The following is a 288,358-nucleotide window of genomic DNA, read 5'->3' as shown; positions in this document are numbered from 1 at the left end:
ATTATCAATGCGGAATTTTGTCTGTAAAGCTTTCGTGGTATAACCACTGGACCGATTTCGACGAACTTTAGCTTTAGCCATGTGTGATCAAGCTGATTTTTTTTCTAAGTCAAATCTTTTATTTTGCGAATAACTACACAGAAGTTGTTTTTTATTAATATTATTCGCCATCGCTCCCTAAAAGACTTAGATTGTAGATGATATTTTGTAAACGAGCGGAACCGCTCGTCAAATATATGTTTTGAAGATGTTACAGCGGCAGTGGTCATACAAATGGTATCCATTTTGGAAACTTTACTAATATGACTAATAACTTACTGATCAGTTTGATATACCCTATCAAATTGTTCCAGGAAAACAATTAATATAAACTAAAGGGTAAGTTGTGGTTATAATTGTTTAAATAACTTGGCTTCTAGAGGTTTCTTGACTTCGACTATCAAGTAATCTATACTAATATTATAAAGCTGAAGAGTTTGTTTGTTTGTTTGAACGCGCTAATCTCAGGAACTACTGGTCCGATTTGAAGAATTCTTTCAGTACTAGATAGCCCATTTATCGAGAAATGTTATAGGCTATATATCATACCGCTACGACCAATATATACACTACGACAAATAGGAGCAGAGTACCAGTAAAAAATATTACAAAAACGGGGAAAAATTTCACCCATTCTCTCTTATGTGACGCAAGCGAAGTTGCGCGGGTCAGCTAGTTTATGCGATAATAATAAAGCCACTGTCTACACGTGTCAGGTTAATCGTGTATCGTATCGAGTCAATCAATCGCTGTGTATCAACAGCTTAAAGGTAGTTCTGAGAGTGTTTGATTGAACGAAACGTAATCAATATTATCGTAATAAGTAAAGCGTTCTTCTGACTACAGATTTTTTATCATCATGGTTTTATTATCATATTTGAACTGCGTAATGTGGCCATTTATGAATTGATAAAATCATATTTTCTTCTGAAATTCTTGGTCTTTGGAGAAATATCTTAGTTTCATAGATATACTATTGTCCCGCTGCTGGGCAAGGGTCTTGTTAATTATGTTAACAGTTATTAAAATAACGATTGAAATATAAATGTGTTTTAAAATTTTAAGTATTATCTTAATATACATTATTTGAAAGTGTGGTGGACAGTCACCAAATAATAAAATCATCTTGAGAATGTAACACATATTATTGTTTTATCTTTGGAAAAACAAACTAATATGTGTTGAATACTTATATGTGTTCAACTGAGGTTGTATTCATTATTAGGACTTTAAAGTGTAGGCTCAAAGTTTATCGGTTAAGAGATTCATGAAAATATTTGCAGCACAACTTCAGAAGCTGCGGTCGTTGCGGTGTGTACCACAATAGTATTAAAGTTAAGCTGGGCGTGGTACAAGTTGAGACAAATTTATAGTGAGAGATAAATTACTAGCGTTTTTGAGTGAAGTATCACTCAAAAATCTTTAACTTGGTTTGTTATTATTATCTCTAAGCTGTATGATTGTATATAACCAAGAAGAATGCATGTGAATAAAGCAAAGGAAGTGTATTGAGTAAGAAGTGGCGTTTTCTAGTCTCTGCCTACCTCTATGGGCTCTATGGGAAGAAGGCGTCATCTTATGTTTGTATATTCCAAACTGTTTTCATGTCTCTTCAATAAATTTATGCTACAAGACACTTAATTTTATTTCTAATAATACAAATCCTGTTAAATTGACTCCGTATATTTTTTATCTAAGAAATTAAATTACCAATTGGCTCAAAGACTACTAGAATAGTCTGTTTCGAAATAAATTCGTAATCAAATTGAAATTTTAGGATGTAAAATCAAAGAAATATTTTAAAAATTCTGTTTCTCGGAAAAAATAAATTATCTGAGCTTTGACTTAGACAGACACTAGTCACTAGACACTAGTTTATTGAGGCCTATACTCAACAGTGAGTGGAAACGGGCTGATTAGAAAGTCTTCATAAAGTTATCTGGTGATGGAAAATCGGTCTTAAATAAAATCCGCTTTTGCTGATAAACTACACCACTTCAGCAAAGTTTAACCGCAAGTATTGTATAATAGGTAGGCACAGTCCTGTATCAAATGAATGGGCTTGGAAACTGCAAATATTGCGAGTATTGAAGACAGCTGACGAAGACGTAAAAGTAGGCTTTATGAGAGGCTTGTTTTATTTTATTGTCTGTAGTTTCAAGAGATAAATGTAAGATGTTTTTTGTTTTTTTATTTTATCGTATAGTTAGTAGTCAACCGAGTGTTAAAGTTATTCAAGCCGCCAGAAAGGCTTTCGACATGGTTAAACGACTATTATCGTAATTGTAAAGCACCAGGAGACGCTCAGTACAAATACTACTGTGGTCACCCATCCACGTATGTAACCGCGCCAGGGTTTGCCTTACTCACAGATGATTTACCGACCGGTAAGCGCAATTAACCAAGGTTAAAGATATATCTTTACCAATATGTTAGGGTTCTTTAATTAGATAGCTTACAAATTTATTGAAAGGTTCTAGTCAGTTAGTACCTATATTTTCTGGAACTAAGAGATACAATTTAGAATTAATGTGATACAAAGTATGTTTTCCAAATTCTACCTTACTGTGATTTAGAGTAGATTATGTAGACCTGTTTACTACCATTAATAATTCAGTATTACCTGAAGGTATATTCTTAACACCGTATTTATCAGAGCACCCGAAAATAGAAGTATTTTACACTCTGACAATATGCGTAGCCTATATACCACACAAATCCTAAATACATACATTTACATAAACATACCATATATCCCTGCCTATAAAATATTTTAAGGTGGGTGTACAAGAAATGCCTTAATAAAACCACAGCTATAAATGAGATATTCGCATTTCGTAACGTCTGTGAGTCCCCAGCTTTACTCCATGTTATATCTATGCAAACTGTGTGTATCATTCTTTATGTGTTTTCTTCTTGAAGTGGGAGAAAAACGTTTTATAAACAGAAGATATTTCTAAAAATGCTTCTTTTTTTGGGGTTCCGTATTTAAAGGGTTAAAATGGAACCCTATTATTAGACTCCGCTGTCCGTATGCCAGTCTGTTCGTCTGTCTGTAACAGGCTGTACCTCATGAACCGTGATAGGGAGATAATTGAATTTTTCAGACATGATGCAATTATGTTTGCCACTATAATAAAGAACAATTTAATACAATATATATTATAGCCGGTTCATTAGCAACAATCGTGATTATTTACTGTATTTCAGTCCGATTCGCACTTGACTGGCTTTCCTGAAGCCGAAATGGTATAATCGAAAATATTTTTGTTTGTCGTACTTAGGTTGTGTTATGAATATGATAATCGTTTTTCATTATCATTTCTTCTTCGAAAAAAGCGCCTCTAAAATAAAGTGAGTTGGAAAATAAGCTTTAGTTGTGGATGGAAAATATTATTTTTCGCTTGTTTGTAAAGTTTCTGGGCATTAAAACCGCTAATATTCGGATGAGACTGAGTGATTTTGCCGAAAAAGTGTTGTAAATGACACAAAGAACTAACTCTCTAATATATACCTCTTTAATAGGTAACGATCTTTTTTTTATCGCATAATATTACTGTTTTTCAATAGTTTTCCAAAAACTTTAATTTTGTTTCAACTATAATCAAATCAGGTACCGAAATAACCAACACATGATCATACAAAATAAAATATTTACCTTAACCCTTTCGAAATTGAGTCGAAACCAGCAAATTGTAAATAAACAGTCAAACTGAATGCAAAGTATCCTACTGAGACCCTACTCTATACTAAAGCTATCCAAATTCCATTGTAAGAATGGGATGGCGCTCTACAGATCGTATAGCGTCGTCCCTTTCTCGCGGTAGAGCTTGAATTGCAATGGAACGTCATAGTAAGGGGTCTGAAAATATTTTTTTCCGTATTACACGTGCGGTGTTTACAAAAACTCCGTAACTAGTAAAGTTACCATATGAAGAAGGGAAAATAAGATAGATTCGAATAATAAAGTAAGCCATTGTTTATGACGAGCGAGATGTGGTATCTTGAAATACATACTGCGATATCTCGTTTCTACGGTAGGTTTTTGAGTCTGCACATCATCGCACTCGTCTATCGGCCAACATAATTAGGGACAACATAATTGGATTTCATGTTCGCGACACATACACGACGCGATGCATCCTCAAGTCGCGTGTAAGTTTTCTATGAGACAACGATGTGCCCACATCAAGTTGTTACTCAAATATTCAGTCCTAATTTTATTAAATCGTAGTTATGAAAATTAAGCTCTAAGTTTTGTAACCGTATTCCGATTTCAAAGAAAAATATTTTTTAGAAATCTTGTTCTAATTAAAAGCTCATTACGCAATCTGAAATATTTCTAAAAATACCAGTCAATAACAAAAAAATACCACGTCATTTACCAACTTATAATTTGAGAAACTCACATTTAAATTACCACTACTTTGTTAACACGAAACTCTTTTGAAAACGTAAAAATAAACAAGAGTAATTCATACAGTTTGAAGCAAATTACAACGTCGTCTGTGCCTGCGATTTGCTACCAACAATACTACCTCTACAAGCTCACAAAACCAACTCTATCACTTATACAATAAGGTTTATTTTCGTATGTGAAACCTCGACCCGTATTTGAAACTTGGTCGTGTACATGCCTGTATTTCGCAGTGTGTGGTGAGTCTAACATCTCGTAATACATTTGCTCAAAATACGTGCGTATGAACGCATTTCAGAAGCTTATTTGAGCAGTGTAATATGTATCGTGTTATCAATATGATAATTGATTACGTGATGGCTTTTTTCGATTGATATTAAAAGGAATCGGTAGAGATGTGAAGTGTTCGTTTCTATGAAGTTCGTTTGGTAAAGTTTTATACATTTAAATGAAAGCTACTTCAGCACCGCTATTTATAATCTTATTTAAATTACTATCTATAGAATTATTTTAATTTATTTCTGGATATTATATTTGTTTGCGGCTTTACTTGTTGATTTGGGTTAAGAAAGGATAGTGCCACAGTGTGGGTAGTGAAACGGTTAAACAATGTTACAGAGTAAAATACGTTTAGAAATTATATGAAAGGGTTGAATGAAAGAGGATCTAGTTACTATTTTTATTTATGTTTAGTTCCTTAATTATTTTTTCTTTTTTTCGTTTGTACATATAAAATTATTATTTAATGTATTAATTTAATGTTTAGTTTTAGTTTTAAAAGTAAGGCCTACGAATATACATGAAATAAATTACTATCTTAATATATTAATAAACATGGAAACCTTTTTTTCGTGAACACAAAACTAATCTTATTCAGACTAACTTTGAATTTACATTGATTACTCAACAAATGCGATCGTTGAGTATCGAGTTCCAGATTTGCGCTTTTAATTTTCAATTTAAATTTGAGAAGGTTTTATATCAGGCAGGCGAGGAACAAACTAACAAATCGGGCAAAACCAATGAAATATTGAATAAGCTAATTTTTTTTACAACGTTTGTGATAGAAAGCATGTTGTGCCTCACATTGTATAAGGATAAGAAACAGAACCAGCTTTAATTCGCAAAACATAATTAATAAATAAAAGTTCATCTTTATATACCCCTTTCCCTCTATAAATATGTATAGTTCAACATTTGCTTGTTTTATAACTGTACCAACTTATACAAGATTACGTAAGTAAGCGCGCTAGTAGCTGGATATTATATTTGTTTGCGGCTTTACTTGTTGATTTGGGTTAAGAAAGGATAGTGCCACAGTGTGGGTAGTGAAACGGTTAAACAATGTAACAGAGTAAAATACGGTTAGAACCGATATGGGAGAGTTGAATGAAAGAGGATCTAGTTACTATTAGTGTACTGTAAAGCTTCCCGACATAAACTTCAATTTAAATCAGAGATTTTTTGTATAATAAGTGCCTGTAAGTGTATATGAAGCGTTGTAGCTCTCACATAGTTAACCCGATATTGATTTAGAATGTTATAAAGGTGACTTAAGGGTTTCTTAGGATATATTTTAAAACTAGCTGACCCGCGCAACTTCGCTTGCGTCACATAAGAGAGAATGGGTCAAAATTTTCCCCGTTTTTGTAACATTTTTCACTGTTACTCAGTTCCTATTGGTAGTAGCGTGATGATATATAGCCTATAGCCTTCCTCGATAAATAGGCTATCTAACACTGAAAGAATTTTTCAAATCGGACCAGTAGTCCCTGAGATTAGCGCGTTCAAACAAACAAACAAACAAACAAACAAACTCTTCAGCTTTATAATATTAGTATAGATATACTTTTTGGTGTTTATCTTCTTATCGACTGGACTGACTAACCCCCAGTTTCTGAGTACATTTAGCTATTCAATCGCGTTTTTATACGAGTTTAAACGCTATTGAATAGATTAACCCGATACCTCAGAAACCGGGGGCTAAACGGCCAATCAGACGCGAACCTCTTATTCAATTTAATTTTCAGTGCTTGTTCTTTTGTTCTACTTAATTAGAAAGTACTCTGTTTAAAAATACATATACAAATATAACACCATATACATATTATTATATTCTGCTATCTAACGTCACACAAGCAACACGGTCACCCAGTATCAGCACGGTTATATTGACGATCTAAATAGGGCAGCGCTATCCCGCATGCAGCGCATATTTGTACAGCCTCTGTACCAGTGTTCCTAGTTGCAATGTGTTCATATCGGTGTGTGAATGTTGCGGGTGATTTGTTTTGCTGTAGTTTTATACTAGACTAGGACTCGGCGACGACGTTGTCCGCGTGGATTTTAGTTTTTAGCTGTACTCCTATAAGCCATAGCGTGATGTTATAGACTTACTCAATAAATGACTATTCAACACAAAAAAAAATAGAACTAGTAGTTTCTGTGATTCAAACTAGAACAAGTTACAAACATACAAACAGGCAACAAGCGAACAAACTCTTCAGCTTTATATTATCATAATAGATGATGTATGTTTTGATTAATTTAAATTGAAAATCACATCTTTATGAGTACGTAAGAATTAAATGTAGCTTTGGCACTGGTTTTAAAACGTATTAGGATATTTATGCCTGACGTTTTGTAAATAGCCTCTATCCCTACGATATGTAACTAACATGTTAAATGACGAAACGTGGGTGAATTTCAGATAACTTTAATCAAAAATTAATTAAAGGTTTTCAGGTTTAAAGCAGATTAAAAACAATTACTTAAATCTTTTACCTACACAGGTAAATCTTTACAGTGTTGAAGGGCGTAGGTGGCGTAAAGTCGATGTTAGGGTACCTGGATAATCCTTTTTTTACACCGGCCCATTTATCCGGGCTTAGGCAGAAAGCTTACGGACACTACCCACGTGTATTTTAGGGACCGGTCAGAAAATAAAACTGCTTTCAGATTGTGTTGAAATACACTTAACTTTGTTGACTGGGAAAATGTAGATTGGTATATTAGTATTATAGTTCTAAAATAATATCTCTAATACATCACATAAAAATCATGATCATAATATGTAGATCACTTTTAAAAATGAATTTGAAAAGTTAAAGTTAAGAATAATAATATAATAATTTTCAACCTCATGCTTATCAACTGGAGAGTTTAAGAGGCTTAAAATAATGTAAAGAAAAAAACGTTTGGAAATGAGTAATTCTTCAATGAGATGACGTAATCTTTCCGAGAGAACAAAATGATGACCCGTAGAATTTATGCCATATATATTATACCTACATACAAATATACAAATACCAAAGAACGCTATTTGGTACGATCCTTAACACTTTGCCTTGCCAGGACCGCCGGTTCTTTTAACATATTCATAAATCTATTGGTTACCTTTGCTCTCCGATATATTTAACTTACATCATTCCAAATCTATAATTGTGGCCACCAACTGCCTTATTTCTGTCATAACCCACTTCCAATACGTGTGCCCAAAATGTCAATTAAGCAAATCATCGATGGCAGGAAAAAACGTACTCAAATAGGCTGGCAGTTCGCGCTCGGCAACTGAATCGAGAATATCCGATTGATTTCAATTACGGACGAATAGTCACGAATTTATTTTGTTTATCGCACTTTTATCTGTAAATTAATATGGTGGAATTAAATGGATTTGAGGTTAGGTTAGGTTGTTTTGTAAGTTCAAGAATCGGACTTTATTAATAAGCTTAGAAGCTAAGAACTTTATTAAGCTCTGTCGCAAAAAGGAGATCTATAAGTTTTGTCAGCTTAACTCAAAAACGAAAGGACTAACTTTGATTCGGTTTTTTTTATTTGATACTTGAATAATCCCGACGTGCTCCAAATTGTTTTTTGAAACCCATTAGATACTATCCCACTGTTGGGCAAAGGTCTCCGTTTGTAACTGTTATATTTTTTTCTTGATTTATTAATTTTAGGGTCAAAGAATAATGAATAAACCTACTGTTTTATCGTACTAAACAATTTAAAATCTTAAGTAGTATTCTCATCCTTGAACTACTTACTAATAAAACAAGCATAGTTTATATTATACATTATAGAAAAGTATGACTCCAGTTGTACGGTGCATCAAATACCTTTGTAAAATGAAGTGCCGCGCTGCAGCAAAGTGAATGGCTCCTTTGACATAGGAAACCTTATTTTATTAGCTAAGTGCAGCGTTATGAATATATTACGTTTTTTTCTAAACAATAGTAGGAATTATTTTCTATAGACTGTTGTTAGGTTTCCGTTTGTATTTAAGGAACAGTGTATAATTGCTAATTGATAAGCGAATTTTCACTTTCTTACTGCAGACCACGAATCCTGTTTTGCGAGGTTAGGAAGTCGTTAGATATAAAATGTAAAAAGTAGTATTTTATTTTTACTGTCAAAGAAATCGTTGTGATGAATCTCCGCATGCCTAAAAGTTCTTTACACATTTTGAAGGCAAAGTCTCCAATAACCACTTGGCCAGCTTGATGAACTAGTACGTCTGATAAATCCGAAGGTATAAGCAAAGGTTTGTGGAACACATTTAAGTTTTGCCTTTTACGATATAGTCCCATGTAATAAGAGTATAATTACAGATCACATCATTTTTTTAAACTATACCTATCCCACTGCTGGGAAATAGCCTCCTCGCGAACGAGGGACAGGCTGTCCTTTGAGTCCACAATTGAGGTTGGTATTTTAAATACCTCTTTAAAACAGGCCCAAACATAAACTCAACATCATAAATCTTAATCTCACAACAGATTATCTATCAACACTTTTCAGCTTTTCCATCAGGCTTCATATGAAAGGCTAATAGGTAACAAAGTGTATTAGACAGCGATCAGGCGAGGGTGATCAAGCGTAGTGCAGTACAATCACATTAGGTAGTTCCACTCGCGCACCTGCACTCATTACTGAGAGCCTGGTACCGTAATGGAGCTCAAATTAGATACAGCCTACGTTCAGACATTGTTAGTTTGTAAAAATAGACTCTTGTAGCTATTTTTTGTAGGTTTATTTTAGCGCTAGACTATATTTATTTGGAGTAAGACTAGCTGACGCAGCGATGAACACGCTTTCTTGTTTTTATTTAATACCACGCATTTTCAAATTTATCACACCTTTTGCACCTTCTCTGGACTGCCACTAATAATTCAAGGCCAAAATTAGCCAAATCGGTCCAGCCGTTCACGAGTTTTAGCGAGACTAACGAACAGCAATTCATTTTTATATATGTATATAGATGCTTGTATGTATAATGCGAATGAAGCAAAATATATCAATAGATAGAATTGTATACGATGAAAATTTACTTAATATATGAATCGTTCCTTAAACTAAGTTGAAGTTTATGTAATATCACTGTGTTTATAAAATTAAAGTGTGAGTTACTATTCGAATTAATGTCCTCAGGAAAGCTTACTCTTTCCCTTCCATGCTATGATACCCATAATAAAATGGTAGTGGGGTCAATTTTCCTGATTTTCCTCCTCCACTTCGCTTTTCTCCAGAAAAATAATATAAAACTAAAGTTTGCCTGCTTGTTATAAGTTAACCTGATTTTTCTATCTTTTGAGAGTTTTATTCGAGGAATACTCCAGACAGATTCTCTTTACTGCCTTTAGGTCCGAAATCTTGAAATGAAAACGTAAAATCGTGTCCTATCCAAGCGTTAAGATAGTTATAAAATCTTTACCTAAGTTCTCAGATAAAGCCAAGTTACGTAGAAAACTATGACAAAGTCCCACATAGTTATCTAAAAAACACTTGAAAAACTAATGAAATATAAAAGTTGGCAACGAGTTTCAGACATCAAAGCAACTGTTGATAGCAACTTACTTGAATACTTAAACTTACGAATACTTATGCTTGAAGTGAAAGTGTTTCGTCTTGATTAACAAAATTTTGTATTTGAATACTAAGCTTGTATAGAAGATAGTTTGAAATATGGAATGGAAGATTTTCGTCTATTTTATAATTAAGTAAAATTTTCTAATTTGGAAAGTTGTTGTCACCAAACATTTCCAATTTTAACTGCATTTTTTTATTCATTATAAATAGTAATTTTGTGATTGGGTGTAACTGTCTCTACGGCCGTAGTAGTATATGAGTGACGTCAATCGTACACCGCCTTTAGTACATAAGAAATCATTTATAATAGTTTTGGATATTCAACAAGCATTGATTTATTATTTTAGTAAATTTTATTATAGTTTTCGTTTTTAAAGGATTTTAAACATACATTTAAGTTATCATTATCTTAATATTCTTCTAAATTATTAATTTCATCTAAATGTTATCCACACTACCTATTTTTTCTTACACAACCATTTTCCCAATCACGACTAAATTCAGCTTCAGTACATAAGATTCTATACACGTCATAATTACTGTCGTACAGTACTGTACAGTAATACCGTCGTCGGTGTATGTACAGATAATCCTCTTAGCAGGTATAATCCACGCGCGCGAGATTACATGACATACGATATTTAGCTATTGATACCAAGGTGAACATTTTCTTAGAAATATTATTATTTAATAAGAGTTTATGCCCGCAGGTCTAATAGTATTGATATAAATAATAATATTTTTTCTCTAACAGCATGTGTCCTTCGAGATTTTATCTACTACCATGACGGATACCAACAAAACTTGTGTTCAAATCTGTTATGTTTTTTTATATGAATTAAGTAACAACAAAGATTTTTTTTTAACATACTTATCATCGCAATTTTAATAGCGTTTCGAGGTCAAACTAGGTGGAATAAAGTATAAAATTATTTCTTGGGATATAATCTATCACCTCGTCAAATAACCAAATCGGATTAACGACATTCACACACACAGTAAATCAAACATAGCAACTTATCTTTCTAACAATAATGATAACGTCATCCTAGACAATATTTGGCTACAGCGCAGCGGCCAGTTTTATTAAATAGTCGTATAAACCTACCAGCATTACATAACAAAACCATATTTTAATACTAATACTTAGCTACAGTTTTCTTTAATACTAGTCAAGACTTTAGCAAAAATCGTATTACAAAAACACAATTGTGAACAAAATCCCAGTTTAAGTTTCAGTATCGCCAGTCAAGTTGTAAGTTCGATCGTCTCAGATAAATAAGTGCTGGCTCAATTTAAAATGAGACATCTTGACGGCACTTAAAAGATTCCTACAAGTTTTATACTAGTTTCTCTGTAGTTTCCTTTCTTATTCTCTTTCAATGTCTGTTTTTTTTGTTTGTGTTTTACTGGGAAATTGTAAGCTGGGTTTTGTAGAATTGGTTCAACGTTTTGATGTGGTAGAAGGACTGATAAAGAAATATTTTTATGGGTTAGTTCATTGATGCTTATTCTTTTGAATGGACATATTTCTCGATGCTTTTTGAGTATTTCGCGTAATATTTCTTTTATCTATTTATTTAAAAAAAACTTGAAATTGTTATGTAAAGAACTTATTGCTTAGGGCAATCTCTACCAGTCTACATTTTGATGTTATAGAGATAAAATGAAGTAGATGTTTTGTTATTTACTGTTATGTCACATTAGGCACGTTGTGATAAGTATTTTATTCAAAGTACATTCTGCACATTTTTTTATATTTCGGCTTCCACACGGCTTGTAGTAAGAAGTGCTTTTTACAAATATTTTTTCTTCTAAGCAATGCAAAAAAATCCTATACAACTTTCAACCAAGAGAAGTAATTTATCAAGCTGTGCCGGTTATTTTTCATCCCTATTAACCTGATTTCTTGTAAACATAAGATTATAATCCCTTGCTCGAATTACGTGAAGGAATGCACAGTCACGGAGCAAGCTTGTTTAATACAGATTCACTTAATCTCAGTTGCCCGTTATACTGTTATTGTAGCGTATGTATGATACAAGTTTGAGCAAATTAATTTATTTGTACTTTATTTGTTTATACAAATTAATTGCTAGGATAAGTGCTGTGGTATTTTTTAATCTCGTTTGAGAAACTAAGTGGTGGTATAGAAAAGAGGATATTTTATCTGACGTTCTGCTGTGGGATACTGGAAGTGTAAAGGTATAAAAAAAAATTGAGTGATAAAAAGGATCAGTGAAAAACAATATGATGGATGAAATTTCATAATTGGGCGAGGCTAACCCGTAGCAGCAAGTTTTTTCCTATGATTTTACTTTCACGGCAATACTGGCAAAACCCGTGAAATAAATCTACGAACATATCAATCGTAAGGTACAACGACAAGATGAGGTTTCAAATATATACCGGGAGTCAAAACTTATTACATTTTGAACGTTTGAAAGTTTCAAATGAAAATCTAAATGTTTCTAATGAAAAGAGTTAAAAGCTCAAAGTTGCAGTGACATTAAACTAAAAACTTCACATTAAATGAAGAGACAAGTCGCGAAATACTTGAGCTCTTGAATGTTCAGCGGAATACTGCAAACTGCTTTACAGTACCACTACTATGGGTTTACTACTGTAGTTAATAAATATTATTTTAAGAATTTTCTGGTCTCATTTTGTATTGCGAAGGAGGTAAGTACTATTGTCGCTATTAATACGACAATTATAATGCAGTTAATTTAAGATATTAATAACTAAGCTTACTGCTAGTTACGAGTTTCTTTTCGTACTGAAAGAGGGGTTAGTCAAATCCTTCATGCTGCCTAGGTACCAGTTATTTCAGTATTCATTTCTCAGACAAGAAGCTGATTAACGGTGACAGTATTAATATACTAAGCAATGGTCGAAATATTTTTGGACGTTTTCTGTTGCTTAAGGTCTGACTCCTCTCACGTTAATCGAGGAAACCCTCGCCCACTTGCTCAATAATGTGATTTTTATAAATGTTTTCATCTGATATTTTAAACAGTATCGTGACTGTAACTACAACCACAAGCGACGCGACAACTGATAGTGAGCCGTCAGTAGCGCTTTATCCAAATTTGAGTCGTTGGCGAGATTAATGTAATGGAAAGCTTTCAACCAACCATGAAATCTCTCAGCCACTACTTCTGGAGTTATTGAGATTATCCCAACATTTGATTACGGTGCTTCAGCCATAAATGGCGTAATTACCTCAGAAATTCAAATATAATATTGTAATTATGAAAAGTTATTGCCTCAACATGTGTTTGTCTTTGAAATTAAGGCTTTTGAGTTTATTACGAGCGCTCGCAGCGCCATATATGTGGAAATTGAAATGGCTCTTAAAACGAAATATGTTTGGACCGCTTTTTAATATTATGCGGTTTTTAATCAGTTTTTGTAATCCTAGGGTTCATGTAAAATCACCTCCTTTACATCGTAATAAGGCGAATGAGTAAAAAAAGTAAAGGATGAAACGAAAAATTAAAAAAAAAATATTTTTCATTTTACCAGTGACGACAAACGACTCGTTTAATATATTAATTCCAGAAAAAAAAAAAAAGATCTAGTTTAACTCCAAATTCTTTCAATCTTAATCCCAAAATAAACATTCTTAAAAAATACCCACAAACCGTCCAAAATAACGTTTCTCAACAGATTCAACTCGTTTACAAAGTAAAAGTATTTCTATTCGGAGCCGGCGGAATAACGCAATTTCCAAGATACCAACGTTTTAGTTGACACTGAGTGACAGACGTCACCGACAACTGATTCGAGAGGAAGTCACGACTCGTGAAACTACGGCTTGTAATGTCACTAAGTTTTTGTATAGCTTGTAAAGTTATTTCGTGAATAAGGCCCTAGTATTTAGCAGAGAAAAAGGTGTGATTTTATGTACGTACCAGTTTCTGTCCGCATAAAAAAAATAGTATATGACTATTTCAAACACTTTGTATGAAGTTTACGCAATAAAAGATATTTGGATTTGAATTAAGAAGATTTTCTGAGGTAAAAAGCGTCTTACGATATAATATTCACGTTTTAAACTATCTGTGTACCAAATTGTACTCAAATCTGTTCAGTAGTTTTGTGTGACAGATGTACAAACATAATAGTTCCGATATCCGACATAATTGGTTTCTATTAATAGTTCCGACCTAAGTAACTCACTAAAAAGTGATGGAAGGTATATGTGTCATCAATAATTATCACTTGCTCTTACATGCTTAGTTATTAGCATACTAGCATACTTGCACGTAAATGATAAAAAAAGAACGTGAGGAAACATCGCAAAATTATTCAAGGAAAGCAACATTCAATTTCAGGTGTAAACTCTCTCTTTATTAGCGGAGATCCGTGCCGAGCTATAAAAAAAACTAATTTATAAATTATTTACATACACAAAAGATTTACATACGAACCAAACCAAGTCCGATTACCAAAATTGTATAAACATTAACAAATGCTAAGCAGACAGTATTGTCAGAACAGCCTGTGGTTACCTATTGTGACGCGTCGAAACACACTGTATAACACACCAGTATTACTTGACCTCTCGTCTCCCTAAAACTTTACACATTTAGAACTTTACAGATGTGCTTGTATAGGTGCCTAGGGATCAACTTAAACTAGGCGTGCACAAGACCAGACAACTTACAACCAACAGAGGAAATAAGACTCTACTGGATGTAATAAAGGTTGATTTCAGTATGAACTTATTTAAGGTATTTTACAATTCCACGACACGTCATCTCAGGATAACATTACCGACAAAATGGTCTCAAATATTTTCGAAGAGTCCATTATAGAGACGATTGGTATTTCAAAATTCTCGATGATTCCTTCGAGAACTGTAATTATTATCGGATTCTTAAAAGCTTTTAGTAATTTTCGTATAGTGCTAGTGACATTTCCACCGAAATTTTAACTGTTACGTAACATTTTTTAAATAATTTCATTATCCAGCGATAGAATAATCGATTTAAAAATATTTGTTCCTTCGGAATACGCTAGGGGCGCTGACCAATTTTTCTAAAAAAATCTCAATAACTATTTGGTAATTCATAGTGATAGGAAGCAGATCCCATGAATAATTTCAATATCTGTATAGAAACACGAAAACAATACCGAGTTGCTTAAAAACCGTGCTCTGCTTATAAAATGATATTTTTTTAATTAACTTACCTTTAAAAGGTGAAAAGCGTCTTTATTAAAATATCGGTATTCTAAATAACCTTTTGACTTTGTCCCGTATTATGAAATCGTTATTAGTAAAAAGTATAATATATGTACGGTCCTAATGATGTTTTAATGTCGCAGAATACAGACTTTTCGGTGCCCTAAATAGCCTAAAATTAAATGAAAACCTTAGTGTATATTTTCCTCTGACATTTAAATATTGTAGCTTAACGACAGCATGATTAAAACCACATTTTTTACCTTCAAAAGAAGGTGTTCTTCGCAGGTTTACTTTTTAGAAAGTTTCTTTACATTTTGTAAGGCTATCTTTTGATTGCTTGTTATTTTTTACACGAAGTACAAGGGACTTGTTTCACTGGTACAGTTTAACTGATAAAGGACAGACTGTAATTACCATACTGTTATAACATGGACACTTTATTTGGGCAATAAGAGAGTGCCTTACTCTCTTAGTCCGTTAACAACAGACTACGACGTCATCATGTTGACCAAAAAAAGGAGTGGGAAAGTAAGTATATATTTTTTTAATCTACTTTTGAGGCGCACATAGCCAGTTGCGCTCACCGGTCGGTAACAGATCTGTGGGTTAAGCAACCATTGGCGCGGCCATTCCATAGATGGGTGACCGCATAGTGGTATTTGAACTGGGCGTCTCCGTGCTTCGGAGGGCACGTTAAAAGTCGGTCCCGGTTGTTGTCTACTAACATGATAGCCGTTAAGCCACGTCAAAGGCCTTTCGGGCGGCTTGAACAATTTTGACACTAGGTTGACCACTAACAATACGACAAACAACAACAAACAAATCTACTTTAAAGTGCTTTCAGTCAAATAAAGCATCAATATTCTTGTCAACAATTCAGTCAAATACAACTTCATCATTCATTGATGTGCTGTCTTTGGTGTTCAGATCTCGACCACAAAAGCAAAAACCGTAAAAACCCATCAATTTAAAAAAATTGTTGCCCAAATTTCATTTATACTCGTGCGTTATGTACGTAAAATCTGAAGTAAGTAGGCTTAAAGAATAACACAAAGCTCTCAGATTCCAAAACGAAATTACGTTCCAAAAATATCCTCGAGATAATACCTTATACCTATTCGTTTAACTTTATATCCTCAACTCCAAGCCAGACTGTTGCGTTGCTAATTGAATACTGTCACTAACCTGATTATAGTCTCACTTCACCAAATAAATACCAACAATACAAGCCATTTTTAACCTTATAGTCAAATTAATAAGTGTTATGGTAAATGTATATGTTAGGTGTGTTTTTGTATAAAATGTTTTGCGGTTATTGGCAAGTGGGGTGCAGTTATCGTGTCTCGATTCGACCGTTTGTGGTTGTGATACCTGAAATGTGATCATATTCACTACTTTTGTACATTAATAATCATTATTAACGATGGTTTATCTTTACCTACCTATCGTCCCTATTTAAAAAGAGAGACAAAACAGTCACGGTGACGTATATCATCCGTCCACGCTTGCTCTAATTCTACGATTTCTGAAATAAAGAGTGTCTAAAAAAATATCAGCAGTTTGTTTAAAAGGTGAAGGCGATTACATCGAGATGAAATCTAGTATACCAGTGAGATCTTTAAACGTTTATAGAGTATTTCAAGCCTAAAAGCAGCACTTGACTAACGTAGGAGGCTCATCAATCGCTCTCAAATTTTGGAAGGAGGCTCTTGCCCAGTCGTTGAAGAAACATGGGTAAAATTTGTTAACTTTTATTTTTTGATAGCAGTCTTGGATAGCAAAAGTAAGAACTCCTTAATGCTCTGAGTGCTCTGACTTAACTTACCTCAATCTTAACGTCACGGCATGATCATCAATCCTTCCCGTTTTCCCTTTCAACAGCCGGAACCCTAAATTCAATACAGGGAAATGCGGGCGACGTGTTTGTCAATTAAAAAGGGGGTTCTTTGCTCGCAAATATTTGTCGTGTACGTGTTGACGTACGGTGACGCTGTCGAGCTACTAATGGGCGTGCTTTTTACATAGCGAGTTAGATCAATCATTTTGTATTTTTGGCATATACTTTTTGGAAAGGTGGGTTATTTTTAAGATGGTGAGCAGGGACGTAAAAGCAGCATACATCTTGTTCAAAGCAAGGCAAATGTCGAAGAACGCTGCTTGGTATGCTCCCTATTTTGTACTTTTTAAAGTCTTATTCATTTAGTATCATACATACTATTCATCACGACTGCTATTTAAAAGAGCTAAACACCAGACTTTGAATTAAACTCAATTAACATTTTAAAGTTACTTTACTTCCCGACATTTCGGCCGATTCAATCAGCATCGCAGCAAGACTTCCATATGCTAAGGTAAAAAAACTGTACATCATTCCTAAGAATCCCTTCTTTGAATTATTCTACTGAAAACATTACCACATTACTCAACAGGCCAGAAACATCCAAAATAATCCTCTATTTAAACACAAACATGAAAGTTCCCACTAAATTGAGCCGCACACACAATGGAGGTGGACTCAGCCATACTCGTACACAACAATACAGTTGCATTTGATTGAAAGCAACGTAATTGTCCAGCTATGTCTTTGTTAGCGTATTAATGAGAATCACAGTAATGTAACATCGTATCACGGCTAAGTGTTAAGTAGTTTTGTTGATTTTTGATACCTGTTAATTAGAACGTCGATTTGAAGTGCGATTTTCTGATAATATTGCTATTAAATAGAGTATCTGGCTATCGAGAAATTTGTATGAAAGACTGACAAGTTCCCCTATCGTATTCTGAAGGAACTAATTGCTAAAATGTATTTTAAAATGAACGCATTTCTATATTAATTTTAGGTATCTTACTTAAATTACTATACACAGTTGGTGCTTGTGGAATACCCTAGGGGCGCTGATCAGTAGCTGCTCGATTCTCTACTACTATCGACTACCGACAACCGAACTATCATCGAGAAATTTTGTATGAAAATCTGATCAGCGCCTCTGACGGGTGTCGTAGGAAACATTTTGGTAGTACATTCTAAATGTCAAATGTCGATAGCTAGCCGGTTGTCGGTAGTCGATAGTGCTACAGAATCGAGGTACTGTTTTCCATGCGGTATCTCAGCAGCTGCTCGATACACAATAGTTGCAGGAAATCGCTCCTTTGAGTAGCGCAATCTTTTACTCTTACTACCACGGTATCTTTGAGTAAAATCACTAGAGGTTCTTTATAGTGGAGCATCTATTACACAAGTCGACAAAAAAAAATTTTTTTTTTGAGCCTGTGTTTTAATGAATATTTTCTGATAATATAAATCAAAAAGAAAACAGGAACAACATTAATAATAAATTAAGTTTGCTGTTGTACTATATATAACGAAACCTAAATATATGGGGTTTTGGCAGATTTTTTGAAGGGCCGTTGCATTTATGATGCAATACCAGGGGTAACGGGGCTGGGGGTGTGAAGTGAGTGGTAGCAGAGTATCATGGCAGTATGCACGTGCGCGTTTTTAAGGAAAAACGTATTTTTTTGCGTCTCGGGGTCTAAAAATGGCATCGAAAAAGTGTAAAATCGACGTGGACTCTTTTTGCTACATTTGTGATGAATTTATTAAAGTGAGAGCCAATAAAATTTGTTTATCATTAAATAAGGCATTTTGTGAAGCCTATGAAGCTTAATTTAACATGTCAGTACGAAATCAGGATAAAATATGGGCACCTCACTTCTTGTGTAATAACTGCAAAAACACTTTAGAAGGTAAGAAAATACTCCTTATATTAAATGATCATTTATATGCCTATATACATATTTTTTAAAATATAAATTACATGTGTAGGTACATCGTTAATTAATGTTATTAATATTTTTTTCAGTCTGGTACTGAGGAGGGAAAAAAAAGATGAAGTTTGCAGTACCACAAATATGGAGAGAGCCTACTGATACATAAAGTTACTATTTTCACACAAGAAAAACCAAAAAGTATACATTTCTAAAAAAAAATTTGTATCATTTTTGTATTTTGTGTTTCTTAATGCCTTATTTCATCATTTTAATTAATAAAAATACATAAATCATAACTTTTTTACTTTTATATATTTATAATTGAATGTGAATAAAGAGCTTTTCCATTAAAATTTAAAATTCGTTCTAAAAGCTACAAAAGCAAACTTTATTAGATAAAAATATTATTTCTTTATTTAGTTAGGTATACGTAATCAAAATCAACGGTACAGAACTCAGACTCAAAATTCGTGTTGACCAATGTTATTGAGAAATTCGTACTAAAGCGCGATGATTCTTTACAGCCAGTAACAAGTATAGAGACCTCTAGCGGGCGTCGTAGAAACTATTTGGGCGTACATTTTAAATGTCAAACTCTCGATACTCGATGGTTCCAATTGCACAGAATCGTGCTACTAGAATCTCTCTATTATGCCTATCTTCATAGAGTAAGAGCTAAACTATTACCAATTAGTCGGTTCATCAGACATTCAATCAAGTACCGGTATAATTGGAGCGGCTTCATTTCACACGTCGCTCGTTTGATAACACTACGTAATAACCGATTCTATTGCACTAGGGCAGTGGCTCTCAAAGTTGTAGACCCCAAACAACAACGCCTAGCAAAATGACGCTATTATAGTTCTCCTGAAAACGTGTTTGTTAGTAGTCAACAATAAATGCACAGTAGTAATAAAATTACTTTGGAGATAATAAAAAGTAGTTATTCTAATATTTTCGTAGAAAAATAAAATGTTGAAAATGTGAGTGTTCGCATATTCTTGCTTTGTTTTGACTTAACATGGGTCAGCAATATGAGAAAAAATTACATAATAATTAATAAAGCACTACACAAATGAGCGGAGTCACAGCAATAAGCTAGTAAATATGAACAATATGCAACATCTTAATTTACAATCTCACTCATCTTTACGGACTCACTCTGAGGTTCCTCCTAAAAAATTGAGTTAGGTATTTATGCAGAACAGAAAAGTCCTACAGATTTAACAATATTTCTTATGAATGCAGGAAAAGATTTCCGTAGTTTTTAAACTAAAATAATAATTTAATCATAAAATAAACTTTGAGAAACACTGCACTGGATTGTTCGTGGAACAGTGACGTCGCAAGGGAATCGAACTTGGAACGGAACATATGTAAATTAAAGCGAAGTTGGACGACGGAATGGAGGACATTGGTTTATGATATACCTGTATTTTCTTTATAGCAGGTAGTATTATATTCATACGTATTTCATATCGAGGACTCAGCTTGAACGACAAGGGTGAATTGTGATTTATTATGCATAAAAATTTTATTTTATTAAAAATTTGCACTTTGTCTTATTTTGTTAATTTAGTTTCCTATTAGTGTCTTTAATGATGATTGAAACAATGGACCACATACAAAAGTGTTCGTAAATCTCAGAAATAATTGGATAATTAACCGTTGTAAACAATGAGTGATAGTAACAGAATTATGTCGACAGCTTGTTTTCAGTAGTATAGCAGAAGATATTTCCCCAAAAAAAAACCGAAACCATGCTACCTATATGTCCTTAAGCACAACACACACATAACGCAGTTGCGGGAAGGGCGCGGTTCACGTATTGCACAGGAGGTCAAAACTTTAGCACGCCGCCACTTAAAAAAAACGTGTGCCTCAAACAATTACAAGAACACAAAAAGGCGTATCCACCTTTTCATCTTAACACTAAAGTCGCCAGTCCGAGTCGATGACTTGATGTCGGGTACATCAGTATTATGGCAGCTACACTGCTACAAGTCACCGTCTTAATTCAAGAATCGCCGACATCATGCTGTACCTAACCATGAATAAAATATGTCGACATGCTATTGTATTTGTAGTATTCGTAGTAGCACTTATAGAACGCATTGTTTAAGACTGTACGAGTGAGAGACAAAAACGTCCAAATCACGCATTAAAAAAAAAAAACGTCGGTTACTGCTCCCGCTACCTGTCTGTTGTACCCCTAATCTACTCATAAGATAGAGGCCGTCTCGGATCATAGTAAGTAGGCCACTCTATCACTCTCCACCGATACTAGTGAGAGACAAAAACGTCCGATACACGCATTCAAAACGTCCCATGCCGTTCCTGCTACCAGTGTGTTTTACCCCTAATCTACTCATAAGATAGAGGCCGTCTCGGATCATAGTAAGTAGGCCACTCTATCACTCTCCACCGGTGGAACAAGATGAGACTTATGAGCTTCCAAGGATTATGTCTTTCAGAGACGCTGAACATTTACTATGTCTTTATGTTCAGCGTATGTGATGTATTAGATATTGAGGTATGTTATGATGTATCAATGATTTGGTATTTTTTTGTGGTTAGCTTGGTTTAGCATTATATTTATAAATGAAAATGAACCTCTGAAATATGTATATGTACGGGCATAACTTTTGAACAACTAAACTAAAATGGGTAATTTTTTTTTTTAGTATGTTTGTAACGGTCAGGAGAAGGGGTGTGGGATATGGGATCGAAATTCCAACGGAAATGGAATCAACGGGATAAAATTTATTGTACTGTACCTTGACAAAATAGGGCCAGTCGGCTAGGCTCATATTATTATCCTAGAGAACGCCACTTGGTGCGATCTTACTGACTTTCTTTGCTTCATTTACATTTTGAAATACAGACCATATATTTTTATGACTGCTTAAATATTTTTGCTGGTAATAAATATATTAAGTATATGGACATTTTAATCAGTTCCTTGCTATACGTTAGTGGTACTACTTATAGATGTCAGAAAATAATACTACAATTTTAATGTAGTAAAGTTAATTAGTGCAGGGTCGCTCTAAGCATTGTCATATAAAGATATCCGTATTTATATCATCACATACATTTTGAAGTCTCCTCCAAAACACATGGGTCTTTTTGAAAAATAGTACAATCCTACACAAAACATTATCAAAATTAAAACGGTGATACAAATTAGTTAAATAGCTTCAAGAGCCATCTACCCTCTACATACAATTTGAGGGCAGTCCTAAAATGAATATATTAAAAAAGGGTTGTTTTAATGACTGTTGTTCACAGAAAATATACGCCAAGTACCAGATTACTGCCTCGTTGTCACGATAAAGATGTACGCCTTCAAGACAATTTGAACTTTATACTCTTTTACGTAAGGTTGTAATTTTCTTGGAAGATTTTCCGCTGTTTGATTTAAAGTGTTACGAGATTTTTATGTAAATGTTTAAGGATTTTTTTTGTGATGCGAATGTTTCCGTTCTGTGGCTCATCGTGGTTTCTATAGAAATGGACGGTGAAGGAATATGTATGGAAAGTAGGTATCATGCTGAGGAATGCGTTCTTTAACATAAGAAAAGCCTAAATGAAAATATGGTGAAACCAAATGTTGTTGATCTGGGTTAGGCTTGGCTACAGTTAAGTCGGTTTTATTTCAATAGGCTTTTATTATGTAACTTACATTATTGATTCACTTGAATTTAGAGTTTTTAGGACCACTCTTAGATTCATCTCTGCTGGGTGGTCATAAAGACTTTTACAAACATACAAACAACTGATACAAAGCACGACCAGACCTAACACAATTATTTATGGAATGCACAGATAATTGTCCCGTGTGGAAATCGAACCCACGACCTTCCGATGCAAAGGAAGCGGCGAGGTGACTCAAACCACTGCGTCAGAGGCAGTGAATGCCGTGATTTAATGTGCAGCGCAGCGCTACTACGAAATAGCGTAGATGCTATGAACTACGCCGTACATTTCGTAAATTTCATACATAATACTCTCACCAAAACCAGTCACGCATCACTAAAATGATTCCAATAAGAAACCTGTCTCTCCAATAAACAGAACCATCATGCAATATGCTTGTCACCTAATCTTGAGGCAAAGCCAGAGTGACATCCAATCCAAGCAATCTCGGATACCCAACAATTTGCTATACTTTTATGCAAACTCAGTGACAATGATTGATGGCTTGTAAACGGATCCGGGACATAAACAAAAGTTAAACAACCATGAATAAATGTTTACTTTATGAGTTTCCAATGCATAATTTTATCGGGATTTAGGCTGTCGGACGGAGCTGTGCCAATGTAACTAACTATAGCAATGTTGACTTTGTTCCATGTAAATTGCTAAAAATATATTGGGAGCAAATTATTCCACCCGTTCTTAGGGTCGCTTCATATCTGACGGAACATTATGTCCCGTATTATCGGTCGCGTAACGCCAGAACACACAAATGTGTAGAAAAACACTCGAACGTTCAAACTCAACCGATAATGCGTCGGTGCGAAGCCGCTACTCATTAAGCTACGACTGTCGCATTTTCCGTCAGGTGTAAACCGACGCTAAATGCAGTAAGGTGATATGTTTAGTAGAAAAGTAACATGAAGTCACGAGACGTAATTTGTTTACAGCAAATACTAAGATTTTTTAATGCGTGCCAATCTTCATTCATTTGGAAATTAAATATAATACATGTCCGAGAGTTCCTTTGAACAACTCTAAAAGGAAATCAACATTTCTGACCAGTACTTGGTCAGCGTAGTCTATCAAGTTCACTGTCTGACCCTTTGACTAGTAATAGCGATGTTATTGCTTGAAATTAATTTACTTTTACCTAATAGCTCTTGGAAATGTTTTATTCCATTTGACCTCTAAAACGTAAAGTATCCACCGATTTGCATTTTTACAGTATCTCGTTAAAGATTTTTTTTTATCAAGTATAGACCTTAAAATATACTATAAAGAAAATGAGATCGTGAGCCTCATTTTTTTACGGGACTTTTATGGGAACCTTAAAACAAAATAGGTTTCTACATAATTATAGGCACGATGTTTTTTTAAAAAGTATTTTTTGATCGAAGTTTTCAGATTGATGGAGAACATGATACAAGTCAATCAAAGTTATGGTGTTTGAGAAACGAAGTAATCTGAAGTAAATGTCATCAAATGTAAACATACTTTTGAATTTAAATGAGAAGATAAAAAAATATGCATTTTGGATTGCAATTATATGGGATTATAGATGGTTTGTTTTTACTAATAAGACTAAGTATTCTTGTCATTGTGAACTTCTTTTGGTTTAAAGGTAGAGAATCGCTCAGTCTTAGTTTATTCATAGTTTTTAATATAATTACGAAACTATGACGTCATTATATAGGTAGTATGAGAATTCAACATAGTCTTGCTATTATCATATTTTTTGTTAAGAAAATGTGATTTTTTTTCTGATTTTCGACACGGACGCAAAAAAAATGTAGTTACTATTGTAACAATTGTCATAAATGCAAACGTATTTTCTTAAATTAATATGTTCTATGAAACAATCATACTGCAAAAAATACCTCTATTTTCAGTAACAAAATGCAGCCAGTACGAAACATAAACAGTACATAAACACACAAACAGTCCCACATTCATGATTATGAAAAAAACTTGGTACAAAGGGCGTGTTTTATTTACGGCGAAGGCATGCACGCATTCAGCCACACGTTAAATTAAGTTCGGTGTTGTCTTGTAACAGGGGTTGTCAACATTTGGGTAGAAAAAGTTTTGAAAGACTTTTCTTTTTTGTGTGTTTTTGCCGCCTGTATTGCTGTTAGAGATGTGTGAGTTTGTCTTTTTTATTAAATAGTTATTTGTGAAATTAAATGATGATCCTTTTGTTATTGTATAAAGAAATAATGCATTGTGAAGAGTTGTCTAAAGAAGAAAATAGTCTATAAATTTGTTTTGTGCTGGTTTACAATACTTTGTTTTTCTGGAAAAATGAATCCTTATGCCGGAAATAAATTATAACAAACTATACAATTAATTTTAACTAATGAAATTCTGCTCATTCGCAACTTGTAATAAATATAAAAACGTGTTTGTTTGTTCTGCCTTTACGTAAAAACGATTTAATTGATTAAGATATTATTTCGTTAGGTGAAACGCTAGAAAAGGATATATACCTATATTAAAATTGTCATAAAAAATGCAACGCTAGGAAAGCCACGAGAAGAACCCAATATATTATTATACAATATCATCAAAACACCAAGGATTTTCTAAAAACGACCACTTACAGACTTTGTTATCTAAACGGAAAAACTTGGAATCCCCCACGCGTCTTGTAAATGTTCATGTTATTATTATTATACAGGAAATGGAGTAATAATACTCGAACGTTGCATATAGCGTTAATATCGTAAAGTACACAAACAACACTGTTAATATGTCGTTATATGTTTTTGGAAGTAAGGCTATTATCGGATAACTTGAACAGTGTAGAGGAAATTCTATGTACATATGTATGTTTAAAGTCTTTGCTTTGGCCGTGGAAGAAACAAATTTTGCTTTTCTGGGTTTTTTAAATCTAGTCTTATACGAACCCTAGTTTTACCGAAGAACCGAATAGTTCTAGTTATTTTTTCTAGTTATTTAGACACCTAAATATTTCGAGTACAATAATATTAAACGCAAAGTGCAAGAATCTGCCTGTGGCTACGATCTGTATAATTCGGTCGAAATGTCAAGTAAAAAGTTATGTATCCTGCTACTATTTACTTTGAATTGAGACCCGTTGCATTGGGATACTGTATCAACCGCAGGAGAATAAAATATTTTTTACCCAACTCATCTATGAAAGATTTTCACTATTATAATGGCATGACTGTACAGTTTTCCAGGAACTCTCAAAAATAATTTTACTTCGTTTACTTCCACAGCGATAGCGAATATTATAGTGACTGAAATTCATAATACTTCAATACTTTCGTGGCTAACAAAGTCTAGTGAAAAAATGTATAAGCGACGTGGAAGGCATATCTTAAGGAGTCTTTGTGAAACTTTATCACAAAGTTGCGGACAGATTTCGTCAATCTCGTAACGTGTGGGAACAAGAATACTTTCTTTATCTTGATTACAAACTAAAAGTTTGAGAAACTTTGCCAAAACTTTCCTCTTTGAGATTTTAATAGAAAATAGAAGACGTTTGTGTTTTTCTTTTGCCGGTTTTTGTTAGTTGCTTGTCTAAATTTTTGGAACTAGAGGCTTTTATTGGTTCATTTAATTTAATGATAAGTTTCGCGATTGAATGCTTTTCCGAATCACGGAATAGCGTAAATATACGAATCAAGATAGTTAACAAGATTTTCCGATTCTTGAAGAACCTTATAAAATCGCAGGTGTGCTATACTAGGGATTGCAATCCGGTCCGCCAGATCCGGTGTTTGTATTTGAAATATTTTCGTCAAGTGAGATAATAATTGGTATGCTCTCCTCTAGTGTAAAAATTACATTAAAGTGTATAGTGTAATAACTCAGATATCTACTCAACTGCCAGTAAGGAATTGCTCAGTCGGGAAGTGGACTCTAGCATAGTTGTAAGATAAAATAAGATAAGTTTCAAGATAGACAATCGCTTATATCGGTTAACAATTCTCAAAAAATATTTTACAAATAAAATTGAAGTTATTATTGCTATTAAGACGATTATCAGTAAAATGCCAAGGGCGATGATATCAAACCATATTGCTGCAAGAATTGTCACTGTCTTAATAGAAAAATCTTTAAAGAAGTAGAAATTGCAAACATTTTACAAATACCATTGACATTCTTCACCGCATTGAGAATTTATCCGTCGAAGCGATGCAAATACCAACGAGTTTCTTAGTTTTGTGTTGTACAGGAATGCAATCGTATTCGGTGTTTGACTTAAAACATTGTTTTCCAAACTTTAGAAACGCAAACTACAATATCTGGGGGCACGGAAGTGCCCCCGCAAGTCGAGCAAAAAAAAAGCGGCACGGCCGTAACATCCTTTTCTCGAAGCAATTCGGGCTATTTTTGACACCCCTATAATTTCGTAGTGGATAAAACAAGAAGCCTGGATTTTCAGCAACTAATCAGTCATTGTATAAACACGGTATATTTAAAATTTCAGTCAATTTGAACCAGTAGTTTAAGAATGACAACTTGTTAAAATTTTGAATTTTGTCACTCACTGATTCACTGACTCACTGACTCACCGATCATCAAAAGTCTAAGGTACTTCTAGCAGACTTAGAAGCTTAAAATTTAGAATACAAATAGGGTTTAGTGTCTTAATCATGGGAAAAATTCAATATTTTCTAATTTCGGTCAAGTTTTCTAAATACACTAACTGCAACAATAACTTTGTAATCCCATATAAATGTATAAGATTACAAGGTTACATTTGCAGTTAATGAATTAAATTATTATTTCTGTAGAAAATAAAATAAATAGGTGTAAATATGTATCTACTATATGAGACATAACGAGAGGGGGTATAGGGTGGGTAAGGGTGTTTAGCCCATGAAACTGAACAACATTCCCATAGGAAAATATGTTGAATTATGAAAAAAATACGGCTTTCCATACAAATTGGACTTATGTTTGCTCTATTCGCTCTACAAAAAGAAGTGAGATGCCATCAAAAACATTCTGTAAAAACCTCAAGTCTCGCCGTAAAAAGTTGTGAGATCTATATAATACCAAGTCGATTAATCTATTTAGTCTCTACTTAAAGGACCTTCTGTCTTAAGTTATTACGTATGTTATTATCATGCCAATTTAAAAAAAAATACCTTTAAAACAAATAGATCGACTTGGTCATCGCAAGAAAACACAAATTCGCCATTAACATTTCAGGAGCATTAACTTCTCGTCAAATCATGCGATGGCCAGGTCGGTCTATTTGTTTTAGAGGTATTTTTTTTAAAATTGGCATGATAATAACATACGTAATAACTTAAGACAGAAGGTCCTTTAAGTAGAGACTAAATAGATTAATCGACTTGGTATTATATAGATCTCACAACTTTTTACGGCGAGACTTGAGGTTTTTACAGAATGTTTTTGATGGCATTTAGTTGACTTTTTCGTATTTCGTACCTAAATGTATTGTAAAATACTTTTAGATCTTTTTAAAGTGTGTTGTGTCTAATATGTCAAGATTAGTCTTTATTAGAATATTCTGGCCGGTTTTTCTAGAAATACAGTCGTTTTTTAGATATTTAGGTTCTCGAACCCACCAGCTCGTGATTGGTCGTCGCATAAACGAAGTAATTCTGTTTTTGTGTTGCTTTCATGAAGATAAAATTTATTATTTAAATTACTTCACGCGGAAGAATCACAAAAATAAAACTAACAGTTACTACATAAAAAAAACACATAGCCCCAGTTTCTAAAGATCTTTAGTTTTTTAATCTCGACACAAAATCAAATAACGCAACAAACGAACAAAACAAAGTTTCATTTTATCCAATATGTCAGCACTCTACTGAACTTGTACCGAAAATCTTTGATGAACGGACAACAAAAATATTGGGAACGTTTTTCAGAAACATGATTGGACAATGTGAACATTTGTTTGAAAGTTGTGATGATTTCGTCAACTTTTATTCAACATGTCACATTTGATTTTAGAGAACTTTTTTTAGTTTTATTAATAACCAGCTGTGCCGCGTAGTTTCTTTCTCTAACGTTTCCGATGATTTCTATGGTCCCATATAGTTTATTTGAATGTTTTTTTTATCGATGAAGTGATGATAGCTACCTATATGTACACACATCAACACTGTCTAGGGATATTTTGTATTTACTCAATTATCTCAAAATTTATGAAAGATAACATACAATATGTATATATTTCTATAAAGCCCATTTATCTGACTATACTTCAGAACAAAAAAAATCTCTAATTATTTTGCGTCAACAATTTTATACTTAAATAAAGAAAAAACTAAAAAAATAGTAAAACTAATAATGAATGTTTTTCTTCAGAAAATGTGAAAAATAAGAAAAAGTTATTGTTTTTAGCAGTTTTGTGAAAAATCTGTAGTCTATAAAGCCATCTATGACATTTATAGCAGTCCTGCAGCGATTTTTCATAATTTGGATAGAGTTATCCAAGTCTTACTGCGGTATTTTGTCCCAGGTCCGGCTAAGATGCAAAAAAGTGGCTCTTCCGTTGCAATGTTCGCAGGGAAATTCCTCAAAGCTCTTCTTTGGGGCATACTCCACGCGTGCTCTATGGGTTTTAGGTCAGGTGATTGAGCGAGCCAGCTTAAGACCGATTTGTCGTGTTCCTGCTACCATCTCGTCACCGCTCTTGCTGTGTGCGGACGGGTGTTATCGTGAATGAGGGTGAATTCTTGGCCCATTTGAAGTTTAAGGGGGTAGATTATCGGTATTAGCACCTCATTACGGTATTTTTTAGCCGTAATGGTGTTTCTGATCCAAACGCGGTCTGTTCGTCCACCGAGAATAATTTCCGCCCAAACCATCATTGTCCCGCCGTGCTATGAATGGACTTCCTGAGGATATTGCAGACGGCTATCACGACCAGAGACTCGCCACACACGTACTCTACGTGAATCGAAATGAAAACCGAACCGGGACTCATCGGTAAACAGTAATACAGACTACGGGTTATCATCCCAGAGCAAAAGTACAGGGAACCCACTCTAGTCTTCGTCCGCGATTTCCTCAGCAGAGTGCTGGAGTACGAAGCGGTCTGCGAGCGTGAAAGTTATATTCATGCAGCATTTTCCTCGCAGTTTGGTCACTCACAAGCAACTGGTGCTCTGACTGGAGCCTCCGAACCAACTGCATGGCCGTAACATTTGGTTCTCTTCTCACGGCAATTTGCAAAAATCGGTCTTGTCGATAAGTGGTTATTCGCTTTCCCCCTGGATATCTTTCAACCACTTCACTAGTAGCACGGGAGGATGACTATAACCTAGTAATCACGTTTTGTCTTGTTCCAATCACGTCAGCAATACTCCGTTGAGCAGCCACAGCGTAGAGCACGCCCACTGCCCTTAGCATTGCTTCTCTCGTTATATAGCGCCGCTGCATGATGCACACAATAGATTTAACTCGAAATTAATCGATAACTTGTTATAAAACTTAAATCTGGCATAAAAAATATCCCGATACTACAGTAGTTAAACAAAACTTGCGGTCTTCGCAACCATTATGCCGCGTAATTATTTTATTTTTAATTATTTTTTATAAATTCAAATTTAGAATCATTCAAAAAGGTTTAAAAAATAGTCTTTTATCAAAAGATTTTTAAACTGGCCAGTATTTTTTGAGTTTAAGAACTTTATACAAAATATCCCTAGACGGTGTTGATGTGTGTAGCTATAGACTTTTATATCCTGTGAAAAATTGATTATATTATTAGTACGCAAAAACTTGGTTAAGCTGTTCTAAACATGACCTCAGACAGTTAGACCTCAGTGTTGTTAAAAACTAAGTTTCATTCAAAAATTTTAGACTACTGTTTCCTAAGAATAGACAAACTTTATGATGGAAATTACTTTATACACCTAATTCAAGATATCATGACCACTGCGATAATTATCACTTTTAACCATGTCAAAAGCTAAATTGACTTTATCACAGCTGCACATCGCATGCAAAAATCTTTTCTCTTTAAGACATTTAAGTGAACAATACAGCGAGTTTAGTTCATATCTTCATCCATTTAAACTGCGTCTGTGTGGATAATGTCATACCGGCGAGATTTATTAACACCGCTCCTTTGCGAGATAACTAACTGTCTTGAATAAATAATAGTACTTTATTTTATGAAGATGTTTAGTTTTTTTTACCGCGCTTTCATTTAAATGTTTTATTTGAGTTGGATAAATGAGCGGCTAAATTATTGTTAATAGTCCGGGAGTAGCGTCTTACTAATATTATTCATGAATGTTTGGAATTTTCTATGGATATTTGTAACTCACGCTCTACAGAACGAATTTGTGAAATTTTCTTTTATGAGATTGTATACAGATGTAGTTTATAATCTAAATACATTCAAGTAGTCAAGTTGCCGGTAGAAGCTTGTTTTATAATATGGTAAAAAAATATATTTCTCTTATTCTTATTCCTAGACTTAGGACCTATACGGATAATAGTTTTCAAACCATCAAAACCAATCTATTAATAATGTATAACACTATTATAAGACTACTGATATCTTAAAACTTCTAAATAACAAGAAACAAAGTGATGGATAGTCCACTCTGTCATTACTGTAACATCGCGTCGAGCAAGTTGTACCGTGTTAAGCGCTCAAGTTAAGTTGCGGCCACACTGTCCAACTTCGTGACCATGTCGTTATATAGTTGAACGAGGATCGCTCGGTATTTGCTACGAATATCTGCGTTAAGAACTTGCATTTTAGATCGATGTTTATTACGAATCAAGATTTCAAATATCCTATATCATACGCGTATCGTAGTTTTTTTTTTTATTAGTGTTCGAAATTATAACCTAGGTGGTTAAGATTCTTGCCTCTCTATGTAGATTAGTGGTTAAAAGACCAAAAACGTTCTTCAGAATTTTGGTCTACATGTATCAGAAATAGAATAAGAATCTCTCTCCTCTTCAGGTAGATTAGTGGTAGATTACTTGGCAAAGAACTTGCATTCTATGTATTTACAATATAACCCGAAAAATCAATTGAAATATTTCTTCGTCTTTACCATACTTAATATTAAAATTGGCAGCCGAATTGTTAATATATTGGCCTCTCACGTATAGTCAAAGGTTAAAACACAACAATGATTTTAGAAGTTACGTTAGTATTGGAAATATTACAATTTATTTTCACGATTAAGGAAAATATAATGATTTAATCGAACACACTTAGGTGTTAGCATTTTTTTATCAATATTGAAATAAATTAAAAAAATAAGTGTGCCAAGGACATGTCTCAGAAAAGTATTTAGTGAGGTTCTCCCTTGAAGCCCCTTGTATTTAATTTAATGTTGGTTAACAGTGAACATAGCCTTAGCGAGAGTTACAAATGATTTTCTACAAAACATAATTGGCAGTTACTTTGCTTTAAATATTACCTACATTTGTCTGGAAGAAGATAATCGAAATCGAGAAATACTAGAATGGCTTTTCTTATTCGATACAAAATTCGTAAAGAATTAATAACAACAAATTTTGTAAAGAATTAAGAGGCTTTGGTCAACTCATCCCGCTCGATCTCATCCCGCGGGATGAGTTGTCCTAGTACCATTTTTGAATTGGACAACTCATCCCGCTGGTATATTTTACGATTTGTACATTCTTGTAAAAAAGTGGTTCACGCGCATAAGGGCTAATTCTCAGTGTGGCAACCGACTCGCTAATGGACTGCCCCTTTCGGCTACTTCTGAATAGGGCTCGGCTACTTCTTAAAATTCGAAATTGATTACGGAAGTAAGTACTACTACTAAGCCTAGTCAACAAGTTTTAAAAAAATTACGTTTAATTTCTTAATAAGTGTCCCAACATAATAAAAAATAATGACACATAATGTTGTAGAAATATGGAAAGGGATTATCTAAAAATATATTAAATCAAAACCGAATATTGCTCAATTGTTGGAGGGCTTGAGCAAAGACATACATTTTTACGCCTCCATTATAAAAAAATCTACAGGCGGCATGAAAATTTCCAAGAGACTACGTGAAACTATGGAGAGCCAGAAAAAAATTTACTATGCCATAAACTAATTGATCACCGGTCAAATATCAGTAGGAATTTTTTTAGAAAAATTAAGAAGATGACTTTGTATATTTATTTATTCAGATTTAAATTTTAAGTTTTTTTTATAATTATAGTTTGCGATTTTAGCCTTTTGACCGCCACAAAAAAAAAAAACACTTCGCCGTGCCCTCCACGCCATGCCACAAATTCAATGTCCAAAATGTTATCGATTTGACTGCCTCCGTGGCGCAGTGGTTTAGGTCGCCACGCCGCCGCCGATACCACCGCGTCGGGAAGTCGTGGGTTGAATTCCCACACGGAACAATTATTTGCACTTTCCATAAATTATTTTTTTGGGTCTGGTAGTACTTAGTGTCCGTTGTTTGTATGTTTGTAAAAGTCCCCGCGACATAAGAGCAATTCTTAGAGCGGGAGTTGTCCTTTTAAAAAGAAAGAAAATAAAATATATCGATAAAGTGAGTAATAATATTTATCAGACATTTTTGAATATAGGTACAGCTTATAACACAAAAATAATATTGATTTAACCTCATCTCCTACTGTAATAAACTTAAGACCACATTTATAGCAACACTTTTGTTCACGAATGTACAAATATTTCAAATAATACAGTATATTTTTACTTTTTCTTTAAAGCGGGATGAGTTGACTAAAGAAAAATAATAAAAATATTAATGTGGACAACTTATCCCGCGGGATAAGTTTTAAGCGGGATAAAAAAATACATGAAAATCAATTTGCATAATAGACTAGTTGAGCCGCGCAACTTCGCGTCACGTAAGAGAGAATGGGTCATAATTTTCCCCGTTTTTGTAACATTTTATACTCTGCTCCTATTGATCGTAGCGTGATGATATATAGCCTCAACCTTCCTCAACAAATTAGCTATCTAACACTGAAATATTTTTTCAAATCGGACCCATAGTTCCTGAAATTAAACGCGTTAAAATAAAGCGCGTTCAAACAAACAAACAAACGAACAAACAAACTCTTCAGCTTTATAATATTAGTATAGATTTATTCGGACACTACGCCACGGACATTGTAAATCTTTATTCGCTTATTTTTTTGTTGAATTATGTTAAGCCCACAACATATTATGCAATTACATCTACATTTTAATTACCTACCATTCCGTTTTCAATTAATTTCATATCATAAAACCACGATTGTTTAGACATACCGTTCCATTTGAACATTCCGTTCCATTACGAGTACATTAGCTTCGCGCTAAATTGTATTTAATTAATGCTTTGTTATACCTAGTGCTCAAATTTAGGTTTTGTTTGGGCTTAATTATGTTACCGTTACGTAATGTAGAGACCTTATTTAGAAGCAAATATTTGTGACTATAATCCGAATTATATTTCAATTGGGACAAACTCTGTGACTGAGGTTCCCTTTCGGCTTGGACTCTTTATTGCAGTAGTTGGAAGACCTGGTAAAACTCTTATGTTGTCACAAAACTAACGCCTTGTCTTATCAGTTTCAAAAATATGTAGGTATGGAGTGTCAGATTTTGAAAATAATTTTTGTCAATGAAAATAGAAAGAAATAATAATTTTAAAATCAGTGTGCATTGTTTGTTGATCAGTAACTTTAAATAGATTTAACTTACAAAAAAGTATGATTGAAAATGTGACATTTTATTTTGTATGCAAGGCAAAAAAAAATATATCATTTTTAGTCATATAATAATAATCAGCTGTGTTAAGAAAACAAGAGATATAGGTTTAAAGAATTTTCGCGTTAACATGGTTTATTTTACCATAAAGCAAGTGATAATTCCAAAATATAATAATATCTATCAATAGAAATAAAAATGAATCTCCGAAATATATAACTTGTGAACAACTTAACTAAATTGGATAATCCTTTTTTTAATATGTTTGTAATTTTTTTGACGAGACAGGGTTTGTATGGGATCGATGGGATCACAATTTCCACGGGAATAGAATCAACGGGATGAATTTATACTATATTCAGACGAAGTCGGGCCAGTCCGCTAGTTATAAATGAAAATATAACACAATAAAAGTCTTAGTTGGAAGGCGTCTAAGTGAAGAAGTTGAAAGAACGAGAATGATAAATTGCCTTCATCAAATCAAAGTCGGCTTTTATTTTGTTGAGGAAATGAGATAACGTCTTTGTGATTTTCTTAGTGATTTCCAGCACTAGAAGCTAAGTTTTATAATCTTGGAAATAAGTCTTTTCACAATAAACTTTCCAAGGTTCTTGGCAATAATTGTAAAGTAAGAATACGTTATTTGAATTGATAACTAAAATTTTTATTATGCATGACTTTGTAGTGCAATAAGTAAGTAAGTTTCTCGGTAATTCTTGAGATTTTTGTGAAGGAGTTTTTATTGTTTTCGTTTTACCAATCATTTCTGAACAGCGGGTTATGACCTGTAGCGCGATTCTCTACAGTAGGTACCAAAGTCTATCGAGAATTTGACAATTCATCTCATTAGTTCCAACGGCACCCCTGACTATTGATTAGGTTTTCATACAAAATTTCTGATTAGCTACCTGGTAGACTGTAGTGAATAGCAGAGGGGCCTCTCTGTACCTTCTTAGCAACTACCAATAATCTCCTAGACTTGGTTTATTGAAACCGGCCGTGATGACCAAAAACCGGCCAAGAAAACTTCATTACAATTAATCATATAGCTAAAATAAACCCTCCTCACATTTCGTACACATTTATACACAATTGCAAGCGAGTTAACCTTTGTGCCTCGACCTTGTGACCGCTTCCTCGTCATTCGATGTTGCTTATCTATCGATTCATATTTATTGGAGTACGACGAGAGTTTTGACGTAGATTTATATCGTAAGAGGGTCTTGTTTTTGTTTCTTATAGTTTACTTGAAGGGATGCAAAGACTCAAACCCGCTTTGGAAAAGGTCAAAATTATTACTCATCCCAAGTGAAGACTCGCTAGATTTATTTTATAGTTTAATTGGTTTACTTGCGGCTCTACATACTTACTCCTTTTTAAGTAGATTATTATCTGTTAGATATAATCTCACTCTGCCAATTGCATTTGATATTTACGAAATCGGTTATTTATTAAATCAAGAGTGGTATATTATATGGAGTAAAGTATTCTATGCACGTAGCATTGTTCATAAAGTAGTTAATGCATCATAACAATTGTGTTTTGGTCAATCTATACGAGTTTAACCTTTCACTTAGAACTCTCAACAACAGCCCATTATCCGATGCAATAGACTTGCCTACAAGACACCAACACGAAGTATATTTCATACACACTACACTAGATATAACAAAAGCAACACAAAATCCAGTTTCAGTGTAAGAATATTCACACGTAACAGTCTCTGGGCGGAGGTAACAGCGGCTATTATTTCAAACGGGTGTACGGAGGCGTCACGTCGTGTGAATATAACAAGTTCTCTCACTCTCACAGACTATTGTGTTGCGTTCTCTAATCCTTGCATTGGATTCTACAGTCCAACGACTCAGTAAAGAACCTTGTATGCAAGATTTTGGACTGGTGGAGGTATACAAAATTTAAAAAGTAAAAATAAAGTGAAAACATCGTGAGGAAACCTTGCATGTAAACACAGGATAATTCTTTCTTTTTTTTTTCCTTTTAAAGACAACTCCCGCACTAAGAATTGCTCTTGTGTCGCGGGGACTTTTACAAACATACAAACAACGGACACAAAGTACAACCAGGTACTACTGTGCTACTAAGTTGTCGGTATATAGAATATACTATGATGGTACATGTATTGAGAGCAGTGCCTTGTTTAAGAAAGGTGGCCATGGGCATTGGGCTTGGGCTTTGAATACCTACAGTTAGACGGTATTGAGAGATCCGTATTGTAAGGTGCTCACATTGCTATATAAATGGATTTGCTATAGTGTATAACGAATGTCGAAGCTCAATTGAATCGAGAATTTGCATCTGCCATGTACTAAAATGTTTTTGTTTGTACTAAACCACACTTTACTAATTGTTTTCAGAAATTCGTAGCAGTTAAAAGTATTTAATGAGATATACCTATATTATTTTCAATTTTTATCCGTAAAGATTGTACAGAATGGAAGTGCGGCAAAACTTGTCTTGATATTTGTGGAATCAAAATTGTATGCTACACTAATATTCAACTATTCAATTTAATTCAGGCTTACCTTTCTTTTCATGGAAAATGTGGCGTAAAGTATCAAAACCATTAGCTCTATTTAATTCTTGAAAACGGCATTTGTATACCAATCGATGGTATTGAAGTACATTCCACGAACCAATTATGTTCCAGACGTGTTCTGAATCATTTTCTATGTGAAATTGAAATAGCCGTTATATTAATGTATCTTTATTGTTATTTGACGTTTTGTGGTATTGTTATTATGATGTATTATTCGTTCCTTCAGGTTTCTACCGTAGGTAGGTTAATCCTACTAATATTATAAACGCGAAAGTTCGTGAGAATGTATGTATGTTACTCTTTCACGCAAATACTATTGAACCGATTACAGTGAAAATTGGTATATAGGTAGCTGAAAACCCAGAATAACACATAGGCTACTTGTTATACTGGAGTTCCTGAGGTATCGGGATTTATACGGGAAGGGTTTCCAGCTACCTAGCGTAAAGTAAGCGTAGTAAAATGTTTTTACGCAACTGACGTCTGCCTAGACTTTCTAACGAAATATTTTTTTATTAAGTACATAAACAAACTAAAATTACTCAACAAATTTAATTAAGTACAAATAAATAGTAAGTAAAACGTGTCAATTTCAATTAAAAAAGTTAAGACCTGCGCACACTAAGGCGCAACAAGTTACAAAGAGTTAGACAAAGTATCGTGCGCCACTAACTTTGTTTTCTGTTCGTAAAACTTTTAAACTTATTTATGTAGGATCGTTCTAATTCTATTGTATTAAAATTGAAGACATTCGTAGCGTGAACGTGAAGTCGACAATATACAATGTTTGTTGTTTTGTTTGTCGTATGGTTAGTGGTCAACCTAGTGTCAAAGTTGTTCAAGCCGCTCGAGAGGCCTTTGACGTGGCTTAACGACTGTTGTCTTAGGAGACAACAACCGGGACCGACTTTTAACGTGCCCTCCGAAGCATGGAGACGCCCAGTTCAAATACCACTATGCGGTCACCCATCTATGGAATGACCGCGCCAGTGGTTGCTTAACCCACAGATCGTTTACCGACCGGTGAGCGCAACTGGCTATGGGCGCTTCATATACAATAGGTTTATACGTTTGATTTTTACCCAAAACACCATTGTGTGTAACAAAAGTAGTTATTTTTCGTCTTGTTCTACTTTGTATTTATTTTTTTAGCAACACACAATTAATGCTTAGAGAGATTTTGTTAAAATAATGAAATATTACTTTCACATTACATGAAACCGTAGTTCTACAATGTAGTTCTAAGTCCAGTATGCAATAAAGGTATGTACACACTGTAGTGCAACAAACAACAGCAAGTTAACATGGTGACTCGTGTGATGTTGGGTCGACAATACGCCCACTGAACTTTGCTAACCCGATTAAACACAGTCGTGATTGAAATTACGAAATTCTCTTGTATTAACTTGCATATACTGTATTTTTTGTGTAAGGAAATATTTATTTTTTCTTTAACTTCCAATTTTCAATAAAATATTCGCTTTGTGAAACGACACATTATAGATACTGTGACACTACAGATAGTACATTCTTAAATCATTAAGAATTCGTCATCTGTAACTGTAGTGTCGAATTGTAAGAATATTAACAAAGAAATATTATAAATTATTTTGTGGCATAAAGACAGGGCGGCTGAAAAGTTTTGAGCCTAAGTACCTTTAAGTTTTACAAATAAGTCGTGCAATACACTAATAAATGTGGGGTTCTTAAGGAGTATATACGCCAAGTTTCAAGTCTCTAGCATAATTATGCTTTTTGTAGTCGAACCATAAACGGCACTATGTCTGAGTCAACCGCACATTGTACAAAATTTGAGTACAGAGTTGCCATTTAATCCCTTTCAAAGAAGATCAAAACGCTGATTAAAATGTCTGAAAAGACGTCAGCAATTTATGGGGAGTCTGCACCTTCTCTTGCTACCGTAAAACATGGGAGTCGAGCGCTTAGGCAAGGCAGGGAGTCTATAGAAGATGAGAAAGGTCGGGACGTCCAAAAACCGCCGTCACCGAAGAAAACATTGAAAAAGTGAAAAAAATTACTCCTGGAGGTCGGCAAATTGAGTTGTGGCATAAAGTTGGAACTATTGACTTTAGCTAAGAATTAATCGACGACATTTTGGATAATCACCTGCACATAAAAAAGGTATGCGCGCAATGGGTGCCGAAAATGCCCACGCCGCTAAACAAGCAGCGTGGAGTCACAAGTTCACCGGAGATTTTTGACACCTGTGGCAATTACTCTGACGATTTTTTTCTCCCATTATTATTGTCAATAAAGTGTGAATTAGACAGTATAATTTGAAGTCGAACAATAGTCAATGCAGTGGACAAAAAAGGGAGAATAGCCGACATGGAAGTTCAAAGTGAAAAGATCGGCGTTCAAGCTCATGGAGACTGTTTTATGGGATTGTAAGGGAATTTCGTTAATAAATTACCTTTTTAAAAATACTACAATTAACGTTAATTATTATTCTGCATTGTTGATCAAAGTGCGTCAAGTGGTTGTTGAGAAAAGGACAGACAAACTATCAAAAGGAATCCTGTTTTCGCAAGACAACGCACCCGTCCACACTGCGCGAGTTTCGAGGTGTGCCCTGGTTGAGACAGGATTTGAAGAAATTAATCACCCAACCTACAGTCTAGGCCTGGTTTTTAGCTATTACTTCCTCTTTTCAAATTTGAAAAAAGACCTCCGAGGACAGAAATTTTCTAGTGACAATGAAATGAAGGTGGTAGTAAACGGACATTTTCAAGAGGTAAACGGCGAATTTTTTTTTGACCGGTATAAACCCCTCTTATAGAAGATGTAAGAAGTGTATTGCAATAGAGAAACATTATATTATAAAATATATTTTTTGTATGTTTCTATCAGTAGCTTTTATACCTTAGGCTCAAAACTTTTCAGCCGCCCCTCGTATATAGCTTTCCTCGATAAATGGGCTATCTAACGCTGAAGAATTTTTCAAATCGGACCAGTAGTTCTTGAGATAAGCGCGTTAAAACAAATAAACAAACAAACAAACAAACTCTTCAGCTTTATAATATTAGTATAGATTATAGATTGATCAGCAGCAAAAACTAAGGTTCAAAGATGCAAATAAAGTAGTCTTCATCCAGTCTAAAGTTAGTGACAACATTGACCAACAAAATGTTTGGTGTAAGTTTTACAACTGAAAGTTACACGGGACTGCACTCAGTGACTTCCAACTTAACTAAGTTCAACTAACAAATGAACAAGTTTAAGATTTTAGTTAAACGTGGCCGTTATAGCACTTTGGAAGGGCAAGGAACTATAAAATGTCCCGTGGAACAAGAAATTCGTTTGAAACAAAGGTTGACTTTTTTTAGTTGTGAGTGGATAGTGGATTAGAAATAAAAATATGATTTGTTTTAACAGTAAAGTAAAACCTAATGAAATCAAACGCGAGGGCATCTTGAGTGCTTTAGAATAATATGAATCCTAATTGGGTATTTAAGAGTATTTAAAAATTCTTGATACAATGCAGTTATGCAGCGTCTTAGTTATTTTGCCTATTTTACAGCAGGATGAAATTTTTTGTGAAGCAGTTGGAGAGTTATTGAGGTTGTATTAATCAAATATTATAATTAAAATTATAAATCATCATCTACTAATAACTATTCAAACATGACCTCGACGTAACTGCGTAATATTCGAACTTACTCATGTAATTTGAACCACAACAGCATTACTTAGCGCGCCACGTCCCTAATAAAAGCCATTTCGTCTCATGAGTACACAATTACGATTGTTAGCGACACTGTGCTCTTCCTTTGTCGTCAACAGACCTATTACATGCCAAGTTTACGAATTAACCGCACCTGGGCAAGTATTACAGAATACAAAATATTACATACTTCTTCTTATCGTATGGTTAGTGGTTAACCTAGTGTCAAAGTTGTTCAAGCCGCCTTTGACGTGGCTTAACGACTGTTATCTTAATTAACAATAACCGGGACCGACTTTTTACGTGCCCTCCGAAGCACGGAGCCGCCCAGTTCAAATACCACTATGCGGTCACCCATCTATGGAATGACCGCGCAGAGGTTTGCTTAATCCACAGATCGTTTACCGACCGCTGAGTATGGGCGCCTACATACTGACTTTTACTCTCGGAATTACATGCTATGACGTGACGTGACATGACGTTTCTGTCAATGTTTTCGTCTATGCAGTCGCAGGTCCAAAATGAATAGACCGATTTAGATGTATTCTTTTGTTCAGCAGGGGTTCCCAACCTTTTCTTAGTCAAGGACCACTTTTATAATATTCTTGTTAATTACCACTGTGTAAGTATATTAAAACAAAGTGTAATAATCATCCTGAAAATTTTAGCCTTAACATCATTCGCAGACCATATTTTGACTTCCACGGACCACTGGTTGGGAACCACTGGCTTAGAGGCTGATGTGATCAATAGGGACTTTCTCATACTAAACATCTGTTCAGGCAGCACAAGAATTCCGTAAAAGTCATTAAAGTATTATTTCTGCATTGATAATACAAACTTTTTGTCCGCAGGTTGCACAACACGGATAAAAATTCTTTAAGAATAATTTGAACGATTCGAGTTCGAGGCAGTATTTTATCATTGTGGCCTGTTGCATGCGGTTGGCTTTTCTCCAAGTATTCTGTAACCATTTGCCAAGAACATTATATGTCTGGCGTTTAGTCAGTCGTTGTGAAGTACAATTAAGATCTTGTTCTGTAAAGATTAAAGTAACGTAATAAGTGACGCTTTTTAATCGTTCTCTGCTTCCCCACAAATGTTTTTTCATTCTTAATCCGTCTCTCTCAACCCAACAATGCAGATTTTAATGCGCATAAAATGTGTCATTTCTTTTAACACACACGTACCGAATTGTTTTTTCATTTAAACTAACAACAACAACTTATAATACAATCTTAAAAACAATATATTTTATAAAATTTGTATATTTATAACAAAAACACGAAAAATCCTTCATACTTCAGACTGCATTATGTTTAATACCGTATTAATGCCATCGTAACAAAGTTTATATTTAAACGAAAGATGAGCACATCTACTACCAACATTCTGAAGTTTACGTGCAATTAAAGTATATGTGGTGAACAACTTGTACCACATAAAAATGATCGTGAAATTTCAAATTAATTGTCTTGACACTGTCAACTCATAATAGTTGCCACTTGTTGATTAAGAGGAATAAAATTTTGGGCTACCTTACGTTTGCAGCTCACTTGTGATTTTTTTATTTAAAATATTAGTTTATGGCGCGTTGGAGCATAATCTATCAATATCTGCCAAAATTTTGCAGTAATTGGTTCAACCATTTTGAAATGTTAGACAAACAAATATTTTGTAATATTTTTTAATCACTAACATTTATGCATCTACCGTATCGATTGGTAGAGTGATAATATTAAAATTGGGGCAGGATAAAAGCTACTCTTTTCCACAATTATGTAAGACAGGAAAAGGGTAAAGCCTGGATCTTAATCTCCACCAAAAAAAGTACTAAATAGTAACTACATGACATTACAAATCTGTAAACAGAAAAAACCGTTCTATAGTTGCAAATATTGCTTTGTTAAATTAAATCGTATATCTAGTGAATATATATTTAAATATATCCACGTGTCAAAGTTCTAGTTTTACAAACAAAATGTGTCGTCAAACGATTTCACAATACCTAATATCCTCTTAGTGGGTTAATTAAACCGGAGCTCAAATAGATCAGAGGATTTGTAGTTGACTGAGTAGGATATAAGTAAAGCCTATAATGGTGTGTCTGTCTGTCTGTCATACTAAACATGAATTTTGTTAGTGATTTTCGATTAATTATAATATCACGTCTGTTTTAACTGAAAGTGTAGGCAGAGGCGTATGAAATACACCCAAGTTTCGCTAATAACAATGTTAGTCCTATGCAAGAGAGGGCGAGTCTATTGCCATTTACCGGGCATGTTACCAATCTTCGGGCTACTATTGAAAAATATTTTGATATAAATAAGGAAAGACATAGTACTATGCCCGACCGAAGAACAGAATTCGAGAGTCGAGACCTCATAATAAGCGTCGAATGCACGTCACGCCACGGAGGCAGTCAATTGAATAATTATTATGTAATATGATATGTTAATTAAAGCGTTTGCGTGATGCTTTGGCACATGATATGCTGGCCGTGCTTGCAGTTAAAACTTGTGACACAACGTCAGGCACTCAAAGGTTCAACGTTCGGTGACCTGACGTAATGTCACAGGCAGGATCCCGTTTATGCTGTAAAATAAAACAATATTTACAAAATACGAATACTGAAAAACTTTATTAAAATTGTGCTAGGTCAAAACGTTGAAACCTGAAGGAAACCAAAGTAAAATCCGTTGCCATACAATTATTATTGTGCAAATATTTTCAAGATCGCGAATGTTTTACAGTTACAAAGACAGATGTTTAAATACAATTCATTTAAAGGTTAGTAAATTTCGAAGATGTCTTGTATTTATTGACACGTAGCATGACAAATTTTATTGACGACGTGCTAAAGATATCCAAGCGACTCGTAGCATACGTAAGCGTAGCACTTGGCTTGGCGTAGCAATACTACGGCGTAGACGAATGCCAGTACCATTTAAGTTGCCTTTTTTGTACTTTATCCAGCATTGTACGGAACTACACAAAATGTAAGAAGATTTTTGTTTCATAAGAACCATACCCACATACTAACTATTAAGCAAAATCAAGCAGTTTGAGTAAGACACTTAAATGGCATAAAAAAATTCTTACGCAATACGCTTGGAGAATGTGATAGGCTGAATTGTACAAAAACGATATTTGCAGGAGATCTTTATACAGCAGACCGCAGTTGGGACAATACTTTTTTCTTGCTATTTTGTGTTTCTAGCATTATACTTATATACACTGTAAAGTGTAAACAAATTCCTCAAAAACTCAAACTAACCCAGGAGCAACAACTATATCCTCAAGAAGTGAAGGGAAGTCCGCTCAATCGCTTGCAGATTTATTAGCCACCTAAACAAATAGTACATATTGACTCGGCTCGTAAACTGCCCACGACATGACAACGGGATTACTATCCGTGCCTACCGTTTTATAGACGCTGTAAATATATTTGCGTTTCAAGTTATGGTTCTTGAGATGTATTGACGGAAATTGGATTGGCTTTTTCAATATTTGTGTAGCATTTTAATATATTGTGACTTTTAATACAAAATGCAATATAGACGGGTGTTAATTAAAATAGAATTAGGGTAATTTGTCTTATTTCTCAAAGCTTTGGCTATTTAAATAAAACACGCGAAAAAAGCATTGTAATTTGGTCAAAATCAAAATCAAATTACGTATTCATTTAGGTCAAATGCTGATACTTATGATACTCACTGATACAGAGAGGGGTCAAAACATAAGATATGAGAAAAAAGTGTGATTATATTGTAATTCCGTTTTCAATATTTGGTTGAGATAAACTATTTTTTATTGGTAAGTGCTAATCAAATTCAAGTCCTATTTGTTGCCAAAAACATTATTATTATTGGTCGACTATAAAACGTAAACTCAATCACCAAAACGTAAGACTTAAAACTCACCATTAACTCTCACATCAAATCCAATATTCAAATCACTGATCCATAAACTCTTATAAAGATATATTCCATCAAAATCGGTTCAGTGGTTTCTGAGAATAAACACACATGAAGTTTTACGGTGTGTTTAATCGAGCATACGTTAAAGCAATTAGGTCTAAAGTTGGGTGCGCGGTTTTGCTATGTGTAGTCTGTACTTAGGTTGTGTAGTGTGTATTAGTTAAGCGACAGCGGTTTACGCTGTGGGTTTTGACTATGAATAGAACTCGTCATGTTGCGGTGTGTAGGCTTTGTCTATACGGATTTAATAGCCTATATCTTTGTATTATAATTTGTTAGAACTTTTATTCGTTCATATTTATATAGTCTAAAGATAAGTCATGCTTTGCTGGAACAAAGGTTCACACAATGGACGTAAAGCGACAATGGCAATTGTTCTAATATAGAGGTAAAATGATTATTTATTTCTCTATAAAGTGTTACAATTTACTATCTACATACTTTTAAAATATAAAATATTACAGTAAACTATGAATAAATAAAAAAAAATGCCTTTTTTATTTACCGTAGATGTCTTGGTACGGATCAAGGAACCATATCACACAAACAACAGATAATAACTTGCAAAGAAAAGTACGTTTTGATTGTTAACCATGGTTTTAGTCACGGAGCAATAATCCACACTACAGTTGGACTACAGTCCGTCGGCGACCAAGACTGGTGTAGGATAAGTTGGTGGCAACGGTAAAAAAATAAGGTACCGTAATAAAACCTTGGAATATTAATCGCGTATAGACCAAACTGTTTCCGTATTATGTGTACAAGTCGCGATAATTTAAAATAGTAGAGTAGCTGTTTATTGTGTTATGTATACAACACGCGACAGCTTAAAATCGTTAAGTAAACAGTATTCGAATTCTTAGAACAAAACCTCCCACGCAATCTATGTTACAAATAGTAAAATATTAGTCCTTTCATAAACTTAACAAAGCACATGGAACAATGAAGGCCTCAATGTCTGAATAAAATATTCAAGACTGTCACTTTCAAAACTATACTTGTTTTCTCTTGCACGTAAAGGGTGTCTTCCAGACGGTTAGTGAACGAGACTTTTTAAGTTTTGAAAGGATTGAAAGGGAATTATTACTGAGGTCGTGAGACGCCGTGAAAGGTAAGAGGTGGAACGAAAGTGGAATAAGGATGTGGTCAGTTTAAGCGTTCAGTAGCGCGATTTTGTACAGGTACCATCGTGTATCGAGTTTGACATTTAAAATTTACTGCCAGAATAGTTTTTACGGAGCACGATGGAGGCGCTAAACAGATTTTAGTGAAATATTTTTCGATAGCAAGCCGGTTGTCAGTAGCCGATAGTTTTTTTGCTGTAAACTCTGTTCTCTCTAGAAACGAACTACGTTTTAAATTATGCTGAATTCGTAGTTTGTAATGCCAAAACTACACGCTTAATATGAAACAAAGCTGTTGAATTTTAGTTATTTTAACTTGACTTTTTAGATTCTGGTTCAATTTTATTGCAATGGTACAAAACTATAAAAGGAAAAATGTCGATGAATGTGTAACGTCGATATATCTCTGCTAACACCTTCTTTGTAACAAGCGTACAGATACAGTACATTAAACCACTCATACAACCAAGTACCATTTACCAAAGTAAATATAAAGTGCCATTCTCTAACAATGGTAGCCAAGTATATTGTTCGGAGCAAATACTTGTATTTCATAGAACAAACTCTATATTGAGGGTAGAACAAACACGTATCAAGTATGAACGTGTATGAGACATGACTCAAACTCACTTACTGATATTCTAGGTACTATTTTGTATATTTTTGTATGAGATGTGATGTAGAATAAAAAAATGTAGGAAGGTTTTTGGGCAATAACGATTCAAATATCAGACAAAACAGTAGTAGTGACCGAATTTCGGCAACAGTTCAAATTCGGCCGGAACCGAAACCGAAACTTCCTTACAAGGATCATTTTCTGAGGAAAAATAAAAAAAAACCGCTTTTATAATCAATCAATTTAAGACAAATGGATAGGAGTCATTAATTCAACGCGCCGATGGCCGATCAAGCTTTTCGTTTCGTTTGTCGTCGAAAATCAAACTAAACCGAAATTTGCGTTTTGGCCGTTAAAAAACCGAACATTTGGTCGGACAATCAACAGTTGTGGAAGTTGAATGATCAGAAAAAAAAATAGAGGTGTTACATTGGTTTTGAGTACACTAGGTTTCGTCGAACCGATGACCTAGGAGAGGACTTTCCTTGGATGAGAGTTTAGTTAGTAATATTAAAAGCGAGAGTCTCCAAGCTCTAGTTATATTAAGAGTCGACCACAATTATTATCAATCACAACTGTTAACTGTTTTTAAACCATGCCAAGGACAGTACATACGATAAACGAATGTTCCATAACGTTGTTCAACATCCCAACATGATGTAACAAGCTAACATATCAGAGTTCTGGTATGCCGTTCAATTTGCGTACTTAATTGAAAATTGCTTGGTGCATATCAATCTGATTTAGACGTCACCTACCTGCTACGCGTCCGACGTTTGGATCACTGCCAAAACGATTTTGGGAACGTATTATCGCTCCTGTTATTGTAAGCTGGTTTCAACTGGATTAATCTGGTGATAGCTGGTTCTTATATTTACAAAAAAGGTATAGTGAATCTTGAATTAGTTCCTACGGTACTCGCTAGAGGCGCTGATCAAATTTTCATACAAAAATTGTTAACATCTAGACCTTTATCGATAGTTAATAGGAAGTCGTCTCCCAGCGTAATTCGCAGGCACAATAATAATTATTTACTTGGAGTTTTTAATGTCAAACTAACAAGTAGAGAATGCTTATCGATGGTACTAAATACTTAGAAAATCGCGGTACTCTTTAACTTCTTACCGATATTATAAATATGAAAGTAACTCTCTCTAGCTTTTCATGTGTCAGTATCTTTTTCATGCCTAACCCCAATTTAGATAAACTTTTGTACAAAAAAAACTTGAGACCCGGAGAAGGACAAACGATAGTTTGTATCATCGAAATTGCACGGGAACAATACTGGAAATAAGACATTTTAACTAAAGTCTACCCACGTGAATGAAGGCGGGAGCAAGAGCTACCGAATAAACTAAGATATGTTCAGTAAGTAAGTCTCACCGTGACATTTGGTAAGGTCGAGTGTTATCGCCTGTCCTTGGCAGTGTCATTACTGCCGCGCTTTGATGCCACTAATCAATATCGCGAAACTACAATACTCTATTTATAGATGTTTACTAGAATCGGTTACGATAAAGTACTTTGAATTGAGGCTTTGAAACTTGATATTTGTTGTAACTGTTGCTTGTAGGCCGTATTTCTATTGTTCGGGTTTGTTTTACAAAATAATTTGTCTTATTATAGCATATCAAATTAATGTTATGTGATCTTTGACCAAATCCTCCTAGAGACTAAGAAATGTGGTGTAAAAAATTATTTCTTTCTTTTAAAAAAAACTCCTCCCGCACTGAGAATTTTTCGCGTAGATTTTTACAAACATACAAACAACAGACATAAAATACAACTAGCTTTAAAACAACTATTAATGTTTTGTACAAATATTTGTTCCGTACAGGATTCCAACCTTCGACCTTGCAGCGTTGAGGTAATGGCGTAGAGACTACGTTAATAACTTCACCACGGAGACGGCCAAAATCATATTTTATGCAATGTAAAATAAAAAGTATGTTCAGTTATAGTCGAAGTCAAATTTGTTTTATTTCATAAACTTTTAAAAAGTATTTGAAATCGTCATAGTAATGCCATATTTACAAACCACAAGAAATTCAACAGAATTAATTTCCTTAGAACACGACACGTGTACATTCTACGTAAGAGGAGCATTGACTCCGGTTCATTGGTCCAACTAATTAACAAACCTTCTGTGTCCGTGGATTACACGCGATAATTAACCGCCAATTCTTAGCTATAACGACCAATGGGAGTTTAGTGTTTGAAATAAACTGAGATTATGTTTGTTTACAATTATTCTAAACAAATTAAAAACGTTGAAGACACATTAAATGTCTTTAAAAATGCAAGTAAAACAATTGACAATCATTCGGATTGTGTTTGCTTTCATAAAGTTGATATAAGAATTTTTGGAAGACTTATAGCAAATTGGGTTGAAGAAGTTTGTCGGAACGTTCTGCTAGCATAATACAAGGTTGACTGGCGTAAACGCGGGCAAGGTATTGGCACTTCAAAGGATTAAAAAAAGCTGAGTATATTGATGATGATTCTGGCTATAACTATGGCAATAGCTTTACTTTCTCTTTTTCTTCTTAAAAATACTTTCATTTTAAGTTCTTTAAAAAACAAAAAAGCTTAACTGAGCCATCTTAAGTCATATCATTTTACGGTAGGTATTTTTCTTATTTAAACTCCAAAATATCAAGCAAAGTCATGTGTCAAAAGTCGATCAGAAATGATTCGGTCCTTTAAATTAAGCTATCTTGCAATATTTGAGAGGTGAAAACTTTGATTGAGTCCGATATCAAACACCGATTCATTGGTTACAGATCGATTAACTTTAATGATGATTAAGTTAACGAAACTGAGTTTGATCCAAAATATTAAAGTTAAAAATGAAAATATTTGTTGAAATCATTATTTCACAGCTTAAGTTACATTTTCATCGCTTCATTTTAATTTTATAAAGCCTTGTTGTAAGTAGTATTTATACAACTGCCTCTGTGGCGCGGTCGGTAGTATATGCGGCTACCGTGCGAGAGGTCTCGGGTTCGAATCCTGGAAAGAATTTCTTAGAGATTGCCCGGAGTTGGGAAGTTGAGGTCGAAGACCTCCGTGCCTCGGAGAGCACGTAAAGCCGTCGGTCCTGCGCCTGACCTCTCACTGGTCGTGTCGGTTATCCGTCCCACCAAACTATGAGAGTGATGGAATAGAGAGTGTACCTGTGTATTGTGCACACACTTGGACACTATAAACAAAGTCCTGCACAGATGGCCAGTTTCAATGAAACTGACCGCCGTAGCCGTATATCGGCTAGGAGGACATTATTATTATTTATACGACTATTATACGAAATCTTGATTCTTGAGTGCAGGAAAGTGTTATACGGTTTTCTAACTTCTATTAAAATATTCTTAATAGACCATTTCGTAAACCACAGTTTGATAACGTGACCGGTGTATTGCAATAGACTCGCTCCCTATTACATGGGGATAACACCGTTAATGGCGAAACGTGGTTTTATTTCATAGACATCTGTCTTCAAATTCAGGTATATATAGCAGACGAAAATTTAAAAAACAATATTTAATTTTGTAAAAAAAGAAACGTTTTTGCGCTTTATACATGTATTTATTATCTATAGCTAAGATATACACAATCACGAGCTAATATATAATAGGGTTTAAGACATCTCCTATGTTTTGTTAGGTCTTGTGGAAGCTATCTTGAACAGAAGGATTGGACTAAAAACTGAATTGGTACGATATCGTGTAGTGTTCTTGTACGAACCCTAGTGGGTCGCTATTACACAGTTACAGTCAATTTGTGTATTTATTTAAGTTTATTTTATAAAATTGTCTAAAGCATGATTTAATCACATTCATGATTTAGCAAAGTTGTTTTTTATACGTTACTGCCCCAGGACTGGGCAAACGTCTCCTGCAAACCAGGAAGGTGTAAGATTTTGCGTCCACTAAGCCCAAAATGTGGGTTAATTTGCAAAATATTAATAAGGATTAATTATACCCCAAGATTAAAGAATAGTAAACCTAAAAAGTTAACTTTGATTGAAACGCTTCACATTTTTATTCACCGTGGGACTACGCATTTTCAGTACAACATAAGGAAGCTTGTAAACAAAAATCAATCTTTTTTACAATGTAAAACACTGTTAAAGGAAACGCGAGTGTAAAACTGAACGACGATGTTTTACAGATTTATGGAGGCGTATATTTTACTATGGCCTGTCTTAATGCGATGGGAAGCGTAAAAGAAAATATGTGGTAGATAAAATTCGCATAGGTGCACGTTAAGATTAAAAACAATTTTATATGAAAGTAATATTTGTTTTAAAAGGCTTAATATGTTGATTTAATTTATGTTATGTCCTATGTGTGTTCGGTAGTGTTGGTAGCAGCTCCTTACATCATCAATGATTTATACCTAATATAAATATTGTTAAAACTATTTGGCGATTAAAAAGACTGGCCAGGAGTTTCTTGCTAGCTCTTCTTATTGACCCTACCTACCGAACTGGCGGAAAATTCACTCTCTGTATCATTAACTATCATAAGTGTCAGCATTTGACCTAAATTAATAAATTATTTGATTTTAGTTTTGAATGATAATTATAAACAAATATTACACGTTAAGACTAGTTAGATGTTCAGACTATTAAACAAATAAAGTAGGTATATTTCCTTTCAGCGAATTAAGGTAACTTGAATATTTAAAGTAGTTTCCCTTAATGGCCCATCATTTAAGTATTTGTTTATTATAAGGAATTGAACACTGACTTGCACTGTATCATAATACGTACGTAGACAAAACTTTTGTGTATTCGGGTTTGTAACGAACGTGCTAATGTTTTCGTTTCACAATCCTCGAGTCACCGATTTTAAATTTGTTTTTAACATTTAATTTGATTGCAGTGTTATTGTGTATATCTTGTGGATGGAGTGGGGGATTCTTGTGGAATAGTAGTTTATTTAAATACACAGACACTCGTGGCCAAACTCCTCCCTCATTACGAGGAGAGACCTTTGCCCAGCAGTGGGAGATGAATGAGTAACATTTATTTTATTTATTTTAATTGTATAGAAGAATGATTTACTTGCGTAGAGCACTCCTCAAACCAAAACTAACGATAGTTAACAGTATCATAGAAAATGTAATATAATTTTATAATTGGTGTGAACATTCAAAAATAAAGTGCGTAGTCTATAACTTCTGTTGTCAACTAATGTAGTAGTTGTTAAGCCTTATCAATGGCCTTTAGGCTTTGGTCATCTTTAACACTAGGTTGTTAGCTTATGACAAATATAAAAACCAGCATGTTTGCGCAGAAATCATCTAATCTGTATTAGATGGTCATGATGACAGATACATCACGTAATCCGCAAGCTGCAAGGCTGAGTCTATACGTGAGCCACGTCGTTTTAGACTGGGCAGCCAAAACATTTGGTTTTAAAGGGAAAATTAGGGGTGAAATTACTACCACGGTGTAATAGATAGCCTCCAAAAACCTATTCTCATTAGTATAGGCGTCGATAATGTCTAGGAGCCAGGCTTAATCGTTGAGACCAAGATTAATGTTCTTGCGATATACTGCTTGTGACTTGGCCACGTTTTAATGACATTAACCCTTCATTTGTTAAAGTTTAGGATTAAGTGATGAGAAAGTCCAGGTGTGGTAGAGGAAAATAATATAGATGAAACTGATAAATATAAAATCCCGCTACATTATTCCAGAAAAGGGCAGAATCTTGATTACACTTTTGTTCCTTAATACACATTAATATATTATCTCTTGCGATGGGTACTCGTTGCAAGTATTTCGTGCGTTCTACCTTAGATACATTGAAATTCACATACAAAATAATATCTAAAATAAAAATTTAGAAGCATGGCCTAGCGGAAACTGAGAACTGAGCGATGGAAAATTGAGCGAATATGACAGGTTTAACTCTGGTAACTGACCACTGGGTTGTGGAGGACCAATATAAGCAGTTGCCACATGTAAAATACTGGTATGTATTCAGCTGCATCCGGTTACATCCAAAGGCAACTAAAGAAAGGCTAGATTGATGATGACAATATAAAATTAAACATTAAAGGAGCCTATTATATGCAAAACTTAAATAATAAAAAAAATTAACAACCTTCCTTCGCTAATAAACACCAATTTAGTTAAATATCTAAAATAATATAAAGAAAGGAAGTTATTGTTTAACTAAAACTTGTCATGATAAATGCAAAAGTTTCATTAATTATAGAAAATGATCCTCACGGGAACGAAACTGATGACTCGAAGACAAATGGTGCGTTTGTTTCAAATAACTTTTGTAAAAGTTCAAATTTGTTATTAATTTGCATTTGGGGAGTTCTACCGTATTAAAGTTCAGTGTATTAATAAAAACTGTCAGAAATGTAGGTTATTTAGAATTTTATGATAGTACTTGAAATATGTTTATTTTTGTATGAATGTGAATGCAAAGCGAGTTAAAAGGATGCGAGACAGCGACTTATAGAATAGTTTTATAGGTAAACAGTAACTCTAATGATGTATAGAACTAAAAAAAAAAGTTGTTGTAACAAACCTGGTAGATACATAAAAATGTATCTACTTTAGTCAAAGTCAAGACACATTTTTATGTACCGGTCGGTAAAGCAGTCATTTTCTATTAATTTTGGCTCGAAGCAAGCCATATCTTTGGTTTTTAGTTTACATCCAAATTGTAAATTCCATTTACGTAAATGTATTTGAGTGTCGTCATTCAGTGTTTAATTTTTTGTAGAATACATTTCACACTACATAAAATACAGAAACATACCAATGTAAGAATCAAGTTCGTATGTGCCGAATGTAGCATGTTCCCGCTTTATTTCTACTATATTCCGCAGTTAGAAAAATAAATAACGTAAACGCCTTTTAGCGCCGATTGGCTTTTCAGTTATGAAACTTTTAGTGGCATTCATATAGAAGCTTGAATTTTAAAACCGTGATTGAAAAAAGGGCTGCAGGCTCACCTACTATATAAAGATCCACTTTATCATTATATCATATCATCATATTCACATATATCTGTTGAACGAGGTGTTAAGTATGTGATGTTTTATTTTATTTTATGGAGGAATTTGTCAGCGTAAAATTTAACTACTTATGTGAAAAAAGTAAACTCTAGTTCTCATGCTACCCCACCTTCGATTTTCATTAAGTCATTAAAATGTCCGTGCAATATCCAAAGGATACTTCAATTTTATATCATTAAAAGTCAAAAATATGAATAACTTGCTGCTAGCCCTGGTTCCCATTCATACAGGTTATAAACTATGTTGCTACAAACAGCCATCCATTCACACAAGCTTACGCATTTATAAAAGTACAAAAATATAGTTTAGACGCTGAAAGAAGATACTTATAAAGGTAGAATACCTAAAGTATAGACAGGCACAGTTGCACGCAAGTCTGCCATCGATTATTCATTAAACACCTCGCCCGAAGCGCGAGATAAAGTATATTAGAGCTGCCGTATTTATGATAATAAATGTTATGGATACACCTTTTTATGATACAGATCAATCTTTCATGGGATTTTTATATTGATGGTTCGTGTAGGGTGATTTGGATTCGTATTTATAGGGGAAATAATGTGCGAATTTTGTATTGATTGCTAATACTAACTATCCCTATAGATGTCTTTTGAGAAATTATAAATTTAATAATATTATAATCAAAGTCGTCGTTTGAAGAAAAGGATAGTGATGTATTATTTTTTATGCAACAAGCACCATTTTGTATTAAAGCGCGCCAAAAGAGTGGTTAAAATATGTTTGTAATTTCAATAGTGTTATCTAATGCAAGTTGCTAAATTATCTATCTACTAATTTGACTATATTTATGTTCACATTTTTAAAGCCACTCTAGTTATGCAACTGCACAAAACGCTACGCAACATATCAAACGCGTCCAACCAGAAGTATTTTAAACCCTCACCTGTAACAGAATTTTCAAACCAAAGAATACACTTTGTCTTTTTAATTTGATTTGCATTGTGTGTGCAGCCTTGGTGTAGGACAGTCATCGTTAGTTCAAAACGATCTCAAAGGAAAGCTTTAATCACATTTTAATTTACTTCCTACACTGATTATACGAAAAGCGTATGAACCACACGTTAAGTTAGTTAGCGATGCATCGCAAACAAAACTTGTTTGTTGTCCATTGCTCGGCGAGCGGGTACATTATTATATTAGCGACGGTCCGCCGCAGTAATGGATCGGCGGATGCGGCTCAACTATCGACTCGTAACAAATACGGTTTGGAGTTTGCGGCCGGCGTTCAGAAGCTTTTAGTCGTGTATAGTTTTAGTGTTTAGGTAGACAGGTGTATGCTGCTTTGTGAAATATAAGGACAAGATAAGATACTACCAGATACTGATTCAAATCTCTACTTGGATAACTACGTTAATAAGTTCATATTTGTAACACGACTGTCTTGCTAGAGGACCTTAGTGATACACAGAGTTAAAATGGTGTAAAATTGGGGATGACAGGAATTAGGCCATGAGCCTTTTGCCAGTCCATCCGTACACCTGAATTGATAGTTGATTCAGTGTATAACGACTACTTCTACTTCCTATATTAAAAATGATTTGATTCTAAAATGTTCTATCTATTATGTACCTTTCTTTGGCCCAATAATAACTCATTTCCCAAACACACCTGTACAATCCTCCCACGATTTCGAAGCCTTTACAAAAAACCACCATAATATTCTCTATTTCCAGCTTAGCCCCAGATTTCCCTCTAATCCGGTGATATTTGTTTGACACGGTTAACTGGGAACACAACGTGGCCGCGTGGGTAAAACGTGCCGACTAATAAATTAGATGCATGCGTGTGAGTGTGTGTGTGAAGCTATGGCTTTGGAGCCTTTTGAAGTGACTACGAATGAAATGCTAGTCTGTTTGAATATGAATTGGGGATTTTTTTACGTGACTGTTTGATAAGTAATCTGATTAAGGACAATATGAAGAATTACATATCCATACTAATATTATAAATGTTAAAGTAACTCTGTCTGTCTGTCTGTCTGTCTGCTACTCAATCACGCCTAAACTACTGAGCCAATTTGCATGAAATTTCGTATGGAGATATTTTGATACCCGAGAAAGGACATAGGCTACTTTTTATCCCGGGAAAATGACGCATTTCCCGGGAAAATTCAGGTGACTAACGAAGTCGCGAATAATCAATATTATAATGACATTAAATTAACAAAATTCCGTTGTCATGGCAACTGTTTTAATGGCGGATATGCCTTAGCGCGACTTCGTTATATTAAGATATATAAATAGTTCTAAGAGTATTTTTCGTGAAAAAAAAAGCATAGTTTATATCATCACGCTACCACCAATAGGAGCAGAGTAACAGTAAAAAAGTGTTACAAAAACGTGGAAATTTCTGACCCATTCTCTCTTACGTGACGCAAGCGAAGTTGCGCGGGTCAGCTAGTACTAAATATGATATTTATAATCAGACAAAACAAAAGTTTTAAAATCATGATATTTAGTAGGAATCAGCTTGCTACCTGGATAAGCACAACTCGTGTCTAAAAGTATATGAAAAATGAGGTAAATATAGAGTACAAAAACTCATGCATGAAAATGTTAATTTCCATATTATATTAAACTAGCTAAAACCCGCGACTTCATCCGCCACCTGAATTTTCCCATGGGAATGCGTCATTTTCCCGGGGTAAAAAGTAGCCTATGTCCTTTCTCGGGTATCAAAATATCTCCAAACTAAATTTCATGCAAATTGGTTCAGTAGTTTAGTTGTGATTGAGTAACAGACAGACAGACAGACAGAATTACTTTTAATATTAGTATGAATATCCAAGCAACGCAAAAGATTGTGTTTATAGTATAAAGTAGATTTTGATTTCTTACCATACATGCAACGCGATTGCAAAATTATATGCAAGAATAACTTCATATCCGTCTCGACGGAATATCAAACATTGATTGAAACATGCATGCTAAAGTTTGAAATGTTTGTAAATACATAAGCGGTGCAAAGTAGTTGATGACTGACTCGCGAGAAATTTGTGTTGCTTCCAAAATTAGTAACTTCTAGCAACTAACATTTACCTCATTTTGCAAATAAGAATATATGTATAATATTACGCCTGTTATGCCCGAAGGGGTCTGAATTACACTCACGTTTCGTCATTTACAATGTTAGTCCTATGTAATAGGAGGCGAGTCTATTACCATTTACCGGACACGTTACCAATCTTTGAGCTACTATTGTAATATAATAGTATAATCCGACTTAGGAATCGCTACCGAGTATCAAATTTTTTACATTTAAATTATGCTGCAAAAGTAATTAAAATTCTCGAAGGCCAGTTGGTTGTCGATAATTAATCGATAGTCGATAGTAATAGGTAATATAATAGCGCTACAGCAGTCGGCTAAACTATGGACCGCGCCACAAGAAGCAGTCGAATCAAATGCAAGTAAGAATATTCTTCCCAAAAAGCAATAGTTACAGCAGTTTTCGCAGTCAATAACACAAAGAAACTACTTTTTTCTGACAAGGCTCTAAAACAGTCTTCAGTCTATGAAACCCAAGACATAGCCTTAAAACTTTATTAGCAAATAAAATATAAGCGCCAGGCTTCTAGAATGTTCAAACTAAGCTACTGTCGCACGTAACGTAACAATTGAATTATGTAGATTCACTTGAATTTCAGTCAGTCGCCCATTTTGTTGGTGGACTATTTCCATCAAAGAGTATTGTGTAGATATGTCATGTTACGTAAAACTATTTTAATAAGTGTGTGTTTTCTGCACTTGATTATATTGATGAATGTTCGGGAAAAATGCCGCTCAATATCAAATGAAAACTGATTTGTGACGTTTGAAACCAAAGTAAAAGAACCTATCCGCACAAAACAAAACCTTATATAGTAGTTGTTTAAGGCCAGCTTTTTAGTTACACAAATACAGCCAAATCGAATGATTTGTTAGCCGATATCATAACCCAGCCGGCATAAGTCAAACAAGTACATTAGGTTTTGTATTTCGGTAAATACTGCTAAACTGACAATGCTGACACTATAGATAACCAGCAAGTCTAGAAATGTTGCATGTAAATCACATCAGCGCCCCTAACGGGCGGCGTAGGGACTATTTTGGCAGTACATTTCAAATGTCAAACTTTTGAACCTCAACAGTTCCGATCGTAGAGAATCGCGCTATTACAATCCTTACCGGTCTACATTATATTAGTCTTTGTTTTCACAAAACACAATTGACGTCGCGGCATTTTGCAGTAATGTAGTGAAAAAAATGAAGGCTTCTTAACAAGATCTGCATTCTAAGTGGGTGAATTAATTGAGAGACGAGACAATTAGCTGTTATGTCTGGGAAAAGAGTGTCTCGAAGTTGCGCTTTATTTTTGTGAAGAACAATGTAAGACAATGTTATTGAAATTTTGTTGGCTTTAGTGAAGTTAGTTGAAAAGTTATATTGTTGTAGTATATTATCTAGTAGATGATTTTAATACTTTTAAATGTTTACTATCTGACCCGCGCAACTTCGCTTGCGTCACGTAAGAGAGAATGGGTCATAATTTTCCCCGTTTTTGTAACATTTTTTACTGGTACTCGGCTCCTATTGATCGTAGCGTGATGATATATAGCCTATAGCCTTCCTCGATAAATGGGCTATCTTACAATGAAATATTTTTTCAAATCGAACCAGTAGTTCCTGAGATTAGCGCGTTCAAACAATCAAAGAAACAAACTCTTCAGCTTTATAGTATTAGTATAGATGTATTAAGAATTGTTTTTAAGAAACGTGTTTTTACTACTTTTTCATTTTCTAATAACTGTTTTTGGTTTTAAGAATTTAATAAAATACTAGCGCCTGAAAGAATCAAAGCGTAAAAAGTACACTGGGTATATGTTAATCAAAGTAATAATTTATTTGTGTACCACATGTCATCAAAATCTGTTCAGTAGTATTTAATAGTATTAAACTTATCAAATCACAAACATTAAATTACCTATTTGCTATCGTTGAAAGTCAGATCAAATCACTCCCTTTGCTTTCTTATTTATTTCAGTAATCAGTTTGATACCCCACCAAATTTAAACAAAATAGTTGAACATATTTAGCGCAGCAAAGTTACTCAGCAGCCGGCGCCAAACGGATTAATGAGCGAATCTTCAACGTTCACAACTTGTTACTGTATCTCAGTTTACATTCATTAATTAATTCTTGTCCGAAACCAGCCACGATTAATGGCAACTGTATGAAGTTTACACACGGATTAAGACGCAGCTGCAACTTATCTTAAGAAACTAAATATACTTTGTTTTGAAGTCTTCAACTTGCACTTGGCCAGCGTGGTGGACTGACGGCCTAGCCCTTGAGGAGACCCTTGTTCCATCTTCCTTGTTGATCAGTGGGACTATAATGGGTTAAATTTATTCAAGATTGAGCTAGGCCTTGCTATAGATGAAACAGTGTCAGATGTCACACTATTCTATCTATATGAAATTTTGTTATCTATCTGTCACGTTCTTAAGATTGGAGATGGAGAAAATTTACGCGACGTTCGAACAAAAGCTTCTTATTTCACACCTAAATTATCCTAACTTCAGGTTTATGCGATATTCTCTTTTAAACAATTCGGGTTCGCCGGTATCCTCATATTAACTCTATTTTTTTTAATAAAATGTTGCATAATATACGAAAAGACTGGTCATACAAAAAACAGCCGAGTCTTTCTTTCAACTATGTTGCAGTTGGCTTCCAGTGTCAGCTGAATACCAGTATTTAACATGGAGCGACTGTCTATCGGATCTTCACAACGTTACCCGGGTTATAACACGACACTCCTCACTCACTGGTAATTTTGAAGCGTCTGTCATGGGCATTACCCATTAAAGATCTTTGACAAAATGACAGCTGATTGTACTTAATCACAGTTCGATTTCTTATCCGACAGACGGATAAATCAGCAAAACAATCATTAAAAATCCGAGTCTAGTAAAAAGGATGACAATTCTTTTTTGTCTTTTACTTTAAAGTAATAAAAGATACAAAACGAACTTTGCGAAGAGGAAAAACGTTGCATTTTCACCCTTTGTGCCCGCGCTGGGTGATAATTTCAAAGGATAAACAAACATAAAAGACTTTGTTCGGTGTATTTACTCTTGTCTCTAATGAACTGGATTTACTTATAGATGCTTTTTATGGTGAAATTGTATGAGGTGCTTTGAAAATCCAAAATTAGTTTTTAGATAAATGTATTTTTCTAGTGATTTTTGTTGGTGTAGTTTGAGCTGTGCAAGTAATGTTTTTTAATAATTGTTTATTTAAGTCTTTTGTTTCGCACCTGTGGTTTTGGTTCCGGTTCGATCCTTCGATAGATCATAAATGACGTATTGAATGTTCTCGATATTTGCTAGCGTAGTTTTTGTATCAACATGAAGTTTATTGACGAATTATTGAGGCAGTACGCTATTAAGTGTAATAAAAAATATAACAAGTAGAACATAGGAGTGTGTTTTGGGTTTATCAGATATTAAATAAAAAATCATATTTACGATAATTTACAGACTGTCACTAACAGCACTACAATTGAATTAAAACGCAGGGACGATTTGGTATGTTGACACAATATAGAATTTCTACGAAATATTACATGCACCGGTCGTATCGTTGCGATCGACTGTAGATTTTTAATTATACAAAGAACACAAATTACCCGAAACCTCCCATAGAAATGTCCTCATTATCAATCAAGCGAGACCGGAAGAGTGGCATATAATCACCATGATTGATGAAGTAATTGATGGGTGGATTGAATAGGCTTAGCGAACGGTCGATATTGATCTATTAGTTATATTATTATGTCTTTTGGTGTCCTACAGTTGAAAGGTGCAGGAAAAATTATATTATTATTATATTTCCAAAAGTATTTTTACTTACTTGCCTGGTTGGTTAATCGCTGGTTAAATAGTCTAGGGCAGCCTAGGTTAAATTTGTGTTAATCTTAGCTAAATTTTTACGTCATAGTTTTTGCCTACAATTTTCAAATTTAGTGAAAGCTAAAGTTTATAAGACTGAATTCGAAAATGCATGGTACTTTTTGGATTGCTAGAGCATTTCAATGGACTTAGATGTTGACAATGGAAACTGAGTTTAATTATCATCAAGCTAAATTTCTTTCAAATTGTTTGAGCAGGTTTATATGCCAGCATACTAATGTAATTATAATGTTAGTAAACAGCATGTACTAAGCTTCATTTAGTAAGAGTAAACTATATTTTTTTATTATAATTCAAATCCCTAGTTTAATAAGTCATGTACAAACGTACACAGTTACTCAAGTTTGGTGTAAAAAATGTCCAATATCCATTTTTATTAGGAAACAGATGTGGTTATCAAAAGACCCCTATTTAAGTGTCATAATCCGATCTTCGTAGATTGTAGGTCGCATTCAATATAGCATTACTGATACAGAGACACTAGAAGTGGCACATTTTTTTATGACAATTAACAAATAATGGATCATGCTTGTGTAAATTAAAAGTAGTTGAAACTTCTTTCAATTTTTTTCTGCATGTGCCCACTACTTTACTGTTTTCGGTATTAACTTTACTGTGTGAATCAACTTTACTTTAATGTATTTTATGCGCGACATATGAAAAACTTTCGAACAATCGGTTTTAAATTAAAAAAAATCTTTAGGTCATAAACTAAGCCTAAGAATATGATAGGAAAAATAAATGTGTGAAATCCTTTTTACATTTATTTAATCAAAGAAAACCCAAAACCCAACCACAACAATGTGATAGGTATTTTGAAATCCGATAATAATGTGGTAAATACGTATTTGGTATCCAGTATTTAATTTAATGTGACAAGATACGTATTTTTCCAAATAATACAATATTTTTCTTATTCAATAACCTTATTAAGAGTATAAATTCGAACGTTATGTTCGTATGTTGGTCAACGCCATAACTACTCAACGGAATTCGATTAATATACGAATATTTTATGTCATTACAAGGAATATCTTAAACTCCGAGAATCTTTCTCCTGATCGAAGTCGCGAGCATAAGCTTGTTTTCTATATATCACATCCAGTAAATCCCACGTCACATATACTATTGAATAAGGCTATATGAATCCGCACCGACCCGGCGAATCCTTTGATCCTGGGCACAAAGGCCAAGCTTACCTGAGCATGTTCCACATAGCTGTGGAATTAAACTTAAAGATGTCTGCCTACCCACGTGGTATGTGGCGTGATCGTTCACGATATTCAAGGTAAACTTTAGTGACCTTTGACTGGTAGTTCCTTCTGCAGTAACATTTTTCCTTGGCATAAAAAACTTTGTATATTTCTATACATATATTTTGCTTACGAAAGCCTGTCTGTCTCTCTGACTTAACTTACTTAATTCTGAAACTCTCACGAAGAACAGATTTTAATGAATTTTTGCGAGATAAAGTCGACGCACTACGTCTATACTTTCATCACAGTAGTCACGTTTCCACTATCACGGTTGTACTAGATCTCTCTTATTCAATATATAATAGTTCAAACTAACACCAAAAATGGCTTTCACGGCTAAACCATTGAATTAATTTTCATAATATTTTGTATAGAGATAGCTAAAGACTTGAAATAAAGTGGACACAATTTATTATAATTACGAAACGAGATTACTGATAATGTCTTTATTGGTCTTTCACAATGATAAATAGAGGAAAAAATCGTATTCTAGAATAATGGTTTTATCGTTTTACCTACATTTGAAGTAAACCAAAAGGATTAAACATGTACACCTGAAACAGGCACTCACTTGCCCAAGGGATGAATTCGCACAGTTCTATTCTCGGCCACAAACTCGACAGCCTATTGACGGCCACAGGTATACGGCATACAGCCTACAGCCTACATTTACACCGTATTGGTACTATAGGTAGGTACTATTGCAGGCTATTACTGTTGCAGGCTGTATAGAGTTAAGATTATAGATTTACTGTTTTACTAATAAATGCCTTGGAGGCTGTGTAGTGCGATTTTATATAACGGTACTACCTAATTTTAGTGTCATTGAGTGACACTTTTGAAAAAAAAATACTGAAAATATGAAATAGTATGAAAATGTACTAAACATTGTTCTTACAGTAACCGCTAGGGGCGCTGATCGGCTTTTCATGCAAAAGTTATCGGTTTTCGATATTAGTAGAATATTGCTACCTACTATAGCGCAATTTTCTACGGTCATTGCTATGAACCAGCAAGCGTTTGACATTTAAAACCTAACAAAAAACAGATCTTATAACAACCAGCAAAGGCGCTTATCAGATTTTCATACATTTATCGATAGCTAACCGGTTCTCAATTGTCGATAGTAAGAGAAAATCATTTAGCTGGATTATTGATACGACATAATATATAAGGGTATATACTTCTGCTACAGGTTTATAGTACAGAGATTCAATTACGTTTAATTTGTAGCTTGTATTTCACTGTGCTTTGTTATCGTTTCCGTGTAGAAGAGTGTTCCTGGAACTCACTCGTAGTCCGTGAAAATACGCTTGCTTGCATCATCGTATATCTGTTTAGTAAATATGTGAGCTGTTTGTGGAAAACACTTCTACGATTATAACTTTACTTTATGCAACAAGATATTCTGTAAATAGGGATTTTATTCATTGGTCATATATTATGCCATTTATAGCGCCTCCCTTAAAATAATAACGATTGCAAGAGTTTATTCGGTAGTTAAATATATTTAACTTAAATTGGTATTGTTGTTACCATTGTGTGGTTTATGAATTCGGCTTCCATTCGAAACTAAACGATATTTATATGAATGTTATCGATTTGAGTTCAAAAGTCCGGGATAAACATTTATATTGCAGAACTATTTTATAACAAAACTGGGAACGCGACAGTAGGGATATAATAAGTTTTTTAAATATGAAATACTCATGTTATACATTTGAAGCTCATATAAAAATACGTATTTTAAAGCAGAATAAAGTACAAACAAACCGGTATCTATCGATTAGACCAAAAATAGACTTCTAGGAGACACGCAGCGAGATTGAACGCTTGATTTAATTTGTAGGTCAAGCGCAGAACGGCTTTAAAACGATTTCTACAGTTGTTTATCTAAAACCGTGTCTACCTTTTTGTACAATAGACCTTTATTCTTTATGTCGTTGTGATTCTAGGTTATTTTATACACTTTAAAAGGAAAGAGATTCTTTCATTGCCAAAAAAAAGTTGGACATTTTTTGTAGCGTTTTGGTAATGGTAAAGGGAATCTTTCAGATGAAAGACTTAAATATTAGATTTGGTTGTAGTTATGACTGTGCATGGTCCATTACTCACTTAGTGAAGAGTTGTATATCATTGAGATTAGAATCTAAACGATTTCAAAACAGGAGGTTCTTAATTCAGTCTTTGTTTTATCCATTTAAGTATTAAATCTATTCTCGTTACGAGAGGAGATCCGTGGTTTCTATTCCGTGCTTTATAGGACAGTCATTTAATGCTTTAAGTTGTTAATGACGCATTTCAGGATTTCAATTCAATCAAACTCTAGTAATTATACTAGAGTTTAACCATTAACTTATTGTGACTCGTGTAGTGAAAACGGGTGTGACATGATGACAGCTGCAAGAACAGTTTCATATAGTTTTTTATAATAATACAAAAAGATAGTAGTGAACCGGGGTATGCTCGGGGCGAGGAGTGTAGAAATGCGAGTACAATTGTTTGAATCCGACCTGGAAATCAAACCCAGTATCTCGTGATTACCAGTCACTATTGCCCGTTTTAGTATAATATCTCACAAAAAATGCTATTTAAACAGTGAACAACAATCAGTTCTCTTTAAATTATACTCGCACAAAAACTAAGAGACTTTTCTCAGCCAACACTTAAAGTAATGTCAATTTAAGTAACATAGGGTAATTTCCACTAAAACAGGGTAAACGAGAGAGCTGTGTTGTCTATCCGTCTGTCAGTTTACGCGGCGACATCGGTACTACTCGAGGGACTTTTTTGCAAACAGCTCATTTGTATTGTGATGTAGGATGCTTGCGGTACGTTACCAAGAATTAGAGAGACATCACTACAAAGTTTAACTTTTACATAAATAGCAATAGCCAAGGGTTGTGTTATTATCCAAGTGGAGTCTTCGATTTTGTATTCATTTACCTACAGTACGGTACTTTATTGTCTTTCTAATTGTTATTTTTTTCACGTTTCTTTCTGTGTCTGTCACTTTTGCTTGTGGTTCCATGCTTATGAATAATTAAAAGTGGTCACGGTATCATACTGATATTGGATGGCCTAAATCCTACTTAATATTATAAATGCGAAAGTTTGTGAGAATGTATGTATGGATGTTTGTTACTCTTTCACGCAAATACTACTGAACCGATTACGATGAAAATTGGTAGGTAGGTAGCTAGTCAGAATAACACATAGGCTATTCATCGGCTTTTTATGCCGAAGTTCCCGAGGGATCGGGATTTACACGGGAAGGGTTTCCACGCGGACAAAGTAGCGGGCGGTCTCTAGTATTTCTAGAAATGGATTATCAAAAACCTTGCAACAGAAGAACTACCTAATTAGTACACCATACTTCGCTTCCTCTCCTACTTAAGTACTTTCACATAGTCGTAATAGTTTTTGAAACTTCAATACACATAAACGGGCAACAATTCGTACAGTTTTTTATGTGTTTACATTAAACTTCGCCACGTATACGCCGTTAGTTTAACTTTTATAACTTTTCTACAGTTTTATTAGTGTGCTTATTTCGAGCGGTTGGTACGGTGCACTTAATGGTTAGTAAACGATGCCTTCAATGTGGAACAGGTTAAGCTACTCTTGACGAGGTCAATATAGTGATGAGTGACACAATGTTTCATAACAGACTAAAGATTTTTGTGAGCAACTGTATCTGGGCACAAGATATAGATCGACGACTAATACCTCATTATAAGACTAAAGGACGTTTTTCGGTGTTATCATTTGATTGTTAGTTATACCAAAAGGCTTGGAAGATTACTACCAAAATACGACCACATTTACTTCTATCACAATTCAAAAGCTTTACAAGACCTTATTAATTTTCTATCCTATTTCAAAATCAGTAATCTTTTACCAAAAAATAACCTTCGTGTTAAAAGTTACGTAACATTATATCTGAACCCAAATATCACCTCGTAATAAGCAATTTGAACCTTCCATGATTGAATTTAGTGTATCATCGGCTTTCAAAATATTACATTTGACCCCGGGAATTTGAATTCTGACGGGCTTATCCGGTTATGGGAAATTTGTGTGCGAGTTTTTGACATGCCACAGAGTTTATTTTTATGCAATAAACCTTCTCAAATTGCAATGAGCACTGTGTGTGAGATTGTAATGATACTATGGCAATTTAAGATTACTGTGTTTGGGCTTTTTAAGTTGATTACTTTATCTAACTGAACTCATTAAAAAATTCTACGAAATTTATTAGAGTCCTCTAATTGGAGGCATTTAAAACAATTAAAAGATTATATTCAAGACAATATTAATGGTAGTCCGATATTATTAAAAACCTTTTTTATATAAAATGGAGATCTTTCTCAGTGCAATGGAACACACAGTTTAAATACCGTCAGCACCTCTCTGCAAATAGAGAAAAGACCGTAGTTTTGATTCCTATCCGATGAAATATAATTTACTTGGTGTCATGATAGTTTATTAGAACCACTATAATACCTACAATAATTTATCGAAGCAAAAATTATCTTTGACAATGAAATAGGTAATGACATTCGTATACATTAAACTAAATCAGGTGCAGCAATCGATAATCAAAACTGTCTCAAAAATAAATCCTCATAAAAAAACAAACCCGCTATAACTCAGTGTCATCAATTTGAAGCGCAAACATATGTCTATCAGTCTATTAGGGGTTAAGCTATGGTCACAAAAGGCAAATTTTCCGCATCACTGGTCCACACAGGGCTTACAGATCGGTCCCGCAGATATTTTGCAAAACCAGGACTCGTTACACACTCCATTGAATGTCGAGAGAATAAAAGGATCGTGAAAAATGTCTTTTGGTATTTGAAGTTATCGAGAATTGGTGTTTATGTGTTCATTTATAGATTGTTTATTCTTACCTCTGTAGTGAATTTGTAGTATATACGACTGTTACACAACGATTTCGGGTTTGAATCTCGAATCAGGCAAAGCGCTATGGGTTTTAGCATATTCTATTTTATTGGCATAGTCTTGATAGTAACGTGCGATTTGAAAATGTGCCCGGTATTTGGCTATAAGCTTATCCTGGTATACATGAAACAAAAATATTATTGCCAAAATGGGTTCTGATTTCATACATCTCTGCCGACGTCCGGTTATTTATCATCAGCTTATAATTGTCCACTGCTGAACATCTACAGTAGTCTTAAAAGCATGATATTATAAATAAAAAAGTATTCCAGTGAGTCACTAAGCCAAAACACTCCAAAATTTTATAACCTATCGTCGTCTATAAAGTGTATAGCAACATACATTCTATTAACCATATCGGGTGTATTACCGTTTACACCGAAAATCACTTGGTGTAGTCATAACCCGTGACCTTCGAGGGAGCACAATGTCGATGCTTCTATAGCCCGACAACTTAGTACAGAGCCTTGGCATGCATGAGTTATTTAGATTATGATGAAAAAAAGTGTTTTTTTTTTAATTGGTCTATTTTTGTGTATTGAGCAAAAGGGCTTGGATTTTTACTCCCTCCAATAGTCTTAATAATAAAAATCGCATTGTAATATTTTTTTGTTTTTCCAAAACAAAATCACTGTATCGAACCGGCCACCGTTAGCGTCATAAGCTTGTGGGTCAATGATGTTATAAAATCTTAAGTATTGTGTATCTTCGCCAACCGCGAACCTTGCACCCAAGCTTTTCTACTCATCATAACTTTTAAACTTTCGCATTGCATGTTCATTAAATAATAGGATACGGGAATTAACTTAGAATACCTGATGTTTCCGCGCTGGTTTCTTTTGCTATGGTCGCAGGTGGTCAGGCTTAGCCAGTGTTAATCCTCTCTACAAAGTTGTCAGTCTATAGTATCGCTGAACACGAACCAATAACGATTTGTTGATAAGAGTAGCGCGTAGTTCACAATGTATAATACGTTGTATCACGGAGATGGGAAAGAAAGGCTGGTGGAATGTGTCCTTTGCTCTCTTGATTAGATGATGGGAATATGATCGGCGGTTTTAGGCCTATATAGGTTATTTTGCAAGCTATTTGAGCCCTAGTGAATGCTCGATTCTCGATAATACCGACTGTAGAGAATCGCACAGTGGTGTGATTTCTCTAAAAAACGTTGAATTGAACAGTCGTTCAATTATATAATACGTTTCTTATAGTTCTAAAATGAATGAATAGAATAGAATATAATAGAATGCAAATGCGCCCAGGTCTTGGATTCTGAAATGATGTTTAATTGGTTGGACTCTCATCGTTCGTATGTCTGACTAAAAATCAATCTTTTCAAAAAAAAAATACAAGGAATACTTGCAAAGTGTAGTTGGGTTACAGAACTTAAACATTTATTAGTCGTCCACGTAATCTTGTACCAGTCGTGGTATTTTTTTTTCAGGGTTGAACAACAGAAAAGGAACAGGATGTGTACCTGTGTTTCACACAGTAAATAAAATCCAATCTTCGATGAAATTGGCCAAAAATTGCGAGAACATTATTATTTCAACAAACAAACAGTACTACTTGACCTTCTGTATATTAACCTCCCCAGTGGTCCCATCAAGGAAAATATTGGAAAAATATTTACCTACGTGACTTTATCGTGTTAAAATGTTCGCGGATGAATCTCATTTTGTCGAACGCTTGTGTAGAGTTATTCGATTCATGTTACGGTAGCAAAGTGAATTTTAAGACGGTGCCGTTCCGTGATAGCAGTGTATTGAGTTAGATGCTCGCCTGCCTTGAAATTTTCAAATGTTTTGATATGATTTTGGTAAATGAGTACCTTGTATTAGGATAATAAAGCTGGTTCTGTCTATTGGTTTTTTAGGGGTGTGTTTACTGGTTTATATTAAAGCGATTTTGCATGCGATGATATTGAAATTTTCTTCGTATTTAGGTACATTGTATCACGGTAATATTAAGCATAATTTTGGCAAGTATTTTGTGAATGAATGAAATCTTTCACGAATTGAAGATCGTGACTGATCTTCAATCATATTCTACCTCATTGTTTAAGGCATAGAAATCCCTTGCGAATTCAATGCATTTTACACTTAAAAGTGCCCCTAGCGTGTTTTGTAAGAACTAATTTTTAAAGTAGATTCTTTACGTCAAACCACTAGTCAGTAATACTCGCCGTAATAGTAATACGGGCGTTGTTTAATACAAAAATTGACGATATCCAACTGGTTGGCTATTGGTAGGTAATAGTTGTAAAAAATCGTTTTACTGAACACAACTGCTCAATTTCAATAAACAAAACGTCCCTTCCCAAAAGGTTGACCTTCATACTTCATAGTACTTTATTACGCTATCGAGTAAACATAGCATTGGATCAAATCGTTAGAGTTCACGCTCGAAGACCCGCGGCTAATTAAACCAAGACAGAGTGCCTTTTAATTTGTACAATCATATTTCACTTATTTATTTTAGTGTTGGTTTGTTTGGAATAAGGGTGGAAGTGGATTTAGCTGTTTTAGAAACATAATAACGATTTTTTTAAGATTTTAATTTTGAAGTTAAGATTCGCTCATTAGATGAAAAGGTTTAAAAAGCAATAAAAGCTTGATGAGAGTTCTTCTTAGTTGATTTTAAAACGAGTTTGTAATATGAAGACAGTTATAATTAACATAGATCTCTCTAAATATATATACTGTACAGGTTAAAGTTATTACGATATTTTTGCTAGTTGCGATTGTCCATTCATAGTAACAATATAATGTGCCAATTTTTGACGTAATTTATATTACAAATAAACTTTCCTATAAAAAAAAACAGTTACTACTTGTTGCAATCATATACTTTGTTATACAAAATTAATACTCCTCATCATCAGTGGCTTGTAGTCATCATTGCAGACGATAAAAGTAGCATCAAATAAACTAAGTATTTCGTTGACAGCTCACATAATCAGAATAGTAACAGAATACAGAGCGTTTCAACCGCTCCATACATTTTCAGTGCAGAGTTTTACACGCAAACTAACCGCGCCGCGTCACGCAAACTACACTCATAATCAATAGCTTTGACTTTCACGTGATGAAGTTGTTTCACTTATCTATAGTTTCACTTTATATTATGTTGTTATTTTGTAAGTTTTTAAGCTGTTACAAAAAAAACCTCTGAGGGGATTTAAAATACTGATAATTTGATTTGAGCACGGATACGCTTATGGCTACTACACACATATTGCCAGCAAGAGGTAGAGAGCCTTTAGTTCAGTATTTGGTAGTAATGCCTCTATGCGGACACCCATAATATAGAATGTCCGCGATAAGGTTGTTTAAGTTCGCTTGGCATTGGTGGATACAACTATTATGTCAATTAATATTAATTGAGATAATAGTTCCCGCCTACTTAAGCGGGATAGAATTTTACCTGCCGTCGCAGATTATTCGTATATAATTTTTAGTTTAGAACCATTTTTTTATATTATTTAAAAATTTTACGTTTTTGTCCAACACGAAGAAGACTAATAATGTTTTCTAAGATAATGATCTACTAACTACACCTTTACCTGCTATATGTTACGTATAGACCCGCCACAAATACGAACCTAATAAATCTTTCCATTCTTGCCAAAAAGCTCTTTAATATCCATATAATCCATAATCATAAAACAATCACTTTAATATGTTTATGAAAAATAATGAAACCCAGAGTAACAAAACTTAAATTTTCATAAAATATAATGAAACAAGAATTTATCAAAATTAAAATTTACCTAAGCGATATCACAAGCTGTAGTTAGTTAAGTAACAACGGTCGGATCATTATTCATTGCGCATCATTATTTCTGATTAATCGATCAATCTCGCCACTATCGTTATTGCCACTCACAGATTATCTCTAAAAGGTTTGATTCAGCTGAGCTTGAGTTGAGTCTCAAAGATATGTCACGTACTTAGTTTTTCATCAGTTCTATACTATCTGATTTGCGAGGCTCCGCTTGCATACTTAAATCGATTAACAAGTTAAATAATATCATACCTTCACTACTACATACCTTATTTGTCAAGTCAATTAGTAAATTTTAATAAAAATTGGCTTAACAATTTATCCATGAAAGCGTTTCACAGAGATAGACAGACAGATTAGCATTCGAAATAATAATCATGCATAAATACGAGGGTTATTTGTTTTTTTTTTTCATATGCGGCATAAATAAAGTAAGTTTTGCGAGCAGTATTGAGAGAATGCAACTATAAGTACACTTTAAATTAGCTACGCTTCGCCGTAGCACATCTACGACGTAGCACGAGCCTTTACCGTAGTAGTTTAGCTACGAAACTTTAAATGAACCACTCTATTAATAATTATTATTGTAGCAAGAAAATGCTTAGCATAAATACTTACTATAGTTTTTCGACTATATGCCAAAGGCATAGGCAGAAATCTACGTAAAGACAAACACTTGGCCGTTTTACTTTTACCACGACTTAGTTGACTAGATAGGTAGTAAATTTGACTACTGATTTTGCGTTCCCGAGATCAATTCCTGGGTCAGTCAAAGTACTACTGTGGCGAATTTTCGGGGTGCTGGTAAGGGCCCAGTGTTATACAACAAAAAACAATGAAATATGGATTTAAATACGTACATCCAAAATATTCCAAATTAATCTCGACATGTCATAAGCCGTTTAATCAGTATCAAACATAACTGTATATTATAATTAAGTGTAAGGACCCGTATAATACCTTATTACGGAGGGTAGATTAACGCTTGTCACACGACGTTGACAAATCAATAACGTTTCAAGTGGAGTCCTATTTCTGTGTAGTAATTATTATTATATAGCAATATGTTATTAGGAGTAAATTGTAGATATTAATCTATCCATACTTATTGAAATCGGTTTATATGCAACGCCTTCTAAATTACGGGACAGAAATTCAGAAGAATTTAAGACTGTCTCCTAGGTAGGTAGTCGCCAAAGTCCTAACTTTGGCTAGTTATTTGTTTTTATTTAGTAGCATGTCAAAATGTCAAGAATGAGTGAAAAAGATGATTTGTATAATGTAACGTGCTTACATACATTCGTGACATCACCACTCATATATTCAAGGACCAGCCTAGGCCTGTTTTACATACACTTCTGCCCCGACGAATATGAAATTCAACTTACTGGTTTAAAATGTCAAAATCCACAAAATAGGGAGCAAACCCTGCCATACACTGGGCATCTAACTACATTTCAGGCTTCTATTAAGAATAATCTAATCAATATATAAAAATACAACTTAGATAGAGAATAGAACTCGAGACCTCGCGGCCAGCAGCCGTACACTACCCAGACCATAGAAACGGTGTCGTGTAATATTAAACTATACTAAATCAATCTTCTATAACAGTCATACATTTACAGTACAAACTGCATCGGTACAGCAATTATGAGACGCAATACAAACAAAACCGTTTGAACGTCCCACTAATGATGGCACGACGGCCCGGATGAATGATGCCTGACGAACAAAAGACTCTGATAAAATACGAAATGGTCCAACAGGGTTTGTCTCACTTCGTTAGAAAATGATTGAGGAAAGTCTGTTTGTAAATGCTTAAAACAAAAAGTTACTGTGTCTGTGACTGAATTGAAACTTGACCTAGGATAGTGACGACTTTGTAGTTTTTATGCTATCTTTATAATGTCAAATTCTATAACCATTTTCACAAATCTAAATATAATGATTTACAAAAGACCATTTATAAATTATTGTATCTGTGACATAGTCATTTAACAATAATTATAGTTTTTTATTTCTAAAATATGCACATAAATAATGATGTTCACAAAAACAACGTCAATGATAGGGTTAAGTGGATGGAGAGTATAAGGAATTCTGATCCCACCACCATATGGGACGAAGAGCCAGGAAGAGAGAGAGAGAGAGAGAGAGAGAGAGAGAGAGAGAGAGAGAGAGAGAGAGAGAGAGAGAGAGAGAGAGAGAGAGAGAGAGATACTCATAAATAGTCACAAACCAGGACGATACCTTTCAGCAGAAAATATAAACTACTGTGGGTTGTCCCGTCAGGCCTACTCTAGCAACATTGTTCTACATCAAAACACGGCACTTGAATACGTAATTTAATGGAATTCAATATTTAATTTGACCCATTATTATTGTCCCAATGCTGGGCAAAGGCATTTTCTCGAAATGAGTAAGAGTTTATCTACAGAGTTCAATGCGCTGGCCAGCGTGGTGAACTCGAACTGCCGAAACCTTCAAACGGTGGGTGTATATTAGTGTAGCGACAGACTTGCGGAACCGCGACTCAGCGACAGCGACTGTGCGTCGGCGCAACTACAACTTGATGTCTCAAAGATGACTTAAATAACACATCGAATGAGTTAAGCGGAACGCTCGGCACTGAACGTTGCGCAGGTGTGTCTCTCCACTTAAATACACCCACTGTTTGAATGTACAAACAATAGCTATTGACAGTGCTTGAGACGAAGTTCTTAATGGATTTCATATTAACCTTGTTTAGTACAACCGTACTGCGTCAAATCGTTTCTAAGATGGCAATTGAAAATCATTGTTTGTAGTTAAGTGATTTGTTTTTGTTTTGATGTTCATTTCTGACTGAAGATTTTGCCGGTTAGCGCGGAACAGTGAGACATAGGCGGCGTCTCTTTTATTTATTTTTACATTTCCTAGAAAATACCCTTGCCATTAAGAAGTTCTGTTCATACAAATAGTATTAATATTATGTACTACAATATTATTGTTGCATGCTTCTATTAATGTTGCATGGAGCTACGACAAAAAGCATTATTTTAATTTAGCTCGCACATTTTAACATTTTTTTTATCATGAAAAAGCAAAACAGCAAACTATTTTAGTCAAGGTTTTATTTACTGATTTTCTGTATTTCATTGTTTAACATAGTACAAAAACATTTTGAATGTAACTACCTAAAATAAAATAAAACAAGAAGAAGTTGCCAACTAGTTTGCAAAAGTTATGCCTTGCGCGACTCAGCTCACAAGGTGACATACTAAGGTGCGAATTTGAATAGAAAACTACAAGAGGAACCCTGAGACGCATGTGAAATTCATGAAATTTCACTCCTACTGGTATTCTAAGAATTTTTGGTTTTATTTGTAAACTAAAAAAGATGTAAAACTATACCTATTTACACTAATTAGATTATTTGCGATCATTTTTAATCTTAGATTGAAAAGTGTTTTCTAGTATCCATAACCAGAAAAGGCTTACGCGTAGTTCATTCTAGCTTTTATTTCTTTTTTTACTACCGTTATACTCAAAGGCGGTAGAGCGCAGAGATGTATGAAATACCCCCTTTGTTGCACCGTTGAAATTGTCAATCCCAGCTAATAGGGGACGATTTTCTATACACTGGGCACATTTACAGAATATTAATGCGATATACTGATAGAAATAAAAAAAAATCATAACATATTCCCCCACATGGCATCGTATAGGAGAGACCTGGTGGTCAACAGTAGTTACACCGTTTTAAACAGACTACACAGAATCATTGAAATAATAATTTTAAATTAGCAAACATAAACCTTTTAAACTTCTCAATTGTAACAAAAGACAGTATAAATTGCACTAAAATATTCCCACAATTGTTGAATACCTCATTCTTCAATGTAGTAGCACGTTTCATTTCATACCGAGCGTTGTGGATTTAATTCATTTCTTGCCGACAACAGCGAGCATTGTTTCCTAACTATTGCTCTTTTACTTAACTCGTCTTTTTGCATTGTTCCCAGTTCCCGTCTTACACGAGTTGCCCACTTGCATTTTTAATTTTATGGCAACACTACTTAAGTAATTGCTGAATGAAATTTATCTTCTTTGAAGCTTGGATTTGAGTTTATTGCTGCAGTTTATTGTCTTGTATCGTGATGAAATAGTCGTTTGGGGAGATTATTTGTCCATGTTGTTAAAAGCTGATAATGCGGAAATGTGTTAGGAACCCTTAAGTTCAAATATACGTAGAGCTTTGTAGTCTGTTATAAGTATATTTTTTTAATAGGAAATAACTGTAGCAATAATAAATCATTTAAACGCTCTTTTGATAAGTGGCGCGACTTAAAGTATTTGTATTTAAAAAATCTTGAGTGTTGAAAATATCACCGTAATAAATAAAACAAAATCTTTTCTTCAACACCTTCAAGGGTCATTAACTAACCTCATTACGTCACCCCTTTACGAAGCGTCTACAAACAATTCCATTACTTTTTTCTAAAACACACAGCCTAAAAACATCCCAACATTTTCTGTGTCCAAACTGTCAGTACACCAATAATCTTCTTTGTTATATTCCACTCTGTAGTTAAGCCTAGGATTTGTATTTGAACATTGTGGTTCGTTTCGAATTTAAATCCCTGCGGTGTAGGTGTAGTGTTCGAAATTCAAACATTAATCTGGCTGTGGATGGAATGCCATTAGAATGATACATCTTCGCTTCAGCCAGGATGTATGTTGGCTGAATATTGGAAAGCGAGTACGAATTACTATCGAGTTGCTATCGAGAATATTTATGTAAAAACGTAACAGTACTGCTAGAGTAATCAGGCAGTTGATTCCTTTTTACTTTACCACGTTGAAGTTACTGTAAGCGAGAGACTTGACGAGTTATCTCAGGCTATTTATGATAGTAGGTTTTAAAATGGTTTAATTTCTACAGTGATTATTGTGATTACGCAAGATTTTCGTAGGGTTTTTTTTTATAAACATAATAACTCAATTAATCGTACTTTCAATAATAATTGAAGAGCCAATTCTTTGTGGGTATTTTACGGTTTTTCAGAAATAAAATGGAGATCTAATTTTAATAGATATATGCACTTGAAGTGAGGAGCGTTTATCATAAACCGGTAGGACTAAAATTTGATTTATCTTACTTCTGAAAGTCTGTAATTATTTTTTTTTAAACAAAAACTATTAGCTGCATCCTAAACTAAATCGCATAGAACATTCGGTGTCTCCCTTCATATCTCTAATAAATTTTAAATGCTAATGAACTACTCGAGAAGCGTTTGTCTTCTCCTAAACTTGAGATTAAAAAACAAAGCCAACAAGGCTGTATGATAACTTTTAACTTGTTTTAGGGTTGCTACTTCTTTGTTACTGTCAAGAATTAAATCTTTCTCTTACGAAACTTCCAAGTTTTGTAAATTATAGTCTAAGAACTTAGTTGTTGGCGCAGTGGTTAACGTGCTCACCTCGCCGCAATAACCGTAGCGTCGCCTGTGGTGGGTTCCAATACCACAAATATTTGTGTGATGAGCACGACTATCTGTTCTGAGCCTGGTTGTAAATGTATCTATATATTTCTATTTAGAAGTATAAAAGTATTTTATATATTTCTAGTTGACCAAGCAAACGTTGATTTGCCATATAAATAAAAAAAGTAGTGTCCCTTAGGGGTATGAAAAATAGATGTTGGCCAATTATCAGACCTACTTAATATACTCACAAAATTTCATGAGAATCGGTCAAGCCTTTTCGGAGGAGTACGGTAACTAACATTGTGACATGGAAATTTTATATATAAGACTAGCTTTTACCCGCGACTTCGTCCACCACCTGAATTTTCCCATGGGAATGCGTCATTTTCCCGGGATAAAAAGTAGCCTATGTCCTTTCTCAGATATCAAAATATCATACCAAATTTCATGCAAATTGGTTAAGTAGTTTAGGCATGATTGAGTAAGAGACAAACAGACAGAAAGAGTTACTTTCGCATTTATAATATTAAGCATGGATTTGTTAGCAGAAAGCTCCATTATCTAAGGGGTGGTGGAAGTATAGAAAATGTTGAATTTGGAACATCAGCCACCTTTATGCGGCGGATGGCAGCCAGTTTGCTATTTCTATTTATTTTAGCCATACACGTAATTATTATTTATAGTCTTGATACATCTTGCAAGCCCGGGCTCTGTATTTCGTAGTTGTATTATAGAAACCATTCTAAAGCCTGTCTGTTAAAATTGTTGCTTCATTACTAGAACTTTTTTACAAGTACTGTTTCTAAAAGGAAAATGCACCAGAGCTCCAAGCGAATGAGTTTTACGCGATTTTTCGGGATCGTATGTATTGTTTGTTTGTCCCATGTGGTAGTGGTAGAGCTTATTTGTGTATACCGAATATAAAGCGACTTAAATGTAAAATGTTTACTTGCTGTAGCGCAATTCAGTATAGTCGGTACTACTGAGTTCCGAGAGTTTGACATTTAAAATGTACTTTCAGAATAGTTCTTACGAAGCCCGCTAAAGGCGCTGATCAGATTTTCGTGAAAAAATTCTCGATGATGGTAGTCGATAGTGATAGATAATCGAACTACAGATGTGAACCGTATTATGACAAGTGTAAAATTAAAAATGAAATGTTCGATACGATAAAAGCAAGTGGATGAAATACCACTAGACATAATAGGTATAGAGCTTTATTCTCAAGTCAAGAAAGTCGCTTGTAGAAGCTAACAAAATAACATAATACCATTACTTTTATACTAGAACCAAGATAATATTACCAACTTTATTCCGCTCTCATCGCAATGGAAATCCTGATAACAAACTCACTATCAGCTCCACGGCTCCAGCCCTGTGTTCAAGTCAAAGTTATAAATCGGCCACGTAGGATATTTGCAATTTAATGGCATTATTACCATAATCGACGTCCGGCTGCAGCGGCCGGGAACGCTTCCGTGTTTCAATATTAATGCTTTTTGTATTGGGATTGATCAAGATTATTTTTAGAAGCACTTACCGGTTTGTAAGCGTTGAGTAGATTAAGCAATCTTTGATGCGGACATTTTATAGATAGGAGACCAGAAGATTTATGTCTCCGGACTAGAGAGCTACGTCAAAATTTTGCTCTGCTTACGTGTAATTATACAAGTAGATAAAGCAGGCCCAAAAGAAAATTGGATTTAATGTCATCCTATGAGGCCGTTATAAACGTGCGAACTACGTCATAATCAAAAGAGTGAAATAAATGTGACAATGTGTAAGTGCGAGCGAGACACTCCGATTAAATGACATGACTTGGTTCGCACGGAGCAAATGGCTCGAGTATAGCCGATAGGCACCTATGGTGGCCAGTATCATAGAAACAGGATTCCGTCACAAATTAAGTAAAGAAATGGTAAGCAATGTAAAAATGTAAGTAAGACTAATTAAAATATTTACTGTATCATATGTACGTAAAATAAAGTCTTTCTGAGTGCAGTAACAGGTGGTTTACACTTACGTGACGTTTGTTGTGGACAGTAATACGTACATTTAGCTTTGTCTGTACAGTTAACTGTACTATTAATATTCATTTCGTTCAACGTTTTTGAATCGTGGAGGGAGGCGAGGCTAGTCACTGCACTATCGCTTTCGAAAAATGATTTTGCTGATTGCAGATTCTAAAAACGGCTGGAGTGCGATCTTCCATATTTCTGTAAACTATATGATTTAAATTACGTAGCGTATGAATTAAATAAATATAAATATATTATATACCTGTAGGTACATTACACATTTACAAGAATGACGCTATGCTCTTAAAGTGATACTAAACTAACTGCAGAGACTAAAGAAAACACAACCCTCAACCTTGAAAAGCACGGACACATTATATTACAGGCGTCTCTCAGTAGGATAATAATATTAACATACTAATATTATAAAATTATAGAGTTTGTCTGTCTGGTGTTTAAAATATTTTAGTGTTGGCTAGTGTACTTATTGAGGAATGCTATACGCTATATAACATCACGCTATGACCAATAGGAGCAGAGAAGAAATTAAAAATGTTACAAAAACGGGGAAAATTTTGACCCACTTTCTCTTATGTGACGCAAGCGAAGTTGCGCGAGTCAGCTAGAAAAGTATAAAAATGCAAGCCTATCTCAACATAAATTAATATGTACATCGCGGTATTCGCTTTAACCGTCCACTCGCAATAACAGAATGGGGACGACGATGTGCTAATTGCAACGACGGCACATGATACCATACCAATCAAACGTATCACCTATAAACACCTTATTTTAAACACAATACGGTTCAAAATCGCATAGCAAAAAAGCAAAGATAAATTTGCTGACTTATATCGAACCAAATTATTGAAGAATGTTTTGCAATCGGCTTAGCTTTTATTATGTGGATCGTAAGGTTGGTTTTTAATGTTTTGGGTGTACAAAATGTGGTTTTTATATCGAACGAGGCTCGATTACCGTGGCGTAGCCAAGCTGCAGACATTAGTTGTGTAAAAATGATACTCACATTATGTGGGAGTGTTTTCTTTGAATTTTCATACACTCGCATGACATTGAATTTCTAGTCCTATATTCTGTAGGAAAGTTACTTATAGTATTTTTACGTACGTATGCTCGTAATAATGTCTCGTTCCATAGCTCGCACATGGCCATAATTCTGAACTTAAAGTCTCCCTCGTTCCGTATCTTTGAAATGAAAACCAAATTTTTTGTAGTCCTCTTGTCCTGAGACAGTTAAACGAATTACGATATATTTGGAAATTATCAATTTCTTTGGTTGACTATGCAAAATTTATTTCAAAATTCTATGTTCTAATGTTTTTCTCGTAGTTTAATCAAACTTGCTCTATCAGCTTTCTACATATTAATGTACAGTTTTACTAAAGATTCATACCTCTAAATAACACAGGCCTCCCAGATTTCATCACTAAGATTAAAACCATTCACAAAGGTGTGTATGAAAGTGAGACATTCGTTTCACGTATTCATACAACACAAAACAACATCAATCAAAGGAATTGCGTTCAATTCACGAGTAAAGTTCAGTTTAATTAACTTTTCTAAACATAAGAAAGTGTATCTCGAACAATGGTGTCGGGCTTGCGTCACTACACAAATACTCATCAGAAGTATTGCAAAGGATTCTAATGAACTTTTAGTAAAAGGTTAAAATTCTTGAAGGTTGTTTTCTATCAGTAGCTCGATTCTCTACTGCTATCGACTGCCGACAAATGGCTAGCTTTCAAGAAATTTTACAAGAAAATCTGTTAAGTGCCTCTAACGGGCTTTGTAATATTTTTTTTGGCAGTGCATTTTAAATGTCAATAAATATCTGACGTTTTTGATATTCTCCTTACTCATTATCATTTTGATTTTAGCGTGGCACAAATGATTTATGAATAAATTTTACTTACGATGAAGATTACACCTAAAAAATATGTTTTTGAATCGAAATGTTACTTATTTGTAGACCTAAAACATATAGAACATAGTTTTGCTTTATAATTATGAATTACCAAATTGCAAGCAATTATAGTATTTTTGATATAGGTGTGAAAATACTAATACTCAACAAAAGCCTTCCAGTATTCTCATTCCTTGTAAAACTTCCTTGACATATTCGCTGCAGGAAAAAATATTGCCTGATATTTTCTCCACAAACTAGAACTACTGTTCTCCCTCTACACTACTATAGCTACTGTCATGTTCATTTCACGAACAATGGAACATGTCATATAATTTACTACAACAGTCAGAGGGCCGGCCTACAAATACCAGCGGCAGGTTATATCAGAGACCAAAGGTATTGTGAGTATTACCCTTGAATGTGTCAAGAGATAACTTTAATAATGCCTCTTGTAATAGAAAAGGTGGTTTTGTGTTGAGGTGGATGTATTTTTGTAGTAGTGTCGTAGAATGTTAAGCTATACGCAAATATTAGCTTTTCTCAAACGGTGGTGGTGGATCAGAAATGTTATGAGGATTTTTAATACTTGTAAAACGTTAATGAAATAAAAGAGGTTTTGAATGTGAATTATTTGCGATTGCGATTGATGAATTATGTGACCATAACTTTTTTCTTGGATAGGGTAAAAATTTTTGTTGGTCAAGGATACCAAAAGCCCGGTAAAGGGTGAGAAAAATACTATAATAAACATGTGCCTGAAATATACATATTTCAGAAAATTACACTTCGATAATTTTCCGTACTTAATATAAAACGTTCTTATAATATAAAAAGTAACTCAAATTCACTCTCACGTGTGAGTAACAATAATTTCACCGTAAATTTCTTCACATATTTTAACACAAATATCAAACGTAGATACATTTATTTCACAAAGGCTCATGTTTTTTAACTAAGTAGGGGTGGTATTTTTTTCATATTTTTGACGCCCAGACGCTCTGGTAATAGGGTCTCATTACATTTTTTGCTCTCCTGATGTTTTGCAAAATTGTCCGCGTCAAAGAAGACTCAAGTATATAAAACCTCAAATATGTGTCTTTGTACCTATTTCGTGTTTAAAAAATGAGTTTTTTTACCAAAAAATTGTTGCTTTTTAATGCTGCTTGAAGTAACCTTGAAAACACGCGATTGTTCGTTAATTGTATAAGTTTTTAAATCAAAATGGTTCATTAACTGAAATTATATATTGTAATAGATTTTAAGGCGGTAGTAAGTCACTTAATTAGGTATTTCATAAGGAAATTAAGGAATCACGCGAGACCAAATATCGTTGAAATTTTACTTTGACGGGCGGATTAATAATTTTTTTGAGGTAAAAATCTTCGATATTGCGATTTTACTATTTTCTAAGGTTATTTTTTTATATTCAGAAACAGTTATTTTTTAAGATTCTTAAATATAAAAATAGAGATAATTTTTCTTCACATATGACTTTTATAAAATTTGAGACCGATTAATTTCTCTAATCAAAAATATCCACAAAATATACAAATAATACGAATTTTATCGTTTGCCGAACGCAAACTTGATTCGCAACAGTTTTTCATATTTACTTTAAAAAATACTTTTGAATTCGTAACTCTCATCCTCTTCCACAAATAATCAAACATCTTATAAATACTCTTTACTTAAATTATATTTATTAATGAACTAAAATAAGTTATCAAGTACATAATAACACCACTAACACCACGTGTTTAGATATAAAAGCAGATAGTACAATAGTAGAGAACAAATTGAAGCGAGCTGGTCGTTTATAATGCCTTCTCCTTCTACCTATTGTTTGAGTTGACAACCAGATCGGTGCAAGTTATAAGATACAGATAGAGAAAAATAACGAACGATGTATTAAAATTTACTAATGAGATTAAATAATATTGTCCATGTACAAGGCATAGGTTATCTTACGGATTGAGAATCTTAAGAATTTCTTTTTTTTACCGTGGCTGTCCCATTGCTGGGCAAGGGTCTTTGCCCAAACGAGGAAAGGTTTGGGCCTTGAGACCTTAAAAGGTGATATGATGTGGGGCCTTAGCATTCCATCAATGATAAACTTAAAGAACTCTCGGACATTTAACATTTTCTAACTAACATTACAGGCGTGGTATTTCAACGCAAAGAAAAAAAATGAACTTTGTTGAATAAAGGTACATATAGCGATATTTGTTTGTTATGCAACACAATATTATTATTTAAATTCAGATAGTTTTTATTAAATGAAAATAATAAACTTATGCAATTAACATAATAAATAACCATGAACAGCCGTTATCTTTTTTCCTTTTGCAGTACATTTTTCTCATAATAGTAGCATGTGCCGAATTTCGTATGTACTTATTTAAGAAGTCTAGTTGGGTCCAAAAACTACTCGGTCAGTAGAAAAGTTAGAAATGCGTGTTAGCCGTTACTTTCTGTTGCTTACGAACGTGACTTAAGAGTTCTACGTCGTAATACTTTGATGCGTATCTTTTATCTATCAGCCGGGCAAATTGTTTCTTGATCCTTTTTTAAAACAGGTGAAATACATATTGAAGCTAACTTTAGCAGGTATTTGGTGAGTGATATATTTGTAATACAATTTTCATAAATCGAAGTTTATTTCAAGATTTAAGAATTACGCTTGGCTTGCGGGGACTTATACCACCATACAACAATAGACACCAAGTACAACCAGATCCGTCGACTATTAGTAGATTGCACAAATCTTCGTTCCGTGTGGGAATAGAAACCACTCACTGGTCGTGGCTTGGCAAGAGGGAACCACATTAACCACTTCGCAACAGAGACTGTCAAATCTATAACTACAACATGCGATGACCATTTTTTTTCGTTCATACAAGTTCTTGTAAACGTAAATATTTACATATCTTCTTAAAGGCGAACGGCAGGTTTGTATGAAGAATTCGTACAGCTTATAAAATGTCATGTATAGGTTTACTTTTTGTTTTAATTGGTAGCTAATATGATAGAGAAGCTTATTTTAAAACTCCTATATTTTTTAAAGTTGGGAGGTAAAAGTTATGTCCATTTTAAGAAGCCCGATAGTTCGCTAAATTGCTCAGATGCTGTCAAAACCACAATCCAAAACAACACGGATGCGTAGACGTCAGACTAACAGTGACGTCTCATGAGATTTTCTTTTCTGGTTGTGCTTTGTGTCCGTTGTTTGTATGTTTGTAAAAGTCCCCGCGACACAAGAGCAATTCTTAGTGCGGGAGTTGTCTTTAAAAAAATATTATGTAATTTATCAAATCTTTCTACCTTAATTATTATTTAATCCGGACTTCTAAAAATAATACTCCCAAATAAAAATAAGTGACTTAGCCCCCTTAATAAGTGGTATAAATTCTGTAACGAAACAACACCATCTTTAAGCTGTACGAAATCTGCCGATCTCCTTTCCCGCTGTTCCCTTCTCTCTTAAACCGGGTGCAGTACTGTCAACACTATTGTCAACGTTATGACGACTATCTCGGCCTGTTTTATACGGGGTTCTAAACGATTTGCAGCGCCTCTGCGTGTGCGAGGGGCGAATATAGAACCAACGTCATTGACTATTACGAATACTACGACCAAAATAGTTGGGCTTGTTTGTTTTGTATTTGTTCAGTCTTTTTAGAGTATTGGAGTAGGTTTTTATGTCATTTAAAAGGTGAATGGAGTAGTAAACGGTAATGTAACTGGTTAAGATTATATTTACTGTTTAACTAGAAGATGATTTTAAAATCTTTCGTGTGTCATACTCAGCTTATTAAAATAAACAAATATGAATTATTGCAAAAAAATTGACCTTAAATTTTCTTGAATAGTTAAAAAAAGTGTTACAAAAAGTTTCAAAGTAGATTATCCAATACTGTCGTAATCCAGGCAGTGATCTCTTTCGGGAGCTTAGTCAAGCTTAGTCAATTTTGAGAATAATTTTCCAGTTTGACAATAAATGAAAAAAATCAAAACAAAGCCTTAACAACAACAGTGTAACATTTAGTGACTACAGTATAGCCTTCAACTGAACCTAGCCTGAAACGTCACGTCTAAACTAATAGGCTAGTATCAAGACAATCTCAAATCACCCAGGAGACTCCAATCACCGTCTGTAGTAATTGAGTACCAATACTATAATTAGTATTTCCCAATATTGCCCAATATTGGTCGGTACAATTTCTTAGCCAAGTACCAACTAATAGCTCTAGTACCCGAGGGAGTTCTCCATATTGATATTTCTATTAAATATCATTGATATGAATTCCAAGAATAAAATGTAATTTGATTGGTTGATAGGAATATAATAGTTGTATTTTTATTTTATGAAGCAATGGTTCTGATTGCAGAAGTATGACCTCCTTTATATTTCGTCTCGTAGTCTATATTTCTTTTATTTTTTTTATTAACCTGTTTCTATGTACTGCTGAGCAAAGGCATTGCCCCTGAGTTTCCAGTCCCCTCGGTCAATTATTGTCGCGTTCGGCCATCTATCCAGGAACGCATCCAGGTCGTCTGGCCATCGCCGTTTCGGCCTATTATTATTGTATGTTCGCTTAACCCACAGATCGTTATCTATGTACTCTTTTGAACTCCTTAAACGATAACTACAAATCTTGACTATTTATCCCTAACAATAGAACACACATAACATCATCAATACAAACTAACAACAAACAAATCACATTTCTATCAACATCTCGGCTGACCTTAAACATTGTTTCGTTTATTTTCGTCTGCACGTAATACAGTTTGTCACGACACTGTCACCTTTAAGACAAATTACAGCGATTTTTGTACAAGTTTCTTTTGTGTTTGTTCCTAGTGATTATTTCAGTTCGTAGCACACAAATTTACGCGAAAATAGACGAATATACAGGGTGTCCCAAAACTCAACGATAATCCGAGACAGGATGAAAGGCCAAGTCATACCGGCTATGGGAAAAATAAGAAAAAAAATCCATATCACTTAGTTCAGCAATAATAGACACTTTTCAAAAAAGTTGAAATTCCACACCCTTGGTCGCATTTTCAAGTCCTGTGATCACCAATGTTACGATTTCGCTGTGTTTTTTTGAATTTCGTGATCTTAATTAAATATGCTATTAATCGTATAACAAATTAATGCACAAAAGATTGTTAATTTAATTAAAAAAGTTAAGTTTTAGTGAGTCATCTTTCTCAAAAATATCGTTAGTCAACTTTGACGCTTCATACTGAAAAAAAAATGTACGACACTACCCTTGGCAAGTTATTTCAAAAGTTGGCGCATTTAATCAAGATTTCAAAATAGTATAACACTTGCCACTTTTCTTGCCATTAAAAACGTTGTTTTTATTTGAACGAAGAGTATCCCCGCAAATGGATCGGACGCAGTGGTACAATTTTATGGCTTCCTTGTTCTCCCGATCTAAATCCAGTAGATATTTTTTACTGGGAATGCATAAAAGAAAAAGTTTATTCGAAATCAATACAAAATCTATCAGAACTTCGCCAGAAAATTGACACAGCGTCAGAAGAAATAAATGCAAGGAATTTTGATTGACCGGTGCAAAGGTCTTTTGTAAGGCGTTGCAGATCCTGAATTCATGCTAGAGGAAAACAATTCGGAATTACTTTAGTTTAAGGAGAATAATTAAATAAGATCGATGGTTCGTTCATTGTTTTTTTTTTAAATTATTATAACCTATTATGTTTCTTACATTAAATATTTGTTCTGGACTGACTCAATTACATCTTTACTGAAAATAATTGCTTTCCTCTGGCACGAATACAGGCTCTGCAACGACGTACAAAAGATTTTTTCACCAGTCAAGCAAAATCCTTGCATTTATTTCTTCTGACGCTGTGTCAATTTTCTGGCGAAGTTCTGATAGATTTTGTATTGATTTCGAATAAACTTTTTCTTTTATGCATTCTCAGTAAAAAATATCTACTGGATTTAGATCGGGAGAACAAGGAAGCCATAAAATTGTACCACTGCGTCCGATCCATTTGCGGGGATACTCTTCGTTCAAATAAAAATAACGTTTTTAATGGCAAGAAAAGTGGCAAGTGTTATTCTATTTTGAAATCTTGATTAAATGCGCCAACTTTTGAAATAACTTGCCAAGGGTAGTGTAGTACATTTTTTTTTCAGTATGAAGCGTCAAAGTTGACTAACGATATTTTTGAGAAAGATGACTCACTAAAACTTAACTTTTTTAATTAAATTAACAATCTTTTGTGCATTAATTTGTTATACGATTAATAGCATATTTAATTAAGATCACGAAATTCAAAAAAACACAGCGAAATTGTAACATTGGTGATCACAGGACTTGAAAATGCGACCAAGGGTGTGGAATTTCAACTTTTTTGAAAAGTGTCTATTATTGCTGAACTAAGTGATATGGATTTTTTTTCTTATTTTTCCTATAGCTGGTATGACTTGGCCTTTCATCCTGTCTCGGATTATCGTTGAGTTTTGGGACACCCTGTAGAATACTATATTCATCTATTTTCGGGTAAATTTGGGAAACAGAGAAAGAAAATAGACACGAAAGAGCTCTTCCGTGTCTATTTTCTCTCGTCGATAAACCTTAACCTTAAACAGTGATTCAGCACTTATGAATCGTCGATGGCTGAATCTCGACTAGGGCAAGACAATTACATAATTGAGTGTTGAAACTGCTTCAGTGGCGCGGTCGGCGATGTATGCGACTATCGCGCAGAGTTCGCGTTCCTGAGAGAGGGTTCGAATCCCGGGATGGGCCAAAATATTTTCTGAGGTTTTCATTTAAGAATTTCTCAGAGATTGCTTGGTCCTCCTAAACTCCTCTCACTGGTCATGTAGGTTATCCGTTCCACCGGGATGTGAGAGTGAAGGAATCACCTGTGTATTGTGCAAACACTTAATAAAGAAAGTCAGTAACTTTTTAATTTAAAATACTCACGAGTAGGGCATTTTGTTCAAGAAGTTGTCTATGTTAATATTGAGTAGTGAACTTTACACACAATATAAAACAAAGAAAATCGAACCTCGATGATATATTATGAATATGTGTCCTACAAGCTTTATTCCTCTTTGTTATTGGTTCACGGTAACTGGTAATCTGTTTAGCCTTGCCACGGCGAAATTATTCTTGGGCTTTTTGCGGTATAGCAACCGTTTTGTCAAGGTTTGTTAGATAGTGGGTAGTCGTTTAATCTTATTCAATTACTTGGCGGTTTAATGTACGCGCTACCGGTTCCCACTAAGTATTTGATAATATGTACGTGACATAGGTTTATGTGGTCGGCCATGCTATTAAGGCGATGTCGTGAGTTCGATTCCCGTCTAAAACATTTAATTCCATTGAGAACTAATGAGTAACTTTAAAAAAGATACAAACAAGCTGACATCCGAGACAAATAATTGTGTACCACATAAATTTTTGTTTTGTGTTGGAATCAAACCTACAATTATTATTCCTGCCCGCTGTAGTACCGGCAACAACTACGCAACAATTACATTTCGATACTCAAAATTAAAATTTTCTTTTGCAATTCTAGCAATTTTTTTTTATATTAAGCTTTTTATATCAAGCTTATAAGTTTCTTACCTTATAATGAACTATTGACCCAAGTTTTGAGAAACAATTTAATTATTATTGACAGTACTATGAAACGTAACATCGTGAGAAACAATGCATACCTAGTACTGACTAATAGTATGGATATCGTGTGAAAATTATCAGCTTGTAATATGCTAGCTATATTCATTTTATTGCTTTACCTTTTACAATAATTGCTTCCTGGTGCTAAGTGGATGTAATTGCGGTATAGGACGACTTGGGTTCCATGAACTTCAATCACCAAACCGGATAATGTGATATAAGCAATAAGGCGCATTTGTATGAAAGTTTAGTTTAAGTTTAGTCTGAGACGGAATTAATGTGCTCGCTCCGTTACATTACATTGGCCTGAAATCATTCTTGAGGTTTTAGGTGCAATTTCTAAGATAGTTCTGCCTACTCTCAGAGTATATTGCTAAAAAAAAAGTCTTACTAAGTTGTAATAAACCTGAGTAGCATACGTACATAAAAATCACCCCGTTCTCCCATAGCGTTAGGCAGAGACAAAGAACGCCACTTGCTACTATCCTTAAAAACTTTCCTTGCCTTATTCACATTTGACAGCCAAATCCTGAGTAGTATACAATATTTACTGTAACACACATACTTCTGTTATAGTATACTTAAGAGCAAGAAATTGCTTAGTAAATGTTGAGATTTTAGGCAAGATTTAAAATGCAAAATATATCCATTTTCTATACAGTCAAAAACTCATTACGTGAAAATGAAGATGCGTTGCCACAATTACGTTGATGGTTCTCAACGATTTTGCTAAATATCTCAGCACCATTAGCAAATTGAGATCTTTCGTCTTGTACAAAATATATTTTATGCTCATTCTCTTGATTTTTATGACATAGATTGGAAAGTGAACAAAAAGTGTTTTGAAAAGAGTAGAGAGACTGGATAATACTTATGTTGTATGTTTACTATAGTTGAATAAGTTTTTATTGATGGTAATTTATAAATATCAGATAACAAATTGGTTGCTATGGTTTGAAAACTCTTGCATCTATAACTATTTAATATATTAGCTACATAGAATAAACCTTGATTTAGAATTCTTAAAACTTAATTGAAAAATTTATACTGAAAAACAATTCATGGACCCAATTACTAGATCCGATGTCCTTCTGGAGGCAAAATGATTAGGTCTTCGGTCAACAGTTCTTACTTGACCATAAATTATGGTTCAGAGCTTGAAATAAACATCTACGAACCATGTTGACTCTCTATTTTTTATGTGGTTTTTGTCTTAATAACTTAAATAACAAAAAAAATACTTCCTAAGTACAGTTTAAGCAGTATCTCCGGTGTATTTCGGAAAATCCTTACTTGCATTTTCGAAAGACGACATTTCCACTACGGAATAACGGCACAGTCCCAACGGAAGAGGCTCACAAACTCACAATTTCGATTACACATTGATGCCCCGACGCTGTAAACGTTTTAAACGTTAAACCGGATTTACGATAGTGCTCTCCACGTTCGATTTTAATGTATTGTTAGTGCACTTCTGTTGAGAAATGTACACGAATTGTGAATTAAAGTCAACTAAGATGTATTTATCGTATATTTAAAACCATTTTTGTTGCTTTCTTTTAATATTTTAATAGACTAATTGCAGGTTTGTGGAAAACAAACTAATGTGCTACAATTATTTTGAACTGTGATTTTTTTGTGTCAATGACTATTACAGAAAATTAAGAACTTTAAGAAAATATTTGTGTCGTCAAAATTTCAGGTGTCTCATCCTATTTCAATAACAACATATTATGTAATCAAAAATTTCGTTAGTTTGAAAGCCAACGTCATAGCTTAGCACATTTAAAAGTAAAATTGAGCATAATATCTAGTCCTTTTATTTTATCTGACTGAAATTCGACGGATCAAAGATTTTTTCCCTGTTCAAGTGTCCAAATACATGAAATGTTAACAACAAATGTAAATGTTATTATTTGAAGTGATCCAATAAAGAAGAGGTATGTTTTTGTGAATTTATTTTCCACGATTTTTGTCCTTCATAACTTACGGAAGTTTCTAGAAAATGCTAGAACATTCTATGTATTTGTAGTATCGGTGTGTTCTAGTGGAAAATTTATGTGCTGATATGAGGGTAATAAAAGCTTGCATGCGCTTCAAATTGCTTTTATCGCTTGCCAGAAGGAATTCATGCAGTTTTTCAATGCACGTGTTATTGGAATTTTTTCAAGTGATTAAAATGTTTTTTCAACTACCGGTATGAGCACTCATAAAACCACGCACGGACAAGTACATTATTATTATTACAATTAATTGTGCAATGAACTAGAGTGTGAACAGAAAAAATATTAAAAACGTTTCTTAATGCTTTAAATTGTATTAATTACCTACATAAGTTATTATATATACATATATGTATATACAGTTTATTTAAGCATTAAATTAAACTGATATTTGTTCACAAAGAAGAGTAATGACGAAATCCGGCGTTTTTTATAAATGCGTCATAGGCGTTTTCAAACTTTGTTCTATCTTTACGTTCTTACAAATTACTATCGAACTTACAGTAAGAACACAAATATTTTTTTTTGTTCAGTCAGTAAATAGTTGTCTACTGAAATACGTGATACACCCCCGGGTCGGGCACAGTGCTGGTTTTTTTAGTCTTATGCATTTGATCACAATAGTGATTCGCTGTTAGAGATTGACGTCCATGCGGGTGGTCAGTGCTTGAAAGCTACACTATCTAACAATGCAGCAGCTTGTACTGAAATATCTCATAATTTTCAGTAACTTCTGAATTTCAAAGCATATTGCAGAGATAAATATTTCTTTATAAAGAAAAAACTCTGGAACTTTTGCGATGATTGATGGACAAGTATCAGGAATTTAGAGTTGTTTTTTGTTTCAACTTTAGGCACAGGTTTTTCAGGCACACTTTCTCTGATTTTTAACTGAATGGCAATCGTGTAAATACGATATATTTTTAATAATCGCTTTAATTTCAGTATTAAATCAGTTATTATGTATTTAAAAATATAAGTGAAAATCAAAATATTATAGTCCGTTCAACTATTAACATTTCTCACCAAAAGTACCTCATAATCGTTCTGTAAAACCAGCTCTCAAATGTTCTTAGAAATTATTTTTAATATTTATAAATCCTGAGATTATTTCAAAAGCACCCTTTCTTTAACAACCCTTATCTTCAGCTTATTTCTATTATCCCTTTATCTTTACTGCTTATTTTAATAATAACTTTTATAAACTGGCTATTACAGTACACTGTTTCTGTGGTCTAGAGACAAAACCATAGACACTACTGTCACGTCTTTCTGGGTTTCGAATGCAAGCGGGCTTATCACGTATCTCATTTGACAACTAGTGTACGTCAAATTGATGGTCACTATTCAGTACATTGCTGCTTGACGCAACGTGCTTATCACTATTACCTAAAAGAAAAAACAATGTACAGGTTCCAGGTCGGGCCCAGTGCTGATTTTTTTTTTATTTTAGTAAGAGTTACTTTCACAGATGCCTAACGTTTGGTGATGTGGTCGATATTTTGCTGCCTTTAACATGAGCCTAATTTTGTAAAACGGTAAAATATGAGTGCATTTCATATACCTACCCACTTTTTACCTCTGTCTACCTCTCAAGAATGAAATCAAGGGAGATTATCAATATGCAATTAATTTAGGTTCATGAAACAAATGAAACAAAAGACTGAAATTACTATTTTTATTTACTTAAAATTTTCTTTTTTCCCGACAAATAACGAACAGACAGTATACAAAGCCTATTTACAATATTACATAGTAGTTATTGACACTGTACTAAGGCGAGAATACTAATTCATTATTATTATTATAGTAAATAAATACTGCCCATGATCTACCGTAATAATACTATTACTAAAATTATTTACACACGAGTATCACCAGGAAATAATACTAATTAGGATTATTGCAAATTATTATTTAAAAATAATAATTGTAATTGTAAGTATAAATTTGTAATTGGCGATAATAATTGGTTTAAAACATTATTATTTGAAATTATTAATACAAAATTGGATCATGGGCTATACAATTTAAATGAGTCACTCGTCTTTGGCTTGAGTAGTAAAAAAATTAAGACTTATAAATGGTTTTGCTACGTAAAATACATTCTCTATTAAAAAACCTTCGGCGTACATTTTAACATTTTTTAATTCCCTACTAATGTCTTTCAAAACGGATCGCTTGTACTGGCTATCGTAATACTATTATTTTTTTTTATATCCCTTAACTAATTTTATTTCACTTTTGTCTTTCATTTTATTTTGCAATAATTATTAATTAATCATAAACGATGCAATAAATTACAGTTTATTTAAGCGCCTATACACATTTGGGAGACTATTACATGATTATATTTGAAAATGGTTCAGATTTCGTCTGCTTTTTTTATGTAATGATATGTACAATTGAACAAAAAGTAAATAACAATACCTTAATAATACTAAGTTATTATAATTAAATACAATAATTACAAAATCTGAAGCATTTCCTTGTACATTGATTAATAATTAACAAAAAGAGCTACAAGTATCCTGTTTACATTGAATTATGTCGGATACTTTGAAAACTAGATAATACTAAAACGGTTTAGGCCCGCATGTAAGTGATACTATACAAATATTATTTTTAATTGACTATTTCCAACGCTAGAAAACTTTAGCTGGGCTCGAGGCTGAAAGCTTTGAAGCGTTTGTTATTGCGTATGTGACCATGAGTAAGTTTCAATACAATTTCATTTTACCGTTTTATATTTGTATTTTAATTCGAATTTCAAATTATTATTAATTTTAAATTTATTATTGTTGTTTACAATTACAATTACGCCTAATAATTATTATTATCTAAGTACCAACTCATTGTCACACACAATACTATCGTGGTTTAAATACTTATATCTAAACAATTATTTCATACAAATCTACAAACATTTATTATACCACAATGTCTTCGACATTAATTGAAGCGAATACTATTAAATCTAATTATTATGATTACTTAGAAATATGAAGAGACTTTAATTCAACATTATATACACGATCTAACATTTTATTGTCAGTTCTGAACGTTCAAATAAATTATAATTTTAAAAATATTACTATTAAAACTATTTACATAATATCATTGATTTGCTTTTATAAAGCCGAAATCGCTATACATTTATTACAAGTAATCTACACGATTCCATTTCTATACATTGAAAGCTTTTAACGAAGTTATTATAAACTGGTATTGTCTTATCATAATAAACAACTTTCAATGAAAATTGTGCGTGTGACGTTCACCGTAGGCTGCTCATACGAATACGAGTCCATTCATTTATCGGTGACCGACATACATGGACTAGGTGATGTGGAAGTCACCCCGGAGGAGTCTCGTGAAAGTCTTCTTGAATTGCTGATTCGCCAGAGCGTAACAGAAGGGATTGATTGGACTGTTTGCATAACAAAGGAAGTACGAAAACATGTACAGATGTTTATTAATACATGGCGGGTCGGTACAAAAGCCTTCAACTAAAGCCAGTATGTGGTACGGAGTCCAACAAACGACAAATGCTCCCAGAATGAACGATATAGTTCTGAAAGCTTTTCGAGCTCTATTTTCCGATTTTGATTTCTGTCGTCCGATACTCGGGAACAGGCCGTCCCGCTTCGAGCGTTTAACTTTTAATTTTTTTCCTATGTTTTTTACAAACTCTTTCTTGGAGTCGCCGCGACCTGACCCAGTTACTACAGTGCTTGATACATCACTGTTCTCGACCGCTGGACTTATTGCGGGATTGAGTTTCAATGGAGAAATTTTCGCCTCGGTCGGCTTGGGTGATTGAGGCTCATTGTTATTGGAAGACGACGATACGAGAGTAATAACAGGCTTCGAGCGTTCCCCTGTCGTTAGACTTACCTCGGTATTCACTTTGACGGGAGCCGGTGGGGAGAAATTGGTTTTTGGCTGTGTCACTTGAGCCTCGGCGGTCGCTCGTATTAAAGCTGCTTGTAATAACGATGTGTTCGTTACGTTGCCTGAATTTAATGTTGGTGGAGATGAGGGTTCTGTTGCTGTGGGAAAAGTAACAGAGGAAGGGGGACTTTCGTAAGTAGGGGAAGCTAAAATCACTGAGCTCTCGTCCATATACCTCAAATCGGCACCGTCCATTCCTACAAGCACATCATATGACGATCCATCTCCTTTCACAAGTCTGACAGTCCTAGTACGAGATGATTCTGACTGTGATGGAGGGCTTTCAGACGCTGCGGGACTGCATCTAAATTCTGACGGAGGCGGAATAATTCTTTGAGCAATTGTCGTAGATACTTCTCTTTGTTCAGACGGCGTAGCTATACCGGATGATATTGGAGACATGAAACTGGCCGTGGAATGAGGTATAGTAGGTGCCGGGGTAGTGTCACTCTGTGTATCAGGGTTATCCGTATCAAGTAAACTTTTCTCCGATATCTGTGATAATGAGGTTTTTGGCTTGTCAGTCTCGTGTTTCATTACTGGCGATTGTTTTGTCAGATCTGTTTTTATGAGCATTCCACCGTTTAGACGCATGTTATTAAGTAGTTGCATTGCACCGGTTTGCATCACTAAGTTTGCCACCGAAGGCCGCTTTTTAACATTTGTCTGTGTTGTACTCTCCTCATCAGAATCAAACGCAGGGCTGCTTGACCTCTCGTTTTCTACCTGATCTTCTTTCTTATCTCCATCAGATTCATTCGTAGTAGACGTACCTGTTACAGTTGCACTACTTTTGTGTGCTGAAGACTTCTGACTTGAATTTGAGTCAGTTGAACCTCCTAAATTCAATAAAGGAGCGGCTAATGAACCTTTGGAAGTGGAATCTTTTCGAATAGACTCAGAAACTTTCATTTGATCTTCACTAGATATTGTTGCTTTCGATAAATTTGCCATTCCAGCAGCCCTTCCAGCCATTCCTTGCATTACTCCAGCGCTTAGAGCAACCATCGATTGCATTTTCCTTTGCTTCGCCTCACTTTTCTTCTGCATATCGTACGCGGTCTTAAAAATCCCCGCGTACAACACAATCAAAACGAACAACGTTGTCCAATAATATCCTATGATTAAAGCTGTATTAAAAATTGGGTCTTTCAAAAACTGTACAGCACATTCACCTTCTTGCAGGTCTCGATATCCAACGAAGTGTTCCCAGCCGAATATTGTCGTAAAGAATAGTAAAGCTGGTATGATCCACGTCACGGTCACCATCCAAATGACTCTGTTTTTAGTCCGCCAAGCTCTATACCTTGCTGCTATTTTGACACTGCAGAATCTATCAACGGTAATGAGAAGAACAGTGTATTGTGAAACAAGACATACAGTGTAGTCGACGGAGAGCCAAAGGTCGCAGAGTAAGGGTCCTAAATGCCAGTACCCCTTCAAAACGTAGTCGGTGTAGAACGGTAGCGATAAAGTACCTGTAGACAAAAGAAAATGATACTCTATTATTGCCAACGTTATTATCTAATTTCAAAAGGTCAAGGACTTTGTATTCAAAATTGTTCTTTATAAATAACGACTGTAAAGGCTTTTAACAATGATTAGGTTAAAAGTATCGGAGACGATAATGTAATTAATGAAAATGAAGTTTTTTTACGATTTTTTGTGACGAAGTTATTTGAAACTAGTCCTTGAAAATGTATAAAGTAAAGGTGACACCCAAATTGGAATTAAGCTGGTACCGTAAAATCGTCATTTTGTGTAATTTATCGTTTAAAATGTGGTATGTGCATTGTGCATACAAAAATTAATTGTTTTTGCATGGTAAATTACACACTATAATACTGACTCCATCGCTGTTAACAATGGATAGCAAATAAGTGCTATTATGTATTTGTTACCGGAAAATAAAACATACTTTGGACTTGTATCTTACTTGGTAACCAAGTTCGAGAATGAATTATTATAATCATCATGGGCTTCAAATATGAAGCTTAAGTTATATCCATTTACATAAAATCACACACTTTCCCCATGGCTGTAGACCAACAACAGATAACTTGCATAACATAAATAAAAAAAACAACAAACTCAAATAAAACCAATACAAATATTAAACCAGAGTTTTAAAACAAAACTATTAATTTTAATTGTTATGCAGTACAAAAAGTTATTGTTAGTACAAATACTGAATACATAAATAAATACATATTTTTCCATTGTTTTAGTTTTATTGTTTGAATACAAAATTGGAATTACTTGCACGTGTTCGAGAATAATCCCGCGAACAACATAGTTCTATAAAATAATTGTTGAATTCTGAATCAAAGAATTAAACAATAATTGGTTCATTTGAAAAACGTATCGACATTCACATAAACTAATAATTTTGAACACATCTCTTTCCTGTTCTGCGAATTTATGAAAGCTTTCTTCAAATATAATTAGGAATAGTCTCGCAATTGAGAATCTTCATTATACTCGCGTCAACATTTTGAGATGAAGATTTCATTGCGTGAAATTGAATGCCTTTTGACACAGATACTAATTTTAATAGTATGCAATGTGAAACTTACAGTTTTACACACGATATCTTTGTATCGCAGAAGAGCGAATCTCTTCTGTCGGTACGATAAAGTATCAAGAGTTTGACATTTAAAACATGCTGGCAAAATAGTTCCTACAGTACCCACTAGAGGCGCTGATCAGCTTGTCGATAGTGGCAGAGAATAGCGTTAAAGATAAATGTATATTTCTCGATATTTGTGGTAGTAGGAAAGCGTACTATTGCTATTCTAACTTTGATCATTTTTATGAAACAATTTCGAAACCTAAGAATTTGTATAATACATTTATTGAGGGCATACAAAGTCTTAAGTCCCCAACCCGCACTTAGCCAGCGTGATGGATTTAAGGCCTAACTCCTGCAGTGGAAAAATAATAGGTTAAATAGTTAAAATAAAAACAAATCAGATTTGTGGTGCTACTAAAATACTTACAGAAAATATATTTAAACAATATTAATGATTTCTTACCAATTAACAGGTCCGTGGCAGCGAGCGAGGCTATGAAGTAGTTACTGGGTTGTCTGATGGTCCTGTCCACCAAGAAGGCGAGGAGCACCAGAACATTGCCACTCACAGTCAGAAGGATGACCAACACGAGGCACGTCGCAAAGATGGCCGCCAGCCATAAGGGAAATGGCGGGAGAACCGGTTGCTGTAACAAAGATGTGGAATTAGAACCATGAAGAGTAGGTCTGATTTTTTTAAGCAAACAGTTAGTTAATAAAAATATAAATAGAATTTTTCTCTTTAGTATTATTTTAGAGTTTTGAAGCTTTGACATTTAAAATGTACTTGTATATTTCTTTGTTACGGCATCCGCTAGAGGCCCTGACAAAGTTCTTCAAACCACTTTTTGTCGTTAGATGGCGATAGATGAGTGTTTTTAAAAAAGTGCATTACACATATAACATTTTTTTCTTGCCAAAATCCTTTTTGTGTGTCTGAACGTGTACGTGACTACCTATCAAGATATTTTTTTCATAGAATGCCTTGCGCTTTTGTACACTTAGACTAGATAATGGTACTTATGACTGCCAAAGTAACAAATTACCTTGAGGAATTTATTTACAGACATCTAATTCATATTTTTTGCCTTCTAGTCAACTTATTAATTCCAAATCTATTGTATTATTTACCAAAAACGAGACTATTAAACACTTTTCAACAAATACGTCAACAATTTTATTTCACTCAATATTATACAAAGCTTATAACTTTATACCGTCTCCATTCAAGAAAATTTCCATGCTCAGTCTTTAAAACTATACTCATCAGCAAGTTGCAACAAACAACGTCTTAAACAATGAAGGTAGTGTAGGTTGCAGCTAAGAACTGAAGGCTTGCGGGCTTAACCTAATTAACTTTTAAATTTCTACTCAAAAATTCATTTACTGTTGCTTACTTTGAGAGCGTGTTTCTACTGTATCATTAGTAGTTAATTGAAGGGCGTCTTAATGATAGTTTTGTTGTTAGTAAATATTTAGGTAATTGGGAAATGCAGTTTGATTTAATATGGTTCTCGAAGGTACAGGAAATATTCATAGAATAATTTAATGAGAATATTATATTCAATCAAATATAGAGACTTGAATATACAGTTGAAATACCACTGTGTTAACTCAAGAGCCATTAACGGACAGGTAAGTGCCACTAAGCGTCTGATACTAATAAACACACGACACGACTTCGGAAGACTTCTTTCCAAATTGCTTATCAATTTTGATTGTTATATGCATTGACGGAGTTAAAGACCTGAGATACCACCATATAGGCACCTTTATTTAAAAAGTACTACACATCAGTTCTTTTTACCTAAATTACCGCGACGTGTTGCAGTAAAAATAGCCGATTTAAAACCTAATTTAAAACTGAAACATTTCTTGTAAAATTGCCTTCAACAACACGCAAGTACTCGATGTAGTTCAAACACTGGCCGTGACACAGTCGACGATAATGGCAATCGATTTACTGTCTGCACCGTTAGACAATGTCGCACCTCACTAGGCTTTGTCAGTGTTCTTCTGAAAGGAATGTTGAGTGTTCTGCTCTCGATGCTATCTGCCTCGTGTAAATGATTCCAAGTTTTGCTCTTCGTTGATGCATGTTGCTGGCTATTTATATGTTAATGGAGAAATTTGATATTACGTAAAGCTCTCTATGGTTCAGGCTACTTGACTTGAGTGAAAAATCTAAATAATACGACGTCATAATAATTTATGTTTAGATTCTAGGGACAAGGCACAGCTAAGGTTTTTATAATTTGTTAAGAAGAGTAAAAGCCTTAAATAATAATATTATTCTACTTCAATATCGTTAATTGTGTGCTAAAACTAATTTCCAAATTTTACAACTCAGAACCCAGAATAGAAAGGAGACCTTTGCCCAGGAGTGAGACGATATACGGTTATGCTGGTAAGTATTGTAAGTATTAATTATAGTTCTTTCTAACACGACCATTTCCTAGTAAAATGTTCTAATCGAAAAGAAAATTTAATTCACCATCTCAGATTTTCCATCTTTCAGAAGCGGATTGTTACGCAACTATCCCGGCCTATTCATCACCAGATCTATTGTCAATACAGCACAATAAGAAAGTTGGCTTTCATTAACACTTTGAACCTTATCGGAAAGACGCTTGCCATCCGATATTAGTGCAATTAAACTTAATGAATAGCCACCAAGATTGGGAGCAGCTAATCCTTTTTTATCTAAAGAACTCTATGAAAGAATAATTAAGCTTATAAAATCAGTTTGGTTAATTAATAATACTTTGGAAGTTTCAGAATAAATTAACTGGATGAAAAAATTGGAAAAAGATTTTCACGTTTTTGAAATATTTCATTAAGAAAATGTTCATCCTTGTTGTCGTTTAGAGAATTTGTTGTGTTCTATCTTTCCGGTATACATTGCAGGCGTCGCTCGCGTCTCCCTTTGTTCCTGAACATACCTATGTATATTATTTTCTAATAACTTAGTGCTTGGGAACTCTTTTATCATGCTCACATGACGTGGAATATAATAAAGGCATTTTAGAATCACTATTAACATAACAGTAAAGAGACACGTCTATAATTTCCAGTTGGAAATGATTTTATATCGTTATGAATTTCTAGGAAAATATTTTACAGGTAATTATACTCATTACATTCAATGCATGTGTGAATGACAAGGTGTATGGATGTGAATGAAGTTAAGGAAGTTTGTAAGGATCGTACTAAGTGGTGTAATCTGTACCTCGATTCTCAACCACTATCGACTACCGACAACCGGCTAGCTATCGAAATTTTGACATTTAGAATGTACTGCCAAAATGTTTCCTACGATACCCGTCAGAGGCGCTGATCAGATTTTCATACAAAATTTCTCGATGACAGTTCGGTTGTCGGTAGTCGATAGCAGTAGAGAATCGACGCACTGGTCTCTGTCTTCCTTCGTGGAAAGAAGGGGTGATTTTATGTTTGTATGCATGTATGGCAATATTGCTAAGTTTGGATAACGATATTTATTAATAAAGCAAAATTGTTTGAACAACATAATAATATCAAAGTAAAACTCGTACAAAATTCTCGGCTATTACTGCAACCAATTTATTTGAGTGTAAAGTACTTTGGATATTTGTTAAAAGTTTTATAAAAAAGCTAACTAATTTACCAGCAAATTGGATTTTAAAGTGCTGAATGAATAGGTATACAGCGGTCGTGAGGCATAAATAATTTAAGCCGAACTACGAAGTTTAGCCATTAGTGGCATGCAGTAGTTTGTATCGCTAAAAATATCCATAAATTACCTCCCGATTTTGTGTTATGTTTTCGAAAGTTTTGGTCTATTTTAGTTTTATGAATGTACTAATTTCTCGGTCAGTGAAATTTGGAAGGGATATTAATGTTCTCTAATTAAGTGCATGTTACATAGATATTATTATTTACTTAAAATTAATACTTTATCCAGAGAGTTGCAATTGAAAAAGATAATACCAAACGAGGCTTGCAAAGTACAAGGTGTTATTCTGGAAATATACAAATTCAGAAGCATAATTAAGCGCCTCAAATTGGATTTTTCCATAATTATTCAGGAAATCATTATGTTTCTGACAGATTTTTTATACACCATGTGTTTCTTATAGTTCGTCGGTTAGTGGTCTTTATCGAATACCATAATATGTGAAAATCTGTACGTTACATTTTGATAGAAAAATGTACTAATTAGACGCTGGTTTCAAAGTTTGTCAATTTTAGCATTATAAGTGGCAAGTTAAGTGAATGGGCGTCATCGATTCAAGGAAAACGGCCGCATGAATGAAGCGCTGAATAAATGATACGACATTGAAACAATGACGTTCCATGACCACTATTGAAGGCTGCAGTCACTAACACAGTGCTAAATAGATACTGGTGATGTTATACGTTATAAAGGCAACGATTATTTTTTGTAGACACTAATTCTATTACATTTTGATCCCGAAATCGCCTATAATTTAAAGGGCATGAGGTATCCGGATTTTTTTTTACTTTTTCTGAGATTCTATTAAGATGGATACACGGGTATGAAATGTTACTTTCTTACCCCCGGTTTCTGAGGTACATTTAACAGTAGTTTATCCATTTAATAGCGTCAAAACTCATACAAAAAAACGCTATTGAATAATAATAAACTACCGCTAAATGTACTCAGAAAACGGGGGTTAGTCTTGTTTCGGTTACAGTCCTTCAGTTGACGTTTTTTTTACTTCTTTGGTTGGGCCTATGATTAATATTTGTCGTAGCTTTTATCATAACGGGGTGGTGACTGACCACAACCGCAATTAATTGTCTGAAATCTTAAACTATTACATACAAGATTGACTCACCAACTCGCCATTAGCAGTGAGAACATTCTGGAAGGTGTTGTTGAAGAAGTACAGGTCGGTGAAGTTGGTGCCGTTGCTGTACTCGCCGTGACACTCCTGGTACCCGCCCGCCGTCGTAAGGCACGTGCGTTGTCTCATCTTCTGCATTTTCCTGTACAAAACAAACTATAATTAATATTTTGCAATTTCGTTTTTACTCAGACAGCATGGTTAACGTCACTGACTCTTTCTATCGTTACTAATTATATAAATTTCTAAATTACTACCGCCACTAGACTTTGCCTGAAGGAGAGTAAGCTGAAAGTACGCTGATGTAGTCCAGGCGAGATTCCTTTTCTTCAGGCTTCCAAATGGATAAAAATATAACAATCAGAGGTTCAATCTCATTCGTGCAGATTTTTTTTTTTATAAAATAGTGTTATAAAGTTTCAATTAGTTACACTATTATTTTATTAACTAAGGTAAAATTAACACATCGTAAGGAAATGAAATTACTTTAAGCATAAAAAAGTAAATTGAATGAAATGAGTTAAGATCCAATTATGAGCAAAAATACTGTTTCACTTGGTCGCTACAGTTGAAAGTTTTCATCAATCAACGACTAAATTCATTTAGCATAACAATATTGAACGGTAGAATTTGGGACGAAAATTAGAAAATATTTGCAAGAACAAATTTTATTCTGGAAGGTTTTGGTCTACAAATGAGATTGATTGAGAAAACTCTGTATTAAGCACACATTTTTATATATCTATGAATGTGATGTTAATTCAGTAAATTATTATCTGTCTTTCAAAAGCTACACGTAAATACACAGTTATTTATTTTAGATTGAATTATCAACTGAACTTGTTATATACGAAAACACCGGTCAGTGAGAGATATAATTTATTTTCTATTCTATATGATATCTTAACAATCAAAATGTTAAACGTTTTAATGAAATTTACAACTCAAAATGTAAACACTCAAAACATTTTATTCCAAAAATACTTCCACTTTAAACCCAAAAGTAATGAAACATTGCAATCACGGGGCGCAATTTGGACAAAAGGAGTGATATCCAGTGAATTGCTTACGTACAACTCTCGTCAGTTCGGCCACATTCCGTGGTCGTAAACGAGAAGACCCTTCCGATGGTGTTATATACTTACAGGACAGAGATAGACTGCACAGTCATCAGTATTTGAAGGGTTTAAGGAAAAATTACTTCTGGAAGTAGGTGATTTTGCGTATAATGCATTACTTACACGAAAATCTTTAGACACCTCTGATAGAGCCATGGAAATGCATACTTTAATGATACCAATTACGAAGCTATCTATGCTTAAACAAAAGATTCTACTTGAATATTGTTAGCTTACATTTTATTTTCGTTTCTATGTATGTTTAGATTATGTACCGCACAAATAAAAGTAATATTAATACAATACGAGTACATAACTGAAATACTTAACACTAGAAAGTTTATCTTTTACAAGTTTCAGACATATTTTGAGGAAAAAAAATATTTGACCTATTACTGGCTCACGCAAGCGCAAGATTCTTCTCCCGGAATGAAGGAGATATCAAACCTCGACTCCACCACACCAAATGGAGGTTGCACACTTTGCATACTCCCAAAAACATTAAAAGCATTCTTCTTTTAAAAGTAGCAAAGCATTGTGTACGTTACAAAGGATTATGTTTTTAAACTATTCCTGCACTACAAATGTCCATAAAGATCTTGAGTACGTACTGTGGCTAAGTTACAACATAGTATCTTTGAAGTATAACTGTTCATCTTCTTTATAATTCATATGTAAAGAATTTAGTGCATGTCAGTGGGACATGGGGTCGTAAAATCAAGTATTCAATGCCTTTAATGGTACGTGGAGGTGCCGTTAGCAGGGTTTTTGTTTTATTGTGATGTTGGGGTTAAAATGGTCGATGTCTCTTTAGTACTTACTGTTTTTTATACATTAAAATAATATGTGTGCATTAACAATCATAGTATATACATTTGTGTTTTTCAAAGAACTAGGAAAAGATTTGACATCTACGTTTATTCAGTTCCTTAAAAATATATGTAAGCTATCACCGCTTGAAAATTAATTCCAAGAAAAGGGGAGGTAAGTGTGGGACAGCCATACAGGTTATTGGATAAATAGTATCATAAAATTGTTTTGTTTTTTTTTTCCGTATAGTAGTATAATTTGGCATCTTTAGAGATCTACCTCTCTTAAATGGCCTACGTTAAGTTAACCAAATATCAAATTGATTTGAGACTACTTTATTCTTCACGGTAAACAGAGGCACGATATTACAGAAATATTTCATAAAATGTCTTTCTACGTTTCCATTTCTTTCGTGTGGTACAAAACTTCATATTTTGTCATATTTACATGATGCAATATTCACTTGAAGACTACATTTTGGGACGTGCATTTGCCAGCGTCGTGACTTCGTAACTATGCATAGTACGAGTATATCATACATATGAAATGACAACTGACTTCTGACTTAAGTAAAAAATTTAAAACTCAGACTTTTACTCAAAATTAAATTTTTACATAATCTAAATCTTCATTCTTCTTCATTAGTTTTCTGTTTCATGTAATAAGCGAAGCGCGTATACATATCCTGGACTTAAATTACATGCTAGAAACCATTACATCTCTCATTTCATTAAAGAAAAATGTATTGTAAGCACATTATTACGCTTTTAAGTAGTTCCTAGTCTCTGCCAATAAAAATGTTTCGTTGCAAAGTAATTTCTCCGATTAGCAAATATCTACAAAGTATTTATTCTCTATACAAAATATACGTCATAACAAATTACACACATTGGTAAAATCTAACGCAAGCAAAGTCAGCTGTGACTATCGACACATCGGACATTACTAATGCATTTTCAACAATATTATGTGTACAGACCATATCAAATTATATTTAATTGTGTACACGTGTAATATGGAGTTAATTACACAGGTAATGTTTGTAAGGCTTCGCGGTTGTATTACAAATGTACACGTTTGAAGTTTGTACGAATCAAGGTATGTTGGGAAACTATAGTGGAATTTTATTGATAGTACTTTTGTGTAGAGTAAATTGGGAGCTCTAATTTAGTCAATAACAACGTTATAGATATAGATGTTTTTTGTGAGCATTCAATTTTATTTATAACAAGTTGAAAACTTTTATGAAAATAAAAATATATATAATTGTTTTTTATTAGGAAGCGGAAATTCATTTCAATTTTTCAGTCTGACTTAAAAAAGTTACACGTTTTATATGTTATCAAAAAAAAAACGACGTTAGCAATTTTATTAATAACAAAAATTAAAAAGTCTCCATCCAAAAAGTATCTACTAGTACTATTTTATAATAGCTCCATCAAGTTTGACATTATCTCAAAGAATTCAACAACCAAATACACTGCACAGAAAACCGAGCAAAAGCCACTCTTACAGTTTTACACAGGCATGAATCGACAAGAGATTCCTTCATTGTTATATTCTAAGCGCATTATAAAACTCTCCCAAGAGTTCTCAAGACAATTCTCATAGATTTTATTATACTTATTTTACTTGCATACTTTAAGTGCCTAGTGCTGCCATCTTTTAACAAACTATTGCTGCAATTAGCATTTTATGAACAGAGTATTGGTCTTACATGTGCAGTAAATAATAATAGTTATCTTGTTCTGTTACATAAATATTGTTAGAAGTAGTGCTTCCATTCAATTATGTGGAACAAAACATAAGGCTATGGTGCTTATATCAGTGGTTGCAGAGAAGAGACAGGGGGTAGATTTTTGATAAATAGCAACTGTAAAAATCGTACAACAAGCAACAATTTAAAAAATCTTCCTTGCTAGACTTCTACACGGATAGAAAACTTTTAAATATATTTTCATCTTTATACCTTGTAACCATTGTTCGTATAAAGACACTTAGATAATTTTATGTCACCACAGGATATAGTCTGCGGATACTTAAAACAATAGAGCAGAGAGAGAGTTTACATTAATAATCAACAGAAAAAAACATATGTTCATTTTTGATAATGCGTCCAAAAGTTGTAGCCCGGTAACTAAACCTCATTAAATGACAACAAAAAGTTAAAAAAAATATAAAGTAGGGCAGAAATAAGCGTAGAACTCACCATTGCGTAATAAAACTTGTGCCGATAGTATAGATCGGCGTGGAGCGGTTGACGTCAAGGCTGGTCTCCGTGGAGTTCATGGTTCGAGTCTTGTGCAGTTGTGCGATATATTATTGTCCTGGTACGAGCCTTCTCCGTCGAGATTTAGTGATGCGTCTGTAACAAAAAATGCAGTAAGTAAAAAGTTAATTCAACCTACTTTCCCATGACTGAACAAAAGTCTTCTCTCAAAGGAAATGGAGTCTATTTGTGTTTTTTTTTGGATTAAGAGCTCATTAAAGCATATATGTAGATGCATGTATTCATGCATCTACATAAATCATCTAAAACAGAATTTGTGATCTAGCTTTAGAAACATTTTTACGGTAAATACATATATTACTTTAAGATGTTTAGTATTGCCATACGCTGGGAATGCATCGAAAACTCGCTATTATTTCACAACTTTACTTAGTAGAGAACTTAGCAGTGTATTTTCAAAACAATGTAGATGCATAAAACAGGCCAGTCAGATGCATAACCCTGCGGGTTATTGATATTCTACATTCTGAATTTTGTACACCTTCGCCAACCTTGCACTCAAGGGTATCTACCTGTTAAAGCTTCATTCGGAGTCAATAGTCCTAAGGTTTGTAAGTACTATTGGTAATAACCCGGAAACAATAATTGAACAAACAGTAGTGTCGTGTCATACAAAATTAAATTAGTAGCTGTCAACGAACACGTGTCCCCAGTGTTTTGATTACAAGTTGCGTGTCGATGCGACAGTAATGGATGATTATCTATACTAATATTATAAAGCTGAAGAGTTTGTTTGTCTGTTTGTTTGAACACGCTAATCTCAAGAACTACTGGTCCGATTTAAAAACTCTTGGAAAACTTTTCAGTGTTGGATAGCCCATTTATCCAGGAAGGTTATAGGCTATATATCATCACGCTACGACCAATAGGAGCAGAGTACCAGTAAAAAATGTTACAAAAACGGGGAAAATTTTGACCCATTCTCTCTTATGTGACGCAAGCGAAGTTGCGCGGGTCAGCTAGTATTCTATATTTGACGAGTGCTCTGTTTATTCCAGTAGGCTTTTATTCTTTAAGGTTGGAGGTAATTGTAGGGTAATTACGGCCAGCGATAATTGCTTGTATCGGAACGACAGAATAATTGGGTGTTCTAGTACCTTTTTGGGTAGGTTGGAAAGGGGTGAATTTTGAGGAAACGTTGAACTTGTTGCTTTAAAATGAGGTTAACAAATTCTTTTATTAAAGTAAGTTGCATTATCTTTTTGCCAAAAATACTTACATATGTATATGTATAAAAATAGAGTTGTTAGATTTCCACAGCTTTTCATCTTCTTGAAGTCACAGTAAATACATTTTTAAGTAGTGTGTAACGTAAGTCACCCTTGATCTGACTTTAATTCGTATTGACTTAGTCATACTCTATTTATAAAGAAATCAAGTCAACACTCTAACACAAAAAACTAAGCAAAAATTTGTTACTATAACAAAACAACTGCTAAAATCTAAAAACACTCTAATTCAGAAACATAAGCAAGCATTACATAACACCTCTCATCACTTTCTATAACCGAGAGATAATGCAACCTACTTACCCACACATAAACATAGCATTGAATACCTATTATGTACCCGACTCACTGTCGCTTCTATTCAAATCTCACCGTGGTAGATAAGGCTTGTGCCAAACGGTCGCCCGTCCGGCGGCGGCCCGGAACGCCCGCGCGCTTGTCGTCCATGCGATCACAGCCTTATTTCATCTGAAAGGAAGCACTCGGTTTGATCGCTGAAGTGTACTGAGCTTATTTTTATTTGCTTTTAATGAGGTTATTAATGATTTCGTTTAATTAAAAACGCTTTTTGTACGGTAATTTTATTGGTGTTTTTATGGTTTTGACGGATTTGTTTAGTAAAAATTATGCCTCATAAAATATGATTACAAATTAAAATTTATTTAATGACGAAAATATTGCCTTTTCTGACAAATGGTTAGTAAACATTCAGCATTTTGCCCAGCAGTGGGACAGTAATAGGTTAAAAAAAACCCTGTTGTTACACATTCAGTTATTAAACAAATCTTTTTACCCTGCCACAGTGTAACAACACCAATGTCTTCACCGAAGTATATTCTTATCAATATTTTTTACCTAAAACATAAAACGTAGTGTAATAAATACACTGTGGTATGTAAAGTGTGTGAACGCGTACATAAGCACGGTTATTGGTTCAGTGGTCAGCGCACTCGGCTGGAAGTGGACTATCTCAAGGATATACCAAGATATAAGTGTAGCCAGATTTGAGGCTAAGTGAATTTTTGTTGATTATTTGAATGCTAATAGGCTAGTTGAATAAGATTGGATTTAATTTGAAGGAATTGGATTTTCAGTAGTCATAGCAACTGAAAATATTCTAAATTAATTCCTAAAAGTGCTATAAAATGACATCGAATTCCTTTCGACACCTATTTCTATATTTTTTTTTAAACTTACCGATAGATTGTAAACAGTTCTAATTCGACAATGTCAAGTTACTTTAATGCTTTAATGCATTTTGACTAAAATTATTATTTATATGAAGACGAAAAACAAAAGATTTCAAGTGAGCTTACCATTATATTTTTAAATAGTAGTGCAAGCGTGCTTTAGGAGCAAAATCAGCTCTAATAATCTATACTAATATTATAAAGCTGAAGAGTTTGTTTGTTTGTTTGAACGCGCTAATCTCAGAAACTACTGATATTTCAGTTCAAAAATTATTTCAGTGTTAGATGGTCCATTTATCGAGGAAGGCTATAGCGACAACTATAGCGGCTATGTTACAAAAACGGGGAAAATTATGGCCCATTCTCACTTATGTGACGCAAGCGAAGTTGCGCGGGTCAGCTAGTATTACATAAACATTATAACGTTAAAAAATATGTGAAAAGGTACTCACTTTTGAATAACAGAATAAAAAAAAATAGCTACCTTTAAAAGGTAAATGGGCAAATGTCGCGATTTATAAATCTTAAATCTTACGTCAACTTAACTTGAAAAAGGAACTGGGTAACACATCGTTGGTCACGAAGCCAAGAGAGTTTTAACCGAAGTAGTTTAACGACTAATATAAAAGTTAAACAACCATGAAAGTGGTTTAAACGTTATAAAATTAACTGTTTTTATAAAGTAACAGTTTTAACTTTATTATGTGTTGATTCAGTTTGTAATTTATTGAAGTAAGTTAAGTATTTTTGTGACTTAAAAAGTCACAAAAATACTTCTTTATGGCTTCTATATTTTATTTATTCAAACTAAGGGAAAAGATTTTGCAGTAAGCTATTTTGCTACTTTTAAGCAAGTGGTGGTCTACATATGGAACTAACGAGGTTTTAAACTAACGGGGTGAAGAAACTTTAAATGTTAAAATATTTTAGTAAAACTTATTTAATTCCTTTATACTAATACCAATACAAAAATAATAAGAATGTTTGAATAAGACCAAAACTGCTAGACTCTACTAACTTTAATATTTTGGTCATTACTGCCATTTGAAAACGCGATAAACTAATACTTAGCACTATCATCTATTAAAAGCCAATAGACACCTATGTTTTAATACAAACACTAAAAAACCTAAAAATCTTTAAAGACCTATCATAACTTAAACTACTCAACCACTTTACTACAACCTTAAATACTCAAGTACCTCATAATATTATCAAAAGTACCACAAAAAACTTCATAACACTATCAAAACTATCACTTATTTGTACGTAAAGAATACCTACAAAACCAAAGCTATTTTCTAAACATTTTTTTATCAAAACACTATATATTTTTACGATCGTTCAACCCTAACATATTATAGTACGTAATTTGTGCAAACGACTTCGTATTATCGCCATTTAGGTTTTGACTAGCTTTCATGAAAGTCATCGATCGATTCGATTTGATAACCTTGGATTGAATTGCTAGTGTATTGAATTTCATTATTTGCCAACTTTTAAGCTATACACATTATGCTGTATACAAACAAATATGGATACAAAAAAATCGAGATTACTCGCACCTTGTACGCAAAATAGTAAATTACTAATCACGTGAAGATTCGTTGCGTTTAAGGCCTGTTTAACAATACAAAATTATATTCCGGCTACTGATTTTCAATCGGAGGTCTTATAGACAGTTCTTTATGATCGGTGTAAAACGTCCAGTGCATTGAGCAATCCTTGGTCACTCTATATGAGCTCTTCTTGGACGATTTTTCTTGCTCCTCGCACGATTGAAACTTTGATGCCGTCGTTTCCGAGGCAGGAAAATTCAATATCGCTATCATTTGTGTACCCGTTTAAGTTGAGTATCATACAAGATACATTATAAAGATTATGCACACATAGATACATACATGATGGGTAGAACTATAGTGGTATACTAGCAAAATGCTTGGAAGGTAAATATAATTAAGCTCTCACAGTGTGATAGACTGTTCTAATCCCTAAGTTTGTCTGTAACGCTTGCATAACGATTGAAAAGATCTAAATCTTGGCAGAACCAAAGATTGAATTCTAGGAATTAGAAAACTAAGCTTAAAAAAGAATTATAATCAAACTCCCTAATTCTCTGAGACTCTTGCTCAATAGTGGGACAGCAATGGGCTATATATACTTTATTTATTTATAACCCAACGATTTAAAATTCCTTTATAAAGAGCACATAACGACAAACAGCAAGCATCGACGTGTACATAATAGTTTATGCATTGCTCGATCGGGCTGACCTTCGCAACCCTTTTATTTCGCCCGCCACGGCCGAGCACACATTCATACTGCGTGGAAACAAATAAGATATAAATAGATTATACAAACATGTATGAAAGTAGGCATTTTGTATCATCGATTTTTGTGTTCGTGTATTAACTGTTAACCTGCATAGAGAATTGCTTTCCTATTGTGTATAGCTTTTAGCACCAATCGTCAATAAACTAGAGAATTGTAGAAGAAAATGTTTTTAGTGGGAATCGAACTTACGGCTTTCAGAGGTAGAGGCAATGATAATAGCATGGTTACCACATTAACCACTGCGCTAGTAGGCTGTCATTTGCAAAACAAAAATAAAGGTAACCAAATTTTGGTGTCAATAAATAATACCACATTTGTTTCCAATTCATTTCATGTCCCACTGCTAGGAACAGGCCTCTTCTTTAGATTGCCGGTGCTTTCCATCGTTTGTTACGTCTGATCATTTAGGGACATTATATAATTAAAATTTTAATTGAATTACTGATTCTACAACCAGATCGGAAGCGCTTTAGAGGTACCAGCAAACTAAATTATTATTTAGAACCATTAAATCACTGATACAGACAATAACTCATACTAACCGTTTAAATTAATAACAAACATAGTCAGCGAGCACAACTAGTTGCAATATTGCTGAACGTAGAATATTAAACAGGCATATCTGCGTTTATTATCTACTAGCTGACCCGCGCAACTTCGCTTGCGACACATAAGAGAGAATGGGTCAAAATTTTCCCCGTTTTTGTAACATTTTTCGTTGCTTCTCCGCTCCTATTGGTCGTAGCGTGATGAAATATAGCCTATAGCCTTCCTCGATAAATGGACTATCTCACACTGAAAGAATTTTTCAAATCGGACCAGTAGTTCCTGAGATTAGCGCGTTCAAACAAACAAACAAACAAACTCTTCAGCTTTATAATATTAAGTATAGATTTCGAATTCGATAATTAATGTCTATGAATGTTTGTTTTTCTTGTGTAATTATAATATTATTTAACGAAGCATTAAGGCAATTTTTAGGTATTTCAAATGCAATCCTTCAAATTTATTATAGGGGTATCGAGCGTCGATATCTATACTAATATTATAAAGCTGAAGAGTTTGTTTGTTTGTTTGTTTGTTTGTTTGAACGCGCTAATCTCAGGAACTACTGGTCCGATTTGAAAAATTCTTTCACTGTTGGATAGCTCATTTATTGAGGAAGGCTATAGGCTATATATCATCACGCTACGACCAATAGGAGCAGAGTACCAGTAAAAAATGTTACAAAAACGGGGAAAATTATGACCCATTCTCTCTTATGTGACGCAAGCGAAGTTGCGCGGGTCAGCTAGTCGAGAATATCGAGTATATGAAGTATCGAGAGTTTGACAATTAAAGTCCATTTGCTTGTTTACTTGTTCAGCTTTTCCGTTTAAATTAATAACAGACATAGTCAGCGAGCACAACTAGTTGCAATATTGCTGAACGTAGAATATTAAACAGGCATATCTGCGATTATTATCTATTTCTATTAATTTTGATTCAGCTCCAATTTGCATGCTAATTGTGTGTGTTCATGTTATTGACCAAGTTTTGTACTGTGTAACCAAGATAATGTATAGTTTTGATAGTTTATAAATATGACACGAGTTGGTTTTGTACGAATTTGATTATTGTCTGCAAACATTCATTAATTGACTAGGTCCAGTGGTGGCCTTTCTAAAAATGCTCGTTAACTTCTATTAACTTACATATTACCTACAAACTTTTATGCTGTCTTTTGACAGTTAGGATACCAATAAATGGGGTGTTTCAGCTTTTTTAGTTTAACTATTAAATGCTTATTATTAAATGTTATACAAATGTAAATACTTACTAGAATAATCTACCCCTTTTTTTAAGTCAACGCCGATCCTCAAAGTTGTAAAAGGATTTTTTTTCTGTTTGTAGTATTCACTTTATTTTCACCAAAGAAGATACGCAGGATTTTCTGATGTCTTTTAATTTTGGAGCCCCAGTAAAATAATAGAAATTTTCAATGTTTGATTGCAACCGCTCGACGAAAAATAGTCGAACATTTATTTAGATTCAGTCCATCTATATGCCAACGATAACACAGCTAGAAGTAAAAATAAGTTAATATTGAACAGCAATATTCCGCTGCGATAATATCAGAATTCCATATAATTATGCCCTAGATATATCTTGTTTGTGCTCAATAAATACGATTCTTTTGCGGTTTATTTGAGTTCTTATATAGAACGATAAATATTATTTCAATCGGCATTGCTACGTTTTTATTATTTATTTGTAGATGCAGTGAAATGCGAGCGTTATATTACGATGCTGAGACCGTCTACATAAACAAGTACCACGAACGATAATATGAAGTTTATCTTGCCCAACGTAAAATATTCGATGACTAGACATTTGAACGTCATTTAAGTTAGTTCTTTTCAAGACGCCAGAGGCGCTGCTCCACGTCCCATACAAATTGCAACTACAGCTAATGAACTATTTGGTGCAACGTTTTTCAAACATCATGCTTGTTCTACCAAAAAGAGCAGTGAGATTTGCATGAAATACATTCAATATGCTGATTTTAGAGGTTGATCTTGTTGTAAAATACCGGGCACGTTATCGAACTAAATTGTCCAGAATATTCCAATTGAAGCTGGGTAAAACGATATAAAGTTAAGGCTGTCCCAAGAATCGAACACGAGACTGTGAAGTCACAAACAGAATTGGACTTTTGACTTTTTGAAAGTCTTTTTAGTCTTAGTCTCAGGAGCGATTATGATAAAACTTTAAAATAAACACATTTGCGATGATCCAAAAAACTCGTGCCTGTGAATAATTAAAATTAAAATTAGGTTTAAATTACTACTAATATATAAAGTCCTATATCCACAAAGAAGTAATTATAAAACAAATTACAAATTGTCGACTAAATCTTAAAGTTTGGACGTTCAGTAGCGAATTGGGATTTCAATAATGATTAAACATTTGGGGTCGCACCTGACTTTAAATTAATGTCTATGAATGTTTGTTTTTCTTTTATAATTATAAACCAAGCAAATATGTAGGCATTTTTTAAAGTATTTCAAATCCAATTGAATTGACGAGCACGGGTATTTCTCCTTTACTTAGTAATCTGGAGCATCGAGAGTTTGGCGATTAAAGTCTACTTGCTTGTTTACTTGATTAGTTTTTCATACAATATCGCGAGCTATTTGCTATTGTCGATAGTTGAAAGATGTAGGAAATCGCTCCTTTGACGTAAACTGCTTAAGTAAGTGAAAATTAAGCTAAGCATCGCCAAGGTTCTGTAACGCGTTTCTGTAGAGTCGATACTATGGAGTCTTACGGGTCGATCGTCGTGGAGTATGGCACAGGATAGGCAAGTTTGGAAGGAAAGAGGGGAGACCTTTGCCCAGCACATACATAAAGGGCTAATATTTTTTTTTAAATGTATAAAATTAGGCATAGATCGATCAACTGCATATTCTAAGCTTTCTTACAGAACTAGCTGACACGCGCAACTTCGCTTGCGTTACATAAGCTTTAAAAAATTTCCCCGTTTTTGTAACATTTTTCACTGGTACTCTGTTCCTATTGGTAGTAGCGTGATGATATATAGCCTATAACCTTCCTTGATAAATGGACTATCTAACACTGAAAGAATATTTAAAATCGGACCTGTAGTTCCTGAGATTAGCGTGTTCAAACAAACAAACAAACAAACTCTTCAGCTTTATAATATTAGTATAGATAGTATAGATATATTAGTATAGATATGTTAGCTGTCCCCCTAACCATACTGAATTTACAACACAAGAGATTCGAATAGTACAAAAGAAAGTAATAATAACCTCACAATTACTGACTGAAGCACCCTACAGTGGGTTCATTAAATTGAAATAAAGCCTCTTAATGATAATTCTGCGGCTCATAATGATAACTGACTTTTTAATGATTAATTACAGCCGACGGCGACTGATAGTGAAGTGCTATTGTCAAGTTTAAAAGGTATTTTAGTGAATACTGCCATCTTTTGTTGGGATTCAAATTTAATTTTATCAGGGTACGATTTTTAATGCAATTTTTGTTTGGTTGCAGTTGAGTCTATGGTATGATAATATTTTGTGAGTAATTTGTTTGTGCTAGTCTTGATTGAAATGTGTTGTGATTGGTTTTTTTATTGGTGGTACATTATTATTAGCCTGAGTTGTTTTAGACAATTTTAGCTTGTATTTTTTTTATGTCTTTTGAAACTATAAATTCCCAAAATGAACATCGATAAATACTAAACTTTAATTTCATTTGCGTGCCAGAATAGTTCGTAATTGTGTCGTATTTTTTAAAATATTGTTATTCTTATACTAAAAATATGCTTGAAGAAAACTGCAAACAAAGGTTAGTAGGGTCATATTTATTAAACCTTTCTATACTCAGTTTAAATTCTTAACAGTTGCTTCAAAATACTTAATCGAAAATTCGTCTTACAAATCTTCAAATTATTTTCTCGCTAAACGATATTCTGTAAAATAATACAAAGGTTTCAGAATATTATGATTCAGTTATTGTCTCTAAGTTTTCTTTGTTATTTAAGACTAAGAGATAATAATATCTGTGAGATTTCGCTCTGAAAGTTTCAGATAAGTACTTTAACATTTTGGTTGCTAGGCGTTTCATTTGAAAGCAATAGGTTTATGAAGGAAATATCGATTGTTAGTGTAAATAGTATTTAGGTGCCCAGATATTAATATACTCGACTAACTGGCCGGTTTCAATTAAACTGAACATCGAAGATATCGGCTAGAAGGACAGTAATATTGTATGTCCGAATGCTTAGTAGTGTAATATTGTACTTTTGCCTCGCCATCTCCCCTATTGTTTTGTATAGTTTGACATGTGACTAGAACTTATAAAACTTGACTGTTATGTTGAAAAAAATTGGTGTTGTTCTAAAAAACGTATAATTTTGGACTTTATGTTTTTATTGCAAAAATCACATTTTTACGTGAAACAAAAGTAATGTAATGTGAGTGAACTTAACGATTCATTTGTTATTGTCTTTAGAGACACATCAAACATCCCAGTTTAACTAACAAATAAAATAAAAATCGCAACTAGCATATAAAACACAACGAACCTACTTATTATAATAAACTTGTTCATTTCAGAAACACATCAATCACCACATCGCTCCAACTAACACAAAAGCCATCAATTCAAAAGAAATTGACGAAAATTTTGAAACGATGTAAAAAGGTTTATTGGCCCTTACTAATCGATCCTCCCACGCAGTGGTTGACCGCTGTTCACATATCGGTGGAGACATTTACGTGCTCAAGTAAGCACGTCATTTACTCAACCCTGGCTTGATACACAGCGTAGCAGTTCCTTTTCCCTGTATTGCGACATTTGCGACGCAGATAATTATTTTGTTGTTATAATCTCTTTAGAATTGCGTAAGTTACTGACAAACTTCTTACTTGAAAGCTAAAGTAATACTAAATTGACTTTTCGAAGTCAATCGTGTATTAAATGTTTTGGGAAAGTATTGTGAGTTGTTTAAAACAAAAAAGTTTAAAATACTAAAGGAAAATATCAAGTGGGACCTTGTACATCTGAGAGTGTCTAAACTGTTGATGATTCCTTCAACAACTGTTTAGGCTCTAGTCATAGGTCCCTAACCTGCAATTTGTAATTAAGTAGCTTGGTAGACCCGAGGCTATTTCTTAAAGTGTATCATAAAGCCATGTTTACAAAAATATAAATGAAATCCGGCGATTCCAATTTCCTACTGTAAATCTGATGCAATTTAAACTTACACTACAGACACTAACCGACCCAAACATATGTCATTAAACAACACACACTAAGACAAAGTTCATTACACACACACACACACACACACAAGCGCACACACAAACATACAAACAAACACACACACGCACAGTTTCCATGTGATTCTCTCCGGTGAGGAATAAAGCGATCTTATCGCTTCCTGTGGTATACCAAGATGCGCCGAGCCATTACAGAAATAGGTTGCAACGTGTATGTGTGCACTGCTAATGTGTCCATAATGTATAATGTACGATACTCAACCTGGCTGTGGGAATTGCGGGTAGCTTCTAAGGTTTTAAGAGCTATAGTAATATTTGAATCAGTTTTCTAGGACTCTGAGCTTAGTGTTTCATTTTGATTTTAAGAATTCTACTACTTAATTGTTTCAAAAATATCTCGTCTCTTATGTTTGAAGATGTAAATGTAGTTTTAACGTAATACGCCGTAATTTCTTAACCAGAAAAATATGGCATTTCAATAAAAGTTTGAACTGAAAACGTGAGCACTACATTAATGGAAATGGTTTAAAGAAACACCATATCATAAAACATTGACAAATCCCAAAAACCCATATAACTAACGAAAATACATCAACAGCAAATACCATAACTGCACAACCTAAATCAAATTACATACATATATATCACTATCCCGTAGCTTCATAGTTACAGTGAACGATCGGTTAACCGTGCAAGGATTATCGGCAAGCAATTTGATTCGATTCAACGTCTAGTCTAGCGAAGCCGATCTTCGCATAGTCAAAGCCTCAAAGGTATGCTTAGCGGCGTCGTTGTAACCGTTCAAAATCTTTAGAGCATCTGCGGTATGACGTACATTGTTTGCAGATTTTAACTTTGTGGATGCAGCGATGCTAAAGACGAGATCTTGAGGAAACTGTTTTTGACAAGAATATTTATCAGAGGCGTATATTTTATGGAAATTTCTTGTCAATGATGTGTATTTTTTAATTCAACTTTAGAAAACTATTTGCAGGAAAAATGAACTATCCCTAAAAATATTAGACTTCAGGAAAGCGGCGGCGTTTGTTTGATAAATATTCAAAAGTGTGATGATAATCTATTTAAATCGATCGATAAATATTTATTTCACCAATTTCATCCTTGGCGCCTCTTCTACTTCCCATCAGTTTGGCGCTTATTCGTCCAGAGCTGGCTAATACAATAGCCTGTTTTTGCTAAAAACTGTTGCACGAAAGATTCTGAAATATCTCGTAGAATGAGCCAGTCAGCGAAATAAGACACATATAATGACGATACATATTATTATCACCAAATAATATTAATTTGAAATTCAAAAAGGCAAACCACGATTTGCTTTCAAACAAGAAAAGGCTAACCTCCATCAATAGAATACCAGAAGCTAATACATAAATTACAAATTCTCATTGTGTCATACATGAAATTTTAATAATAATGCTCTAAAGAATACGGTGACAAATACAGGCGTTGTCGTGGCTCAGTCATAAATATTAATGGGTTTTATAATGAGAGAGATCCAAGGGAAACTGATTAAAAGTATAATGCCTCCCAAAGGATGTTTCAGTGCTTTTTTTTAGCTTAATGGCTACTGGGTATGATCAAAGAGTTCCTTGTGGTTGGCTGTAACACATGTTTGTATGTGTGCTTATGAATTAATCTCGAGTAGTATGAATTAAAAATATTACAATTATAAGAGATAATCTTGGAAATGAATGTTTCTACAACAGTGGTAGTTAGTTAGTAGTAGAAAATATGAAGATTGCATGGATTTTGCCTATATGAACGTTTCTGTATAATAGAAGTAGTATGCAATTTGTATTCACGGGTCTGTCGTTCCCATAAATACCTAATATACTGTCCTTAACTTTTAAGAATAAAACGCAACCCTCTTCGCCTAACAGCCATCTCCCTACGTCATCACTTTTCATAGATTGATCTCCATGTATTTCCCAAACATATTCCCATTCCCAAGCATAAAAATCGAAGTCGAACATACGTCTTTATGTTCCAAATAAAGTCGGATTGCGTGCAATCTGAAGAACAAAGTTACATAAAGCGATCTTTTATTTATAGACGGACATAAAGTCCGAGCTTGTATGTGACAGGTGCTGCTTACAGATGAAATGTTATCGATGTTTTGTGCAGTTGGTAAGTCTGGATAGACGTATTTAGACGTCATGATTAAACTTTAAATATTGTAGCATTCATTTCATTAAAAAATCGCATCGAACTACTTAACGACTTTAAGAAAATAAGTAGGTTCTCAATTCGTCTGTTTTTTATCTCATCTCGATGGTTCTTTTATTAATTGCAGATAATAATGGTCCCATGTGGTTCTATTTAGGTATATTTGGTCTTGAATTTACCAGTGGCTTTTGAAATATCGTTATAATTGTTAGATTACATCATAAATATTTGTTGGTGTGGTCTAAGAATTATAAGACACTAAACTAAATTTTTTATAGACTAGTCGATTTTAATGTTCGAATTATTGTAACGAAGACGTCAAAATTACAGCTTTAATAGGTAATTGTTTCGAGTACGTTACAATTTAAATAGTTTTAACAATCTTTTGTTGTGTTTCAGGGTATCAGGAAGTAAAGTCAGGTACATTCAGGGGATACCAATACAAATTGGAATATATCATTCTTGTATCCCTGACGTGGCTCAACCTTGGCTTTGACCCTACACAAAAGATTTTGCTTTCGGGAGCATAAAAATGTCTGTTTACGAATTCTTTCACTATAGTAGTTGATGTTTATTTTTTAAACAGTGCAATCTGTGCCGGAGCGTCAGGCATTCTATGGTAAAATGCGTGTTTGCGTTAATTCCCGTACTAATTCCTACAATACGTTCTAATTCCTACAATATGATAAATACGAAAGTAACTACTGTCTGTCTGTTACGCTATTACATTCAAACAGCTGAACCGATTTTAATTAAATTTGAGAAAGAAAATAAGCTACTTTTAATCCCGAGAAAAAGGGTTAGAAGAGGGGATGAATGTTTCAAAGTCAAAATTAAATATGTTTTATGTAACATAACCTTTGACAAGCTTTTGCAATCGTCATAGTAGTACTTTAAATCTACTGCCGTTTGTAAGGAAATTCTGTCTAAGTCACTAAGTCATGTGAACGATGTCGCAGATAAAAGCTAGTACATAATAAACATGCAACGCGGAATTTAAAAAAGTTACCTATATTGTTTTTAAACGAAAATTGTAAAATAACATCTTAGTTGAAAAGAACTTTCATACAATTTCATAGCTAAATGAGCACTAATTTACAATATGACACAATACAGAAATTGACAAGGTAATTAATGCCGGCAACATAATTTCCAATTGTTCTCTAAATAGAAGTCAACCGTTTAATTTGCAATTAAATAACTTGTGAGTTTGTTAGAAATTGTCGTGTTTTAGTCGTTTGCAACTTGTAATGAGCTTTTAGGTCCTAGTTTTGTAGCAGGGATTATGAACTGAGTAATTAAAGATGGGGAATTTATCCCGGTTAAAAGTTTTATAGACTGTTTTGAATAGTTAGTTACCAAATGTTTTAATTGGTGTTACGATTATAAAGTGTAGGTTTCTCAGCATAAAGATAAGTATTAGGTAATCTACCTATTGGGTAAAGTGACTCCAATATATGGAAAAGGAGTCTAATTACCATTTTACTAGTAAAAAATAAAATGTTTAATTTAGTCATTGATTTGTTAATAGTTTTTAAGCGTTCTTATTTCTGTATATAGGAATTTCACGGTACACATTCTAGTGTCTAGTTTTTTTTCGTGATTCTAAAGTATATCAGTTCAAAAATATCTCTCAGACACTCGCGAAAATGCCATAGTACTTGTATTTTTCGTGCTATTTGGTACGTGCTCAGTCAATTCGCTCCTAGAAAAAATGCAGACAAGTAGTCAACATCTTGTGTAAATAATAAACATTATAACACTTTCTCAAACTTCATCAACGCTTAACATCTTGCCTGCGTAGTGCAGTCTCTACTCAAGATTACGTTTCATTTAACTGCGAATATCGCGGTACAACTAACTCGCTAAGTCGGATGTTGTTCACAACTTTGCACAAGTTTCCCTCTTCAGAGACAGATACTTTAAGTCTTAGTTTCTTTAAGATATATGATGATGTTCTTATGAATAATTTTTGATGAACAATGCTGTCCATTCACAAACTTGTTGATTTTATATACTTGAGGAATGTTTAAAACTAACTAAGCATTCTTTTCATGAAATTACATTGAAAAGACCTAGAACTTTGAATTATAATTTAGAAAAATCGTGCATACCACGGCTTATTACGAAATTGTCGAACTTTATATACATTTATCTACATAGGTAGGTACCTCTTGCTTGCAGGATCAATAAATATTTGCGTAATCTACGAAACATTATTATTATTTGTTTCGTGGTAATTACTTTTTATATTTCAGCACTTCTTCGCGACACAAAGTAACATCTATAGAAGTTAAAACAGTAAAGACATAGTGCAAAAAAAATGCGTTCGTTTCCCTCAGGTTCACCTTCCCCTCGTATGTTTCGCAAGGCAAGGGAATATTGGCTTTGAACTTCGAACTCACTTCCCGTCAAAGACTTACAGGATTTATTGGGTTCAAACTGTCCCTCTAATAAATTAATATGTAGGCGCTTATAATTTATTGGCGTCCTTTATCAGGAGGACTATTGAGTTGGTCCGCAGATTCAAGGGCTTATTTAGTTAAAAACAGTAGAATTTTTTTTCAACTTATCGATAGATAAGATTAGGTAATAATGAGGCCTTTGATCTGAGCAATAGGCCTAGACAATTAATTGTGGCGGTTTTATTCCCGATTGTAGCAAAATTTTCTTGTTCTTAGACCTACATAATGCCCAACAGCATTCTAAATGTGACGTTCTATGTAAAGAGTTTAATATACAATCGCCAAAACTTTCAACTTATTGCATCTGTTGTATGTAATTTAGAGCAAGTACCTATTATCTTAATCCAAGTAACGACATCTAGTAATATTATGGCGAGTTATGTCGATTAATTTATGCAATATGTGGTTGGTTATTTTCTGTTTTTCTTCTTGTTCTTTTATCAAGTAGATGTAGCTATGTATAAAATATTACTCGATAAAGAAAAATATGTTAATTTTAATTTTTTTTCTTATTTTGTTGCAACAGAACCTTCCACTGCAAATCACAACACATTTTCTTCCATTTCAAACACACAAAAAAACTGTGTATATAGTCAATCCTAACAGTCTGCACATAAATATCCAGCCATTGTTTCCTTCCCAAAAAACCTTGTTACACAAACGGCAAATATTCCAATATCTATCAGGAATATTTTCGTCTTCAGATTGAGTTCGTGTATTACTTGCTGCCTCGGGCGGGAAACAGGATTCAGATATTTGATCCCTAGACGAAGAAATAGTTCTTTGCAGAAAAAACTTCGGACTATGGAAGTTATCAAGTAGATTGGTTGGTAAGTGCTAAGCGAGGATAGTGTTAGTGTGATGAAATTTCTGTTTTTCTGGTAGAACAGCTGAGTCGATAGTTTTTGCTGGAGACGATTGTAAGATTCATCGCAGTGATGATCGAGTATTCTGAATGTGCCCTACGTCCGCCGTCGAACATAATGATTTTATTGTTGAAGTAGAAAATTACGAAAAATATCTGTCAGACAACTGTTCTAAGCCGAATTTCGTCACATTTTTTAGGTGATAACTAGAAAAAGCTGGCTCTGCTCAGAAATTGAAGGAAAAAGAATGGGGTTCTTAGACATGTCATTGTAAGCATGTTGTCTTCTAGACTATTAATTATGGTAATGCTGATAAGATTTTTGTTTGGTTGAACGCTCTAATCTCCAAAACTGCTAAGCGGATTTCAGAATGTTGCTATGGGTATGATACGATGGGTGATCACATGGATAATCACGTCTTAACCTCGTCCTCGTCCAACCAATATCAGAAAAGCTTAAAAATCACCTTCAATCTACGTGAAACTGCCCAACACCACAAGTTGAGATAAAGCCAATAAGTGAAACTAACTCCGGGCTCATCTTAGCAGATTAAGTTTCATTTTGCAACCGATAGATGGCGCTGGCACAAGTTCGCCGTGGCCTGTTCCAAACTTATCACAACTTTCTCCTTATGAATTTTGTTCTTGTTTGACGGATATGCCGCTAATGTCGTGAGGATAAGTCGACGATATAATAGTCATAAAATGTAGTGAATCGTAATAATCGACTTGTAGTATAATATAATAGTTTAGGGTACCAAAGGTTTCAAATAACAGAGAGTAAATCATATTAATAGCATAAAATGTTAGATTTTTGGTTACTGGGCCCTCTAGTCCAAACATGAGAAAATTAATACAGCCAGTATTAATAACTAGTTTGGCAAGTGCGTATTTTTTTGCGCAATGTATTTGCTTATCTCGACTTCCAGTTATCAAGCTATCTTTTTGTTCAGTAGTTATCCGTTTTTTCAATGAGTTTAAACGCCATTGCATCGATAAACTACCGCGAAATGTACATCAGAAACCGAGGGTAAAAAATCCTTATTTGTCGACCACTATCAGAAGAATCAAAAATACGCTATAATAAATGTATTTTGTCAGTCACTAGTGTCTATGATAGTTTAAAGAATTTACAAAGCATGTTTAACTACGAGAACCAACGTTTACAAAATATTTACATAAAAATAGAATCTTGGTAGAATTGCAAACACTTTAAGCTGTTAGTAAGCAGAGACTCATAAAAATTTAAAACCGCTGATGCAACTTTGAATATATTTTTAAAGTCAAATTCAATCGCGGTGTTTGAGTTCACACAAATGGTTTTTTGAAATGTGTTCAGTAATATTCTTTTGAAATGTTCGTTGAATTTATTATTTGTATTTCTACATAAAAATACGTAAGGTGTTTAGAATTTTAATGTTACTTTAATGACTAGTTTTAATACTGAGCAGATGATGAAGTAGATTTTATACATGTATCTAAAATAAGTATCTCAATATTCACTACTTAATTTTAAACTTTCGCTATTTTTTTTTTCACAGGACATCGAAATTGACATAGAGATCGACTTATAACATCTTATTGAAAAATTCGCTAATACGCTACTCACTAAAGGCGCTGCTCAGGTTTTCATACTTAATTTGTCCGCAGATAACTGTTCGGTTATCAATAGACAAGGCATTTTTAAGAAATAAATGAAGCTTATATAGTGCGCACACAAGCTTGGATTTAATGTTGAATCATGGGTAAAATACATATAATTTAATTATTTGCTTCGCGCGATAGTTGATATACGGACATGATGTAATTATTATATCAGCGCATTTCCGTTTAATTATTACGTCATCATTTAATTTGGTAAAGTTAATTATTTCAAAAACCTCCTCCATAACACATTTTGCATTAAATTATGGGAAGTGCTAAAACGCTAGATAAATCTAAAAAATGTGTTATTCTCTTACATTCATTTTGAGATTTATTTAATAAAATAAAATTTATATTCGCTTCAACCAACTTGCAATTGTTTCTACTAGTTACACACTGACATGTCATAAAATATATTCCAATGAATACCCAAATACAATAAAAAATGGTAATTAAATTATTAAGTCCATGTTCGTAAGTTTATAAAAACAACAAATTTTCGTTACATTAGGCTTATAACAATTAAACCGTTGAACTACAACTAATACATAAACCATCATGTTATTATTATTTTTATGTATTAGATAATTCTGGAATAAAATCTTTAAAACCTACGAACTTTGCATTCAGCCTTAACATTTGTTTTTAATCAGCCCTAACACGCATTGCACTGGCATTTGTTAAATGCCAGTTCTAAAATGGAAGCCGCTTCGAAAACTATTGCAACCTTTTTACTACCACACTTACAACCTATAAAATACGTCAATAAATTGTTTTATTTCTCATCCATTTCTTATTTTAAAAAGGGGGTATAGTATTCCTAGCTATGTTGTTTTCGTATAGTATTTTTTTTAACTAACCCATTACTGTCCGGGGCAAGGGTCTCCTCCCAAATGAGGGGGAGGGGTTAGCCCTTGAGTACACCACGCTGGCCAAGTGCGGCTTGCGGACTTTGCGTACCATCAAGAACTGTTCTAAAGAACTCTCAGGCATGCAAGGTTGCAGCACGATGTTTTCATTCACCGTTGGATAAATCGATAATATATATATATAAATCGAAAAGTCATTGATGTGCTGCCTCGGGTTCGAACTTGCAACCACTTGCGTGGGAGATACCAACTTGTACCACTCGGCTATCACTATTAATATCTCAGGATAGCTCACATACGGTCATCTGATTCCAAACTAAGCAGTGCTTGTACCATACATACAGTACCTATACATATAGATAGTAATGAAGTCTGCAACATTCACGTACATAGTTCAGGCGGCACACAGTATTGCACATGTAAGTGAAGTTAGCTGCAACTTATTCCATTAACCTGTAACTTGGAGTTATGTTCGAAGTAATTAGTTGGGTTATTGCATAACTGATCGTAGATACAGTTTCGTACAGATAATATTGATACAGTGTGTGTTAAGATTTAGTTTATTGAATTGCGTATTTAATTTTGTTTATTACTGGTTTCTGTTATTTTATCCGCGTGAAGGATTCCAGAAGAAGAAGTCAATAATACTGGATTAACAAAATATGATACTTGTTTTACTAGTGTAATGATACTAGTTTATGTTACTTATTTTTATATTGAGAAATATATTTGTTACTTATTAGGTTAAGCCAGCGGCTCGGTCTGTTTTATTTTATTCTTATTAAAGCTTGTCATATAATATATTCTTATTATACTTATATTTGTTATTTAAAGATCTTTTAAACCTTTTTCTTGGTCAAATATGTGCGTGACATTATATGAAGATTAATCAGGAATCTACTGCATTATTTCAGTGAATCTGATATATTTCCCTTAAAATATGACTACGTGCTAGGGCTTACCGAAAATACCTTCAATGAGCAAACCGCTCTCATGCTTCAATAATCAAACGGATGCAAGTACCTTACACGACAGCTGATCACAAGGTCGCAGGCTCTATTTCAGGATTTGTCAGCGACTGAAGTTACATGATGACATGGTTTTGGTTATTATTATTTTCAAGGTTTTTATGGGTGACTGGACGCAACAATGGACCGAAGGCGTATAAGACCCGTTGCATTATAAAATTATGTGTACAAGTCGCGAGAGTTTAATAACGTTAATATAACAAAAGTGTTATTATAACCCATACGCACTAAAAAGAAGTTCAAAAACTATTCTAATACATTTCTTACGTTTATAACACAATCCCTAACATTTACAAGCGTTCTAAAGCCCCTAAAAAGCTTTCAAAAACCTCTCACCGTTACTCTTGACCTTACAAAAGCAAACAGAAATACGGTTCACAAAAAAATCCGTAACAGCCGATGTCATTGATGTACGGCCATCGATACAATAGCTAAGCGGACTTTATATCTAGGAAACATCCCGGTATTTCATGCCGGACCTTTAGCAAATATTTCACCAACTATCCGTTTTATATCGTGCAATGTGTTTATATAAATATTTGGGCCTTGGTTCATAAATCCTGAACCTAGATTTGGTCAGTTGTGTGATAAATGGTATCGAGCATTTTTGGTTACGTTTATTATTGCTACGAAAAATGAGGCTTAAGCCTACAGAGGGTAACTAAAATATTTTTTTAAATCATTTCAAAAATATTTTTTCGACACTATATAGTTTACCTATTTCATGAAAATTGAGTGAATCATAGTAATTGATTGTTGGAATAGAATTTAGGTATAGTAACGCCTCCTTTTTGGAGTTGGTAGAAATAACTTCATTATAATACCTGCACACAAATACACATTACGAATAATGCAGCATGCATCACGAGCAGTCTGAGATTAATTTAACTGGATATTGAAAGGAATGCAGTGTCCAACAGTTACAAAAATAAGATACAATTAAATATTTACAAAAAATATTAAGTATTTATTTTACAAAATACAACGGCTGACTGTAATGTCGGATTTGGAACTCGGCTACCAATTAAAATAAACTTTCATTTGTAGTTAATTATTTCTCACGAAGGAGGTCGCGAGTTATAATATGCAACAGTATGTGGTACAAAGTTTTACCCCCAACGGTGTAAGTTCCTTAGCGCTTTACGGGTTAAATAGTTTGAATGCTGACCTAAAAAGGTAATTGTGAGAATGTTAGGCCTCCGCCTACGCAACAGTTTGCTGTACTGTTCTAGAACTTTCTGTATAATTTGTAATTTGTAATTGTTCCTTCTGCATACTATATTATCACGCTAGACCATACTTCAAATTCTAAATTCCATTTCAAATCATTTATTGCTTACTAAGTTATAAATACAAAAAGATCTTATATTAGGGCGGTAATAAACTTAATAGTCTTTTTCAGGCATTGCGAGTTTTCCAAAGTAGGGTAAGGTAAGGTATTTTATTATTAGGTATGTCCTAATATTAGCTTTTATCCGTATTGTTAAAATGTATCCGTCAGTTCGTTGCATGTTTGATACAATGCACACGCATACACAAAGGTAACGATTTGTAATCAAATGTAAGCTAAGAAAATTTTCTTACAAAATCTATTGCTAAAGTATTAAAATAAGATGTGGAATATTGTAAGGTGTGCAATTAGTAGCGAGTGTATCGCTATCTGCTCGACACAATACAAGACTCCCTCGTAATGTGTAGCGCGATTTCTTCACTCCATATCTATTAAGTAGTGTTGTATGAAAAATGGATCAGCGCATCTACCTGATTTTAATAAAGTGAATTCAGTGAAGTAAAATTTCATCTTTTGATACCAAGGCTATACAATAGTTATTAGTGAATAGAAATTGTGCTAATGAGGGGACATTAACATAATGTCTAGGTTTTTTGTATTAAAGAAGGTCAGGTGCGTAGTACTCGTAAATGGCGGTCCTGTATGACAATATGTACGAATGTGAATGGGGCAAGAAAAGTTCTTAAGGATCGTACCAAGTGGAGTTCCTTGATCTTTGCCTACCCTATCGGAAAAGGCGTGACTGTATGTATGTATACTTTTTCCTATATTACTACTTTCGAATTAAAATTCAAATATAATCTGAATTTATATTTACAAGTAACTTGGTTAAGTATTCACAATTATGTTGTTTCTGTTCTTTTTACCATGAGAAGGCGTTTTTATCTATATGTGTATGTAAAATAATATTGACAGGAAAAGCTTACCGCTTGGATTACTAAAGTAATCCATTATGTGCTGTTACTTTTCAGTATAATACAAACCGCACTTAGTTCGGTTCAATTTGTGCCGATAGTGTGTTATTAATAAGTGGTTTACCAAAAACCGCGGCTACGAAAATGTCGCTTCGTTCTCGTTTAAATAGCATCGAGCTTCAGGTTAATGTTTTTTCTTAAGTTAATAAGTGATAAAAATAATGTAATAAACATATCACATTCTCATACTTGTTTTAAAAGTTCGTCTTTTTTTTTTACGGTTGAAGTGATTTGGATTAAAATTTACTGATGAGTTGTTAACGGTGAACAGGGGTGTATTTCATACACTTCTGCTTGTACCTTTGGTTATAACTGGCGTGACATTATGTATGTTGCAAGTTATATTTATTTATTTTAAACTTAATATACAAATTTGTATAAGGGCGGACTTAATGCCAGAGGCATTTTCTGCCAGTCTACCTTAGGGTGATGCAGACATAATTACGAAGGTGTTCACTAGTCCCTCGTAAAAAACAGTTACCAGAGCAAGTGTTGCCTTAAAAAAATCTAATATCTAGGTACCTCTAAAGTATTTTAAATTACACCAAAGGTTAAAAAGCAACCTTTAATTCAAAAAAAAGGTCCACCAAAAACCATTAACGTCATAATATTTCACAATCAGTGCTTAACATTGCTCACATTCATTTAAAAAGTCGCGTTAATGTTGGTTTTCTTAGAAAACACAGCGTTTGAACGCGTAACACGTGTCGAGTAACATTTCAATTAATTCCCTCAATTTCCTTTGGAAAATGGCCATTTGTTTTGAGATTTTGGTAAATTCATATTTTTTGATAAGGTGTTGTTTAATTTTGTGTTTTTGTTAGTAGTTAATTGATGGGTTGTAGTCGTGTGATGTAAAAACTTTTTGGTAACTTTTTTTATTAATTCGTTTTTTCTATTTGCAGCAATTTAAGGACTTATGCTGTATTATAAGGGTAAATGTGGGAACACGATAATTTTACATACAAAAATAACGAAGTGAGATTTCGTCGTGAGATCTTTTATTCGAAAATACTTTTTATCTAAGGCTTTAAAATATGTCTTCATAAATTCTATGTTTACTACCTCCCTATAACGATCACAACCAATTCTAAAAGTGTTAACAAAAAATTTTTTTTTGGCTAATTCAACTACTGAATTTACTCTGCTTAACAGTACCTTTGATTAGCAAGATTCTTTTGGTGAAGAATTTTGAAACAACCAAAAATAGAAATCCTACAATTACTGTTTAACGAAAATAGCTACCTATAATTACACTGACAAGCCAAAACCATAACATCACATTTCATAAAATAAAACGCTTCGAAGCGCATGATCCAATATCCGTCACACATCTCATCTAGATTGCGTCTCGGTGACCGTCGGGCGCAGCCTCCGGCGTCGTTACATGCAGCCGTCTCTGTCCATGACTCTGTAGTATGTATCTGTATAGAATTTGTAATTTTGATTGGATGGAATTGATTCTGAGATGATTGATTGTTGGTAGTAATTTATACACGTGTGTATAATATTGGTACTAATTGCTTGGAAATCTATTTATTTGTATCTATTTCTGGTAATGATTTTTGTCAGTCATCTTGCTTTTATTTGTTTAGCGACATGTGGTTTAGTTGATTTAATAACGTTTCTTTAAAAATTGTTTTAATAACGCAGACTAGATTAAATCGAATGGCCTAAAATATAAGATCTTAGTTAAATTAAAGTCTATTTTGTGTAGATTGAGTATACAACCATAATGTTGCATAAAACATTAAATAGAACTACACGATAGATCCTTCTTCATTTGTAAATGCAGAATTCTGTAAAGTTGTAACGAAATTTTTTCCTCTTTCAAGCACTAAATTCTTAATAAATTATCATGAATGTGCTATTCATGATAATTTATTAACACAGGTAGCTTATTACCAAAATATATAGAACACTTTTAATCCTTTGATTTTTTTAACTCTGAACCACCCAGACGAAGTAACAAGAAATTTTTATGCCACACTCTGCAAAATAGCATCGCACTTAAAATCACGAAAATACGCTCTATAACAAGATTTTAAAAGCAAACATATGAAAAAGGCTCAACAAAACCAACTAACACAGATTCTCGTCCTATTTTAAGAGAATGTAAGCAAACGCGCACAATTATTTGCACAAAGAAAATTTAATCATATGACATGAGAGAAAAAAATGCCTTTGCATTACAATGTCCTATTTAAATACTATAAGAAAGAGCTTTATGTCTTTATCGTCTTTTTTTTTCTAGTAAATAATGATATGTATGTAGAATAATGTTTCAGTCTCTATGTTTGTGAAAGAACATTTGACATATAATGTCTTTAAAAAAATCAGGTATTGAAAAGGAATTCGGTAAGGCAGTTTTCTAAAAAAGGTAGCTTAGCAATACGGTCTTTAAAGTAACAAATGTGCCATGAACCAAATAAATCAGAGAAAACTTCAACCATGAGAAGGAGGTTGCGATGTCATTTAATTGGGCAAGATAAAAACATTATTCGAATGCCGTACCCGTAGAATTTGGTTTGGATTTCTTATACTAATTTCCGTAGCACGCTTAGCTTTTTGGTAGTAGACTGGACGACCTAATTAACAACATAAATTGCATTGTCTACCGATTTCAGAAAGTCTCATGTATTCATACTTTTGCAAAACTTAAATTTGTTAATCCTTGTATCCCCAACTCCTCCCTCATTCCGAGAGGGAGACATTTGGATTGGTTAAAAAATATTTTACATAATTATAATTAAAAGCACTTTTTTTTGATGACTAATTAAGAGCCTCCGCCATTCTTTTAACTCGGTTAAAATCGTCTGTTATCCACTTTCAACATACACAAACGAAGTCCATCATAAATTGGAGCTCACAAAATGCTGAAACTACGCAAACGAAATTCGCAATACGAATTCTGATTAATAGTTCTTTGCAACCGTCTCCAGTTGGTAGCCAAAGCAAAAACGTAATCAAGCAAGGATCCTTTGGTGGGCACCTCGTCATTCATCATAGAGTGCATTCATCTTGTGTCTGCTTGATGCCTACGGGTTATAGTCTTGCTTGTAGTTTTAAATGAAGGAAAGATAGTTTACATTTAATTATTTATATCTTTTTTTTTGACTGACTGAATCTAAGGTTTGTAGCGCGATTCTCTACAGTCGGCACTGTCGAGTATCGAAAGTTTGATATTTAAAATGTATTGTGGAAATAGTCCTACGACGTACGTTAAAGTTGCTGATCAGATTTATTTACCTAGCTACCTATAGCGATACGATAGCTAGCCGATTGCCGGTAGTTGATAGTGGACATGTAAAATGCGATAAGACATTTTTAATTTACTTTAGGCTGGTAACCCCACCGAAAATCCAGTGTAGGATACACTACCGACCGCGCCACAGAAGCAGTCATAAATAAATAAATTCTTCTTTTTAATAAATGAAATAAAAGTAAAATTTTTGGTTGTATTTTTTTATATTTTAAGGGTTCCTCTGGCAGTCAGCGTTATGCAAAATCTCTTCAGAGATTAAAGGGATGAGCATATCATATTGCCTATGAGAATTGTGAACGCTTAGTCACTTGGCATGAATTTGAATTCCAATCTAACTTTTAATGAAAATTCATTCTAGATTTATGACTGTACGATCCCTTGGCCGCGGGCAGACTGTATAAATGCTTTAAAAATTGTTAATACAGTACCTAACTTGGAAGGACTTTTGACAAAATTTGTACAAAAAAAGAAATTGTTCAGTTTTTACTCTATATTTAGAATTATTTAAAATGCTTTCTTGGTTAAAACGATACTTATTTGTGATTTGTAGACCTTTTAACTGTAAATAAAATGCATGCAGCAGTCAAATTTAAGAAATAAATTCATGCATTAATTATGATCATAGTCCGATTGTCAAATTATTATAGTCGTTTACGGCGTAGTTAAGTTCACCGTAACCGACTTTTACCGTTACGACCATTATAAGGTATTGATTTCATTCTAAAATATAATTCAAAATGCTTAAAGTTTTAAAATATCTCATACAAAATGTCTGAACAATTTAGCATAATCTAATTACGAGTGCAGGGAAGTAAAATATTTCCTAACAATAAGAGTCTAAAATAACAAACTTCCCAAAAATTCTATCATACAATTTCACCATCATATCAAATAATGGAAAAGTAAACATCAAAAACTAAATTCCACGGAATCTAGTTTGAATTTAACAAAAATATTTCACCGCTAAAACTGGAGCACGCCAGTTTCGAACATTAATATTGAGCAAATATTTATGCATATCAATATCGTAATAAAAGCTTTCGTATTATGCATATATGTGCGTATTTTTCTTTTATAACTTTACATTTAACAAATACTTTAAAAACAAATTTTATATGTTCAAATGAAAAAATAAAAAAAATATTAAAATAAGGCATTAAACCTATCTGTAATCATCATAACTTCTAAATAGTTAAAACAAATAAAAAAAAATAAAAACACTTGGATCGATCTCTGAGGTTAAGCTACACTTGCCATGGTTGTGCCGTGGATGGGTGACCATCTTATACAAACTAGGTTCCTCCGTGTTTCGTAAGGCACGCTTAAATGTGGGTTGCTGCTTTGATTTCCAAATATCTTTGACAGTCGTTACCAGGAGTCAGAAGTCTGAAAGTCTCACGACCAATCTTACCGTTGGGTATCGTGTTATAACCTAGGTCTGATAGGCAGTCGCTTTACTCGAAATTTATTTTATAGTACATTTATATTATATACCTTAACTGGCTTTCACCTCCTTAGGGATGAAATTTCTAAAAATGCTCTCTTAAAGCTCCTCTACATTTCCTAAGGAATTTTCATACCAGATTTCAACTTCCTACGCTTAGTAGTTTCGACTGTGAGTTGTCCGTCAGTCAGTCATTCGTTTAATGACTCAGTAACAGCAGAGTTATATAGGTATATTGATAACTCGTGAGCATATCCGTGTTAATCAGCGAGTTATTTAAATGCATGTAATAATACCATAAAAACGTTTATTTGTTCATAACTAAACATTTTTTATACAAACGCTCGCCCACATCGGTATCTCTTTTGATGAAAAATACTGATCGAAATCCATGCAGAAGTATTCGAGCTATGTTTGCACAAACAAACAAAGGTACACAATAAAGGCTTGGTTTAGAATGTTATGAAATCAATTTGAATGGTTTTCTTTTTACTATTTATTCTAACTAAGTATAGTTAAAATATTCGACTTGGCTTTGTTCATTAATTCTTATACAAAGGTTTGAGGTTTGTTTCTTATAAATAATCAATTTTATTTCTGTAAAATTGAATCATAAAGAGGCTTTTAAGGATTTAAGCCCAATTTGAATAATTATGTAAGTTTAACATTGACCACTAGAAAAAAGCTAAAATTCGAAATACTAAAACGGAGTACATACCTAAATGTGTTGTTATATGTACTTTTAAATAAAAAATAACTGCTATTAATTATATTTACCTTTCATAAATACCGTTCGCATAATAAAAAAAAGGAAATAATATTTATAATTAAATTAAAATAATGTGAATAGATAAATTCACTATAATATTACTTTTTTATTAGTTTTCCATTATAATTTTAATTAAAATCCAAATTTCTAACACAATAGGTATAAGCTTTTTTTCACATTATAATACAACGATTATATAAATCTAACAACAATTAAAAAACAAAGTTTTAAAATACGTACTCAACGAAGTACTTTTGTATGTATTTTTCAACTAACTGTAATAAAAGTTGTGTGAAAGTTTCAGAATTATCATCTCGTTTGTCACGACAATTGTAGTTTCTACTGAAACTTTGTTCCGATACCTCTTCCCACGGGAATAACTTGTCCCTATAAAGTTTGAAAAAACGCTTAAGAATTTTCATATAATTATGTATTCTTTAAAACAGATTTAGGAATTTTGTGTCTCTATATTTTGCATGTCTAGTGCTGTTCTCGGTAATGTCTAAAATCGATTATATATTTTTTATAAAAATCAAATATTACCAATTACCCATTAATAATTCAGAATATCAAGACCAGTTTATCCAGTCATTAATCTACTCTTAATGTACTTTTAATAATTCCAAATCACACTTACCGATAAGAACTAACTCCAAAATATTCATAATTTCACTAAAATCACAAATTTAAAATAAAAAAATCGTTTATCCATTTGAAAAGAAAAATATAAAATTCACTAAACTGTCGAATGGAACGAATAGAAAGTGGGTTAACTGAGTGACGGTGACGCGGAACGCGAGCGCGAAGGCTGAGACGCTCTGGCTAACTGGCTACGAAGCGTAGCGATACTACGGTGCTACGGTGCTACGACGCAACAGGCAACGATGTCCGCTTAAACGGCAGCCTGTTTTAATGAACAATTTGGACGTAACGCTTACGGGCTTAATTATTGTCGAGTTGTGCATGATTTTAGTACAGATTTGTGTATTTCGGCATTTATAGGATTACTTTCTATCTGGTAAAAAATTATGACAATCTGTTTCATAGACAAATGTGAATACTTTTGCTTAAATGTTTTCTATAGCATGTGCAAATTGGAATAGTTAATCGGCATACAAATATATATTCTGTTTATTTTGGTTGCAGCCTTTCATTTAAATTTTAAGCAGGTGCTGGGTGCAATTATATCGCCTGATATTGATTGATCATTGAATTTTAATGCATAAGTAGATTTCAAACTTTATTAAGACAAAGTTTAAGAAAAAATCCTCGACATGTGGTGAGCTTTTTGACTTTAAGATATATGTTTTTATAAATTCTAAAGGACATCATCTGCAGCAGCATATTGTAGCATTTCAATTTCAGTACAGAGCAAATGTAAATGAATTTAACAGACTTTGATTTAGGTTGTTTTACGGTTAGCAAAGAAAGTAGATTATTTCCTGGAGTCTGTTATCAAAAGGATTTGCCCAAAAGATTTCAGTTACAAATTGTTAAATTCTCCACCACAGATACTCGGTGTGGTATTGTAAATTGACGAGGTACATAGTGTTAATTAAATCGTTCCGGGTAGTGGGCCGACTCACTGCAGCCAGCCTTTGTGAAAGATATTTCAAATAACCACCATCTGTATTAAAAACAACCTTTTGGGGATCTTTGTTGCTAAATCGTTATATGACAGTATTCTTTTTATTCAAAAATATTTTTAGTGAGAGTAACATTGTTAACCTTTGAACGAAGCTTTTACCAATTTTGTGTTTGTTACCAAAGAACACAGTTCCACTATAATCAAGAATAACAATTTAAATACTTAATTGCAAACAAATTTGTACCTATGTTTTTATGAAAAAAAATAAAAAGTAACATTAATCCTTGTATAATTAATGATTGAAACAAAGAAGTAGGTAAACAAACATCTATAAACCCCATTCCTTTAGTGCAAGAAAGCGTAAAATACCTTAAAACAGCTCCCATTATTACAACAATAAATTAAATTAAACGTTTACGTAACGTTCTGATAATTTAACATAAATACGCTTATCACAGTACTAAATCTATTAAACAGAGACACCCCAATAATTTGTAAATGGCCTCTACCTTAATAAAGTTCACTTATCTCGGTACCCAATTTGTTCGATAAATGATCTCGATATACTATAATAGATTGAAACTGTAGCGCGATTCTCTACAGTCGGTACTGTTGAGTATCGACAATTTGACATTTAAAATGGACTGACAAAATAGTTCCTACGACGCCCGTTAGAGGCGCTGATCGGTAGCTCGATTCTCTGCAACTGTCGACTACCTGCTTCGAGAAATTTTATACGGAAATCTGATCAGCGCCTCTGGCGAACTTTGTAGGAACTATTTTGGCAGTACATTCTTAATGTCAAACTTTCGATATTCGACAGTACAGGTTATACAGAATTGCGCTACTGTAGCGCTATTCTCTGCAGTTGCTAGTTGTACAGAATGGCCCTACTGGTCAGTTTATAAATACCAGTTAATTAAATCAGAATTAATAGATTTAGTTTGCAGCTGAACCGATCGATGACTTTCAGATTGGTGAGGGTTATATTATCTAAGGAAAATAGGCTAGTATTTTTAACTATAAAACGCGGCCAAAGTCTTGGTATAATGCTATATTTATAAAAGAGCGCGATTTTTCCATCAAGTCAGATATGTTATTTAGGTATTAGGTTTAGGGCAAATTTTACAGCGATATAATATTGTAATATCATAAAGAGAAAGTGACATTAAATGTACAAAAAATACTATAAAAAATCCATATATTATACTAGCGGACCCGACAGACGTTGTCCTGTCTACACGTCTTAAATTTGAAAAATTTAAACTTTTTTTAATGATCTAAACCATTCTCAGGTCCCCTTGAACACACACACAAAATTTCATCAAAATCGGTCCAGTCGTTTAAGAGAAGTTCAGTGACATACACACTTACAAAAGAATTATATATATAAAGATAACGTAACCAATACTTTTTTTAATGGTGAAACCGAAGCCGGTGTACCAAAGGAATACATTTCATAGATATATGTATGACAAATCTAAAACAATGTCGTTTTCAAATTCCACTATCAACTGAATCCACGTCTCTATACTTTTTAGGCACTTATTTATAAAAAGTAAAACATCAAAATATAATATCACATTTTGATTTCCCGAGAGAATCAAATCGTGTTCGTAATACTAAAAATTCAAGCAGGAATGAACTGAAACTGCCAATAACGTAGGAATGAGAGTACTATCTTTATAATGACGGCACCCAAGGGCACAGTAACAAATAAACACAAGATTTCTCAACGTAGCGTTTTAGACGAGAATATTTTGTAACGAAATACATATGATTTGAAACACACTTTTTAAACAGCAGAAGTAGTTTACTGTAAAGTATAACTTGTGGAGTCAAATCAAAAGGTCAAATCTAGGTCAATTATAGACACTTAGGATGGTGAATTTACAGACATTTACGGCTAAATCCAAAGGCAGGGCCAATAGGAAGTGTTGGTAAGAAACTAATCCAAGCTACCTAGCTTGTTAGTTAGCTTGCTAGTTTATACCTATTCTCATATACTATACAGAAGAAAAAGTCAGCTTTCTGATTACTAAAGAATATTCAACATATTCATAATATAATATGTATCGTGTATGTGTATGAATATAATATGTAAGTTTATATAAAATTATTATTTAATTTTATATAAACTTTCTCACTTTCTCGCGTAACTTAAAACACACTTACACAATCTCTGTTAAAATATTGTATACATCAAAATCTAAAACCATATTAAGAGTCTTATATTCTAACGTTTAAGTGAAAAAGTAGTTTCAAAACCGATATTCTTCTGTAAGCACTGCGCATAATATCACTATTACTCTGTGACCTAAAAACCAATATTTTTCTTTAAGCATCATTGTGTTTTAAGATGCCAGCGAATTTATATTAATGTGGGATCTTTTTATTCGGTAGTCAATAGATTAGTTTTATTATATTTTTTACTTTTGAATATAGTTTCTTATACATATTGTCTAAGAATACAATATTTTAGGCGATGATGTTGAGTCTAGAATTAGAATTAGGTATAGCTTTTTTTTAAATATTAATGCATATAAGAAGCTAATCATAATGTTGCTAAATTTAGTAAATTCATAACTAAGAATAAAAAATGCAGCCACAAGTACTTGAAGCCATAAATAAATAAATAAATATATTGTTGGACAACTCACACACGGTCATTTGATTCCAAACTAAGCAGAGCTTGTACTATGGTAACCAAATAACTGATAAACATACTTATATACTTCTAAATACATACTTATATAGATAAATTGACAACCAGGTTCAGAACAAATACTCATGCTCATCACACAAAGATTTGTCCCGGGTAGGATTCGAACCCACCACACGCGGCGCTACGGTTATTGCGGCGAGGTGACCGCTTAAACCACTGCGCCAAACGTGCAGTTATTAATATAAAACAGTTCAATACTTGAGACTTAATATACCTCTAATACAAATAAAGTAACAGAAAGCTAAAGATTTCAATATTTAAAATGTTTTTTATTTAATTGATTTCCAGAGTATGGATCTACATTATGCAACAAATATTACCTTACCTCTACCACCATCGCAAACTCATTCACGACTTACCACAGTACAATTTAGCTGAGCTTCTAAATTGGTTGTCCGAGTCAACGTGCCGGCATCAATCGTGGCAAACCCTCATCACCTAGCTGAAGTGACAACGATCTGTGAGATGAATACTGAGTAAGGAAGTAATGGGGGAGAAGGAACATCCAAAGGTAAGAGTTTGCAGACGAAATGCGCAGTCTAAATTGTTGGATAAGCACAAGAATAGTATCTGAAGAAAAAAATACCTTAACATTGACAATTAAAAGTAATCAGATCTTATTTAGAGCCAAGTTTCTAACCTTATATGCCTTACCCTAAATTAGTAAACCCTTCCTTCAGTGTATCCAGATTTTTTTTATATAACTTTTGATAATAGTTACGCCACATGTTTCCCAATTTTCAATTTTTTATTTATTTCGTTTAGTTTTAGTTCACAAAGCTTTTGAATAGGAATGTCTAGATAAATGAATTAATCGAATTTATCGAAATTAATATATAACATATTTATAAGTTTTTTATGTTACGACAACTACATTTCAGCCAAAGGATACAAAATGCCTGGATTTAGGCATATAAGTATTTTTAAAAGGCATAAAAATATGATGTAATGTTACTGCAGTTTTTTTTTTGTAGTTATCGTAACATACGAAAGCCAACGTTATACTATCCTAAAGACAACAACAAACCTACTAAAACATCAATCAGTCAGTCAGTTATTCAGCTAGTCAGTCTTGTTAAAAATCATCGTTAACTTCCCAAGAAGATTTTGTTTCGGCTGTTAGACACATCAACTTATAAAACTTTGAGTGTTCCTCAAAATAATTGTCACTCACTTTCCCGCGAAGACAAACAATGTGAAGGTACTTACGAAAGTACATAAGAGTCCTTGAAATAGTTGCTCGTTGCTTGTTCTGAACTCTAAGAGTGGTTTTTGTGCAAAATAACTTTACTATCATGTGTGAGTAAAATGTCAAACTGTAAGGTAGTCTGACCACTCTGTCGAATGCATTAGAAAAATTGAAAAGCGTAAGTAGTCGAAGTATATTTCACTAGGTCGATTCTCTACAGTCGGTACTGTCGAGTATCGAAAGATTGTCACTTAAAATATACTGCCAAAATAGTTCCTACGACATCCGTTAGAGGCGCTGATCAGATTTTCGTACAAAAGAAGTAGATAATTAAATTTAATTAAATTGATCAGCAATCGCCAGAACATGGCGATTTGTATATATTTATTTTATTCCTGAATGTAACGGCAGGTTGCTAAGATTGCAACGTTAACATTTTTCAGTTTAAGATATGTACTTATGACGTAATTATAAGGGTTTAACTGACAAACATGTGTAAGCCATCATATTGTTCATTTTGATTAATTTATTAGGTCGGGAAATAAGTATTTTCACATTATAGTATGTTTGAACTTGTAATAAAATCTCTTTGGCTTCAAGAGTCACAAATGAGTACACGGTTCATTAGATTTCTTTCAGTGAGTTCGTAAGGTACCTAAATATCGAGCTTTTTTGTGTAGAGAAAAGATTTTATTACAAGTTCATACATACTACATATAATACGAAAAGACTTTTTCCCTGACCTAAAATTTTCTAAGAAATACTCATCCAGTAGAGCAGTGATAGCCGAGTGATATAAGTTGCAACCTCCCTCCCAGTGGTCGCAGGTTCAAACCCGAGGCAACACACCAATGACTTTTCGAAGTTATGTGTGTATTAGAAATAATTATCACATGTTCCAACGGTGAAGGAAAACATCGTGAGGAAACCTTGCATGCCTAAAATTTGTTTAATACATTTATTGAGGGCGTGCAACATCCCCAGCCCGCACTTGGCCAGCGTGGTGGACTCAAGCCCTTACCCCTCCCTCATTACGGGAGGAGACCCTTGCCCAGCAGTGGGACAGTAATGGGTTAAATTTATTTATTACTCATCCAGTATTTATTCTTATTGAATTAAATGCAATCAAAACAAGCTAAATCCAACGAAATCTGAAATTGCAACGAATCTTAATGAAGTCTCTTATACAATATTATCCTCGACATTGTCTCAGCGTGAAGTGCTGATTCGACACTTAACTGAGAGGGCGGCAAATGAAGCACTTTCAAAAGGTAAGAGCAAAGAACATCGCAAATAACTTGGAAGTGAATTGAGTAGCTATTGTTAAGCTGTGTTTAAAATAATAAACTGTAGAAAATTTTAACTCTCGCGACTTGTACATTGAAGGATTATAATTGTAATAAAAAAGAAACTTGTGTTTCCTTTTCAGACAAAAAAACGAGATACTTTTTTTTGGCTGCTATATATCGTAGGTTTTATGCGAGCTATTAACTTATTTTTATAATCAAACTAGCTGACCCGCGCAGCTGCACTCACGCTTTCTTGTTTTTATTTAATAAAGCGCATTTTCAAATTTATTCACCTTCTCTGGACTTCCACAAATAATTCAATACCAAAATTAGCCAAATCGGTCCAGCCGTTCTCGAGTTTAAACGAGTCTTACTAACAGCTATTAATTTTTATAAATATAGATTAACCAAATTTTCCAAAAGTAACCCCATTTTACGGTACAGATTAGTAGCTATCCAATGGTTGTCGACTGAGATACACAAAAACCCCTCCGTTGATTATACATTTTATAAAGTATCGACAACATGTAATTTCCTTATTATTGCCAATGCCATTATACTATACATGCAAAAGTGGCCTTTTAATTCCAATTAACAATTTTGTTTTTTTTTCCAGCCAATATGGAAGTACATTTTCCGATCAAAGCCGTTATCTACCCCATAGCCTGTCATGTCCTGTAACAGATAATCTATGTAAACATCGGCACGTGTCTATAATAACGCCGGAGCACCATCAATAAACGTTCAGTATTTATTCAACTATTATCGTGTTGTGTGTTCCTGTAAAAGTTCATTATGTTTACTTGAAAGGTAAGGATAAATAAGTAAATAAATTTTACCCATTAATGTCCCACTGCTAGGCAAGGGTCCCGTAATTGGGGAGGGGTTGAGCCCTGCCTAGACTGCTTCCACCAGGCTGGCTAATTAAAAAAAAATACAATTTTAACATCTAAGCACGGAGACGCTTAGTTCAAGTACTACGGTACGGTCACCCATCCGTGGAATGACCCTCTGATCGTTTACCGATCGGTGTGTACAAATGGCTATTAGTGACTTAAATATGTACAGAATTTGTCAAGAAATTATTAACTAGTTTTTTCTTCTTTGTTTCGTTTCTATTGTAACTAAAAATAGTTTTATTGCTAACCCACCACATCTACCTTAATCGATCGTAATATGGTAACAAGACTCAAGGTATATGTTAAAACCCAATACCAAATAAGTATTTATATCCAAGGGATTAATTATAATGCGTTATAACAAATTTATTACTGAAAAGATAACGTAATCTTTAAGATAAATATATCCTTATAATTGATGTTTATCAAACGTATCGAAAAATTCATGTTTCAGATTAAAATATGCAAACGCGTGCGAGCTGTCAAAACATAACTTTAAGAATTTCTTTCGGAAGCGATTGAGCTATTTTTATAGATGATTTCGGTTTAATTGATTCTGAAGCAAAGAAAAACTATCTGCCAATTTTCCATACAATTATTTAACAACTTACTATATTTGCATATAATAATACAAATAAGAAACATTTAGAGGATCTCTTAAAAAAAAAAAGTATATAAATAAATTTAACCCATTAATGTCCCACTGCTGGGCAAGGGTCTCCTCCCGTAATGAGGGAAGGGTCAGACCTTGAGTCCACCACGCTGGCCAAGTGCGGGACTGCGGGTTGAGGACTTTGCATGGCCTCAATCAATGTATTTAACAAATTTTAGGCATGCAAGGTTTCCTCACGATGTTTTCCTTCACCGTTGGAGCATGTGATAATTATTTCTAATACACACATAACTTCGAAAAGTCATTGGTGTGTTGCCTCGTGTTCGAACCTGCGACCACTTGCGTGGGAGGTGAAAAAAAAAATTGAATTTTTTATATATTTACAGCTCATTATCATTTTGAAATACTTACACCTGTTAAAATTATATGGAGATTCCTTATATTTAAATTTATATTACCTACGCCATTTGCTACCCTAATTTCTCCTATTATTCATTCCCATCCATACATCTTAACACCAAGGAGTCATTTTATGCAAGGAAATTGTATTTTAATAGGAGCTCGATAACAAACCAAAATAATGTTTTATAGAGGTAGGTGACACATGCTACTTAAAATCTCAAGCTGATTACAGACTTCAATCAGAATTTGCACACGAATTTCATTTCGGATTATGCTTAGAATAGTAGTCTAAAAAAATATTCTTTATTAGTACCTACAGAGGCAAGTAATTAATAGCTAATTTACTGTACAGAAAAAATGTAAGCAACGGGAGGGGACGCCTTAGAAAGAGATACATATCAGTGATGTTTTTTCCAAAAAGGTCAGGTACGTAGGACTCGTAATCAACCTGTATCGCAAGGCGTATGAATGCTTCCGTTTCACTATATAATAATATCATATTCTCAAATAATATATGAATGAAGCAAGGATAGTAACTATCGTAACATGGGACATTTTTATGGTTCCGTACCCAAATGGTAAAATCGGACCCCTATTACTGAGTCTCTGTTGTCTGTCCGTCCGTCCGTCTGTCACCAGGCTGTATCTTATAAACTGTAAGAGCAAATTTTCACAAATTATGTATTTCCGCTGCCGCTAAAACAACAAATATTTAAAATTAATCTGATGTCTGCATACCTATTTTATGTGTGATTTTGTATATTTAAATATTTATAGAATCGTCTAGACAGGTAAGTACTTATTACACATATTTTACAAAGTTATAATTAATTTATTGATAAAACAATTGCTTCTGTGTTTTCCCTGGTTAATTAAAGGCCAACTTTACTAAATAAATGTATAGATAAATAAAATTGATCGTTGTTAGATCGTAATCTATTGTCATTTAATTAAAATCAATCGTAACCACTGTTTCTGCATGACAACATGCATGTAAATTAAGCAAGGGAAGTTTGTAATGATCGTATTGGCGTTTTTTGGTCTCCTCGCTTACGCCTATGGAAAATATATTTTACGTGTAAACGGAGTAAGGGAAGATGATAACGATCGTAGCCAGTAATGTTGTTTGGTACTCTGTCTACGCCTATGGAATGGAAATTTAACATATTATGTAATATTTTTAAAAATCCATCAATGTCCCACTGCTGAGTCTTCTCTCAGAATGAGGTGGGGATAAGGCCTTGAGCTCATCTGGTGTTCAAGTGCAAGACGGCGACAATGCATAGCTTCTTGGACTATTTCAAAGAATTCAAGCATGCAATGTTGCATCGCTATTATTACCTTAACCTCAAGAAGTTAAGGTTTATTTCTAATGCGCACATAACTTTGAAGAAAGAAGAAGTCATTAGCGCGTTGCATTAGGTTCAATACCCCAACCACTTTGGCAATCACTAGTCTAAAAAGTCTACCAAACTTAAAACTGTTAAAAAAAAAATGTTGCCAATGACACAAAAGTTCTTGGTACTTAATTACTTAGTATATAAATTGTTTATTTTTTTTAACTAAAGTATCCCTTTACAGAATTGATATTATAACCATCCAAAAACTACCTTACATGTGAGGCTAAGCAGTGACGTTCGTTATCATGATTCACTAATTTGAATATTGTGTTCTTATTATCTCATATCAAATCAGAGATAAGGATTCAACAGATCATGCTCGAGCTCATATGAATTTTCAATTCTTTGTAGTTAATCAAAAAGCGACTTAATCTAGAAACATGTAATAACAAATCTTACATATTTCACTTAATTCCTAACGAAAAAAATTAAATTTCACTAACTAACTATCCCACTGCAGGGTAAGGGTGCTTTCCAAACTGAGTTAAGGATTGAGACTTAAGTTTACTATGTGCTACTATACAGTGTGCTACTAGCAGTGATAGCCAAGTGATAAAAGTAGATACCTCCCACGACCACTTGGGTCGCAGATGCGAACCCGAGGCACCACACCAATGACTTTTCGAAGTTATGTGTGTATTAGAAATAATTTTTACAAGTCAGTGGAGTCATGCTCCAAAGGTGAAGGAAAACATCGTGAGGAAACCTTGCATGCCTAAAATTTGTTTAATACATTTATTGAGGGCATGCAAAGTCCTTAACCCGCACTTGGCTAGCGTGGTGGACTCAAGGCCTAACCCCTCCCTCATTAAGGGAGGAGATCCTTGCCCAGCGGTGGGACACTAATGGGTTAAATTTATTATGTGCTACTATGGGTTTAAGACTTTGAGTCTTTTCAAGTGCTAGTTTCACAAGTGAGTGAGTGCTTGACAAGCATAATATATCTAGATTATAATTAATAATAATTCTGTAATGGTTCAAAAGAAGGAAGCGGGAGCGTCAGGCAACTATCCGTTGCATAAGCCTGCAGATAACTGATGTTCTAAATTAAACATTTTGCTTCGTTACCCGCGAATTTGGCATACGTAAAAGGTATTCTTCTATACTAATTTGTAAGACTATAGTTCTAGCCCTTCCCAATACATCGGATGACCCACCACCATTGTTATCCACTGGGACGTTATCCACATCCCAGTTGATAACAATGGAATATTTTTTGTATTAAAACAGGTTGGTATTTTACATTGCATTTACATAGGTTATTAAAAGCATACCTAAATTTCAAGGATTACACAAATACCAATATACAGTTAATCGCACATGATAATTTATTATAATTGATTACTATTGATACAGATAACGCGACATATCCACAAAAATTTAATTGAATGGATTTAGTTAGTATTAGGTAGTGGCCTTGTAAATACATTAGGTAAGTGTTTTATTAATTTCTTTAAAGAAAATTTGAGAAAAATATGCAGTTCGTAACTTCCCACTTTTGAGCGCCGTAAACTTCTATTACCACAAACTGAATAGGTCCTTTGGTCATGCAAACATAAAGAACAGACAAAAAGACTTTTTCAATCGTAACAATGTGTTGCCAATACTTTGAACTTCTGATCACTCTAATTGTCCTCGCGGGCTAATCATGGCGTCACGTTTAACATCCACCTGATTAGACAACCAGTTTTGATAAAAATATTTAGACCACTTTGTCAGTTTCCTAATTTTCTGCTTATTGCAGCATCTCGGTACATCCACTTGAACTTATATGCGTAAAATTATGGCTCCTTTTTCTGACCCTGTTCCATACATTCTAGTATCAATAATATGTTATTCAAAACGTTCAAAGATCTGTTAAGGGGCTAAACCATTCATTTTTACCGTGACATTTGACACTTCCTTGGAAACACGATGACAAACATCTGAAGAACCACTTAGCGCCCACCCGTCTATGTATTCTCCGCGCCAAAAGTTGCTTTACCTACTATATTTTTATCAACCGAAGCATATGGTGAAAACTTTATTGCGCAATATTGAAAACTAACTAAATAGTTACTAAAAAAAACAGCTTTAACATGCAAAAGCATGTCAAAGGCTTAACTCAAAATTATGACAACAATTTTTATCGTGAATTTTCCGACAGGCGCTGAAATCGCGTCATCAAAATTTAGTTACAAACTATGTTAGTTTGTGAAAATTGTTTTACCATAAAAAATATGGAAACATAGTCCGCTTAAAATACCAATGGCTAAATTCTTTATTGCTATCGGTTGGCAACTTCACCACAGATTTTTTCACGAATTTACCGAAGTCTCTTAAAGCCGCAGATAGCCTTTGTGGTGGTCTTATTTACTATCTCATTCTGCGTGATAGTAATTACTTCAATTTAAATCTCCTTTAGCAGAAATCTGTTTATCATATTAAAGTAAAGAACGAATTAGTCGACCAGCATATTATCGTAAAACCACGATTCTCTACGATTGGTACTATCGAGTATCGAGAGTTTGATATTTAAAACGTACTACAAAAATTGTTCCTACGGCGGCCGCTAAAGACTTTGATCAGATTTTCGTACAGAATTTGTCGATAACTAACTGGTTGCCGGTAGCCCACAATAATTGTGGTAGGTATTAGGGAATCGTTTCTTTGTACAATAGTAAAATATTTCTTACTCGACTTACCCACGGGTTCTGAGTACATTTAGCGGTAGTTTATCTATTCAATAGTGTTTTTTTGTATGAGTTTTGACGCTATTGAATAGATAAACTACCGTTAAATGTACCTCAGAAACCGGGGTTTATACACGTTAAATAAGTAAGTAATAAGAGAAACCACAAGAACATTATCTTTCAACCTCATGTTCTTCCCATTTCGTCACGTTTATTTTCAAAACGTGACGCCCAGTACTTATACACATAAATGTGTACCAAAATTCAAGTGATTGGGTAACATTGGCTAGTTGAAGTGTGTTAATCTTATCAAAAGATAAAACTATCGTTATCAATATAGGTATCGGTATTCTAACCGTTATCGTTATCTAAGGATATGACGATATTAAGACAGACGACTTTTGGATTAAAGAATTTTTAGGAAAACATTTAAGCAGTACCTATTTAAGAGTTTGAAGGAATTATTATTTTAAAAGATAAAATAATCCCTACAATTTGTACATCAAAAACGCTCGCCGCGTCTATCTGTATGCTCACAATAAACTTAAACTTTACTGAGCAGATTTTCATGCGGTTACTATTAATCGATAGAGCAATTCCCGCGGAAATACATAGTGATTTATTCCGAGGTAATCCGGGCAATACCGGGGCGGGGCGTTAGTACCAAAATAATGAATTCAAAAGACTGCAAATCTTTAACTCTTTCATAGCTAAATCGTTGAACTGATTACAATTAAATAATGTATATGTTACTGTAAAAGCCCGGATTGTGGTAAATCCTAAGATTTTCCGGTAAAACCTAAGATTTACCAACTCTCAATGGTAAAAGTCCGAACGTTCTTTTATTTCGAACTTTTACCACCATTTAATTGGCAAATCTTAGGATTTACATAATGACACGGTAAAAGTTAGTAAAGTCATATTATAATGTGTTTGAGCCGTAATATAATGATATTGCTAGGGATATCATTATATGCCGTAACATAGTTATAATGAGAGATGGAAGATGTCGCCGGAGCCCCGCTTCGCGGGGCTCCTCCTTCTGGGTGGTTTAAAAAAAAATAACCACGAAGGCTGAGGTGGGAGCTTCGCTTCGCTCGCTCCCACCTCAGCCTTCTAACCTAACCTACCCATGTCGGTTTGCTGAAAACTCCTTCTTTATAACTATTAAATTATTTTATATTAGCTACATTTACCTGCCCTTGAGGTATATCCTAAGATTTACCAAGTGAATAGGGGTAAAAGTTCGAAATAAAAGAATTGTTCGGACTTTTACCATTGAGAGTTGGCAAATCTTAGGTTTTACCGGAAAATCTTAGGATTTACCACAGTCCTGGCTTTTACAGTAACATATATACGAAATAAATTAGCCAGAAAGGCTTAACATAAAAACAAAACAAAGCATGAATTATTATCAAAAGATAAGACCAAAACTATAGTCATTTCCTATTTTTATTTAAGTACTTGCATTCCAACTATATTTAATTATTCAGTACATCACGTGCATTTCAAATTAAGAGTAATTACAATTATGTGATAGGCTATAAATCATGATATATGACATTTGGGATTAATTTGTTATCGGATAATTGGCTCTGATAATTAATTAATTCCAAACAAACAAAATAATTGTTAATGTAAATACCAACCACCCTTAGAATAAAAGAGTTTTTTGACAACTTATCATATTATCATCATCAGCCTAGCTTTTTTTCCAACTATGCTCAAATCGGCTTCTAGTGTTATAGCACGCAGCTCAATATAATCGTACAACAAAATCATAAAATGTTTTGATCGAGTGATATTAATTTTAAAGCCAAATCCAATCTTGCTTACTTTTTAGTCAGAATATACCATTCTAACATTTCACTTTAACAATCTCGAGGAGAATTAGAGGAGCTTGCGGCTCATCTGGTGAGACTGGAAGCCGATTCCAACAAAGTTGGAAGAAAGGCTATGCTGAGAAACTATCTCTGAAGAACTATATCCATCAAATCTCTATTTAAATGATGTATTTTTGGTTACAGCCATGTATTTACTACCACTTCTAACCCTTTTGGGTTCAGTCGTCTGCGGGCCTCTAAGTACCGACGTCAAAAATGTAGCAGACACGAGGCCAGAACGATACGTTCTACCAACTCAAACCGTACCGACCTTCTACGATGTCAGCCTCTTCTTCGACCCTGGAAACACCGCCTTCTTTACTGGCAGAGTTTCAATCAGAATACTGCCAGTAGCTACTACTAATGAGATTGTTCTCCATGCCATGGAGATGACGATCGCTCAAAATGCCATCAACGTCTTCACTGATAGAGAACCAGCAGTCAATCTAGTCCAGAGTTTTACACTGGCAACTGATGATACTCATTTCTTGAGAATTAGGTTGAATAGAGAACTGACTGTGTTGCAGCCGGCGACTATCAATATTGAGTACACTGGGCGGTATGCTGCGAATATGTTTGGTGTTTATGTTTCGACTTATGAGAGTTTTGGACGACAAGTGTGAGTATGGCCTTTTATTATTCTTTTCTGTCATTGACATTCAAGTTGTTTTTATTTTGAGTGAGCTGACAATCGTCGTATTAGATCAAGCCTTGAAGCCTCTGAAGGTAATGTCTATTGTCTTGAGACTTGTTTTACCCAAAGCTGAAAGCAAAAATGTAACAAATAACAATATTTAAATTATACCCTGGTCTTTCTGTTGATATTGAATACGTGTAAGGACGAGTTTATTATTTCATTGTTGCTGTTGTTCTCTACAGGAGCCTGGTGACGTCACAACTGCAGCCTACGTTTGCCCGCCGTGCATTCCCTTGCTACGATGAGCCAGCTCTGAAGGCTATCTTCAGAACCACCATCTACGCTCCACCAGCATACCCTGTGGTCAGGAGTAACATGCCTCTGAGGACCGATTTACTCAAGTGAGTAAGAATAAATGAACTGTTTGTTAATTGCAATGTTTTGATAAGTATCACTGACCACGAATTACTTGGGTCTTTTTTTCCACAATTCCACCAGTGGAAAAAGAAGAAGCCGTTGTCCTTTACTGGAATATAATTTATACGTCAATTTGCTCAACTTTTGAGCCTAACTTCCAGACAAACGAGTACATAAAAAATATTTTTTGTTTTTATGATTATATGTAAAGACTTCTCCGTATATTATCCGTACTCCAATGTCTCCATAACTTGAGTTTACTAACACAAAAATATCTTCTTTTACAGAGAAAACGTAGCTGGCTACAACAAATTTGAGTTCCAAGACACACTGGTAATGTCCACCTACCTCATCGCCTACCTGGTCTCCGACCTCAACTTCATCGAAAATGACGTCAACCCTCTCTGGGACGTGCCCTTCAGAGTATACTCTCGACCAGGGACCCAGAACACCGCAGAGTTCGCTCTTGATTTCGGCCAAAGGAATCTGAAGGCTCTGGAAGAGTACATTGACTTCAAATACGCTTTCCCTAAGATGGATAAGGCTGCAGTACCTGATTTCGCTGCTGGTGCTATGGAGAACTGGGGATTGGTTATCTACAGGTATGTGTGAAACTGACAAATATTGCTTGCTAATTCCTTTTACTCCGGACGTAAAAAGAGGGGTGTTATAAGTTTGACCTGTCTGAGGCATCATAACTCCCGAACCGGTGCAGTAATTTAAATTTAGTTTTTAGTTTTGTAGCGCAATCTTCTATAGTCAGAAGTAGTCAGAACTATTGAGTCGAGTTTGACATTTGAAGTGTACTGCAAAAAAGTTCTTACAGAGCCCGTTAGAGGCCCTTATCTCATTTTCATTCAAAATTTATCGATAGCTAGCCGGTTGTCGACAGTCGATAGAGGTAGAGAATGAAATTACTGATTTCATCTGATACAAAGCATAATGACAATTGAAAAAGGAATTTTAAATAAATCGAAAATATTTTTTTACTTTACAAAATAATAGATTATACGCTTGAATATACCCGTACTTAAACTGTTTAATTAAAAGCTTCTAATTTCTAATATTTGAAATGTAATTCGCCCAATGAAAATTGAAATTGCTTAATTTTAAACGAAGATATTAAGACCCTCTTATTACTTATTTATTGTTCTCATACTTTCATTACCTTATACACCACTAGTCCCTATATTAATCCGATTTTATGAATCTGGACTCGTACACATTAAATAATCGACCTTAATTCTTAGTACATAAAGTATATTTTTAAAGTTTAACTCATAAAAAGAGCAATAAAATAAATGTTACTGTGTCTTGTAGAAGTGAGAGAGAAATATTTTATTATGAGCTATAAATACGGGTATTTATGACACCTTATCGTATGTCAATATCGTAATAAATAAGCCGTAAATTTTACACTACGACCGATGTTCTAAGGAAACGAACCAATTGCTAGGTATAGCGCATCGGAGATAGATAAATTATATGTTCTACTTTATTTTATCGTACAATCGAGAAATAACTTTAAATATACTTACCTAAAAATAGGATAAGTGGCAGTATTTATAGTATAAGTAGAAATAATAATTACAATGGCCTTTTGAGCTTGACTAAATTTCTCGTATATTTGTGCAATTGACTCTTGGCGCTTGGATGCAATGTAGCATAGAAACAAGCTGTTTTCAGAAATAACATCCACACATACATAGTTACAGGCATCGGGTTTTTATAACCTATGGCTGTCCCTCTTCTTGGAAAAGGTTTCCTTCTGAATGAAAGAGGGGTTAGGCCTTATGCATGCATGCAGGTATTGTAGAATAAATGTAATTTTCTTTGAAACGCGATAAAAGTTTAAGTAAGTAACATATTAACTCACCATTATATATGGCCTAAGAATATAATATGTATAATGTATAATAGAATACGGGAATTAACGCGAACACGCATTTTACCTTAAAATGCCTAACGTTTCGGCGCAGGTTGCACTCGCCGTGGTCCCAGGCAGACTTACCGAAACGTTAGGCATTTTAAGGTAAAATGCGTGTTCGCGTTAATTCCCGTATTCTATTATACATTAAACATGCAACGCGAGAGTTTAAAAGTTATGATATAATATGTATATTGCAAATGTTTTTAAACATAAGCTTACAAAAATGAAACATCAAAAACACAATCTGCCGTCACATCCACAGCACATTAAAATCGTATGAAAAACGAACCTTAATATTGCTTAAGCACCCTCTTACTTCACAAACGGCCATAATAAACACCCAATAAACTTATTTATTCCATAAATACTGAGTAAATTCTCGTTTTAGTACATTATGTAAGAGATTTTTCACAAATACTAAAAGATTTTTTTCATTGATGCTCTGGTTCTTTGCATAAAAATAGCGTGAATGTGGCCTCGGTAAGTAGATATTTGCATTGGCTGAGCGTAGCTTCTAGTTTGATGGCTTTGTGAGGTTAGGTTTGCTACACACATATTCGGTTCGATATTAATGAGCAGTGATAGCCGAGTGGTATAAGTTGACACCTCCCACTCAGGTGGTCGCAGGTTCGAACCCGAGGCAACACACCAATGACTTTTCGAAGTTATGTGTGTATTGGAAATAATTATCACATGCCCCAAGTGAAGGAAAACATCGTGAGGAAACCTTGCACGCCTAAAATTTGTTTAATACATTTATTGAGGGCATGTAAAGTCCCCAACCCGCACTTGGTCAGCGTGGTGGACTCAAGGCCTCCCTCATTACGGGAGGAGACCCTTGCCCAGCAGTGGGACATTAATGGGTTAAATTTATTTATTATTAATCGGACAACCGGGCAGTAAAATTTGATATGGAGTGATGAAATGTTCGGGAAAAATGCCGCTCAACATCACCGCACCTTAGAGCTTAAACCGAATTGTGACGAGACCCAAAGAAACTAACCCCATCGGCAAAAGCCGAAAAAACGCAGTAATTGCTGGAGTCGGTTCTGTTGCCAAACCGAACGTGTCGAACCGAATATGTGTGTAGCAAGCCTTACAATCCACATTCTGAATTAAAAAGAGATCGATAATTGAATATGCAACCAGCACTGTCTTCTCTTGTTATTGAGAAAGGAAACTTAAATGTAGATTTTACAAAAACGTAAGCCTTATTTTGATACTGGTTGGAAATTTATCTATATGTAAATGTAAACGTAAACATTTAGAAGCAAAATAAGTTTAACTGTTGTCTTATTACCATGGTATAAGCAACATAAATTATTAATAATATATTTATCTTGAGTCTTCAGCTATCTCTACCCTTAATTTTTACAAAATTCGTTGAGTAGTTTAGCTGTATAAACGCATCAAGTAGACAGTAACACTTTCGTAGTTGTTATACTAATTCGTAAGTATTTAAATGTGTATCAGTAAACACACAAAACTAAATAAGTTCCATCAAATTAGCGTAAACCAAGAGGCTGTAGTTACTATAAGTAACGTAACCTCACTTCAGACGTGTAATCTAGATGAAACATCAAAAGGTGTCTTGTTAACATAATGATGATAAACTAGATATTTCTACAGGAATTTTACGTTCCTGCCTACAAAAGGTCTGGTAACTAGGCGGTTTTATAATTGAGATGAATAATTTTCGTATCATTAAAAGTCAGGTAGAATAAGGAGAAAAAAAATACTGTATAAATGACACATTTTATCGATCGGAAAAGTTTATATTCCGGCAACTTAGTAGAGCGCTATGGCATGCACCTTTTATCCAGATTATAGTAAAATCTTTCCGGGTATTTCAAAACAAAGCAGCTGTATTAAAGAGGCCACCATTAGCTGCCAAAGCATGCGGGTAACTGATTATCAAAATTTTAAATTTTGCGTACTTCCGCTAGACGTCAGCTGTTGTGGGACTATAATTGGCATAAGTACGGGAAAAAAAATCGTACTTCTGAAAAATTTACATTACCGTGTTCTTGTTACAGAGAAGTGGCTCTCCTCGTCACAGAAGGTGTTACCACCACAGCGACTAAGCAGAATGTTGGCAGAATCATCTGTCACGAGAACGTACATCAATGGTTCGGAAACGAAGTCGGACCTCAGTCCTGGACCTACACTTGGCTGAATGAAGGCTTCGCCAACTTCTTTGAGAACTTCGCTACTGATTTCGTAAGATAATTTATTAATATTAGAGGTTCTAGTAATTTATAAAGTTCCTGGTCAAAAAAATCCTTACCCGTTTCAGTGTCTATCTTGTTCCAATCATCAAATTAGATACTGTAAAGTATTTGAAATGGTGTAAATGTCAGTTTTTTTTAACTTTTCGGATGTTTTATTAAAAGAGATTGGTAGAAGGAACTTGCAAATAGTAATCCTGAATCAACCAAATTTTGGTCGTGATCAGTTTAATGGAACTAACTAACAGCACTGTAGGTAGGTAGTTCATAAATGCATCACTCGTATCATTGCTGAGACTTTATATTATTGACATATTATTATTATGATATTGAAAACTGTAGGAAAAGTATTTGTCAACTCTGCCCGTTGCATAATCATAACCGCAGCAAAGTGTATTGACTGTATAAAATCTAAAACGTAAAGTACCTCGTGCCTCAATACGGTGAATTCACAACATCGATCCCTTGAATATTTTAAATACCTTCGGAATTCCCAACGTTTCGACGGAATTCCAACAGAGGTCCTTAGAGGATCGTTTGATTGAGAAACCTTCTATAATAAATATGTGTGCAAGACAGTAATGGAGCCAAAGGTGAATGACTGGGTCTATTCCAACGTCAACTCGTAACTCTTGTTTAATGCGTCTGTCTCTATTTCTACAGAGATTTTGAAAGTCTACAAAAGAAATTGACACATTATTTTGCCCCTTTGCTACGCACGGAACTCCTCTGAGAATTTTAAAGCTTAGGCATTAAGGCCAACATGCCTTAAATAAGAAGTGCGGATTAAAGACTTTGCGATTCGCCAAAAATAGCTTATAGAACTGTCATGGATGTAAGCTTTTGACACAATCTTTATCTTTTACCATAAAAACAAGTAATTATAATTTCTAATACACACCTAACTTCAAACAATTACTTCTCTTCTACACTATTATAACCAAGCGTTAATTGTCAGGTGCTGCCCGAATGGAGAATGATGGACCAGTTCGTAATCGCACTTCAGAACGTGTTCCAATCAGACGCGGTCCTCAGCGTCAACCCCATGACTCACCCGGTCTACACTCCTTCAGAGATCTTAGGAACATTCAACGCTGTCGCTTATCAAAAATGTAAGTGGTTTTATCTTTTTCTTACGTTTGAAGCTGCGATGTGACTCATAAAACGAGATGTAATGTCAACTGATGATTTGCGATAGATCAATTAAATCAACTTATTTAATCATAGCACGATTTTATACAGTCGGTACTAACCACGACTAATGAGCGTTTGATATTTATAATGTACCGAAAATTTGTTCCTACAGCATCCGCTAGGGGCGCTGATGGGGTTTCAATACAACATCTTTTGATATCTAGTCGTAGTAAATAGATAAATAGGTTGTCAGAAAATCACAATACTGATTATTTTGTGCTGGATACTTTTATGATAGGTGCAAAGCCTGTTCTAGTTTTATCTAAACCGATGTACCTAATTCGTTTCAGCACTCTTGTACAGTTCTGTTTATTTCTGTTTTGGATTAGTGCGACACCCACATAACTGAGAAAACGATGAATATTGTCAGAAAAATAGTACCGCAATTAATGCAAATATAATATAATTTAAATTCTCTAAGAGCCTTGATTTTCAGTTTCGTGATTCCTATTTTATATAACAATCATGTAACAAAAGTATATTTTCTAGTTCCCGCTAGTTTTTTACTGAGAGATAAATCATGTGTCAAAACTAGAGTGACAAAGAATTTCGTGTCGATTCATATTGGATACTTTAGGGCTTTAAAGTACGCGAATAATACACGCTTGTAATGATTTTTTAGAACAATGCCATTAAAATTTAAAATAAAATTAAGGAAAAAATTACTCATTAATGTCCCAACTGCAATGCAAAAGTCTCTTCCCGTGATAAGGGAAAGTTAATTGTATTACATTTTATTGTGTTACAAAAATGGTGTATGTCTTAAACAACTCGTACATATATTTCATAGTACAAGGCAAGAAAGTACAATTCTTAAAAAGTTACGACTTAAAAATTTATTTCTATTATAACAGGTGCATTTTTCTTGATTAAAATCAATCGATGATTGACATGATTGAGATAATTCCATTATTGTCTTTGATTGTTCATCACTTATATAAAATAATATAGCCAAACGTGTCGACAAAAAAACATCTGTAAAAAATTACATATAATTCACTTTTCTGCCAAAAACAACATGAAATTTTGACACACATTTCCGCTTGACTCATAGCCTCAACTAGATTTATGTTCGCAAAACGTCCATATTATCGGCGTTGTGAAATTGTTTGATAGAACACTTATCACATAGAGTATTACATTATCTACGACTGACATGTGAATCAACTTTGTTACTGCGGATATTGGGATTTACAACATTTTATCTTAGATATTAAAACAATTTAAGGTTTTTTCTGATGGCGTCACGTTTTAGAAAAAAATAGGCCTATTGGTGCGCTGATGTATCTTAACTATGATTGAAATTATATTTTAGAGTGAGATGATGAATTTAATAAGTCTTCAAAGTGGTTCCGATTGTAAATAGTTTTTGTAGAGGGAATTTTCAAATGGAAATAAGCTTGTTAATAATTATGGCATGTAGTAGGTCGCTACATTTTTTTTAAATTATTACCCAGGATACTCAATCGTCGTTTCATACCAAGAAATAATTTACTACTTACAATAAAATTAAGGTTATTTGATTACTTGTCTAAAAAATACAATATTTTTATCTTTCTATGTAGCTGGTTCCGTGATCCGCATGATGCAGCACTTCCTCACTCCTGAGGTCTTCCGTCTGGGACTTATACACTACGTCAAAGTTATGTAAGTCGTACTCTCGTTTATTTGCCACCTGCAAACAACCACTAACCAAAACAAACGATTTCAACGAAAAATCTGCCTCAGGGGCTAATAAAATTATAAGTTAACTACAGAACTTGCATAGTAAATAATTTCTCCAAAAGTCGGTACTCAAAAAGCATACAACTATTTGAGTGAATCGAACGCGGAACCTTTCTACTATTTTAGCAGCGCCTCGATCTTAGCTACTTCGGATTACAAATCGCTTAACCCTTTGACCGCCACGGTCGTGCTCACAACGATATATTTTTGTCGACATTTGCCAACGAAAGCGTCATGAGCACTTTCTGATTTGTCGATTATATAATAGCCGACCGAGACGGTCAAAGGGTTAAAAAAATATGGGAAAAGAAAACCTTTACTAACTACTTCAATATGTCCAGGTCTCGCGCCGCAGCGGTTCCTACCCACCTGTTCGTGAGCCTGGAGGCAGCTCTCGCCAATTCCTCCCACTCCATCCCCTTCCCTCTGACCACCATTATGGACAACTGGATCAACCGCGGAGGATTCCCAGTCCTCACTGTCACAAGGAGTGCTGGTACTGCGGAGTCTGTTGTCGTTACTCAGGTACCTTGAAAATTTGAAGAATTATCTATAGTTAATATTCCATTTAACTGGATACATAATAATATTTTTTTGCAGAAAACATACAGTCGAATTATGAACCTTCCTTTTTTTGATGTCGGTTAAAAAGAAAATGGGGAAAAGTGTTTGACTCTTTGAATTATAGCTAATCCAGGAACAAAAAAATAAGTTGCTTAAAGTTTTCACCGTTACATGGAGTCGTAAGCGGTAAAGGTGTTGAAGAAAAACTGTATTAATAGATAATTGTGACTGAAAGTAACAAGTCTTCCGAAGAAATATTTTTAAGCCCAATAATAATATTTGCAAAAAATTTAACCGTGACATTTTTACATTCGTCAGCTGTGTTTTTTTAATAAAATACTCAGATTATATTATTCTTCTATAATACCGTTTTCTTATTCTACAGTACCAGTGAGTTATATAACATAAATAATGTTTCACTGCAAGTCTGGATCTGTGCCGAGCTGATTATAGCAGGCTTTGTTTTATCCCAGCTTATTACGAATCACGAGGAAGGTACTCTCACTGAGCAGTTTTTTTGCAAATGCATTAAATTCGTGAAAGTATTTTAAGTCGGTTTGTAGAACCGAAATATGAATGCAAAAAATCTGCTTTTGGTCAAAGTTCTTTGAAAATTAATTCGGAATTGAATGGTCTTTTCTCTTTTAAAAATGCAGTAGCGTTGGAAATGTATTGTGCCTTTTCACAGAAGTAGACCGTTTATAAACATATTTTTCGGAGAATTTTACTATCCGTATTTGTTTTGTAGGAAAAAAAGAAATTTTAATACTTCTGTTTCATTAGACAACAATACAGAGAAAAGTCTACGTTATTCAGAAACAGGAATGGACATTTTAAAAGAATATCACTTTAAAATGCCTTGAAGGAAAATAACAGAATTAAAAAGAAGCAAAAAAAACTGTCTTCTTTTTTTATTGATTTATATAATTTTATGTAAATTACTGAAATAAGAAACCCTGTACCAGTGGCGTGATTCTCTACAGCCAGTTCTGTTAACTATCGAGGGTTTGACATTTAAAATGTAATGCCAAAATAGTTTTTACGGAGTCCGGTAGAGGCGCTAACCAGGTTTTAGTACAAAATTTTTCGACGACTAGCCAGATGTCGGTAGACGATAGTAGTAGAGAATCAAGCTATAGTGCTATTTATATAATTTTTCATAATAAAAATGTATTTTCTTTCTTCTAGGAACGTTTCCTGACCGACAGAACACTACAATCCTCTGACCGTTGGCACGTACCTATCAATTGGGTGCTCTCCTCTAACCCCGACTTCTCTGACACCAAGCCCTTGGGCTGGGTCCCACCTGCGTTCCCTGCACGTTCCTTCGACATTCCTGGACTCTCACAAGCTCAGTGGTATATCTTCAATAAGCAGCAAACTGGTGAGTAAAACCATATTCTACAAATTTGAAATCAAGCATTTAAGAAATAGTCTGGTCTGTCACATTATGAATTTGAATAAAAAAAGAATTCTGACTTGATTTTGATTTTTGATCTTCATAATCTTCACTATTTATAGCTGTTACTTTGCTTCTGCATCACTTAAAACTTAAACATCGTAATGTCCAGATATTAAAGACAAACATTACCTTGGCAATTTATTACATATATTGGATCCTTCATCGATGAACACCAAAATGATTAAAAATGTATTCGGTAACTAATTTTAAAGCTTGTTCCTTCACGATTGATGTATTGTTTCAGGTTACTACAGAGTGAACTACGACGTAGCCAATTGGGCAGCGTTATCCAAGGTCCTCGCCGAGAACCACCAGATCATCCACCTTATCAACCGTGGACAGATCTTAGACGACGCCTTCAATCTAGCCAGGAACGGCCGCTTGGTATGTTATATTCTTTTAAAAAACCTCTAGTCTTCATTTATTTTAACCTTAATATTTCCATCGTACACTATTTGTCCAAAATACGTCCAAATTTTACTATAAATAAAGTTACTTCTTACGTTGATAATCAAGCTCTTCAGTGCAAACTTATAGTCTAGAATGCAATAACGTTTAGAACTTACTCTCAAATTTAAACTTTGAGCAGTAAAATAATGCAGATATTTAAAAACACATTCATCTCTTCCACGTGGAACTGATTACTTGACCACACAGTTTTTATTTTACAATACTCCAAGCGAACAAAGGGTATTTTAATTCGTTGTGATAATTGGAGTGGAATAAAACAGGATTGCGGCTTGCAATATTAACTGGCGGTTTGAACAGAATAGTAACGAGATTCTGCCTCTGCAACTTGTATCAAGCCAAGTACAAAACGGAGCGTTGACCAACTTTATTTATAATGAGGAACTACCTTTATTTTTGTTGAGTTTCCAGAAATGTTCTGTACATTTTTATTTTTTAATTCTGGTTAAGGCCCGGTCTTTATGCTGACTTATGTTTCGTAGGTTTCCCTTTGTTTCTTTCATATTATTAAATTGCATTGGGTTATTGAAAGTGTTTGTATATTTTACTTTTTTCATGCAGTCAAGGAATTTTTGATGTAAGTGAAATTTTCCGAATTCTATATCAAGACTTGCTACGTACAAAAATATACTTCTAGTTAATTTCTCTAATATAATTATGTTTGTATATTTGATTTAACATAGCACTGCACTAAAATAACATGACTGAAAAATATTTAGAATCGACATCAGATGCGACTAAAAGCATTTTATTCCCAACCAATTCAATTGAAGCGTACGAAAATCGAAAAGATTGCAGAATTGTAGAAATGTTCGTTTCATATCTACGAATATTCGTATTCCGAATGAGTGGGCCAAGTAAATCGATGCATATCCCGATGGGAGCTCTTATGCAAATACTGGCAAGATGCAACGTCATATTCAATATTGAGGATCGCGGATTGCCAATAATGCTGTCTGCGTTTGTGTACTATTCTATTTATCGGAATAGTTTCATCAAACACCATCACAGTGAGATATGATATAGAAATATAATTCATTACATATTTGAAATATCATATATTATGATTGTGTATTTCAGAATTATAAATAGTTAAATGCTATAGTTTCACCAGTATGTAATCTGCCCACAATTTTTTTTGTTCCTCATTTCTACAAAGAAAATGCACCCATGAATTTACTTAAAAAATACGGATAACATATTTAACAACTTACAGTCTTAATAAATTCAGCATGTTTTTGAATAAGTATTAGAACCAAAAATAATGTTAGGATTAGATTCTACAAAAAGTAGCCTATAATTTATACAAATACGTGACATTGATGTATTTTTTTGTACAGGACTACAAATATCCGTTCGAGATCTCCCGCTACCTGGTTCAGGAGAAGGACTATGTCCCATGGGCTTCCGTCAACCCCGCCTTCACATACTTGGATGTGGTTCTCAGTCAATCTGAAGTGTACAACTACTTCCAGGTAAGATTCTACGATTTTTTATCATCTTTGAATAAATAAGCAAAATTGACAAACATTGTATGTATTGTTTATAAATGTGCCTTATACAAGCTATGAAAGGCTCTGGTGGTAACAACTTTGTCAATGATACGACGCTAAAGAAAGAAGAATGCAAACCAAAAAAGAATAGTTGGGACACTGTGATAGAAATTACTAATTTAATAATATTTTTAATTCTGAAAAACACGTGACTTTTTAGAATAAACCCGCCTTCCACATATCAATTTTATCGTTATTTATAATTATTTTTCCCGAGACAATTCTCAAACCTTCTTTATTTTGAATACCATATTCTATTAACATTACTAACTACATAAAATTTTCATTCAAAATAATAATCTTTTTTTCTATTCCAGCGCTACATTCTCAATCTGACCGAGCCCATTTACCAAGAACTCGGTTTCAATGTAATAACGGGTGAGGAGCACGTGGCACCGTACCACAGGAACATTGTTTTAGACCTCAACTGCCGTCACGGCAACCCTAACTGCATCAGCACTGCTCAAGCACTTCTTGAAGCATTCAGAAACAACCCTAGTAAGTCATTTCATTTATTGCATTAATAGCTGACCCGGCGAACTTCGTACCGTTTTACAGTATTTTTTTAAATTTATGCATTTTTTTATTTTTGTCTCCGTTAAAAGTCCGTTAAAACCATACGCATATTTGAAGGAAAAATTATGAAAAAAATCAGTTCAGCTGCTCCCGAGATTTGCGCTTTGCAACCAATTTAGCGATTCATCTCTATATTATAGATTACAAATTAAGCGTACTAATTTAGCTCACTCTGGCACTTAACAATTGGTAAATAATTAGGTGATTAAGCAACCTTGTAACCTAACCGGTATTTCATTGATGGGTGTTGTCACTTAGATGAGTCAAGTATCATATTGAGCAGTTCTTTGACCCTTGTATGAAGAAAAAGATCCAAATTGTATTACGGTCAGTAAATATAATCCAAATACAATATTTTTCGTGGAATATCAGCAATTAGACGTCCATGACCGAAACGTTGGTAAAGGAATTCCAAAGAATTCTATTTTGGGTTCAATAGAAAGACATCCGAATAGATCGCTCTCTATATTTTATTTTGTATAATTGTGTTATTTAAAAAAGTAAAACCATAGCCAAGTTTTTTTTTAAATAGAACTAAATGAAAAAAGATTTTGAGTAATACTGACACTTCTGACGTTTCACAGCCCAGCGTCTGAACCCAGACTTGCAAACCTTGGTCTACTGCTCTGGTCTTCGCGGAGGTAGCGTGGACAACTTCAACTTCCTCTGGGACTTGTACCTCAGTACTTCAGACTCCAGCGAGCAGAGCATCCTGCTCAACTCTCTCGGATGCACTTCTAATGAGGAGCTTCGTACTTTGTGAGTATTTTTTCTTTACTTTTTTTATTCTTTTAATTTTTATCCCTTTTGATAATGAGAAATCATGTTTTTTTTCGTTTTAATGCTTGATTCATTTGATTAGTTCATTTTTCGCTAGTGACAGCTGAAGCATTAATAAATATGCATTTTTCTGTTTAAAAATTATATTTTTTACTGACTCGGTAAACGTTTTCAGCGCTATATTTATGTTTCTAAATAGCTTAAGCCCTTTTGACGTAAAAGACTAAATATAAATTCCTTCACCCGATTAGCATGGTTTGAGAAAATGTTTCTATAACGCATGGCAAAACTTTCGGTCTTATGAGAATATTCCTACGTAATTCAAAAAGAACTTCGCCAACTAAGTACTACTACTAACTTTTTTGTATTACGAGTTCATACTCGTCGCTTATATCACAAGCCCTTGTATGATCAATGTCATCATTATTTATAAGTATTTTATCGTTTTTATTTATCACATACGAAATCCAAAGAACTCCTCAGTCATCAAACTCTTCTACTTTTTGAAAGGTTTTTATGAAGGTTAACAAGTAAGTAAGGGTCTTACGATATGGAGATCAGATCTCCTTGAACGAATTATCTTTAGAGGAAATTCCGTTGATAAGATGTTTCTAAAGATTGAAAGTGTAACAAATGTTGTGTAAAATCTGTTGGTTGAGATAACAATCGTGTTACAAACTGTAGTACATTATCGACTATCCTTCTCCCCCCAAAAAACATGAAAAGCGGAAGCGGGCATGTTTCTTCCCGGGATATGAACAGCTATCATCAACATCCAAATCGGTTCAGCCGTTTTGATGCGAAAGAGCGACAAACAAACTTATAATATGTATATAGCACATAAACGTGCTATATATTTTTTACTCAAGTGGTCAAGTTCTTAAAGCCTAAGCTATGAACCAATGATCTTTAAAAGTTATATGTAAATAAGTTTATGCAGTTATATGTGGTTGCTCTAGCGATGATGGATAAAATTGCTCAAAATTTTGTAAGCCTGAGCGATTAGGACGTTACCGATTGATCTGAACAATTTAAAAGCTTGACTAAATTGTTTTTTTTCTTCCACAGCTACCTCAACCAAGTGATCAACGACGACGGCCCTGTGAGGGAGCAGGACAGACATACTATCATTGTCTCTGTCATCAACTCTAGTCCCGACAACATGAACGCGGCTCTTGACTTCGTCATTCAAAACTTTGCCCTCATTCAACCTAGGTATGACGTCACTCCTTTCGGTTTTTTAATGTAACGCTGTAAAACTCTTGTGTGACATGAATGTTTGTTGATTTAGAAAAACTACTTATAAAATCATGAATTTTTTTCAGTACCATGAAATTTAAGCATTTTTTGATCGAATAGTGTGAATGCATAAATATTGGGTTTCAAAAGATTAAATATGTTCAGCATTGCGTAAACATTAAAAACTATAATTATATGTTCTTAATCAACAGGGTGCAAGGTCTGACCGGTACTACGAACATTCTTAACGCTTTCGCCAGAAGGCTCACGTCTCAAGCTCATTCAGCAAAGGTAAGATATTATCAAAATACTAATAACTAATGACTATAAAACAATAATTTGAAATGTAAAATAAATAAGTAGTTAATACCTGCCTCACATTAAGGATATCACACAGATCCGTTACGTTTAAAAATGAAGGCAAGTATTTGCACAAATTAAATGATTAACCCGTATCTGCGGCTTGATTTTTAAACCTATAAAAAAAGTTCTATAACCAATTCCGAAAGGTGCATACCCCCTGATCCATTTATGGTCAGCTTAAATATTAACATAAATAAAATAAGTCTATCATCTTTGACATATTGTATAAGTATAAGGCTGCGTTTCCACCAGAGATGTGCGAGGATGCGTAGCGAGGGATGTGTTTGTAAAGAACCAATAGAATCGCTTCATTTACCTCGCCTCGGTCAGCACAGCTCTGGTGGAAACGGCTCAGCGGAGCTAGATTTTTGCGCATACAAAACAAGCGAGGAATGTGTGCGAGGGATGTGTACGAGGGATGTGTGCGAGGGATGTGTTGAGAAGGATGTGTTGCGAGGTTTGCGCATACTGTACCAGCCAGTCCATAGACGGAGTTTGTTGGAAGTAGAAGTGCGTAAAATAGATATGGATAATTGGAAAAAGAAGATACTTTTATATTTAACAATTTGCGATGAAGAAATGGAAGCAGAAGATACGGAGTTACTTTTTAACGGAATCAATTAATTTTTCGTCCATTATGCCACGCAACCGTACGACATGCGTACGACTACAAGCGCTAACGACAGCAAAGTGAGACGTGAGCGGCAGGCAGGCGTTCGCGTTACTCCGCTCCCACTACACCGCACCCCCGTCGATACATTTCACAGCTTCGCAACGCATCCTCGCACCACACATAATGCGCATTTTCACAGCTCCGCTACACATCCTCGTAGACACATTTTCATCGCACAGCTTTGGTGGAAACACCCACACATTTTCACAGCACAGCTAGACATCCTCGCACGACACATTTCCATCGCACATCTCTGGTGGAAACGCAGCCTTAATGTGGGGCCGAGTGGTATAAGTTAACACCTCCCACGCAAGTGGTCGCAGGTTCGAACCCGAGGCAACACACCAATGACTTTTCGAAGTTATGTGTGTATTAGAAATAATTATCACATGCTCCAACGGTGAAGGAAAACATCGTGAGGAAACCTTGCATGCCTAAAAATTTGTTTAAAACATTTATTGAGGGCATGCAAAGTCCCCAACCCGCACTTGGCCAGCGTGGTGGACTCAAGGCCTAGCCCCTCCCTCATTACGGGAGGAGACTCTTGCCCAGCAGTGGGACATTAATGGGTTAAATTTATTATTATTATATTTATTTATTATATTAATGTGAGGAAGTTCGAGTCCAATAGTGGGCAAATAGTACGTAAAAAAACACTACATTAACTACAGACTTAAAACATTTACTAAATTTGCCATCATTCTCAGGTTGACCAGCTCTACAACACCCATCAAGCGATATTCACCGCTGGTGAGTTGGCTTCCATTGCGGCTATCAGGGAAAACATCGCGGCTTCCATTTACTGGACCAATGAGAACGCGGCTACCGTGGAAGCCTGGTTGACTGAGAACTATGGAGACAAACAAGAAGACGATGATAGCAGTGCCACAGCCGTCACTTCTAGCTTAGTCGTTCTAATTTCTGCTTTCGTTGCTATTTTCAACTATTAATGTGTTAGACCACATTCCATCTTATAGAATAAGGGCCTTAATTCACAGTTTATGAACAAGCGCCGACCTATTCGATAGATCAAGTTTATGGAAACCACTGCCAAAATGACACAATACCATAAGCTTACCAATACTAATTCAACCGTGATAAAACGGGACCAAATATTCATATTTTATGACGTCACATCGCAATGATTTCTGAATGATTTACATTCAAGAACAAATCAAAGTTATTTATATTTTTTTTTAAATGCATAAGGCTGTTGTAATATTTTAGTAAAATTTTGAACAAAGTTTTAATATTTTAAAGCTGCAGCCTTTAGCGTTAGACTGGGGCTACTTGCGTCGGCAAGTATTGAAGCGAAGGTTTATTGTTTACAAAAAAGATAATTAAATCAGATTACCTAATCAATACAAGCAAAAGATGAGACAGACGAAATATTTATGATACATTTAAAAAGTAAGTTGTTATTTATATTTACTTAAGTCAAAATAACTTTAAGAATTTTAAAATTTTGTACTTTTTATCGAAGATTTTTTGTTTATAATTATGTACAAAATATTTACAATACATATATTTTTAATTAATTACAGTTTTTTATTTGACTATTATTATTGTTTCTTACCTATATGTTTTGTTCCATGTCCACTACAACATAACTACTGGCCCTTCTTAAGATATTCTTCTCGCAATCTTTTAAGATTACGTTTCTGCTGATCAATATTAGTCAGTTGTAATCTAAATTTACACTTGAGGCCCGATTCAAAGCTAGACTTTTATGCTCCTGAGCAGCAAATATTTTAGTTTATTTTTGTTGCTTTCATATTGAGTTTAAGTTATTTTTACCAGCAAAAAATACGTTCTGTCATCTCTGCCCGTCCTATGGAAATAATGATTTTATGTATGTGTGTATGTTAATACTATACCAAAATACAAAAAAAATATACCTAGTTCTCTGTTATGTAAAAAATACTAGTCTAGTTAGTCTACTCTGTTAAGTAACAAAAAACTTGTGCTATGTTTGGTATGAATGTAGATCACCTCAATAAAAATAAGGGCACACCATGGAGCAGTATCAATACTATCAGAGACACAGGTGTGTGCACATCACAATCATATTTATCTAGCTGATTTATTGGACGGGCAGTGTAAATCTGTTATCTTCGTATTTTCCCGCATCCGACTGGCGACATAGCTGGTTCTAAACTACGAGTCACTATGATTCAGATATTCTAACCTTCAAAGCTTGTGATCTACAGTAAGTTCTCCGCCGCGGTCCGCCATATACGCGTTTGCGTAACCATCCATGAGAGAATACCAAGTGTCGTTGCAACAATGGGTGTCATACAAACTTTTGTGTTCTTAACTACTTTAGTGCTAGTTTCAACTAAACCTATAGACATTGTTAAAACTGCGGTAGTTGATGAAGTTCCTCAAATAAATGTTGTTGAAGATGTAGTTGTGAGAAATGATACAAATGTAGCAGTGAAGAATGAAACAGAATCAAGAGTGTTGAGGAACCAAATCAGACCGGACATGGTGGTCAATTCATATGAAATTGAATTAACACCTAATGCTGATGGAGTGACTTTTACTGGATTAGCAGTTATTCAAATAGCTATAACTGACGCAAATACTAGAGAAGACCCTGTTATTTTACACGCAAGAGACTTAGATATAAGATCTGTGAGGTATACAATATTTGGAGCCGGTGCAGTCTATGACGCAGATTTCGATATGGATGACGATGATGGTCTTTTAGAAATTGATGCTGGAGGCGTCGCGTCAACTTACAATTTCCAAATTCAGTACATTGGATCTCTGGCGATGGTTGGCAAAGCGTTTTATCGAGGAAATTACGATGACAAGTGAGTATATATTTGTAACTTTTTAATTAGACTAATACATTTTTAATTTAAAAATAACAGATCTGTAAAAAAAATCACTATTGACCTACATGAGTAAAGGCACATATAGTGAATTCCTTTTCTTTTCCTACGGACAGGGATGCGATGTCTTAAAACCTGCGCGTGGTATTTTTCGCAATTAATCATAATTTTATTTCCTTTAAATTGCGATCTATTTAGTTCACACCTTTGAAAGTTTTATACACAGACCTCGCACAATCAATGATGAATAATAAAGCAAAGAAAATGTTTAAAAAATATGATGTATTCCCTCTCAGCTTTTCTAATTACTTTTACCTTTAGTGGTCAATTTAATAATTCGAACTTTAACAATCGTTAGTGTTAATATTTGACCTTACAAATAATTTCGATGATAATATTTGGTTTAACTGAGAAGTGCTAACGAAAACTACGATCAAAAGTTCCGCTATCATAATCACATTTCGTTTTGATAAGTCAATACTTACAGACTAAAAGCTTATAACTCGTCATTATCGCCACTTGAAATGAAAACGACTAATATGACATTTGATTCCGCTTGTTTAGCTCCATAAGCAGTACCTGGTGAATTTAGTTCTATGATTTGTTCAAAACCACAGAAATTTAGTGTATAGAAAATTTTATTCGATACAATGATACGACTGAAACTAAACTATGTTATGCCTCTTTGTATATATTGTAGATAATTTATTATTGCCATTTAATATTATTTTCTAGAATTAAGTTTAGAATTTCTTATGTATTAGAAACACATAATTTTAAATAAGTAACTAAAAACTTTTTAGATTTGAGTTACCTACATAATTGTCACGTAAAAATATCATAAGCCAAGGATACAATAAAAATCCTTCGACAATTTAGCTTTGATATATCTGGCGTCATCAAGTGACTTTGCCGACCCTAGTTTTAGAATCCCGAACATTCCTTCAAAATGTGGTATGCAACACTAAGATTGAAATGTACTCGTGTGAGATATGATCCAGATAAAAGATGAAGTATATCTTAAACCTTATCAACAATACAGATACTTCACGATAACGTCAATCAAAATATAGGTAGAAACATGGATTCAGATCAATAATAACAATATCTAACTCTTAAAATACCAACAAAATAAAAAATACATATTCTTAAAAGCAAAAAATATGAAACATACATAATATATACACAAAATCACGTATGGAAAGGCAGGGGCTAAAGAAAAAATAAAAATATGACGATATTAGTCATACAATCTTCTCTAATCGTATCGAATTAAGGACATAATATATTAATACGTTAGTTAGACCGTACGGTATATGCTACCACTGATTGCCTTCATATTTGTATTTACTGGACATTTAAAGATAATAATATTACTCATAATATGTACCTTTTGAGCTACGAACTACGTACATTAATTCTACCTTACGCCAAATTAATCATCTGCAATCGACGAATACAGACCATTGACCATGCTGACCATCATTATGTACTTAAGATAACTATTTTTAAATTATTTTTACCCCGAGGAAATATTCTTAATCGTTTCATACAGTGCTAGGCGGATGTACGATAAGTGAATATAAAAGAACTAAATTCCATCTTCAATTTTATCTCCCTTTGGCTGAAGCGTTATCTCCTATCACTCAAGATGATCACTATCCAATTTTTATATTTCAACGACCCATTTCTTCGAAGATAGTAGTGCGAACAAACGTATGAGACGGTCGTGTGTGGTGTCACCGGCCAATTCAATTCAACCAAAATGGGCCGGAGTAGGTTCAAGTGGAAGTGTGTTTTTGTATCATATTTAGTTCTAATAAATGTGTTTACAAAGTCTTTGCCGATATACGAACCAGTTTTGTCGTCACTCGCAACTACTGATACAGTTTTCAAAAATCCCGAAGTTCCTCAAGTAACAGATGATATCGTAGAAGAAGCTGTAATACAAAGTGACAATGTAACTCCAGCTAATAATAAAAATTATACGGAAACAAAATTGGCCGCAAATGAAGCTAGGAATGGCTTAAGAAGTAACCTTAGGCCGGATCAAGCAGTAAGAATGTATGCCATTGAATTGACGGCCAATGAAAATACGTTTTCCGGTAGAACAGTTGTCGAAGTGACTTTGACTCAAGCGACGAGAGAAGACCCAATTCTTTTCCACGCAGAAGGTCTTAACATCCAGTCTGTGAAGGCTGGAATCTTCACTGATGCATCTGCTGTAGATGTGGACTTTGAAGTGGATGATAATATTTTGGAAATATCACCAGCTGCTACTGCGTTGTCGTTTGTTATTATTATAGAATATACCGGACGGTATGATAATGGTGGGCGAGGTCTTCATAGAGGTGTATTTGATAATGACGGGTAATTTATGTAACAAATATTTTCTTAAATATAAAAATTGAGCGATATATGCTTATTACAGTCTAAATTTATTTTAAAGTCAACTTGAGTGATATCTGTAAACAAAATGGCGTTAATGTAAAAACTAAATAATTTTATATTGTTCTTAATGCAAAAGCGGAACTTTTTCATCTCTTCTCATGCTATTATTCATAAACGGTATGATACAAGTGCAAATAAATTTGTATGCGTAATTTTTCGATAAGCAGCTTTCGATTATAAGATTTGCGTATCCAAAGACCGTTTTACTTGATACATTTAATCTATCGGTTAAAATAAGCGACTGATACGTTCTCACAATAATAAAGGTGATTGAAATAAATAAATTCGATGAAAACTAAACAATTAACAATAATTATTATGATAAAGAAAATACATATTATTACCTTGAAATTAAGAATGCAGTTAATGCAGTTAATGCAGTTCAAAACTTATTATTATTTCGTTACCATCATATCTTATTTCATCAATCACTTCAAACCACATCCAACCTTAGACTAAATAAAAAATGTTCTGTTTCAGCTCGTACTTGGCTATGAACCTGCACCCGATATACGCCAGACGCGTATTCCCTTGCATCGATGAGCCCACCGCATCGTCTATGATAAGGTTCACCTTCAACGGCCTAGATTATACCCATTTGGTATCAAATTCTATGTTGGAGGAGAATAGTCAGTAAGTACCTAAATTACTATACACAAGAAAAGGAAATAATTTTTGTTTCGACAATATTTGTCTCTATTATAATTTCAAACACTTATATTTAAGTATAATAATTGCTAGACTAATGAGTTAGCAAATATCTGTTAAGTAGGCAATTGATCTACCTAAACAAATAAATGTTTTGTTTGATGATTGGAGACAAACATTACCGTTTACAAAGTTTATTGTACGAGGTATTAGCATATCTTCTATTCCGCTTTATAAACATTTTTAATTAGATTACTTAAATTCCAAAATACTTTCTTTCAGAACCCAGTTCCGTGCCTTAGAAAGCCCTCCTCACGTCTGGGGTATGATTGCCCACAATTTCATTAACATCAACATCCCCACGGCCCAAGTCTTGTTATTCGGAAGAGCAGGCATCACGAACCAGGATGCCCAAGCGTCCGTCGCCATCAACTACTACTACAACCAACTGAACGAATGGACCAACCGACCTTATTTAGAGATTATTCAAAATCAAGATGGAAGGATGAATATTGTTGCGTTACCTGATATTTCTATGGATTGGCATGCTCTATCCACTGTAGCTATCTGGTGAGTTCGTAAGGTCATTATATTCTCTTAACCTTGTCTTTCTTGAAAATGATTATCTTTCCTGTGAGATAAATTACTATTTCTTTAAGGCGTCATTATTTCAAAGACCTAACATTATTACAATATTATATTAATTAACGTACATACCTACGCAAGTTTTGGCATTGAAAGGTATTCCTTTTGCTATCAACTAATGTCACTAGGCTACTTTTGGGACAGGCATTATCATTAAGTAAAAAAAATTCTTTAACTTCTGGAAACGATGTACTCTTTTGCTTTGTTTCTAAAAATTTTCATTATTATTAATTGCAAGAGTAATTGACATGTTGATTGTTATTCAGGGAGCCGCACTTGTTTATGGAGCCAGTGCACTCGGTGCAGCAAAGAAAGACTGCTCTATTCGAGATAGCGAAAGCGATGGCAAAGCAGTGGTTTGGCTACTTGATCTTCCCTCAGAACTGGAAATTCGAGTGGGTCGTCTCTGGATTGGCGTCTTATGCAGCGTACGAAATGTTGAGAATGGTGAGTTTTTAAGTAAAATTTTCTTAAGACAATGCTTGGTAAGCCAAGCATGAATCAGTCCAATCATGACGGTGGGCTATCACGTATCTCAGTTGACAATTACTTGAAAGCCATCATGCTGTGCATTGGTTTCGCTCTAAGATTCTAGTCATTAAACGTTACAACTAAGCAGCAATGTACTAAATAGTGACCATCAATTTGACATACACTAGTTTTCAACTGAGATACGTGATTGCCCCCAAAATGCTGGCAATTACTTAGCACAAAGAATTAACATTGCTGTACAACGTGGCAATGCTGCCGCACCATCATTCTGGAAACTTTCCTGGTAGACAAAGATGCAGACTAGTATTTTGACGCATAGCACACTCTCTCTTTCTTTTTTAATTTATATTTTGTATATATTTTTTTAGTAATTTGTGTATATTATAATATATATTAATGCAAATAGCATTGAAAATGTTCCAAGAATTCATGCAATTAGTTGTATGCATGACCAGGCGTATTCATTACTCCAAATGAAGTCATGCACAATATAAAGCGTTTTTAAACTTTTTGATAGATGGTTCTATTATTTTATCCTTTCTTGTATGTTAAATCGACAGGCAAATTGATAACATTTCTCAGTAACAATTGATAGTGTCTTGATAGCTGTGTGAAGTGGTTTACGATCACCTTTGGTTACGACGACTAAGAGTATTAATATTTGAAATAAGTAGTAAAATACGTAAGAAATTCTAACAAGACAGCTGTCATAAGATTAGATTAATATCTTAAAATACATACGCGTGACTGCAACAGTTACTCGTAGGAATCACGTAAAACTGTAACATTTTCTTGAGAGATTAATGCAAGCCAAATCCGAGGTTCATTAAACAAAATATTACGGTATGAGAATGTGTAAAACTTATGATTCTTACTTGTAAATTGAAAAGAGACAAGAAGCATATCTATATATATAAAAGAAAGTCGTGTTAGTTACACCACTTATAACTAAAGAACGGCAGAACAGATTTGGCTGAAAATTGGTAGGGAGGTAACTTAGAGCCAGGAGATGGACATAGGATACTTTTTATTCCGCTCGACCGTGTTTGAACATGCTAGAAGAACAGAATATTGAAATAACAACATCAATTAGTCATGATCTCCTGGTAGCTGTGGATCTTTTTTCCGATCAGAATTAGGCCTAAAAACTAAAAAACGGCTCTATAAACTCTAAAGACTCTCTACAAACCTTTTCACAGTTACCAGGAGATCATGACCTCTTGCTTGCTAAACAACTTTAATTTTAATAGATTTAGCTTCAAAACCGACGTAGTTTCATAGAAACTATTTCACCCCCGTCAATTATTATTTATTGCGTCATTCTTAATTTCTAACTATATAGCAAATATTAATTTTATTCGAATTAGCTCTAAAACTGACGGAGTTACATACAAACTTACCCCCTCCTTCTACCCTCCTAAAGAGCGAATTTCCAAAGAAAATAGCCTATATGTTAGCGAAGACTAATAGCTATATAACAAAAAAGTTTCATCTTACTCCGTCCAGTTGCTTTTGCGTGAAAAGCAAACAACAAACAGACAGACAAAAAAAAATTAAATCATATTTTTGGCTTCTATTGGTTGTATGAAGATCCCCCATTTTAGTTTTTCTTTAATATCTATAATGTGCAGACATGAGGTTGTTATAATTTTATTATATGTATAGATTTACAAACACTTTTTTTAAACAATAAAATGCCATTTTTATGAATGCGCTAATCTCAGGAACTACTGGTCCGATTTGAAAAAATCTTTCAGAGTTAGATAGCCCATTTATCGAGGAAGGCTATAGGCTATATGACCAATACGAGCGAAACAGCAGTAAAAAATGTTTCAAAAACGGGAAAAATTATCTCTTATGTGACGCAAGCGAAGTTGCGCGGGTCAGCTAGTTCTTGATATATCTTCTGGTAGAATAGTGTATAAAGGAAAATGAATCACCGAAATGTATGTACGTGCAGACATTTTTGAATTTTTTTTTTGTTTTATATGTTTGTAACTTGTTTGGGACAAGGTTTGTATGGGATTGATGGAATCAAAATTCTTAAATGAAAATGAAATCAACGGGACATTATTGTACCCGGACGAAGATGAGCCAATCTGCTAGTTTAGACATTGATAAGTATGTGATTTTTCAGTTCCAAGCAGACCCCAATGACGTGACTCTTCTAGACGTAAATACAGTATTTGTGACTGACGTCATCCAAGAGAGTTTGCTCCGTGATGCTTACGTCGGTGCTCAAGTCCTAGAGCCAGAGAATGACCTGTTTGAAGAAGACGAGATCAGGGACCATGTGAACGGTCTGCTTAAGTACAAGGCTCCAGCGCTTTTGAGAATGATGCGGCTTGTACTAGGTGATGCTAATACAGACTTTATTCAATCGGCTGGTAGAGCATTGCTCACTGTAAGGTAAGATGTTATTTGTATAACGATTTATTTAGTTAGTTTATTTTTCTGGAAACGTTGTTAAAATTACTCTTGGCAGGGATGGCTGGCTTTAGCTACAGTGGTTTGGGAAAAGCTGTGAAATTTTAATTAAAATCGGTCTTAGAGAATTGACAATGTAGCACCTTTGAATGTAGTTAATCAAATGAGTTAGTTACAGTAAGACACTAATCGTTGTAATATACTGCTCATTTCTTAAAATAATTAAGCATGGATTGTCAGAATCATTAGGTAATTTGTTAAAACTTCTATTGAAGTGGTTTTTGTACTTGAAATTCAATGTTGGATAATATTTTACTGAACGAAGTTAAAGAGTATTAAAAGGCTGAAAAAAAATATTTGAGAAAAGTTTTGCGGAAAACGGGGGACATAAACCTTCGGTTTAACTTCTCCTTATACATATTTGCGTGTTACGATAACAATATTATCAGCGGACACGAATATTTCAAATTCCCAATTCTTCTTAAACATTATCACGTACTTAAAGATATCAAATTTCTCATAGTACGAGTAGATATGATTTATCAATCATCTAATGCGTTATTGGGTTCCTCTTGCATTCCTATGAGATGAATATTGTGTATAATAATCGCAATAACAACTTTTTATGACACTTAATTCTATAGCACGATTTTTACAGTCGGTTTACATTTAAATTGTACTTAAAATTTAATTACTCCAACACCCGCTTGGGGCGCTAGTTTTCCTACAAAGGTTTTCCTTCAAAGTAGCTAGCAGTTCGTCGATAGTCGATAGGGGTGAAGAATTACGTAACTGTATCTTTTACATTATAGAACAAAGATCTTTCGATCTTTCCAAAAAAGACCTCTCATTTTGTACTGTAAATATACTACAAGTTACAACTAACTTTTATATTTATTCCAGAGCTTTAACGCCAGTCAACTCTTTTGACTTCGTGGATGCCATCAATAGTGATTGGTTGGCCAACGGCAACGGCATAGTGGACGACATCGGTGAATACTTAGAAGAATGGACACTAAACTCCGGTTATCCTCTACTGCACGTTGGTCTGAGGCAGGGCGGAGTTCTGATCACGCAGGTAATTGAGCGACACGGTTAATGATTGTTAACTTAATTGTCAACAATACCGACTTCAAGGTGCTGACAAAAGCAAGAAGATGTTTAGCTAAAATTCTATTAAACAGCCACTCATATGTATACGGAATGTTTGCAAAATGGTAGTTCCTAAATGTCTACTTCTCCTACTAGAAAATTATATAAAGTAAAATATTATGAAGAAACCTTACCGGAGTTAGGAAGTTAAGGTTGTAGACTTCAGAGCCTCGGAGAACGCGTGCAGCTGTGGATCCTGAGTTTGACCTAGTCGTAGCGCCTTTCCGTACCACACGGGCTATGAGAGCGAGGAATTAAAGAGTGTACTTGTATATTATGTGCACATTTGGTCACTATAAACATAGTCCTGCACAATAAGCCGACTTAAAAAAACTGACCACCGTAGCCAAATATCGGCTTACTTTATTACTAACCTAAAGTAATTATATTTTTTCCAGGAGCGTTTCAGCTTCGCAGCTCAGCCACAACAAGTAAACTACTTGATACCGATCACGTACACGACTAGTGTCAATCCTGACTTCTCCAACGTTCATCCGATCACTATGACAGATGCCACGCAGACGATTAACTTCTTCCTTGATGAAGAAGATTGGGTGCTTTTTAACATCCAGGGAGAAGGTTTGTGATATAATTTGTAATATATTAGTTGATATTTTATAATCCAACAACTTTTTATTTTTCCCATAATTTCAAATATTTACATTAACATATAAGAAAAATAATATATTAAAGAATAAACATAGTTAAATCCAACAACTTAGTGTATCGGTTTTTTCGACAAAATTTTGAATTTTAAGCAACCTTCACTCACAGCCTTATGCAGCTAATGGTTGCCTGTTTGCTACTTTTTTAGACATACATCTGAACGCAAAAAATATGTTATAAGAATACCTAAAATACTGAAATATTTGTAATCATCATGTCAAAACAAGAAAAAACATTATTTTTAAAGGTTACTATCGAGTCAACTACGACAATGACCTGTGGGAGAGGATTATTGAAGCTTTGGAAGACGAGGAAAGAAGAGAAGAGATTCATCCACTCAATCGTGCTACTGTGAGTAGACACCAACATTTATGTAGAAAAATATTGTTAAGTTTACGAATCAGATTTTCAGTACACAAAATTTCTTGATATTTTGCCTGTTGTCGACGAATCGCGCTACTGATTGCAGCAAACCATAAACAGATCACAATGTCGATGAATTTTTAAAACTGGTGTCATATTATTATCGTGACTTGTATTTTTTTTTATTATGAAAATAAATAATGTTCTAATACAAATTACGTTTTTTTTTAATTGCAGCTTGTAGACGATGCTCTGAACTTAGCGAGAGCAGGAAGACTGGATTACGAAACAGCATTCAGAGTAGTTCTGACGATGGAATTAGAAACTGAGTACGCTGTCTGGAAGGCCTTCATCAGAAACATGGAGTTTTTGAGGAAACGACTCGTAGCTCTTGTTGATGATGATGAGGACCTAGATCCTGATATTTATTTGGTAAGTTAATTTAAAAAAGCTATAGTATATATAGTAAGTTTTCTGTAACCAAAACATTGAGTTCAGGTTTGCTTCATGTACAACTACATCACTAGGTAATTTAATTATTATAGAGCTTCACCGAAGCCCATCACCGAAATACAATCGAAAGATCGATTAGAAGTAAATTGAAAATGCTTTGGTTTTCTAAAATAAGTATTTGACCAGCTTTCATTTCAAATTTCGTTATAGCTTTGAGTGTATAAAATAACATAACAAAACATTCGAAAATTCGAATTTTCAGAGAATGGTGCGAAGAACAATCGGTGCTTTAGAAAACGAGTTAGGCTTCCAGCCCGATGTGACCCTGACTGAACCGGCTATGACCACGTTGACTCGCGGCATGGTGATGGAGCATGCTTGTATTTCTAACTATCAGCCTTGCATCGCAGCGGCAGTTGATTGGTTCTATGAAGGGAACACTGATGTGGTGTGAGTATTTACTAGGGATCATTTCACTGAGGATATAAAGGTTAACTTTTTGGTAAAGCAGGCGACGGACGGAAAGAATGGAAGCTGTAGTTGTTGATTGCCTCTGTGACGCCGTTGGTAGTGTATGCTAATGCTACGCAGAGGTATCGGGTGCGAATGCCGAATTAGGTCAAAAATTTGTTCCTATTTTTTCACAGACCCCTTTGGTATGTTCAGACACTCAAAGCTCTTTGACTGTTTTTAAATAAGACCCCCTCTTTCTTAGATATTTGCACTCGTTGCTTCGTAAATGACCAATGGACTGAGCATCCTTAAACTCTGATAAGTAGTACTTAAATAGAAAAGTTTATTTTGTCAGGTACATTGGTACAGGATTTGTCAATTAAGAAGATATTTTACTCATACATCGTGTGTTTATTTAGGAATCCAAACATCCCTCACGACTTGAGACCAGCAGTGTACTGCACAATGGTGAGAGAAGCGGAGGACGGCGGCCCCGTCACGGCTTTGTACAATAGACTGGAGATAGAACCGACTCTTTACGAGAGAACTGTCATCTTGGAGTCTTTGGCTTGCTCTCGGGACCAAGCCTTTATTCGAACGTAAGTATCTGTTGAAATAATTGTTAAATAATTTAAACTATCAGTTACATTTTGGTACTTTTGTTTTGTTTACTCGATGTCGTCACGGGCTGAGTGTCAGCCCGCATGCTATACCTATCCTAACCTTTAATTTTCATACAAAGTAATTTGATAGCTAGCCGGTTGTTGGTAGTCGATAGTGGTAGAGAACCGAGCTTAAAGTCAGCCGCCTCCCAGAAGTCAACCCTTCTTGGGAAAATTATGCTTCTAGAAATTTACTCATAATAGATTGTTTATTCTAGGCTTTTAGATGAAACAGTAGCTGTGAACAGTCCTTACAGCGTAGAAGAACGTTCCAAGATCTTTGCTGCGGTCGCTCGCACCAGCCACAATACAGCTGAAGCCATCAATTTCATTTCAAGGCGCACTAACGAGATTAGGAACATGTATGTATTTATAACCCACTTCAATTTTTGCGCTCATCGCTCGGTAAACGATCTGTAGGTTGAGCAAACCTTCGCACGATCATTCCATAGATGGGCGACGGCATTGTGGTATTTTAACTGGTCGTCTATGTGCTTCGGAGGGCACAAAAGTCGTTCTCGGTTGTTGTCAATGAAGGTAACAGCCACGTCAAAGGTCTTCGGGCGGTTTGAACATATTTGATAGTAGATTGACCATTAATCATATGATAAGAATAAGAGACCGACTAAAAGAAAGGAGGTTCTCGGTATTCGCGATTTTTTATGTTTAATGAAAGTTTTAATAAAAAGGTACAAAAAATACCATAGCCTTTAATATTTTTTTTTTTCTAGGTATGGAGGTCCGGAGAAATTAGAAGAAATCATTTTCATCCTGGCTGAAAACATGGCTGACAATGACATGTCGACTGATGTAAGTACTTTTTGTAGTTTGAATCTCTGAGGTTAAGCTACGCTTGCGAAGGTGGTGCTGTGGGTAGGTAACCATCTTATAGAAATCGAGTTTCCGAAGGCACGTTAAATTGTGGGTCTCGACTTTATTTTTCAAATCGTTAACATTAGTCAGAAGCTTGAAAGTCTGACAACTAGTCTTACCAAATGATATCGTGTTGTAATCCAGGTAGCTGGGTAGTAGAGGTCCAATAGTCAGGCCCTTCATGTAAAATTCAGCTGCATCCAGTGAGACTGGAAGTCGACTCCAACGTAGTGTGAAGAAAGGAAACTGATATATTCTTATTTTTGTTTACAGTTTAGCATCTGGGTGAATGCCCAGAACAACAACCTGGATGACTCACAAGCGGCTGCCGAGCGTGCTTTGCTGCAAGTCAATCAGAACTTGGTGTGGGACAATGCTAATTTAGAAGCGGTCTACGAATGGATAGACGAGAATGATGCTTCGACCATGGTACTGTCTTTAGTAGCGCTTTGCGTATCAGTCATGGTGGCTATGTTGAACCATTAGAAAAATAAGGGTACAAAAATTACAACTCTGTCTTTTTTGATTAGATTTTTTTTTATAGATAAAGTGGTATTCATGAAGAAATTATGTATTGTATTGAGATAATTTTGAAAAGCGATTTTTAAAGACAGTGTTGTGATTTTTGTAAAAAACGTAATTTATGTAGGTAAAACTTATGCGTATAGTTAGAATTATGATGAATATAACACATTAACCTATATACCTCTTATAAAAAAATTTAGATTATATTTTGTATAATTAAGTTATAATAATCAATTATATTTAATATTAATAATCGAACTCTACAGTAAAGCCTTAGAAGATATTAATTTGTAAAATAAATATTAAATTATTGTTTTAAATGAGCGAATGAAGAAGAAAACTCGGTATTATCATTGTTGATAATAATTGTAGTTTTAGTGGAGCTTACATCCGAATACAAAAAGATCGGCAAAGGTATATTGGTGTTCCGTCGCGACAGATCAGCGAATTTTCATCATGAGTCACACCGGCTTAAGGCTTGCAACAAATATTCGGTTCGGCACGTTCGGTTCGGCAATATTTACCAAAAAACCACTAGAATGGCTCGTTCGGCTTATGCCGATCGGGTTCATCTACATATATTTGATTTGCCGGCTAGGCCGATTAATGCCTAAACGAATATGTGCGTAGCAAGCTTAACTGTATTCACGTTACAAATATTTTCAAAAATATTTATAACATCTTAAATTGTACGTATACAAAATCATTTAGAAATGTAGTTTCTAAATTAATTTTGTCCAGTTTTTAATCTAATAAAATTGCAGTGAAGTATGCACTTTCTGTCTAACTAATACATGTCGTGTAAGCTCTGAGTTGTTATACAGTGTTTTATCTTTTTCACTCACATATTATAGTCTAATGTGATTGAGAGTGACAAAATACGTATATAAAACCACGCTTTCTAGGGGTAGACCAGAGAACAAAGCACTGTAGCTCCATTCTATAAGTATCGACTACCGACGACCGACCTGTCATTGAGAAATTTTGTATGAAAATCTGATCAGCGCCTCTGACGGGCGTCGTAGAAACTTATTTGGCAGTACATTCTAAATGTCAAAATGTCGATAGCTAGTCGGTTGTCGGTAGTCGATAGTGGTAGAGAATCGAGGTACGGTATGACTAATATAGTCAGAGCTTATACAACCTTATTAGCAAGACGATTTGTATAAAGTATACATTGTTTTTATTTTCGGATGCAAGCCATTTTGAATGATCACGTCTTGCTACATAGAATGTAATGAGAATGTTTGATAAAATATTATTTTATACGTATAATATTGCTTATTTTTGTAGTTATTAGAACATTATTGTATTAATTGTATAATTATACTTAGACTAGTTGAAACAGAATTGCACAAAGTGGTTAAGATTTTTAATATTAAATTATAGTTTAAAAGAAATATTATTCTTATAGAAAAATAGCGACATAATGCGCGTAAAATAAGGTTTATAATATTATATTAAATGTGAGTAAAATTATTAATAACAACATTATATTTATAGCGTAAGTGTATTTTAAGGTTTGATTTTTTACTGCATTTTCACTCATAATTTATATTTTTAAATAATTATATTTTCGTAGATTAGAAAACCTAATTTGTGGCAAACGCGTCCTCTTGCCTCATATTTGGTATATATTTAAATTATTATATTATTTAAGGAAAATAAAACAAACATTTTTAAACATAGAAAACATTTATTAATCAATATTAATAATTTATTTTAAACATCTAGCGATTTAGAATTAAGGCACATTTAATTTAAAAAACCTTATTTAATGTAATATGTACATATTGCTAGTACTAAAGCAAATAAATTGGTTAAGAACAAAATAAATTTATTTTATTTTAACCCCCTCTAAATATTTATGACTAGAATTAAATAATATTTGAGATGATTAAATATTATAACTAATTAAATATTAAAAACTATTAGCAGTTAAAATATTTATAATATAAATTAAGAAATAATGTGACAAGAGTAATACAGGAATGTGAATGAAATATTAAGACACGAAAAAAAAAACTATAATAAAAAAATACTTCTTAATAAAAAATATCTAATAAACAAAAATAAATAATCTGGCAGTACCATAAAATGTATAATAATGGAATTAAATATAAAATGATTCATACAAGACAATTTTAATGAGTAGAATTAGGCACGGTTTCACCACTTCTGGATGAGTACCAGATAGCTTATCAATACATATAAAACTCTTTTGTTACTGAGTGACTGACAGACTGATGGACAACACACATCCGAAACTACTGAGCGTAGAAAGTCGGAATTTAGTATGAAGATTCCTTATGCTGCGTCTAGGCTGGGAGAGCCGAGCTCGAACGGAGCACGAGCCAAGCGCACTTTTTCATAACGCGTTCGAGGCTCTTAAGTCAGTCCACGCAAAACAATAATTATTGTGTGCTCGGTGAGTGCTTGACTCCTCTCGCGTAGACGCAGCTGTAGAAAGTGTCGAGAAGTACTACGATAGGACAGTTGCCATCATACATTTGCTGTCACTTTATCCAGCAGTTAGGTTATCTGGCACTTATTCAAAAGCTGTGAAACTGGTCGTTACGCTATCTTACATAAAAAACTAATGTTCATATAGCTCTACAGTTATGCCAATTTCAAACGAAAATGACATATATATTCTAATTCATTACATTTAAGGCCAGTTTATCACCTAAAGATAAAAAAGGAAACGTACTGAATGTTCTTTTAACGAAATCTCTGTAACAGTATGGCTATACGCTTGTCCCCTATTACAGGGGAATAACATTGTTAATAGTGAAACACGGATGTATTTCGTTCACCTCTACTAGATATATTCGGCTTTCTAGCATCTAGCGTGCTTTCAAGGCACTAATTTTGGCCGCAAGCTGACAATATTAAAAATAATATTATATTCGTTTAATAATAATACATAAAAAATTTAATTTTTTGCGGACCATTGCTATAAATTTATTTCTTAAATAGGTTTTCATAACAGGTGAAACTGGCACTTATTACTAAATTTGTCAATTATAATTACAGTTGTAAATATAATTTATCTGGTGAGTTCGTTTAGTATGATAGAGAACAGTAATATCAAAATGGAGTATGTTTCAGAAATTGCTGATGAGGCGGTTCCTTTTAGTTTCTCTGTTACACCTTCGACTGGCTGTGAAATAAAACAAATATTATACTGTGTTAGAATGTTGAGTGAAAATATGATATACTTAATACGTGCTGTAATATTTTGTTCAAAATTGTAAAAACCGATAAAATCATAGTACCTATTAGAAAAGGAAACGTAATTTATTTTCATTTGTATTTTTTTAATTTTATTTGGAGGATAATTGTTATATGTCAGTCAAATATTATGAACAAATAATTTAATCAGTCAAAAACAACAAAATACCGTATTCATTCACATGTTATTTTTTTTTCTAAATTATAATAGCCTTCTAATAATTAATTTAGGGCAATTGTAAATAGTTACGTGTTTGTTGAATTTGGAAATACTCTGTAAATATACTCATTTAAATTTTATTTATGCTTACCCTTTCAGTGATAGCCTTTACTATTGGTTGCGGTCTCATCTCTCCCAAAGGAATCTTCATCAAAAACCTGTTCCTCTCGCGGCTGTAATAAATGAATAATAATGAGACAACTGCTTTAAGAAAAAACAAAAAATTGCATAAATAAGAAAAAATAAAATTTGTCCAAAAAGAGAACTCTCCGGCGGGGAATCGAACCCCGGTCTCCCGCGTGACAGGCGGGGATACTGACCACTATACTACCGAAGATGATGCTTGAAGCGACAAAATTTGCTATCAGTAGCCGAACACGATTAACTTTATCGTAAAATGAAATATGGATTTTGACGTGCATATCAAAACAAATGATAATGACTATGAATATCATAATCGAGTTAATTCTTGCATTATTCATACTATTCCATACTATAATAAATTTTGTCCTTATGTATTTTTTGTGTCTCGTTGTAACAATTAAATACAATTTGGCAGGATAACAGAGTTCATCTTAAGAAAAGAGTAACTCCTGTTTAAAATACCGTTAGAGGTATCAAAAACTATATAGTTACGCAGTATTCTTGCGTTTCATAGGTTAGGAAAGGTTTTAACAAGAAATGGCTGTCTTATCCACATAAGCAGTATTCCAAGTATAATAATAATCATCCAATTCCTAACAAAAGTTTTTCTCATAGAATTTCAAAAAATCTTTAATTCAGTACAAATGACTTACATTTTATGGTCAGCAATATGTTTGTCGTCTTGTTCGATCGCGTTGAACCTCCTCGTGTAAGTGTTGCTGAAGGTTTCGTTCGCCAGTACGTAGAAATATGGAATGCGACAGTCGGGGAAGAAACTGAAATAAGAAATAAACATAGTGTTAAGAATGTCAAGAATGCAGTATGAAGTAGAACAATATAATTTCATAAATTAACGTTCCATTAAAGAGGACACCTTCTGTAATTAGAAGGAAGTAAAATTTATTTTTAGGGTAATAACATAAATAACTAGTACAACTAATTTCATTACAAAACTAAACTATAAATAACTTTTAACATTAAACTAAACTAAAGGAAGTTGGGATAACGGTCTGGTCAAATGCAGGTTCATATTTAATGTTTGTAATTATAAGTTTGCACATTGTTGTTGATTCTCATGAGCTCTTACAATTTTTAAACAAAGTCTTGTCTTTTTAATTTTTAAAAGATTTCTAACACTGCAAAAGGCGTTTAATGTAAGAAATTTGGACTTTCTATTCGTGAAGATACGAAAACAGATTGGAAAGGTCACCCGCACCCACACACCTATGGAGTATTGGTGCAAGTAAACGTAAACCATCTTAAAAAATGGATTTACAAAAGTAGTATTATCAAAGTTAGTTCTACTAACTTGTGTTTCCCCCGTCTTTCCTCCACATACATCCTTCTGACATGCGCATGGCACGGCTCGTAGTTGAGTGAGCACGCGAGCTCCACCACGTTGGTGCGGAACAGCCTCGTCAGAGGCAGCTGGTCCTTACTCTTCACCAGCTGCCCGTAGATCGTTGATACTTTCGAGATTAGGAACTCCTGGAATCAGAAGGGAGGGTGATTAAGCTAATAGTTTTTAGAAGGTTGAGTTTAACATTAATCAACATAATAATTTTAAGGTTCTTTTTTGGGAATAATTTGGCTAAATCCTTAAAAAAATCATAAACTATGCTGCAAATAGAATGGTTGCTAATGTACTTTTTAATTATTTTTATATTTATTTTACCACCGAGCTATTCGAACGTAGACGATTATTGTTTACGGTCAAATGGCCCGCGTTCGTATTTGATTGCGTTCGATTTGGACCGTTCAGACTGAGTACCCATAAATTAATAATACTAACTAATTTTATTTATTACCCGACATCTGTCGAATTACACCGACACACTTTACACTGTCACATGTACTTTTACTTAAGTCTTCTAGACAATATATATAATTATTATATTTTGTTTTTAACATACATAGAAGCCACACTATGGTAATTCCCCTTACCTGCCAATCCCAATAAATATGCCTAGTCATATTGCAGCCGGCGCCATCAATAGTGAAGAGTTCGAAGCCGTTGAGCACCGCCTCCCATACGATAGGACTCCTCTCCTTGTCGAGGTAGCCGAGGATGTCCATAGCGAGCTGAATGTCTATGTCTCCTGCCACGTACAGCGCTAGCACGTCACTGACTATCTGAAAATATCATATTTAAATATTATTGTTTTGCTTCATTATTTAGTTATCTTTTTGTGATAGGTACTGTCAATTACAAAAGATCTTTGGCAGTCGTAACCAGCAGTCAGAAGCTTAAAAGTCTGAAAACCAGTCTCACCGAGGATCGTCGTGCTTTAACCCAGACAACTCAAATGTGGAGGTCTGATAGGCAGTCGGTCCATGGAAAATACTGATACTCAGTTGCATCAGTTGAAATTGGAAGCCGACTCGTACATAATTGGAAAAAAGGCTAGACTTACGTTGTTAATATAGGTAACTGTAAATCTGTTTTTTTATAGTATACTTTCAAATAACAAATGACACTTACTTGTGCTCTGTTCAGCTCAGCGATGGAAAGCATATTCTCTTTCAAAGTCTTTGCAATGAGTATCCAAGTAACGGAATCATAGTTGACGCGGTAATACCCTGAAGCCAGAAAATACACTAATCAATAACCATTCAATATGCTTATAAATTGTAAGTAAAAATTATAAATAGACACGTTACACAGTAAACGATTTGGGACTGTTCTTGAAAGTCTTCGCAAGGCCAAAGTTCGATTTCCTAGCAATATAGATTACAGACATGCGCCTAGCTATCGACAAAGCTGCTCAGAGCGCTGACCAGGTCTTAAGATCTGATCAGCACCTCTGGCGGGCGCCGTACGAACTAATTCTAATTATTTATCATTTTAAATGTCAAACTATCGAAATTATATTTCTAATCTGATAGTTCAATAGTACTGTACTGTATAAAACCGTGCTACAGATTAATTAAAAATAAAAACTAAATACGACGAAATTAAAATATCTACGACGCCCGACGCACTCCTTTTTGTATGCATTGTATATGTTACTGTAAAAGCCCGAACTGTGGTAAATCCTAAGATTTTCCGGTAAAACCTAAGATTTACCAACTCTCAATGGTAAAAGTCCGAACAAGCCAGAGTTTAAAAACTATGTTACGATATATAAAAAAATCTTTCTTCATAACTATGTTTATAACTATTTCATGGTATAACTATATACTGTGACATACTTATAAAAGAGGAGTTTTGGGCAAAGCGACATGGGTAGGTTAGGTTAGAAGGCTAAGGTGGGAGCGAGCGAAGCGAAGCTCCCACCTTAGCCTTCGTGGTTATTTTTTTTTAACCACCCAGAAGGAGGAGCCCCGCGAAGCGGGGCTCCGGCGACATCTCGACATCATCAAGTGAATATAGGTAAAAGTTCGAAATAAAAGAATTGTTCGGACTTTTACCATTGCGAGTTGGTAAATCTTAGGTTATACCGGAAAATCTTAGGATTTACCACCGTTCGGGCTTTTACAGTAACATATATATTGTAAATATTATACTGTATAATTACAAATATTTTATTTTTTGGCAAGTAGTCATAGTTTAGTTTAGTATTCAATTAAAATTATGTAAAAAGCTTTATATGAAGAACTAAATTATCGGATTTTGATTGATCGGCTATAGAGTTTCAATAATACTACATAGAACAGGAAAGAATTCAATAAATCGTGTTATGGCACGCCAGCGCCTACGCTAGCTTGCTATTCAAATGACTTTGGCAAAAAGTCGTTAGCAATGCATCGCAATGAATCAGTTTACGATCGAACATAAATAGATTCATTGCTAACCCAAGGACTTGTAGTTCACTAGTGTTTTATAATGAATACTTTAAATTATGACTGTATTAATGGGGATTTGTGGTACAGAGTAAAGGAGATTTTGTTGTTCTTTTGTTCTTTGAAGTATTAGTTATAGCTATTTAGAGGTTATGAGTTGGAAGTTAATTTTTGGTGGTTAGTTTCTCATCAAAATAAATCGCGAGATTTTGATGTTTAACGTTTCTGTAATTTAAAAAAATCTTATAAACCATTAACTATCAGGGTTTTTTTGGACGCAAACATTTTAGTTTTATTTGATAAGTTAGAAAAACCAATATCATTTAATATTATTTCGTATTTTAATTTGTGTTCAAGTACCTATTAGAAATTTAACTCCATACTTCTAGGTACAGCAAGAAACCAGAATACAAGGAGCGTAGGTGACGTAAGAATCCTTCATACCTTCTTTTACTATATTCTGAGATATAAACCAGAGTCACAGACGTATCGGAACGGAAAGGGATAATAATATGAGCCTTAAACATATACCTAATATATTTCAATTCTGCCTATTTCATTAAAAAACATGTAATACTGTGACTATTAATACCTGATCCATTTCTATTAAGCAGAATCCATCCATCATTAAGGTTCTCTCCGAAGGTATAGCTCTGAGCGCCGATGGTGAACCGCGGCCGGTAGCAGTTGAAGCAGTTCTGATTGTTTTGAACGATGTACGAGATCGGAATCAGGTAATCCGTCTCACCACGGTTTTCGTGGGTGAAGCTGAATTGACGCTGAAATATAAAAATGGGAAATTAAATATTTACTCTATATCAATTTTGTTGGGAAAGAATCAGTTATCGAAGTAAAAATCACTACAATGGCTCTACTTGCATAATACAGTTTTAAGAACCGCATCCTCGGAAGATAACGTCTTTGTTAAGAGAATAATATTGCTATCCTAATTATGGGGGCTAGACTGAAACACTAATGGAAAGTAATAAAAAAAAATGCTTTTGAGATGTGCTTGAGCTCCTAAGAACACCAACTTGCTGGATCTACTACCGTACATACTTAAATGAATAATCGTTTGTTGTAGCTACGTTAAATCTAAATCACCACACATAACTGCTATGCTACAGTCAAATGAAAGGAACACAAAAAGAAAATTGCTTTAAAACTGTACATGGATTTACGAACCTGTTTCAACTGGATTGCATTAGGCGATCTATCTCTCAACACTTGGACATTAATGACTGGGTACCCAGGTCGTCGGAGCCAGGATCCAAGGATGCGGGACGCGGTGGAGCCGTTGAAGAACTGATGCAGACACTCTATGTTGTCACGATCCATTGTCGTCGTGAAGTCTTGTAACGAAATGTATTTACCTCTCCTGGAAACGAAAAAAAGAAGTTTTCAAAATAATAATAAATAAAGAAGAAAGCAGTTATACGAGTTTGAGGGATAAAAGCTCGCATCTTCCACGCAAGTGGTCGAAGTCGAAGACGAAGCGGCATGAAACCTTGCATGCCGAAAATTGGTTCAATACATTTCTTAAGGGCATGCAAAGCCCCACCCCACCCTTGCCTAGCGTGGTGCCTTCTCTCGTTTAGGAGGAGACCCATGCCCATCTGAGGGACCAACACGTTAAAAAAAAATATATTTTAGAGATATTTTAGTACAGGCTGCAATAAGCACAGTAATATGGTAAACTTTAGTCTGTCAACGAGTAGTTCTTAGCTATCAATAAAAAAAATGGTTTTCTACCTAAATAGTGCATAATATATCGCCGAGTTTACTTACTTCGAATTAATATAGTTTACTAGCGAATTATGGAACTTATCAGACTCCACCCAGTTCTCCAGCATCCACAATATGGCTCCAGTCTTCATCTGCACCAGCTCCTTGTATCTGGATGGTATCTCGATGGCCAATGAAGAGTTGAAGGTCTCCAAGGCTGGGGTACTCCGGTGCCAGTCAAGTATCATCGCTTTGTGCCTCATTTGATGACCGTATGCGCCTAGTGGAACCCGATGGGAATTTAGAATGCCGTGGTTATACTGGAATAAAGAAATGAATATGTTGATTACTATTAAATTCAATAAATCGTAATTACGTAGTTTGGCATACCTATTACCTATTAGTATAGTAAAACGTAAAAAGTAGTACTTAGAATAACTATTGTGCCACAGATCCTTTAAAAACATACAGACAAGTACTTGTGATTTCTTAAATGTTCGTTCTACGAGGAATCGATTTAGAATTCTTCGACGCCTTTGGTGGCGTGGAAACCACCTGCACGAAGGAGTTGTTATTATATCTTTTTTTTAATTTACATACTACGTTCGTCAAAGAATAGCGATAAATTTAGAACGAATAATGCATAAACACATTAATAATTAATAGCCATGACCTTGTTGTATTTAAATCAAACGACCTTGATACGAAAGGTAAGTACATTTCAGCAACTGAAAAGCAATTTCTAATAAAAACTATATTTCTTCTAACGACTTTCACCGTCGCCAGAAACTACGCAAATAGAATGTTTACGCGGCAGCGTAGAACAGTCAACACCTATATTTCCGGTCATTCGAGTCCATTACGACCATTCTTTGACACGTTAGCTATAGATGAATACAAGCCAATTATAGAAGAGGTAACGAAAATAGATATACGAGCCAATAAGTGATATAACATATCATCAAGAAAACCGGCCAAGTGCAAGTTAGTTTCACGTAGGAAGGCTTCCGTACCACTATTTTTTTAAATGAAAAAAAAATAACATTTGACGATGACTCCCTGAATTATTGATTTTATTATGTTCTTTAGTTTTTTTTTGGTAAAGCGACCATAGAAATTTTAACCAATCATATGTGAAAATTTCAACTAAATGTTACGGTTCATGAAATACAATCTGTTGTCAGACAAACAGACAGACAGCTAAATCTAAGTCTAAGATAACATATGAATATTTTTCTATAACTCTGATTTCCTATTTATAAGATGTATTGACTGTACCGTCGACATCAATAATCTACCTTTAGTACAATATTAGTCACCCGTTTCTGAAATTTAGATTGGTCTAATAGCAAGAGTATCTTTTTTTTCTGGGTTTCTGAAATGCAGATATATTTTTAACTAAAAAGGCAGCTATTTAATGGAAGAAATTCCATATTGTTTATCTTTCTATAACAGATTAAACACAATAACATACTTCTACGCCTAGGCATTCATTTGCATAAAAATTACACCTCTCATCTTTGTTGTGTGTGTCACAATACAAGAATAGTCAATGGAATAGTTTCAGCCTACAATATAAACAGCATTTTGTATAGGTATCAAGACGTTGATCTAAATATAAGGTTTATGAAACAGAGAACATGAATAAGAGTACAAATTAAATTTGAAAAGAAATAAGAAAGTAGGTAAACTTTGCGGCGCGGTCGCATTTGTATCCGACCGCTGATCACTCGGTCTCGGGTTCGAGTTCGATCGCCCGGTAAATCACAATAGATTCGCCCCCTATTACATAGAACTAACATTATAATCGGCTAATCGCGGCTCTTTACTATCTAATCTGTCTGTCAACCAACGCCTGAAAAATAAACATATTTCTGACATAAATGTAGGTATCTCTTTTTTAAACATTTCGTTAATAATCCAATATTACCTACATAGAAATGATCTAACACAATTTACATTTATTAGTTGTATTTCTTTCAAAATAACACCAGACAACATCCTTCTCCATTTAGGCAGGCAGTTAAAAATAAATTCTAAAAATATACAAAAGAGGAACTAACACAAAAAACGTTTGAGTAAAACAGTTAAATCCTGAAACACGGACGGCTGTTAAAAGCATAAGTGTGATACATGGAGCACTCATTGGGCACTTCCGACAGTGGCGAGATGTATAAAACAAGACTGTCAGTTACGTTGTTGGATTCGGAAGAAACACCTACATACAAAAACATTGGCTGCACGTGATCATTCTAGGTCAGCGTGGTTTCAACGAGGATGAAAACAGGATCCGTGAATAGAGGAATTTCATTTAACTATGTGGGACATCGTTTACTAAATAATTTGTCATTAATTTTGAAAGCACTATTAGTAATAAGTGGATATTTGTCATCTTTTGAAAGGGTTACAAACAGTTTTTTTTGAGAAAGCAGTACAAACATTTCGGGAAAATATATGTTTAAACAAATTATTTAATCCACCCGATCTAGCTTAAAGAAGCTAAATTTCAAGAATCCAAGCAATCATATCTCCGAAACGGTAAGTCCTAATTGAAGTTGAATGATCAGTAGCGCAATTCTCTAGTGTCAAATATCGAGAACTTGACATTTAAAATATACTGCTGAAATAGTTCTTACGGAAACCGTTAGAGGCGCGAAACGGATTTCCATGTAAAATTTCTCGATAGCCTGTTGTCGGTAGTTGATAGTAGTAGAGAATCGAGCTACAGCTAGTTTTTTTAGCTCTAAAAATTGCTCTTGTATCACGGGGACTGTTACAAACATACAAACAATGGACACAAAGTACAACCAGAGCCGAAACAATTATTTGTGGATCGCATAAATAATTGTCCCGTGTGGGAATCGAACCCACGACCTCCCGACGCAATGATAACGGCGTGGTGACATAAAGCACTGTGCCTCGGAGGTAGTCAAGTTTGTTACATACATTTATCACTCCTTACCTGTGTCATAAAATAATACGCCAAATACGTAGCCATGCCTTCCTTGAACCACTCCTCCTTCCACCTGGTCCTCTGGATCTCCCCAGGGTTGCCGAGCCAGATCCTGCTCAGCTGCTGCGCCAGTTCAAACGTCATCATCTCGATCTGTTTGATGCTCGTGAACTGATCTATTGTGACTATACGGTGAGCTCTGAAATCGTGCAAGTATTTTTTTATTTCTATTTCGTTGATTCCACCAGTGATTTTAGAATATTAATTCTACGGCACTAGGCTCGGTTTTTGGATTTTATCGCGCTATATTGTCTGTATACGAAGATTACGTTTTATTTTTAATCTAGTATTTCTATAAACATTAGCAAATATCATCAACGATTAGTAAGTATAGAAGAGAGATTAAGTCTCAAGGCAGTTTTTACAAGCTTTTCTTGATGGCACTCATATTGACAAATGTTTTAATTTTAAATTATTTCATTTTGATCACGAAAATTGAACGATTAACCATAGTTTTTATGCACTGAAGCTTGGCCCAAAAAGGATTTTAGAATTGAATTTATTGATAAGCAGCATTCAGTAAAAAAAATATAAACTACATCAGCGGACATAACAATGTTAGCCCTAAATAGTAGAAGCGAGAATGTATTAAATAACTCGTAAATCATATAACAATCTATATACAAAACGTCATTATTAGTTATAAGTGTTGTGCCAGCTGATGATAACTCGCGCTTATTCATAGCGACCTTGCGCGAAAAATAAATAGTTCCTAAATAGCATCTAGGTCAAGTTTCGCGCGGAAGAATCGTTTCTTTGAAAACTAATGTTTGGCCCGCCATTAATGTTTCTCATGATGTTATTTTGTTTTACTTTTATTTTAAATGATTAGTAAAAAATGTTGTTGACATAAAATTTTATTTTTTCGTCGTGTCGTGATTCATGTTGTTGAATAGTTGCTATGAGGTTTATTTTGAAAAATCATTCACGTGTTTCTGCAAATTATCCATCTTAAAACTCCTAGAACTATATTTGTAGCGGCAATGGCCTTGCTCATTCACTTTCCTAGAAATCTAAAATTATACGAACACAATGATCATAATAATAATGATCTTAGATGTCATAAAGAACTATGATACGTCTTTTATCACAAGATGTTTCGGCCAAATTACAGTAACCTTGGTAATGGTTGCACTCTCAATTCAAGTTATATCTTCATTGCATAATACTCGTTTACTTTAATATTATATTATAGTTATGTCTACAAGTTACTTAAATATAAAATCGTAAGAATACTCACCCATTTGTAAGTAAATTCCAGCTCCCAACTTCATATCCAGTTATAATCGTAGGTACTGCCACCAAATTGATAGGTCCTTGTACCAAAGGCCTGCTCTTCTTCGAGTATTCTTGTATCAAATTAATAATAGTTATGCCATAGTTTAATATGAATTTGAAGTCGAAGATCTCGTCTATCGGAGCCCATAGGATTAGAGTGTCATTGGAGTGGGAAGCTCGTGCTTCTTTGCTTGCGAACGTGGAGTAGTGGAAGCCAACTTGATGTAGACCGACTTGAGGTGACGGTACGTAGTCTATGATCAGATATTCGTCTTTAATGCTGAAAAAATACATCAATTAAGTATTTTTGTACTGCATATACATTTTATTTATATGAAAAACCAAAAATATAATACTAATAGTATAAATACGATATGTTTTCGGTCACGCTTTCACGGCCAAATCGCAGAACTGCTTTCATTGAAATGTTACATGGAGGTTATTTAAAACCCTGGGTCAGTCATAGGCCACGTTGCCGCTTAAATTTTTCTATAAAGCGCTAATGGTGGATGAGACTTTATACGAAAACTAAGTGACACTCAGTGAACAAGTCATAAACCTTTATAACAGAATTTTGTATTTCAGAAATGTTAAGGGCCTTCTTGACCACGGCTCTTAATATTAAAAAGATGTATAACTAATTAGAGCTCCCACGACATTTATTAATTAGACAGTTAAAAACACTTTTGTCGCGAACGGAAGCTAGTAATTAATACAAATTATTATACTTAGTATATAAATCACTTCCTCTAACCCAACAATGTTACTAATGATAACATTATGCTAATATTCATTCATAACAATTCATAATATTCAGACTTGAACACAATAGTCGCGTGCGTGATCGTATTAGTTGAGGCACTAGACTATGAGATAATATCCGAAATGACCCACTGTCTGCTCCACTTTATTACTTAATAGTAGTATTGAATGAAATAAATGCGTTTGGATTCAGATACAATGCAATCTGTACCTCGATTCTCATAAGACAAATAAATTGTACTGATAAAATAGTTCCTACGAAGCCCGCTAGAGGATCAGTACGGCTAACTATCGGAAAATTTTGTAGGAAAATCTGATCAGCGCCTCTAACAGGAACTATTTTTGCAGTAAATTAAATGTAAAGCTTTCGATACTCAGTACAGAAAGACGTCGTCGTGGTTATTTCTCCATGACGTTAAACCACTTTTTGTTTACGTTTAGGTATATTTAAAATATAAGAAAATAACTAAAAATTATATCGAATTGATTTTTTAACTAACAAGTGGCTCGACCCAGAATCGCTTTGGTTAATAGTTATTTTATCCAAAGCCTTAACAATTGACACACTAAAAAACTCCTTGAAAATCGCCCTATCTATTTTTAAAAATTACGTAATAATAAATATAGTGGATTTTGAGTTATTCGCGAATAAACAGACAGACGTGGCTAAGGGACTTTACAATATCTAGTAACGATGTAGTGACCATCAACCAGTATTTGGTCGTGACCATAAAACATACCAAAACATACTTCATTTGCTACATATTGTGAAAACCATGTAACCAAAATTGGTACGGCCCTATGAACTTTAATTTCATTATACCAAATAAGTTTCATGTGTGTCTGTATAAATAAAGCAACGTACTGAGCGGTTCAGCTATTTCCTACTACTATCAACTGTCGACAACCGGCTGGCTATCGAAAAAATTGTACAAATGTGATAAGCGGCTCTAACGGTCGCTGTAGGAACTATTTATGCAGTACATTTTAAATGTCAAACTCTCGATACTCGATAGTATCGACTATGGAGAATTGCGCTACTGTTTGCAAGATCACAAAATATGTTTGTTAAGTTGCTTAAGAAATGCAAACTGTACTTATGCGACATCAGTGCTAACAAAAAAGGTGTCAAAATCTATTAATTTATGCGATGTGTGCATATACTTGAAGTATTGGTTAGGATAAATATTAGGTTAGTGAATAGCCGAATCAGCTCCTCTTTATAATAAATCGAAAGTGCTTTATCGGTTAGAAATTCCGATAGATACATCCCAGTATCGTATTCACGATAATATTGATTTAGCCGTCAATACATTGTTTTTCGGGCTGTGATCCTTTAAATTTTATCTCAAAAAGGAAATCAATTTAAGAGCTAGGCATTTCAATTTGTCTTTTTAATACAGGTTATTCTTTCCTAAAATAATAATTAATATAGGTTTGCGATAATATCGAAAGTCACAAAATATTTTTTGTGAGTTTATTTTTTATTGATTTAATATTTCTAAGTATTTTTATAGACAAAACCACAGCTCTATACCAGTCAATAAAGAGCGTTCGTCAATATAAATTTCCTCGACGTAACGCTTATTCGGACCGGTTGACAGTACAATAATTGACACAATTCTCAGCGGCTCATGTCGAGCGATCACCTTTTAGGGCTCGGCAATGTGCGGCCGTAGTGTTGCCGGAGTGTGGCTGATTAGAGGAAGTTGTACAATGGAAAATAAATGATGTAAAATGTGTCAAATAATGCGCGATTTTTTATGTATGTAGGTATACTTTTATGATGTTTGTCTGTGTATGAGTGTTCATAATGATTTTTTATCTTTCGTACGAAGATTTACTGCGGTAAAAATCCTTTGTGTTAATCCAGGTTGTTATAAGCTATCAGTGTACCTAATTTCATTAAATCCGTCCAGTAGTTTTTTCTTGAAAGAGTAACAAATATAACATACTTACCCACATCGACACTAACACCTATCATCACAAACTAGTAAGATTATATTTTTAAAGCTATAAAAAAACCGCAATTGAAGTCGCAGTCTCTATAAGCTTGTGTTCCATAAACCTGCTTGAACTGAGACCACAAACTATAAAACTTAGACTCACTACAAAAAGTGGAAAGTTGTAAATATTTTCTATTTCCGATTAGCCAACAACTGTGATAGTGTAGAGAGAAAGCCTAGGAGAACTGGACACTACCTTGTATAGAGAAGGAAATTATTTGTACCCGTACAATAGCAAGATGATCTAAGACTGATGTAACTGGGGCAGAGTTTCGTGTTATATCATTGTAAATGATCTAAGTATTTTTAAAAGCTAGGACACATATTATATTGAGGGCATGCATAGTCCCCAACCCGCACTTGGCTAGCATGGTGGACTCAAGGCCTAACCTCTCCCTCATTACGGGAGGAGACCGTTGCCCAGCAGTGGGACATTAATGGGTTAAATTTATTTATTTATTAGGACACAAATTGTCACTGAGTAAAGATAAATCGATTATTGAGACACACTTGCATTTATCTTACAATAAAAATACAAGCTCCCGACGCAAAGTATGAGGTTAGGTCCAGGACCAACGGCTTCACATAATTTCCGAGTACGATCTCAACTTTCTAACTAGAGCAATCTCTGAAAAAATCTTTGACCGAAAAACTCAGAAAAAGAGAATAGTAAGAAGTAGAGAATCGAGCTACATAGGTAATAATATACGGAATACAAAAACACTCACGTGTCTCTCTTCTGTTCCTCAGCAATACACAGAGTAGTGTTAGTATATTGCACTTCTTTATGATTCTCTATGATGTATACCCTGAACTTGAAGACTGCTTCAAACTTTGTGTTCTCGAAGCAAGGGAAGAAATACTTCGCCTTATTAGGAGACAGCCTTGTTGTGAACAGGTATCTGAAATGAAAGGTAACAATAATTAGTTCATACAAAACATCACGCTTTATAACAGTTAGGAAGGGGTGTTTGAAATACATCTTCGTTTCGTCATTAATATTGTTAGCGACATGTAATAGAGGGCTAGCTATTATACCGGGCACGTTACCAAACTTCGGACTATTGTTTTGAAAAATGTAATATTAAGTAAAAAAGACTAATAGAACTTGACCCAGGAATCGAAACGGACACACGGTCAGCATTTGGATACACTACCGACAGCGCTACAAAGCGAGTCAAGTCGTGGGTATAATAATATAGTCGTTATCCGGGATTACCTAAGGCTTGGAATATCCCCAGTCTTTTATACTTTAGAACATTCAATCAAAGTTTAGTGGGCGTAAACAATCAGTGGGCTAAGCAACGCTTAACGCAGTCATTCTACAGATGGGTGACCGCATAACGGTATTTGAACTGAGCGTTTTCGTGCTTCTAAGAACATGTAAAAAGTCAGTCTCAGTTGTTGTCTACAAAGATAACTATCGTTAAACCATATCAAAGATCTTTCGAGCGGTTTGAGCAACTTTGACACCAGGTTGACCACTAACTATACCATAAAATAAGAAAAAAGGCCTAACGTTTGGAAAATTCCCAGTCTTTACACCTTAGTACGTTCAATGATTATCTAAGGAAGCAAAATGTTCGCAGTTAAAGTGTCACATTCGTTTATCACCTTAATTGCGCTGCACCTAGATCTCAACTGGCACTAATAAGGCGATCTTCAATTGTTGTGGGTGTAGCTAACTGCCACAACTCGTAGAAAATAGCTCCAATACACGCTATATACTACAATGTAAAGTATATGAACCACGTAGGCATATTACAAGGTTTTTTACTACTACATTATGTATCAGATATAATGATCACTTGCTCTAACGGTGAAGGAAACATCGTGATGGAATCTTGTATACCTAAATTTGTTTAATACATTTATTGAAGGCACGCAAAGTCCCTATCATGCACTTGGCCAGAGTAGTGGACCCAATTCCCCTCCCTCTCTCAGGAGGACCCTTGCCCAGCAATGGAAAGTACAGGGTTAAATTTATTAAAGATGATCAAACTGCGAGAAGGCACTCGGTAGAGATTAACTACTGTTTACTAAGACGACATTAACTTGCTCCGCAAAACTCGGAGATAAAATCAAAGACCACTAATAATAAATTAACCACATGTTGGTTTCCAATGACCACTTTTATACACCGAAAAAGCTATCAGCAACTTCCACACTATTTTGTAAGCTGACTGCTTGAGTCAATTGAATGAGTCACGTGCGACCACGGCCAATGTCATCTGTGCCAAAATGTCACGCAAATCTAGGTGTATATTTTTTTCGAGCAATTCGGGAATAATTTCAGTGTTTCATGTTTTTTTAGAATAGCCCATAAAATGTTTTTACTTCCTCGTGTATAATAAGGTCAGATGCAGGTATGTGGTTTTATACGAAATTTGCACTATTGAAAGAATCCTATTAGCTATCTAGCTATAAGTTGTTAAAGTACTCATCATAATCCATTCATTAGTTTTGGCGTAATTGAGTTACAAACATGCAAACTTCATAATATTATACCTTACGGACAGGCCCGATTTCGTAGGAATTTCGATCCCATCGATTCTATACAGACATTGTCAGGACAGTTAGAAACATATAAAAAAAAAACAATTTAGTTAAGTTGTTCAAAAGTGATGTGCATGCATCGGTGACTCATTTTATTTACATACATTAAAATAAATTACATCATTTTGAAGATCTTAGTATTGCTACGAATAAACAAATAAAAAATTTATACGCACAAAACGTTTTGCATCAAATATTAGACAATTTTTTTGCATAAACCTACACACACAATTCTACAAGTCTATCCGAAGTTTGTCGGTGACCCTTATTTGGTCCATTAGCCACATAACAAGCTGTTCAATTCGTGCTAACTTGTCAAGGTATGCATCAAGGCCAACTCGCTCCGGAAATCTTTATACGCACAACACAGTTGCAGTGCGAGTGGGAACATAGTAAGATAGTAAAAAGACAAGATTGTTTATAAATGGAAGGGAAAAGCGGCGATCGTCGCGGGTTTGATTCCCGCTAGTAAAGTACTAACGCGCTCTTCTAATTTATAAACATTAAAACATCTACAATTGTTCGCCCTAAATTAGCGACAAAAACTTTAAAAAAGATCGGATAACGCGTTTCCGAGTAATCGGTAAACATACCTAAAATCAAAATCGAATGAAGAATACTTAAATTTTTTTTAAATTATTTTTCACCTTTTTTTCCATAAATTTTACAAGAATCAAACAAGTATAATAAATTTGTTATGTACTTATTATAAATATAGTATTTTATATGAGATGCTAGAAATAGTGCGCTCTTGTTCTAAAACAAATTCAAGGTCAAATCGGTCATGTTTGTCGGTTTATAGGGCAAATATTTGTGGGCGGAAAACAGCCATAAATTATGAGAAATATCCATAATCTATTTGTTATTATGGCTTGGTTTTGATAACATTAAAAATATAACAATGGTAATTTAGAACTATTTCCTTAAAAAACGAAGCAAGAATAATCAGAATATTATTATAAATATAATATCATGTTCTACATGTTATTTGCCAGCATTATTCCATGTTCTACATGTTATTTAATAGGTAGGTTTGACGGTAGCCTTTTTTATTATTTATAATTCTATCGAATTTCATAAAAATGGTTTGACGCGATATACTAACAAATACACTTAAATAAATATTTACAACATTTGTACATATTCACAAGGATTATTAGTTTTAGGATTATTAGAGTATTGTTTATAGAAAGGAGTTTTTTTGACACCATACTTATTCGGATCCTTAATCGGACTATTTGTAAAAAGCCTGACTGCTGAATCTAACTGCTACATGTATATCCCATATGTTATGAGTAGTGAACCGAGACAATGGGCAGACGATTTATTTAGTTAATTAGAATACTAAAGTGTATGAACATTGAATAACTAGCTTATTCCCTCGGCTCCGTCCGCGTAACATATAATTTTATTCACAGTTTTAATCTATCACTTTGTAAGGTTGGTAAGAGTCTCCTCCAGAACGAAGAAGGAGAGGTTAGGCTTTGAGTCCACCACCAAGTGCGGGTTGGTGGTTTTGCATGCCGTCAAGAAATGTATAAATGATACAAAGTAGTTTAATTTTTTTATTGCTTTTGCATTTAACATAACCATTAACTGTTCAAAAATCTTCAAAAATTACGTAAATCATTTCGAAGATTAAAACAATTAGCATAATACTAAACTTACGATTTATGGATTTTGACCATAACATACCGCAGACCGATGTGGGAGGAAGGTTGACTGCGTACTTATATGGTCCTCGGCCTTACGCCAACATGAACATAGATAAAAACTAATTTGCAAACGACTTGTTGTAGATTATTCAAAAGATATTTTTCTATTAATATTTCCTGTATACTTCACATATAGTTCTTTAAAACAGTTTATTAATCCTTTTTAAAAGGATTCTATCTTCCCAACCAATTTTGTGTCACCTAGTGGAATCAAGATTAAACCCCTATCCTATAGAGAAAAAGACCCTTATTCAGAGGCTCGATTCTCCACCGTTATCGACAAGCGGCTAACTATCTAAAATTCTATACGAAAACATGATCAGCGCCTCTAGTGGGTACCGAAGAAACTATTATTGCATTACATTTTAAATGTCAATCTCTCGTTACTTGATAGTAGCGACTGTAGAGAATCCCGCTTCAGATAAGGAAAAATGTTACTTAAAATAGTTAAATTGTTCGATAATTCGGAAGAAAATAAAAAGTACGACACAGACACTCGTGCCGTTTTAATAGACAGGATAATTAATGTTTTTGTGTAAATTGACTGAAATATGATAATGATGATTGTTGAAGGTCGAAAAAAATTATAGCGCTAAATTGTGTCGAACAATGTGTGCACACCAGTTGATGCTAGTTATATTTAAATCTATACAGAAATTGCTACAAGAATGGGATCAACAAAAAAAAATTGTACTTTACGGATAGTATACTTTACTTAGCTGATTGATTGTTTCACATTTTAGATATAAAAAGACAGACACTAAGATATACACACGCAATTCTCTACAGCCGGTACTGTCTTTAGAGTTTGACATTTAAAATGTACTGCCAAAATAGTTACTACGGAGCCCGCTAGAGGCGCTGATCAGATCTTCGTGCGAAATTTCCCGACAGCTAGCCGGTTATCGGTAGTAGATAGTGGTAGAGAATCGAGCTACGGAACACGTCGGGATTACCAGTATAGTCCGAGATAGAAAAATCTAGTTGGCGAGCTGTTTCAAAAACCTAGAAACAATTTTTTTACAGGAATATTATACAGAATAGATGCTTCAGCCGTGTGTATGACGTCACACCTGATCTAATTTAGTTTGTTCATAACCTTGCGCTGCATTGAATCAGTACTCTCAATTACACCGAACGATTATGTCATCGGACAATAAGCTGTGGTTTTTATAAGTAATAATATTTATTCATACTTTATTAGAAGAACTTACGTGGCGCCGCTCACATACGCAATTTTGTTGGCTATTTTAACCAGTTAGTTACATACATACATAATATCACGCCTGTTATACCCAAAGGTGTAGGCAGAGGTATATGAAATACACCCGCGTTTTGCCATTAACAATAATGGTCCTATGAAAAAGAGATGTAAAACCATCCCGTATTTTAAACTGTCTCTATACAAAACATTGGAAGCTAGTAATTAGTTTTTCAGTGAAAGAGTAACAAATAAACATCCATCGTATCCATCAAGAAAAATATTTAAAATATAAAAGGTCATTTTGAGGTAACTATGGTCAACTTGCGGTCGGATGATACTTTGTAGGTTACGATTATTCACACCTGTGCATATGATTTATTTCTGCGTGTATACCTATTAAAACCATTCGAACCATTTATTTTGTTACACAAAAAAAGACATCAGAATCACAGAAGCAGCAGATGATAGCAGGAATCTCGGGTCGGGTAAAGTACTATTGGTCTTTTCCAATTTATATTAGAATATTTCTCAAGTAAAATCCGAAGTTTGGTAATGTGCCCGGTAGCAATAGGTTTCATTGTTAATGGTGTAACGGGAATGATATATCATGTAACAAACGTGATATTATGTATTTATTTTGGAGTCAGTCAACCTGTCTGCTACGTGTTTGCCGTATAGCTTTAGTTATTGAATTCCCGGGGTTACAAATATTCTCCATGTGTTTTTTTTAATTTTTTCCAATTTTAACGCAGCCGTCTTACGATATTTTTCCTGGCTCAGCAATGTATTTCACGTGTTACGGAATCAATTACGGCTAACAAGTGACTGACTACAAAGCGTCATTTTCTTATTACTTGCTAACACATGACTTTGGTCTACACGTGATAGTCATTTGTTGTGTCCGTTTTCGGCTGCCTCATACAGAGATCCATTTCCTACAACTATTGACTAATAACAACTTAGTAATTATGGAAACGTCCGAAAAAACAGTGTGTATCGTAGGAATGACTATTTAAAATCGAATTTTAAATGTCAAACCTTTTGAAATAAAAAAATCTAGAAGATTTTAAACAAAAATATGTAGAGTGATAAGATAGAAAAAAGTAACGATTTGAAAATTATTTTAGTGTAACTAATAAGAAGAAAGGACTTATTTTTCGCTTTTCGTAGACAGCTTTGGCACGCACGGTTTATGTTTATTAGGTATAATAAATGTAATTATTTGTATACTTCCAAAATTAAATACAATAGCTGCTTCTAACAGGCCAACGTCAGCGCGTCTGCTGCATAAGTCTGAAGGTCATTGATGTTCTTAAATCTAAATCTTGTATGCCTTCGTCAGCCACAAACCTTGCATACAAGGCTCTTTACTAAGTTGTTGGACTATAGTGTTGTTATGATGTAACAATATTCGTAATGAGCTTAGAATAGCACTTCAGAGAAAACGATACGTTGTTTGTAAACACGAACAACAAACATCATGCTGCCAGAAAATAAACGAAACCAGACAGTTTTCATTGAATGACTTAATCTGTCATTTAGTTGGTAAATAAATATAGACGTAATATCATGCCTGTTATACGCAAAGGTGTTTGAAATATGCTCGCGGTTCGCCATTAACAGTGTAAGTCCTATGTAATAGGTGGCGAGCCTACTGCCATATACCGGGCACTTCACCAAAACTCCGGACTAATGTGAAGAATAATCTATTACAAACTAAAAAAAAAAGCCAAATAGCATTTTCTCCGATCTGGGAATCAAACCCGGGACCTCGTTGACAGCAGTCAAATACGCTACCGACTGCGCCCCCCAGAAGTAGTCTATTATATATTATATATTGTACAACCATTTAGTTTATAAGCTTGTTAGTTTATTTATTACATAGGTATCAATCAATAAAAATATATTTTTGGAAATTTTATTAATGTAACGATTTTGATTTCCTAAAAGTTTTTTCTTATGATGAAAACATTTAAATTGTCTACTCATATTTAATAATAGTTACTTCGAAATCGAAATAATGGTTTTTCCGTAAGCCGAATAAAGCAAACATTCCTTATCTTTTAAGCGATAACTCTTATTATTGTTATACAAAACTGCAACAAAAATGACTGAATGTTTATTATTAAAACAACGAGGTTTAGGTCAATGACAAATAAATATAGTGTTTGTAAAATAAATATGACTAATTAGTGAATCAGAATGACCTACAGTTGCAATGACATTTAGTTCCCAGTACTATACAATATTATAGCAGTCGTTCCTTGTCTGCTTATACCTTCGAAAACACTGAGGTCACCCATCCTCGGTACAACTATGGTAAGCATTCTTCTTCTTCTTATCGTATGGTTTGTGGTCAACCTAGTGTTAAAGTTGTTCAAGCCGCCCCAATGCCTGTGACGTGGCTTAGTGACTGATATCTGAATAGACAACAATTAGGACCGACTATTTACGTGCCATCCGAAACACGGAAATGGCGAATTCGAATATCACTAGGTCACCCATCCATGGAATGACTGCGCCAAGGGTTGCTTAACCCACAGATCGTTTACCGACCGGTGAGCGCAACTGGCTATCTATGAGATTCATCCGTGCGGATGTTGTTGATTAGCCACGAGCTTCTTTAATATAAAACTCATGATTGCAATAAAACGTCTGCATAGACGTATTTAGCACTTTAGTTACTAACTAGACATTGAATGAAATCATTATATTATCATACAACCTCATACAATTAGCATAGGTAATGTTAAATCGACTGGCGTGCTCAGCGAACCGTCGCAAAATTGTATTGTCTATTTTTAAATGTCAAAATTTTATTCACGTGGTAACCCACGTAAAAAAAAAGTTAAAATAAATATTAAAGTATTGTAAAAGACTTCGTATATTATTGAAAGCGAAACGTGTATATAAACTTTTTTAGAAGCTAGGTACTTATTTCTTTGATAAGATTTGTAAATCCGTAACAAATATTTACCAAATAAATTTTGCTGCAATGTTTAAACCGCAACAAGATAATATTAGACTAATTAAGATATTAAATAAATACTTACTTATAATCCTTGCTCTGTTCGTCATAATATTTGACCAAAAATATGCCATTTCCATCTTCAGTAACACGTCGTCGGTACCTTATTCTGATAGTATAAAACTGTTTATTGACATTGTTAAACACTTTCAGTGATTCTTTCAAATACAAGTGCAATTTTCCATGTATACTGCTATGTTCTAGAATATCACGGTTTCCATCAAGAACTTTAATTCCTTGTATCTCCAAATCTTTCATATCCAAGTTTATAACATTCACATTAGGAGCATTCGCTATTACAGTAATAATTACTTCACAGTCGAAATATGATCGATCGGTGTGCACATAGGGATAAATATTCAGTTCGTATTGTATCGGATACACTGTATAATTCAAACATTCTTCGTCCATCATTAGATCAATCGCATTTGTATACGAGAATAAACAGATAACAAAAAACGCGCGAATTATTTTACACTCCATTTTGAAAAATAAATTTTGTTTTCGGCCTACTCGGGCATTTTTAATGTTACGTCGAATTTTAAATTTCCCGCCAAAGAGCGTTCGGAAGCGTCCGGACGGTACGCGCGCGTAAATGCTTGTGTTGTTTCGTTTTCTCGCTATAGACTGAAGCTAGGCGCCAGACTATACGGCCAGTCTTACTTGAACTACCGCACCCTTCTTTATTCAGCGTTAGACGGGAGTATAATGGTAGCGTCAATATAATGTCACAGGTCAAGATATACTGGATATGGTACTATTTTGTTTGTGCATACACAGCCCGCCTTCAAGTGTTAATTCTGTACGGTTTCTTTTGAAACATATTTTTGGATAATAACATTTGCTATTTATCATTCGTTGTATAATTTGCAAAATGAAGCTGTGTTGTTTTTTACACCTAGTTACAAAATTATATGTAATGGCAGTGAGAATGGCTTAATCGTTAGATATCGTGGGATGTGATGTTATAAAACTGGTATTTCCTAACAAAAAAAGGTTGCATTTGTTTATACCTATTTGATATGTAAAATTAACTATGTTTAACTAGTTCGAAGATCAATCAATGTTTCAGACTGCAATCATTTTAATTTCAATTATCTTGAAATTAAAATATTTTTACAGCGAACGCATTGTGGATGAACCTTTTACGAGTACAAGTTTAATCATTTTCGTCAACCAGTCAATTCTCTATTTCGTCACAATCGTTTCAGTAGTTTTATAGTTAAAGCTTCAAAGACAGACAGTGGTTTCTTTTACTCCTGTTCTCTAAGAAGGATTTTACCTATAGTACGGTCATTAGTTATAGATTTGTTTATAGAAAACGGGTTTTCCGTACTCCGTACAGTATAAGAAAAGAGTATTGATACATACCAATCGAGCACTCGAGTACTCGTACAATAGACAATTTGTATAGGTAGATTACATACTAACTGATGTTAGATGACGTACATTGACGTTGTAAAGGCCCCTACACACAGCTAGCGACTTAAACAGACTCTCTGACGCGCGTCCACTGCATCTGAATCGAAGCGTACGGTACGTAAGGTTTTGTGACGTGGTATTCATTTATATGGTGCTGAAATGTCGATTTAGTGGACGCAGTACCATAGAATTTAATACAAAGCAACGGTAACAGCTTACGGTCTGTACACAACAGTACGGAGTCGTCGAACATTATTCCAGTTACGAGATCGAATAACCACATTATCATCAGCAACTTATCCTTGCAACCCGCAAGGGTGGAAAATTTCACCATACCCGGATGAGATTGGATCAGACCGCAAGTTGGATAAATAAAAAAAGACATTTAGATTAGTTTTTTTAAAGATATACCTCTCGCACTTATTCCTCTTATGTCGAGGGGACTTTTACAAACATGCAAACAACGGACACAAAATACAACCAGAACCGAAACCGTTATACCGTGTGGGAATCGAACCCACAGTCTCCCGAAGCAATGGCTGTGGCACGACCGATTATTCCCAGTAGTCCCCTTTAGACCTGTCCCCCGGAGTGACAGCTGGGAATTGTCTTCCCAGTTGTCACCGGGACAATTCGTCAACCCTAATTAACCACTGCGCCATGAAGAAATCATATTGGATTGGATGGATTGCTTAGTAAATAAAAAAGTAAACCAAACAAAAGCATAAGCTTACAATTTTGTTTGACAATACTTGTACGTGGGTGGTAAGTCGTGTGGATACGAGTAGCTAAGTGCAGCATCCCACGCCGGCTGTATCAATTGTTCGAACTTACCGTTATATTGCACTAATCTGTATACGACAGTCATTATAGTGGGTGATTGTTGCTTGTGATTCACGTTCACAGCCGCTGCGGGCAGAAATATAATAAAGGAATACATAGAAATAATAATCTCGGTCAAGATGTAGAATTATCTAAACATACATACATACACTAAATTTACGCCGTCTTCCCATAGGGGTAGGGAGAGGCCAGAGATCTAACTTCCTTTGCTTTGTTCACATACAAAAATCTTGTCTGTGAGAAAAAACGTGTGTCTTTATGTAATTATAATTATGTATGTAAGTATAATAGCAATCAATGATCAAGACTAAAACAACGAATCAATAGTGCTGAAATGTAGTATAGAGATACTTAAAGATCTGGAATAAAGCTTAGACTATTTTACTTTTAATAAAAATGAGATATGTGTATTTCTTAATAGCTAGTCAGCTGTCAATAGCAGTAGAAGCGCGCTACAAGGAGACGCCTGTCAAAAAATATTAGTACAGTTGTTTATCAACGAGTCGCGACCAGATATTTATAAGGCGCTCGTTTGATCGAGTAGCTCTCTCTCTCTTTTCCATGCTATGCATCCCATAAAGTAGGGCCGCTGAGTTATTACCGATTTGACACATGACAAATTGACAATACTAGTGAAGTGACTCAACCAGTAACCCTAATATCATTTTGGAACAGTTTGTTTTTAAATATTCTAGTATAGAATGTAATTAAATAAAATCAAAACCAATAATAGTTAAAGACACAGGTTCTTTATTAGGTAGAGTATCCTTGATGGGCGTAGATAATTGGTCGAGGACATATCAAAATAAAACAAATTTGTAAACACTGTTAAACATTTTAATAAACAAATTAGGTGTGGAGGACTAATATTCTTCATGAAGAACACCAGTTAACGAAGTGATATATTTATATTTACTTTACTTTAATTTTCCAGTGGACTGTATTATAACTATTTTCTATACACAGCTGTTCATATACTTTACTATGTACGGTTTATTCACAATGTACTTTTCTTCTTTCTCCGATGTAATCTTCACTCGATGAGTTTAAAACTTAAACTTTACAATAATAATATTCGTTATAACTATTTACTATGTTCTTTCTTCTTAGTGATGTGATCACTATGAGTTTAATACGTAAACTGATGTTACGCAGCGCGCGTCCCTATTTATATTTATAAACATTGTTTCTACACTAATCTAGAATCAAACCGAATGATCAAGCGCTCCGTGCCGCACCGCGCGGGGTTCGAGAACGCCGCCGTCTCGCTCGCGCGTACGCGAATCGCCTATATGTCTTTCTCGTTCTATTTATTCGGGAACAATCGGTGCGCTTGATCGAAGGATCACCGCCGCTTACAATGTTCACTATTGTTTTTTCGTACTATTCTTAACGTCTAGAATTTTCTAATAATAATATACTTATTTCTACGAATTTTTACAATGTTCTACGTGCGTAAAAGAAACGTAATATTTTATGCCTAAATATGATTCTATCGTACCTCCTTGTACCACAGTAGGTGCAAGAAGTTTTCATAAATAACTACCTATCATTTATTATAACAATTATTCAGGCCCTGAATCAGATTCGCCAGAGCTGTCATCGCTATCACTAGTCACTTGTATGACAATTTCATTGTCTATAACGGTGTCCACTCTTATATCGCGTAAATAATCTTTTGTAATTAGTTTTCTAGTCTTTTCAACGACCTTGACCCAATCTTCTTTAGTTACTTTGCTGCAAGCATCTTTTAATAGACCCATCATTTTATTGGTAGTGAATGGCGGGCTCGTATTATTACGAGCTGCGTAACCTTTAGTGTAAACATTAAATTACGTTAAGTTATTACAAATATATGAAATGTTACACAATTACTTACATGTAAGGGACATGAAATATTTATTTCTTAGTTATGTATCTTTTTACTTATATGCTTAATATTGGATTTTAAAATGGAAATTATTCGTATTCGTAATTTATGCGATAAAAACAATACCTTTAATTTGTGCCCATATTAGCTCAATGGCATTGTACTGGCAGTGATAAGGCGGAATGCGAAGTACCCGATGCCCATGTGCCAGAGCTATCTCATCTACTTCGTAACGGACTCTTGTAGTTTTGTTCTCGCGTACCAACTTCACTAAGTCAGACTTGAGCATTTCGGCAGTAGTTTGTATTCCATTTTTGTGTAGCCATGCTACGAGATCAGCTTTCTTGTTGGCCTGAGTAGGCGCTTTATTCACTTGTTTCGAGTGATATGAAGCGTTGTCCATTATTATGATAGAAGGCTCTGGCAGGCTGGGTAATAATTGATTTTCGAACCAATTCGTAAAAGTGTCTGTATCCATCTCGTCGTGGTAATCGGAAGAACTTTTTGACGCGAAAGCCAGCAGTCCATTTTCAAAGAAACCACTTCCAGCAGAACCGGCGTGACAAATTATCAGTCGCGATCCTTTTCCAACTGGAACCTTTGTGGTTGATGCTTTTGTTTCGTCAGTCCAAGAGCGCGACACAGTGTGGTTCGCATTTAACCATGTTTCGTCAACAAAAACGACGTTGTCCCAAGACTCGATTTTTCTGGTTTCTCTTAAAAACTCACTCCTTTTAATTATTAAATCAAATCTTTCCATTAATATTTTCCTTTTATTCGTTTTTTTATATTCAAACCCAATTTCGTGCAATAGTTTTGACAACGCCGTTTTACCGCCTTTAAACAAGCCAGCTTCTTTTAAAGAGACCAAAAGCAAACGTCTAGTTGGAAACTCGTTCCTAGTGTAATAACCATATATGTGGTTTCTTATTGCATCTGCATCAAAAGCATCAACACCTGTCACGGGCTTTTGTCTTAGTTTTTTCTTAGGAGTGCGTAAAACATTATCTTCACTTCCAGAAGCACCAAATTTTTCTTTATTTATATTATATAGGGTTTTTGCACCAATTCCAAGAGCTTGTGAAACCCGATCTTTCACTTGAGTAACAGGAATCAAAGGGCCACCATTTTGTGACTCACGCTCAAAGTAATCCTGTAGCTTTAGTACAAGCTCACGACATTGACTATTCAATGTTTTTCCTCGTTTCAGCATTTTCAACAAAATTACCAAACGCAATCAAAATTAGTCCAATAAAGCGTAATGACAAACAGGAGAAAGCTGTGTCAAAAACCAATGGTGACACAAGAGAACGTAGTCAGTGTAGGGATGATCGAAATTTATCGATGTTGAATAAACATCGATGTTTAGCTGGAAAACATCGATGTTTAGCTGGAAAACATTGATGTCAACATCGATGTTTCCTTATTATCGATCATCCCTAAGTCAGTGCACTCAAGAATACGGAAGACGACTAAACAGATTATACTAGCGGTGGTGAGTCTGTTGCCAGAATAGTATCGCCAATTACTTAAAGAAGACACCTATAAAATTGCTTAATCGAGGAATAAAATTTTATTTAATGTGTATCTATGTATTTGTTCAAAATTGTACATAATCATTTTAATTGTTTTTATTTTATATCATAGAAAACAGTATTTCTGTCTTTGGAGTTGCTCGAAGGAATAAGTAAAATAAAAATATCCAAATAAAATAAATATCAAACCTATTCCAATGAATTCACATCACTATGAAAACTTGACGCACGAATCCGCACCATGTAACTTTGTACAAGCGCGCCCAAGAACAAAAAAATAATGTTTTCATATTATTTACAAACTATTTTTAGTTTTGAAACAGTGTTTATTGGAAAATTACTTAATTCAGATTTTTTGACATAAAGTTTTATATTAAAGAGGTATTCTAAATCATTCGGCAAATGTGACGCTTGTGCAAGGTTATATCCATTAATTTAAAAAATAATCTGTCAAATCGGTAATTACTCAGCGGCCGTACTATAATGTTGTGTATTTAGCTTTATAAAGTAAATGGATACAATAAAACATACTTTACAAAATCAACCAGTTTAATATTAAATTCAACAGTATGACCATTTCTGAACCCCTGCATATTTCTCATTATAAATTTATATAAACTGATTAAAGAATAGGCAAACTAGGAATGTTATTCTTATTATACCTAATATCCCATCAACTATGTACTTATTTTAACGATTTTAAATTCTCGCGACTTGTACACATAACATAATAGTGCAACGGGTCTTAAACGCGATCGACAATCAAAGGTTGATAGGTACCTTATTTTTTTACCCGTCGTTTCATTCAAATATTAATTTCCAATCCCGTTGCATTATAATCACTCTATACTTATCAAAATAAAGGTTACAATCATATATAATAAAGTTCTTAACTTCTACAAATAAGTGGAATGAAATCTCTTCAACAATATTGCTTATTACATAAAAAAAAACATTTAGAGGTATAAAACTCAGTTATGTATTAAACAATTTATTTCCCGGGATTGTTATATAAGCCCCCCAAAAGCAGCGGTTTAATACACAATAATATAAATTAATAATATAATACAATAGCAGTGATAGCCGAGTGGTTTAAGTTGGCACCTCCCACGCAAGTGGTCGCAGGTTCGAATCCGAGGCAACACACCAATGACTTTTCGAAGTTATGTGTGTATTAGAAATAATTATCACTTGCTCTAACGGTGAAGGAAAACATCGTGAGGAAACCTTGCATGCCTAAAATTTGTTTGATACATTTATTGAGGGCATGCAAAGTCCCCAACCCGCACTTGGCCAGCGTGGTGGACTCAAGGCCTAATCCCTCCCCCTCGTTTGGGAGGAGACCCTTGCCCTGCAGTGGAACAGATATGGGTTATTAAAAAAAAAAAAAAAATAATGAATCCGCAACCGTTCTCCTATGACCGGTTCGCCATTGGACTGTTCGTCGACAGGATGATTCATTTATTTCCTTTTCCCCAACAGAGTCTTTCACCCATGGACATTGCGTCGACAGAAACTTTCATCTATGTCAATTTCGACGACAGGTCTTTCCAGCTACAGAATATTCCACCGACACGACGATAAACCTATTACTCTGGTAACTACAGACCTTTTCATCTAAGGAGAATAGGCTGTCAATTTTAACACAAGCGATAAAACAAAAATATACATATCTAACAGCTACAGCTTACTGTATCTTTACTAAGAGAACAGGGTTGGTTACTTGCCTTAGAGAAGTCAAACTTTGCTTACAACATAAAGAACTTAATTCTCAAAATGAGTTAGTCTTACCTATAAAAAAGCATTAACTACTCATTTATGTAGTTTTGATTACTTACATCCTATTCGATTCTATGAAAATAAAACAACAAAATTATCTTATACGTAAGTATTGTAGTGATAATTTTATTGCATGTGCATAGATACCACAGTTGCATCCTTTACTTACTATGTATTGCACCGGAAATGATCTATGTTAATATTGCGTTACAATTCATTTATTTTACATACTACGAACATATTTATAGGTAGCAAATTTGTCTTTACCACGTTTAGATTTCACTATTTCACACTTACTCATTTTAAAAGCATCAAATAATTGTTAAGACGAAGATGCACTACACCCAGAAACAAGTAAAGAAAAATGTTACTGATAATATGAAACTACCCACTTTTATTTACAATTATTCGTTATGTGCAAGCACCTACTCACAAATAAATTAAAATTTGCTACCTATAAATATGTTCGTAGTATGTAAAATAAATGAATTGTAACGCAATATTAACATAGATCATTTCCGGTGCAATACATAGTAAGTAAAGGATGCAACTGTGGTATCTATGCACATGCAATAAAATTATCACTACAATACTTACGTATAAGATAATTTTGTTGTTTTATTTTCATAGAATCGAATAGGATGTAAGTAATCAAAACTACATAAATGAGTAGTTAATGCTTTTTTATAGGTAAGACTAACTCATTTTGAGAATTAAGTTCTTTATGTTGTAAGCAAAGTTTGACTTCTCTAAGGCAAGTAACCAACCCTGTTCTCTTAGTAAAGATACAGTAAGCTGTAGCTGTTAGATATGTATATTTTTGTTTTATCGCTTGTGTTAAAATTGACAGCCTATTCTCCTTAGATGAAAAGGTCTGTAGTTACCAGAGTAATAGGTTTATCGTCGTGTCGGTGGAATATTCTGTAGCTGGAAAGACCTGTCGTCGAAATTGACATAGATGAAAGTTTCTGTCGACGCAATGTCCATAGGTGAAAGACTCTGTTGGGGAAAAGGAAATAAATGAATCATCCTGTCGACGAACAGTCCAATGGCGAACCGGTCATAGGAGAACGGTTGCGGATTCAAAAATAATAATACAAATTAATACATAACACTTATTATACTAAATAATTGTATATGAAACTGTATCCCTACCGTGGTAAACAGCTAGTGCGTAAGGCTTACCGACTTATAAACTATACTTCTTGAACCTTTAATATTTGACAATGTTATAAATTAGGCAAGTAACTACAGTCAGTAAAATGGATGGTATCGTTTGACTGCTGGCTGATGTCTGACTCTTGAGTTTTAACAGAATAGTATCTTTGTGTGTGTCAGCCCAACTCTTAGCGGCCTTAGCGCCTTCCAAACTTGTTAGTGCAGCTGATTTAGACATGTCTGGACGCAGCAATGTAGTGTTTTGTAAGAAGTCTTCAAACTGAAAAAGGACAATAGAAATACAGGTTTTTTATTTAATCCTATTTTTTTAAAATAATGTTTAAGTTAGTGTTCAATCTGGAGTCAAATTTATTCAAGCCAACTAAAAAGCCACTAAGATAATAGCAACTAAGATAATAGTGTATATGCCATGTCAAACATGGCATATACACTATTATCTTAGTTGACAATAACCGGAATTTTAACGTGCCTTCTAAAGCGGAACGGAGACGGAGAGTTCAAATACCACTATATGGTGACCCATCTGATCTACGGAATGACCGCGCCAAGGATTGTTTGATCCACAGACAGTTTACCGACCTTTGACCGTCTCAAAAGCCATGTAGACAAATACATACATAATATCACACCTGTTATACCCGAAGGTGTAGACAGAAGTATGTTTCGCCATTTGTACTGTTGGTCACATGTAATAGGGAGCGAGCCTATTACTATTACTTCAGGCCACTATTGGGAAATGTCTACTATAAATAAAGAAAGTCGATTATTTATAGAAGCGTTTAGTTGCAAAATTTACACCATTATTGCTCTATAACATTAAAATAACTGAAACCATTACGATGTCTGATACTCCATATTTCCTCACTGGATCACTGCCAAATGCTCAACAATGGGATTAGAAGCACTTTGATTCAGTAGCTATGGATTCCGTTTGGTGAAGCTGACGATTTGGGTCATCAACCATGTAATGAACTTACAGATAATTTCTTGTGTTTTATGAATTTAAAGAAAAAGCGGGCCCTTAGAACATTATTTTCTTCGTCAGTCAATGCTTAATTTATCAAATTTCTTACGGTTTTAAGTTCAAATATGCAACAAATAAAAGAGTTAACCGCTTGGTAGAGCCGTTTTTTAGATAAGCGCTCAGCAACACATTTGGCTATTCATTTTTATAATCGACTTTATCAACTATTTTAGTGGAGTAAAAAACGAATTCCAAAATATCCCATCAAAACGATTTGTATACATCTTCACAATGTATTTTGCAAAATAATCGAAATGTAAGGGTTTCCCTGTGGCTTTAACTATCATAATTTGCAAAGAAAAATGTCCCCGAAACTTCATTGGCAGAAAAGCTCCAGAATTACTTTAGAACGAGCAGAGATTAGAAACTGATATATATCTACGTGAGAGACGCAGAGCTTTGATTCGTAGGAATATTCTGGAACACTCCACTAAGTCATTAGCAAATCCATGTTGACACAGTCCTGTCAACAGTGCCCCGTGGTAATGTGTAGACCCATCGAGTGTAGTGTTTGATAAACACTCATTTGGGTCACCAGAACCTCAATTAAGGGCGGCCGGTGCAAAAGGTTATATTCCTGTTTACTTTCCAATGTAGGGCAGGTTGATACGAAGTAAATGACTTCAAAGGTTCAATAGAATCCTCTGTAGGTACATACGTATGTGCTAATCATACTAAAGTTAATAAAATTGGCTGTCAAAATACTAAAAACCTCGCAGGACTAAATAGCTAACATAAGGTACAGTTTTTGTTCTTTTGCCATAATTAACAACAACCAGACCCGTCGTTTTTGTTTTAATTTCACAGTAGGTTCTCTCCGAACCACAAATACCACTTTACGGTCACCCATCTATAGAATGACCGTTTGCAATCGTGTTCGAAATCTTAAAAGAATTGAAAATAATACAAACCTTTTTAAATTCACTATCCGTGCGTAAAACTGACGCAATCATGCTAAGAGCCGAATCCAGAGGATTGCTGAAAGAAATACAGAATATTAAATACTGTTATAACCGATGCTGTATAGGTGTATGAAGAACGAATTCACTTCCATAAACCGGGCACGTTTCCCAACTCCTTACTACTATTGAGATGAATCTAATATAAACTAGAAAAATACCACTTGCATTTTAAAGGGACCTCTTGATTAGTAGTAACATACATAATGTCTCAGACCGTCAAGGCCGTATTGTATAATTAATGATAATTTAAGTTTATTTAACTCATTACCGTCTTTTGGGAAGGGTTCAAGAATGAAGGTCTTATTGGATCCACCACATTAGCCAAGAGTGGAGCGAGCAGTTTTTTTTCCTTCAAGAACTACACTTAAATCTCTTAAGAAATAGTTATTTTACTTACATAGCGCTATCAACGAACTCTTCAATACTTAAAGAGTCCAGCACCAGTTCCACATTGCTGTGGTTACTCAACACACTTGACAACGGCACAGACTGATCTTGAGTCTTGATGGGTTCATCTTCGTCGTCTATGGATGTTAAATAACTGAAATAAAACAAATACATACATACTCGCACAGAAATATCATCCCAGTCACTATATGAGTCCTATGTGTGTAATAGTATGCGAGCCTATCGGTCTGATACGTTGCCAAACTCTTTACTATTATTGAGAAACATAATCAAACATATTCTTTTTTTTTATTGTAAATCTGCGCCAAAAAGGTAATATTTATTTTCATTAGACATATAAAAAAAATATTCTCAATATAATCAGAATTTTATAACTAATCAGTACACCTATGCCGTATGTTAATAAACGGAAGGCTACAGCTCAGTAAACGCTGTTATATGCATATAACTGATTTTCAGCTGCCCCTATAAAAAACCTTTAAACTGTGCACATAAGAAACCAACAACACCAACTAACAAAAAAAGTTTTTTTTTTATTACGTTTACGTCAAAACAGTTTATGGCTACATCCGTGTCCATATATGTACATGTTATCAAAATCCAGGATACTCTTTGCTTTCTCACAGTTGCTAATAATAAATTGGTCTTACCTCAAAACTTTATTTGAATCCGAAGTATGACCCAGAGCATATTCTATGATCCAGACTTCATTCGCCAGGTTGGTAGTAAGCATTTGATTCCAAAGGAAATCATAATCTTCTCCGTTTCCGTAACGAAGACCTGTTGTGTATACCACGGGACGCAAACTTGGGGCTACGCTAAAATGGAAATACAGATTTATAGCTTTCGTATGAACAACTAAAACAATTAAAAGAAAACAGACTAACACACAACTACTTCTGCGCTTTACGTGGGTCCGAATAAAAATCTGACAAGCCTTTCTTCTATGTTAAAGTCGTCTTCCAGTCTCACCGGATGCAGCAGTAAGACTGGTTATCAGTTGACTACAGGTTACGATGGTCAAAGATCTTCGAAAATAACCAAATTAACTTGCCTTCGGAAACACTGAGGAACTCGATATGTATACGACGGTCACCTTTTCACAGAATAACCTTAATAATATTGGAAAGCGTGGCTTAGCCTCAGAGATCAATCTTTTTTTGTGTGTTGCGCCAAATTGATTTGTGCTTTTTTTACTGTTTCTGATCGTGGTTCTTTTCTGCCAGTAAGCCAAGGGGTAAGACTAAATACAAAACTTACGGCGTGCCATTTTCCTTGAAAGCCTTAAACGCAGCTACAGCCCACTCCACACACCCTGGATGATCTAAAATGCAAGCTAACTCCAACAGCTGCTGTCTGTTTCTTGTGTCTTCAAACGAATCCGTAGCTTTGACATCAAAACCAAACTTTTCAACTCCTTTGCTTACAAATTGAAGTACATATTCCTGAAAACAAACGATTTTTGAATGTAAATAAAGAGATTATTGAGTTCGGCCCTAAACTAGCTCCTACACGCATTTGAAAAGATTTATCAGAGAAAGTATAAATTAGAAAAGTCCATTAACATTTTGTCCGGCCCAGGAATCTAATCTAACGCCTCGTTTTCAGCTGTCGATACTCCTATTCAAACTCAAAGGCAGTCCATACTTACATTAATGACAGGCAATACATCAGAATGGCCCATATAACTGCTCCTCAACTTGGTAAAGCCTTTAAGGGCGGCGAACCAAACCGAATAATCACTCTCTTCAGTTAAAAATCCTATAACTTCGTAAAGAGTCGAGAACTCAACCTTATCTGCGTAGAAAAGGGCGAAAAGATCGTTGACAATCTGAAAAAAGTAGAAAAAACAGCTTTTTAATCATAGACCTAACCATATTTTACATAACCACTTCCGCATTTTATGTTAATTATACAATTATATGTATTTTTTTTAAAGACAACGCCCATACTAAGAATTGCTCTTGTGTCGCGGGGACTTCTATGCAAGTAGAGGTGTGAGAAAGTACACTCGTGTTTCATAATTTACTGTGCTCGTTCCTGCCAAATATACAACACGGTACCAATCTTTGGACTATTATTTATTAAGGATATTCAGGTTACAAAAGCCCAATAGTACTTTCCCGAACACGATAATTGAACACTACCGCCTAGACTGACGAGGCAGACGTAGCAGTATTACTTTATAGATTTAGTAATATAACTGTTCTGATGCTATGACGTTTATTTATTTACCTTAGCTCGGTTCAAATGATGTATCTTTTCACGATCCTCTCCCTTTAAAGCTCTTTCAATCATTTGCCAACCATGTTGATCGTAGTTCACTCTATAGAAGCCTGCAAAAATAAAATAAAGAACAGGTGTTTAAGCAAAATTTTTATACTTCATTCATAACCATACATCTTGGCATACAACACCTACCCTTTTAAATTAACTAATCATTAACCAAGACATCGCCGATATGATCTGTAGATGTCTTTTTAAGGCTATTTATATTTTTCCATAAAAATAACGGTTGAAAATATACAGGGTAGACTTAAAGCTGAAAGATACTAAACAAAATTGAAAGATATAATAATGCATACCTGTCTCTTGTACGTTAAATATGACCCAAGTATGATCAAAGTTTGCAATCGAGAACGATGTAGATTTCTCATTCATGATAAAAGCTGGCACGGTGCTAGTGAAGTTAGCAGATGTCCCTGTGGTGTATGTAATAGGAATCTGATAGATTTCATCAGACGAGTGCGATTCATTCGAATAGAAGCGATGCTGAAACAAGCAAGAATACAAATAAATGCAAGTTCCAAAACTTAATGTTTATTTATATATTTTTGACACAAAAGCTTAATAAACCATAATATTATACTGTAAAGGGTCTTAAACGCGGTTGAAAATTAAAGGTGGATTAAAAGGATTCATTATTTGTTTACCCGTTTCGATCGAATTACATCGATCGTGGTCACGGGTTGACAATATAAAATTATGCATAATGTCATAATAAATCATAAACTACATTTGCATCAAAACCTCGCCCCCATTTTTTTCTTGAAAATTTATTTATATGTTTTATAGTTTATTGCTGCCAGTCAGACAAGCATACACTCTGTGAGACCTTGTTTGATGGTATAGTGACTTTAAGTACAAGCAGAACAATTTCGAGTATGAAAAAGTAATAATATAAAATAATAATATATAACTTACTTGGGTCAAGTTAACGACACCAGTTTGATAATTCACGTTGACATCTACAACAGGATGACCAGCCTGTGTGATCCAAGAGGCCATGACGTCAGTTATTGTAGCATTAGGGTATGCACTTAATGAATTGTACTGAACAACTCCTCGATCTAAACCAGCGTATAACTTGCTTGGATAACCGGAACCAAAAGAACTGTAGATAAGAAAGAACATCGGTCATACTCGACAATACCGACTATAGAAAATCTTGCTACTGTTAATGTATGCGTTGTCTTGTGATCCAAAACACGCCACAGTGGTTGAATCGCAGTGGTCAACGTAAAAACACGTTGAACTATAACTAAACACACCCAAAAATATCTATTAGGCGTCTTAATGTAGTGTAAGGTTTAAAGATGCAATTAATATTTTCCTGATTAGAATCTCTATAGACATTAAAATTAAGTTGAGTTTGTAATACATCTGAGTTCATAGGCAGACATGTATAAAATACACTGGCGTACGGCCATTAAGAATATTAGTCCCATGTAATTGGGGGCGAGCCAATTGCCATAATGCCACTTTACCAAACTTCTAGTAAAAATTTAAAAAGACAAAATACTTTAACACGACCCATTAATCGAGACATGAGGTCTTGGGCTCGATACACTACCAACAGCCACAGGGGCTTTAAATTATAAATATAACTTATATGTGTTACTTACTTGTTGGTTAAATAAGAATTCAAGCCAAATTTAAAAGCATCATCTCCAATCAGATGATGCATCATTCTGATCACGGATCCAGCCTTTTGATACGTAATGCTTCCAAAATGTCCACTGATTTCTGCTGGAGAGTTAACCTCGTCGTTACTGATTGGTGGCGATGTCGGCGAGCTGTCGGCGTCGTAGGCAGTGTACACTGAACCAGTCACTAGGAGGTTCGCTGTACCTAGTTCTGGTTCCACCTGTTTGAAATAAAATTTGTTCAAAGTGATTTCTTTAAATTATTGTGTATCTCAGAACTACTGAGTCCCGATCATTTAAAAGGCGTGCGTGTTTTTTATATGGTTTTTATGTTTCAATCATTTATGGTGACACGCTCTATTTATTATTTCTATTTACACTATATAATGCACCCTAGAGCAATCACCCGATGCTTGAAACTATGGCAAAAAGTTATGTATGGCAAAACGAATTGGAAAAATCCAAAAAAAAAAAAAGAATATCATAATATATGAAATGCGTTGTGCCATTATTTACAGTGCCCCATGCAACAAGTAACGAGCATTTTGCTATATACCGTACTCGTTACAAAACTCGTGGCTGCTATTGAGAATATAATCAAATACAAATTGAAAAAGACGAATAATATTCCGCTTGGCCCGGACATTGTACCTGAATCTTGGTGATCAGCAGTCACTTACGTTACCGGCTACGTCATGAAAACAGCATCATCAGTCAATAATAATAACATACTTACAAAAGTACTAATATAATCTTGGAAGTAGTTGGCAAATCCCTCATTCAGCCAAGTATCGCTCCACCAATGGCAGGTGACGAGGTTACCGAACCACATGTGCGTGGTCTCGTGAGCGAGGATCGAAGCTATCCTGTATCTGAAGTAAGGCCCCGACATTGACTCGTTGTAGAGCAGCAAGGCTTCCCTAAAATATTTTGTTAAAATCAGTATATAGTTAGCGAACATGAAAATAACGAAAAGCGAAAACTTGTAAAAAACGGGGCTTTGACTTGTGGCTACCATTTGCGTTTAGTATCAATACTGATATAAAATCCTAACGTACGTTTGGATTTAGAATTCTAAAATGTTCTGTGATCATCTTTAACCAGCTCTCACCAGCATTCAAAAAGGATGTCCTATGTTTTCCATCAGGGATATGAAAATTATTAAAAGCTGCTCAAGACTTAATATATTTTCTTTTCAGCGTTCCGTACCCAAAGGATAAAAACGGAACTCTATTACTAAGCCTCCGCTGCCTGTCTTTCTATCCGTCTGTCTTGCTTTCCGTATGTTCGTCTGTCTGTCTGTCCGTCTGTCCGTTTGTCCGTCTGTCACCAGTCTTTTTTGGTACATCATTTGAATTATGTACCTGTACTTAACAAGACCCCAATTCTCCATGGCACCAGCTCTAAAATCAGGTATTGACACGTGATCCAATTTCAAATGCTCGTTGGTAGAATAGTAGTCTATGCCGTAGAAATTGCCGAGCTCTTCCACTACTTTTTTACCAAAGTCAAAGGCATATGCCGCCTGGCTTTTTGCTTCTGGTCTAGTGTAGATACCAAATTCTCGGGTCCCATTGGTACTGTACTGAGCTGCTTCGTATTCTGACACGAGGAACGCTACTAAATACGTAGGCATTATAGGTGAGGTGTAAAACGTTTCTCTGACGTAACCGTCGCCCCTGAAATTTATGGAAAAAATATTAGATTCTGGAAGAAGATGATTGTCAATCAAAAATCACATTTGATAAAACAGCAATCGATCTATTTAAAACCAATTCTATTAGAAGTCGACCCCAATTATTATCGTAAGATAAGAGTAAGTAGAAGTAGTTGATATTGAAGGCCTGTTCTTACACAAACATATTATCAATAGCACTTGGGCCGATTAGGGTATCGAACTCGAAACGGTACCGTTCAGACCACAGAGAAGAAGATCGCATTTGTTATTGTCACATCTTCAAATTTTAATGATATTAAATGACTTCACACAAAATTTAAGAAAATAAAATACCTCAACCTTCTCAAACTTAGATCTGAACAGATTTTCGTGTTTCGTGGATTCCGTCAGTAGATAAAGTGATTGAACTTGGACGAAACCGGGTTAATTACTTGTCTAAAATTAAATACTTACAGATCTACCGAAGTTTCCATTTTAGTATTAGATAGTGATTTTTGGTAGTTAGCAGGTCTATCAATTCGAACCGTGAATGTTGCTTTCAGCCCGGGCTCATCGAAGCAAGGGAATGCTTTTCTTGCGTGCGTCGGCTCCATTTGAGTAGCTGCTAACCATCTAGGAGAAAAATAACAAGCTGTGTATATTTTACTGCATAATAAATTCACCAAAGTAGTCGTGCCCGAAATATCAGCTCCACATTATGACATAGCTGTGCTCTCCAAGGTAAAGAGGTCAAAGACTTTAACTTCCTAACTCCGGGGAAACTCAGCAATTCTTTATAGGCAAACGACCCGGGATTTGAATCCGAGACCTCTGTGAGCAGTCGTACACAGTACCGACCGCGCCTCATAAGTAGTTGAAAATGTATACAGAATATTTCGAAAGCAAATTGGTCCGGCCGTTTCGTGAGAGTCTCCGGACAAATACACGTAGTATTAGGAAAAAAACATCGCAATTATTAGCCCTTAATCAATATGGGTTACTAAATACAAAGATTCGTAGTAACTGTTATTTTGTTTAGTAATATTGTCTGTGGTTTTATATTTTTTGTGGTGTATCCCAACTGTGGTGGACTCAAATCCTAACAGCAATGAAACATGAATGGCTTAATTTTTTTTTTATGAATTTATTTTATGTTTATTATTTCAGAAGGTTATGGTATGCTAAAATAACGGCAGCAGTACGCTTTATTTTCCAACACTGCAACGCAACGCCCGGTTGATAGTAGCGTTAAGACCCAACAACGCGTTCATATGGTTCGGCTCTATGCCCTGTATAAAAGCTGAGTAAAGTAACTTGCGAAATTTTACCTTGCAATAATCTTTAATATGATTGTGTAATATTTTGTATCGTACATAAGAAGTTATGATAAATTCAAGTCTATCTGATAACCAGCATTTAGATAACACATCTCATCTTTGTCAAGTGTTTGCCTTTCTATAACAAATTAAGTAATAAACTGTATTTGTTCTGCATTTTATGACGATATGATGTATTATTTGTTTGGATTAATAAATTTATTACGAACAATTAGCTTCCCGCAACTTTGCTCGCGTGAAATGATTTTCCGGGGTAAAGGTATTTAAATTATTTTGTGTTAAATTTAATGGACTGTACATATCTGTATAATATACCAAAATACTTTTTTGTATATACAGTTATAGTAGTAATAGTAGGTTTTATGTGAAAGGGTAACAGACATTCGCATAACGAAGTACTTCTGATCTTAAGTTTCGCCTTCTCCCTCATACTAAGCAGAGACCCTAACGAAAAGACAATGGGCCAGAAATAAATGACATTTAAATAATACTGAAACTGCTAAGTCCTAATTTTGTTGTTAACTAAAATAAAAAAATACCCTTTATTTGCAAATCCAACTATAAAACGAAAACTTTAATGTAAGTCAAATAAGTAAAGCTTAAGCCTTTTGTCTGCAACAACGCAGCAGAAAATCTTTGGAGTGCTACTTGAAGTAGAGTAAGCCTGTAAGATTAAATCGTCCACGTGTCAAACATCTTGAACAAGATGCTCAAGTACTTATCTTTAGTGGATAATAACTACTACTTAACGTAAATCGCTTCTTAAGAATGTCTTAAACTTACTAAAATGTTTTGGCTTGCTAAATACATATTCGGTTCGGCATTAATCAATCTAGCCGAGCTAGAGTGTGTAGATCAGTGGTTCCCAACCAGTGGTCCGCGGACCACCAGTGGTCCGTGGAAGTCAAAATATGGTCCGTGAATGATTTAAAAAAAATTAAATTTTCACATTTTCATTATTACACTTTATTTTTAATATACTAACATAGTGGTCCCTGCTTACAAGAATAATATAAAAGTGGTTCCGGACTAAGAAAAGGTTGGGAACCCCTGGTGTAGATGAATGTTCGGAAAAAATGCCGCTGTATATCGCCGCGCCTGAATGTATAAACGGAATTGTCATGATCGGACCTGAAGGATCTACCCGACGGTACAAACCGGACAAATAAAGCGTTTGCTTCCAGTCGGTTTTGTTGTTCGCTAGATACTGCCAACCCAAATACGTATGTAGCAAACCTAACACGCCTTTGATACCCAAAGGTGTTGGCGAAGATGTATGAGAGACACGTTTTGCAATTTATAATGTGAGTCCCATCTAATAGGAGGCAAGCCGTAATAGACTATCGTGGCTATTGGCCATATGGCACAATACCAAACTCCGGGCAACTATTGAAAAACGTTATAATCTAAATTAAAGAAAACCAATAGCAGTTTGGCCGACCTGAGACTTCAGCATGGCAGTAATTGCATATACTAAGGACAGCAAAAAATTGGCAGTAAAATAAATAAATGCAACAAATTAATGTCCCATTGTTTAGCAAAAGCTTTTTGCCTAATAGTGAATGAAGACACAGGCTGAAAGCCCTAACGCATATAGGGCTTTAACTCTGTGCCTTTACTCCTCTGCGCTAACCAAGTGAAGGAAGAAGTAAATGTTCAAACCATTTTGCCATCACAGCTTAAAGACTTAATAACTATAGTACGTATATAAAACTGCTACTTACTTCTTAACACCATTTTCGACGTAGTAATTTCTATAGAATCCATTCAAATCCTCTCTCAGCGGTCCCGTGTATTTGATATTGACAGAATAACTGTTGCTAGGTATTAATTCCACTGCCAAGTTGATGAACGCAAATGCATACGTTGTGTTAAACTCTAAAGCATTGGTTGTTTCCAGAGCTATAGCAGCATTACTATTCAAGTTAGTGACAGTAATATCAGTAGCTGTAAAGTTCAGGTCTTGTGAATGCAATTTGATCTGTTTTGTGTTTTCCGTCGTTGAAACAATGATGGTAACTTCGCCATCAAAGGTGAATTGTCTTGTGTCGTTAGTGTCGAAGTATGGTTTGACGTAAATACTGTAAGCTGAGGGCACTATAGGCGTGTTGAGCCTGTAATTCGTGTCTGAGACGGCATTTGCTATTGTTACGCATGTCACTGCGATCAGTGCTATAGTCTGCCAGCGATTCATAACTGCAACAAAATCAATTTAATTACTTTATTTTATAATAATGTGTTCTTTGAAATACGTTGTCTTAATATTAACGAATGTAGTATTGGATTTTAGATCAATCAGACCTTCGCATATTTTATGTAAAATTCTTGCTCTATTACTATTTCTAAACAGCACTCTATTAATATTTGTAAATATTTTCAATAAACTGGCAGATTTGTTTAACTTCTTTTTTATATGTGTAAAATATAGATGAACGTCTAATATTATAGTCCAATAACTTAGTATATTCTTGAATCTCGCCTGGTGGAGGTACATAAAATTCAAAATTTAGATTGTCAGTATGCTGCCAGCAGTTCTATGCAACTGACGAAAGCCTGTTTTGCACGGCATTTTAGAAATGGACAGAATTATGAATTATGAAAACTAGTCATGGATTTACATTTATTTATATGTAAAAATAAATTACCAGCTTATTTGAAGAATAGGATAAAGAAGATAAGTTTAGGGTGCCAAATCAAACAAAAAGCACCGTGCACCTTTTCAGAAATAATAAATCCAGAATTTAGTCTACGCAATGTATTTATTGTATGTGCACTAAACTAAAGTTATGAACAGTCTAACGGCGCATTTCGGGGACTCCCCGCATGCAGGCTAACGACCACAGAACTAAGTAAGTTGGTAATTCGGTCAGTACAAATAATTCCAAGTCTCCCTGTATTTCTTCTAGTACCTCTATATTTTGACGTCATCAGTCATCTCTTGTACCTAAAATGCGAGCTAACGACTGACTGACCCTCCAATAAAAATGAAACCTAAAACTATTGTTCAAACAATAAATAATTAAATAAGATAAGCGAAACGTACCTGTAGTGCTTTCTTGAACAAACTATAGTTAACACTAAAACTAAAAGATGTTCGAGTGTCGTGACTACAACTGATAAGCAGCATCTTAAAGATTTGTGTTATCACTGATAACAATACTTCATAACATGTAATCTAACTGTCACATACTGTGTTTAGACTTAGCTCAGTAAATCGAGAAAGTAGCTGACATTAGATTCTACTTACTGCACGTTTGGGGCAGTGACCACCTCGCCGCTATAACCGTAGCTCCACGTGTGGAGGATTCGAATCCCACCCGAGACAATTTTTTGTTTGATTAGCACGAGTTTTTGTTCTAAGCCTGATGGTCAATTTATTTATATAAGTATGCATTTAGAATTATATAAGTATGTTTATCAGTTATGTGGTTAAAAACATCGCCGTGCAATCTCCTTCTTGTCTTTTGTTGGTAAAATAAAAGAAAGCAGGCATTGAAAATATAAGTCAATAAGTTTTTGTAATTCATTGTTTTTCTCGTCGTATCTTCATGACATGTATCGATTTAAAACAACGTACGTGCGGTTTGCTACATACCTACATATTCCGTTCGGCACGTTCGGTTCGACAATTTACCGAATTACAAAACTGTCTCGACTCACTTGTTCGGCTGGTGCCGATCGGGCTCATTTACACAATATATTCGGCTTCCCCATCCGGCTAGGCCCTTTAATGCCATATCGCATAAAGTGTGTAGCAAGATCAATTGATATACCTAGGTATACAATCTGGGGGCACGGAAGTGCCCCCGCAAGTCGAGCAAAAAAAAGCGGCACGGCCGTACCATCCTTTTCTCGAAGCAATTCGGGCTATTTTCGACCCCCCTATAATGTCGTTGTGGATAAAACAAGAAGCCTGAATTTTCAGCAACTAATTATTCATTGTATAAACACGGTATATTTAAAATTTCAGTCAATTTGAACCAGTAGTTTAAAAATGACAACTTGTTAAAATTTTGAATTTTGTCACTCACTGATTCACTGACTCACTGACTCACCGATCATCAAAAGTCTAAGGTACTTCTAGCAGACTTAGAAGCTTCAAATTTAGAATACAAATAGGGTTTAGTGTCTTAATCATGGAAAAAATTCAATATTTTCTAATTTCGGTCCAGTTTTCTAAATACTCTAACTGCAACATTAACTTTGTAATCCCATATAAATGTATAAGATTACAAGATTACATTTGCAGTTAAGAATCATTATTACTGTAGAAAATAATAAATAATAGGTATAGATAGGTACATACTATATGAGGCATAACGGGAGGGGATATAGGGTGGGTAAGGGTGTTTAGCCCATGAAAATGAAAAACATTCCTATAGGAAAATATGTTGAATTATGAAAAAAAAACGTCTTTCCATACAAATTGGACTTATGTTCGTTCTACAAAAAGAAGTGAGATGCCACCAAAAACATTCTATAAAAATCTCAAGTCTCGCAGCTCAGTCTTTCTGGCGTAAAAAGTGGTGAGATCTATATAATACCAAGTCGATTAATCTATTTCGTCTCTACTTAAATGACCTTCTGTCTTTAGTTATTATATAAGTTATTATCATGCCCATATTAAAAATATTTTACGTTTAAAACAAATAGATCGACTTGGCCATCGCAAGAAAACACAAATTCGCCATTAAAATTTCAGGAGCATTTACTTCTCGTCGTGCTGTGTAGTGTAATACATATATACAAATCATGCGATGGCCAGGTCGGTCTATTTGTTTTAAACGTAAAATATTTTTAATATGGGCATGATAATAACTTATATAATAACTAAAGACAGAAGGTCATTTAAGTAGAGACGAAATAGATTAATCGACTTGGTATTATATAGATCTCACCACTTTTTACGCCAGAAAGACTGAGCTGCGAGACTTGAGATTTTTATAGAATGTTTTTGGTGGCATTACATATAAATGATCATAAACAAAATAAGAGGTATAAACACAAAAAGTACATTTTATTTAAAAGTTTGGTTGAAGGTTGATAACCCAACACAAATAAAAAAGTCATTATAATAATAAATATTTATTAACGCACAATATTAAAAACATACACTTATCATATACACTACTGTAAGAACAAAGACAGTAGTGTGACTAAAAGAATCATGGTGGTTGGTAGTGCGATGGCGGCTGCACCCCGAGCAGCTGATAACACAATCTGAGCGTTATCAGTTCCCCATTGCATGCTGTTCCTTGCTGATGCGATAGCACTGAGACCAACGGTGTATTCAGGGATGCTAGCTTGGTTTTCGTTGAGCCACGTCTCCATCTAGAAATTAAAACAAGTATTATTTATAATATGTGTGTGATAGACTAGCAGTTCAAATATTGGCCTCCCATATGGTGGAAGTATTTAAGGCAACATGCATATGACTTTACATTATGTCGTGTGTCATTAGAAATAATATACGGCGTAAACGGCTGTCTAGTAAAAACACTTGGTGTGTGGTTGTGATACAAGCACGCGTATATTATTATGACAAATGCGCACGCTTTAATTAGAAATATCTCTGTGAAGTATAAAATAAAAAGTAAAGCAAAGATAAACAATTTTAATCTATCAATCAGCCTAGCCTTTATCCAACTATGTTTGTTCCGGCTTCCACTAGGTATCGTGTTATAACCCAGTTATCTGGATTAAAACACGATACCGTCTTATATGTATATGCAAGTTTTACGGAAAGTGGTTAAAATGTCTAAATGCATAATGCCACATAAAATCTACAGATTCTTACATTTCTGAGTCCTTCTTCGTCTAAATAACCAGCGATGTTGGAAAGGACGCTGTTAAACCACGCTGGCAGCACGACACTGGAAAACAAATGAAAATAAAATAGATGCTTAAAAGAAACTTCATTATGATTAAGGTCACCTGTCAACTAGATAGAATTTGAAATACTTCATGGTCCCTTCGGTTTGTTTATCAACGTTCGGTTGGTTTAGGTCTACTGGAAAAGGGAGACTGTTTTATATGATATTAGTCAGCTAAAAATATACAAACATTCTTAAAAAATAGGTGCATAAAGAGAAATGTCTCTCTTTATCACATTCTTACAAGTCAATTATGATTAATTCATGATATCTGAGTACGGATAGTAGGTAAAATACTTACGCTTTTCTGACATCATCAACGTTTTCTTTGAGCCATTCCAATGCAATCTTAGAGTTGTCTCTGTTGCCCATGTAGTAGAACGTCAAGGCATTCACCCTGTCTTGAGCCTTCACTTCGTCGGTTAGGATCACGTTCAGGAATCTATAATGTTTAGATAAAAATGTGAGTTAGTTATACATAGGCACATCACTCGCACTCACGGCTTCTATTAGACAGTGATACCAATTTGCAATAAAATATTGTACGGTTTCGTCGACCGTATGATAATTTTTCGATTATTGCTAAAACTATTGCTTAAACCATTAAGCATTCTCGTAACACTAGTCTAGCCACTAGATGTAATAGGTGAAATCATAAGCATTGTTTTAACATTACGCCTGTCACCTATATCTGAAGGTGTACCCAGAAGTGCATTAAGGAATTTCATTACACTCATGGAAATATTCTGATAGTAACTACGAAAACTCAATAGCACTTTAAACGACCTGGAAACCAGGCCCAAGGCTCAGCAGTAGTATACCGTTGAGATTAATGAGGCAACCACCATTATTAATAGTATTTTACTTACTCCTTGCCAGCTTCCTCATGAGCAGTGCATCCTAAAGCCCTCAGCATAGCGACCTCATCTCCCTGGTTGTTAGAGTTGATTCTGCGGTTACGTAAGAACCTGAATTCTGCGAGACCACCAGCGCGGAGTCCACTGCAGAACACGTGACGCCTCAAGTTGGGGTTCACCCTGAAATTAAACGGTCATTTTTTAATTTTAATATCATGAAGGCAAATATTTTCGTTACGTTATGTCTTATTTATTTACGGGTGTAACTATTTTATATGGAAACTACTGACTTAGTTATAGTAGTTATAAGTTTATCTATACCAAATGATGTATTGGTTATAGTTTCGTTGATAATCAACCTACTGTCGAAGATGTTACAGACGCCCAAAGGCCATTGACATGTCATAACGACTGTTAAGTTTTGATAACAACCACGAGTGGCTAAATCGAATATTACTAAGTGACCGCCCACAAATGCGATGTCCGCGCTAAAGGCTATTAACCCTTTAATCGTTTAACGATCCGCGAACGAGATTTGCTTTAACCAATAGATTAATGCCTCACGTATACCAAAACGACGATTTTTATTAATTACATTTAAATACTACTGCATAAACAAAAAAATATTTTTTCACAACCGATTTCCCTAATAGTTATGGAATATTGGGTCAATTTTCTAATCTCTATATTAAGCCGTTACTTCGCCTGATTAAACTTTGTCTATAATATCCGCAGATCATGCATAATAGCGATCAGTCACGCAATCTTTTCATACGTTTGAATATAAATAATGATTTAAGATATCAATTATATATTTTGTAGACGATTTTTGTAGCCCACGTCAATCAATTATATTTTGTAGCACGGGTTATGACGAGTGGTAAAACTATACAAAATTTGAATTTTAGACATCAGCCACCCATTTACTTATACGAATTGCCTGTTTGCTGCAATTCTGTGTAAAATAAAGAAGCTGTATCTGACAGGCTGAATGTTCTCAATTCCGAAATTTGTTTACCTTCTAAATTGATGGACTATAAGTTCTTATCTATACTTATAAACATTCATAAAATCACGCCTTCTTTCCACAAGCGTAGGCATAGACCAAAGAACGCCACTTGGTCCTTACAAACTTCCTTTGCTTCATTCATCATACATCTTTTCATACAGTTCTATAAGTTTCTATAAAATAAGGGAAAAGAAACTCACGGCGTATTGTTGTTGACCAAAGCCGTGAACTTAGCTTCAGCATTTTCTACACAGCCTTTGTGTCCAATGTTACACGCGAAAGTTAAGAGGAAGAATCTGTTCAGGGTAGTTGTCAAGTTCTCCGTGTCACTGACATCGTATTTCAGGGTCTCGATCGCGTGGTCCATGAATTCAAAGATGATTTCCTGAAAGATGAAAAACCAAAAATAATATAGGTAATATTTAATTACCTACTTGTAATGCAATTCCTATTTATATTGTGAATGCGAAAGTTACTCGGTCTGTCTGTTACGCTTTCACGTCTGAACCGTTTTGATAAAATTTGGCAAATAGATAGAGTTGACCTTGAGAAAAAATATAGGCTTACTTTTTGTCGCGAAAAAGGTGTATAATCTAGGGGTAAGTGTTAGAAGTTGGGTATGATGTTTGTGTGGAAAATCTGCCCTAAGTTAAACAAACCACGTGGATAGTCAGGGGCAAAGACTATTAGGTTATATTATAAGTAGTATCAAAGGATTCGTCACCTATTTGAAAAAAAAACATAGTAAAAAGTGAGGGCCGAATTGTTTTGGATTGCGACAGTAAATGCATTTAACAGTGCCAGCTTGCGAATTAAACCTCATACTTACATTAAATTCCTGTAAAACTTCAGGCAGGTGAAGGAATCTATTTCTCAACCAAGTGAAGCCAGTAATAGCCGGGTACCAAACGTAGTAGCTGCTGTCCTTCTTCAAGAAGTCAATCACTTGGAAGCCGAGCTGGTAAGTCATCTTGCCAGAACGCATGAGAGCGAAGACATCGTCAACTATCTGTAAGATACAAATTACTCTATACATCAGCCTAGCCTTTTTGTATATTGGAGTGGGTTTCCACCGGATACAGCTGAATACCAGTATTTTACATGGAGCGATTGCCTATCAGATACGATGCCCTTCGGTAAGACTGGTTGTCAGACTTTTAGGCTTCTGACTACTGGTAACGACTGTCAAAGATCTTTAAAATGACAGCCCACAATTTAACGTGCCCTCCGAAACACTGAAGAACTCGGTATGAATAATATGGTTATCCATCCCCTGAACAACCTCGGCGAGCGTAGCTTAACTTCAGAGATCGATCCGCGCGGCCATTATTACTTAGCCACGAGCTCTCTCTCTCTCTGATAAGTTAAAATTGAAAAACACGAAAGTATGATTTAAAAAAATCTTGTAAAATACCTACGCTAGATTGACTGATCAGTTTTTCAAACAAAATTTTGGAACACAACTTGATTATTTAAAACGTATTAAATATAAATAATTACCTGAGCCCTGTTCAAATGGTGAATATTGTTGTGATTTGTGCTCAATGCATTAGCAATCAATTGCCAATTGCGAGTGTCGTAGTTCACTCTGTAGATACCTGAAATGAACAATACAAAACATTACAAACGACGATAAAAGGGTTTTCAACAACTATGTATAGTCAGGTGATTATGCCATTATCACGTAACGAGAGCACAATACTATGGAAATTGATTTATTCGTAAGACCACTTATTGATCACTTACTAAAACTGATGATGGATGCACACATAATATTCTATAAAAAAATATTTTTTTAAATATTATCGTATTGTGTCGATACAAAAATAAATTATTTTCTTTATCTTTTTCAAAAAGAATACAACACGTTCGACGCCTTAATTCAATTTCTGTTTTTTTATAAAGTCCTCAAAAGCCTTTTATAAAATGTGACATATTTTCGTCTTTTACCTTTCTGTTTAACATTGAAGATGACCCATTCCTCTCCTGCATTCTTTCTGAGTGTATTATCAGTCTTTGAAGTCATCACGAGGGATGGTTGTAAGTTCTCCCAGTTAGGGTTGCTGCCTGTGGTGAAAGTGACGGGCAATGGCCACACCTGTTCCGTTTGAGTTGCCGTAGCACTGATGAAGAAGCGCTCCTGCGAATTAAAGGAAATTTATACTAAAAAACCACTGCATTTAACAATTTACGCGCTCTTGATCCTGCGCCAATTTTTCCCCGGTTAAGCTATGAGAGTGATGGAATAGTGATGGTGGTATATTATGCACACACTTGGGTAACAATATGTCATATCCTGCGTTAGGCGGCTAAGTTTGTCTCTCTTTATCTCTCTTTCCCTCACACACACTCGCTCTCTCTTTATTAGGTAGAAGATAATATTATAGGATAGATCGTACCTGCGATAGTGCAATCTCGCCAGATTCCATGTTGACTTGTACATTAAGTAACGGGTATCCAGGTTCATCAACCCAGTACTTCATAAGCCCAGCGATGTCAAATGTACTGCTTGGTACACCGTCTTCACTCACTGCTTTTGTAAAGGCTGCGTACAGGTCTGCGGGGAATGCGTGTTCGTAGGCTCTTAAAAAAGAAAAAAAAATACATTACTGTTGGGGAAAAGTTGCCTTCCGTAGAGAGGGAAGTGTTAGCTCTTGAGTCCACACTGGCCTAGCGGACGCGTGTAGGACTTTAAAAAATAAAATAAATTATACAAAAAAAAGAGGTAAGATACCACTTCGCTAGCTTAGTGATTGATTTGTACTCAAAATAAGATATATCATGGAGATATACTAGTATGTGGTGAACTGTAAAACGCCTAAATAAATAATAATCAAGCTCTATCCTGTGTCAGCCGCAGCTTGCGGAATCATAAACGATAGGCGTTTACATTTTTTTTGTTTTTTGCACAGTTTGACTACTATCAATATTTTAATGGCATTCAATAAAATTACTCATTTTATACTTGTGTGTTGCCTTAAATTAAATTTTTGCTATTCAAAATATTTTATGTACTTAGTATTTCACGTAGGTAACATTTTTATTACCTTATATTATGTATGTACAAATGTCTATTATACCTTGAATTATGACGTTTCGGCGCAAGTTGCACCAGCTGCGGTTACAGACTGAGTTGATTCCCGTATAACATTAGATAATAATCAAATTAACTACCTATACTAATGACAAAAGATCAACTTGATATAATATAAATGTATGTCATATTCTTACTTGTCCGTCAAGAAATAGTTCAAGGCTTTCTTGAAAGTATTTTCCGTAACCAAATGCTTCAACATAAGAAGAAGAGACGCTCCCTTAGAGTAGCTGATACCGCTGAAATGGCCGGTTACTTCGGTGGGACTGTTGACTGTATGCTGTAATGCCCTCGTGCTAGCCGAAGAGTCGGTAGACAAGGCGCTTTGCACGTACATAATATTGAACTGGTCTTCTAATTCCAGAGTTTTGTCAATCTGAAAGGTAAAACGTTGTTTATGAACTTCTTGATATTTATAAATAAAACATCTAAAAGTATGTACGCGCATAACTTTAGAAAAATGACTCTTTTTTGGTAAGGACAACTTTTATAGGGGATCGACAGGATCCAAATTCCCACCAAAATGGGATAAAATTGTACTATGTACCTGAACGAAGTGGGCCAGGCAGCTTGCATACAATGAGCTATGTAGAAAACAGCAAATACATCATGTTTTAAAATTAATGCGTTTGAAACGTACATGATAACATAATCATCTTTTCTCAATTATATTATGATATTACTCTAAATAGTAGTCCGGAGTTTGAAAACCTTGTATGTCGGATTAGGCTTGCCGCCTATTCCGTGGGACTAACATTATTAGCGCGGTGGCATGTTATTAACGCCTTTGCCTACATCTCTATAACAGGCGTTTTGTCGTGTATACTATAATTGTTTTTTTTTAAACGATACTTACTCCATCCATAGCGAAATATTCGAAGTAGCTGGCGAAACCTTCGTTGATCCAGACGTTGTCCCACCATCTACAAGTGATCAGGTTACCGAACCACTTGTGTGCCAGTTCGTGAGCAGTGATGGTGCCGATGTTCATTTTGTCCAGAGCATTTGTTTCTCCCTCCTCATAGAGCAGACGGAGCTCTCTAAAATGATAAGAGATGCAATTTACACAGTACAATTAAAATTTTGTCAAGGAATCGGTTTTATTTATTAAGACTTTTTATTTAGGTGTTATAATTTAGTATAGATCTGTATGATTGAAAAAATATGTATATCTTTTTAATTGTATCATTATCACTTTTGACGTTCCCTTCGAAACACGGAAACGCCTTGTTTAAGTACCACTAAGCAGTCATACATCTTTTGAATGACTGCACCAAGGGTTGCTTTACCCACAGATAAATTTACAACCGGTTAGCATAACTGACTATAGGCGCCTCAAAATGATTCTAAATGACTTAGGGCAACATTAGGAAAAGCAACAGCCTACTTTTCTTCTTAACTTATATGTATAATTGTTGAAATTCAATCACGTACCTGTAAGTCACCAATCCCCAATTCTCAGTAGCTCCTGAAGCCCAGTAAGGAGAAGCGATTTGATCGTTCTTGATATTTGGTTCCATGGAGTAATAGTCAATACCGAAGTAGTTACCAAGCCAATCAGTTAGGGGAGGGCCGACTTCTAAGGCATATTCTCCTTGACCTACAGCATTGGGTCGAGCGAGGATTCTGTAGGACCTTTGAGCGTTATTGTTATCGGCGATGACTGCGAAATCTTCGCTGATGTGGAACGTTACTAAGTATGCGGACATGCGAGGTGTCCTTTGGAAGACTTCTCTCACTCTGTTGCCATTACTGAAAATAAAATCAAAAGTAAGAAAACTGATATTTAATGACCATGCAAAAAAAGGAACCAAACGGACAATATCTCAAGGTACTGAACGTAGTAGAATACCAGAATTAATTTGAACACGAATTTTTGCCTGAAGTTGTCTTGCCTGAAGTGACTGACAGTCGGATGCCTGGCATTCCATAATAAAATGCGGGTTTGCGTTAATTCCTGCATCCTATTATACAATAACCCTAGAGATTGTGCATGAAATCGATGTTGTGTAATGTAACTTACGGTGTACTTGAAAGCAGTTGCATGTTTGAGAAACTTTGTCCGTAACTGGCTGGCCTGTTGATGATGATGTCGAAAGTTGACTTGAAACCAGGCTCGTCGAAACTGGGGAAAGCTTGTCTGGAGTTCGTTGGCTGCAAATGAGTAGCCGCATACCAACTGAAGAAAGAAACAAAAACTCAGTACTGAATAAGAGTAATTATTCTGGGAACATTATCCAAATGTTGATAAGTTAAGTTCATAAGTGCTGACCAAATACGCATTTATGTGAAAGAAAAGGAGAAAGTAGGATAAAGAAGTAGAAGTAGAATTTGCTAGGAGCATTTTCTTCATTAATAGTAGTGATTAGTGTACTAATCTATTTATGTTAAGATTTTCCTAATATCGCAAAAACGATTTTTATTTGTGTCTTTATTGAATACTATTTCCGTGTGGCTTCGCTCGCGATAAAGTTAGGTAAAATTAAAAGTAAATTATGATTACAAAAAAATCCTTTTGAGGTGCCTAGACCAAAAACACCCGGTGTCCACATTTCACGATTCTAACTTCTATAGTTTAGGCAGTGCGATGATGATCAGTCAGTCAGTCAGAACAAATAGTTTTATATTTATCGATAATAGATTACGTGTTCATTCTTACCGTTTCCTTCCATCATTTCCAGTGTAGCTTCCTCTGAACACACCTCTGGATAGAGGAGTCTCATTAATATTCCCGATATACTCAATAATTAACTTGTACGTCTGACCGTTGGTTAAAGTAGTGCCTTCAGCCAAGTTGAATTGAAGGAAGTGGTACTGCCTGATGCGTTCAAACGGATTCAAGGGGTCCAGTCTTACAGGAGCATTATTTTGGTCTAAGACAGTCACTGAAACGATCTCTCTGACGTTCTCTTGGATCACGAATTTGTTTAAGTTGTTCACGAGAGCCTGGAAAATAAAAATATTTATGATAGGGAGAACGCAGACTAGTTAAGCTATAAGGTCCCTTACGCAATAGCGGTTAACCGCGGGATCGGCTAACAGTGCGGGTAGAGTTTAGTATGTAACCACCTATGAAACCGCCAGTATTGTCAGGCGGGTGCGTAAAGGCACTTGGCATCAGCGATTGGTGGTTGGGTCGGTTTTCGGAAGTTAGGTACCCAAAGAGCGACTAGTATCGATTTGGCAGCCAGTGACAGCCACAAATCACAACTCTGGAGAGGTGACGTGACAGTCGCAGAAACCCGCTTGGCGGAACGTAGGCGGTCGCCAAAACACGATGCATTATCGCTGCAGTATATTTGACGAAATGTGCATTTGAAATTTTATAATTAAAGTTTTATGGATTAATATCAAGTCGTTCATGACTTTAAAAAAAAATTCGACAGCTACTCAATACTCAATAGTGGTAGATTTTTTGGCCGAAGATTGATTGGCTAAATATATAAGAATCATACCGTAACAGTAATAGTGACTTTTCCATCAAAAGTGAAAGCTTCTTTAGTACCCTCAGCTATAAAATACGGGACGACTTCTATTTCATAGTGAACAGGGTCCAGGTCTTCTGGCAGACGATAGGTCGTAGGATCTTCAGCATCAGATCGGACGATAGGGTCCTCGATGTCCAGAGGAAAGTCGGCGCTTCCAAGAGCGATGAGCGCCAAGAGTGTGACCGTGATGAATTGCATGGCGCTGAAAACAATCATCTTTGTAAATTTTTCTTTCAAAAAAAATATAACGGTATACTAAAGTTTTCAAAAAAATCTCCTGTAATACGAAATTGACTTTTCCAACTACTGTAGTTAATGATTACAAATTACAAAGAGACCCAAAACAACTGTTTGTGTAAAGCAAAAACATAAGATATTTCTGAAGCTGAATCCAAAGCTTTCTAGTGCCACCTAGTATTAGTAATGACGTAACCAATCCATAGGTAATTAATAAAATGTGTTACAGCACTGCAGTTTTTCAAATCATATTTTCATATTTGTTTACACTGAAATCCATATGTGTTGTCCTATAGAAGAAAATGGAAGTACTGTTATCTTCCTCACATTTTGTCTTATCAGTACCAATGACGGAATCAGATAAAATTAGGGTGTTGTAAATTTGCGAATCAATAATGTGCTATGAAATTTCATGATCATGATATTAAAGCCTAAATATTTCATTTCTCGATATTTTCTTTCCCTACTTCATTTATGTTCTTGATTTTTATCATGTACTATACAGTCAACCTGGACAAAACCTGGGCACTAGTCAATAGTATAAATGTCTTCAATATTTTGTATAATTTTTTTATATCATGAAATTTTTGAAGCGTCTTGCTTTAATAATAAATATCATTGGACCGTGTGCAAGTTACACGGTCATTTGATTCCAAACTAAGTAGAGCTTGATTATTGTTGAATTTATTAGTCGCATTCTGTGTTGGAATTTGCATATAGAAATACGGACTACTCGTTTCCAAATAAGTAAACTTAAAATTGTAATTATTCCCGTTATAAAATTACTGACTTTATGAGACCATGGACCCATCTAAATAAACACAATAATCCAAGTTGGCCCAGCCGATAAGGAGTGACGTGACAAATATATGAAGAGAATTGAATAAATTAATAAAAAAACTTAAATATTAATACATAATTATTGACGCCATGCAAAGTCCCCAACCCGCACTTGGCCAGCGGCAATTCAAGCATTTCCCTCGTTTGGCCTTTACCTATCAGTGGAACATTAATCAGTTAAAAATATATAAAATCTTAAACAACGTACCTGCTCTTCAATTACGCCATGCAAAATGAACCATATCTTTAATAGTAATTTGTTAATATTCATAATCAGATATATTAGAATATTACCCCTGATACTTGTTATCAGGATTATAACAATCATATGATAAGACAAATGATAAAGATATCTAGATCAATCTTTACCTTGGCATGTACCGATTTTGTATGTAATTTGGCTGAAATATATTTCATGCAAACATCAAGTACACGATCAAAGGTATTTTATCAATACCAATTCTACCGACGACTTTACTAATTTATTCAAAACAAGGATATTTTCAATAGCTGACCGAAATTTTGTAATGTGGTAACCTGATATTCTATTGATACCATATAACCTGATACCCTATAACATTGGACTAACATAGTAAATTACGAATCATGAGTAGTTTATTGTTACCTCTTCTATACCTCTGAGGGTATGAATAACACTAAAATTTACGTTTGATGAATATTGTGATGCCTGTATGCCTATAGTTTTTCAAACATTTACTACTGCAAGTACTACTCAACCGAGAGGTGAGAGCCTCCGCCTTTCCTTGCAAATCAGTCATTTTAAAATACGTTCAGGGCATCACGCTATGGGCCAGGCCACACGGTGCGGCACCGCACCGCAACGCATTACTCCGCACCGCACTGGCGGCCACACGAGCAGTGCGGCGTCGCAATGTTCTTACGGCGCCGTTGCGGCACCGCAACAGGCTTAGCTTGGCTTGCCCAGTTAACGACAGTCTACAATAAACATTGGATCGAAAAAGACGTGTGTTGCTGCTATTATTACTCTTGCCTATACGCCGTATAAACCACTGAGCGGCGCGGCGGCGCCGCTGCGGCATCACACTGCTTGCACCCCTCCCCGCCTCGTCTGCCTCGCGCCGTTGTCCGGTGCGCCTGCGGTGCGGCGCCGGAGCGATGCCGGACGTACCGTATGGCATACCATACATTTTTATATGTAGGAAACCGTTGCGGCACCGCACAGGCGCCGCACCGGAGCCGTACCGCACCGTGTGGCCTGGCCCTATCTCCGTTTGGGTCTTCCACGTCTGTGCGACATTAGTTTGTTAAAGTTTTTAGAAGCAGGCCTTCTACATATACATGTTCAATCTCGAAGTACTAATCAACATTTAGATTGCCAACAATTACATTTTAACCCATTATTTTCTAATCCACTCGTATATATGTAAAAATGAGTTGCTGTTCGTTAGTCTCGCTAAAACTCGTGAACGGCTGGACCGATTTGGCTAATTGTGGTCTTGAATTAATTGTGGAAGTCCAGAGAAGATGTAAAAGGGGAATAAAAATGAAAATGCTCGGAATTAAATCAAAACGAGAAAGCGTGAGTGGAGCAGCGCGGGTTAGCTAATCTTCAATAAATTATACTTAAATAAATCCTACAAAAAAAATAGATTCGAATTTATCGCGAACAGACAACAGGTTTTATTTTAAAATGTGTATTGAAATACATTTTGAATAAAATTAGCCATGAGTAATATTTAATTAAACTGATTGCCATCAGTACATACCATCTTTTATTTTATTAGGAATTAGAATCAGAATGTCGTTTTATCTGAAAATCAATCAATAACTAGCTATTTTAATGTGTTGACTAATTTAAGCAGCCTATTCACACCGCTTGTCAAACAAACCATCCGCAATTTGTCACTTCTTTATCAGATACTAAGTTCTGCCCACGACTTCGACCGTGTGAAAAAAAATCCTGGGGTAAGAAGGTATCAGTGTACCAAATTTCATTAAAATCCTTCCCTTCGTTTTCTGGTTAAGGAGTAACAAATATACATCCACCTGGATTAGCAGTCCGCAATTTGATAGCGAGCTTGGTATTCTTAAGGTGGCTCGCAGTACCTTGCCCCCTATTACATGGAACTAACATTATAAATGGCAAAACAAGGGCGTATTTCATACACTTATGCCAATAACTTTAGGCATAACAGACGTGAAGTCATGCATGTATGTTTTTAAATGTATTTTTTTGTAAAAACATGCAATATTTCGGCTTTCAAAGTGACTGATTACTAAACTATGTTCTTATCTATCGTTACATTACACACTTGATGCTATAAACAGATAAAATCAAAGATGGACACCTTGATATAGATATAGGTATAAATATTCACCATTACTATCAAAATTGATTAAGAAAAGAACATCCAAGTGATATGTTTCCACTTAATGCTGACTCCCCGCGACTTCGTCCGATAAAGATGTCCTAGGGTAAAAAGTTCAGTATGAGTTCATTAATAACGATTAAATAGTTCGAACCCGAGGCATCACACCAATGACTTTTTGAAGTTACGTGTGTAATAAAAATAATTATCACTTGTTCTAACGGTGAAGGAAAACATCGTGAAAAAACCTTACATGCCTAAAATTTGTTTAATTCATTTAATGAGGGCATGCAAAATCCACAACCCCCACTAATTTGGCCAGCGTGGTGGACTCAAAAAGTGGTGTTTGTGTTCGTTGTTTGTATGTTTGTAAGTCTTTAAAAAAAAATACACATAAATACTACAACATTTTTTTTCATATTTCGTTATAGTCTAGTGGCCTATATTCAGACGAAGATAATAACAATACAATTAAAACAAAACGATCAAAATATACAAAACAATGTATTTCTAAAAATAAATATGTACATCTTCAACCAATCAAGCCAACATGACGAAGCCAGCCATGGTGACCAGCATGGCTATCGAAGCCGCAGTGGTGGCAGCACTGGACCTGATAGCGGATAAGATGACGTCAGCATTGGCCGTGCCCCACGCCATATTGTTCCGAGCAGAGTTGATGGACGAAATTGCTGTAGCGTATTGCAAAGAAGAAGTTTGAGTAGACCGCAGCCATTCTTCGTACTGTAAAGGAAAATAACAGTTAAAATAACGTTACGGAAAAATATCATTACTTTCATAGTCATGTAATGATCATAGTCTAGATATATCATAGTCCAATAACTTAGTAAAGAGTGTTATGCACAAGGTGCGGCTAGCGGGAGTACACAAAACTTAAAGTTTTATAAATTCAGTGAACCGCTGGACTTTTTATCAGGTGGTGGCCGGTCGATGTAGTTAATTTATTTAAGAAATACACACAATTATGGATTTTAATCTAGAAAAATCGAGCATGCCAGGACTCTCTACTAATAGCGATAGTGTAGCATAGTATAGTAGCACAGTGGAGGAAAACATCTAAGTGGCAAAACCTGATTAGTGTTATACAATTTAAAGATAATTGTATGTATGTATATCTTTGCTTTGGTTAGATAATATAATCGATAATACTGGTAATTTCCTGTTATAGACTATCTGTAGATCTACTATATACTATCCATAATATAGTTTTGCGCATAGTTGTTAGTGTCGAGGAAATACGATCGGAGAATAGTATTTGACATAACTTCATATTAAACAAATATTCCCTGCGAGATGGTCCACTTATGTGTAAAAATAGTTTTTATGAGATAATCCAGGTTGTAAAATATTTGTGTGCCATATAAAATTAAATTTAGCTAGCGAAAACGCAATGAGAATCCACACATTTATACAATACAATTAAATCTAATTTCCCGTTTAGGGAGTTTATTCTTTCTAAAAGTACTTACTTCAACAAGTTCTGGTTCATCCAAGTATGTAGCGAGGTTCGATAGAGCATTGTGGACTGGTCTCGCCGGAGAATCTTCAACATACCTGAACAAAACAAATACGAAATATTATAAACTTCTTTCTTAAATAGACAACTCCCGCACTAAGAATTGCTCTTGTGTTGCAGGGACTTACTCAAACAAACAAACAACGGACACAAAGTACAACCAGACCCGAAACGACTATTTGTGTTTATTGCTGTAATTATTGCTCCGTGAATGATTTGAACCCATTACTTACCGACGCAATGGTAAAAGCGTAGCGACCACCTAGACGACTGCTATCGATTGAACAAACTAGTGAATTTCATTGCCTCAAAAATGTACAAGCGTGCACTTTTCGCTACACGATATTTGAACTAAACCTCCCATATTTTGGAGGGCATCTGAAGCACTTTCGATCTTTGAAAAATCTTGACCTAGGACAAAGTAAAAGTAAAATAAAGATTTGTACTTACGCTACTCTGATTTGGTCGATATTGTTCTTGACAAACTGTAATACAGTTATCGCATTCTCCTTGTTGCCGAGAAGAGCGTAGTTGAATGAGTTCAGCTTATCGTGGGACCTTACTTCTTTTGTCAAGGTCAACGAAAGGTATCTGAAAAGAATAGAATATGAACTCAATTCTTTTGAAGATTCTATTGGAGCTTTGTATTATTCTTCAAGGAAATCAGCTTTTTAGTACGTTGCAGCTCACATCGGTTACAAAAAGATGTAAACATAGACACATAGACATATCCAATAGTAAGAAATGCGTGTTAAAAGAAGTATTACTCAATCATTTACAGGTGTTCTCCCAGAGTGAGAGAAATATTACTTCTTGTCCGTCTTCCACGTTAATCAAGCGGAGTGGTATTTTTTTAAGGAACTGTTGAAAACCCACTGAGATCATAATAATTAGGAAGGTTCAGTCACGTAGTTTTTGTAATATAAAGTAAATAAGTAATAAAAACCTGGTCAATAGTTCAGGGTTGGTGGAAGCTCCCATTCCTCTGAGCATTTCGAGTTGGTCGTTCGCGAAGTTAGACTCTCTGTAGCGGTTCAGCAGGAATTGGAAATCATTTTGGTCTCCTTCCCTCATTGCGGTCATGTAGACGTTGCGGCGGACGCGAGAGTTGACACTGTGATAAATTAATAATTTTATTATTGTATTAAGAACACAAATTATTATTTTCAACAGCATAAGGCATTCAAACTTTCGCAACTCAAACTTATTTTGGAGTGCAATATTTATATCGTTATTTTTTCTTCTTATCTCACGCAAAGTACTTAATTCAAAACAAAAGTTTTAGTTCTCAAAAACTAGCTCTATGATTTGTTTGTTGTCTGTTTTCAGGAACCAACCATCTGCCTGAAATTACTGAAATAAACTCACGAAGCTAAAAATTCTGGAAAAAGCTGAACGAGAGCGGAACTGCGTGTGTCAGTAAGTTCGTTCTTTTACCTGTTTTATTAATCTAATTTACATCTTTGCTACTTATATCTCAAAATTCATTGTCAACTCACGGATTACTATTATCTCTCCAGTCAACGAATCTGTCCCAAGAGTCTTGGATACACCTAACATGTCCCAAGGTACAAGCGAACTGAAGGATGCTCTGTCTCGCCATAGTGGTGGTAGGTGTTTCACCGGCTGCAGGCTCGAAGCCCAGGGTAGTTATAGCGTGCTCCATTTGACCTAAGACGAAATTCTACAAAAGAAATATTGTTGACTTAATAATGTGATATTTAAAAACGTTGACTTTTCCAAAAAAAAATGCATATGTGATACAATTTATAATTATGTCCTAATGACAATGTATTTATATAAAACTAGGTTAACATTTAAAACGACAGCAAGTATTATAAAATTATATGCATTTTTGCATTATTGCATTGCATAACTTACGTCAAATTCAGCTTGTTTTGCAGGCATATGCCTGAGTCTGTTCCTCAGCCAAGTCAAGCCGCTGATTGCGGGGTCCCATACGTGGAAGTTGCTCTCTTTTTCCAAGAACCTTAGAATATTAAACCCGAAGCTGTAGGACATTCTGTCGGACCTCATCAAGGCAAACACATCGTCCACGATCTAAAATAAAGGTTTATTCATAAAATCTGTCGTAATTTTTAAAATATTCTAGCGGACTGATCCGGCTTCGGCCGGTTATAGTACAATTATATCCTGTTGATTCCTTTCCCGTGGGAATTTTGATCCCATCGATCCCATACATACCTAGTCCCAACAGTTACAAACATATTTAAAAATTATATACGAGTAGATAATCCTCATATGGCACCTTTGATATTCTTATAATAATTGATGCTTAGGAAATTCAGCAATAGAGACAAATTTAACTCTCTCTAAAGCTTTTGTTTCATAATTCATAATAATATTGATATTTATAAATAATATTACTTATATTCAACATTTTAAATGTTAGTTACTTATAATAAGTTTACCTGTCCTCGGCTCAAGTAATGGATTTCATCTGGCGTATTCAATAAAGCTTCAGCGATCAAACGCCACGTAGTATCGTCGTAGTTTACTCTATAGTGACCTGGAAGAAGACAAGACCCGGTTAACCACATCATAATATTTCTATACTAATCTATACTAATATTATAAAGCTGAAGAGTTTGTTTGTTTGTCTGTTTGTTTTAACGCGCTAACAAACAAAAACGGGGAAAATATTCCGCAAGCGAATTTGCGCGGGTCAGCTAGTTATTAAAAAAGCCGGCGTAGTGCGACTCGGACTCGCGCACGCAGGGTGACGGGCCTTTTTTCGTATATTATGGGACGGATTCCATGATATACAAAAAAAGGCACGTTTATAGTACGGCGACACCCCTAATATATATTTTTTAATTTTTAGTATTTGTTATTATAGCGGCAACGGAAATACATCATTTGTGAAAATTTCAGCATTCTAGCTATCACGGTTTATGAGATACAGCCTGGAGGCAAATAGACAGACAGCCGAGGCTCAGTAACAGGGTCCCGTTTTACCCTTTGGGTACGGAATCCAAAAACAAGTTAAGCAATTTCTGCGTTACTCAAAAAAGGACCATTAAAAATTTTTATAGCACTTAAATATTTTTGTCGTAAAAAAAAAGTGACCTTAGCACCTCGAAATAAATGTAATTTTTGTACATTACCTTGCTGCAAATTATTGAAGATAACCCATTCTTCACCAGCGTCTTTGTTTAAAGTATCCGTTCTGAACGTCATCATACGAACAGGTCTCAAATTGGTGAAGTTAGGATTCCTTTTTGTTGAATACGTGATCGGAATTGGGAAAATTTGGTCCGTAGATACGCCCGGAGCATTTAAGAAGAACCGTCGCTAAAAAAGAGATAAGTGATATTTATAGCTAATAAAAATATGGTAATCATTTTCTTGCAAGCGATTTAAAAGTGGACAAAATTTTTAATCCCTTGCGTAAATGGCTAGTTAATACAGATATTACCAAAAAGGTTTCAGCCAGGATGACATAATTACTACTAAACAAAAAATTGTATCTGACAAAACATTATTTGTGATTAAATCAGATTATAAAAAGAATACCTGAGAAAGTTCAATGTTTCCAGTAGAATGATCAATAACAACATTTAGTAAAGGATAACCGGGTTCATTGACCCACATTCTGTAGTACTCAGCAAAGACAAAGTTTGAATAAGCGGACAGGCTTTGATCTTCATTAATAGCCTGGTTAAAGGCTGCCAGAAGATCGTGTTGATCTGTAGGTTCATATGCGCTGAAAATATACAAATTGTTTTAAAAACTAAAACTTTAATAAAAAAGATAATAAACTTATCTATAACTATACTACTATTTTCTTCTTTTCAATTATCTGTAGTGAAGTTTCATGACCAAATTGTTTTAATTTTACTGTCAACGACCAGGTTTTTTGAGTCACTGAGATTCCAGTTAGTGTTGTTATTTAAAGTTTCCGGTTTTAGCGTTGTCAAAAGTTCTGATTCTGGCTAATCATATAGCCGATATAAACTAATACGTGAAAAAGTTGAGTTAATTAATTTCAAAGTCTAAGTTTAAATAATAACAAGATTCAACATACTTGTTTTCCAAAAAGTATTTGCAAGATTTCCTGAAGGTTTCCAAGGAAATGATGTTGGCTGTCATTCTGAGGAACGCTGCAGCTTTAGAGTAGCTGATGGTGCCAAAATGGCCTGTAACCTGCGCTGGTGTGTTGACATATGGATGGTTCAAAGGTACAGTGTTGACACCGGAGTCAAATGCTAATGAAGTCTGGAGGTAGCGCGTGTTGAAATGATCGTCCAATTCATATTCGGGGAACATCTGGTAAATGGAGAAATTAATGATTATATATTGTGTTTATTTTTGCATTGTTATGGAAACTAAAAGATTGTTTCAAACCTCGAGATTATGAAATAAGATAATAATGTTAACCTTTTGAACAAAGTAATTAAATTTGAAACTTCCATACTATAGACGTTCTATGATGTACTAACTTGATACTTTCCGATAAGGAAGGCAAATGTTTCGTCTCTTTTCCTGAATAAAGGTTACTAAAATTCTAAGTCTGATCATGCTATGCAGAAAATATAATTATAAAATTGATTTATTTTTTTGTGACTTAGTATATCCTATCTAATATTACGTATAAGAATCCGTTACCTGATTGGTGGCGATATAACCAAAATAGCTGGCATAACCTTCGTTGATCCAAGTGTTACTCCACCAGAAGCAGGTGATGAGGTTGCCGAACCACTTGTGTGCCAGCTCATGAGAAACTAGAGTCGCAGCGTAGTGCTCAATAGACATGATGGTCTCATTAGGGTCGAGGATGAGATACAATTCTCTGAAAAGCAATTTTCCTCGTCGTAAAACTTAAGATTTATAAAACACCTTTTTTTAAGTACATTATCAATTCATAGCCATTTGCGCTCATCGGCCGGTAAACGATCTGTGGGTTAAGCAAGCAGCGGCCATTCTAAAGATGGGCGAACGTATAGTGGTATTTGAAATGGGCGTCTCCTTGCTTCGGAGGGCACGATAAAAGTCAGTCCCGGTTTTTGTCTATTATGATATCAGTTGTTAACCCACGTTTAAGATCTTCGGGCGGCTTTTACAACTTTGACACTAGGTTGACCACTACACCACCATACGATATAAAGAATAAGAAGAAGTACAATATCTTACCTGTAACTAACCATTCCCCAATTTTCAGTTCCAGCAGACGCCCAATCAGGAGAAGAAATGTGATCATTAAGTAGATTTGGATGGAGCGACGCGTACGGAATTCCGAAGTATTCATCAAAGAAATCTGTCATTTTGACGGCAAGGTTCAAAGCATGGTCAGCCATGCCAGCAGTGTTGGACCGACCGATAATCCTGATTGGAGGAGTGTAGGAAAGGTCTTCAGCAATTGATTGGAAAGTCTCACTGACGAGGAAGGTGACCAGGTACGCAGACATCTTAGGAGTTTCGAGGAAGTCATCTCTTACCCTGTTATTTGGTAGCCTAAAAAAACAAAGACACGTAAAAATGTATTACAACAAAATTGTGTAATGTTCTATTTTTAGCTGTATCTATTCTGCTATCACAATGTATCATCAGATAAAAAGTTTCCGGTGTAAAACAGCAAATGTTTGAAAAATACAAATCACGATTTAGTTTCGTAAAATATATTTTTTTAATATACATACGTGGTTGAGCTTCCAAGTCTGGTGTTGGAGAAAGTTCCGGAGTAGGAAGCAGGCTTGGTCAGATGAATCTTGAATACAGATTTGAACAAAGGCTCGTCCCAACAAGGGAAGGCTTGTCTGGCGTTGTAAGGCTGGAAGTGGGTTGTGGCGTATATCCTTAAAAAATATGATAAACTGTTATGTAGATGTACAATCATGAACTTGATTCTTGGTTTGAAGCTTGTGTGAATCTATACTAAAATTATAAAGCTGAAGAGTTTTGTTTGCTTGAACGCGCTAATCTCAGGAACTACTGATCCGATTTGAAAAATTATTTCAGTGTTAGATAGCCTATCTATCGAGGAAGGCTATAGGCTGATATTTAGCCTAAAGTCTTTCACGCTACGACCAATAGGAGCGGAGTAGCAACGAGAAATGTTACAAAAACGCGGAAAATTATAACGCATTCTCTCTTATGTGACGCAAGCAAAAATATAGAGCTAATGCAAAACGACTTTCCTGAGAAAGATTTCTTGCTGTATTTTATTTTGAAATCGTGAATTGACGTCGAACTTACCTCTCAGTGCCATTGCCATCTTCATACCATCCCCTCCAAATACCACGTTTCATGGGACCTTCATTCATAGTACCGGAATAATCAATGTACAGTGTGTACTTAGCATCTTTGGTCAAACTCTGTGCTAAATTGATCTTTAAGAAATGGTATAATGGTTCTGTTTCGAATGGCTGAAGAGGATTGAGTCTTACAGGAGCTCCTGTGTCGTCGAACACTGAGACTATATTGATGCTGTCCACGTTAGCGTGTAAAACTATCTGTGTTACGCCATCTTCAACGGCCTGGAAATTGAAGAAAGATATTTGATTTTGCTTAATTAATTGGTATAATGAGATGTCTAAGAGGATATGGATATGAAAGGTACTAAGGTAGAGTTGTGGTTGATAGAGAAGAATAGAGTAAAAAATATGCTGAGCCAACCCTACTTAACGAATCAGAGGAAGACAAATCAAAGTAGTAATAAAATAAAAACAACAAACATTTAGAAGAAAGATTTGAAGAATATTGTGTCATATCTGTATAGTTCGAGATAAGAACGGTTAAAAGTGTCTAGTGATTTGACCTCAAATGAGACTGGATGATTCTTATCGTTTTAAATGCTGGGGTGACATTACCACGTATTATTCAAGATTAACCCAAGTAAAGTGGTCTACAGAAACTTACCTGAATAATGATATTCTCTCTGCCTTCATAACTGAAAGGCTTTTCAGTTCTCTCAGCAAAATACAGATCGATGTAAATGTCAAATTCTAAAGGTACCACGTTCTCGGGTAGTCTGTACGCTGTTTCGGTACTTCGTGCATATGACTCATCATCTATGGTAGCTTCTTCCATATCCCTGTACCAAGACAAAGGATGGTCAGCTATGGCGGAGGCCAAGAGCATAAAGCTCAAGGCACTGATGAAAATTTTGGACATTCCTGTAAAGGACACAGTATAAATGAGTATATTTTTGGTTTTGAAGACAACTCGTGCATAAAAAATTGCTCTTATGTCGAGGGAACTTTACAAACATACATATAACGGACACAAAGCACAACCAGACCCGAAACAACTATCTGTGGATCGCTGAAATATTTGTTCCGAGTGGAAACCGAACCCAACTTAACGGTAGCGGCGTGGCGACCTTAACCACAGCGCCACTTAGGGTCTAAAAATCTAATCATTTTTAGCAGATTTTGATGTTCGTCAGTGAGTCAGTTTTGTCTCCAGAAGAGACGCGTATACGCATAGAATAATAATGAATCATTTATACTATTTATTCATCTAAATCTTGATAATGAAGTCATTTAAGGAATAATTTTGGTCTTAGCTCATTAATGCTAAGTAATCTAATTGCAATGCAGCAGATTAAAAGCATAAAAACAACGAAATTAATCAAAATAACTGTCAAACGAATTAAAATGGATTGAAAAATCCAATCAATTGAAAACAGGATTATAAAGAATAAATTAAAATGTACAAAATATAATGAAATTCACCGACCTGATAACAAAAATGTCCTTTACACAATACCGATTGCGATAATATGAGTTTTATACTTATGACCACGATAAGTTTGGAGGTATTATTTTTTGATACAGTTTATCATATCGTTCCGGATAATCAATTTTATTGCATGACAAATAAATGACTGCCAATACTGGTGGTAATCAGAGTCATAAAAATAAATTTAATTCTTAGAATTATAGCTCAAGTATCAGAAGCAAAAGATTAGTAAGAGATCTGTAGTTCGATTCTCTGCCACTATCAAATACCGACAACCGTCCAGCTATTGAGAATTTTTGCACGAAAATCCGATCGGCGCCTCCAACGTGTTCCGTAGGAACTATTTTGGCAGTACATTCTAAATTTTAAACTCTTGATACTCGACAGAACCGACTGTAAAGAATTGCGTTACTGTAGCTCGATTCTTAACTACTTTCAACTACCGAACTATGATAATCTGATCAGCGCCTCTGATGAGCGTCGTAAAAACTTTTTTAGCAGTACGTTTTAAATGTTAAGTTTTCAATACTCGACAATATCGACTGTAGATATAGACTTTTTGTTTCAGCTTCTCGACAATTCTCCCAATTTTATTGAAGGTCTCATTTGGCAAGCATTGAAAAGGCATTCAAGAAAACAGAACTCTTTAGCATCTTAATAGCTCGTTTAGCCAGTTTAGACCTACACATAACGTTAAAATTAAATGTATTGCATACATGTATTTATCTGTATATGATAGCTTTATGCAGGATTTTTTAGTAGATGACATATTGGAAACTGGTAAGCCGTAGTAACACAAATATTAATTCCATGAAATATACCTAGAAAATTTTTTGTTGGAGTAATTTAAAAGAAATTAGCGCTGTTTTGACTGTCAGGCTCCGTATAGGCAATGTGGTACACAGTTTTGGGCATACTTTAGCTCAGGATTTAGTAATTTTCCTAATACTTGTTAATCAATGTCCGTCAGCTACGAGCTCGTTCCCACTTATAGTCTGCAGGCTGCAGACTATAATCAGATGATTAAGTCGCAGAACATTAATTAATTTATATAAAGCTTTTCACACTTGTCGGAAAAAGATTTTGTGTTGGTACCGACACGAAATATTGGATGTCCTGCCAGCCTTTATGCGCGGAAAAAGTCGTGTCTGATCTAGCTTGTATGTGTATAGGGCTGTTCATATTGTTGGATGTCGGGGCTGAAGAACTTCTCCTCGTTACCCCATATTGCGTCCGCAGGGCGTTCCCGTGGCCTCGGCACTAAGCGGCGAGGAGGCAACACCTTGGTGGTTTAGTGGGTAGGCCTTGCCCTTCTGGTTCGGAAAGCCCCACATACCCCAGCGCTCCCCCGGGCGTTGGGGATGCAATTTCATGCAATTTCATTTTAACCAAGTAAAAAAAAAAAAAGAAAAGGGCCGTTGCTGTTTTCTTCAAAAATAATACAACTTCACAAGAACCCTATCGACATCCATCAAGTAGATACAATCGCGATTCATAATGTGATAAAAATTGGCGCCAGATTTCATGTAAAATTTCTTGAAAACTAGCCGATTGTTGATACTCGATAATATTAGAGAATCACGAACACTCGTCGGGTGGAACATGAATGTGTGTCGGAATTCATTTGTTTTTGTGTGACATATTATTATGTAGAATAACATACATGGGTCCTTACCGACTCTCGTTTTCTTTACATATTATTTACTATTTTCTTTTATCTTTTTATAGTGTGTACATGTAGGTATGTTTTCGTGGTCCGATAAGCAGCCACTTCATATAAAATACATTTACATACACACGCATTCAGGCGCATCTAGTGAGACTGGAGACCGACTTCAACACAATTGGAACTAGGCTGATGATGTACAGTGTTTGTACTATATAATTAAAGTATATAATTATAGTATTCCACTAAGAATAATATAATTAATATTCGATTATGAAGATTTTTGTGAGTATCAACATAGTTGTAAAGTTGTTCAAGTCACCCAAAGGTCACATGGCTTAACGACTGACATCTTCGTTGACAACAACAGTACCCAGTTGGAACGTGTCCTATGGAGATCGGAGAATAGCTTACATATCATTACATATCCAGGTAGCAGGAGTTGTAGATTGCTCAATTCTTTACCCTATTAGTTTGTATATGGTTCTAGGGAATTCTTGAAGCGATTACTTTTCTAGTAACTGCCGCTTGGGTAGGACATCTATAGGTAAATTGGTTTGTTTAGCACAATCCGCTTTGCTGTGAACACCTGAAAAACCTTTAACTATACAATTTTTCACTGCAAGCGGTACAGGACAATGAATCTGAACATGCTCTTAGTCGTGACATAGCCTTATAATGTTTTAGGAAAATAAAACCAAAAACGAAAACTTACAAAAATATTTATTATTCAACAATAACTATAGAAATTGTTTCTACATTTTATTCACAAAAAGAACTTCACTTAATATAAATATTAATTTATTTAGCTTAAAATTAAATAAATTAACGCAGCAGGTGGAGTAATGTGGCTGCTAGAAGAAGAATGGAGGAAGCGACGAAGGTCGTGGAAGCGCCTGGTACTGGCTCAGTAACTTTCGATAGGAGGTAGTTGTAGATCTCAACAGAATTCTCGTTACCCCATTGAAGATTGCTAATGGCAGCGTTAACTGCAGCCACACCGTTGGGGAAGGAACCTTGCAAGGCAATTTGGTTCTGGTACACCCAGTTTTGGAACTGCAAAAAAATACAGAATTATTACAAACTCATTTTCTACATGATCAACAGATATAAATATAGCTTTTGGAATAAATAAAAGTGGAAGTCGCATTGGTTGGCCCTAAAATCAAATCATTTATTAATTTAGGTCAAATATTAACACATGATAGTCGTTTCAATTACTGAATCTACCACTAGCTTGGAAAGGGGGTAGAGCCATATGAGACGAGCTAGCAAGAAACTCCTTCATTCTAAGGAAATCTTAGCCCAGACGTGGGACTGTAATTGTTAAAACTATATTTCATAGTATATTATTATGTTTGAATGTAACAAACCTGTTGGATGACAGCGAAGTCGGTCAAGAAGGCAGGAATGGCGTTGATAACAATGTTAAGACGAGCTTCACCTCCGTACCTGCAAAAAAATATATTTTATTGTTACCAGCAGTACAAAAAACACCTTCTTATTTTTAATCATAACGTCTTCTGCACCTAAAAACATTTGTATACTAGCGGATTGGCCCGACTTCGTCCAGGTACATATATTACCATTTCATCCCGTTGATTCTATTCCCGTAGGAATTTTAATCCCATCAAGCCCATACAAATCTTGTCCCGGCAGTAGCAAACATTTAAAAAAATAATTAACCAATTTAGTTAAGTTGTTCAAGAGTTATGCGCGTACATGCATTTCGGTGATTTATTTTTATTTATATAGATTTACTTTATAGAATCTTTACGAATAAACAGCTTATAAAAAGTAAAAAGAAACTACTATTTGTGATTCGAACAAATATTTGTGACGAGTAGGAATTGAACCATAAGACCAGATATAGCGTGGTGAACATTATTCACCACAGCTGCTTCTCAAAGGCTGCCAACTCGCACTAGTTAACTAGCGATAATATTAAATATTTCGTTGACAAGATAACGACAATTTATTGGTATTTTATAATATTTTTAACAGAATTGTGTATACTTACGCGTCTCTGATTTGAGCGAAGTTATTGTAAAGGAAGGACAGGACTTGGGGCTGGTTCTCCGGGTTGCCTTGGAGGGCAAAGCTCCATGCGTTCGTGCGGTCGTGGATACGGATCTTACGGTTTTCCATAGAATTGCGCAGGAAGCTGAAAAAAAAATGGTAAAAATAAGTTTGAAAAATATATGTTGAATGTTGCAGTTTCATGAAGTGAATAAAGTTTGTTTTCAAAGACTCTTTTATCTCTAACTCACGCTGTCTCAACGGTATTTCTCTAAAATATTTTAATAAAAACTGACTTTTAATGTTTTCGTTTTATTTTTGTACATACATATAGTTAAGAATATTTATTTACATAATTTAACTTAATTAATTAATTGTGTAAAAGTGTTGAAAAATATAAAAAAATCATGATTTATGTTTTCATTGTGCTTTAAGGTGTGCAAAGTCTCAAACTCGCACTAGGCTAGCATGGTAGACCCTTTCCCAGCAGTAGGACAATAATCGGTTTAATTTATTTATTAGGTGTGTTTTGATAATGATTAACTTACTGATTGAGTGAAGTTTCGTCCCTGGTGCAGGCCAAAGCGCGGAGGATGACGACCATGTCAGCAGTGTTCTCAGAGGACTCGTACTGGTTGAACAGGAAGGTGTAGTCGGCAGCATTACCTTCACGAAGACCAATGCAGTAGACGTAGCGACGAGCGTTCACAGGCACCCTGTAGTATAAAATAATATTCCATGATTGTCTGTAAGGCTTGCTACTAGGTGTAGTAAAAACGTACAGCGCGTTTTTTCAAAGTCGAATATCAACTGTTACATGTTAAAAATCTACTTAAACATTTGTCCGACACCCAATCGAGGTGCTGATTAGATTTGATCAAAATTTGTCGGTTCTTGCTAGTCCGTAATAGCGGAAAAGCACTGTTTAGGGGTGAACCAAAGGTAACTTGATATTTCAACATCTTCATAAAGAGTTTCACGAGGATAGTAAGTTTCCCCTTGCTAAAGTATAAGAAGTTGCTAAAGTAAGCCTCTTAATAGGCTTCCACAGAAGTTGAAATTCATGTGTAAATCCTAACGAGTCGCACTTAGATGGATAAACTGTAACCGATAACTAACTTTTCCTACTCCAACCGCAGTAATATTTCGAAATAAAACATTAATTCTGCAAACAAACCAGTATTTTTAAGATGAAAGAGTATCAAAATTATCTTACAAGTTGCTGTTATTTTCTCTCCATTGCCTCCATTTGTTCTGGGCGTCCAACACGCAGCCGGCGTGACCCAAATTGCAAGCGTAGTTCATGATCTGCATTCTGTTCAGGATGGTGGAAGTGGAATCAGTAGCGCGTTCCTCGAAGCCGAGGTGACGGATCACGGTGTCCATGATTTCCAACAGGTATGCCTGGATAAATATGAAAAATTATGCATAAGTTTTAAATTTTATGGAAATTGTGTGAATTGTTGTAAAGATTTGCTATCTTTATATATATAATTCTTCTGTAAGTGTGTATGTCACTGAACTTCTCTTAAGCGACTGGACCGATTTTGATGAATTTTTTCGTGTGTGTTCAAGGGGATCTGAGAATGTTTAAAATTTTCAAATTAAAGACGTGTAGACAGGCCAACGTCTGTCGGGTCCGCTAGTACTATTATAAATTGTGTGCGTATCACGTATCTCAGTTTACAACTATTGTACGACAAATTGATAGTCACTATTCAGTATATTGCTACTTTGGCGTCACTATAATCTAAGGGCAAAAACAATGTATAGCCTTCAAATAGTCAGCTGAGATACATAATAGCCCATCAGAAAACTTTTAAACAATGCAGTGACAAAATGTAAATACCAACAAAAAAAATCTAACTTACGGAGAAAACTCTGTGGGCATAAGGTAAGTGCTCATAACGTCTGCGGATCCAGTCAAGTTGGGTGAGAGCACCGTTCCACACGTAGTAATCAGTCTCGTTCCTCAAGAAGTCCAAAACGTCGAAGGCAATTGTATGGTTCACGTCGTTGGAGCGGATGAAGAACAGGAGATCGTTGACGATCTGTTGAAAATAAATATTTTTAATACATATACGTAATTTGCTAAAATTTCATAAGGAGTAGTTTCTTGAAATTACTCTTGTTACGTCCGATGTATAAAAAAAGCACGTGAGACAGATACTGATAGAAATCTTTTACTGAGATATTCAATGCAAATAATCAATAGTGTTGTGACTAACTAATATTGCGTTTATCAGTGTCTTTGTATTGACATAAAAAGTATAACGATATAGCAGCTAAAGTTCTAATATTAAACAATCATAATATGATTTTTAATTCTTTGACCGAACTGTGTAATAGTACCTCCAGAGAGCGGTTATTGTCTTTTGGGACTTAACTGTCTATACAATGTCTACTTTCAACCTATACGATTAAGTTTACAAAATTTCAATTGTATTTACCTGAGCCCTGTTCAACTTGTGAATTTGTTCCCTGTTGCTGCTCTTGAGGTATGCGCCGAGCCTCTGCCAGTTGCTTTCATCGTAGTTGACGCGGTACAAACCTATAATCATAATTTGCTTGATGTAGTCTCTCGTTAATTGTATGGTATTTTATGGTAAAAAATTACATTTACATGACGGCGGAACATTCAACTGCAAACATAAGTTTGACATAGCTTTATTTAGTACTTTGGGATTTATCGAAAACCATAATTTGGGTTATAGTATGAGTACTCTACCTTGCCAAAACGAAATTATTTCAATCAAATAAGGGTTTTTTTTCTATAGGTGCATATTTGGGTCCTTTCATATTAAAAAGTGAACTATTGGCACAAAAAATATATCGATTCCCAGCTGCCTGTCGATAGTTGATAGCAATAAAAAATGAATTCTCTAACTATAGGATTAAAAATCCAGTAAAATTCACTGGAAGTTGCTATCGGAACTTACCAGACTGAGCAAGGTTGAAAAGCACCCAGTTATCTCCAGCCACGCTCTGGATGGTGGCAGTTCTAGTGGTGAGGATAGAGCTGGGTCTAGTGTTGGCGAAGTTGATGGCTCCTTGGTGGGTGAAGGTCAGAGGAATGTTCCAGAGAGTGTCAGGTCTGTTGCCGGACAGCTGGTAGCGTTGCTGTTGAAACAAAAATTTACTGTTAAGTAAAATTGAGATTACGCATTCTAAAAAGTCACAAGTTTATGTTATATCAAGACAACTCCTTTGATGGTCATTTGCTGGGTCTTCTACGAGATATTTCATGAGAGCCTCAGACTTTTAAATTAAATAACTACTAGTTTTTGAAGTCGGTAATATGGACGAGCATTATTTATTATAATTTGTATTTAAAGAAATTTTATAACATAAACTGTAGCACGATTCTTTACAACCGGCTAGCTATCGAGAAATTTTGCACGAAAATTTGATCAACGCCTCTAGCGGGCGCCGCAGGAACTATTTTTGCAGTACATTTTAAATATCAAACATTCGATGCTGGATAGTTCTGACTGTAGAGAATGGCGCTACTGATGTAGTTGTAGGTGATAAACACTTTTGAAAAGAAAACATATAGGGCCTTGTTTTTTTGAATTCCAAATAATTAATTTGATAATAGTCGAATAAAATGCGATACAGGTCACGTATAAGTGTCGAAATTTTCATTTATCAATACAAACAGCGAACTTATCGTCTGCATTGATAATAGATATAATGAGATAAAGAAGTAGGTAGGTTAATTAGTTGTTCAGTAGATAATCAGTACCAAATATTATCAAGGTCAAATGTACGCATTACCTACTTATAAAGTTTAAGACTAATAAATTAAAGGCCTGATCAAAAGAATACAAACTTCACCTCTACATCTGTAGGTTTTTTTTTCTTTAGAATGCTATTTTCTAATTTTTATACATACATACTTACATACATATTATTATAAAACATCCGACTGTTATACTCGAAAGTAACTCAGGTGTTTAAATACAGTCGTGTTTTGCCGTCTTTGTTGTTCGGTTATTATGCCGAACCGAATGTGACGGGCCGAATATGTGTGTAGCAAACCTTATAGAAGGCGAGTTTGTTGTCATACATTTTATATATGTACTTACCTAAATAGTTTTACTTAATTCCCAGCAAATTTCTATTCTTAATCATAAAGTTCAAGCTTTTTATTTCAAACTTATAAAATATAATATAAGCTTTATCACAGTTTCTTTTTAACTAGACTCTGGAGATTATCGATTTTCTACAGAAGAATATTAAACAAACCTGAGACACGGAAATAACACCAGTCTGTGTGTTAAATTCAACATTGAGGACAGGAGCGCCGCGGTTCTGGACCCAGCTGTCGAACACAGCACCGACGTCTACTCCGGGGTAGTCACGGAGGAAGGCAAAGTCCTCAGAAGCAGCTTGTCTGAACGCAGCGTACATGTCACTGGGAGTACCGATTTCGTAGGCACTAGAAAAGATAAACAACACATTATTTTAAATATGCATTATAAGAAAGAGAAAAGTGAAAAAATATTATTATATGCATTTTTATACGTTACAAATAGTCAGCCTAGTTCTATGATATGATTAGATGTAAATCTTAGAACTTAGCTCAACAGAAAGTGGGATATCGAAGGCTAACCAAAAAATGTCGTAAGCCACTTCACATCAGTAATCCATGTTATTAAAATATAATCCAGCATTAGACGTCTAGGTTAACCACAACAATACGTTTCAATCAAAAGGGTTTTTTCGAGTATAAAGAAATGTATTCCCTAACAGCTGAATTTCGAAACTTAAAAAAAAGTACTTCAATATGTATCATAACATCAGAAAAATGTATCATTACATTATAAATGTTATTATTTCATTCTGTCATTAGTTAAACAAATATGTAGTTCAAAAACTTACTTATCTCTCAAGTAGTATCTGAGAGCAGTTCTAAAGTTCCTGAATCCGACAAAGTGTTCCATCATCTTGAGAACTGAAGCTCCTTTAGCGTAGCTGGTGGTGGAGAAATGAGAAGTGATTGAAGGATTGTCGGCTACGTCTTCCCAGTTCATGGGAGTGGCGCCGCTGGAAGCATCAGCTGTTAATGCGCTGTGAACGTAGTCTACTACGAACTGATCAGCCAATTCAAGGGAAGGATCGGCCTGGAAACAAAGAAATTATGTTAACTCTTGTATTTTCTTTAAAACCGTTGTATTGTATCTCATTCCATGAAATGAGACTATCCAATTTGTTAATTATAAAAAATGCTCATTAATATTTAATTTTGTGCACTAAAAATACCAAGCATTTATTTAATCGTATAAATTGTTTATAACTTACAAATGCCATCAAGATTTCCAAACTAAAATGCAAATCGCCTTAATTTGTGGATAGTGTTCGGTAATATATTTTACTCACTAGCTTCATTTCGGAAAAAAACAACAACTAAATCTAAAATAATCTTACCCAGTGAGCACCGAAGTATTCGAAGAAGCTAGCAAAAGACTCGTTCAGCCAAAGGTTGCTCCACCAGAAGCAGGTGACGAGGTTTCCGAACCATTTGTGACCGAGCTCATGAGCCATGATGGTTGCGATGAAGATCTTATTGTTCAAGTTGGTGTTCTTCTCGTCATAAAGAAGGTACGCCTCTCTTAAATAAACAAATAATATTGTATGCAAAATATCCATTTACTAAAGAGGGTAAACTAATTATTTAATGCCTGTTTTTGTTTTGTTATTTTAGTCATCATATAATATTATGTTCTACTAATTACTGTAATTATTAAAATCAACGATATTAGGGGCTTAAAAACATGTTTTATATTCTGTTTGACAAAAAAAAACATCTTCATCGTTTCCTTACCTGTAGTTAACCATTCCCCAGTTTTCCATAGCACCGGAAGGGAAGTCGGGCAGAGCAATGTGGTCATTCTTCATCAAGACTCCTTGTCCCATCTCGTGGTATTGGATACCGAAGAAGTCGTCCAACTCAAGGGTAATCTGGAGACCGATGTGGGCAGCATACTCATGCTGGTCAGTGACTCCTTGACGGGAGATGATCTTGAAGGGTCTAGCGTCCGTGCTGGTGAGTTCGGTTTCAACGAAGTCACTCACGTGGAAAGCGACCAGGTAGGCAGAGATAATGGGCGTCGGGTGGAACAGTTCACGAACACGGGTGTCACTAACCCTGTTTAAGAATAACAAAACAATTAGATGAGCTTCTGAATTGTTGATTCAAATTAAGGCATTATGTAATCCACAATTCATTTTTTTTAATAGAGAACAAACATTTATTCTTAATAATTAACTAAAAGAAGAAACGAGTAGGTACTCCAATTTTTTTAAGTCAAATTCATTAAATTTAAATCAGCTTGGAAGAAATATGTACTGTAGTTATTAGCATATATTCTCCTAGCTTGTCGCTCGCGGCTTGACCCGCTTGTAATTTCATCGCCTTCCTGGAATTAATTTTCAAAAATCCCTTCTTAGTGCTCATCTATACTTTCTAAGGAATCTTTATACTAATTTTTTCTACGCTCAGTAGTTTCAGCTGTGCGTTGTCCATCAGTCACTCAGTAATGGAAGAGTTTTAAGTACAAAGAAGATAAATTACAGTTTACTTACAGAGTGGTTTGGGCGATAGCCATGTTGGAGTATGAGGGGCTGAGAGTGCGGGCACGGGTGATGGCAATCACATACTGTGACTTGAACATGGGCTCGTCGAAGCATGGGAAAGCTTTCCTGGCGTGGTAGGGCTGGAACTGCGTAGTGGCGTATTCCCTAAAATAAAACAAAATGAATTAAAAAATCTGTACAACTAACCAGCGTTATTTTAAAACAGTCGTAGCCGACAGTATTTAACTATATAGCTTTAATGTTAAATAAAGGCAAACAGAACAAGAACAGAATAGTTAAAGTTACTATCAGTTTTGTAAAAGAAAATAAAAGCTTAAGAGCATTATGTCTGAGAAAATTAGGTCAAACCAGAAAAAATATGGATTTAACTTCGTATCTTGGCTAGTAGACGAAAAGTAAAGTTTAAAATTACATCAAAATTCAACATAAAAATCAAAATTGACAACGTAAATTCTTCAATATGGTAGACCGCACAAAGGGAATTATATCATTTCTTTTTTAATTCTAACTCACCTTTCCTGATTGTTCAAGAAGTAGTATCCCTTGTAGAAACCACGGTCGAGTGGGTTCTCATTAATCTGACCGAGATAGCGGACAGAAATGGTGTAGTTACCAATGGGGATAGGACTAGCAAAGTTGACTTTAAGGAGTTCATAGTAGTCATCGGTCTCGAAAGGTGTAGGAAATTGAAGGGACACAGGTACATTGTTGGCGTTGACAACGTTCACGCCTTCGATGGCGACAACCTTCTGGTGGAACACGATCTGGGTCAGACCGGCCTCTCTGACCTGGAAAATAAGAAAAAAATGTTGGGTAAGCAACAATGAACATCTCTGGTTGCATGTTAATGTACAATAGAATACGGGAATTAACGTGAACACGCCTTTCCCTTAATACGAGTAAGTAAGTGAGACGATTTTCTAAGGACTAGTTTCACAGTTTATAGTGTATCAGAGTATCATTCTGCTATGTAAATGTATGAAATAGACATTTAGAAGTGCTGAAACTGAGTTTGATTTTTGCCAAACCAAAGCAATCCTATGAATTTTTAACAGAACTAAACTTGAGATGCAAGGTAATACTTAAATATTGTGTCATTCCCAGTATTTGTTAACGCTATATCAGGCCTTAAAAAGAAAAAGTCATGGCGGATAACAAAAAAATATTTAGAATAATTAAAGCAAACACATTTGAATTTGGTTAAAATTAGATCAAAACTAGTATCTTATAAATCGCCTAGGCTTTTCCAAAAAATAATAAATCTACGTCTAGACTTTATGATAAGATAACTGTGTTCAGTTATATATTCTAATATCAAAATGGAAATTTATAATAGATTGAATTAACAATTCCGAGTTTTTCCAAAATAAAGTATCTGTAATCTAACAGGCCATCTTCAGTTGCATAAGCCAAGTCACTGCGGCGGGCACACAAATTTTGAATATCATCGCTAGTTATGATAACCTTGCATACAAGGCTCTTCACTAAGTTGGCGGACTAAATTCAAAACCTCAGTTCTGAAAAACTGTTAAAAAACATGATCTATTACAAAATAAGCTACAATTTTCTTTTCAGTCTCGTCTTACCGGATGCAGCTGGATACTAGTATTTTACATAGAGCGACTGCCTATCGGATCTCCACAACCCAGGTACTTAGTTTATATAATACAACGCCCTTGGATAAGACTGGTCATCAGACTCTCAAGCTTCTGACTACTGTTAACGACTGTCAAAGATCTTTGAAAATGACAGCCGGGACCCACAATTTATCGTGCCTCCCGAAACACGGAGAGAACTCGGAATTTATAATATGGTCACCCATCCACAGAACAACCTTGGCAAGCATAGCTTAACCACAGAGATCTGTTGATAACTAAGCCATGAGCTCCCCCGTACAAAATAAGCTACTAATACACGCGGATATGAATCTACGTCATTGACGCTAAAACCGACGTTGTCATGCATAATGACTATGACACTCGATCCGATAAACTAATCGATAATTACGATCGAGTTATCGGATAATAGTATCGTTACCGTTATAAAGTGATAAATGCCTACAGTTTTTTTTTATTATGCGGATTGTTAAATAACCTTTTAAAGTGCCCGTGTACTTGTAAAATTTAACAGCATTTTTGAAATAGGTGTGGTTGTCTGATTACTTCTGACGTTAATAGTAAAGTAAAGAATTTTTTTATTATGCTTTTTATTTCTTACAAAATATATTATTATTAACCTTGGAAGAGCCCTTAGACTTTTATGTGGCTTGCCGTTGGAGCCCCTATTTATGCTATGGGGCTATGAGCGCCCTTAGCTCCTTATTTGTCTTACTGCTTGGTAAGACCATAATTAAAAAAAATAGGCACGGCCTTATTTCTTATTTGAATTATTATTATATATTTTTTTATTAATATCGATAACATAAATTTAACGATAAGTATCATCAAAGACAGTACAAATACTCTTTTCCAAATATCAAAGCGGTTTTTCCTTCTAGAAATTCTACTCTGAGCTTAGAAACTTCTGAGTTTAAACTTCCGAGCTTAGAAACTTTAAGAAACTTCATTTAACTATTTAAATCAACTTACTTCCACACCCATAGCAACGAGTCCGTTGAACCTGCTCTCACTGAGGTACACATCGAGTTCTATGTTCATGGTGTGAGGGTACACGGTGTCGACGAGGCGGTACGCCGGCTCAGCCAGATTGGTGCCATATTCGAGGAACTCCAAGTTCGATCTGAAGTCCTCCTGCGGGATGGCCACGAGGGACCCGATGAGGAGACAAAACACCGCTGGGAGAAGCATGGTGGTACCTAGACAAATGAATACAAATCCTTGATATATTTCATGTACAATTTATTTTTCTTAGCCTATTTGAGTGTCCATCTGCTGGTCTCCCCCTTCCGTTCCAAATTCCAAATTATCGGTGATATCGTGTATTATATTTGTAGTTAAAATTCCCAATCAGATATCGCCAGCTTCTATAAATCCGATGATAAAAATGTATTTCATGGGTATTTTTTTTTACAGACATAGCATATTTTTTTTTTGAGTCACATTTTTTATGTTTCTTCAAACTTAGATTGACCTAGATCTTTCTAGCAACACTAAAAAGCCTTATCAAGAGAATACCCTTGAAGGTTTAAATGAGGAAAACATAATCTCGATTTTATCATATCGTAGAATCTTTGGTATTCCCATTGAAAAAAAACAGGGACATTTTTTTTTAATATGCGTTAGTCGAACAATTATAGTCTGAAAAGTTACTAATATTGCCACGCACCATTCTTATGGTAAAGAAAAATACCAATATTGCTAACCACCTAACTGCTTATCAAATTAATCCATCAAAAGCTTATAAAGATAAAAATGTCGAACCGGTTGAGACAGACTTTTAAATTGTAGAGCAAATCGTTGATTTTAAATTTGAACTTACCCAATCCGACTCCGACGGTACCAAACCAACGACTAGAGGCTCATAGTCAACATATTATATATTTATCATTAATTATTACCTTATCTTTAATGTACCTATCATTAATATTTTCGATGTAAATGTTTATCAAAAAATGCGGCTGAAAACCAAAGATATCCGCACAATCAACAGATAATAATTTATTTATCGCATTGATATGGAAAAAAAATTACTCATTACACATTTGGGGTAATGGAGCATTTAATGTAATTTAGGAAAGAATGGAGTAAAGACCTATTGACGGACAAAATACAAAACAAAATTGTAATAAATTCAAGTATTCTAATGAACAGGCCGATAAGATCTATACAACAGAGAAAGCTAATGATGATAGTTCTAATTGTAATAATAGTATACTTAAATACAAAACAGAAGTATGTTCTCCTTATCGTATTCTTAAAAAAGAAAGCAACTAGAAAGTTATCTTTGATCTATGTTTATAAATACATGGTAGTGATAACAAAACGCTATCCGTCGTTGATCAATGTGAAAATGCACTTACTGGGCATAAAATCACGGTTATTGCACTCAAAACATTAAGAAAAACTGTAGGATCGATGTACGATAAACCGATCGATGCCCTCTCTTTCAAAAAGTTAAAAAACCTAGGAACTAAGTTTTTGTATTGTCTAGATGTATCAGTTCATTCACATTTACTCACAGGTTCATTAAACTTCTACAGTATGCCTTTCTAATAATATTTTTAGTTCTGTAACAAAATCATCAGAGTTCGCTAATCCTTGAGGAAGCCTAAGATCAAATATGGCAACATAAAATCTTAGAGATCAGTACCTTAAAAAATAAATCACAAAAATCATAGTATCCATGTGGTATAAAACTTTGCTCCCCACATGTTCTAAGTACTATGAACACTCATATTAAAGTCTAAGTAGCATTGTGATAAATTGTGATATGCTAGGAATTTTAGCTCATTGTTCGTCGATAATTATTCAATGTCTAATAACCTTTTGGAAGTACATGCTACTTTATTGTACGTTAGGCGCCAAATATATTTACGCAGGCAGCTAAGGTATAATTTAAGAAAGCTTAATAATATTAAATCTCATTTTTGTATCAGTATAATAACTACTTCTGTTTAAAGATATGTTGAGGGCTGCTTAAAACGGCCTTTAGGAATGATAAGTCCCCAACCGCGCCTGGCTAGCCTAATGAACTTAAGGTACTTCCCTTCTCTCATTCCGAGAATAGACACTCTACTGGCGGTCAGCAATAGGTTTATTAAATTTGTATTTCGACTACTGCATACGATTATCAGCCTAGCCTTTCTTCCAACTTTGCTAGAGTCGACTTCCAGTCTCATGCACCTGGATATCAGTATACTACATGGCGCGTCTGCCGATCGGACCTCCACAACCCAGTTACCTGGATTATGACACGATACCCTTCGGTAAGACTAACTACTACATATGACGATCACCAAAAATAAAACAACATCAAAATACATTTTAGAAAAAATAAATACTGATTTTATTACTGCCTTATTTGATAAAAAATTAATAAATTTACAAAAATATTATATAATGATTATTTTAAGCCATGTTTATGGCGAGGGTTACAATTAATGTGATGAAACCAATAGCGTTGATGTTTGCAGCACCGGGAGCAGCTGTTGTTGCATCCGTAGTTTCACCAGGTGTTGTTGGTGCTGGGGTAGTGACGTCATCTTCGAAGGTTTCTTCAACATAGCCAGTCTCAAAGTAGGTCTCAAACTCAGTAGCCCTCTGGGAGTACCATTGGATGTTAGCCCTCGCGGTAGCAATACCACTGACACCAGCATTGTAAGCAGCGGTACCAATAGTTGCCTGATTCGCCTCAAGCCATGCCGATACCTGTGATAAAAGTAAATTTTAAATATATAAAGTACTAGCTGACCCGCGCAACTTCGCTTCCGTCACGTAAGAGAGAATGGGTCAGAGTTTTCCGTGTTTTTGTAACACTTTTTACTGTTACCTACTCTGCTCCTGTCGTAGCGTGATGATATAAAATATGCGTTTTTTCACGAAAAATATTCTCAAAATTATTTATATCTCTTAGTAGAAGTCGCGCTAAGGCATATCCGCCATTAAAACAGTTGCCATGGCAACGGAATTTTGTTAATTCAATGTCATTATAATATTGTTTTTTCGCGACTTCGTTGAATTATCTGAACTTTCCCGGGAAATGCGTCATTTTCCCGGGGTAAAAAGTAGCCTATGTCCTTTCTCGGGTATCAAAATATCTCCATACCAAATTTCATGCAAATTGGTTCAGTAGTTTAGACGTGATTGAGTAGCAGACAGACAGACAGACAGACAGACAGACAGACAGAGTTACTTTCGCATTTATAATATTAGTATGGATATGGATATTTGAATTTAAGTTTAAGAGAACTACACAATTTAATTGACTATAATATAATGTAATCTTACGTTACGTAAAATAATACTAAATACAAAAATACAGAAGATTGCAGATGATTCATAGTCGAATTTTTTTTTTAAGGCTTTAAGAGAAATAAACTCTATGTAGTACTTATAAAGTTATTTCAAATCTAGTAGGTACGTTACCTGAGTGATCTGTGCCTCAGTCAGAAGACGACCGGTAATCGTGCTCAATGGAGAGGAAATGCTGCCGAGACTGTAAAATACAATATCTTATTAGTATACAAGATAATTTCTTTAGGAAATAACATATTTTCAAGATTTTTACTATAATAAACTTAGTGCGATAGCTTCAGTAACTCATTTGAAACAAAATTGGATGGCTCATTTCAAACATATTTTTTGATTTGATTTAAACCTTTTCCAGTGTCTCACTGACTTATGTTCTACACAATAAAGGCTAAAACAATATGAATATGAACTTACGCAGCAGTGGTTCTGGCAACATTATTCGTCAGCCAGTTGAAGGCCCTCATAGTGTTGACCTCATTGCTGGTGATAGCAGAGCTGAGAGCAGTAGAATAGTCCTGAGGCCTAATGGTATCATCATCATCGCCAGCGGTGATGGCGTTGAGGAAAGCTTGCAGACTAGCCTCGTCATTGGTGCAACCAGCTGCTTGAAGCATGACAATCTTCTCGCTAGCCAAGTCTTCAGCGACATAGCGGTTCCAGAAGAAGGTGAAGTCTGCGGCATCACCGTGACGGAGACCAGTGCAGTATACCCATGGACGCATGTTGGCGGGGATGTTGTTGATTCTATAAAATAAACAAGTTGTGTTAGTTACACTATTCATAACTCAGGAACGGCTGAACCGATTTGGCTAAAAATAGGTGGAAAGGTAGCTTACAAACAGGAGACGATTGGACTTAGAATACTTATAATTTTCATATATAGGTATATAAAAATGAATCACTAAAGTGTTCTTATCCGCAAAACTCAAGAACGGCATATTATTAGTGTTAAATTTACTTACGATGAAGCACTATTACGCCAATTAGCGAAACTAGCCCTGCCAGCTGCGACGCATTGTTCATGACCAACGTTGCACAGGAAAGTGTTGACGTACATACGAAGAAGACCGTCCATGTAGGTGTCAGTGGCTGTTTCGGCGAAGCCAAGACGCGCGGTAATAGCCTTGCTTGATTCGATGATGAGTGCCTGAAACATTTATGCAATCAAAGTATGATGGCGAAGAATCTGTTCCTCGAGTTTATACCACTATCGACTATCGAAAACCGACTAGCTATCAAAAAAATTTAGTATGACAATCTGTTCAGCACCTCTAGCGGGCGTCATAGAAACTGTGTTGGTAGGGTTATGTAAATCTTAGAGTATACATGTCATTGTATGCGCTCGATTAAAGATCTACAGGATTAGCCTCAACACAAACATTCATCATTCAGCAACGCGATTCTGTGCAGTCGGTACTTTTTTGTATCGAGAGTTTGACATTTAAAATGAGTCCCAGTCATCCTCAGATTTTTATACAAAATTTGTCGATAGCAAGCTGGTTTTCGATAGTCCATAGTAGTAGTAGTAAATCGAGCTACCGCTTTACCAGACGTAAAGTTATTGCAAGTTGCTACCTATTTCATTTATTACATGAGAAGCAATATTTCAAGTGTCATACCTCTAATCTTCCAAGGTTAGCATCGTTGTGAGCCAAACGCCTCCTGGCAAAGTTGAAGCCAGTGATGGCAGCGATCCAAGGAGCATACTGGTCTTCAAACTCGAGGAAGGAGATGATATTGAGTGCTCTTGCGTATGGCAACAAGCCTGATCTTGCCATGATGAAGACGTCATCGATGATCTGGTAAGAAAGAAAATGTTTTATAAAAACAGTTCATTTTGTTTCACCCTCGAGTCTAGGCGTGTATAAAATACACGCACGTTTCGCCATTAAGAATAATGATAATCATTCTTTGGGCTACTATATATAAAATTTTGTAACGACTTGGGAATCGAGAACAAGGACTCCTAATCAGTCGTCACTATGTCCTAGACCATAATATACTTCTAATAATATAATAATAATACTAATACAATGTGTTGCTTTCTATTTAACTACTATAGGTGGTTAAATATAAAGCAATAAATTGTATATTATACCTGAGCACGGTTGTATTCATGAATCTGCTGCCTGGTAGCAGATGCCCTAAGAGCCTGGGTGATGAGGGCCCATGTGGTAGCGTCGTAGTTAACCCTGTAGAAACCTGTAACACAAACGCAACTGTCATAAAGCTATTCAAAGAGAAGCTGAATTCAAAGATGAAAAGAGGTATCATAATATATTGTGTTTGGCTTTCTATAATAAGAGCAAAACAACACATGACTCATGATTATATTTAAAAATGTTCCAATCATTTTTTTTTATCCAGATTATCATATTAAACAAAAAAATATAATCTGTTATATCCGGTGATAACTGCTTTTTCACAGAAATCAAAAAATAGTTTTGACAACAAAGTAATTTCCACATTCTCATGACTAACGCTGTACCTTCTTAAACCTATTTAACAGCAGATTTCATATAATATGATTGATTGTAAGCTAACTTAACATGTGGTACCTTTATCTATAAGATAGTCTTTCGATGAAAATAGATCAAAATATGTCTGACTAATTTAATTAAAATCTATTGCTATCAATCAATCACCAGTTATCATACTGTTGTATTTAATATAATAAAATCTTTTTTGTCAATATCCGGTTACGGCGGCCAGCTTTATTGAAACCAGCCGACTGTACAAGTCGTTGTTTATAGTGCCTAGGCTATATGTGTGTACAATACACTCATAGCCCGGTGGGACCCACAACCGACACGACTAAAGAGAAGTCAGCCGCATGACCACTCCGGACACGGAGGTTAACGATCGCTACTCCCTAACGCCGAGTCACTGACAAATTCTTGACAGAAGATCAGTAACGACTTTTTAGCCAGGTTGATACAAATATGGTTAGAAGCAAGTCAGAATGTAATAATGCTTACTAATATCAGTCTTCTTCTTATCGTATGGTTAGTGGTCAACCTCGTGTCAAAATTGTTCAAGCCGCCCGTAGGCCTTTAGCTTAGCGACTGTCATCGTAGTAGATAACAACCAGGACTGACTTTTTACGTGCACTCCGAAACACGGAATTGTCCAATTCAAATACCACTATGCGTTCACCCTATGGAATGACCGCGCCTAGATTTGCTTAACCCACAGATTGTTTACCGACCGGTGAGTGCAACTGGCTATGGGTGCCTTTTATTACTATCAGTAAAATCTTACCGGATTGTTGCTTGTTGAAGATAACCCATTCCCTGCCAGTGGTTCCTCTGTCGATGGTAGTAGAAGCGCCAGTGAGGATCTGTGACGGCTTGAGGTCATCGAAGTCAACGTTCAACCCTCTCGTCCATGTGATGGGCACGTGCCACAGACTGCGGATGGGGGACACTCCTCCGTTCACAATGTTGAAACGTTCCTGAAATAATAGCGATATTGTAGAATAACTACTGATATAAGCAAAAATGAATGAACTCATAACTGATCTGATCAAAGAAATAGATTAACATAATTACAAAAAACCTATTTCCTCATGATTTAAAAAACGTCTTTGCATATATTGTCATTTTTTGATTGTAGACTGATTTATCCGATATCAGCTGTTATTTTTTGGCAGGTTATAAAAGTAAAATTATTCGATAAATTTAATTAACATATAACCAAGTAAATTATAGAAAATAGACTGGGAACGTCAAACAATTCCTGGAAAAAGTTACCCAATGGTTCAAAAATCTTATCTAAAAAATTTAGTACCTGTGTAACGGTCATACGGCCAGTATTATGATCGACAGCGACTGTCAGGAGAGGATGTCCAGCCTGTTCGGACCAGGTCTTCATGTATTGCTCCACGGTAATACCGCCATAAGCAGCCATCGCATTGTCTGCTGCAGCTGCCTCATCCAGAACACTGAACAGATCTTGAGGCTCGGCCACGCTGAAGGCACTGGGGAGTAAACAAAATACTTTACAGCTTTTCAATCTAAATACCAAATTATTTCATTTATTCTTGAATACAATGCGATTTCTTTACCCAGCATCAAGGAGTAAAATTTAAAGTTTAATACCTGCTATACAATTTTTTACTTCAAGAATTCTCCTGACTGCAAAGTTTCTTAATGTACAATCCTAATGATATACGTACTAATATTTTTCAGCAACATTTGTAACTACTGACGACCAATCGAAAAGTTTTTTTTTACTCTTTACTTATCTAAGTTTAAGTGCTTAATATTACTTACTTCTTAGCCAAATAGTTTTGCAAGGCCTTTCTGTAAGTGGTGTCACTAAGCAAATGCTGGGTCATCCTAAGGACTGCAGCGCCCTTAGCGTAAGTGATCGTGGAGAAATGAGCGGAGACTGTGGTGGGGTCGTTGACACTAGGGTCGGTGAGAGCGTGGGCAGATTGGAAGGAATCAGAGAGTAAGGCAGTTTGTTCCTGTTCAACGATGAAACGGGTTGCATAACCCATCTCAGGCGCAACCTGAAAGTTTAAGAATTCGTCAGTATGCTGCTCCTAATGAATTCCGTGATTTGACTGACTTAAATTAGAAGACTGGTTTGGTCTTTCTCTGGGATTAAAGATAAGGATGTTTATAATTTATAACCAAAATCATAGATCGATGCGTGGCTACTGATTTAAGATTTAAGAATATGGCACATAGCCCATGTTTATCGAAACCAATGAGTATTTTTTGTTTAGTACGAGCATTATTATGTGATGTATTGCATTTAGCAACTCATTTAATTCCTAAACGTATGTTTTTTTTAATAAAATTTATCATTTGATAGCTCGTTTATAACTTCGTCGGATTATTATAATCTTGAAGAATTTGATATTTCACTTTTATCATGTTAAATAGTCTTATTATATTGATTGATTCTTATATTGATTTATGTGCGATATAAAGTAATTACCTACATCAATAAAATATGACCGTTGTTATGAAACAACAGTTTTAATTTACAAAAGCCCATTGACTTAAATGATAAATACATAGGGTTAGTTACCCAAAGTTGACGAAGCTTTGGAAAATATATAAAATAGTATAAGGTAAAAAAAATCAAAGATACTTGCCGCTCCAGTAAGGTAGTATTGGTAGAATCTGGCGAAACCTTCATTCAGCCAAAGGTTGTCCCACCAAGCGCAGGTGACGAGGTTTCCAAACCACATGTGGGCGATCTCGTGAGCAACGATGTTGGCAACACGTTGCCTATAGAAGTGGTTGGAGTGTTGGGGATCGTACAAGATGAGGGCCTCCCTAAACATAAGAATAGAGAAGATGAAAAGTTGAACAAGGGTTTACATAAAATATCTAAGTCTAGTTTAGAAATGTTAGAAAGTCGAAATGTTATTCGACAAAAAACAATAGCATCGATCTTACCTGTAAGTCAAAAGACCCCAGTTCTCCATAGCACCAGCTGAGAAGTCGGGAATAGCTGCCTGCTGCATAATGATATTATCAGTCATGGTGTAGTAAGGGTAGCCAGTGTAACTTTCCATTTCAGCGAGTAATTTTTCTCCAATCTCCAGGGAGAAGTCACCGGTAGAACCAGCGTTGGTTCTAGCGTAGATGTGGAAGGGACGCTGCGCATTTGTGCCGGTGGCCACTCGGTCGTAGTGAGACACGATGAAAGCGAGCAAGTATGTGGAGGTCAGAGGAGTCGTGTAGAAGGTTTCAGCTACGCGACCATTAGCAGGACTGGAGAAATGAACAAGTCAATAAAACGCCGAAGATTCATCACGAATTAAATTAAATCTCGTAAAAACATCGGTCGCAAAATATTTTACTCTTACGGATTATTTTTAAAATCGAGTTTATATAAAAATCACTCCGATTAATCTAAATTTAAATCAAAGTACAAATCAATTTGTTTACATATTTATAAAAGTGCCGCAACACAGCAATTCTTAGCGCTTCAGTTGTTTCTTGAAGGACAACAACATAAGATGATTTATTTTGAAATAACTATCAGTTTATGAAAACGATGACTCATTTATATCAACGGACCATATTATTATCCTGATCATTACTAAACTGAAATAAAATTGCTTTCAACTTACGCTCCGGTGGTCCTAATAGGCATGTTAGATAAAGTGGGCTTGAATCCTTCCTCTCTCACGATGGTGATGTCGAATCTGGCTTTGAATCCAGGTTCATCGTAACAGGGGAATGCCTGACGGGCGTGGCCTGGTTGGAACTGGGTTGTGGCCATCCATCTAGAAGAAAAAATACCTTTGATTCGAATGACGGCATTTTACTATAATATATACTATTTTTTTTAAGAGAAACTAATTGTAAGGTACGCGGCTGGCAAAGGTGTACAAAATTCAGTATTTAGAACATCTTAGACTGACTTTATGCAGCTGATCGTAGTCTTGCACACACAGCCATTTGTTGCGTGCATACGTGGAAAAGTATAAATGTCTGACTAAAGTGAATATCTGTTTGGTTTTTCATTCTCAAAATAATTTTATTTCAAGGAGCATCTATAGAAATGACCTTTGAAATTCAATCAGCCCGTGACCACGGTCGATGTAATTCGACCGATCCGACGGGCAAACAAATAAGGTATCTTAACTTTAATTTTCGATCGCATTTAAGACCCGTTTCGTTATAATATTATGTGTATGTAGCTAATATATTTTAAGCATGTCATTGCAAAGTTTTTTTATGTGTCATCTATAGTAATACTATAAAGCTGAAGAGTTTGTTTGTTTGATTGATTGTTTGTTTGTTTGAACGCGCTAATAAAAAAATTCTTTCAATGTTAGATAGCCCATTTATCGAGGAAGGCTATATGCTATATATTATCACGCTACGACCAATAGAAGCAGAGTGCAAGTTAGAAATGTTATAAAAACGGGGAAAATGTTGACCCATTCTCTCTTATGTGACGCAAACAAAGTTGCGCGGGTCAGCTAGTCAATCATTAAAATTAGACTAAAAGCAAAACATCGTTAGGATATTTCAATCATGATACTAATCTTATTTGGATTCGATAATAATCTTTAGAAATCTGTCGAACGATTCATTCATCCATATCCTCAAATTTATCAAATTTTGTTTAGATAATTGCTAATAATTACTAATTGAAAGTAAAAAGTTCTCTGTATTTACACGTGTTGATAAGACTAGATCAAAATGAAGATTAAAAAATTATATCAGGTATTATGTTAGTCACGTTTTTTGTATGCGTTAGGTTTCTAATTTTGTAATAGACAGCTGTTTCTTTTCCTTCCCTTTCTTCTAAGTATTTAGAACTTGGATATACAAAACACCTTGTTCTTATGATGTCTTCAATACAAGCTAATGTTTGTATGGGTAAACAAAACTTACAACGCATCTGATTTATGTCGATATTCATCATTATTAAATGTCAAAGTTTGACGACTTTGTTCAAAGTCTGTTTAGTTTTTATATGTAGATATTCTTGGTCCCAAATTTTCTGATATAGCTCTGTGATAGGTGACAACCCAAGGTCAATCTTATGCTTGTACTTTATTCATAAACAATATGCACGCGAGCGAAGTTGTACGCATCAGAGAAGTGAGAGAACACTACATTAAAATTAAATAGCTATGAAGAAAAGATAATCTGAGTCTTACCTTCTCGCAGTTCCATCGTGGTACCAACTCCTGTAGAATCCTCTCATGTTAGTTTGCAGATTGCCTCTAAATGTACTTGTGATAATGTACTGCTGATTTACATCCAAAGGCGTGGTAGTAGCTATCCTTAAGAAGCTGTAGGGCATCTGGCAGGTGAACGTTTGGCCAGTGGCAGCCAAATTCGTGTTCAAATTAGTAGCAGCATGTACCGTCAGAGTCAAGATTGTCAAGTCATTGCAGTGAAGGACAATCTCGTTCACATTGGCCTGAGTGGCTTGAATAGTGATAGCGACTTGACCGTCGAATGTGAATCGTTGAGCTTCAGCCACATTGTCGAAGTACGGAGTCAAAGTCACTGCGTAATGGCTCGGGCGAGTGGTGGTGGGAAGACGGTAGGCTGGATCCCTCATCATCTCGTTGTATTCGACCCATTCTTCGTCGAAGCTCTCGTCTGGAGCACCGTCTCGGATGGGACTGAAGGCCAGGTAGCCTTGGATGAGGAGCACCCCCAAAAGGAGGTTAAACCAGCGACTCGCCTAAAATAAACATGTTAATTAATTATAGAATGACTAAAAAGCTATAACTTTCATAAAATTCATGCGTTCAAGATTTAAAGCGTAATCCCGAATTCAAATATTTATCAACGAACACTTTTATGCTATAACCATAATACAATGAGTTTGTAAGCTCTCTAAGATAAGAACCGGTTGACATTGATAACTGTTAGTCTGCTTCTTTATTCAATCATTTTGATATCGTATTAATTTTCAATAACAGATAAATTAAATTAGATTACCATTGTACTTACCATCGTGACGCTGGTCCGATACAGGAATGGAAGGAACAGTAACTTCGAATCCTTACATGTACGTATCTAAATATCTGATAATATTGTTATCTTATCCAAATTAAAATATTGTTGATAATTTGGGCCCCTATCGGAGCGCTTAACTAGATTTCTCCTTAGTGAAGTCATTATCAGGTCATAATTGTTGGGTGATAAAGCCGACTAATGTTTTATTTGAAGATATGAATCGTTTGCCTCGTGATTAGGTACCTACAAATTAGTTATAATCACGTTTTCATAAAACTATACAGACTGTAAATGGGGGATATACAAATACATAATATAATAATGATGATGGCGTATGTGTATCGGTTAATGTTCTTTCCACGTCCAGCCATAGGTTCGATATGTATTTTAGTGGTCCAAGCTGTAATTATTAAAATCTGCTAATCTCGTGTTGGCAGACTACATACACAATGCATTGTTGTTATTGACATATACTGTTAATACAACATTTTTACCGGTAAATAAATGATCGTTCTTTCTTACAAGTATCCTTTGCCATAGTTATCAAAAGCCTTGGAAAATTATTTATTCAAGTCATGATGGTCATGCAGTCACAGTCATCCTTAGAATTTTTTGTATAACTCGAAAAAAGTTTTGCTTTATAGCAAACATTTTATTAAGATATCTGATTATTATATTGTAATTATAATGTTACTGAGTCCGATTCTACTCGATAGTAGTAGACTATCGAGTATCGACAACCGGCTAGCTATCGAGAAATGTTGTATGAAATCAGATCAGCGCCTCTAGCGGATGTCGTAGAAACTATTTTGGCAGTACATGTTTTATGCCAAACTCTCGATACTTGATGGTTCCAACTGTAGAGAATCGCGCTACATTTTGTGCGATGTATTTTTAAAAATCGGTCTGTACACCCCTTTTTAATGTATAGCATAATATATGTGCTATTCTGATCTTTAACTTTCTTCATGAAGAATGAAGTGATATCACAATCAATGATATAAGATTGTATCTCATTTCAAGATTTCCAGATTGTCAGTCATTTTTGATTTGCAGTTGGACAATTGATCATAAAAGAATACTCAAGTAATCATCTGGAATATCTACTGCTTGAAGAAGATGTAAGTTTTTTTAGAAGGCTCAATTTCTTGAAAAACTGATTAGACAGTTATCACAGTTATCAGACAAGGCAAACCTCAAAAGTAACTCGCCCTAACTCTTTAAACCATGGTGCTATTGACTTCAAAACATCAATCAAAATAATGACAAGATGTATGGATGTGAATGAAGCAAAGAAAGTTTGTAAGGTAAGTAACAAGTGGCGTTCTCAGATCTCCTAACCCTATGAGAAAAAGATGTAATTACCTATGTACGTATGTGCTTAAGCAAAAATTAAGGAAAATATTTATACTCGATGACTCAATTCTATTTTAATTTTCCCACATTTTTCCTAGCTTTTGTAGAATTATTATGATTCATTACTATCTTATCAAAAGCACCTCATCGAATTTCATCTAATCAAAGTCAGATGATAAAATTAGTTAAGCCAATCGTTATCAGATCATTTAGATCGATGATAAAGTAGTATCAATGAGCCTTTTATTGTGGAAATTTCCCACTTTGTAGCTTGATTCTCTATAGTCGAAATCGAGTATCGAAATTTTGACATTTAGAATACACTGTCAAAATAGTTCCTACGACGCCCGCTAGAGGCACTAATCTGATTTTCATACAAAATTTCTTAATAGCTAGCCGGTTGTTGATAGTCAATAGTGGTAAAAAATGGTTTTTGTATTAATCATGAATAAACTTTATCGGTTTTGAGGCAATAGTGAACGACTTTTGCACACGACCAGCGCATTCTTATGCTTGTAGTAAGTTTTGCATTGACATGGATCATTACTTAGTCACAGTTGTTATAACTCGTAGGTAAGAAGATTAAACAGATATCATACTAAAGCACTGTCTGCTGTTTTCTGAAATTTTCAGCTTTACATACTGACATATTGACAATTTATATTTCACGAGTTATTGCTCGCGGTATCGCCTAAGTGAAAACATTTCCTGGAATAAAAAGTATCTTATATTATTATGTTTAATTCGTTTATAAACTACATGTATATCAAATATCATAAAAATCCGTTTTATAGTTTTGGCGTAATTAAGTAACAAACATCCATTGAACATTTTTGCATTTATAATTAATTAGTAGCAAAATCAAATGAATATGTCATAATTTTAGTCAGTACCTTTTCAAGATTAAATATAGTTGATAGGGGTCGTATTAAATTAAAATCAAGTAATATTGTATTTATAAGAATATATTTAAAATAATTTACAATATATCTACACGTGTCTGTAATTGATTACAAAAGTTACACTTTCGCATTCATGATATAACAAGCAATATAGATATTTTTTGATAATATTGTATCAAAATAACATCAAATATAACGGGATGGTAAATACAGTGCTGACTCTATAGATTTAATCTAAACAAATTTTATCATTCCATCTTCAACTTATAAATAAAGTTCGTTCATTTCGACTATATAATAAATAACAGTTACAACAAGTCTAGTTCAAACTTCACAGCCAACACTGCTTCCCTATCAATCAACAATTTATAAAATATATTAATACTACTGCTTTGAACTTCGAAACATCAGGCTTAAAGACCTGGTGTTCAGAGATTTGTGCTTACAAGATATATGGGGCCACCATAGCGCAGAACATTGCTGTGATGGACACGAAGGTGGTGACTGCAGACCCCGGGGCAGGAGTGGTGACGTCAGGTGAAGGCAAGTCAGGAGTAGCAGGCTGGGTGATGCCTGGCTGTTGGGCCGTGGTCACGGCAGTTGTGGCTTCTGTGACAGCTTCAGTAGTACCGAATTGCTGGTCACCGTTCACCAAGTAATTGTTGATGTCGTCTTGAACTGACGCAGTCCAGGCAAGACTGTCACGAGCCAATTGAGCTCCCCTCATGACGCTGGCGTAGGATGCAGTGCCCAAGGTGGTTTGAACTGATGTTGCCCATGCTTCGAACTAAAAAACGAAACAATGTTATTTAGATTTTTTACTTCTTTCTTATTTTAAATACTCTATCTTCTCTTTTCTATTTTTTAAGACATCTCCATGTGTCGCTGATACTTTTACAAACATACAAGCAACGGACACAAAGTATAACCAGACCAGAAACAATTATTTGTGGATCGCACAAATAATTGCTCCGTGTGGGAGGGAATTGAACCCACGACCTCCTGGCGCATTGGTAGTGGCGAGGCAACCAACCGTCACCACTGCGCCAAGGGAGAAGAAGAGTCGCATGTAATTAGTGATCAACAATAAGTTGTCTATTCGAAAGCAAATGTCTAACACATTTTAATAGAGGTCTTGTGTCTTTCGTAGTATTAGTACATGAGAATAATAAATTTATAGACGTTTATTAATAAACACACTTTAAACCTATTTTAGTTAAACAACTACTAAAATATGTTTTCTCTCTTTCTTTTCGCTAAGGAGTGAAAGAAACAGAACACTATAAAAACCTTTCATAACTTCATAGATTTTTACGAATAAGAGGGGTAGTGTTTAAATAAATGCTAGTAAAATAACTTACAGCTGCAATGCTCTCCGCAGTCCTCAGCCTAGCGGAGATGTAAGACAAGGGTGTTACAGCGGAACCAAACCTGCAATACAAAAAATACATTGATATATTACACCAAGTACTTCAGCTAATTACTTGATTGACTGATATTTCATTGCAATTAAAACTACTCTTGACTAACCCCCGGTTACCGAGTACATTTAGCGGTAGTTTATCTATTCAATAGCGTTTTTTTATATGAGTTTTAACGCTAATAATATTCAGTCAAAACTACTTTTGACCAACCTCATCAGTCAAAGGTAGTTTTGACTGATTTTGCTAGTCAATACTACTTTTGACTGCAACAAATATAACTGAAAGGTGACTGACTGGCAAAGAAATCTTTCTATACGCAGCTCACACTACTTGACGGATCGGGCTGAAATTTGGCAAAGTATTTTGATAAATTCTACCCCCAAGGGGTTAAAATTGGGGATGAAAGTTTGTATAAAAATTCTGTTATAAGTCACAAACCACGCAGACGAAAAGATAGTACCTTCTTCTATCGTATGGTTAGTGGTCAACCTAGTGCCAAAAATTGTTCAAGCTGCCCGAAAGGCCTTTGACATGGCTTAACGACTGTTATCCCAATAGACAACAGCCGGAACCGACATTTTACGAGCCCTTCTGGGCCTTCCTATGGGCATTCTCAAAGATAGTATAATAAATATGTATATAAATACTTACGCTGAGATAACCTGTGGTAGATTATTTTGTATGAACTGGAATGCTATTTGTGTGTTTTCTTCGTTGCCAGTGACGGCGGAGTTGAAGGCAGTCGTGTAGTCCTGAGGACGAATGAGCTCATTGGTCTGAACAATGGCGTTCATGAACCTGAAACAATTATATTAGTTAATAAATGTTCCTGAACGTTAGTCTCGCTGAAACTTGAGAATGGCTGGATTGATTTCACTCATACTTAGAAAGTAGGTGTGTGTAGGTGTAGTCTCTACTTTTAATTTTTTCATCCATTATTTTTTTCTAAATAGAAATTTATTGGGACAACTGATTATATACTGTATTGTTTGTTTTGTTTATCGTGTGGTTAGTTGTCAACCTAGTGCCAGAGTTGTTCAAGCCGCCCGAGAGGCCTTTGACATGGCTTAACGACTGTTATCTTAATAGACAACAGCCGGTACCGACTTTTTACGAGCCCTCCAAAGTACGGTGACGTCCAGCTAAAATACCACTATGCGGTCACCCATTTATGGAATGACCGCGCCAACGGTTGCTTAACAGACAGACCGTTCACCGACCGGTGAGCTTAACTGGCTATTTACTGTAACTTACGTGTTCAAAGAAGTAGCGTCTCTTGTGCAACCAAGAACTTGGAGTAAGAGGATCTTCTCTGTGTAGACATTGTGTGTCTGGAATCTGTTCCATAAGAAGTTGAAGTCGGCAGCAACACCTTGGCGAAGACCACTGCAGTATACCCAGTTACGGCTGTCCGCTGGCACTCTGAATAATAAAACATAGTAGACATTAGATATTTATCTATATTTATATAAATGATTATTGGTCAATGTAGCTTCAAATTGGTTCAAACCATCCAATGACATTGGCTTAACAACTGTTAGTTTAAGTCAAAAATGAGCGGGACAAGACAGATATTTTGAAAGTATGTTCAAAGAACGAAAAAGAAGAAAAATATAAGTCACTAAGTCAACTGTGTAGTGAGATAGAATGATTTTGATATTTTTGTTTGAAAAGTTTATAAATAAGGTACTTGGGTCAAATATGGCCACATACCATTATTCGAAAAAATAAAAATTGTACCATGACCATAAATTGTCGCTAGTGTCTAAACTGCTAGTGACCTAGTGTCAATTAAACTGGAACATGCATGAGGTTTGGAATTATGGTATGACTCCATATTTCTCTTCTTTTTTTTATTCAATTATAAAATGACAACAACTCCTGACGTTTACTCGCCAAGTTGAATTTGCTTGTTGGCGAGAAAATAAAAAAAAACTTCTGGCCATATTTGACCAAGGTACCTTATTATCGTAAGGTTATGTTATTCCATTTGGTATACTTACTCTGTTGGCTGAGTCGCTTGAAGTGCTGCCAGCTGATTTCTAGCCGATTCAAGACACGCAGGCACTTCAAGAGCACACATGATCGGTGCCAGTTGGTAACGCAGGTAGGATTGCATAAAGGTTTCACTAGCGGCCGGCACGTAGTTTACCGTACCCATCACAGTCGTAGCCCACCTGACGATTAGGTTCTGACAACAAAAGTTTAACAATCAATTTTTGTATTAAGCAATCCATACTAATATTATAAATGTGAAAGTAACTTTGTCTGTCTATTTGTCTGTTTGTTACTCAATCACGCCTAAACTACTGAACCAATTTGCATGAAATTTAGGATTTTGAATATTTCACCAACAATCAAATAAAAACTTACATTCAACTGGGTGAGCTGAGGAGTGCCAGCCAGACGGTTCCTGAGCCAGGTGAAGCCAGTCATGGCGGCAACCCATGGGGCATACTCAGTCTCATTCTCGAGGAAGGAGAGAATGTTGAATGCACGGTTGTAGCTCATGAGACCGGAACGAGCGAATTGGAAGACGTCGTTTACAATCTGGAATTAAACGTACATGTGAACAAATGATTCAAATTAGTTAGTTATAGTTTAGTTTAGTATAGTACGTTATAAAGATATACTTCAAATTCAAGCTAAATTTTTATTTTGTAAAATCCAAGATACGCTAAAGAATTTTTTATGAAAATTTTGTATGAAATACTGCTTGTCGCCCCTAACGTCTGTCACAAGTACTATTTTCTTTAAGAAGGTAATTAAAATCGCGAGTGAATAGTACCTACCAATTATATAAAATCGAGCTACTGTACCTCGATTCTCTACCGCTATCGACTCCCGACAACCGGCTAGCTATCGAAATTTTGACATTTAGAATGAACTGAAAAAAAGTTTCTACGACGGCCGTCAGAGGCGCTGATCAGATTTTGTATGAAAAATTTTTCGATGACAGATGGTAGTGAGTAGAGAATCGAGCTACTGCATGATCAATTAAATATAAATTGATGATCAATAAGCCATACCTGAGCTTTGTTGAGTTGGTTGATTCTAGTCCTGTCGGCGCCTCTAAGAGCGATAATGATAAGGTTCCATGTGTAGTCATCGTAGTTGACTCGGTAGAAACCTGGCGGAACACATACGTTTATTCAAGACACAAGAATAAAATAAAATAATCTATTTTCCCATGCAAGTGGTTGCAGGTTTCAATTCAAGTTCACACACATCTGGAGTAACAATATAAACTAATGTTGTGTTTTTACATACCTAGAGGTCACACAAAACTATTTTTTGTTTCAAAAAATATCCTTAATCTATAGTTTATTTATTTTTACGAAATTAAATAAGAAATCTATGTATGAAATGATTTGCATAACTGTTTTACACATTGGTGGTTATTGAAATAATATTTAAAACTTCAACTTCAACGCATAGGGAATTTGGCACGCGCAACGGCGATACGTAGTTTAATAATGATCTTACCAGTTTGTTGGATGTTGAAAAGAACCCAATGGTCGCCAATTGTCCCACGGTTGATAACAGAAACAGCCTTAGATATAACATGTGTGGGCTTTGTGTTTTCGAAGTTGGGATTGCTGCCAGTCGTGAAAGTAATAGGGATAATGTAGTTTGTGTTCACGTCATTGGCTCCAGGGCTGATGAAGAAACGACGCTAGAAAATGAATAACATTTTTAAAATGTGTTTCATACTTTTTATATAAGCAGGCCAACAAACTCCTTAGCTATCTAAGGAGTTTGTTGGCCCCTCCAGTGGTCGACGGTTCGAACCCGAGGCAACGGAATTCCCGTATCATATTGTATGTTAAACATGCAACGCGAAATATTAAAAGTTATGAGTATTTCATACCTACACCTTTGGGTACTACAGGTGTAAATTAACCTTTCGTATGTTTAGTAGCAGATTTGATCCATATACGCTAATTGCTAGGGAGCAGATCTGCACGAATCCCGGCGAATAAAAATCTCTGCGGCTCAATATTCTCCGCGCGTAGACATTCAATGGGGGGACATCGTTTCGCATACGAAAGGTTATGTGTTTAATGTTTTTATGCATTTTCAATTACCTGGTAAATAGTCATTTCACCAGTCCTATGGTTCACATGAACGTTGAGGACGGGATGTCCGGCCTGTTCTGTCCAGCTTCTATAGTAGTCAACAAAGTTGAAGTCGTTTCCATAGTTCAAGGCGTTAGCGTTGTTGCCTGCTCGCTCCAAGTATGTGAACAGGTCTAAAGGAACAGCGGTTTGGAAGTGCCTAAAAATAACCGAGATGTTAAGTTTTTATGTTAAGATATAACAGCACAAAGATAAGTAAATATGATTATTATATTAATTTTCTAGAAGACAAAGTTAAGCTTATATTATCTGACTGAACTGGAATCAATTGATATTGATCGTAATTCTTGATGATTCCAGTACTTTTTTCAAAGATTTAACTGCAATTCAATAATAGTCTACTTTATCTGTAATCTATTGATAATAACAACTTACTTTCCACGAAGGTAATCCCTCAGGCCCTGGCGGTGGACATCGGTGCCTAGCAGATGCTCAGTCATTCTGATGATAGCAGCACCTTTGTTGTAACTGATGGTGGAGAACATGGCACTGACGGATGCAGGGCTTCCTACTCCAGGATTGGTTAGAGGATGAATATCAGCAGAGTCAGCAAGGAGAGCCGTATGCACTTGTTCGGGAACGAAACGAGTTGAGAAGCCCATGTCTTCAACCTAATCGTACGAAAAAAACATCATACAAATGTTAAATCTTCACTTGCACTTTTGTACGACTGCAGCTAGAAAAACAATTCTCAAAAAATTTGATAAACACTTGATTCTTAATAAAACTGTAATATTTATTCATTAGATTAGAAAGAAAAAAATTAATTATACTACATTTTTGTAATAGGGTCTTCAGATGATAGTTCAGATACACTTACCCAGTAAGTAAGGAAGTATTGATAGTATCTGGCGAAACCTTCGTTTAGCCAAAGCACATCCCACCAGTCGCAGGTGACAAGGTTACCGAACCACATGTGAGCGATCTCGTGGGACAAAATGTAAGCAATGATCTGTTTGAAGTGGCTGCTTGTTTGCTGCTGATCGTACATCAGGTATGCTTCCCTAAAACAGTAAGTTACAATCTAAACGCCATATTCATAAAAATATCTGAAGTTATGAAAGGCTTATAAGATATTTTGTTTCTTTCACTCCTTAGCAAAATGAAGAAGAGAAATCATATTGTAGTAGGTTTCTTACTAAAATAGGTTTATAGTGTGTTTGAATAAGAGGGTTAATATATAACTAAAAGGCTTACGGACATAGTGAAATGCTGGCAGGCTGAAAAATACATACTTATATAGATTGATTAAATACCAGGCTCAGAAAAGATATTCGTGCTCATCACACAAATGTTTGTCCCGGGTGGGATTCGAACCCACCACACGCGGCGGTATGGTTATTGCGGCAAGGTGAGCACTTTAACCACTGCGTCAAACGTGCAATTAGTAATTTGTCACATAACGTACCTGTAGGTAAGCAGTCCCCAATTCTCCATAGCTCCTGCTCCAAAATCAGGGATGGAAGCTTGCGTCATCTTAAGCTGAGGATGTTGATCGTAAAAATCGTAGGCTGTGTGGCTGCTCATTTCGGCCAACAGTTTTTGTCCCACTTCCAGTGCATATTCACCCTGACCTGCTTGTATAGCACCAGGACGAGCAATAACTTCGAACTTGAGTAATCCTGCTTGATCAAAAACTTCACGAGAATCGTATTGAGCGACGATTAGAGCTAAGAGGTAAGTAGACATCACAGGAGTCGTGTGGTATATATCATCCTGATAACTGAAATAAAATACATCTTAGAAGAAACTGCATTAAATAAGATGTCGATATTTCATTCGACAACACAAACACCTCTGGGATTAGAGAACGTTAGCGCGATTCTCTATAGTCTGTTCTGTCGAGTATCGAGAGTTTGACACTTCAAATGTGTTGCCAAAATAGTTTTTACGGAGCTCGATAGAGGCATTAAACAGATTTTCGTGTAAAATTTCTTGATAGTTAGCCAGTTATCGGTAGTTGATAGTGGTAGAGAATCACACTACTGGTATCTCCGGTAAGTAGTGAAGTTCACCACATACCCATATTACACACTACTTCGTCATTAAGTACTTATCTACATTAAATAAAACTTTTTTTTCGGAAAATGACTTACTTGGCAACAGTATTCGTGGTTTCCCTAAGTCTAGTACAGAACCAAGATCTGTAGGCAGTTGGTCTTCTGATGGTGACGTCAAAGGTGGCCTTGAAGCTGGGTTCATCGTAACAAGGGAAAGCGTAACGAGCTGAAGTCGCTTGGAACTGGGTTGAAGCCATCCAACTACAAAAAAAAATGACCTCATACATCGAAATCAAATCATATCTCAATACTGGAATACTTAAACTATTGTAATAAATATTACCTTGCGGCAACTGTAGGGCTGTTTTTGAACCAACTCCTGTATATTCCATACATATCAGTACGTAATGGCGCACCAAAGCTGACTGTCAACGTGTAAACTACGGGCGATGCTTGGTTGAAGTTCAAGGTACCGGTGTTGAGACGAACGATGAGGAACTGTCTCTCCTTTTCAAGTATATGTGTGATCGGTATGTTAGTAGTTCCTAGGGCTAACTGTACGTTTTCCAAGACCAAGTCATCGGCATGGATTACTATCTCGTTGACATTCTGTTGTGTCGCAGCCAACTGAATCGATACAGTACCAGACTGGGTCGGTTCACTTCTGGAGAAGTCAATGATCCACAATACGCTATAGTGTATAGGCCTGGTTGTAGTCGGTAGTCTGTAGTCGACTTGGGTGTTCCTAGAGGCTAAATTGAGTTCACGGAAAGCATCGATATTTTCGAATATTTCGCCTTGTAACCGTTCATCGGCAAATATGGTGTTTCTAACTAATGTGGAGTTCCTGTAGACTAAGTCAGTCGGACTAGAGAACGCGCTGCCGCAGAGGCACGCCAGGAACAAAACTAACAGTTTCATCGTCGCCATCTGAAAAAATGTTAACATTTTAAGGTGTGATTTGTATTTGGTTGTTACTTTAGACCAAGAAGATGTTCATGGAAAAAGAACCTTTTGACTATTGTATATTTAAATCCTGTATCGTGTGGTTTTAATCGGTTAATATTTTATATAACAAATTCAGGATTCTTCTTTCTCTTCTTCTTATCGTATGGTTAGTGGTCAACCTAGTGACAAAGTTGTTCAAGCTGCCCGAAAGGTCTTTGACATAACTTAACGACTGCTGCTGTTTCAGAAGACAAGAACCGGGACCGACTTTTACGTGCCCTCCGAAGCACGGAGACTCCCAGCCCAAACACCACTATGTGGTCACCCATCTATAAAATGACCTCGCCAACCCAAAGATCGCTTACCAACCAGTGACTTCTTATAAAAAATCATGACTAAAACATTGTCGGATCTAACTAAAATCACTTACTTTAACCTGTTTTACAAAAAACAAAGATTGCGCAATATGTCATTAAATTAATTGTGATAATGTCCATAATTTTGCAAAAATCAATGTCTTATTTGCTTTTATGTAGAATTAAATTATTTTTACTCGAATACATTCGTACCTTTAATTGAAAGTTTGGTTACACTATTGAATACATAACTATCTAATCTATCTGCTTATAATATAAAGATATTTGTAAAAATGTCATTATCAGAAAGTCCTTGGAAACGATTATCTAAATACATTATAAATTGTTCATGTCGCACCTAAAGAATTATGAAACAATCAAAAGTATGACTTCAATTTCAAGGTGCGGGCATCTCAAGAAATAATTCTAATACATAATATATCTTGCATTCTGTTAGTGTCAGGGTTAAGATTGCAGTGAATCGATTGGGTTAACTAATAATCTTGTACTCGTAAAAGGTTCATCTAAAATGCTTCGTTCGTTCGTCGTATGGTTAGTGGTCAACCTAGTGTCAAAGTTGTTCAGGCCGCCCGAGAGGCCTTTGACATGGCTTAACGACTGTTATATTAGTAGACAACAGCCGGGACCGACTTTTTACATGCCCTCCGAAGCACGGAGACGCCCAGCTCAAATACCACTATGCGGTCACCCATCTATGGAATGACCGCGCCAGGGGTTACTTAACCCACAGATCGTTTACCGACCGGTGCAAAAATGCTTGCATCAATTGTTAACAGTTTCAAAATTTACAGTAGACTATTTAATTTACGCGACTACATAACGCAAGAGAAGCTCATTTCACATTTTGACAGTCCCTCGTGATCAATTTATATTCCAATTTGAAAAGCTCAAGTAAATACTATTAAATTATGTGTGTGTGGCAATGAAAACGGTAATAACGTATATAATATATAAAGATTATAATTATCTTTATAACCTACTTAACAAAATTGATAGAGTCACAATGTCCCAGCATTTACCTAACACTGGGCTACCATTTCATTTGATAAGCACAAATTATCAATAGATTCTTTCAAAGGAACTGATATAAAGTTTAATTAATTTAAAGATAATCACGTGATTTGATTATACCGGTCGGTTTCATCACTTCATGTAAGTTTCATATAGTTTATCAGATAGACTATCTTCTATCCGTTGCTTAAACATGTGCTAGATAATCTATCTGCAACGTAAAGTGACAGCAAACGTATAATAAAGAGCACAGTTTAAACTCTATCTTATAACCGGTAAACTATCTGTAGGTTAAGTATATAGCGTCATTCCATAGATGAGTGACCGCATAGTGGTATTTAAACTGGGTATCTCTGTGCTTTGAAAGGCACGTTAAAAGTCGGTCCCGGTTGTTGTCATTGAAGATAATAAAAGTCTTTGAGCCACGTCAAAGGCCTTGAGCAACTTTGACACTAGGTTGGCCACTAACCATACTATAAGATAAGATCTTATCCAGAAACGACCTAGCTCTGTTTATTTTGTATCCTCGTTGAGAAGTATATTTAAGTAAATGTCTACGTCATCGCTTTAAAAACAATGACTAATTAAAACTTATAATTTGGAAAGATTGTAATCTGGAGTGATAACATGAAAATTCCATTTCGAAACATGTACATTTCAATAGACTGTAACACTTCCTATCAATATCTAAAGAGTTGTATTGCGATTACGGTGACGTATCAGAAATTCTATCAACGTAACTTACTATTTTTATATGACAACCAAAGGCGCTTAAAACATAAAAGAAAATCTACAGTCTTTTCAGGTCAGAATCGTGAGTCCGCAGCAAAATACCCTGAAAATCTATTTGAATATTACTTGTATCAAATTAAACCGACTCGACTCACTTGTTAGGCTTGTGCCCATCGGGTTCATCTACACATATTGGGTTTTGCCAGCCGACTAGGCCTATGAATGGCGAACTGAATACGTGTGTAGTAAGCCTTATGGACCGAGCATGTAAGGAATTAAAGATTTGAATTTGACTTATTCCAATTAACGGAACAATAAATACGGGGTCAAATTTATTTGCTACTTCAGAATGTATTTTATAATGAGAACATTGGCTACATTGATATGGAAATATAGTTCAGAAGAAGTGATTTGTTACTCTGTGTATGAATTTGTGTATTTTTTAAAGCTTAATCAACTTATTATAATTGATCCTATAACGTGTATTTTTTGTGTAACACACTCTATATAAGATTACAAAGAACTTATAAATTAGTACAAGTTTGGAAATTTTTTTTTGGATTTCAGTACTAACGAAATGCGAATTCTTAGGTAAGAAAAATTGCATGTAATATGTTATATGTTCAAACTAGTACTGGAAAGCTTTACTTTACAATTTTTTTTTATCTATCGTCACAAGTAACTAAAGAAGAACAACTAACCGCAACTTAACAATATTTTACACTTCAACTCAAAAATGTACTACCGTGAAATGAGGATGCGTAAGGAAAATTTGGGGTTGGATTATAAAAATTACATAAAAAGCTTGCGACGATTTCAATTTTCCGGTTCTTGGTACTAAATATTATCTAATCTGGTGTATTGACCTTAAACAAGCAAATTTCTTTCGATTTTAAAGTAACCCCTGTATTCAAAAGTACGTTCTACCGGTACAAACTGTGCTGTTGCCGTTTGTTGTCTTTCTAAAGTTACTTTATAAACGTGGTATTTGCAATATGTCTTGTATTCACTTACCTTGACGTACAGCGACCACCGATGCGGGCCGAAAACCCGCAACTGGATTATTGTAATCAAATTATCGAAATATACACATTAGTACGTAATCATAATCGATATAGTATCAATGGAATTATCAAAAATATCATAATAAAGTCATCGGGTCTGAAATTCTTATCGTATTATCGTTTATGCCGAATGATTATAAGTTTTTATTGAAAATCCGGCTTTTTGCTTTATAATAACACAGTTGTTTGTCGTGGAATAGTCACGTACTAACTTATAGACATACATTTTATAAGTTCTTAAAGGATAAACCCAAAATAAGAAGGTTGCTGTAGCTATGAGATTATCATACAATTTCATGAAGAGCATTAAACACCCAAGAATTACTTTCAGCAGTCTTATTTCAGTCTTAGTAATAGATATGACTCTTGCAAATTCGTTTTTTTTCTGTTCTTTCGATGCTTTTGCCTTTTCATACCATTTTATTTCAAGTCATACTTTACTTTCTCTCGAACGCGTGATGACATCATATGATTTCACAACATCGACAGACTTTAGATTTTTTCTTGTCCCTCCTGCATACTGCTCTAACTATTACTATTATTTTTATTTAACTGCCTCTACAGTGTATGCCACTGCCGTGCAGAGGTCTTAATTGCGAATCTCGGAGCTAAATTCATAAGTTCTTCTGTTAAGAAAGACTTGGCTTTCTCGTAGTTAAGAATTTACGGTTGTCGACCTCCGTGCCTCGGAGAGCACGTAACCCGTCGGTTTTACACCTGACATCTCACTGGTTGTGTTTGTTTTTCGTCCCGCCTGGCTAGGTTACTATGAGTATGGGAATAGAGAATGTACCAGTGTAATGTGCGCACTACACTATAAACAAGGTTCTGCACGGCTTGGTTTCAACAAATATCATTGATCCAGTCTGTAATTTTTTGTGTATATGTTACTGTAAAAGCCCGAACTGTGGTAAATCCTAAGATTTTCCGGTAAAACCTAAGATTTACCAGCTCTCAATGGTAAAAGTCCGAACAATTTGGACAACAAATTGGACACATTTGGGCTATTGCTTCTCCTTCATATATTATTATTAGTGTATCCTGATATTAAATTAAAATCTCTGAAATTGAGCTATGTTGATAGGCTCCATCCTGTCACGAACAGTATTTCATAAATGAAAGCTGTCAATAATTCTGCAACAATCATTAATATCAGTTATACCTACACTAAAGTAATGATAAAATTGATAGGATACAGTATTGTGCTTTATTTTGCAATAACTCCGCAAGAAGACTACTAACGCCATCTCTTATGTTTAATGTGAACTATATATAAATTGCTCTATGACGATTCGTAAGCTTGTGCAATCGTGGTCTATTCTGCCGTCGTAAATCTAAACACAGTAACTTAAGTTACTGTGTTTATAGTTTGTTTAGTTCTTTGGAATCAGGAGACCGCGGGCTATTTGAGAAACTTTTCGGTTTGTTTGTACGATGGATAGTTACCGAAATACATTAAATAAAAACACAGTATTTTTACAAAAAAAAAAAATTTTTTAATAAAAAATACAGTATCTGTGTTATTTTAAATTAAATAACAGTATCTCACTACTAACTGTGTTTTTTTAACGTGAATAGGTTTACATTTTGTTTTTTTTTGCTTGATTATAACACGGCTTCTTCAGTTACTGTGATTGCGTATAAAATATTGTTTAAAGATAAACAACAAATACTTGAATAAATCACAGTATCTCATTTACTGTATTACTGATTTTATACGTATTTCTAAGAAACATAGTTATAACACAGTATGTACATACTTACTGTGTCGTAATTCCCCTAATGTTAATATCTTTACAAAGTTACAACACAGTAATAGGTAAAACTTGGTTACAACACAGTAACCGTTGAGTTACCGTGTTGTAACTTAAAAAAGAAAAAAATATTATATTATTACCCTAGCTTAAAACACATTATCTAATTTTATTATTTATACAATAATAATATACTAGATATATATATACAGAATCAAAGATTTAACTATATACTAACATTAAAAGTTGCATGAAATAATATACAATAATTAGTATCTTCATGAGAGTAAAAATTAACCATTAAACTTCAACCGCGTTTTTCTCAAAACGCATATTTTGAAGTTACTGTGTTTAGATTTACGACGGCAGTATTCTATGGAATAACTATCGAGTTTTTAATGTACTCCAAAATCAGTTCTGAGAGTTTCTCTGGTAAGTGCAGGGTAGTCGAAGCTGCTTTTAAACAACTCGCGCACTAAGTATATTCTCGTGTCACGGAGACTTTTACAAACATACAAACAACGAACACAAAGTACAACGAGACCCGAATCAATTATTTG

At 34.8% G+C, this 288,358-nt stretch overlaps 10 protein-coding genes and 1 non-coding gene across 12 annotated transcripts; 2 read left to right on the top strand and 9 right to left on the bottom strand.

Moving 5' to 3' along the window:
* Positions 1 to 91,391: 91,391 nt before the first annotated feature.
* Positions 91,392 to 133,512, bottom strand: mAChR-B (muscarinic acetylcholine receptor). Its single transcript, XM_076115768.1, has 6 exons — positions 133,339 to 133,512; positions 106,954 to 107,049; positions 105,272 to 105,427; positions 101,126 to 101,276; positions 96,748 to 96,931; positions 91,392 to 95,190 (listed from the first exon to the last, which is right to left on the bottom strand). Exons 3-6 carry the CDS (start codon positions 105,349 to 105,351, stop codon positions 93,098 to 93,100), a joined length of 2,508 nt encoding a protein of 835 aa, XP_075971883.1. The 5' UTR covers positions 105,352 to 105,427; positions 106,954 to 107,049; positions 133,339 to 133,512; the 3' UTR covers positions 91,392 to 93,097.
* A 10,698-nt stretch (positions 133,513 to 144,210) lies between these two features.
* LOC142973769 (aminopeptidase N-like) lies at positions 144,211 to 164,708 on the top strand. Its single transcript, XM_076115765.1, has 16 exons — positions 144,211 to 144,238; positions 147,506 to 147,980; positions 148,241 to 148,399; positions 148,703 to 149,017; positions 152,382 to 152,565; positions 153,532 to 153,685; positions 155,333 to 155,414; positions 155,834 to 156,017; positions 157,245 to 157,440; positions 157,763 to 157,902; positions 159,327 to 159,461; positions 159,857 to 160,037; positions 160,700 to 160,874; positions 161,964 to 162,110; positions 162,347 to 162,425; positions 163,878 to 164,708. Exons 2-16 carry the CDS (start codon positions 147,508 to 147,510, stop codon positions 164,118 to 164,120), a joined length of 2,847 nt encoding a protein of 948 aa, XP_075971880.1. The 5' UTR covers positions 144,211 to 144,238; positions 147,506 to 147,507; the 3' UTR covers positions 164,121 to 164,708.
* Positions 164,709 to 165,264: 556 nt separating this feature from the next.
* LOC142973765 (membrane alanyl aminopeptidase-like) lies at positions 165,265 to 179,542 on the top strand. Of its 2 annotated transcripts, none has more exons than XM_076115762.1 (14): positions 165,265 to 165,989; positions 168,942 to 169,094; positions 169,392 to 169,679; positions 170,021 to 170,201; positions 172,384 to 172,655; positions 173,577 to 173,751; positions 174,224 to 174,404; positions 174,739 to 174,842; positions 175,092 to 175,286; positions 175,570 to 175,757; positions 176,180 to 176,359; positions 176,641 to 176,784; positions 177,154 to 177,232; positions 177,569 to 179,542. In XM_076115762.1, the coding sequence occupies exons 1-14, from the start codon at positions 165,457 to 165,459 to the stop codon at positions 177,779 to 177,781; spliced, it is 2,886 nt and encodes a 961-aa protein (XP_075971877.1). In that variant the 5' UTR covers positions 165,265 to 165,456; the 3' UTR covers positions 177,782 to 179,542. The 2 variants fall into 2 exon arrangements, with proteins under 2 accessions (XP_075971877.1, XP_075971876.1); XM_076115761.1 differs by lacking the exon at positions 165,265 to 165,989 and adding an exon at positions 167,721 to 168,380.
* Positions 179,543 to 179,696: 154 nt separating this feature from the next.
* On the bottom strand, positions 179,697 to 203,079 carry LOC142973770 (leucyl-cystinyl aminopeptidase-like). The gene is made up of 13 exons (XM_076115767.1): positions 202,514 to 203,079; positions 194,714 to 194,887; positions 191,180 to 191,497; positions 189,889 to 190,078; positions 186,990 to 187,246; positions 186,387 to 186,579; positions 185,794 to 185,980; positions 183,901 to 183,998; positions 183,363 to 183,551; positions 182,728 to 182,906; positions 182,072 to 182,194; positions 181,366 to 181,447; positions 179,697 to 180,983 (listed from the first exon to the last, which is right to left on the bottom strand). The coding sequence occupies exons 1-13, from the start codon at positions 202,969 to 202,971 to the stop codon at positions 180,870 to 180,872; spliced, it is 2,562 nt and encodes an 853-aa protein (XP_075971882.1). The 5' UTR covers positions 202,972 to 203,079; the 3' UTR covers positions 179,697 to 180,869.
* On the bottom strand, positions 181,540 to 181,611 carry TRNAD-GUC (transfer RNA aspartic acid (anticodon GUC)). The gene has a single exon. It is a non-coding gene; the product is annotated as a tRNA-Asp (tRNA).
* Positions 203,080 to 206,318: 3,239 nt separating the features above from the next.
* LOC142973836 (uncharacterized) lies at positions 206,319 to 207,026 on the bottom strand. The gene is made up of 2 exons (XM_076115859.1): positions 206,750 to 207,026; positions 206,319 to 206,566 (listed from the first exon to the last, which is right to left on the bottom strand). Exons 1-2 carry the CDS (start codon positions 207,024 to 207,026, stop codon positions 206,319 to 206,321), a joined length of 525 nt encoding a protein of 174 aa, XP_075971974.1.
* A 3,509-nt stretch (positions 207,027 to 210,535) lies between these two features.
* Positions 210,536 to 236,105, bottom strand: LOC142973834 (putative aminopeptidase-2). Its single transcript, XM_076115858.1, has 31 exons — positions 236,037 to 236,105; positions 234,719 to 234,953; positions 233,923 to 234,209; positions 233,287 to 233,442; positions 232,698 to 233,015; positions 232,120 to 232,303; positions 231,401 to 231,639; positions 230,569 to 230,752; positions 230,120 to 230,309; positions 229,670 to 229,767; positions 228,999 to 229,178; positions 228,370 to 228,554; positions 227,173 to 227,340; positions 226,605 to 226,745; positions 226,228 to 226,303; positions 225,559 to 225,761; positions 224,091 to 224,098; positions 222,155 to 222,626; positions 219,568 to 219,726; positions 218,801 to 219,115; positions 218,173 to 218,356; positions 217,416 to 217,657; positions 216,715 to 216,904; positions 216,096 to 216,282; positions 215,746 to 215,846; positions 215,162 to 215,341; positions 214,771 to 214,955; positions 214,161 to 214,328; positions 213,500 to 213,643; positions 213,052 to 213,118; positions 210,536 to 211,375 (listed from the first exon to the last, which is right to left on the bottom strand). The coding sequence occupies exons 2-31, from the start codon at positions 234,947 to 234,949 to the stop codon at positions 211,151 to 211,153; spliced, it is 5,667 nt and encodes a 1,888-aa protein (XP_075971973.1). The 5' UTR covers positions 234,950 to 234,953; positions 236,037 to 236,105; the 3' UTR covers positions 210,536 to 211,150.
* Positions 236,106 to 238,664: 2,559 nt separating this feature from the next.
* Positions 238,665 to 247,547, bottom strand: LOC142973767 (membrane alanyl aminopeptidase-like). Its single transcript, XM_076115763.1, has 16 exons — positions 247,418 to 247,547; positions 246,596 to 246,852; positions 245,933 to 246,213; positions 245,377 to 245,532; positions 244,871 to 245,191; positions 244,346 to 244,529; positions 243,765 to 244,006; positions 243,254 to 243,443; positions 242,845 to 243,031; positions 242,149 to 242,246; positions 241,598 to 241,777; positions 241,216 to 241,400; positions 240,663 to 240,830; positions 240,167 to 240,307; positions 239,670 to 239,754; positions 238,665 to 238,923 (listed from the first exon to the last, which is right to left on the bottom strand). Exons 2-16 carry the CDS (start codon positions 246,848 to 246,850, stop codon positions 238,720 to 238,722), a joined length of 2,877 nt encoding a protein of 958 aa, XP_075971878.1. The 5' UTR covers positions 246,851 to 246,852; positions 247,418 to 247,547; the 3' UTR covers positions 238,665 to 238,719.
* A 2,245-nt stretch (positions 247,548 to 249,792) lies between these two features.
* LOC142973768 (membrane alanyl aminopeptidase-like) lies at positions 249,793 to 261,246 on the bottom strand. Its single transcript, XM_076115764.1, has 16 exons — positions 261,144 to 261,246; positions 260,294 to 260,520; positions 258,219 to 258,493; positions 257,694 to 257,849; positions 256,933 to 257,256; positions 256,536 to 256,719; positions 255,990 to 256,231; positions 255,354 to 255,546; positions 254,045 to 254,225; positions 253,556 to 253,656; positions 252,977 to 253,156; positions 252,322 to 252,509; positions 251,654 to 251,821; positions 251,107 to 251,250; positions 250,460 to 250,538; positions 249,793 to 250,142 (listed from the first exon to the last, which is right to left on the bottom strand). Exons 2-16 carry the CDS (start codon positions 260,510 to 260,512, stop codon positions 249,912 to 249,914), a joined length of 2,865 nt encoding a protein of 954 aa, XP_075971879.1. The 5' UTR covers positions 260,513 to 260,520; positions 261,144 to 261,246; the 3' UTR covers positions 249,793 to 249,911.
* Positions 261,247 to 262,642: 1,396 nt separating this feature from the next.
* LOC142973764 (membrane alanyl aminopeptidase-like) lies at positions 262,643 to 272,196 on the bottom strand. The gene is made up of 14 exons (XM_076115760.1): positions 272,086 to 272,196; positions 271,278 to 271,813; positions 269,733 to 269,888; positions 269,053 to 269,370; positions 268,746 to 268,929; positions 267,910 to 268,151; positions 267,425 to 267,614; positions 266,897 to 267,089; positions 265,734 to 265,837; positions 265,255 to 265,434; positions 264,598 to 264,782; positions 264,050 to 264,379; positions 263,750 to 263,819; positions 262,643 to 263,032 (listed from the first exon to the last, which is right to left on the bottom strand). Exons 1-14 carry the CDS (start codon positions 272,086 to 272,088, stop codon positions 262,733 to 262,735), a joined length of 2,991 nt encoding a protein of 996 aa, XP_075971875.1. The 5' UTR covers positions 272,089 to 272,196; the 3' UTR covers positions 262,643 to 262,732.
* A 2,200-nt stretch (positions 272,197 to 274,396) lies between these two features.
* On the bottom strand, positions 274,397 to 286,132 carry LOC142973762 (membrane alanyl aminopeptidase-like). The gene is made up of 15 exons (XM_076115757.1): positions 285,995 to 286,132; positions 282,256 to 282,842; positions 282,009 to 282,173; positions 281,321 to 281,635; positions 280,733 to 280,916; positions 280,288 to 280,523; positions 279,862 to 280,051; positions 279,260 to 279,449; positions 278,803 to 278,903; positions 278,147 to 278,323; positions 277,777 to 277,964; positions 277,028 to 277,195; positions 276,425 to 276,571; positions 275,711 to 275,780; positions 274,397 to 275,136 (listed from the first exon to the last, which is right to left on the bottom strand). Exons 2-15 carry the CDS (start codon positions 282,840 to 282,842, stop codon positions 274,792 to 274,794), a joined length of 3,063 nt encoding a protein of 1,020 aa, XP_075971872.1. The 5' UTR covers positions 285,995 to 286,132; the 3' UTR covers positions 274,397 to 274,791.
* Between the last annotated feature and the right edge of the window lie 2,226 nt (positions 286,133 to 288,358).

This window comes from Anticarsia gemmatalis, chromosome 6, assembly GCF_050436995.1.
Source record: "Anticarsia gemmatalis isolate Benzon Research Colony breed Stoneville strain chromosome 6, ilAntGemm2 primary, whole genome shotgun sequence".
Taxonomy (NCBI): domain Eukaryota; kingdom Metazoa; phylum Arthropoda; class Insecta; order Lepidoptera; family Erebidae; genus Anticarsia; species Anticarsia gemmatalis.
This window is presented reverse-complemented; position numbering and strand designations above follow the sequence as displayed.

Excerpts from the sequence above, each read along its gene's own strand:
- mAChR-B (XM_076115768.1), bottom strand. The coding sequence starts at position 105,351 with ATGAACTCCACGGAGACCAGCCTTGACGTCAACCGCTCCACGCCGATC. Across the intron at positions 96,932-101,125 it reads TCACTGCTAATGGCGAGTTG|CAACCGGTTCTCCCGCCATT; the intron begins GTGAGTCAATCT and ends TCTTTGTTACAG. Across the intron at positions 95,191-96,747 it reads TGCCACGGACCTGTTAATTG|GTACTTTATCGCTACCGTTC; the intron begins GTAAGAAATCAT and ends TTTTGTCTACAG.
- LOC142973769 (XM_076115765.1), top strand. The coding sequence starts at position 147,508 with ATGTATTTACTACCACTTCTAACCCTTTTGGGTTCAGTCGTCTGCGGG. Across the intron at positions 152,566-153,531 it reads AGAACTTCGCTACTGATTTC|GTGCTGCCCGAATGGAGAAT; the intron begins GTAAGATAATTT and ends GTTAATTGTCAG. Across the intron at positions 162,111-162,346 it reads TTTGCCCTCATTCAACCTAG|GGTGCAAGGTCTGACCGGTA; the intron begins GTATGACGTCAC and ends CTTAATCAACAG.
- LOC142973765 (XM_076115761.1), top strand. The coding sequence starts at position 167,776 with ATGGGCCGGAGTAGGTTCAAGTGGAAGTGTGTTTTTGTATCATATTTA. Across the intron at positions 168,381-168,941 it reads GGTGTATTTGATAATGACGG|CTCGTACTTGGCTATGAACC; the intron begins GTAATTTATGTA and ends GTTCTGTTTCAG. Across the intron at positions 170,202-172,383 it reads CGTACGAAATGTTGAGAATG|TTCCAAGCAGACCCCAATGA; the intron begins GTGAGTTTTTAA and ends GTGATTTTTCAG.
- LOC142973770 (XM_076115767.1), bottom strand. The coding sequence starts at position 202,971 with ATGGAGTGTAAAATAATTCGCGCGTTTTTTGTTATCTGTTTATTCTCG. Across the intron at positions 186,580-186,989 it reads GTAAACTATATTAATTCGAA|GAGAGGTAAATACATTTCGT; the intron begins GTAAGTAAACTC and ends TTTCGTTTCCAG. Across the intron at positions 182,907-183,362 it reads ATATTTATTGGGATTGGCAG|GAGTTCCTAATCTCGAAAGT; the intron begins GTAAGGGGAATT and ends TTCTGATTCCAG.
- LOC142973836 (XM_076115859.1), bottom strand. The coding sequence starts at position 207,026 with ATGGACAACGCTTCATATCACTCGAAACAAGTGAATAAAGCGCCTACT. Across the intron at positions 206,567-206,749 it reads AATATGGGCACAAATTAAAG|GTTACGCAGCTCGTAATAAT; the intron begins GTATTGTTTTTA and ends TTTACACTAAAG.
- LOC142973834 (XM_076115858.1), bottom strand. The coding sequence starts at position 234,949 with ATGCAATTCATCACGGTCACACTCTTGGCGCTCATCGCTCTTGGAAGC. Across the intron at positions 228,555-228,998 it reads AAGTTTTACAGGAATTTAAT|GAAATCATCTTTGAATTCAT; the intron begins GTAAGTATGAGG and ends TTCATCTTTCAG. Across the intron at positions 215,847-216,095 it reads ATTTAACGTACAAGAGACAG|GCTTCTATAGAGTGAACTAC; the intron begins GTATGCATTATT and ends TTATTTTTGCAG.
- LOC142973767 (XM_076115763.1), bottom strand. The coding sequence starts at position 246,850 with ATGTCCAAAATTTTCATCAGTGCCTTGAGCTTTATGCTCTTGGCCTCC. Across the intron at positions 243,032-243,253 it reads GAAACATTGAACTTTCTCAG|CGACGGTTCTTCTTAAATGC; the intron begins GTATTCTTTTTA and ends TCTCTTTTTTAG. Across the intron at positions 240,831-241,215 it reads TGGAGAGATAATAGTAATCC|TGTCAACTCTCGCGTCCGCC; the intron begins GTGAGTTGACAA and ends AATTTATCACAG.
- LOC142973768 (XM_076115764.1), bottom strand. The coding sequence starts at position 260,512 with ATGCTTCTCCCAGCGGTGTTTTGTCTCCTCATCGGGTCCCTCGTGGCC. Across the intron at positions 254,226-255,353 it reads GTGTTATTTCCGTGTCTCAG|CAACGCTACCAGCTGTCCGG; the intron begins GTTTGTTTAATA and ends TTGTTTCAACAG. Across the intron at positions 253,157-253,555 it reads ACAAGTTGAACAGGGCTCAG|ATCGTCAACGATCTCCTGTT; the intron begins GTAAATACAATT and ends TATTTTCAACAG.
- LOC142973764 (XM_076115760.1), bottom strand. Across the intron at positions 264,380-264,597 it reads TGGCGTAATAGTGCTTCATC|AATCAACAACATCCCCGCCA; the intron begins GTAAGTAAATTT and ends TTTATTTTATAG. Across the intron at positions 263,033-263,749 it reads CTGAGGCACAGATCACTCAG|GTATCGGCATGGCTTGAGGC; the intron begins GTAACGTACCTA and ends CTTTTATCACAG.
- LOC142973762 (XM_076115757.1), bottom strand. The coding sequence starts at position 282,842 with ATGGCGACGATGAAACTGTTAGTTTTGTTCCTGGCGTGCCTCTGCGGC. Across the intron at positions 280,524-280,732 it reads AATACTTCCTTACTTACTGG|GTTGAAGACATGGGCTTCTC; the intron begins GTAAGTGTATCT and ends TCGTACGATTAG. Across the intron at positions 277,965-278,146 it reads CTCAGCTCACCCAGTTGAAT|AACCTAATCGTCAGGTGGGC; the intron begins GTAAGTTTTTAT and ends TTTTGTTGTCAG.